This window comes from Uloborus diversus, chromosome 7 (genome assembly GCF_026930045.1).
Source record: "Uloborus diversus isolate 005 chromosome 7, Udiv.v.3.1, whole genome shotgun sequence".
NCBI classification, from domain to species: domain Eukaryota; kingdom Metazoa; phylum Arthropoda; class Arachnida; order Araneae; family Uloboridae; genus Uloborus; species Uloborus diversus.
In genome coordinates this window covers 60791726-61080083 of record NC_072737.1, presented here as the reverse complement: position 1 = coordinate 61080083, position 288358 = coordinate 60791726, and the positions used below count along the sequence as shown (strand labels likewise).

The window sequence follows — 288358 nt, the reverse complement described above, 5'->3', positions numbered from 1 at the left end:
ATGAAAGCAAAAGACAGAAACATTATGATTTGACTTGAGAAAAGCCTCGAAGAACCACGTGAGAAACAAAAACAATATCAAATTTATAGTTCGCTATCGACCAAAAGTTGAGATGAATAATGATTTGAATGGAGGAAAGCCTTCGAAAATAAGGGATTTGAATTCAATGACAGGTTTTAATTTCGCAGAAATTAAGGGGTTTTAATTAATTTCTCCCGAACTAATTGAGATTTCGAAAAATCCTTTCTTAGTGGTTACTTTCGTAATCATGCAGACATGCCTGCCAAATTTCAAGTCTGAAGCTTCAGCGGTTTTGGCTGTGCGTTGATATATATATATATATGTATATATGTATATATATATATGTTATCTCAGGACATTGATTTTTATATATTAAGATTTTGCTTCAACTACATTTTTTATTTACCATTTGCCAAATTTAGCTTACAAAATAATTTTCACCTTTTTGTTTTTAGAACACTGACGAGAAAAATAAAGTAGTTAAAAGTTAGTATTACACCGAGGAAACCAAACTTTTGAGCTAAAGGCAGACAATTTTTCTTAAAAGTTTTATAAAAACAAAGTGAAAACTTGGAGTTATTATCATACATTTTTATTTTTTTAGCAGTGTATTAAACAAAAATGAAATCCAATCTTTTGAAATTTGTGTTATGTCAAAACTGTGTAGTATTAAATTAAAGTTTTGTACCGTGTAATATAGAAACAGCATTATAATAATTGCAAATTTAATACTGTGTAATATCGATACCATGTTGTAAAAGTACCGTGTTATACAAGGGACACCTCTACATAAAAAATGTTTACTTAGTTTCTCAGCAGATATTTTTGATATTGCGGACAATGATTTGAAAGAGGAATCACATAAATAAAATGATATATATGCATCATAAGCTGTCTATGTTACACAATATGCCTATGTTTTATTACCCCAAAGCAGACACATGGAACGGAATGTTTAATCTATTTCGGTAGTGTCATAACTCATTGCAAGGTAGCATATTTGAGCTCTAGAAGTGCAAATTTACTTCTAATATGCTTGAATTATTACAAGTTTCTACTCTCTAATTTGCATCTATTTTTACAAGTGATATAGTGAGGAAAAAAAAGCTTTTAAAAATGTTTTTAAACTGATGGCTTTACTTGGATCGACAAAAGCTTAGAAAACTTATATTATCTGAAAAGTTTCAAATGCCCAAAATCCATAGATATGTGCTTATGTTCAGCCTTGAAATTGTTAAATTTATTAATAAAATAAACTTGCTTTCTACTGTTACTTTTTCATTGTTTTTAGCAACAATTAAAAAGCGGAATCCACAGACCTTAGTACCGAGAAAGTAACTTACGAAAATTAAAGAAAACATGCAACTTAAACTTTGTAACAAGAAATTACTTTTAAACTACATAAATTACTTTATTAGAAGAGATTTTCATGTCTGATTTGCTGGTCTAACGGTTCTAGATTTTTGGTGTAAATAAAAAGCAAACATAAATGATTAATTAATCAAAAAAAGGTACAACTTTGTGTTAGTATAAATTTGCATACGAAAATGTACTTACCACAAGCTTTGTTTATGAATGTTGTTGCAATACCTTTTTTGCCTGAACGTCCTGTACGACCAATACGATGAACTGAAAAATTAATAATTATATTATAATTTTTATCCTGAAACATTCATCTCAACAAACTTTCTTGATCGAGCCTTATTACCACTGGTAACTCGTGGGTCATCTAAACAGAGTTTCACAAAACAAAATTTTGAAAATTTTATAAGCATATACAATGTAACTCGCATGTTATTTTTTAATTTAATTGAATTCATTAATTTATTTATTTTAGGCCAAGCAATTGAAAGCATCGTTAGAGTGTATAGTCTATCTAAGCTTCATGTATGGTGCTTCTTTAAAATAGTGTTTTCGTGACTTTTAGGGTAGGGTTGAAAATGAAAATTGTGAAGGAGGAGGCAATATATGCCTCCTGAAAACTTGACGTATCAACCGAATTCATTTTACCGTGCATAAAGCTAGTTCTGTTAAAATATAATTACAGCAAAATTCAGTTGACAGCAATATCTAAAGATAGATAAGTAGCTAAATATAACAACCTTTCTTTACTTAGAAATTTGAAGGATTCTTCTCTCGGAGAAAACTAACAAAAATACATCTAGAAGTGTATTAAATCTAGGGCTGCAAAGGCAGAGAAAAAATTACCGACTCTGGGAATTTTAGAGCCTTTAACTCCGCGACTCTTTTATCCCAAAACCAGTCAGACTTGACTCTGACTCTGACTCCGCAAGCACTGGCAGAGTTGTAGACTTGGGACGGAAATGACCGACTCTGACTCTTGGAAATTTTAACTTTCAACCTCTGACTCTGACTCCGGTATCCCAAAATCAGCCCAACTCCAACTCTACAGTCCTGATTTAACTGTATTAATTATAATTTGTTTATTTTTTGTTAATTCAATTTTGCATGTATTTTTTCATTTCCCTTGGGTGATCACATGGTCATGAGTACATATTGTCGCCTCAGAGCAACAGTAAGATATCTAATCCCAGAAATAACACTAAGTTTTACTGTTGATTACTTAATGTTACTTAAGATACTGTTGCTATGAGGCAACAATATAGAGAAGCTGCCACTGCAAAATGCATATTACATTTAGAATGTTACAAAAATACTCATGAAATAAGAATGTTACAATTTTAGTCATACCATAATTTTCTATATCCTCAGGCATGTCATAGTTGATAACATGTTGAATATTTTCAAAATCCAATCCTTTTGATGCAACATCTGTAGCAACTAAAACATCTTTTTCACCTTGGCGAAATGCTTCTACAGCTCGAGACCTTTCCTCTTGATCTATGATGAATACAATATATATGTATGTTATTTATTCAATTAAAAACAATATTGATTAAATTGTACCTTAAGTACACACCAGCATAGTATGAATTATTTTAGTTATGTTTGTTTAATACAACAAGCAAAAATTCATTCCTCAAAAAGACAAATAAAAGAAATATAATAAATAATAATTTTAAATATTAAGAGTGAAGCAATTTTTGGCCAAAATTTCCATTTTACCCACCCTTGAAAGAATGTTGAGTACTTTTTTGACCTGCTCCCAAGTGCACATTTAGCTAAGAATGCATGGACGGCTAAAATATTCATTTTGATAATCTACAAGAGACAAAAGCAAAGGGATGTAAGTGACAAAAATAAAAATTTGGAGGTAATCAGTACACAAATGATAGGAGAAACTCTCCACTGCTTTAATAAAATAAATAAATAAAAAAAAATTTAAGGGAATTTTTTTTTTTAAATCCCAGTTTTTTTCTGTTGAAGCCTTTCTCCAAAAGCCGTTCAAAAAGCACACATGTGAAAATTAAGCACAAACTATATGTTATTGTAAAAAAAATTAAATTATTGTTTTTAGCACTTTTTTTGGCCTTTTTCATGTTTGAATATAAATTTAATTCTTTATTCAAGGGTGAGTTAGGCAAAATAATTATTTGCAGAAAATTTTCCAGTTAAGATTTGTGTTCACAGAAAGCTTTTCATTTCATCAAAGTCTGATCCACTTACATCCCTTTGTTTCTCACAGCCTCAAAAATTAATCACATATTCTCTCGTGACAACTGTGTATGTGTATTATGAAGCAATCTAAATGAAGTAAAAAAATAACCTATGCCACATAACTCAAAAACAGTATGGTGCAAAAGGTTGAAATTTTGTATGTAGAATCTTAGTGGAGTCTAGTAGTGCATGCCCCCTTAAGTTTGCATACAGATGTTCAAAGGGGTCTTTTACGCTTTTTTTTTTTTTTTAAAGGACGAGGCGGGCAGCAAATCAGTGTTGATTTCACTGCAGGCTTAGTGATGTTAAAATGTGTCAGAAATACTAATGGAAGGAATTATTTGTAGGAAAACAAATAAAAAGCCATTCATTTAAGAAGAACCGCCTCTAAGGCACGTACATAATTATACGCGCCCATTCTTTTGAGTTTTTAAAAAATATCAATTATTTAAGATACCTAAAATGAAGTAAGGTGGTCCAAAACAGATTTTTCATTTTAAAAATAGGATTTAAGGATTACACTTGTTTGCAACAAAATTGCTGCCTGCGAGCAGTTGACACCTTCAGTTCTTCAGGAGATGTTAGTAGGAGAATGTGGGGCAAAGTGAAATGGTGAACTATTTACTTTGCTTTTCGCACCACCTATCTGTTAATATTTTAACTTTGTAGTAACACATGTAGTTTATTCCAGTAAGGAAAAAAAATACTGCCAAAGATTAAGGCATATGATAATACTGTCAATTTTCTAAAACATACTCATATTGTAACAATTTCTTGAAGGTCAAAGATTATTTTATTCGGTGCAGTGTTTATTTAGTTAATATTAAGCTTATTTGTATTTTAAATATTTTGTAGTCAAGTACATGTGGGGCAAAGTGAAATACTTTATTTTGTTCAATCACTCAATCATTTACTAATACACTTATGTATTTGTTTATTAATTAATTCATTTACATCAATTAAATACGATTTTATACAATTCATTACATCCATACTATTATGGTAAGATGCTTTTTATGCTTAATTTTTGTCACCATTTCAGTACTAACGTTCCTGCATGTTCAGAAATTGAGCAATATTTTTATAAAATACTATGTTTCAAAAAAATGCACCCCAACAATAGGGATGAAGGTCATGCTTTGGGGCTGGTGTTATTCAGAATTAGATGGTTTTTTTCCTAAATTACATATTCTCATTCAACTAAATCGAATGTATGCACACATAAATATTGAAAGCCTAAAAAAGTATCTTCAGTTTGAAAAAGTAAACTGTAAAGAAAAAAATAACATAAAAATTAAAATTATTAAACAAGGGTGTGTTTGATCCGAAATTTCCGAAAATGGAATCAATATATCATATAAGCGACGGCCACTGTTGCACTAATTCTGTACCTGACAACACAATTCAACTTAGACAGGTGGTCAACTTTACAAGTTTTACTGTATTTGCAATTTTTTAACCTTAAAGTTAACTTATCCTTTTAAAATAAATACCTATCTAGAGAGATAAACACTTACCTTTGCCTCCATGAATGGCAACTGCTTCAACATTTTTCAGCAATAAATATTCATGTATTGCATCAACATCTCGTTTTTTCTCAGCAAATATTAAAACCTGTAATAAATCATGACATTAGTACATAAGTTCTATTAAGGCTGCAGATGTGATGAGTTGATCTTTGCAAATGACAAAATATTGCCAAAAGCTTAAGAATAAACTTGGTAAAACACAATGTATACACTTTTAATTGTAGTTCCAAGCAAAATGGCTCCTAGAGGAAAATTTCATGAACTCTAACTTTTATTTATTTATGGTGATTACATGAAATTTAATAGATTAAATAAAGAAACAATCATTGTTATTTCGATCAGTATTCAATGGCCCTATTTTTTTAAGTCCTTAAACACTTACCGCTGAAGGATTTAAATCTACTTAACCGGTTTATCCTCTGTCGCAATTACGCTAATTAAGGCGGAGCTTACTTCATCTAAAATACATAATATACATAGCTCTTTTCACTATATAACAGAATTACATATTTGCCAGGCCATAGTGGCCTGAGTGGTAAGGCGCCAATCTCGTAGCCCAAGAGTTCCAGGTTCAATGCCAGCAGGTCGAAGACCCTATGTGTTCACTGATGATGACTGGGGCAAGTTAAATATGTCATCGTCATCAAGTCCTCCACGTGAAGCAATATCTCTAAGAGTGCTAGGCCAGGAGTTTGTTAGGCTTCTGGTTTGGTTCTAAATTCTGAAATGTTGATAGATGGCGGTTCCATCTATCTAATGCTGTTTGAGTCTATTCAGACTTCCACCTAAATGGTGCTCGTTAAAACGGAAGCCGTCCCTCTCTGCATTACATTGACTAGCAATTACTACTGGGTCTCAGTTTACCAAGTGTTATTAGTAACAACAACAGCAATACACAGACCCCGAAGTGGCTTTTTGGGGGGGAAAAGTAGGAAATAAGGAATCAAAAATTTAAAAAGTAGGAAAAGTAGGAAAAAAATCACTTAAAAAAGTAGGAAAAAATAGGAAGAGGTAGGACTACACACGCGTGAAGAGGAAACAAATTTAGTGTTAATTTTATTTCTAATGTGAAATAAATTAACAGTATTTTTGATTTAAAACTGTCCCAAAAATAAACTAACAGTACTTTGGAAATATTAAAGGGATTTAATGAAAGACCGAGTCACAAAAACAAAACCAAAGAAACAAGCTGACGATCATCAGTATGAAAAACAAACTGGTGGAAACAAAGATATTTATTACAAAATTCTTTATCTTTACTGATTTTGAAGCTGAAAGTCTGGATCTCTGCCAGTCTTATCTCTGTCTGTCTGGATCTCTCTCTGTCAGGATCTCTGTGACGCGCATAGCTTCTAGACCGTTCGGCCGATTTTCATGAAATTTGGTACAAAATTAGTTCGTAGCATGGGATATGCACCTCGAAGTTATTTTTCGAAAATTCGATGTTGTTCTTTTCATATTCCAATTTTAAGAAAATTTTACCGAGCAACTTATCACAACGTGGACGAATAAATTACGGAATTATCATTACGTGGAACCGTAACATGGGCAAGCAAATGAATTTTGCAAATTGGCGAGAAATTCATCAACCATTATTTGTTAATATACAGGCGAACAAAATGACCTTTTAATTTTCTACTACGGCAAAGCTGTGCGGGTACCACTAGTATGAAAATAAAATCCAAACAAAGACACACATTTCAGCAATACAGTAATAAAATTTTTAAGTGTGAACGAATAAAATGCAATATAGTGATCGCAAAAAAAAAAAAAAAAGAAAAAAAAATGATGTTTGAATTTGAAAAAAAAAAGGGAAAATGCAGAACTAAAATAAATTTGTTCTTAAATATGGGACATAAAACTTATAGTAAAATAATAAACTAAATAAATAATGAAATAAGTAAACTAAAGTACGTTAAGTAATTTTAATATATTAAGGATGTTAAGTATTTTTAGCATTCAACATATTTTTTTTTAGGCACGTCATTTATGGGAGTCAGTGGGGTCAACTTCTCCCCTCCCTGGCTTTGGAAAATTAATGCTTAACTATCAGTGGCGCCGACTCCATGGGGCCTGAGGGGGCCCGAGCCCCCTCAAAAATATTTTTGAGGGGGCAGAGCCCCCCCAATAAATCAAAAAAATTATTAATTACATTATGCTTTTTAAACTCATAAATTTATCTTTTATTTTCCTTATTTGAAGATAGTTTACCTTGTAAAATACATTCAGTAATGAGTTAAAACAAATAATTATTACGGTTGTGTAAGCAGGTTAACTGAAAACGAGTGGTGTGAATAATGATAGTGTAACAGTGCTGCGAGTACTGTAAAAATTTGTCATAGTGCGCGAATTACGGGTCAAGTCTGTTGCCGGTGGGCAGCGCTGCGACACGCTCACCTAAGTGTTGCTGACCCGGAAAAAATATATGAGAGCATGATTTGTATATAAAATGGGAGGCGTGATAATTTTGAATACTTTTAGGAATTGTGTTTAAAAGAAAACCTTCACAAAATGATGATCCTTCCCTTCCTCGGAATCGACGTATACCAAAGAAGTGAAAACAACGAAGGCAGCTCACCGCACACTTTCAAAATCCAAAAGGAATACAGTTGACTCCAGCTACTTTTGCGAAATGGCTATAACTAACGCGATTTTTTCTCCAGTATTCAGACCTAACGCGAATTCCGCACCCGCAACACGAAAATTCTCGGGAAGGAATCGTGGTGTGTTCGTATCGGCTTTGGCTACTAATTTTTTTTTTTTTTTCATGAATGGATCTTTTTCCTTTTAGCATCGCTGAGAGTGGAAGTTCCTTTTTCATTTTAAATGCGAAAGTTAATGAAATATAATGACACCTAAGAGCGCTGTTTCATTTAAAGTTTGTGAAGATAAAAGGAGAAAGTTTCTGACAATTAAAGAAAAGCTAGAGCTTCTTCAAAAGCTGAAGCTCAACTAAAAAATGCGTTGAAGGTAGCACGAGAATTAGATATGAGTGAATCTTCCATACATACAATTACAAGTCAAGAAAAGGAAATCCGTAAAAATTCACCGAGTAGTGTCTTAGTAAAATGCAAATATTTATGAAAATGGAAACTGCTCATGTATTGTGTACAAATATCATTAATGGATCGACTGTTCAGTACAACTAAAGATGCATTTGCTTTTCTTAATATATACTGTGCTTACCGTATACCGGTTTATTTTTTCTTTCTTTCCCATTGATCATTGATTTTGTACATCGTAGCAGTATTTTATGTTGAATAAAACGGTATTTTTAAAAAACAAGTAACATTCAGTTCTTTATGTAAGAAACAGGAATGTAAAGTTAGAGTAGAGTTAAGAGATGGTTTTTAACAGTTTGACGGGGTGTTTACAAGTGTCTAAAATAAATGGGTACGTTTATAAAAAATTTTACACATACCTTTTTCCACAACGCAAAATTTCGACTTACGCGAGGGGTCTTGGAATGCATCCCTCGCGTAGGTTGGGACTCGAGTGTACTACAAGGCAATATACATTGAGGTTTGTAAAATGGTGCAATTTTGCATTGTTGGGCGATTTACATCAACTGGACGCACACAGGTCATTGCAGTTGAACAAGAGTGCTTGCTTTTATTAAACAAAGGTGAAGCATTTTGAAAAATCAACTGAGTTTTTCAAAAGTGACCTAGACATTGAGAGACTGCGTTTACGCTTGAATATGTTAGCCGATATCACTAATGAAAAAACAACTGGTCTTAAAAAGCATGCTTAAATTAAATTACCTTTTTACAAAAATACTGTGTATGTTCGTATTTATTTTTTCCTTTTTTCAAAGCCAAAAAATATGTGTCGGGCTTGTCGACTTTTCGGGGTTCTATTGTTGATTATATGACTTTAAAATGCTTTAAAAAACTTTAAAACTCACTATTTTTCATCTCAGATTTAGAAAATTTCCTGCGGCATGCCCCCTCCTCCCAATATTTTTTAAGTCGGAGTTTCTGGGAGTGCCCTTCAATGCAAGTCAAGCGCCGTACCTTTTCCATGCCTAGCTACGGCACTGCATGACTCCCCATAAAATAGAACAAAAAAAATGTCTCTTACTAAGACAAGTGGCATGATCTAGTTGAACCAGAAAAATTTGTATACCAATTTTTGGATTGTTTTACTTTGAAAACGCCATGTCACATACTGTTTGTTTAAATTATACACACCAGAAAGTATGTAAATTGGCATTTTCAAGGCACAAAAAAACGACCTTTCTTTGGGGGGGGGGGGGGTAACCTCCGCGGGGTTACATAACCCCATAAACCCCCGGTGATGTCTGGCCCAGCCCCCTCAATAATTTTTCCAAGTCGGCGCCCCTGTTAACTATACAAGTTTGTGCGGTTTTTGTTGTTTTCAGATAAAATTTGCATTCAGTATACATTCTTCGCTAGCTACCCCCGGGGGGAAAATCAAAATGACGGCCAGTTTTAATTTTAATCAAGCAATAAAAACTAATATTGTGTTATTGGTTTGAAGATTTTTTAACCTCCTTCTTGTTCCAAAATTTTATTTTCTTCAAAAAAAAAAAAAAGGAAAAATCCATGCATGGTAAACATAACATATTTATCAAAGACAAAGATCAGTCACTAATGTTTCTCTGTGCATAAAAGGGAAAGCATGATTTTTCTCTAAATTCTCACCTCAACAAAAATATTCATTAGGAAATTGTTCACGAAATTGAGAGTGAGGGGGGGACACCTGGCATCAAATGCCTACACATATATCTTTCTCCCCCTCCCTTTGATCAGGCGCCGCACAGTGTGGCATAGTGGGCAAAAATCCACCGAACTCGCGGGTTTTGAGCTAGGATCTTCTATTATGGCTCAAAATGCGGCAAAATTCTTGAACTATTTCGTAGTGGTGCTACAATTTTGAATTTCTTAACCCCCTAAGCGCCGCAGAGCTCAGAATGGACCCTAGTCGCGACTTTGAAAACTAAAAAGTATGATCATATTTTGTCCCTGATATGTGTCTCAATGCTTAGTATAAATCGAGGAATTGGATGATAAAACACAACTTTTGATCGCTGCTGGGTGTTTAGAAATGCTTTTTTCCACCGTATAAATCATTAAAAACATACATGTTTTATCACCCAATTCCTCGATTTATACTAAGCATTGAGCCACATATCAGGGAAAAAATATGGTCATACTTTTTAGCTTTCAAAATCGCGACTTGGGTCCATTCTGAGCTCTGCGGCGCTTAGGGGTTAAGAAATTCAAAATTGTAGCACCACTACGAAATAGTCCAAGAATTTTGCCGCATTTTGAGCCATAATAGAAGATCCTAGCTCAAAACTTGCGAGTTCAGTGGATTTTTGCCCACTATGCCACACTGTGCGGCGTGAATGCAATAACTTACAATAGATACGCTGCATTGGTATAATTGCTGCACCCTGAAAAGAGTAAGAGTCAAAAAAAATTTTAATGTTCGGAAATGCTGCATTGCCATAAACGCAGCACATAAAAATGATGAGCAACTCCTTGATGTTGATGATATATCAGAGTAGAAAATACCCATTAACAAAGAAAAAAAGCTACAATACATATTTGCTTGTGGCTCTATCCCTCAAATTTTAAAAATGTGAAGAAATAAAAACAGAATCTCGCATTTAAATTGATTTCCGATTTTTCTCCTAAAATCGGGAACGTTTTGCCCATCTAGGTTTTGCCGTGTGTTTTTTTTTTTGCAAAGAAAGAAAACGAAATTTTATAATCACGTTTACGATTTAGAATGACCAATAATCATATTTATGGTATGAAAAAAAGTTGGTTTCCTCGATTATTTTTGAAGTGGTCCGTTTTTGCGAATTTCTGTTATCTGTCACTTTTATTTTGTACTAACATCAATAAAATTTGTACAGTATACAGGTTTTTCACTTTTTGGCTTCCTTACGTTCCTTTTAAGGTTTTACATTGCCTCTCTATTTAAACAGAGCTCCATTTCACTTGTAGTCAATTACCAAAAAATTGGTGAAAAGAAAATTCGGCTTCTCCCCGCACTTTTTGAACAGTCGATCGTTTAGTTTAATAAAAGCTTCTAATTGATGGGTAAATAATATTTACTTGCATCAGAATGCGCCAGTATCTATTTCTTTATTGTTTCGTTAAAAGTCGTACTGAAGTCGGGGCGATAAAAAGAAAAGTCGATCATAAACACCGCAACGGCAAAAAAGTCACGAAAATTTAACTTTTAAACACGCCAACGCCGCGGCTTTCCTTCCAGAAATTACTGTGGTCAGTCAATGAAAAGCTTAGGACCCATAGGCGCCCATATAAGGGGGCAAGTGGGGGCTCAAGCCCCCCTCCCCTTTGAAATTACAACTTCCTTGCTTTTAGTAGTTTTTTTCTTTGCAAAAATGTAAAAACATTTCTTCTCCAGCCATTAATGAATAAGTCATTGAAAATGTAAAATTTTAATAACTCTAATCTGTACTGGAATTGGTTTCCTTTGGAAAAATATCCTGCTGAACCATGGGGAAAATATCTGACCCCCCCCTTAAAATTTTGCATATGGGCGCCCTTGTTAGGATCCGCTTGTTTCTTTTGCTTTTCAAAATTGAAACATGCAGAAACTTATCGGTGCGGCATTGTAAAAATAAGAATTAATGCACAATTAGAAGTGCTATACTAAAGAAAGAAAAAGTAGGGAAAAAAAAGGAAAAAGTAGGAAAATAAGGAGAGAGCTCTAAAAAATAGGAAAAAGTAGGAAAAATAGGAACTCTTCGGGGTCTGAACACATATACGCTACATATTGCTTTTCCTTATTTTTTTTAAACAGCAAAAAGATCGAGCTGTTTTAGCTTGACCTCAAAGTTAGTCAGAGACATTCAAACCCTCTGCAGAAAACTAGCCTGGATTAAAGCTCACATGGGACACTACGGCAATAAACGAGCCGACTTTTAGCTAAAACCCCAGCAATGAATCTTACATATCCATTTGTATATAAAATTCCTCTTCCAAAATCTTTCCTAAACTATCTCCTTTAGTCTAAACTTTTTCAAAATTGGCAGGAAATGGTCGGAGAGTTCATGATTTCCTGCCAAAAGTAAAACTAAAACCACGCTACAAAAGCCCAATAGACGTACCATTTTCTCAGTGCACATGGACCATTTCCATTGTATCTACACAGATTTAAGTTAATTAGCTCAAAGCTCACCATTAAGTGTATGCAGTCAACCTGGAACTCCTGAAGATTACATATTCAACTGTCCTCTAACCAGCTCTTTCGATTGCACTTACAATTCCAACCTTTCTTTTTCGAAAAATATTGCGCATATTCTATCTCATCCAGTTTCACGCAAGAATACCTATAAAATAGTGTCCCTACTCCTATCACAAGCAGATGACTTTAAATTTCCGGCCTAAAAACTTTCAAAATTTCTGTTTACATTGTATTTACCAGCCACTTTACATTGTATTCTTCACTTGTATACTTTGTTCATTTTAATGTTTTGTGATTTTATATTGGTTTCTGTGTATATCAAAATTGTTCCAGCGCATGTCGCTCGTGAACTGTTCTGTTGCCCCCAATCACCACATCTGGTTAAACCCTCACCAGGGTTGGTACCGTGGTGATTGGTGGGGTTTAAATAAATAAACAGCAAAAACGTGATGGACTACGTTTTATAAATGTCGCTTAAAAACACACACAGACATACCGGTGGAGGAGTTTTTGTCAGTGTATCCAGCAGATGAACAATTTTTGCTTCTTGCTTGACATACTCAACTTCTTGGATCACATCAGCACTAGCTGCACCTGCTCTTCCAACATTAACAGTTACAGGTTTAACCAAAGCACTGCGAGCAAAATTTTGGATCTTTTTTGGCATTGTAGCTGAGAAGAGGAGTGTTTGCCTTTGACCCTATAAAAACACATATAAACATATATTAATGTTTTTAAATACATAGCTAGTCCTTCAATAAATAATAAAACAAAGTTGATTAAGAAATTAGTCAATTTTCAGCGATTTAATATGATGTTCAGCCCGGTGTTGTTGATTACCTTTTACTTCTGCACAAAGTTATTTGTTTATTTTTCACGAGCATTGTCTAAAGCAGCAAATCTCTAATTTGATGAATTGATGACGCAAAAGAAAGAAAACATTTATTTTAAAACTTGAGCTTCGACTATGTACAAAATATTACAAGAACTCTTACTTCATTTATTGAAGAAAATAAAAATCTTTCTAACAAATCTAAAAATCTATTTCTTTTTATTCACTGTTGCCTGTGTAGTTGTTGGAAAAAAATATTTGGAGGGAAGCACCTTTTTATAAGGTAGATGTCATAATTGACAAATTTTTGTAAGGCCAAAAAAACTTAACTAAGATTACTTATTTCACCTTTAATTCAAAAAATACACATTAACTTTCTTTAAAATGTGGTCTCAAACTACTTAACATTAAATTTGTTTTATTTTTGCAATAAACCAAATATTTCGGAGGACAGCATCCTTCAACCAAACTACAGCACTGATTGTTGCCAAAGATAAAGTGATCAAATGAAAAGAAAATTCTTTTGTGATTTCACAAGGCTTATCACAATCATCCCAATTTAACTGAAGGGGCATCTCTCATTAAAAATTTTACAGGATGTTAAGTACTATATTTTAACAACTTAGGTAATAAATTAAAAGCAATTAAAAAAACATATTTAACAAGCAGAAACATTTGAAATGTGGGTTTTACTGAAATATTTTGGAAAAATATATATATTACACCAGAGGCGGCATTTCAGCATTTCGTTTGGGGGGTCGAGTTTCTTGAATGTGAATTTCCTCAGTACGGTATAAAATAGATATTGGTTTACAGGAAGTGATAATAAAATGGTTTTAATCTTAAGAACAATAAGGCAATATTGAAGTTGAGACACAAAAGTCATCTTTCGAATGACTGACCTGATTGAAATGGTCAAAAAACAATTGAAGCAAGAAAGTTGTGTCAAAAAACACATTTCCTTCAGATTCTTTTCTTTAAAATAACCAAGAAAACTTTTTTAATTGGGCATAGTATTTATTTTGTGTCATTAAAAAGTGTAGTCGCAATTCCCTAAACAATTCCTCTTCCCTCATGCTATAAAATTTACTTATAAGTGTAATATTTTCTTTTTCGTTTCTATAACCGACCTATGTAATATTGAAGTAAAGACCAATGATAAATATATCTCATCAAATCTTGTCTCAATTTCTTGAGAAATTAAATTGATCATTTTATTCAAAATATTGATTTAATATTTTGACTAAAACTTCGTGTGGGTTTTGTCACCTCTTGTACATTGGCATATAGTAAAAACAGTTATGGAAAGTTCTGTCACAAAGTTTCACACCTGGTTCAAGCATGCATTAGTGCGAAAATTACTAAGAGTTTCAATTGTCAATCCAGTAATTAAGATTAGTGGATTAAAAGTTTTGTGATGGAGTGTTGCATTGTTCAAAAAACACTCCGCAGTATAAATGAAGTAAACAAAAATTCCAACTAAACCATACTTATTAAAATGACATCAGATTTCCTATCATTGAAAAGGTCGCTTTCCAGTAATTCTCCAGGGGACTTTTATAGATTTAATTCTTGAATACCATCGTTTGTAACTCAGAGATTGTCAAGTAAACAGTCTCAAGATATATTGGTAGATGTCAAAGTATTTTTTGATGTGGGATGTTTTTCAAAAACAGCATATTTTTACAAAGAGTTTCTAAGAAAGCATATAATGCATCGAGTTGCTAAAATGTGTTTGTGGCATGAGGAATCAATGAACACTTACTAGCTAAACATTAAGTAGTAATATGAGCATTAAAATGTATGTAAAATGACATGGAGTTCACACGTAAATATTGCGCAGTCTCTACACTGTACGGGCATATCATAAAAGATGAACCATCATAACAAACAGTACGCAATTTTGAAATATTTAACCCATATGAAGAGAGATTACTTCTTTAGTTTAAGAAAACAATTATTCTCCATCAGTTTTTTCTGTTCTGAAAATGCAGGCAAATGATTTTCTAAGTTATCTTAGTTGGATTGACTATTTTTTTTATTAATCTGTATGAAACATTTGAGGATGCTACTACCCCCTCTCTCCCCCCCCCCCATTTGTCGCCCTTGTATTACATTTACCTTAAAGTAAGAAAAGATTGTTCTCACATCTTCTTCAAACCCCATGTCAATCATTCGATCAGCCTCATCTAGGCATAAGTACCTACAGATATTCAAATTCACCATTTTCTTGTCTAACATGTCCATTAGTCTTCCAGGAGTTGCTACCATTATGTGTACACCTCTGAAATAGTACATAAGAATAAATGCACATTTTAAATTACTTTCAAAAGAGCAGTTCAAAAGAAAACTTCCAGCTGCTCATTATAAATGTATGCATCATGAAATGTTTTGACAGATAATTTTATCTGAAATTTTTTCTTAAGCTAATGATTTTTTTTTTTTTTTGAGCAATCACATTGCTTATTGTTCTCAATTTGACTGTTTTGAATTCCTATGATTTTATTTCCCCCCCCCCTCCCTCTGCAGCACCACCGTCGACCGGCCTCATGATGCTGCTCCTCTAGCGAAAACCGTCTCCAGGTTGCGCCCATATCCTACACACACATGCATAAATACACGCATACAACACGCATACATACACGTGCACACACGCACACATACACAAACACCTACACACACACATACCCACACACAGACACAAACACACACACACACACTCGTGATTGCGAAAAACATAATTTGAATTCCAGATGTCGAAATTCAAATTATTTTTTTACAAATAAATTTGCATGCCATACAAAACATATATCAAGGTTAACCCATCCTGATACCTAATTAATCTTTAAATATTAAGATAAAACATGAGTAATTTTTTTAACAAAAAATTGAGTGTATTTAAACCTTTTCATAACAGGTTGAGCACCCACACCAATAGTCAGCAGCCGATTTATGTAAGTGTGCAACATATTTTTCAAAAATTTCAATCTGACTTGGCAGATGTGAATTTAATCAGATTTGGAAAGGGCTGAGATATACCAATACCAACTCAACTAACTTTTGTGTCATCTATATACATAAGAGCGACAGTGTTTCTTTCTTTCTTTGTTTGTACCTGATAGCCAGAAGCCCCCATAGCACCTACAGCTCTGAAAATTTGGCACAAAAATCGAACGTACCCCGGGCTCATGCACCTCGAAGCCCAAATTCTTAATTTCTAATTAGTTTTTTCTTAATTAAATGTTTTATGTGATTTTTAGCCCTTTTTGGTGCTTAATTCCCAAACCAATCGCGCCAGGAAAATATTTTTTGTACCATAGTGTAGGAAATTTAATTTCAAATCTGACGACCAAAAAAATTTTCAAGGTTGTCCAATTTTTGATTTTTTTATGAATTTTAAAAAAAACCTTTATTTTGCCTTTTTTCCCCCCCCGAGTTTAACTTTTTTCTAAATATATCCCACAAAAAGTATTAGATATTTCTTTCTGAAAATTTAATATGTAGTAGTCAAAACATGTCTCCCTCTTCAGAAAAAAAAGTTTTCAAAAATATGCAATCCCTTTTTTGAAAAAAAAATTTATGAAATTTTAAAAAAAACCTATATTTTCCGCTTTTTTCTGGGGTTTAATTCTTTCTAAACCTATTCTACAAAATGTATCAGAGCTTTCTTTCTGAAAATTTAGTATGTAGTAGACAAGACATTTCACCTTCTTCAGAATTTTTTTTTTTCAAAAATATGCAATACCCTTTTTTTTTACAATTTTTTAAATTTAAAGCGATATATTTTATCTGCTACCATCCTTCCAACCAGGAGAAGAAACTGTTCTTCATTCTGTGACGACAGGCCTGAATTTTGATTGAACGTTTCGCTGTGTCGTTTTTTTTTTTTTTTTTTTTTTTTGCATCAGCTTGCGGTTGCTGTTAAATTGTAGAACCAATGGTTTCTTGATTTGGTTATTGTGCCGTTGTCAAATTTGTTTATGGATGTTCATTGTGCAAATGTCAACTGATTTTCTATTTAATTTGAAAGTTGCTTAGTGAATTTGGCGATAAACAATGGAGTTGCGGATTATTTGTTTATTTTGCAAAATATTTTAGATTGCAACGAATTGCATTTAGGTTTTTGAAGGGTGTTCACTAGGGTGGAACGAAAAAAACAAAGTTTTTACTTTCAAATCGTAATAGTGCGGAAAAGTTGCGATTGGTGAAGACTTACAAAACAAAACAAAAATTTTTAAAATCGGATAATATCTTCCGATCCCGCAACGAGCCTGAATATTTGAAAAAATGGAAAATTTCGTGTTTTCTTAGTGATTTTTCAAAAATTTTGTTTTAATGTTTCTTTTTAAGGCTCTGAGACGGAAAAGTTTTGATTGGTAAAGCCTTCAGAAATAAAAAAACAAATTGAAATCGAATAATACCTTCTGAACCAGAAACAAGCCTAAAAAATCGAAGAAGTTGAGAATTTCAGGTTTTTTTCCGAATTTTTAACATTTTTGGTTCAATGTACTTTTTTAGGCTACAGAACGGAGAAGTTACGTTTAGTGAAGACTTCAAAGCAAAAAAAAAAAAATCTTTTTGAAATAAAACAATATTTTCCGATCGCGCAACGAACCTACATATTTAAAAAAAATGTAAACTTTAAGCCCTTTTTCAGCTTTTTTTTTTTCTTTTAGTTTAACGATCCTCATAAGTTCGGTATGAAATACTAATGAAAGAACGTTTGTTTATAAAATAAATGTAATATTTTAGTACTAGCCTGCCTGTGAAATTGTCCACATGGCCCTTTAATCCCGCGAGACTCATATTTGTTTATGCCGCTCAGTACAGTGTATGCATCCAATACGCCCCATTAGCGCCTCACGATCTTGAATTTATGAGCTTTTTAGTTGGTTTGTGTCTATAGGTATCTTACTTAAATGAATAAAGCAGTCGTGCTGGCATCAGTATTTCTCAAAGTTTCTAATGTGCGTGTGATGTCTATTTGCTCTGTTTAACGTGTTTCAAACATGAATCCATCTTTGCAGAAAAGAATTACCAGAAAGTCCTTTGAGTGCCCTATATTTGGCCACCCGAGAGATTTGCCAACAAATAAGCTCCTTACTTATGAAAATGTACTTCAAAGTTGCTTTCAAGAGAGATTTGAGTTACCTAGAAAAGTCAATAACACGAAAATGAGTTTTTCCATTGTAAAGGACAAAAAGTTAAATGTATCTTTGATAAGGCCTCGATTTCTACAGTTTCCCTGAAAAGAATTGCTCAGCTCATTGATATCTTCTACAAAAAATATCTCAATTTCATGAGATCTTACAACCAAGACAAGGATAAACCCAAGTTTAAAGAAAGGATTGATAAATTTAAAAGTGAAGAAGGAAACTCTTTGACATCTCTGCCTGTAAGTGCGTAAAGAATGTTATTTGCACTTGTAAAAAGACCCCAGACATTTGTGAATGTCCAATTTACATGAAATGTACGTGTGAAAAATCTGAAAAGATACTGATCTCTGAACAAAGATTTCTCTATCTTCAAAGGAAACATGGCATAGGAAAAATTGGAACTTTGGACCAAATGATTTGTCAAATCGTGACCCCGACCCACTCTCTCATTCCAGATGGCTCACTTGTGCAAATAGAGTTCTTAGACTGCCTGTAAGTGTATCGATCCTATCAGGTGAGTTAAAACACATAGTCACTTTTTATTTTGCGATGTTACATGCCGGTCTGGTTTGAAATAAAGAACCGCAAAAATTTCACTGACGATGCCATTCATGTTTACAGAACAATTCAAACCTGTCGATACTTACCTGACAATCTAATTAATGGCAATGGTGTTTGATGAAAGGAGGCACATAAGAGAACTAGCGTTTAAAAGCGTGTTAAAAGCCGGAGAGTTTCTTTCTAAAGGCAAAAGCATTAGAAACTTTGTCATTCCATCTCTAAATTTCGAAGCAGAAGATTACACAGAGATTATTAATTGGAACACGACAAAGCTATCTTCTCCACCTTTTCTTCGAAACGGTCATAACAAAGACATTGAAAATTTTATTGTAACAGGCAATATACCCGACTGGGATATAAAACTATTCCCCCGCCTTACGCAAGCTGTCAAAAGATGTGTGAAGTTAGTGACGGAGGCTTCACTCAAAGTGTGTTTATTTAAATCAAGAGATGGCTACATAAAAGCAACATTGAAATCCAGATCAATTATGCCCGAATTTTCCAAAAAAATCTGATTATAAATTAGCTTCCACAAGAAACACTTAAAACAATAACACTTGTATACTGGATTGTAAATTTGGTAAATATTTTATAACTTTCTATTATTTGAAAATATTTCATTACTGTAAAGAATGGTAGTTTTGCATGTTTAGAAGATACCTTAAAAGTCAATTAATAAATTAATGTTTATGTGTATTATGGGGTTTTTTAACAGGCTTTTCCCTGTAACACCGGGGGAAAGAACAGCATGAACAATTTTATTTTTAATCACTAAGAAAAGATGAAATTCTCCTTTTTTTTACTTTTCATTTTTGTTCCTGGATCAGAATGTATTATTCGATTTCAACAGGTTTTTTTTTTTAAATTTCTGAAGGCTTCACCAATCGTAACTTTTCCGTCTTAGAGTATTAAAAAGAAACGTTGGAGCAAAATTTTTAAAAAATCGCTAAAAACATGAAATTTTCCATTTTTTTAAAATTTTTAGGCTTGTTGCAGGATCGGAAGATATTATCCGATTTTAAAAAAAATTATTTTGTTTTGTAAGTCTTCACCAATCGCAACTTTTCTGCACTATTACGATTCGAAAGTAAAAACTTCGTTTTTTTCGTTCCACCCTAGTGTTCACGCATTTTGTTAAAAAATATGATTACTAGTTATTCGACATCAAACGGGGGTGGGGGGGGGAGGTATTTTTTTTTTCCAGAGGCTTTTCTCCTTTTCTCAAACGATAGCTTTTCAATAGTTAAATTTTTCATACGGGGTACAGGATTTCCTTTTTGTCTTAGATGTACCATATTTTTTAATTGTGTTGTTTTTCTGTTGGGGAGTTAAATTCTTTTTCCTACGGGATATTCTTTTTGTCCTAGATGTACTATGCTTTTTAATCGCAATTGCTTATCGGCCAAAGTTTGTTTCACTCGCTAATTGGGTGGGTTACTGTAGCGCAGTCGCTTCCGCCAGAGGTTTCGCTGTACCTATTTTATGTTACATATTTGTGTACTTAATTTAATTAAAATAGTGAAGTGTTTCCTTTTTTTGCAAACGCTACTTTTTGCAAACTACAGGGGAACAATCTAAGGAGAGCTTTTTGTTTGCGCTATTTAATTAAATGAATAAAGCACAGTTTTTAAATGATCTTTTTTCAGATTAGAAAATGAGCGGGGAGATTAAAATAAATAGACGGATAAAAAAAATTAGAGATAGATCGTGTAGGTAGATAGCCGCCGAGGGCAGCAATTTTTGCCTAAAAAGGTTAATACACAAAACGCAACTGGAAATAGGTATAAAAAATACGAAAAAGAAAGATATAGATTAATCAAATTTATTTAAACAGCCGCCGTAGGTGGTGAACTTGGCATAAAAACAGGGGGAACGGGCATCGTCATGTGGGTACTGCTAGTATATAATATGATAACTAGAGCCCAGATTGTATGCACAGTAAAATCATTAAAGTATGCATGTAAATAAAGTTTTTCACACCTGAATAGAAACACAAATAGCCTTTATATTCTTGTCCGCAAAAACATAAAAATATCTGGTGATAAAATTTCAGTTTTGGCATTATTATATGCTAAAAATTGGGTCACCTAAGAAAACCCACAACGTTTTGTTCTTGATAAAGAACAAATAGTTTTTTATATTCTTTCTTTTATGAAAAAAAGTCTAAATGTGAATAAAAGTCACAGTAATATGCAGTTATTTTGAAAATTTGCCATTTTTATGCAGTTACATGCATTAATGTCAAAAATATGGGCTCTAATAATATCAATAATGTTAGCACAATAACAGTTTTTAACAAACATAAAAACGCAGTTGTTTAAATAATATTATATAAGGTTTAGCATAAAACCCTTCTATAATGCAAAGCCTCTAAAAAGCACCATAGGTGGCAAGGCCAAGACGGCCACCCTGGTGGCTAGTACGCAATAAAAGTTGACCATGGAAGGAATAATGCTTATAGAGTTGAATGACATTCTTCACAACATACAGCAATATAGGTAGAGAAACTCTAAGAAAATAAGCACCTTTTTATAACCTCAAGTTGATCTCTCACAGAAGTTCCACCTATACATAAGCAACATCGCAAAGTGGGGAGCCCATCATTGGCTAAACATTTTCCAAAATAAGTTAGGATTTCATAGGTCTGTTTTGCAAGTTCTCTCTGAAAACAAAAAGGAATCATCACACTATTTTTCTTTTGTGCACATTAATAAATACTAAAATGATGGGACTTTTTTTAAAGAATTGTAATGAACAATGTAAGTAGATAAGAATGACAATCTAATAACTAACTAAAATACACCAAAGAGAAAAATGGAAAATTACATTCAATTATTAACGAATAACTTGAAAAACTCATTTCATAAAAAGGATTCAATATGAAATGAAATAAGTAAAAAGTTTTACTGAAAAAAAAAAATTCAATGAAAATATAACTCTTGAATTACGTCACAAAATATCATATTGGATTATTGAAAAACTATCTTACTTCAGATAAATATTCATGTTGTAGGTATAAAAATGCTAAAATTGAAATGATGATTAAACAGCATGTGAAATGCAAATTTATAAAAAAATTGCTGACATGTGTTTGGGGGTCACAAGGAACTCCTTTTTCAATGCAAAAGAAGTGAATTTTTGGATGATAGCACTTGCATCAATAACCACTAACTTTTACAGATTCATAAAAACAGCAAAACTTTTGTCACAGCTCTAAATATAGAAATAAAGACAGCATCAAAATGCAGAACTTACAGACGGACAAATGATAAGTCCATAAGGGCCCTCTTCTTTCAGCAGAGGCAAGCGCGTTTCTTGTTCAATAGCAAACATTACAATAGGGAGAACAAAAACAAGGGTTTTTCCAGATCCAGTAAAGGCAATTCCAATCATATCACGTCCAGAAAGCCTAAAAGAAGAAATTGCCACAGCTTTCTTTTTTAGTAAGTCATATTTTAAATTAAAATAACCATAAAATATATCATCTATCTTAAAATGCTTTTTTTCTTTTCTTTTTGTTCCATTCCAAGATAAAGTATCAAATATTTGGGTGCATTTTAGTACAAAAAGTAAGTTATGGATGCATCAGGGGTGTTTGCGATCCAAAATTTCCGAAAATTTGGGTTGCCATTTCCGCAAAAATTTTGGTCTGGCAGCATTCCAAAACTGAAAAATTATGTGTATATAAAATAAATTTTAAAAACTTTTTTAAAATGGTGGGGCTAAGGGGGCCCAGGCCCCCTCCAAAATCTGTACTTTTTTTATTGAAGGTAGTTATTTTTGCTTGTAGTTGCTCACAAATAATTTCCAAACTTTCAGCTACAAAAAGAAAAAGATAATAAATAAATATGACAGTGATAATAATATTTATAGTACGTTCGATCAGATATTTCCGAACTGGGTGCCGCAAGAAGATGTGAGGGGTAACGCGAAATGACCATGGTAACAACAATATATAAAGACGTCAGGATATCCGTGCCCCTTACTCAAGAAAAGAACGTGTCTTGGGAAAGTAAAGTTGTTAGAACAAAAAGAAAAGCAAATAATGTTGGAAAAAAAATCTCAATTCTCTTTCAAAAAGAAATATTTAAATTTTTTCAAAAACAGTTGCTGCTTATTGCTTAACAAATTAAGTTCCCCTTTCTTTCTTTCACCCCCTCCCCCTTTTTTTCTTCCTAGTCTGTCTGAAAAGATGTGTCTTCAAAATGTTTCTCTCCTTAGGGGCCATTCATTAATTACGTAAGGATGATTTTGGCAATTTTTACCCCCCTCCCCCATGTAAGGGTACGTAAGATTTTTCAATCCCCTCCCCCCTTTTGTTACGTAACATTCCATTTTTCTCAATTAATAAAGTAAAGAATCTTACATCTCTGGAATCGAAATTAAATTCACTATTATTAAATTAAACCTTTTTGTGAAAGAAATATTTACTGAAAAGTTAGAATTTAAACTGAATGTTTTTTCGACATTATTTTCTATACGGTACGATACTAATTAAAAATGAAATTTGCCACGCATAGTGCGATTCTTTTATGTATTTCACACTATTCATGCTTTGTAAAACAAATAAAAAACAGCTCATCCTAATACTTTTTTACCTTCCATGTAATCCTTGTCAAACCAACTGGCCGCGCGACTTCTAATGTAAAATATCGACTTGGAATATATTACGTAAGAATGGATTTGAACCCTCCCCCCCCAAGTAAGGTTATGTAGGGATTTTTTAAACCCCCCTCCCCCTCGGGATCCTTACCTAATTAATGAAGGGCCCCTTAACTCTCGTCCCCTGCAAGAAATTTAAAATAAGTTTTAATTGTTCGGTTATAGTATAATGACGGAAATTGATGTCCTAAAGACGCATTTATTTAGGCGCTTTTCAGATATCAATTTCAAAACCTTTCTAGAGGAAGGTTCCCGAACCAACACCTTTGAGATTTCAATTTTGAAAAGTTTTGGATAAAGAGCCCTAAAACCTCTCCTCACTTCTAAATGTCTCCAAAGATGACCTGAAATTGCGTTTTACCCCTTTCAGAGGAGGATTCTCGAACTCTTCCTTTCCTAAGATTGCCTAATGTTGAGAAAAAATCTGAATTGCTTATGAAAAGAACCTTAAAAAGAAAATTCAAAAGTTTCTGACTATTGATCAGGTTTTTTTGTCCATCACCTATTTTTTTTCACCCCCACCCCGCCCCATTCTTTAAAATTATTATTGGTCCTAGTCAGTCGAAAAATAGGAAAGACTTTAAAATGCTACACTTTGCAAGCCCCCTTTACCTACTTAAACCATTAAAGAGCTTCTCAAACCTCGTTTTCGGGGTTTCAGTGTCGAAATTTTTTCAGGGGACAATACCGAATGCCTTGCCTTCTGAAAGCATCGAAAATAGTTTAATATTGCTTTTATGGAGCTTCAATTTTGAAAAATGGCCGAACCCATAACGTTACCAAAATGATCCACAGTCGTGCTTTTAAGACTTCAATAACGAAAAAATTTCGGACGAGGGTCCGACTGCTCCCGTATGAAATCTGAAAATGAAAAAAACTAGTTTTGAAAAATTTAAGGGAGAGAGCATTTAAATCCCTCCACTTAGTATCACTGAACATCTTTTTAAAACTTGTTTTTTAGGACTTCAATTTCCAAATAGTTTTTGGGGAGAGTCCCAGAACCGCCCTGCCCGTAACATCAATTAAGTTAGTTTGAAACTGCGTTTTTAGAACCTCAATTTCGAAAAGTTGGGAGGAGGGGTGATGAATTTCGCTCTATTTTTTTTTTTTAATCAATCGATGGTAACTTTAAAATCTCCCATTCCTTTCATTACACTAACGTCAACAAACATAGCCTAAAATGGCGTTTTTAAGAATTCAATTTCTGAAATCCCCCCCAAATTTTGTCTCCCCATAGCATTACTAAAGACAGTCTAAAACTGCGTTCTTAGGACTACAATTAAAAAAATTTCCGGGGGAGAACCCCAGGACCCCTGTCCACTCACTACCCACCAGGAGTGAGAATTTTTAAGTGCCCTCCTAACACTATTTTCTGGTTGCGTCACTGGATGACAGTATGAAGTCCTTGCTCCATCTCGAAAAAAAGGAGAAGATCAGGGCACTGTTTCTCCCCCCTCAAAAAAGGGGGGAGCTAATCTTGGTCATATGGGCCCCCTCCAAAATAAAAGCATATATACGCCACTGATTTATAGCAATAATTTTTGCACGCATTTTTAAAGAGTGTTTATGGGGAAGGGAAGAGGAGGATCGAGCTTCCAAAAATTTCATACCGTCTTCCGAAAATTTTACTTGAGTTCACTTGCATCCCTGATGCATGTTACAGGCTAATTCATGCAGTGCGAAGCAAAGGAATGTAAGTGCAAGAATTAAAAATTTAGAGATAATCAGTACAAATAGTAAAAGAACATCTTCTCCGTAGTAAGGCATAAAGGTGGTACTAGTAGCTCTGCTGGCTGCTGCTATACAGCATGATTAAGAAAAAAATTTGAATTTAAAACTTACCTAGAATCTGAACTTTAAACGCGTTTCACTCAAAGATATGCACCCACATCTTTTGCTGTAGCATTGTTTTTTTGCTGTTGCAGTGATTAAAATCAAGTGAGCTTCCTGATTCCAGGACAACCGTCCATGGACAATTTTGGCTTCCAACATACATGCTAGCTCTTTTCTGGTTTTATTCGAAAATTCACGTCTATTATCTGAATGTAAAATACCGGAAATCCTCTTATACAAAAAATATCAATGAAATTATATAAAACTTTTGCGTTTTCAATGGTCGCCAAGTTGATGTGGAAGCTTGGAACACTACTAATTTGTCGCATTTCGAATTGATTAAATTCAAGCGAAAAAACTTTGTGATTGTGTAAGTGATACATTCTCAATGTGAGCATTTTTCGGACATTATCCTATTTAAGAATTGGGTTCCAACATGTACATAACTGTCTTAGTTCCTCAAACCTCGCCTTAAACTTATTTGGGAATACTCCTATTCATTGTTTTTTTTATATATACACGTAACTACAACTTTTTAAATTACTGTCATCCCCGCTTAATTGGGTAACGGATAAACAAATACCCCACTTATACAAATAAAACCTCTTGGAATCGAATAATTCCTCATAGACACAATGTTAAAGATCCTCGCTTAAACGAATAATTTCCCCAGATAAATGAATTATCACGGGACGCGGGAGCGTCCCGGCCGCCAAGAAAACCAAATATCAGTCACCAACAAAACCAAAAATCCACCGCCGAGAAAGATGAAAGAAAATAAACATGTGACTAAGGGGTTTACATGACAGAACAAGTTGGGGTTCTCACCCCTCTGTATCTCATCCCTATAAAGACCCCCAGAGTTGATTTTTGGTATACTCAAATCTCTTGTGACCCCGAACGAAGTATACCAAAATACAATCCTCAGGACCATCAGGGGGAAGAGGAATTTAAGTTAGAAACTCGCTATTCAAAAACCTTTTTGTGTTCTTTGACACGGTTACAGCCCAGACAAAAAGAGGGATCAAGCTGAAATTTGGCCCACACATTCCTTGTGCCCTACTGATGTGCCTTTTGTGCTATTTGATAAAAAAAGAAGCCATTAAGTGAAGTGAAAAGCTCAATTAAAATAACTCCCGCCAGTATGAAGGCTGCTTTGTACTTTTCCGCTACAGGTATGTGATGTGGCTTATTTTTAACCTTTTGGGGATTATTTTTATTTTATTCATTGCTGCCATTACTTGTTTAGTGATGCCATACGTTATTTTGTCTTGAGCTTAGAAAAAAGAAAAAAAAACAAAGACGTTAAACAAGACTAAGAGCTGCATTAAAAAGGAAGATAAATCACCAAAACAACTAAAAATAGCTCATAAAATGTAAAATTTAAAAAAGAAGTCACTCAGTAAAGTGAAAAGCTAGATTAAAATTGCCTGCAAGCTGTAAAATATAAAAAAAACTTCACGTAAATAATCCGTCAAATAAAGAAACTAATAGAATTTATTGCCAAGTTGTAAAATACTCATTAAACAAGATAACTTAAAATATAGTATTTTATTATCCAAACAGTTTTATTTGCAACAGAGAGGATACAAAGATTGCAATAAAAGTTAAACAGCCCAATTCTTGCCAAACGAACATAGAATCTTGCTGGTCAGAAGATAACATTATGTAAAATTAAGCTTGCCATTATTGTTTCTTAAAAACACAAAATACCTTGTTTCAACTGAAAATTTATGACTTGAAATTCCCAATTCTAAAAACACAGACAAAGTAATATTATCTATATGCAAAAAGATGTGATATCTCATCTTTTGTGATATCTCATCAAAAACAACCCTGTTGTAAAAATTTCTCCGCCAAGAAAACCTTTACCTCTTCCCTACAAAAAAGAAGGCCTTCATCCTAAACCCAAAAATCCTCAATCTCAAAAAGTTATGATATTTAGTTTTCCCGCCATGTATCTGCCAAACTACCACCATTCCTGTTTTAGTTTTCCCCCTACCAGTGAGGATAGATCCTTTTATTTGTTTTCAATGCTGTTTGGCGGGATAACAGCAAAACTCGCCACGTTGCGTTGTAAAGTGTTGTTGTATGCTTGATGAGCAAAAAGCTACCCTTTAAACCAAAATCAAAATCAAAAGAAAATACACACAGAAAATGCATTCAATGAAAAATTATTTCCAATGTGCATATAAGTGATACTTACACTGCCGGTAAACCTTGCATTTGTATAGGGGTTGGTTTAGTGATACCTTTTTTCTTTAACCCTTGCAGAACTCCACGAGGAAATTTCATTTCCTATAATTTCAGAAAATAATTAGGAAAATTTATTCAATCAGTCATAAAAAAGAAACACGTTTGAAATGTACTAATTTTGATTTGCGTACCTAAAGCATGAATCCTTCCACATATGTAAATAATTCAAGCATTAATGACAAGCTTTTTCCTCAATTGCAGCAATAAAAAATGGAGTTTTAAAATATGCAGGATTTTAACCATCCTTTACACACGAAAATTTCCAGTTTGTAGATAAACTATTCTTACTTTCTTGAAAGATTTTAAAACAATTTTTTATTGGCAGACAAAATAAACCAAAATGTATTTTGTCAGCTCATAGAATTCAAGTCCATTTTGCATAAGTTTAATCAGCCAAATAAATTACAATCATTTTGCCTTTGATAAATTTCGGACCATTAGAATCAATAAAACTTCCAATTTATTTTTTTTGGCGTTTAGAACAGCTATCTCAAGTCTTTTTCTTTTCTTTTTTTTTTTGTGATTTTATTTAAAAAATGTTATATCATTCAGAGCCTAATAACAAAACAAATCAGCCATGAGTCTATATTTTGCTTCATTCTTCAAAACCCAAAATACCTCATACAGCGGGATAGAAAATATTCAGTAATAACTAATGAATCAATCTCATTATTCAATAATTACCTATGAATCTATGTAAAGAGTAATTGATAAAAATATTATTTATTTCTTATATTTTTTAAAAAATGCTTAAAATATTAATATTTAAGTAATTGTACTTAATTGTTTATTTTTTTTTAAATTGGTTAAATGTACAAGCATTCAATTATTCTAACGACAAAACCATACTTCCAAAATATCCCAACTACCATTTTTAAAGTTTTTAGCAGTGCCAAGTTCATCATCCAGTCAAAATGAATTCAATAGCAAAAAAAGTCGGGGCTCCTTCGTGATTACCAAACAAATAGACTTCCTAGCACCAAAACTATCTTGTGTAAAGTAACTAAAAGTGCAAGTATCTTGTGTAAAGTAACTAAAAGTGCACTTTAAAAAAACTAAATTTAATTCTCACTTTGAATGTTTTTATAGGTGGAGCTATATCATCTCCTTCCACTAAGATTCTGTTTTTTCGGCGAACTCTTTCATGCCTTTTTTCCGACATGGCTAATATATAACGAGGCGGTCGCCATCTGGAACAAATACAAACAAAACACAAAATTACTATTCAAATTTGAAACATCTTAAATTAAAGCTTTAACAATTAAGTGTGATTCAAGCAGATTAAGATCAAAGTAATAGTGAGAAAAAAAAAATGCATTTTTTCAAAATCTTTATTGTGCTTGCCAGCAAAATTAATGCCTGCTATTATTTCTCATTTGATATTTGCTACAAAAAAAATTATGCAACTTAAAAAACAAAAATTTAGAAATGCAGGGCTACAAAGTCTGAGTCATGAAGACAAACTGATTTTTGGTTACAACAGTTGGAACCTTAGAGCAGGAATTAAAATGGAGGGAGCAAGTCTGCAGTTTGGACCAATACAGAATCTTCAATTAAACGGTGTAATTTTTTATTATAATGAAATGAAATAATAAAAAATGATAAATAACTAATATTAATGATTTTTAATTAAAACCAATTGGACCATCGGCTTAGCAAAAGCTGACTCAAAGACCCCAAGTCATGTGACTCAGCAACGACAGATGGTTGGCGCGTTTTGCATGAAACAAGCGAAAGAAACCTGATTTCTTCCAATGCTTTGATTTAAAATTTATCACATGAATTGGGGTCTTGGTTTCTTGAATGAAAGTCTTCACTCCCTCCATTTTATCTCTTCTCAAAGGTTGGAACCTGGAGTCGGAGGCTATAAGATCCCAGGAGACGGAGTCTCGTTTTTTTCTACCGACTCTGCAAGACTGGTGTAAAGAAATCATGTGATATTTCTCACTATGTTAGTATTTCATATTTAAGCTAAAGTGCGCGGGTCATATTCAGCATGAAAAGGCATTAATTTTACTAAAATTTAAAGAAATCAATTTTAAGCATATAGAAAGAAAAGTCCAAGGAAATATTTTTTATGTATAAACATACCCTGTTTTAATAGGTTCTTGATACTGTATACCTTTAGCCAATTCAGCAACACCCATGAGAGCTAAAAAAAATAACAACATACATAATTTAAGTATTACTTTACACAAAACTCCTTACACTAAAATTCATAAAATTACTATTGCAACATAATCTTTAACATAGCACATTTTAGAAAATATCTTTGCGATTTTAAAAATATCTCAGTAGTTTATATGCAATAAATCTACTTAGTTTTCAGATTAGTAGCCAACCAGACAGACTTTGGCTCTTTTTTCCCTTTATGTTTTTTGTGCAGTTTGGTACAATACAGAATTTTCAATTAAATGGGTAAGAGGGAACAATTGCCCCTTTTCTCTGGCTTTGAGAAATATATGTACACACATATGCCTGTATTTTGTTGCTCTTCTACATCTCCCATCAACACACAGTCTGGTCTTATATTGTTTGGTTTTTTCCATAATTAGAATCGAACAAAGATGCTGCAAAAGAATTGGTTATTTAATTATGCTTATATAGAAAAAAGTTGATGCAGTAATTCAAATAAAAAATGCAGCATTTGAATGAAAATAATAAACACAAATCAAGGAGGCTTTGTTAATGTTAAACAAGTGAACATTGTCAGTAATAAACTTTGAATCATAGTAATAAAACTAATGGGAGTGTAAATTCAAAATAAATGCATATTTATGAGCAATACATAAAAGTTAAATGATAAAGCATTGTGTGCATTATGATATACTGATTAGCTAGATTGGTTTTATTGGTAAAGAAACTGGCAAGGTACGAAAATGAAATGAAAAAAAAAACTGATTCATAGCTAATATTAGTTATTTTTAATTAAAATCAATTGGACAAAGTCTGGCCATTTACCATTCATCCCAAATTAAACTGGAATTATTTAGTGCATTTGCAAGCTAGTTTGAATGTAGCAATTACCAAAATGAGAAGATTTAATTACTTAACTAATTTTTTCTTTTTAAGAAATATTGTTGATTTCTATCAAAGAATTTTTGCACCACATTTTATTCCCCTCCCCTCCCTTAATATGCATTGGAATTCAAGTATTTAATTTAGCATCTCTGATTTGCTAGATACATAACACAGCATTGGAAACAATATCAAGAGATTTTCCAGAATCAGAATATGCAAGAATAGTGTAATCATAGTAAGCAATAATGGAATATTATAGATATTATTTTAGTTTCAAAACATATAATTCTTTTATGTAGACAAACATTAAAGTTTAAAATTTTGTAAGCTTATTCAAGTATCTTTTTCTTTTTTTTTTTTAAATCATTTTGCTCAGCATTTGGGAACATAAAATGATACTTTTCTGGGGGATTAGCAATTATCTGCTTTGTTTAATTAAATTTTCTGTAAAGCCAAGTTTTAAAATGACAATTTTATTTTCTTGGATTGTTTAAAAGTAACAAATACAACATCTGGATTACAAATACTGTGTAAGGTATTTATCCAGATGCAATTTTTACAATGTTAGAGACTTCATATATTTAGACTCAAAAGGAATTTAAAATAATATTGCAAACAAATTTCAAAATCAATCTGTCTAATATTCAAGTAGTTGATTTTGTAAGTTTTAAATGTTTGATTTAAAAGAAAGAAAAAGAATACCTCTTTTTTCTGCAACACTTTCTAAAATTTTTTCTTCTTCCTTCAATTGTTTTTCAATTGCACTCTCTTTACGTGCTGAAATATACATAAAACTATAATAACAACAAAAGTAAAATAAATAAATGATATGTTTATAAATAAACATGAAAAAATTATCTCATACCTTCAGCTTTCTTCTTCAATTCATTATGTTGATCTAAAAGACTCACATTGGATTTTCGACCAAAATCATCCTCAAACTCATCATTTTCATTATCAGTTCCAGATTTATATTTTTCTTTTTCTTGATGAATTGCACCAAACCTGCCTAGGTTTTGAAGCTAAAAAAAATGTATCGAGAAAACACATTCAAGCTTATGGATAAAAACTTGCACTTGTTTCTTAGATTTACAACGTAAGAAAATAATAACACTTCTATTAAAAGTATAAAAAAAGTATTTGGTTACACACGGCATCAAGCTAATGAAATGAAAGGCAAACGTTGCAATATTTGCTACCTACGTTAAAGAAACTAGTGCAAAGATTTTTTTTTCCTGGTAAAATTGTTTGAAATAGATTTTGCATCATGAGTGGAAAAAAATATCAAAGTAAAACAAATTGAAATAAGCAGTGATTCTGGGGGGCGGGGAGGGGCAAAGGGGGCAACTGAATTTTCTCATCATAAGCAGCATTCCTGATGTGCACAAGAATGAAGGTGGAGAAAAATCCGAGTTTCTTGGAAGCCAAGAGATAGGCCGGACTTTTCCATTTCACTCATTATCGAATTCAGTATTCAATTGCCCCTCTACCAATGTAAAGAAAGCAAATTGAATTTTCATATATAAAAATTTAAAGAGTAACTGATCTAATGAGTTATCTGAATGTAGATCTGAATTTAACCGTTTAACCGCCGAACTATTGGCGGAAGATCAAATTTGAGTAACTTTTTGAAATTATGTCTATTTATGTCTAGTAAATACAGAAATAAAATAAAATTTCCAGAAAAAAAATTTTTACTATGTTTTTCAGTGTGTTCCATTTTTGGAACATTGGCGCTTTGCATGAAGTTTTTTTTTTTTTCAGGGATTTTTTTTAAACTAAGAGGTTTTGAATGCGGTTTTTATCTTAGCATACTTTATTATGGAAAAAATAATATTTTTAATTGCATTTATGTACATACCAGAATTCAGAAAATCCAATACAGAAATATCTAATGTCCATGATATGAAAGGAAGCATTGTTGGTGAAGTCGCTTGTCGCAATGGAAACATTTCTTAGTAGTATTTTTTTGCACACCGCACAACGTCCTTGGGATGCAGATACAATATAATGTCCGTCAGACATTCTTGATTGTTTATGTAAATGACAACGAGGCCCTGGATGACTTTCCACTCGCACTTTTCTTCTTAGGAGGTGAGTTGTTATTTCTCTTCGGAACTCTAAATGCTTCATCTTGACTTCGTGTAACTCACAATGAAGAAACCAACTAGCTACAACTGAAATATTCAGAGTATTACTAAAAAGATTCCACCACCATTTTTTACTTCTCAAATGAGGTCTGTAGCTCCCTAAAAGTTTATCCAAGACGTCCACACCCCCCATTCCTTCATTGTATCTCTTGATAAGATGAGGTTGTGGCACATCTATCTTGCATTTCTGCGAATTTGAGTAACGTTTTACAGATGCAAGTGGCTCATGTGTATAACAATTAGATGCTACATTAACCACTGCATTATCATTCCAGCTGCACATGTACACTGATCCATCAGATAGATAGTCAAAATTTCCACGATCTTCTTTAGAAAGGGCTTTTTTGGATTTCAGTGGACAATGGCCAGTTCGGTTTTCACGAATTGTTCCTGTTGCTCGCACACCTTTTTTTCATAGCTGAGAAATTAAGTCATATGATGTAAAAAAGTTATCAAAGTATACTTCATGCTCAGACGTGTCAGTCAAAACTGATAATAGATCATTTACAACTCTGGATCCTAATTGCACATCAGGGGATCCTTCTTTTTTGCCTGAATAAATCTCCATGGAATATGGGTATCCACTTGAAGAGCACAGCATCCAAATTTTGAAGCCGAATCTTATTGGTTTTCCTCTAATAAACATTTTACATGAATGCCAACGGTAGTAGGGAACCATAGATTCATCTATGCTCAATTTTTCATGAAATACACCAAATTGTTGAAGGTTTTTACACAATTCTTCGTAAATAGGGTATACTTTTCCAAGTTTGTCATTTTGTTTTAATTCATGGTTGTCCATCAAATGAAAGTTGTTTTTTATTTTTCGAAAACGATTTCGAGGCATAATTCTTGGTACAATTGGCACAGATGTATCTTCTGCACTGCTCCAATACATATCTTCAGAAGGAACGGAATGGTACCCACTCAATAGCAGCAAACCAAACAATTGTAGGATTTCATCTCTGTCAACATCTATTGATTCTCCTTTTTGCAATGCATACAAGTTTGTCATATTTGCTAAGTGTTCAACACACTGCAAAGGTAAAATTTTAAAAAATAAATCAATTGGAGATAAATCCACTATATTCGGAAATGCATGTCGAAGTGGTTCAATACTTTCTGACGAAATCAGTTTCTGAAAATTAGCTTTCTTCTCCCAAGTTAAATCCATTTTCATTCTTTTTCTACTTTTATTTCCTGATAATTCTAACTTTTTCTTTTTTTCCGTTTTCATTCGCTTTTTTACTTTTATTATCTAATGATTTCAGACTTTGTTCTTCCTCTGATTTTTTTGTTAAATTTTCACGAGAGTTGGCGAAAAAAATGTCCACCTGTCCACATACATCAATTGGTGTAATAGGTTGTAACTCGTCTTCTAGAATGTCTTCTTCCTCAGTGATATTGCCTGGTTCATCAGGGGGTAATTGGCATATATCTACATCTGACAAATCCGAATCTGACAATGTCTCTAAATAAGCCACAGCTTGTTCTACAGTAAGAAATCTTGTAGACATTTTTTAACAGTTATGAACAGTTGGTATACGTCAAACAGAATTTTGTTTCGCTCGAAAACAAAGCTAGCGAATTGTTGAACTGCATTTAAAATATGAAGAATAAAACGCTCACTAATATTATTTTTTTATTATCATGTGACAATGCAGCTGTCCGAGCAGGTGTGGATGCGGAGCCATATAGTCCGTCAAACAGTAGACTGTTATTATTTTCTTTGCTAACGAAACTTCATATCCTGTCAAAACATAAACTTACTTGTTTTTGCCAACACCTACATCAGAGTACATTCAAAATGAGAAGAAAAAAGAAACATATATTACGAAAAATGAAATTTCCCCTTTGAAGTCGAACGATTTACTTCTTGGAAATTTGACTCCCTAAAGCGCCAATGTTCCAAAATTGGAACATGCTATTTTGAAGGGGTACACCCTTTGGGAATATCATTGTACATTTCTACAAGCATTTTAAAATCATACATTGAAGTATTTTTCACAACTATAATAAATATCATCACATTTTCTGAAAAAGCCAATTTTTGGTAAATTTTATAAGAAAAAGTTGCAAAAAGCTAAAAAAACACCCATCTTTGAAAAATCTCAATAAATAATTGAAAATATATAAACAATTAATTAGGAAATCAAAAAATACATTGAAATAAGATTAAACTGTGTTTAAAAAAAAAACTTTTTTATTTTAAAGTTATTTCTTGGGAAAATTTTCAGTTAAATATGATGTTCCATTTTTGGAACATTGGCGGGTAAACGGTTAGGGTTTCTTTAAAATTAATGACCTGATTCAACTCACACTGTTAACTCGATACCTTATTTCCAAATTCTTATTTTATAGACACCTTTTTTTTCACTCCAGGGTCCCTCACATCTGCCACTATTTGTGGTTTAACCAGTTGGAAGAGACTCTAACACAAATCAAAATCTTTCTGATCTTCCTATTCAAAAAACTACACAAAATGCATTTCTGCCCTTTGTATTTGGAAATTAACCACAAAAATATCAACAAACTTCTGCATTACTGCAGCAATAGTTTTAAAACATTGCCACAAAAATTTATTTTTAAGGGACAATAAAATTATCTAAAATCAATACATTCATGTTAATAAACCATGCTCAAACATTCACTAAAATGAAATGTGAATACTATATATATTTTAAATGTTTTATACAATTTATAGCCTTAAGTTTTATTGATTACACTCACTTTTTGTTTTCTTCTCTCTTTTAATGGAACGTAAGGTTGATAGTCACTTTCATCACTTTCAGTTGATGACTGTTCCTTTTCGTCTCTGCGATACTTCTAAATAAACAGATAAACATACTTTGCAGAGTAATAATAATAATTATATATAAGCAGGGCTGCGCCAAGCCTGATCAGCGTCATCATGCAAATGTCTTTCAAGCGCCTTTATGCACTGGCAGTCAAGGAAAATATAGTTAACACCTACAGTTAGGTTTTGTAGTCAAACATAAAATGGAAAAAAATACCTTTAGCATTTAACTTATTCAAAAAATATTGTGTGAATATTTAATTTTGGAATATAGAGTATGTTTTTACTTCATATCTTGAAATTATTTCGAATTCAGCAGCTCCTCAGATGGGCTAGAAATGCGTGTTGAAAAATGAAAATATTTTGAATATCAAATTTAACGCCACTATTTATCTAATCTCTAAGTGATGGATAGTTGGCAAAACTTTTATGCTTGTCAAAACATGACAACAGAAGAAGTGGCACAACTGGAAAATAGGTTTTTTTGGGGGGGGGGGTGGGGGGGGCATAAGAAAAAAAAATGTATTTTAAAAAGAGGGGTCCGAGGGTTCTCCCTGGAAAATTTTTGAAACTTGTAGTTTGAAAATGCAATTTTAGACGGTCTTTGGTGGTGTTGTGGGGAAAAAAGATACAAGGGGCTCCATGGAAATTTGTAGAAGTTGAAGCATTAAAACCCGATTAAAAACCATTTTTGCTGACGTTAGAATAAGAAATGGAACTCCAGAACTCTCATCAATAGGGTTTTTTTTTTTGAAAAATAGATAGAAATCAATTCCTCCTCTTCCCTCCAATTATTCGAAATTGAACTTCCAAAAATGCAATTGTAGACAACTTCGAAGATTTTTACGGGAAGGGGATTCTGGAGCCCTACCCTGGAAATTTTTTCAAAATTAAACTCCTAAAAACTTAAGCAATGTTTTATGATATTAGAAGGAGAGGTTCAGAGGCTATTTCACTTAAATTTTACGTAAGTCATGTTTAAAAAACCTCATTTTTACTTTCTTCTATATCTAATATATAGAAGAAAGTATTGGATTCGTGCAAATTTTCGAATTTTGACGGATTTGAACGTTTTGAGGTGTGCTCAGTCCATTTCGACTATTTTTGGAAAATGTCTGTCTGTCTGCGTGTGTGTATGTGTGTGTGTCACGTCTGTGTGTGACCAGTTTTTTGTGGCCGCTCTACAACAAAAACTACTGCAGGAAATCGAACGAAATTTGGTACACATATGTGCCCTTATGTGAACTTGTGCCCATTGGTTTTTGGCGCGAATTCCTCCAAGGGGGGTGGAGCATTGGGACGTTTTTTGAGTTACACGGGCTTGCTATTCCTCAGGAAGTAACTGGCGGAATCAAACAAAATTTGGTCCATATGTTGCCATTAATAGGAACAGGTGCTGATTCAATTTTGGTGTCAATAACACAAACGGGGGGTTGAGCGATAGAACGTTTTTTGTCGTCAATTGTGACTGCTGTATCTCAAGAAATAATGAACGGAATGAAAGAAAAATTTATCGGCAAGTAGCCCTTAGTGGGTATAAGAGCTGATTTTATTGTGGTGTCAACAGCTAAAAAGGGGGTAGCGCAATAGCCCGTTCTTTTTTCCATTGTGAGTGCCCTATCTCAAGAAGTAATGCTACGTTCTGGTTGAAATTTGGAATATATGTGAATCCATATGTAAACAGACTTTGGTTCAATTTTGACGCCAATCGCTCCAAGAGGTATTGATTTTTTTTTTTTTTTGCGAATAAAAATAGTTTTATTAATGCAACAATAAGAAAAATAAATCGTAATAGATTGTCGTCTGCGTATTTCTCGTTATTTTAATTGTATGGAAATGACCGGAAATATTATCTCAATGATTTAAAATTTTTAACTGTTGCCATCTTATGTTTGTTAACAAATAAAATATTTGTAATTAATTCAAGCAAGGCTTTTAAAATAACTTTCAATTTTCGCTCTTTGCTTTGCTTTTGTAATAATTCAGACATTGGGATGGTCGTCAAGTTTTTGATTGTGTAATTTTGTTTTTGTTGGGAATATTGCTTCCTCGTTAAGCATGGGGAGGGATCAGAATTATAAGAAAGATACAGAAGAAAGTTTCGTGATGGCCACAACATACTAGTTGATGATATTAAAGGAAAGCGGTTCTTTCCGAAATAGCATTCTAGGCTCCAGATAGGTAGAAAAATGCTAATGTATGTAAGCATTAGTTAGCAGCATGTGTTTTTAGTGTAAAAGATTGCGCTTTTGAATAGCATGTTTAGACACAAAAAGACAATATTTTTTCCTTTTAGATAGGCAGCAAGACAGATTGGCTGTTTCAATAAGCAGTACAATTTCACTGCAGTTTTAGATATAACAAAAAGTTTAATTTCATTTTTTTGCTTGGAGATTCCCCCCCCCCCCCCCCTGCCCATTTGGAGCATTTTTGATTAGTAGAGCTTGGCGCCTTTGAATTTGGTGCCGTCGTGTGTGGCACGACCTTGCACATAGAGACGCCGTGGCCCTGTATATAAGTAAACTTTAGCACAAATTTTCTGAAAAGAAAAAAAAAATCAAACGTAAATCTTACGAGTCTTCAGGCTATAAATGAGAAATTAAATATTTAAGAGGATGAGATCAATCAAAGGAATGCATATAACTTATATCAAAGACAAAGATTTCATGCTATCTTATTTTAAAGAAAAATATTTTATACTGGTATCAGTGGCTAACATTGAAAGTAATAAGTACTTTAGAAAAAAATAAATTATTGTTTAATTCATAAGTACTGAAGCTTTATGAATGGGGGGAAAAAAATTTTTTGGAAAGAGTAAAAAGTGGCAATGCTCAGGCCAAGGTTATCACACAGGCACCTGGGGTCCATGTGATTTTTTTTAATTGTCAGACAAAATTTGCCAAAAAAGAAAAATATTGGGGTCACAGTGACCTCCCCTCGAGATTCCCCTGGCCTACAGCCCCCTCCCCCCATGTTGAGCTGGTCAGCAGATGGAGTAACATCACGTAAACAAAATTATACAGAGAACAGTGTTTCAGATTGTCAGGACTTTATCATAAAAAAAGTGATCAATACATGTTACATGATTCAAGACAAGTGAATTAACATCTTAAAATCTCATCACTTGCTGAAGCACTAAAATATATTATTTCTTTGCAATGCCTTTCGCTTAGCACATGAAGAATTTAAAAGAATCTTTTGCCTTAAATGCCTCCCAATTTTTTTTTCTTAAACTCATACTGCCACAAAATCACACCAATACATAATTATCATATAAAGAGGTCCATGAGTTTCATGAAAGTTTTGAAATGGTAACTGCCATAAAAAACATTTTGTACAGTGGCGTAGCTAGATCCGACTTTCGGGGGGGGTTACTTCTTTTATATATTATATATATATATATATATATATATATATATATATATATATATATATATTATATATATATATATAATCGCTTGGAATTTTTTCCTTTTCTTCTTTTTTTTTTCTTTCTCATCTCTCTTCTTTTTCTCTTTTTTTTTTTGAGACTAACGTTTCGAGGGGGGGGGGTCCGGGGGGGGGATCAGGGGCGTAGCTAGGGGGGGTCCCCAAACCCCCCCCCCCTTAGCTACGCCCCTGATTTTGTACATTAAAATGTATCATGCTTTGATGTTTTGAGAAAAGCTTGGTGATTGATCTACTTCAATTTCAGGTGTCACTAGTTATTATACTCTTCTGAACAAGTTTTCTTTCTCTGTAACATGTAAAAGAGATTAAAAACTTCAGCCTATCTAGAAAACTGAACAGAGCCACAACGACAACTGTAAGACATTAAACTAACACATCAATGAAAATAGACATTACCTTATTAGGAAAACCTAGGCTATGGTCAGCATCACGTTTAGATTCAGACATTATATATCTTAATTCTGAAATTTTATTTTCAATTACGCTCCCAAGCTTTATAATAAATGCATTAAACAATTTAAATATAGACTGAATGAATAAAAGTTAAACTGAAAAAAATATATATTTCCTTAAAAGAAGTACTTGATAACAGAACACCTGTTACATGAAAAATCTAATACCATTACGAACAAAAATTCTTTAAGAAAATCGCGAAAATCGATTCAAAACAAAAACGTAAACAAATCGAAAAGTGCAAGTTGAAATACAAGATGGAGCATGGAGTACATGAAAACTGGAGTAAGGCTGGAAACAAACGCTACTTCTTACTACGCGCAGGCAGCTGCCGGAGCGAGTGCGTTTGACTTCTCAATAATAGCTATTTCCTCGTATATTATTATTATTTAGGGCCGTGGTAGCCTGATCGGTAGGGCATTGGACTCGGGGCCGGAGGGGCTCGGGTTCGATCCCCGCTGGTCGAAGACCCACCGTCGTCATTAAAGGGGACTGGGCGACGTTAAATATGCTCGTGGTCTCAATGTCCTCCAAGTGAAACGATACCTCTGGGGGTGCTAGTACCAGGTAGCTATTAGCTCTTGGACTAGTTCTAAATTCTCATTAACTGTTCGATCCGGTGATGGTGCTGCCATCTATCGGTATATAAAATAATGGAGGCAAGGCACTAGTATGCAGACCTCGACATAAATACAGTTGTAGTCAGTTGTGACTCTTGAATAGAATAGAATTATTATTATTTTATCTCTACGTAGGAAATCAAAGAAATTAAAATTGTATCTATGGAGGACCTGCGTCGAAGAGTCCCCATAACACATAATTTTTTAAACCAAAATTTCCCATAAATTCTGTTGAAGGGATAAAAAATTTCCCACACCCCTTAACACACATCCTTCGATAGAGGCCCGTTTCTTGGACGATTCGAGTTGTAAATTGCCCCCCCCCCTGGATTTTAGAAACATAAGGAAAACAAAACAAACATTTTTATGCGTATTTCGCGGTCTTTCTTGTGTTTTATCGGCACAATTCAAGTCCGGAGCCAAAGAGTAAAATAATACAAAACAGTGGAGTTTTAATATTTTTCTAAATTTAATGAGCTCTTTACTGATTTCCTACGGAAAAAAGGAGGGCAATTTTCAGACACTTTAAATCTTCGACAGCCAAGTAAGATCGCGAAACAATCTTCGGTGGTAGGTGAGCAACAACGGGCAGAGGGGTGGATTCCTCTACTTTCCTACGCTATAATGTCTAAAGTAATGAAAAGCTGAATGAGGGAATAAATAGGCACTCAATTTTTTATGAAAATTGCCATAAAAAAAGTTTAAATTTCTTTTCACATCTTCAGAAATAATTTTAAGTCAGAAACCCCATTCCCCCCCCCTCTCTCTTCCCTTCCTCTTAAAAAGATTTCTTCTGCATCCAATTAAGAATAGGACATTACTAATGTCAAATTTTATTAATTCTAATCTGTACTGAAATCAGTTTCGATCGGGAAAATATCCTGCTAAACCTTGGGGAAAATGTCTGAGCCCCCCGCCCCCCTTAAAATTTTGCATATGGGGCGCCCGTGCTTTCACCTACACCTTTCATAATCAACAGTGCCGGATCTAGGATTTTCTTGAGGTGGGGCAAAACTATTAAATGCCTCCCCCCCCCCTCATGCACCTTTCAATTTTTCTATCAAGTTTTATCTTTGTATTTTTAATATAATAGGGGTTCATTTTTTAAAAAAACTCATTTTATGCTAAGAATGTTATTATGAACTTTTCTTTGTTAAACCCAGTAAGCAAAATATCTTGCCTCAGTATTGCATAAAGGTTGACATGAAAGAAAAATCATCTTGCATTAATGCTGCCTCAATAATGTTATGTTACTCCATTTATGCTGTCAGCAGGCTGCCACAATATTGACTGACAAGGTGTATGCAGCATAATATCAGGAAAATATCAAGGTAGGCTGCTTTTGTAATATTGCATACGTATTGATGTGACAGGATAATATCAAGATGTTGTCATGACAGCATGGAATCAAGGTCTAGGCAAGATGATCTTGCTTTTGTAATATTGCATTCGTATTGATATGACAGGAAAATGTCAGGATACATTGACATGACAGTATGAAATCAGCACGTTTGCAAGGTGTTTTATCTATTTATTTATTTGTATTATTTTCACTTTAAACTCGAGAATTAAATTTCATTCTTTAATTATTTCTGTTATTCTTCAAGATAGTTTTCTAGCCTAAGAATATTTCCTTAAAGCTGACATCTGATCGGAAATTCATATAAATAAGGTATTAATAGTACTCGCAATTTAACTTAAAAAATGAAAGTTTCTTCGTTTTGCGTAATATATGACTTATTTTTTAAATTCATGCTTCTAATTGTATTATAAAGACATAAAATGCCTAGTTAGGAATAATTGCGGAAGTTTTTATAACACATTTAAGAGTAAAGAAAGCAAAATAATAAATAAGTAAATAAATACAATAAAGTACATTTCCAAATGGATGTCAGCATTGAAAATATCCCATGGACAAAACACATGAATTTATCTTAAAGAATAACATAAATAACCATTGAATAAAATTAATCTTACTCATGAGATTGAAGTGATAATACGAAATTCTGGGCTTCATGTCCTTTGTTTCAAAGTCTAGGGACGAAAAAAGTTATTTTCGGCCATTTCTAACATTGATCGCACATCGTCTGCGATATGACTTGTTTAGTACTATATTAATAAACAAATGCAGTTATCAGCCATTCATAAGTTATTCCTAAAACAATACTATTCCACACTAATAACTAAGCAACCAAATTAACGAAGCCTAAAGAACGCAACGCCACGTGCAGCTCCTCTGAACCGACTGAATCGTAGGTCAAAGGAGAAAGATGTGCCAGCAATGCGAGGGACGCTGGGTAGAAAGAACTGTGCGCATGTGCAAGTATCAACGAAGGTCCACCTGTTCTATTGTGTACTAATTACCTTGACGGCGACAGCATGAAATCAATACATCTTGACGGCATCAACATGTATGCAATGTTGTTATTGTAAGGTAATATCAATATTGATATTTTAAGATGAATGCAATGTTGCATACGTGTTGTTATTGTAATATTACTTTTTAATCTTTATGCAAGCTTTATGCAGTATGAAACACGTCAATATTGACGCCATCAGTATAATACCAAGATCTGTCAAGATTGATGCAAGAAATTTTGCTAGTAGGGAAACAACACAACTTACAATTAAAACAGTCTCCCCTGTTTCCCTGAAAACGAGTTGTTTTCAGATGCGAATATTTTGCTTTTAAACATCCAGTTTTTGCCACTACTGCTTTTTCTGCTATAAGGAAACTGGTCGCCCTCTGAATTACTGCTTGTATTGTATAACGAATCCGAGTAGCTGAAAGGAAAATGCTAGTATTCGCAGGGTTCCTATAAGGCGGCTTCCTGGTACAGACCACACTGTTGAAATTTTCAGGAGGAGCTAATTTTACAAGATTAAATGCAGTATACCCAACAGCTCGGTTATCCCATTCAGATACTGCAGTTTCGCCTTGTTTGAACTCATGAGTCTGGAAAAGGAGGAATAACCGAGCTTTAGGTAGATGTCATCTACTGATACTTACACAAAAACGTGAAAATGATTTTTACATAGTTTAAACTTTTTTCTGAAGTTTATAGCTTACTTCCAGCTATTTACGATGAAGAATATTGATCAACTTTTGTTGTTGTCTCAATTTGTTGCTTGTCCCCTAAATGTATGGATGATTTATTTCTTATTGGAAAATGACATCTGGGGCACAAATTTTATGAGAGAAAAGTTACAGAACAAAAACAATTGAGGAAAGTATAGAAGATTAAAAACAAAATAAGCAATTCAGGTGAAATTTCAAGCTTTCTTTTTGAGAATATAAAAATAGTAGCAGCTTAGGGATGCCTATGAAAAGTTCATTCCACTTTGCTTAGCTTATTTAGGGAGTCTTTCTCCAAACAATGTTACTTTTCGAGTATCTGGCGCTATTCATCACACAAGATGGATGGCAAAGGCCATATGAGGCAGTGAGAAGCAAAGGGATGCAAGTGGACTTTTTAAAGTTTTGAGTAAAAGGCGTTTAAAGTTCCTAGGTAGGCTTCCATTAAATTTTTTTCTCTAAACCATGCTGTATAGCAGCACCTACCAGAGCTACTAGTACCATCTCTTGACCTAAAAGAGAGGAAGGGTTCACCTATCATTTGTGTGATTATCTCCAAATTTTCAGTTGTGGCACTTACATCCGTTTGTTTGTCACTGCCTCCATTAATCATTTATTTCTCAAAAAATTTGTAAAATTTTGAATTTTTGAAAGTGTCCCAATAGTTTTGATAATAGTATAGTGTACATTAAAATAAAAGTTAAATAAAAATTATATAATGTTTAACCCCTTCGGTCAGAATTATGAAATATTTGACCAAAAATGTTGATATTTGGTACACAGTGTACTATGGTAAAGGGTATCTTATAGACAAAATTTTGAACTTGTAGGAGAAAAATTAAAAGATTTATGGCACGTTCAATATTCCAAACTTATATTTTTGAAATCAATATTTCATATACAAAAACGATAAAATACCAAACAAACTTCATTATAAAATGTTCTACAAAAAATTATAAAACATAATATAAGCGTTTAAAACTATTAATTAAAAATTATATATTTTTAAAAAAATCAGGAAAAAACCTCGCTTTTCAGATGAAAATCCATGGTTGGAGAAATGAGCCACTCTCTATCTCTCAATCCTCATATGCCAAAGTTGTCGATCCCAAAACGAAAATTTATTTCACAGATTGTAATAAGCAGAATGTATAGAGTCAACTACAAAAATAATCAACTAATTAAATCAAATATTAAATGGTTAGCAGCTGTTTAAAGTGGTTGTCCGGTATACCAGACACCAGGTCTGAAGGGGTTAATTCCCTCTCGAACATTTGGTTTTGCCAAACGTTATTTACTTATTTATTTTTTCAATTCACATTACAACTTGCTTAATGTGACCACATTAGAACAAAAGTAATTTGATAACAATAAATAGTTGATCATAATAAACAATGAAAGTTTCAGAAAAACAAGAACAAGAGAGGTCCTCCTCCCCCCGGATTTTATTGCTGATTAAAGAAAATAATTTTCTTAAGTTGATAACAATAAACAATGCTTTTATTACAAAAAATGATGTTTTTTTAATGTATCTACTTCTACACAACCGGAAAGGATTAAGCGATTTTTTAAAAATCGCTTTAAATGACTGATACCATTAACCTAAATAACATAAAGAGGTATCCATTCACTGTATCTAATCACAAAGACTGTAACTTATTGATAATATTTTTAAGGAATTTAGCATCCCAGATTTCATAATTTTCTGGTTAGGCTTTTTCCGTTTAGTCGAAACATCAAAGCTTCTTACTCTCATTGGAAAATTAGGTCTTCTAATGTAATGTTTGCTCAAAACCTAAAATTTTGTTGAAATTTTTAAGTCATGCGCAAAATTTTTGGTGCTTACTTTTTATTCACGTTAAGGCTGCAAGAAGCTAAGGGATGAAAGTGAACTTTTTTAAAGTTTTGAGTAAAATACATGCCATGTTCAAATCAGAGTTAGGTTTTCATTGAGAAGTTTTTCAAAATCATGCTGTACAGCAGCATCTACCAATCTGGGCTTGCCCCAGAACACAGAAAAGATTCTTCTACCATTTTTATTAATTATACCAAAATGTTTAATTTCAGGACTTCCACCCCTTTGCTTTTAATCGCTTCATTTTTTAGAACATTGTTCCTTCTTAAGAGGCTTCCACTCAATTATTATTTTAGAAACTTGACAAAACGAAGAAAAACAAAATTTCTCAATGCACTATGTTCATTTCACCATTTTATAAGTAAACCACTACTAATTTTTTCTACAGCATGATATTGAGTGTATAACATTTGTTTGCATTTCAATGAGTCTTCCCCTTCTAGCCATCTTTCATATAAGTCTTGAACCACAGCATTTTCCTTTGAATTCCTTGCTGGTAAGGAATGATAAATCTCTTCTACTTTAGATAACAGTTCCTTTGGTGTTTCATCAACAGCTCTGACTTGAGCACCACCATTAATGCAACCTAAAATAAATTATTCCTTAAATTAAAAAAGAAGAAAAGTAAAATAACATGTTTACAAAATATTATATTGTGAGGCTGAGACAGGGTGGCAACAGGAACTGTGAAAAAAAGTTCCCTGACTTTTCCCTGATTTCCCTGATTAAGTTCACCAAATTTCCCTGATTTACGTTACCAATAATAATTTTTTTCTTTCTTTGCTCTACTTGAAATCCATTGTATGTTTGTATAAAATGCAGTATTTTAAACGTTTTAAGTTGTGTAAAGTTATTGAACTAAAGATATATTTAAAAAAGACGCTACTTTTTTTAATAAAATGGTTAAAAAAAAACATATCAAGTCAATTTTTTTGGGAAAAAAACCTACAAAACAGGATATTAAATTTTTCTACACGAAAAAATTAGAGATAATTAAAAAAAAAAAACTTTACTTCCAGAAACCACTTAGCATAAGAATTAAACTATTAAAATTACTCTTAAAAACATATGTGTATTTATGATAGAACTAAAAAGTAATTGAAATTATTTTGAACTAAGTTTTCAAACAGTATAATAATTGTTGCAAGAATCACAAGTAATAGTGAAAGAATAGAAGTAATGTAGTTATTCTTATATAACTAATTGAAATATTTATGCAAAACAGATGAAACCATTTGACATCCATTCATAGGGAGCTTTTCTCTAATCAAGAACATAGGTTTTAATGAATGAATACAGCATTTTAACAATAAAAAAATTAAGATATTTTCTTAAGTACACAAGTTAACTCTATTTCAAATGATTTCAGTATGTAACGAAAAAAAATCTTAGATTGCTTTTGTAATAAACAACTTTGAAATGCAAGAAAAAAAGGAAAAAAAGCAATTAGTTAATTTTAAAATATATAAAAGAAGAATACAACTGGGTTATAAAATTAAAGAATTACTTAAGTCTGAAGAAAAGAAAACCTTTATAATCTGCGGTGACAACAAATAGTATAACGGCAAAAACAAAGTTTTTTTTATTGAAAGTTCAATTTTAGCAATTAAATGAAAAACGCAAAGAAGTAATAACTTTTAAGCTTTTATAGTATTAATTCAAAAACCAAAGATTTCTTCTTGAAATCGTGATCACAATAGGCTAATTACTTCGAGACAATGGAATAAAGGCAAAGGAGCTAAGGCATTAATGAAGGCTTCCTCTTTGCCTGTATGGTTGTTTATTTTACGTAGCATTGAAAGTGTAAAGGGAAGTTTCAAGCTAGGTAAAATAAACAACCTAACAGAAACAGAAGCAATCTTAAGAAGTTCATATTGTGGTTAATAAGTAAGATTCAAAACTTTAGACGTTGAGGAAAAAAGATGCACAAATATGCGGCAGTGTATAATCGCACCTAATTTTTATTTTGCTTTTTTTTTGAACAGATAATTGGCGGAAAGTGCATAGGGAATTAGAGCACTTAATTTTGTAAAGCAAAAAAAAATTTTTTTTCTTCATAAAATCAATTTTCCCTGATTTTTTGTAATTTTTTCAAAATTCCCTGATATTTCCCTGACTTTTCCCTGATTAATAAAGTTTCCTGACTTTTCCCTGATCTCCCTGATCTGTCGCCACCCTGTGAGAAGTTGAGCTCCAACTCTGACAATGTTTAACCCTGTTTCGATAAATAGGGAGGGGTAATGGGCCGAGTTGAGTTGTGAAACTTTCTTAGTAGTTTTTCAAAAATATTCCAACTAAAATCCGAGCCAATACACGTCTATTTTTCACTCAACTCCCCTAAAACAGGTAAACATAGTCAAGGTCACAGCTCAACTAATCAGAGCTGCACTATAACTCCTTATCAAAATCTGTAAATCAAGTAAAAAATATATATATTGCTCTGTTGGGGTTATAAACAATTAAGTTTTATAGTACATTTATATATTTAGATACTGCTCATTTTTGATGATTGTTGAAAGAAATCCTATCTACTATGCAGAAGTTTGTAATTAACAGGTTAAGTGCTAGTCAGAGGTGTAGCAAATTTGGGTTTAGGGGTTACAAACATACTTCAGAGGCCTTGGTTTTAAGCTTGATACCAACTTATACATTATATTTTATCCCATCTTATTCACATTTTCTTTCACAATAAGGAATAGTACTTAACAAACTGAAAGGGCACTAATCCAAAATAAAAACCACATACAAAAGAAATACTATTCTACTTGATTGTAGCAATATTCTTCTGTTATATGAAATGGTGCATTCATCCACAACCTCTTTACAAGAGAAAATGCAATGGATGCTTGACATTATTAGACCATATAACCATTTTTCCACCATTAAATTCATGAAACATGAGTTTTCCTAGTGAAAATAGTTGGAAAATAAATTAAGAGAAAAATCTAAGCAGGAAATGCTTAACAGGGACAATACTATATAGAAATACAGACCATACAGAATAATTATGGGCTTAGCCAGAGGGAAGCAGGGAGGGGCAACTGCCTCTTACTTGGTTGGTAGATCATTTTTAACTCTATTTATTCTTTTTTTTTCTAAACAATTTTTTTTCTTCATAGAAATACACTTCAATTATTTGGGCCTATTTTCAAAATCTTGTATTATTTCATCAAAGCTTACGAGTAATGAAAGTTAATATGAAATAGAGAAGATTGTAGTCCAGTGCCAGCAGAGTCAGGGGACTAGAAGTTTTGTCTATTATTGGGAGGTGTCCGCCTGTTAGGGATGATTAATTTGTGACTTTTCCCTTTGGACTTTAGGAAAAAATTAAAAAAAAAAGTAAATATTAATTAAAAGTCTAGTTAAAATTCTAATTGCTCTGGGTAGAGTAGAAGTGCATTCAATCAAACTGGAATTTATCATTTTATTACAGCTAATTCATGCCTTTCTTGGAGTGATCAAAAATTTATATTCAATTTCATTTTTCACACTGAATTGTTTTGAGTAGAATTGCTTTTAAAGCTTTTCACACTTGCACAGTGCACACATATAATACATCATTCTCTCAAAAGTTTTGTATACATTTATGGACACGAATTTGTTTGAAACATATTTAACATCATGCTTTATTATCATACCAACAAATAGCCCACTTTTACATTAAAAATAGCCATAAAAGAGTAATCTTATTTATTCAAATGATAGAAGAGAATAAACATATTTTCAACTGTTCTAACAGGGAAAAAGTTTAATGTGTTTCAAGACAAATTGAAACTGCTTTATTTTGTCTGAATAGTTTAGCAAAAGCCAATTCAAATGTGTTTCAGTTGAATAATCCAATTAATTTGAGTGCTAAGTTGAAAAAACTAACAAAACTGTAATTTAACAAACAAAAATACAATTTTAATCTCTAAATTTCTTATTTTCTCACTAAACAAAACTCAACCTGATTGGGAGAACTAGAAGGCTAACAAATAAGAAACTACTGCCAGGTGTTTAAAGATACAAGAATATCAAAATCATAATTTATTAAACCAGTTTCGATAGGTACTGTTTTTTCACAGACATTCAAAAGGCACAAATTGCAAACCATTTAATAAATGGAAAAGCTGTACATAACAGCAGGGGTGCCCCTCTAAATGTTGCAAAGACCCCCCCCCTTTCCCCCACTCCCAAATGAGAAAAATACCTCTAAAAACACGCACACCCATAAATAATTCAATGGTGTTGTCTGCACCATTGAAATGTTATGTAGGGGTGCCTTTGGTGGCACCCCTGCATAACAGCAACAAATAAGTAATGAATAAAAGATTCAAACCTGAAGGACAGGCCATAACTTCAACAAAATGATAAGTAGACTTTCCTCTCTTCAACTTTTGCACAATATTTTGTATGTTACGAAAGCCATTAGCAATTGCAAAACGTAGTAGCACTTCTCCATTTTTTTCTAAAACAATTTCTTTCAAATCTTGATTTCTGGGGAAGAAAAATGCCTCTGTATAATTAAACAAAAAAATCTCATTGCAAAAAAAAAAAGGCTTTATTCCAGCTAACTAATAGAGCACAAAAATATACTTAAAAAAAATCTATGAGCAAGAAAATCATGGTTCCTTGCATCAGAATGTAGTTATAATCATGTCATAATAAACTTAACTAGAACTTTTACCTTTAAAATCACCCATTAAGTACACCCAGTAAATTATAATTATTGTTTAACATTGATAAAATTTGATTGAGTATTACTGGACAAAAACTATTTATTGAAATGCTTTAACATTGCATAAATCAAACGTAAATTAAACTAAAACACCGTTACAAACTCAGTTTGTAACAGTGGATGATAATTTAGTATTTACTTACTCATTCTCTTCTCATATATATAATAGCCTATGATCAAGTAACGCCCAAGTTTCACCAATGAAACTCGCTATATGGCATGATAATTTGATAATATATTTTGGTAATGTTTAGCATGCAGGGAAAGGCTTTATTGTGACAAGGCTGAACTCGATCCGGTAACTTAACTGTTTTACTGGTAAGACTCATTTTAGGGGAATGAAGAAACGTAAAAAATGGTCAACAATGAACGCTACCTACTGGAGTTTAGGGTTAATACACTGGAGTTAGGGTTACAATTTCAACTATCAAAATATCACTAAACGGGATTTGTTCAAACGTAGAAGCAATTTTCACTCGTCATACCTTGACAGGCAATTTTCTAGTAATGAGAATAATGCAACATCTTTATCTGCATTCAATGAAAGTTAAATCTCAGGATGTTTCTGTTTCAGACAATATTTCTTTTTTCAGAGCAAACACTACTCATTCCAACACCAAACCATGCATCAAGCATTACTCTTGTCAGTCAACTATTGTTTTAGTCTTTTAAGAGAAACAACACGCAAGGTTGTGCAAAATGGGATGAGAAAAACTGAGAAATTAGAAAGGAAAAAAAATGAAAATAATAAAATAAAACAAAAAATTAAAAGTTTTATATGCTTATTATTCGACAAAACATCAATTTGAGGGTTGGCATCAACACATTTATTTGCAGAAAACAGTCATTTTTCTTAATAAGATATAAAAATATTTAAAAATCAAATGCAAGAGCTTAAAGGCTGAGAAATCTTCTACGATCCTGCAGCTTCCTAATTATTTTTTCATAAAAACAATCTAAAATTTAAAAATACACCATTAGGCAAACATGATGATAAACACTGACAAGAGTTTACCGTAAAGTCTTGTATTCCATATTAACAACTTCTTCGCCAAACAATTCTTTAGCAGCATAAAGGAAAATTTGATCACAGTATGCCCCAGAAGCGCTTCCTTTGTGAGAGTAGAACTCAGTTCCAAATACATTTTGTTGGCTGTAAATATGCTTCAAGTTAATATTTATGAAATAAAGAGCGGATTAATAAAATAAAAAAAACATAGCACTTGGGAAAACAAAGGTTATAATAACAAAAAATTATTATAGTAAAAATATAAGTTATGAAGCACTTGAATTTTTTATTATGGTCAATTTGCAGCCTTACACTTATCATAAATATATAATTACAGTGTATACCATTACGGTATTTTCATTTCTTAACAACCTTAAATGATGAGAATTAGTAATCTAGAAATTTTATATTTAGATGAAATTTTTTGCTTTTAAAGTTCGATTATAAAATTTCATTATAAAAGTTTTTCCTGGAACAACTTTTTACACACACATACAAAAAAAAAATGTAAAATCTGGTGGAGTTAAGGGGGGGGACCAGTTTAAGTGGCCCAAATTTTAGTGTTTTTCGTGTTTTTTTTTTTTTTCTTCTTTAAAGGGAAAAAAATAATCAGAAATCAGAAATTCTTTAAACTTTGAGGATATTTTATTCTTCTTTTGAAGTACACCTTGTAATTTTTTGAAGTCATTTACACCAGAATTAGTGAAGTTAGAAGCTTCTGTCTGTGGGTGGTCGCCATCAGAGCTTGTTGCTGGTGTGCATTACCAAAGCCACAATTTTTGTCTGTAATCATTACAATTTTTCTTTCTCATAAGCAACATATTTCCTAAGAATATGAACCTAATTGTGATCAAAAAAGTTGAAAATTGCACGTTTTGAGGTGTTTGATTATGAGGATATGTTTCTCTACCATTTTTTCACATTTCTTGCATTAATTCTTTTTAAATTAATAATATCATCGAAGAGTTAGGTTCGTATAGAGCATAATTAAATAAAGAATATTCACACAAATTTTCAGAATGATTTGTCGATAACTCCTTGAGCTACAATGCCCACCAGTTGAAAAAACGTTGTTCGCATTTTAAATCGAAAGAAATCGCATTTGAAAAATAATTCTGGGAACGTTTTCGAATCTCTTCAGTCACTTTAAGTGCTCATAGCATTGGAACTAATTGGAACTTTTCACTGAAATTTTGGCAACAGATTCTTGAATGGTTTTACTAACATTTTATGATATAAAAAAGGGGATTTTTTGACCCGTCTAAACTGATTTCCTCCCTTAGACTTGGAGGAAAAAAGAATGAACGAGACTGCAGATACTTTGCAAATATGATGGCAAAAATTAGTCGCTCTAAATAAATATTAAAAATAACAAGCTAGACTTATTCTTATCGTCCTGGTAATCTGAAAAATCAAAGAACATCAACTGCAGTCAAGTGAGGATAGTAAGCAATTAGTGATTGCTTAATAATCATAAACAGATCCTTCAGCTTTACACAATTCAAAATTTCATTTGATGGTATTTTTAATATAAATTTTAAGTATCATTAAAATAAAATGTCTTGAATGCATAAGGATGAATACAGCACAACAAAGAGTTAACAATGATTTGAAAACAAAAATTCAAAGTGGAAAATGGATCTCTGTCTCTCTTTTTACAAAATTAATGCATTTCTTTCATAAGAAAAAAAGGTTAAACAATTTCTATTAGTGCAACTGAACTCCTCCTTTTTCAAAAACAAAATTGAGCAAACATCTCTGAAAACCAACAATCTCCTTTAAAACGCTGTGCTTGAGAAGAAGATATGCACTTGATTCAATGCTTTGTCCTCTGTTCGAAATTGGTTTTATATCTCTCTGAATTAAGTTTCTCCAGTAATTTTTTAATCAACTCTCACTTTCATAAAATACCTTTTTTTAATTATAGAGAACACTAAGTCTTAGAGATCCATGTTGTGCAAGTAAAGAGAGAAGAAATCTTTGTAAAGGAAAAATGTTCGATTTTAATGAAAAAAGGTCAGACACAGTGTCATGTTTGAGCAAGCATAATCATCCCAATTTAGAATATTTTTCCTTTCATAAAAAAAAAACTTTTAATTGTAAAGAAGCTATTTGTGATGTTGAACCAATAACTGATACAAGTTTGAGAATCATAACTCAATTCACTGATATTAGAAAAGAAATTAAACTGAATAAATAGACTACTCAATACCAAAATTAAGCATATCTTACTATAATATAAAAATCTAATGATGATGTCACAGCAACTAATGAAATTGGCAAAATGCTATGATGAGAAAAGCCAAGCTGAAATTCAGATCCAACTCTGAAAATTGCAAGCAAAGGATGAGTATTAAAAATTATTATTAAAAAAAAAAAACATTTTCATTGAGCAATCTCGAAATGCTTATTATCCTCACTTGACCCAAGTTGATGTTGCTCTGATTCTTCAGATTACCATGGCAAGGATAATATGTCTAGCTTTTTGTTAATATTTATTTAGCGGACAAATTTTTGTTCCCATGGTTACAAACCATTTGCATTCATCCAAGGCTTTAACTTAAGCATAAAACTTAACTCTGCAAACTCCACTGTCCACCAGCCTTTGTGCAAGAGACTACTCCTGGGTAGTGGGTGGTGGCTGGGTATGCCCTACAAACACACCCACTCCTACACACAAATATACACACACTCATCATTGCAAAAAACATATTTTGTATTCAAAATGTTAAAAATCAAAATTTTCTTTCTTTCTTTTTTTTAACAATATGAGTTCTGATCAATCTAAAGTGACCTCGCTCCCAACTATCTAGGAGAAACTATTGAAAAACTAATACATGTGTTGTTAAAAATATTTTTTTGCCTTAGTAGTTGAACTGCAACTAAAAAAAAGCACCTTCTCTTTTTTTTTTTTTTTAAAAAGCTGTTTTGCAATTTTGAAAAAAAAAATAAAATGTAGGTTTCTTACAAAAACTAAACAAATGCTTAACCATGGTTATTTTGTCTAATTTTGAATCAAAAAGTAAAATGCATTAGAAAGTTCATGAAGATTAATTTATCATTAATTACATTGGCAGTGTATATAGAAACTAAGAATTAATTTTTGAACTAAGAAATGCCAGTTGAAAATAGCATAACAATAGCTAAAAACTTTAACCTTGAAGCTGCTGAACTTGCAGAAGTTATTTCATCTAACCGTACACCCTCTTTTTCTAACATTGCTTCAACTTCAACTAAAATAAAAAAACAAATTGTACATTAACTAAACTGCAAAGTTTACATTTTTATAAACATTTCTTGAATTGAATATGCACAGTAATCACACCAAATACAATATGGTTATGGTTAAAGTTACAATTCTTACCAGGAAACATCACGATCAAGGAAATTCAAAAAAATTCCAAATTGGTGGCATTCGAAAGAGCATTGGAAAACATGTTTATGGCACTGAAACTACGTGCCCTCGTGACCACGTTATCGAAATATGATGTCTTAAAAATTGCCGAAATTTTTAGTAAAGTCGCCAAATTTAGCGAGTTTTGTTCAGAAATGGAAGGTACGGCGCGAATTCAACATCTGCATCTGACAAGACATTTCACTTCCATATTTGGTCACCACCAAAGCGCGTGAGAAATATCGCATTAATTCTTTACTCGGGGTGACTACCATGGCGTGGGGTGTCGTGGCACGGATTGCGGCATTGAAATTTTTAGGGGCTTGTGTTCCGGGATATTAACGTGCAACTGTATAGGGGAAAACGCCACAGCCCGAAATATTTGTTTTATTTTATTGTAAAAACAATGGAATTTTTTGTTATTCTTAAGACTGTCTGTTAAAAAACTGATGTTTAAAACTTTTATGCTTCTGCGGGTGAAATATTTCCACTGGAAGAGTTTATTCGATGATAAAACTGTTTTGAAAAAAATATGATAACCGTAGAGAAACGGTTTTTTTTTTTTGAAAAGTCGTAAATCTGAAGTCTTCAACAGTATCTAAATACGAAGAAAACGACATTTTTAAAGATTTCAAACCATGTTCTCCATGTTTCTAAATTAAAAAAAAAAAACGATTTCTGTCAGTTATTTCCAGTGTGTTTTTCGTTATGTGTATCGTTTTCAAGTTATGTGTAAACCATCTAACAAGTCAAATAAAAAAAAAAAACTGTATTGATTTTTATTTTGCTCGTATTTGAATTCCCTTTTAATGTGAAACATAATTGGTAAAAGTGACTTCAGTATTTTTAAAAATGACTAAATAACATGCAATATGATGTGCATTTACGTTATAGCGACTTTCAGTTGCAGTGAGACTTTTTCGAACTACAGGGGTTGTTGTAATGAACGTCGACTGTAAAATTTTTGATAAGAGTCTGTTATGAAGTAATTTCCGACATCGTTAGTTTTGCTGTGCAAATTTTTGACATTTACTATCTGTTGTTTTCTTTTTTTTAATTTTTTTTTTCGATTTTAAATTAAACATTTTCGCTAGCAGTGGTCAGACAATAAAACTTCATGAATGATAATAACTTTTGAAAAAATAAATAAGAGCTGGGATACTACAATCCATGATCATGTTCTTTCAACATCAAAAACTATCCATTTTATTTTCAATATATAAGCTTTAATAAGCATGTTTTTTTTACTTATTCATATTAATTCTCGTACATAATTATTAATTACTTACAACACATTTCATTACAAGAGTACAAACTTAAATTAGTTAAGTAAAACACACTTGAAATGCACTTAAATTCTGAAATGCATTATTATCACGATTAAAGTTAAATCCTACGTTCAATTTCGTTATAAAGTTGTAGCTCCTCTGGATAAAGCTCACTAGTTTCCATTTCACAGGCTTCATAGTTACTTTTTAATTTTACCCACACAAGTAAAGGGTTAATTCGAAACATCGTTTACGCGCTTTGCAGATGACCAGAAATGGAAATGAGAGTCTTGCTAGACGCAGGCGATGAAATCACGTGGTATTTTCCATTTCTTGCCAAGTCTTTAAATTTGGCGAATTTTCGTAAGATTTCGACAGACTTTGACCCCCCATATCTCAAAAACAAAAGGACGAGGGCACACAATATTTGGGTCAAATTTTTTTCTAAAGATACTCTTTCGAATGCGACCATTTTTAACTTTTTTCATGATTACTGAACTCGTGATGTTTCCTGGTTAGAACTACATGAACATCATTCTAGTCGAAATTAAGACTTTGTATACATGATCTGTGGTTTTGAATCTGTGGAGTATGTGTTCCTAGAGAGGCACAGAACAGTTGTAAGGAAGGCACAGGGCTGTTAAAAAACTATCACTTTCAATGCACAGAGAGAGAGAGAACAAAAGATAAAAAGAAAACAAAAAATAAAATCAAAACAGCAACAGAAAATTCGAGAATCACAGAAACATCATCATCATACATTCAGGGTTGAGCACCTACTCTACAAGCATCAATACTTTTTCAACGAAACCACGGTTTGAGAAAAATTAGGATCAAAACCAAGCCCCCTATTTAAATAAATATAAATTGTATTAGTATTTGCATTTTAAGAATCTATTTTTCTGTAATTTTGTGCTAGTTGTTAAATGTAGTAAAATTATCAATATTTATTTTAAAATATAATACATAAACATGTTTTTGTGCACACATAAAAACTATTTTACATAAAATATGGCTTTTTTTCCGACCCAATAAATAAATTATAACTTCAGAATAGCATGTAAGAAATTGAATTGTTACGAAAATTGAAGGGGTGGATGATAATTTCCGAAAAAAAAAAGGGAGGGGGGGGGTGCTTATATATATATATATATATGTACAACAAGTTTGGAAACCATCGCGTTGATGGACTAAGTGGAAGAGAAATTGGCAATAAGAAAATAACAGCTGCTTTTTACCATCAGACCCTTTTTTTGTATTCATGTTTTAAAGCTTTTTTCTCGTGAAAGGAATGTGACTATTAAATGAGCCATATTATTTAACTCTTCTAAGATTCACGCTTTCAAAGGAGTGTTTTTAATAATGTTCAGTTCATATTGTCTTTTTGTTTTAATCCAAAAATTTGGATGGGGAGATTCTAATTGGTGGGGTCCCTGTGGGTCTGCACCTGGTTCAAAGGCTGCTGAGTGCCAAGGTGGGCCCATAGTCAGTTTTGGTCCCCAGGCCCACACATTCCAAGCCACACCCTCTCATGGGATTGGCTTCTAGTTTCAGGCTAGGCAGACACGGCCTCTCATCGCCCTGCCTGGTTCTGAAATCTGACAAAAGTTTCGAATGCTTATGTCCGAGAACAAAATGCAAACGCTGCTTAAATAACCATTCCATGTCAAAAATTTAATAAAAACCAGGGGAAAATATTTTACCGGTGTAACAAATGTTTTTCTATACTCTACAAGAAGCCTAAAATATTAAGTTATCATTAAATACTTTTAACATTTACTATTTTCTCTCAACTTAATGTCCAGTATTGTACGCATCACATTAAGTTCCAATGCTTTATCATACTTAAAACTTTCATAAAGAAATATGATAGAAATCTCATCTTGCTTCCTTGTAGGCACATTAAAGTGCACATATTTATAAATGAACCTGATTTTAGCAATAACAGTAGCCAAACAGCAATTTTATTTTCTATTTCTGTTTGACTTCCGTTTTCAATTTCAATTCAAACTTATTCTATTGTTTACATTTAAAGTTAGCAAAAGTTCATGGGAAGGCAGTTTTGCCAATACTTGCCAAGTGGCATAAAAAATTCATTTGACTATTGGAATAGGTTGAAGGGAAATAAATTGACAAGAAAAACTTGAAATTGATGTTAAATTGACACACACATTTAAAAAAAAAGGGTAAATAGCTCCTTTGGAGCATTTCAGCCTAATAATATGCAGATCCTACTTATAAAATCTTAAATCTTTCACAGCAAACCATTTTTAGTTTACTAAACATACAGTAGAGTCTCGAAAATCCAAGTCTCGAAAGTTCAAGGTTCTGCTTAGTTCGAGGTGCTGATTGAATGTGTTCAGTAACATTTTTTAGTTCCAAAAACAACATTTTGTTAGAAGGAAAAAAGAACGATTCATTAAAATCTGAAAATAGAAATCTTTTGCTACTGTTAACCCTTTAAAACTGCATACAGTAAATAATAAAAAATACATTGAGAGGTAGGTGACAACACACCCTAAGTGACACGTAATATTCACTGACTACAAAATATGGATAAAGAGATGCCTTGAAGATAATAACTTGATATGTAAAGTTTACGTTAATGTGCCACAAAGAACATCTAAACAGAACTGATTGGAGTCACAACAGAAGGTTTGTAACTTGATACCGCACAAGTTGTATACCACTTCTACAGCTAATTTTTTTGTGTTATGCAAGTTACAGACATACGCTCACAAGTACATAGATGCAGACGTAATGACAAAACTTGTCGAAATGGATTCGGGCACTGTCAAAATGAATGTTTGTTAGCCTACAAATTTGCAAACATAAATATGTAGAGACGTCGTGAAAAAAAAATTCAAAATTCGTTCAGAGGTAATTAAAAAGGGAAATTTATGTTGACATTTTAGTGATAAATTTTTTGCAAAGACAAAACCTCTTTTTCTTTGTGTGAGGACGCAAAAGGTGCTCCTCGTTATGTCATCCGAAAAGAGTAAAATTTTAATCTGGAAGAATTTTCAGGATAATCCAAGTTTTCAACAATCCGAGGTGGCATGAGCTCCAATTACCTCGGATTTTCGAGACTCTACTGTACATGAATTTTCCCTAGGTATATAAAGATCTGACAACAAAACTTGACAAAATGAATTTGAGAACACCAGTCAAAATAGATTTTTCACATGTCCATGTGCACCAAACAAATGCCAAAAAAAAAAAAAAAATCATGTGCGATAAAAATGTAAGTTTAGGTGGAAACATGAGTGGAAATTTTTTTTGTAAGTACAATACTTTCTTTGCTTTTTACAAGGAAGCAGTAATAAATATTACAGCTGAAATATTTTCTTGTTTATATGGAAACTTGAAATGCATCATAATATTAAGTTTAAACTCACTGGAAGTTATAACACAATCAACATCTCTAGAATCATACTTTTCACTATAAAAGTCATTCCTGGAAGCTTCTAACTTCTTGTCAAAGCATGGCATGACTGTTGTATGATAAATCTAAATTGAGAAAATAAATGAAAACAAATATAGTAGCAACAATAATAATCACATTAATTACAAAGAGATTTGCTCATAAAAAGTAAAAACAATACTAACTTGATCAGGTCTTATGCAAAGCTGCTGAGCCAAATAATCTTTAATTAGGGATCCCATAATTTGCTGAGGAGACTTTACAGAGCTCAAATAGGGTAAAATATAGTCTCCATGCGTCTTCTCCGCATAGCATATCCACCCTGTAAGATGAAAAAAGGATAGAGTTTGAAATGCCATTCTTATGCCTATGATAAAGATAACTTAGGAATGAAATGTGAGTAAAAATTGATAACATATTTGTTAAAATGCAAAAAGGCCCAAAAAATACTTTTGAAGAAGTAAACTTTAGAACATGTCATTTTGCCAACAATGGATATTTATTTACTTCTGTTGTAAAAATTCAATTACAACCCACTGAAAAGTTTTTATAAGATGATATAAATAAGAAAAACTATTATCAACAACTGAAATGTTCCCCATATAGAATAGATAGACAAGTTCTCAATGTAGTCAACATAAAATGATTCATATTAAAGTTATATCATCACCTACCTAGTTCTTTGGGTGAGTCAGAGTGTCACACAATATATAGGATGAGCACAAATGATGGAACCAATGTTAAAAAATCATATTTTAAAAACTTTTGCACACAATCTCAACTATGAATATAGCTGATTATTCAAATCCCTTGCAGAATTTCAGAAAAAAATAAAGAAACACATCACGTTCTGCAATGGGGTCGTTTCCAATATTTTAAAAGTATTTTTTTCTGAAAGAACGTGCTTAAACATATAGGATCTAACCAGTTTTTAAATAATTTCTTTAAGTTTAATATTTTAACAAAATTACTTAAATCCGTGATCTTTCATTGTTTACATTTCTTGCCGATGATATCACAAATGATGAAATGCCATACTGTGTTGCCATTCACAGAGCAAAATATTTAATTTGCATCTTTACTCACGTGTATTGGCAAAGATATGGTTGATAGCAAGTGTAGAGCGCAATTTTAATTTGCTTCTTGATTATCATAACGTGGAAATGTGGTACAAAGATGCACCAAAAAGCATCATTTGTGACATCATCAAGACCACACCTTGTTTGAAAAGTTGGACATTTCAAAAAATTAAATAAAAAATTACTGTTGTGAAAATGAAAGAATTTTCTGGGTCCATGTTATTTTTTTTTTCTTATTCTATTAATTTCAGTGACTAAAAGTACTACTTTTGACTGAAGGAAACAACCCTAGTTTTAAATTAAGGATTATGTCTACATGTGCTATCGTCTTTCCCTCCGCTTTCCCTGTGAAATGCAGCGCAAACATAATTTGGAGGATGAGTCACTGCATTCTTGGGCAGCTCTATTATTCTGCTGTGGGTAGGTAAATTGGAGTATCTAGAAAAATGAATTTTTAAGATATTTGAAGAACGTGTTTTGGATTCAATACTAGCTGTAGGGAAATGTTGGAATGAAGATTTTGTTCAGCAGAAACTGAATAGGCAAGCTTGTGAAATAAAGTTAACGTACAATAGATGACGAAAATTCAAAAAAAAAAAAAAAAATTGCAGTAACTGCCCTTTACCTGCTCACAGCAGTATTGACTTTCTAATCTGCTGCAATTGTAAGCACACTAACATGTGAAAGTAATCTATTTCATTTAATTACTTTAAGTAATTAAGCTATTTTACTTTAAAAGCTTTTTTTTTCTATTTTAAACATACATATAGAAACTATTTAAAATAGACCATTGTTTCGGAGAAAACTCAAATACCTGAATTTTTGATTATCCGAATGTGGTCTGACCTTAACTGATTTGAGTAATTGAAGTTCTGCTGTACTTGATACCAAAAATCATTCCATACCAGTAAACAGTGCTTTAGTCGGGAAAATATGTATGGGGGTTCCCCAATTGGGGTTTGAGGAGACTCATAAAATGAGCTGATGTGCATCACATGAATTCCTTTTACACCAATTTAATGTTATTTCCCCATTATTGGCAATTTCAATGTGATTCAATAGTTAACTCCCTAAATATCACCAACAATGGCCAAATTGAAACCAGATTTAATTTTTTTTTTAAATTGCAAAATTTGTCGCCAAGTTGGCAAAAAAACTTGGCGACCAAAAGACTGGCGATATATTGCCAACTGTCTGCCAAATTATAACACCACTTGAGTTTGCATCGAAATTAACAATGATTTCTGTCTGAAAAGACGCAAAAGACCCCTTTAGAAACACTGAATGCAACCAAAAAGGGAGGTGCACAACTAGTAGTGGGAGTGGACTGTATAAGGAAACATTGATACAAATAATATTTCTCAGTTAAATTAATAACCAACCATACCTGGACAAGCAGAAGATAACATGGGAAGCATGCCCTTTTGAATATCTTTAACTTTATAACGATAAACAAATTCCTTCTGATTTTCAATTAAGGCAAACTCTCTTGCTATTGTTGTATCAAAAACAAACTTCACTCCTAAATGTAGAGGAAAAAAATCAATCTTAATTAAAATGAACACCAAACTATTTAAATATGATTTATTCAGAACTAAACTGATATTTTTTTCAAGAATATCATAGATATTATTATTATCAGTAGTATTAACTCAAAGGTAGTACATGACACAAAGGTATTATCAATGTCACAAAGCAAATTTATTATTTTTAGGGTTTAAGTAAAAGGGTTCAAAGATGAAAAGGGTTTTTAAATTGATGTGCTACCTTTGTTTATACTGAGTGCCAGATCTAAGGGGAGCAAGCTAGAGTCCTTGCTCCAGGCAGCAACTTCTGAAGGGTGGTAAATTTAGCCTATCTGCGTTTTTTTAAGCTCAAACTCAATATAAAAACTTGAAGGAAGATGGGTAAGGATGGCAGTATTAAGAATTGCTCTGGTTTGGAAAATCAAAGATCTGCTGCTTTTTCAGCTAGTTATGCTACAAATGGTAATACAGTTGATGTTAAATTTCACAAAACTCTGATTTAAGAGTACTTACAATTTTACGAACAGTTTATCAGTTTCCAAAAACATTTTTTATTGAAACAAATCTAATATGTACTCTAGAACTTACAAATATGTTTTTCGATCTAAAGAGTTTGCAAAATTGAGCATCAACTGTAGGTCCATCTCACTAGAATGTTTACCATTAATCTGCTTGAATCAAATATTATAGTTTGATACTGTATAAAAACAGGCAGGCCTGTCATTTAAAATTTTTCTGGGTGGGTGGGGCGGGGCCTCAATTGCCCCTTTCTGACACCCCTAAAGGATGGGACTGAAAATATACCAAGAAAATATTAACAGTCCATCAAGCTTTAGAGCATTTTGAATACTTTGATCACATTAAAAGGTTCTTCACTTCAGAATCTGTCGAAATGAAAAATAATTATACAAATAGATTCAACCAAATAAATTATGGAATGATTTATAAACAATGAAGAATTTAACTATCAAAAATTCTATTAAATGAAAAGAGTTACAGATTTCTTTTGCAGTTTTGCAGTGGTCAAGAGATTGTTGATATGCATAAAATTTACATAGAACATTTAAAAAGTTTTTATGTGACAAAGGCAACACTTCACTATTTTGTTTAACTTAATTTTCATTAAATGAAGATCATGGGCATCGCGGCCGGGGGGGTCTGAGGGGTCCGGACCCCCTCAATAATTGAGAGTCGACCCCCACAAATATTGGAATTTGTTAAGATGAAATCCATTATTTTGGGGGACTTGTTACTGTTTTAATTAAAAAATTGAATGATAATGCAGCAATTACACAACACATAATTTATTATGTGAAATGTTTAATTATTATGTAATCAAATAAAACTGAACTTCGTTGGTACAATAGGAAAGCAACTGTCTGCAATGAAAACTTAGAAGCAAAGAATTGCTGCTAATTATAACCAGAAGTCTAAACTACCTGACTACCTCAGAAGCCTGATTTCGAATTTTTACGGAGGAGAGTGGGGGGGGGGGGGGGCAAAGGGTACTTAATTTAAATTATACCAAAAAAAAAAAAACAAGAACCACACCCACTCACAAGTAAATACATTATTTTCTAAAAACTTGGAGGCTCTTAATGACGGGCCTGCTCACACGACAAGGACAAGGATTAGCTAGCCACAAAAATATAGCAACGGTGAAGAAAACCTCATGCAGCTATACTGAGGGTTTGCTGTGAAGGAATGAGCATAAAACAATCATTATGAGAACATAAACTACTTTGAAGTTTCTGCATAAGAACAACCCTAAAGCAGAATTTTCAAAGAGAGAGAAAATGTACTCAACCGGATATTCAAAATAAGAGTGTATAAATGCTAAGGTTATATCTTATTGGAAGATCAATAGAAATCACTTTTTATTTTCTCCGTTATTTGCGATGGAGGAACAGAAAATTCAGTGTCATACATTATGTCGAGGTTAGAAGACACTCAAGATCTCTACGAACCTTTTCTAGGTTTCTACAAAATTCCTGCAACAGCAGAAGAAAGCCGCCTCTTATAACTGATATATTGCCCCCTCCCCTTTTTTTTAGAAGTTGCCCCTCCAATTTCATTTTGATGATAAAAATAAAAGAAAAACCTGCAGTCTTAAAAATGAACAAGTAGATGTGACAAACGAGCAAATAAAATAAAATTGAAACAAAAAAAAAGTATTTTTTTAATTTTTATAAATGCAATTTTAAAATATAATAGGAACATCGAGATTCTGTATTATTCAATTACCTTACCGGGTGACCGAAATGCGTTTTAAATAGAAAAAAAGTTGAATTACAGAGAACCGTTCGAATTTTAATCTAAGGAGCCGAAAACGGCGTTATTCTAAAATATGAGGGCGATAAAATGCTTGCAAAAAAGAACAAAAATAGAAACCCCCTGATTTTTCTCCATCAGATAAAATTTGTTCCAATGTTCCAAGAAAATTAGAACGTGAATTATAACTCTTTCTAATTTCATGCTAAACTATAAGAAAGAATTCAATTAGAAATCCATTGTTGAACAATGCTTTTATTTAAATTTGTAGCATGAAGAAAACCATTGAAAAGAAAGATCTGTTGCCTTTTTTTCTCGCATATGAAAAAATAAAATTTTCGCTTTTGTTTTGAGTTTTTCCTGAACTCGGGGGATTTAAAACTTTTCCGTTTTGGTTATTTTTTCGCAATATGTCGGGAAATTTTAGATTTTTTTGGTTCAAGCCAGATTGTAGAACATGCGTCACGGACTTAACTTTTATTTGCGAGGTATGTCTTGTAAAATCCAGTAACGCAGCTGGTATTTCAAATAAATTAAAAAAATAGACCTAAAGTATCAGTGTAAAGTATTGCATTAGTCCAAAAAAATATTAAAAGTGTTTTTACTGAAGCCGCAGACGTATTTCAAACAAATAAACTATCCGGCTGGAAATTGAAAATTTCTACATAGAAAACCAAAGCAGTCAAATGGTTTTACAAAAAGAAAAAGACTCTCCTCATGTCTTATCCCTCCAGTTTACTTCATCGGAGGTAGCCTAAAAATTGTGTTTCTGAATCTTAGATTTTGGAAGCAAGGGAGAGTATCCAAATCCCATTGCTTCCCCTAACGTCAGCAACGATAGCCTACAATTATGTTTTAGAATTTCAATGTCGAAAAACTTCTGGGAAAGCGCCTTCACCGTAATCCAGGAGAAACACTTACTCCCCATTATCAAAGATCGTCTCAACTTTCGTTTTCAGGGCTTCAACTGTGAAAATGTTCCAGAGATCCCCTGAACCTTCCCTCCCACCCACTAATAGCACCAAAGGGGGACTAAAACTTCGTGTTTAGACCTCGACTTGGGAAAAAAAATTGGAAATGAAGCCTTTAAACTCTATTTCCCAACACCATCGACAGTCATCTATATAAAAATTCAACTTTTCGGAGCTTCAATTTCAAAAAATTGTTTGTTCCCAAACGTGGCCTAAAATCGTATTTTTAAAACATCGATTTTGAAAAAATTCCGGAGAGGGCCCTCGAATCTCTCCTCCCTAGCATCACCAAAAATTGTCTTAAGCTGCGTTTACTGAACAATAATTTCGAAAAATCTCTAGGGGAGAAAAGTTGGTCCCCCCCAATAAATTTCATCTGACGACGCCAATGATGAAGATGAGAAGTTTATTTTAAAGCTGAATACCAAGTAATAATTAATCAAAGAAATGAAAATTAATAAAAACATTAGATATATTTCATCTTCATGTGGTAAGATTATAAACTAAAAAATAAAAGAATAAAATCTTCATGAGAGTTCTGCGGCACACAAATATTTTAACTTTCTGAGAAAAAGAAATTTCAAGGGAAGGAAATGGTTTCACGGAGAACCAGTCTTGCATAATATAGACGAACGCTGCGAACGGCGTTCGCAGAAAATTTTTGGCTCTGCAGAAATTTTTTTTCAAACTGCTAACGTTGATATAAAAAAGAAAAAAAAAAAAAAACAATTTTTTTAAAGGGATTTTTTAAGAAAATCCTAGAGTTTCTTTCTGTTAAAACCTTTCTCCAAAAGAGCCTTTTAAAGCACATGTGTAAAAAAAAAATGGTTTTGGTAGTTTTCTTCAGTTGGTGAGAAATAAGCAAACTACAGTCGAGCCTCCATATATCGAACTTCCACATATCGAAATTTTCTATATATCGAAATCCCAGCAAATTTCTATGTTCATTACATAGAAAAATTGTCTCTATATATCGAAAAAATCTCTATATATCGAAAAAAAATTTCGAGACATTCGTAGATTTTTTTTTCCACTTTAGATTGTTTGTCTCATTGAAAAATGAAGGTTACGGGAGAAAATTATGTTCACTAAAGGTTGCTAAGAAACTCATAAGAAATCATTGTTTGAGGGGTGTGTAGATAGATCGTTGTTCCGTTCTGGAGTTCTTAAATTCCCTCAAGTTTATTTCAAATCTTAGTTGTAACCAGTAACACTAAAATCAGTTTCAAGTTATCCTTTTTGTCTGTTGATTATCATTCTTAGTCTTTTCAGCTTCAGTAAAATCATTCACGTTAAGTAGATTGATTTTTTACTTTTCTCTCGATTACATTGTCAAAACGAAAATCCCCTAATGTTGTGGATCAAGTTGAACTGCCGAAGAATGAAGATGTATGAAGGCACAAAAATGTAATTTCTGTTAATTTTCCAGTTATTAACTTTCGTTTAATCCGATGCTCGTATAAATTAGAAATTGGGTTTCATGCACGAAAATTAGCTTTAATTTTAATGTTTTAAGAGATTTTTATGATAAAATATAAGATCGTTTCTATATATCGAAATTTCTACATATCGAATTTTTTTCTGGCAATTTGCTTCTTCGATATATGGAATTCGATATATGGTCCCCGAGGTTTAGGGGAAAACTTTGTGATGTTTCGTGAGTGCTGCAGGCAAAACGCCTACAAAAACAGCACTAGTACCCCGGCTTCCCACAAGTCAAGCAAAGTTCAAATTTTATATTTCTAGTAAATTTATCATCTATACTAGTATCAAAGTGCTGCCTGTGGCGCCTATTGAACTGAGTTGTGAAGCTTGATTCAATTTAGGTATATCGAATTTTTTTCCGGAAATTTGCTATTTCTATATATGGAGGTCCGACTGTATATGTTATTGCAAAAAATAAATAAATAAATGATTTAAAGCCTTTTTTTTGTCTCTTTCATATTTGAATATAAAATAAATTTAATTTTCTATTCAAGGGTGAGTTGGGCAAAATAATTATTTGCAGAAAATTTTCCAGTTAGGATTTGTGTTCGCAGAAAGCTTTTCATTTTATCTAAGTCTGCGGAGAACAAACAGGGATAAAGATGTCAAGTTGAATGTTTGGGATTTTGCAGGCATCAAAACAAAAAACTATAGCCTTAGAAGGACTGCGTGGAAGGGGGGTGGGGTAAAAAAGTTAAAAACTCACCAAGTCCAGCTAAAAATTACATAATGAGCAAGGGCGCCCAGAGGCAAATTTTAAGTGGGGGGGGGGGGGGGCTAAGATATTTTTCCCTGGTTTAGCAGGATATTTTCCCCATAGAAACCGATTTCAATACAGATTAGTTATTAAAATTTGATATTTTTAGTAACTTATTCATTAATTGCTAGAGAAGAAATGTTTTTACATTTTTGCAAACAAAAAAAGAACTAAAAGCAAGGAAGTTTCAAAGGGGGGGGGACTAGATCCCCCTCTTCCCCCCCCATATGGGCATCCTAGTAATGAAGTGAAAATGAGCCAAAGTGGGGAATAAAATTTAACACTAAACCTGGAAAAGGGTGCATATGAAATGATGTGTCACTATGACCCTTTATACAATGTTAAGCAAAAGTAAGGCTGGGGCTGCTACTAACCCGACAATTTTAGACAAAGTACCAGGATTTGGACTGATCTTAAGAGGCCTGAAACAGAAAGACTATTAACTTGGTTGGACTGAGGAAAATAGGTGAAAAGAAGGTAATATTAATAAATTCATACAACAACAACTTATGTATTGATGGAATAAACCATTTCATTAAAAAACACAGAAAAACAAGTAAATTGCCAAAAAAAAAAAACACATTTGAAAGAAATTTGAATAACATAACCTCATGATACATCAAGGATGATCAAGCAAAATTTCTAAACAGTTATACTACAAATTAAATTTCAACTGTTCAATAATAGCGATAAATAATAGATGCTAAAAACATACATGAATTTTAGAATTTTTACATGGTTCTTTTAATTTATAGGTATTCAGTGGGTTAAAAGAAATTTTTAAATTCCTTTCAAAGCTAGTAAAAAAAAAAAAAAAAAAAAAACTATAACAAAATTGAAACTTACTTACCAAGTTTATAAAAAAAATTCTGCAACCTCCTAGCAGTATCTTCAAAACTTAAGTGATATTTTGCACCCAATGAAGCAGTTGATTGTGGGGAAATGGAAACAACTACCACTTTCATTTTGTCATGATTATTGGCCTATGCAAATACAAAGGAATTTTTCCAAAACTAATAATAATTCATATTTCCAACATGTTTCATTTACAGAACTGAAATTTTTTATAGATAAAAGCAACATTCAAGAAATTAGCTATAAATAATTAACTTTAAAATAAGTATTCAATTAGGTAGGTACTACAGAAAACCATTGTACTTATGCAAAATATAGACAAAATACTCATGTACTTTTGGTACCTGCTACTTAGAAAAACAAAGACAAACCGTAATGCTCCCCACTCCGTCAAAAAAGTAGAATTTTGTATACATGGTGCATTTCCTGGGTCTGCTCAATACTTCTACAATGCAGTAGCATATCCGGGAGGGGTTAGGGACAGTTTTTCCGCCCCGGATAATCTCTTTTTCGAAAAGGGGGCAGCATTTAAATTCTAAATGAAAATTAAATACTTTCAAACATTACTCAAATAAGATACAATTTAAAAAAAGGGGAACAAACTCCACCCAGAAATATTACAAAAGATCGATTAAACCTTTTTTTAAAGTGACAACTTCGAACAATTTGGAAAACCACTCTATACATAAATATAATTTTAAACACTTATTAACAGCTATATTTTCCCCCAAAAGGTGTTATTGACGGCGAGTGAAAAGTGGTGTAAGTCACAAAACGCTGCGTTTCATATAGGTGAATATTGGTCTTACTCATTTTTAACTTTTTATGTTGAAATTATTTTTCAATGAAGATTATTTCCCTAAATATAAGTTAGGGAACCTGGGGCCCGTATAAAAATTCAATTTGTATTTTTTGACTTCTTTTCATTTGCACTTCAAACTTTCAAAGTCTTAACTCTGCCACTGATTTTGAACATTTTTTGCAATTAGAAGAGGACTAACAGTTGTGAAAATAAAGGTCTTGCAGGTTAAAATGGAGTACCTTGTATACTATACATTTTAAACTAATGAAACATAACTGAAGTGTGCATACTTGCAGAGTAAACGATGAAGACTGGGTGTGTGTGTAGAAGCTGGTGAAAGGAAGCTTCCTTGCCAGTCGGCCACAGCCACCTCAGTCTCATTTAGCCGCCTGCACATTGCAGCAAAACATTATGGTGCTATGAACTTTTAATCTTGACGGTTTTTTTTCTTTGAGCTAATGGGAGATACCGCGGTACCCCTGGGGACCCCCATGCGCATGCCCCAGATAATCCGTGACACCTGGACTTTAATTTAAAAAAAAATATATTTGCTTTCAAGGATCTACCAATCTTGAAGATTACCAACTGGAAAAAAAAAGTCAAAAAGTTGTGTTGCACAATCTAGTGCAGCTTATCTCCAAGAAAAAATGGCAATTATACTGCTGATTTGCAGAAATGCAATACTAAATAGATATGTAAGTTCCTTGTGTAAACTAGGATTTAGCATTGTTTATATATGTTACCAGGCCCTATATTTAGGAGGGAGGGTCAAGAGGGGGCAATTGACGCTTCTGCAGTTGAGAATTTAATGTATTCACGTATATGGGTGAGGTTTTAGTTACTTTTCAATGCAATAAACATTGAGAACATATACTTTGACCTACAAAGGAAAACTTTGAAATGACAGGCCTGCATGTTACCTAGCTTAGTTTTATGGTTTCCATAACCAACAATTGCCCTAATTTTAAATTTACAAAAAAAAAAAAAACAATAATTACTTCTACTTGGATTTTATTTTCATTCAATATGCGATAGAATTCTTCATGACTTTGCTGAGATATCAAAACACTTTCAGCTGAGGTAATGCATCCACTACATGCTAAACAATCATTCAATGTAATTTTCGCTTTTTCCAATTTCTGCCTTGAACCACCCTATTACAGAAGAAAAATGTTTTTTAATTTAAAATTTGCAAACAACTGAAAAAAAAAACACAATAAAGAAATAAAGTTAGAAATTTACTTCATTCGTCTCGTAATATTCACCATCTTCAGAAATAAGGATCGACCCACTTGAGTTTCCCTTCTTCTGTATATTAATTGGCTTGATGCATTCCTTAAAAGCATAAAATCTTTGACTTTACTTGAACGAACTTTTACACAAAAAGGAACAATGCATAAAATAATAATAGTTATAATACCTGAGACGGAGTGATAAAATCATTCAAATCGGATATTTGAAGAGCGGCACTGAACATAGAAGCCATGAAGCATTACGAATGATATTTTATGAAGCAAAAGAGAAAAGATTTTTCGGAATAAAAGAAAAATTTATAAAATTTGAATAAAAATTTAAAAAATCTAGTGTTGTTATGCCATAAGGCGACACTACTCGGTAAGCATGGCACTGAAGTACCGTGATCAGTTTGTTTTTTGTTTACACTTTACGTAGTTATATTACGTTGTGCAACTCGGCGCAAAAAACAGGGAGACACTAAAGTTGTGGAGAGTCTCCTCTCAATGAAAACGAAATGAGTGACTGATGAGATTGGCAACGTTGAAACAACCTGTGATTGGTCTTACGAGAGATATAAACATTGGATTTGTTTATTGTGATATCTCTGGCTTAGAGCATTGCAAAAGGAAGATAATTTTAGATTTATTCACAATTTTTACTGTTGAGCTTCAAATTCAAAATTTTTTCAACCCGAATGTGAATCATCTGAACGTTGTGCAACGTTTATTGAATAAAAAGCCTAAATAAAAGACTCAAGTAAAATTTTATTCTTATTGACGATTTTAGTCTATGCATATGTTATGACTCATTTTTGACTATTATGCTTGTGATCACTCTTTTAATTATGTATTTTTTGAATACGTAATAGTCAAGCCTAGATGTTTTTTAATTTTTATGACAATCTAGTCTTTTGGAATTAAGTAGTAACGCCATACTTATTAAGATTCAGTTCAACTCTTTTAAAAGCATTTGCATCCTCTTGAAGAACTGTTGATCAGTTGATTGGCATGAACATCACAATATATGTGTTTTACAATGTCAGTGTTGTGTACAAGGGGGATATTTCGATAATTGGGAATCTGGCAAGCTTTCTTCATTGCCGTCAATTTTTGGCTCCAGCGCCAGCGCGAGAGGTATTTTTCTTTGTAATCAAAACAAAGAGATCAGAAACATCTGTTCACACAGGGTTACTATAAAACAGCAGGGTTACCAAAATAAAACTATTTACGCCAAAAATGAGAGGACCGCGCCAGATTCCCAATTATCAAAATATCCCCTATACAAGTACAGAATAAATTGAAAGAATAGCATATGAAAAATGTCAGTGATCATCAAATTTCAAATGTGTATAAAGCATTTTTTCTCTATTTTTAAAAAAATATTCAGGGTAATTTTTCTAAATTCTTTAAAATATCAATGAAACACATATGTGCTACTTAATTTCATAAGTACAATTTATGTCCCACAAATAAATTTGAAATCTTAGTAATTTAACGCATGTCAAAAGTAAGTAGGCTAAGGGGTTATGATTAAAATGTATAACAGTATTTTATACATTGTTTTTACAGATCAAAATGGCAACTGAGGAAGCACAGAATAAGGTGATTTTTGCAACTGGTGGTTATGATCATACTATTGTATTCTGGCAAGCACATAGTGGGGTTCGTTTATGTGCTGTTCAGCATCCAAGCTCAGTATCCTTAGTCATATTTATTCTTTTGACTTTTTTTGTATCAACGAATTAATTGTATAAATTGTCAATATTTGATTTGGTACTCTAATTACAAAAGATGTATGGTTGTAAAACAATTGTATCATTAAATGCCTCTCAAATATGTCGGCCAGTATCTGGTTTTCTTCATTCCTAGAAACAAAGTCTTTTGACACTTACAGAGGGGGGGGGGGGTACGAATTTGTGAAGTGTTCTTAAAAAGTAACATTGTTTATGATCATTTACATTTTTGAAGCTTGGATTAGGTCCTTCCCACATCACCATAACTGATCTAATTAGGTTTTAAAATATTTTTGAAGCAATTTTTGGATTTTTGAAGAGACATTAAGGGTTCACAACTCAACAGAATCATTTTACATGAAATACACCGCCAGCTCAGTCAATTCCAGCTCGAATTTTGAAGGCCGAACCGAACCATTATTTCGGTCACTCGTCTGGTCAGTGCTAATTCTGTATTAGCTACCAGTTTGTTTGGCACTCTAGGCTTCCTTAAGAGGTTTTCCACCTCCAGCTCAGTCACTCCTATGCTGGGCTGATGAGTGCTAATAAGCACGAAACTGCAGTCCTCGGCTGGAATTGACTGAGCTGGCAGTGTATTTCATGTATTTCTGCCTTAGCCCTGGCTATAGGGCGGTAACTTACTGAACAGAATCATTTTAGCTGTTAGAGATATTAGCCATAAAATGCTATGGTTCGTATATTAAATGCAGCTTCATTCAGCATCTGATAATACATATTGCTCAAAACTATCACAAAAATTGTTTATTTATTTGACAAAAGGATTGTTGGTCCTCTTCAATTCCAAATATTTACATTGGGCTCGTGACCTAGGTCTCTGGTTTAATCCTGGTCGGCCGAAGATCCACCATCTTCACTAAGGATGACTGAGAGACGTTAAATATGCTCTTGGTCACAAAGTCCTCCAAGTGAAATGATACCTCTGGGGGTGCTAATCCAGTAGTTATTCGGCTTCTGGTTTGGTTCTAAATTATCAAACAGTCCATAGATGGTGCTGCAATCTAACATATATTATCTGAGCCAAATCAGACTTCCACTTAAATAGGTGCTCGAGTAAACGGAAGCCATACCTCTCTGCCTTAAATCGAGCAGCTCTGCTACTCGGATTTGGGTTCCCAAGTATTCTTAAGTAACAACAACACTATGTAGCACTTGAGTACAAAAGATTGAAGATTATGGTTTAACTGACATAAATGTCTTCTAACTAATGACACTATTTTTTATAATAAATAAATCTTTAATAAAGCATAGGTATATAATTTTCATGCTATTTTAAGGGGTGCCCCAATGGGAGGATACTGTTACCTCCCAAATACTCCCATATTCGTCATATCGTCCATCGAATTCCCTTATTCATCGTTTGCTTGGGGGTTCGTCAATTTTGAAGACATAATTGCAATGTAGCAATTTTTAATTGTCCGAATGTCCATTATCATTAAATGTACTTATGTGTGCATACCTATGTTTTATCATTTAACAAAATTAAGAGTTTGGTTTTTGCAAATTGAGAATTTCCACTCTGACAAAAATTCAAGTTTAGAGTGCCCCAGGCTATTTTACAAGTGCTTTCTGAGAACTCTGAGGTGGTATTAAATTTATACAAGTCCATTTTGAACTAGAAATGTTAGATAAAATCATATTTTTTCTTCAAGTAACATCATTTACAATCTCTCTTTTTCCATTCTTAAAACTTTGACACTATCTCCCGTTTTTTTTTTTTTTTTTTTTTCATTTTACAGATCTGGTGGTTCATTTGGCTGGTCTAGTAGGGCCCTATTAGAATACAATTCTGAAATTCTTTTATTTTTAAAAGTTAGCCATTTTTATGCTTCTGATTCTCACATTTTGAGGAATGGGCTGTTTTCTAGTTCGTTTCTGATATGAAATTGTATTTTTATATATTGTCAATATTCATTAAGCTTGATTAAAAGGTTTAGAATGATCTGTGAAACTAAATTAATTTTTTAATGCAATGAGAATGGGTACACAGCTCACGTCAACTCATTAGCTTTCTTCTATTCTGATATTTCGTGTAATTTTATTTGCAGTTTTTTCTCCATTATACTGTAGAGGTATTTAAGTCGTGGATGTTATCCTAGGTAGACCTAGCTTGTTCCAACTAGGCTTATATTGAGAAGCATTAAAAGTATTTTGATAATGATAAGTGATTTGATGTTGAGCTGAAGTAAAGGACAGCAAAGATTGGGGTAGTCATTGCAGTCTTCCCATAGACCATGCCCCTATAATTGTCCAAAATAGCAGGGAGTAGGGGGGTATGCTATGTCTGAACCACAATCTGCTTTATTCCAGTTTTAAAATCCAATTAAAACACCCATGCTTTTTTTTTATTTTTAACTCTACTGTCAGTTTTTTCTTTTGTAGTTTGCTGATACATAGATGCTATATTGGTCCAAAATAAAAAAAAAATTATTCGTGATCCATATTGGTACATAAAATAAACTGCTATTCTAGTTATAAAAGCATCCAATTTAAAAACTGACCTTGGTCTAATGCATTATAATGTTAAAAAATGTTATGAAGTGTTACTAAGTGAGTTGATGTGGAAATTCTATTTATTCCTCCTCCAGTTGTGGTATGATTTTTGCTTAAGAAACTTCTTGTAGCTGATTATCATTTCATTCATATAAATAATGATCCCTCTCAAAATTCATTTTGTCAGGCAGCTGCTTTCCATTATAAGCTGAATTCTGCTGTGGAAAAAAAAGAGAGAGAGAGAGAGAGAAACCTAATTTGATTGCAAAACTTTTTTCCTTCTCTGAGGTCACACTGGCTCATTGATTCCCAATGAATGCCCATTTTCTAATTAGCAATATTTTCAGCCTTATTAATGATAGTAAAATAGAATTAAATACATTTTTAAAGGCATATATACAATTGTTTCCAGAATGATTGCTGTACTTTTTTCAAAAAATATCACATTACTTTTTGGAAAATAAACCTTTCACTTTTTAAAATTTACATGTACAGGGATGAGATTTTTCCGGCTTTTTCTGTTCACTTTTAGAACCTTTCCTCATTTTCCTCGTTTTTTGGCTCTTTCAAGCCTTATTTTTCTCAAAAATCGGAAAAAAATACGATTTTTTCAAATTTTCGGTTCCCGATTTCTTATTTTTTCTACTTTTCTCCCGCGAATCTTCATCCTCCACGATATCTGACAAAAACGTATAGTTTGGAATCATGCCAACGATGTCAAACACGTGCTGCGCCGAAATTTGCATGCCTTGTTTGAGATTTCAATCTTTTCGCATCCTGCAGGTATTTCAATTATTTTTGATGTTGGGTTGTTTTTCACTATATGCTACCTTATATCTGCTTATTTTGTTCATCATTTCAGTGATATTTTTATCTCTTTAATTTATTTTGGAAAAAATGCAAAAGTCAATCAAAAAATGTGGCATAGCACCCACAGTCTCGAATTTTATTGAAACTTAACATGGTTACTTTTTTTGTGTATTTAAGAAAGTGTAAAAATATTTATGGGGGAATCTCAAACCGTTTAGGCTTTACAGCCTGTTAAAAGTTTTGAGATTTCATGATTAAATGAAGTGTCTGCAAGTTGTTCTTTTGATTCCGAAATCGTATTAGGAAGTTTTTAAAGACAAGTTTTGGGTTCCAGTGCAAGGAAAAAGATAAGTAATCGTTTATATACATATATATTTATTTATTTTCAATTCTTACTATGAAAAGTATGTTCTACCACATAAAGAAATTTTAGATTTTTCTCTCCGTTGTAAATTTTTACTTTAGAAACAGACCCGAATTTTAAAATGTATGTTCCCACGCGTTTAACACTATAAACTCAAATGGTTTTAATGAAAAAAATATTTTTCTCTAAAAAATATGAAAAGTTGACACTATTGTGTGATACAGGCAAGATTGACCTCTGATTCCCTCAACCCTTTGTTCAATAGCTCAGGGGTTAGAAATTGTTGCCTCTTTTTCAAAATTTAGATTTTTTTTATTAATAAACACTCTTGCAAGAAATGGTACAATGCAGCAAACTGTACAAAATTATTACTTATACTTAATTAAATACATATTACCTTTAAAACTGGTAAATTAGCCATTTTTTATTGAATTTTCGAAAATCATGGCTTCCAGGTTCTATTTTGATGCGGTTTTGGATATCATTCCATTTACGAAATTTTTTTGGATTTCCTTCTTTTTGCTCTCTGACCACTCTCATCCCTGCATGTAAACAAATTTAAAATACTAAAAACAATATTTTTTTCTATGAATGTGATGTCTTAAAAATCTATTTACATTTTGATATTAACGTAACTCATTTTCATGTTTTGTTTTGTTTCTATGTTCTTTTTCTTTGCATATTATTTTAATTTTTTTACTTCTTCAAATAAGTTTGCATTCTTAAATTAAAATAGCAGGTAAATTGTATGGAAATAACTCCGAACAAGAAGCTATTAGCTGCTGCTGGTGAGTATTAATTGACATTGTGCTGTTGTTTTATAGCAATGTCCTAGAGTGAAAACATTTGACTTCTTCATTATCTTTTTTTTTTGTAATTAGGAATTTGATAGTAAAACTTTTTTTTTGTTTTTCAATGTTATCATTTCTGTAGTAGGGCTGTTTGCATACATTTTCAAAATAGTTAAATTATGTAACATACAATGGTAAATAAGAAACTCTATAACTGGTGAAACAATATATGCAAATACTGTTTTTTATGTTCTTTGTAACCTTGTTACAATGAAAGGTACTTATGTATGTAGAACAAAACTGCACTTTAAAATTTGAATCAAAATCAGAGCCCCTTTCCTCAAGTGGCAACTTCTGGGAGGCAGTAAATTCACCCCATTTCTGCATTTGTTTCATGAAAACTTGAAGGAAGATGGGTAGGGGCAGCAGTTTCAAGATTTTCCCTGACTCAGAAAAATCCTAGGTCCAGCACTGTACCAAATTGTTAAAAGAGGCAGCAAAAGAGCATTAGATGCAGAACATTTGTTCTTTCTTTTGGTACTAATATTTTAAATGTGCAACTACCTTTTTACTACTAAAATTGCCATAACATTTTAGTTTTGTGGTTTTTAATTTATATATCTTGTAATTCAAGTCTCTGAAAGATGAGACATAGCTAAGAACACTCATTCAAATCTCCTTTTCAAAAAAAAAAAAATCGAAATCCGTTTGTCCATTTAGGATTCAAGTGACATAGACATAAATACACAGGTCAAAATTATAACCACCTTCCTTGTTGCATCAGGGATTTAAATCACAATTAATCAACTTGATGTAACTAGATGATGCAGTTATTTTGCAAATGCTGCATAGAATTGAAAAACAACTGCAATATTCAGTTGCAATAGTGGTATGTAAAAACAGTTGTGATGTATTAATTCTTGCTTTGGCACAGTTTTCTGCAAACAAAAGAATGTAGTAACATTTAGAAACATTTATTTTTGTTGGTGGTGCAGTAATTTATAACCCCTTTATAGATTACCGATTATAATGACCTTTTGACTTTCAATTGAGTTTTTTTTAATTAAAAGCTATCCATAAACTTTGAGAATATATTTTTCCTAATATTTTTGTTTTATCTTCTCTCCATATTTTGATTTCTAGGTTTTCAGCATATTCGTATGTATGATATTTATTCTAACAATCCAAATCCAGTTGTTAATTATGAAGGTGTAGCCAAAAATTTCACTGCTGTTGGTTTTCAAGAAGATGGAAGATGGATGTATACAGGATCCGAAGATAATGCTTCAAGAATATGGGATTTGAGGTTATGAAACTTTCCTACTCTAAAATTTAATATATAATTGATGGTAGGTATGTTTGTCTGAAGTCATCATAACTAATATTGAGAAAGAAAAACTTGTGACAGAAGAATTTGCTAATTTGAGATTAATAAAATAGTATTACTAAGTTGTTAATATTATACCACCCTATGCAAGGGCGTGCAACCCCAAGAGCAATGGCCACCTCCCCGAAACTCGAAGCTTATAACCCTCTAAGTTTTCATTGGATCCCAAATTCTTGAGACTGTTGTGGAAACTTCCCATAACTCGAACTTTTCAGCCGGTCCCTTGAGACTTCGAGTTATCAAGAGTTGACTGCTCCAATATTAAGAGCCCCCCCCCCCCCCCCCCCGCCAAAAAAAAAAGGGGAAATAATTGTAAAACAACTCTCCTATAAATTTCAATGGCATAGTCTCTGCCATGATCCCCTTGGTGGTCCCTGCCTTATGCAATAAAATAATATATTGTAGATATTTATATAAAAGATTAATTAGTTTGTTCAGATGGTCCAATTCATTTTTATATAATTACTGCTAAACACTGGCAAAATTTTTAGTGAGAGCATTAATTACATATTGGAAAAGAAATTTGCTGGTGCTCTGAAAAAATGCATAACATATTCCAGTAATAATTATAAAATATAAATAAATGAGCAAATAATAATGATAATCAAATGAATTTGAAAAAGCAACTTTGGTATGTTAACATATCATTTTCACTATTCTAGTTTTTTTTTTTTAATACAATTGTTTCAAAATTAAAATAATAATTATAATAAATATTGTCCCTTTCATTCTTTTTTTTTTTTTTTTGTAAAGTTGCCAAAATCTAGATATTTTATTAACTGTCTTTACATTTTGTTTATAACATTCATTGTTCTCTTCCAGGTCCAGAACTTTGCAATGCCAAAGGCAGTATACTGCATTAGCTCCAGTTAACTCTGTCTGTTTACATCCAAATCAATGTGAACTTTTCATAGCAGATCAAAATGGATCAATTTATCTTTGGGATTTGAGGGCTGAATCCAGTGATCAGCAGTTGAAAAGACCTTTCTTCAAAGTATAATAAATATATTCAGTCAGAATTGAATCCAAAATTTTAGTTTTTTTTTTGTTTTTGAGATAAAACAAAGTATGCACCTATATATATATATATATATATAAACCTTAATTATAAATATATATATATAAAAATAGTTACATATCTACTAAATGTATTTATTTCTTTTTGTTCTTACTATTAATCTGATCAGAACAAGTTTTGAAGTACCTTTTGTTTATGAACAATTTTTATACGTCATTAGAGCATTTCTGAATTAATCTTTTTTGTGAAAGTTAAAATACAAAATAATGTTACTTAGAAAATAAAATGTTACAAATAGATTCATTATAAGCTTAAAGGAAAAAATAGAGCAAAGCACACTTTTCATATGGGATATCAGTATGGTAAAAGTAATTGCACTTTTGCTTTCTAACATTTAGAGAGAATTCTAAACAGTATAAACTTTAATGGTTATTCTGAACAATTTAGCAATGCAGTAATACATTCATAAAATGCCAATCTTGTAAAGAATAATTCTCCATAAACTGCATGGAATCTTAGGAAAAAACATTAAAGTTTGCCCTTAAGAAATTTGCATATTTAATGGTTGGTAATTTGGCCCAGTAGTTATTTTTTTTAAAATTATTAATCAAAGATTTTTAATGAACATAATTTTAGCGAATGATAAATTTTGTCATAACTTTTCATTAGAGCTACAATTTTATTTATTTTAGATATTTTTACTACAAACAAAATTTTGCTCAAATTTTAATCATTTACAGATTATGGAACCTCATGTATATATTCAAAGTATGCATATTGATGCAGAAGGTACGTTTATGGCTGCTGTTGACAATAAAGTAAGCACTTTTGAAAATTCTTGTTTAACTAAAAGCTTTAACCTTTGATTATATGTACTTATTATTTAACTAAATATAGAGTTGGAAAAAGTAAAGATTAATGTGTTTATAGCTTATGTTTTCATAATCATCTGGTCTCAAATCTTCATAATTTATTTTCAAATTGATGTTAAATTGTTTTGAAACACTGGCACCCCTTGTCAAATATTGCGACACCCAGTTTGAGAGCCCCTGGTATATACCAATTCATTTATTTATGTTACTAGTAGATTTGGTAGCCTTTTTTTTGTCCAATGGAGGCTGCGTTTTTAGGCTATTAGCCTTTAGCAGACCTAGTGCTATATCCCGATACGGCATTCAGTCTTTCATGTGTCACCATTGAGGTGCAGATGTCAATGGCACGCATAATTTGGACACCCAGCTTCCACCAGATGGGGGCACCTGAGCTCTCTTTCATGCAAAATTTACACTAGGAATTTAAATTTTGCCGAAAGAATTCTAAGCCAAACGAAGACCCAAGAGATCTTTTACATGCCGCATAATCATACAACATGAGGGCTGATGATTTTCTGCATCTCGAAAATCTACCGACTAGCCACCCCAGGTCAGAACCTGGGTCCACAGGCGTAGAAGGCTAGCACCTAACCATCATGCCACTAACCGGCTGATTTGGTAGCATTGTTCTTGCATTAATGTTGCAGTTGATTTTACAGATACTAATACGCATCTGTTTATTAATTTTATTGTTGAGAGACCTTTTGAGTAACTAATATTTACCTTTTTTTTTTCAGGGTAGTTGTTACCTTTTTACTCTCAGTGCTGGTGGAAGTGAAACTATGCACACTCGACCTATTAGAGCATCCAAATTTCAGGCGCACAATACATATGGCTTAAAGTGCAAGTTCAGTCCAGATTCTACGTAAGGCATTCCTTTCAACTTATAATTGCTTCTTGTTTTAAATATTATTTAATTGATATGAGAATTACTGAGAGGAAATTCATTTATTAAAAGCAAAGAAATAAGTAACAGGACAAGAAGACTTATTAGATAAGATGTGTTTTGAGGAAAAAAAATTATGAGCTATTTTAACAAATTGCTTCAGTAGAGGGCTAGAAATCTTTCTCTGATCTGCAATTTTTTGCTTTATTTCCTACTCCTCTGTTTTTCCTCTTCAAAAATGTATATTCATTGATATATTTTTCCAAAGTCAAAAATCAGTTTTTGCTCCCCCCCCCTCCCAATAAAGGGGATAAAGGGGTTGGGGAGGAGGAGGAAAAGATATAGAAATCAACACCAATCAAAAAGAAAAGTGTTTATGTGTTAAATATGAAAATACATAAAGCATCAATTTTTTTCGAGAACCATGTCTGATAAACAAAAGTTAATTACAGATTTGTTATTATCAGCCAAAAACGATAAAAGAAACACATACTTATGTTTGAAGGACATGCTTCATGTTGTGCATTGTAATTACTTTGAGCAAGCTAACTCTTGACCTAGCAGTGTTGGTTGGAATGATGAATTACAATCAGCATTTTAAAAATATTACTACCTTCACTAATAATGAAGCTGAAAGTCCGGAACTCTGTCAGGATGTCTATGACGCACATAGCGCCTAGACCATTCAGCCGATTGCCATGAAATTTGTCACAAAATTAGTTTGTAGCATGGGAGTGTGCACCTCGAAGCCATTTTTGGAAAATTCGATTTTGTTCTTTTTCTATTCCAATTTTAAGAACATTTTACTGAGCAAATTATAAAAACGTGGACAAGTAAGTTACCAAATTATCATAACATGGAAACGTAGCATGAGCGCGCAAATTAACATAGCAAATTGGTGAGAAATTCATCATCCATTATTTGTAAATATACAGGTGAACCAAACAGGGTTGGCAAGTTTCTGCCGAGGTGGTTAAAACCACTGGTAGAAACCGGTTAAAACCGGAATGGCAAAAACCACTTTCTGCCACATTTGTGGCAGAAACTGGCAAAAACTCACAAAATGACAAAAAAATAATTATTGACATAACAATAGAAATGCATGGAAAAAATATTAATTTGCTCACCAAAGCACAATTGAATTACAATATTATCACAGTTCAAAATCAAATGTTACATTGTTTGGATCCTGCACTTGCCTCTTAGAAAAGGTGGTTTCTAAAATCTAAACAGTTTCTCAATTAAATATGCACAAATGAGAAACTTTAGAATTTGCTTGCAACAGAAGAGCTAGCAGGGAATGCATCCAGGAATAAGCAATATTTGTGAAACTTTCATCTATTGTATTTTTTCTCTAACTGGTCCACCATGCAGTAACTGAGGTAGTGGGGAAAACTTGACTGGAAAAATGAGTTTTGAGAAATGGGGCCAACTTGTTTTGCAAAGCTGTGATATTAGGTACAAAATCGACGTTAATATTAGCAAGTAAAGTTCTGGCACTTTCTTCTTGAAGAACATGATAATTTCAATCACAAGCAATTTAGATTATTCGTATAAACAAGCAAATTGCAATCAGTAGTGCCTGTTTAATTCTGTATGTCACTCCTCTTTCCTAAGCACCGATATTGTATTTCGTCCTTTGGTAGATTAATCCAAATATTACAAGCATCTGCTGCAATTGAAAAGTTCCCTTTCCGAACTAATTCAAGGAAACTAGCATAGGATTTTATTTTTTAAAATGACGAAATGAAGTTTAACTTTTTAGATTACTTAAAAAAACATCATTTAGTAGTTACTTAAGTTTTTAAAGACATTTTTAAGTTTCTGCCGGTTTTTACCGGTTATAACCTGTTTCTGCCACTGGCACGGCAAAAACTAGTTTCTGCCAGTAGAAAGCCAACCCTGGAATCAAATAACCTCTTAATTTTCTACTACGGGAAAGCCGTGCGGATACCGCTAGTGAATAATAAAATAGTTTACTGCTCACACAAACATTGGAAGTTATCTGAATATTTGAATTTAAAACTAAATTGTAACTGCCCAAGCCACCCTGTCCTCATCCGTTGTTGTTGTTTTTTCTAGGTATAAGCAGAAGACTTTGGGACTATTAACTTTGCTATAACATGGATCAGTGCTTCAGGGGGGGGGGTAAAAACAACCCCAGAGGCCTTGATTTTAACACTATTACCAATCCTAATACAATATTTTATGCACATGTAAGGAATTTTTAAAATCAAAATTAACCATCCAGAAGGTGATCCTGGCTGTGCTAGTGAAATGGATATAAATAAGATAGCACTTATTGCAGAACTTTAACTTTATTGCAAAGAAAGCTTTATTGCAAATCGAAAAGTTGTTCAATTAACTTTCCTCGTGTTTGAAACAAAATTCATTTCAAATTGCAGCTGATTTTAAATTTTAAATATCATTTTGATGAAATTTTAATACAGAAGAGTAAAAAATCCATCAGCATCAAATTGGCCAAAGTCAAAAATTCACTTACTAAAATTTTTTTAGCATTTGAAGATTCACTATAAGGTACTAGATCTAGCATTTTTAGAGAAACAAAGTTGTATTACTGAACAAGACTTAATTACCAATTATAATATCAAAAAAAAAAAAAAAAAGTACAAACTTTAGAACCAATTACAATTGATCGAATGTTTATGTTCTCAAAAATTTCTAAAATAGCTTCTTAGTTTTTATTATATTGTTTTCACTGTCATTAGTTTTAGGAATCTGTAACTTTTGCCATGCATTAATGTAATATAGAAATGAACGTTTCTATTATGTCCTTTTAAAAAAAAAATTGTCTGCATTACTATTCAATTTTAAGTATTCAAAATAATACAGTTGTTTTATATGGCCCCAAAATTAGTCAAATCCTAAAATCCATACAATTTCTGGTCCCAACCTGAGTATGTTTTCAACTCTTTACTGTAGTTTATGATATTTACTATGCCTATTCCAGATTACTAGTAACTGCATCTGCCGACTGTTCCGCTAAAATTTGGAGAACTACAGATCTCCAGTTGCTGCTAGAGAAGCCACCTGAAGACCTACAAGATATGTTCGGTAGCAATGAGACTGTTGCACCTTCTCCAATGATTCAATTAACACATGTCAATCAACGCTGGGTTTGGGATGTTGCATTTAGTGCCGACTCACAATACCTTTTTACGGGTGAGTGTAATCTTTATGCTATCTTTCTTTCGAAAGCAGATTTTTTGTCAGATGTCTTTAAATCCATAAGTTAAAAATCTTTTTGCATAGGAAAAGGCATCCTTGTAACCCCAAAATACATTGTATGCAACTTTTTTTGCAAGTTTTGTGCTTTATTATTTTAATTATCTAGTTTTAAAAGAAATTCATTCTTTTTAATTTTTTGAATCCTTGAATGAAAAGCATTCACATTCCTAATTTTTGCCAATGTAATAGGTTAGAGCGCAGAAATGAGCTAACTGGAGAAATGTTGCAAGCTGCATAATTGAGTTTTCATATAAATTAATTATACATTAGGTATTTTTTTAAATCAAGTATCTGTAGAGTTAGGGAGAAACAAATAAATACCAGTTAAAATATTTTGGGAAAATTAAAACTTAAATTTACAAATGCTGTAACAATGAATTGATAAAAATTAACTTACAAATAGTTGTGTTGCTATTAGGTAATTTTGTAAGAGATTGCAAGAAATATCTTTTTGGTATGTTTCTTCTATATCAATTTTTTCAAAAACTTTTGTGAAACATTAAAATTCTTTTATCACTGTGTGTGCTCCCCCCCCCCCAAAACCAGAATTTGGTTGTAACACATATTACCAATCATAATATACAACCCAAAATTCAAAATAATAGAATACTTCTTACTTTTTGGGGAAAAGTTTTTTCTAACCAAATATAAGTGCAAATTAGGTATTTAAATGAACGTGCCACCTTTCTTGGACCTTAAAGTGTGCATTTCATTTCAAATATACTCAATTAAAAATAATTTTAGACAGAGTCATCCAAAAGTTTATAGTGATGAAGACTTACATTGAATCAAAAAATTAGAACATTCAGATTAAAGGGAGGAAAACACTTTCAAAAGAAACAATACTAAAATGTGTCATTTTTTGCTGGATTCAAATTGCTTTAATCTTTTCACACAGGTATTTTACCACCTGTTTACATTAATCATTTCGCTGACACTGTTTCCATACCCTCTTCAATGTGGCAAGGAGATCAATTTTGTTGGCGAGCACCAGGTCTTGAACCCCTTTCTTTAGATTTGGCGGTACCACAAATTCTTGATCGTATTGAGATTAGTAGAGTCGCTCAGTTTAATATCGAAATTCTTCTTTCTGTTTAAAATCTATGAGTCGATTTAGAGACATGACATGGAGTAGAATCTTGCTGAAAGATAAAATGAGTCACTAAATGTGTAACTGCTGTGCCTCAGATGAAGTATCATGCAGTATAATTGATAAACAGCAGAAACTATGCATTGTTTTATTTTAAGATATATATAAATTCTCAATTCCAGCAGCCCTCATGCACCTACAAACCAAAAAGGATGTGTCAAATTGGAGAGAATGACTTACACAAGATTTCTCATATGCTTTTCTTTTTAATTGTCAAATCCAAACACCTTTTTTTGTTCACAGACATTTCGAAAAAAGATTAAACACTGAATATAATACTTTTCCAACCTTGTTGCCCCTGTCCCTGTATGAGCTTCTCTTTGCTCCAGGAGAATCGTGCACTTTTCTGCTTCATGTTTATCTTTGGTCTTACTTCGTAGATCTGCAATTAAAACTGCAGTTCATGCAACCGTCCAAGTGTAGTTGGCATGAACAAGATAACTATACATTCTTTCCAACACTTATGGAGGTAAGAAGTATTTTTCAACAATTATTTTAGACAATTTACTTTCATTTGGGTTCATCTCTGCCAAGTGTTACAATTTTTCTACCTTGTTTACTTCGGTTTCTTTTTAGTTGGTTAGTCCTTCTATATTCCTTTAAAATCTTACATACTCCCTTTAAAATCTGATTGTAAAACGTTCATTTGAATTAAGTTGGATATTTATTTTTTTTCTAACTTAAAAAAATGATTCAATGTGTAATTTTCCCTATATATCCCCTTTACGATCCATTTTGAACAATAAAAGGCTTTTAAAAGAGCGTAAAATTATCCAGGCGCCAAGCTCCATACTTGTGACAAACTATCGGTTAACAGGTATGCAAATATTTTTGCCACTTTTTAAAATGCGCATTGAATGAATAGGTTATTCTAATTTTTTGACTCATATAAAAAAAATCTATTTTTCCAATGTGTTAATGATCCATAAGTTGTTAAAATAATATCTGAAAAATTTGTTTAAATTGATTTATCCATTCATGAGTAACGAGTTTTACTCTTTTTAATCTGCATGTTTGCATTTTTCCCAACTCAGGGACAAGTTTTGTTCAAACAGTTCTGATATTCTATTATTTTGAATTTGGGTTGTAGTTGTTTTTGCACACTTAAGGACTGTTATGACCCCCCCCCCCCACCCACACACACACACAAAGTAAATTCTGGCTGTGCTTGTGAATCTAATAAATTACCCCATAGATTAAATTGTTTAAAATGAAAAAAACATCTAAGAGATTTTACAGGTAAAATCATTAACATGTCCATTTTATGGTGTAAACTATCATAATCACTAAACTTACAGTAAATATACCATTTGAAAACTAATTTATCTTCCCTTTTTATATTCCTAGACAAGTCTTGCTGTGATGAAATCATATTGGGTTTTGAGATTGGATGGGTTTCCACATTTAGCGATAAATCAGCCTTTTTGATAATTTTTTTCTCTTCTATTTTGCATAATCTTTTAACAGTTGCAACATGCAAATTACAGTTAAAAATACAGGGTTAAGAAAATAAGACTCAAATTAATGAAGAAAAGGTTTCTATCAAAAGTATAAGATCTTGAACTCTGAAGTGCTCATGATTCTTGATTAATGTTGATTTTTTCCCCCCAGTCTCTTCTGACGTTCTTGCAAGACTATGGAATATTTCTACAGGAGAAATCAAAAGAGATTATAATGGACATAACAAGGCTTTGACTGCCTTGGCTTTTAGAGATGGCTCTTGAAAACTGCATTGTCTCCAATTTTGATAGCTTTGTTTAAAAATGTTGTAAATATAAATTAAATATTTTTTAAAGGATTTAATTCACTTGTATAAAAACTACAAAATAAAAAATGCATTAAAATTATAAAACATATGTTGCATCCAATATATGTGTTCAGTATAATGTAATAACATATGTTCAGGGCTAATTAAGTTTCCTTTTAAGAAAAAAATATTTGGATCGTACATTGTTCTGATTTTTATACAACATACTTATGCAATATTTCATTTAAGTCAAGGTTAATTGTGAATAACTTACAGGTTATTTTTAGGCAACTTAAATAGCACACAATGGAAATTTAAATGTGAAACCAATATTTTCTCGAGGAAAACAAGGAAAAAAAAAGTCAAAATACTTTTTAATGATCATATAAACTCTTTTTAAAAATAAATGTAGTAGGGCCTATATTAACTAGTTAGACTGGAACCAGAGCTTTTTTTGGCAAATCAAAACTTTTGGATAAAAGAGCACTTGAAAACTGCAAATACTTTAACTCTGGATTTCAATGTGTACACATCAACAAAATGGCTGGTACATGTGATGTATTTAACTAACTGTAATTATGAACAAATTTGTTCAATAAATCTCACTCAAATTGGAAAACATAAAATTAATTTAACTTGATATAGTAAACTTTCATCTTTATTGTATTATTAATAATGAAGTAAACTCAATTTTAGGTTCTTCAATTTTAAACATCTATAAAATAATTTTTCATTTGATTGCTTTAGAATTTAAAAACATTTTAAGTGTAAAAAAAAAAATGCGGGAGACAGTGGTAGAAACAGACTTCCATTCAGTAAAAATGATCGGTGTAAGAAATAAAACCACGAATAAATAAAATTTATTTAAAAAAAAAACTGATACTTGTAAGTGAAGTATGAAAATATTTTAGAGATACTACCATTTGATTTTTAAAAATCTTTATTTAAAATATATCATTTACAAAATCTTTTACTTACACTTCAGATGAACAGTATGATGCATTTCCAGGTTAAAATGAATGAGAGTAAGACAATTAAAAATGTTAGAATTCTTGCTCTGGATTTGTGTATAGAGGTAAATAATAAATTATTTGTAAAAGAGGTTGGAAAGACATTCTTACTTCATAATTGAATTCCACCCATAGTGAAAATTCTTAGAAAGTTTAATTCCTTGCTGTTCTTAAATGTTTAAAATTAATCATATATTACAAATAACACAAACAGTCATTGAGTTGCTAAACATGAAGACAGAAACACATATAAGTTTAAGAACTATTTAAAATTAAAAAAAGAAAACACTTCTGGTGCAGATACAAATATTAAGTTTAATTTTCATTAAAAAAGACTTGTGCAAATTATGAAAAAAAAAATTTAACTCAGTAATTTCTGATTTTTATGACACATATCTGCAGAGCTTAATTTCTAACAAAAGAAGTGGGGGGGGGGGGGGCTATCATTTTCAAGACTTTTTTTCATGAATAAATTGTTTGAACACAACCTTGAGGGTCACGGATTTGGGCAAAATTCTACATATAGGTCCATTTCTATGAGGTATGAATCCAGGTAAAGCAGTTTGACTGCACAGGCTCTAGTTCGGCTGCAACGGGGGTCCAAATTTGATAATTTGGATCCAGAAATGCAATGAAGTTTTCCTTTAGAATTACCACTTTTACCTATTTTTCTGCTATTGTACTGCAGTATGAGTCATTAGCATGCACTTACCTTTGAATCAATTAAGTTGTATACTAATTTTGAATAAGTGGTTCTCCAATTTAAACTGGCACTACTTTTAATTTGAAAAACTTGGATGCCAAAATAACATGGTAACAGGATATTTATCGTTTTCAATTGAAACTAATTATTTTTTCATTTTAATATTAATCGTCTGCTGGTAAAAAGTATTTATCGTTTGCTAATAAAAAGCACTTACTTTAACAGTATATTTTTCGTATGCTATCAAAGATATTCCACAATGATAAGCAAAAAATGGGAGAAGAGAAAAAGCTCTAATTTATTGCACATGGCACATAAAAAAACAAAAATACAAGATGTTTTTGACATTATAAGTAACTTAAATATTGCCCATTAATAAATGGGTGTTTTCCCCTTCCACTCGTTGTACTAACAAAAGAGGCCAAATGTGTTAGGAGAATGAACGTCATGCCGTAGTCTGAACTTCCAATAGAAACGCCATTGCATTTCTTGGGCCAGACGAGAGACTTTGGACCCTTGTTTCAGACAAAATACGGCCTATGCAGTCAAACCGCTTTACCTGGGCTCATATCTAGTCTGAAGGGACCTATATCTAGAAATTTGTCCAAATCCATGACCCTTAAGTTCGCGCCTTTTGGTCGTTTGTTTGAATTATTTATACTGCATTTAATTTAATTCAAAACATAGACATTAAATTTCTCAAAAGGAAGTTTTTAAACTAAAATTAAAGTTATTATTTTTACAGCATAAACCAAATATTTTAGGAATTGTGTCCCCCTCCCCTCACACACAATTACAGCACTGTATACAAGTATGAGTATTTCAAAAGGCAAAAAAATGTAAATTATACAAACAAAATATCGACAAGTGCATGAACAAATGAGCTACATTTTAAAAAAAAATTCTATTTTTTAAGCAAAAAATTACTGGGATTGTACAACCAGAATAGAACCACTCCTGATACAACTAAAGTATTAAGGTTTTAAAAATGTAACTGTTGTGCAATTTACAACTATCAAAGAAAGAGATAAGTGAAGAACATATTTTGGAAATATAAATTGGACACACGCGTAATAAAATGTGTTAAAAGACAAAAATATTTAAATTTAAAATATTTTGTAATTTTATGATTTTAAGATGATTACATTATAATGAAGGAAATTTGGCTAGATGCAGGGGTCAAGTGAGTATTTAAAAATATTAAGACAGAATTTTGTTAAATTTTAGGGCATTTTTAGGACAATAAATATGACATATCAACAAAAACGAACAATCTTTCTATATGATCCAAAGAAATATATTACTCATGAAGATAAAAATCTTGTTTGTGTAATTTTCAAATAGAAACTCCTGTACATACAAGATGCAGCTTACTTACTTAATGCAGCTATGCCTTATTGTTTTCATTAAAAAGAATAAGACCTGGATAAAGCAGCTGCTGATAATTACAAAGGTGGCCTAAAATGTTATATTAGCTAGGAATATCAATGTAAAACAATGAAAACTTCAAAATATTATAAGTATTTCAGGACAATTTTTTAAAAAATTGGGAATTTTAAGAAAATTAGGACAACTCCGACCTTTCATATGTCTCACAGTGCTCATATATTCTATTTCAATTGGTTTACTGCTGTCATTAGTTTCAAAGGTTTAAGTTCCCCAGTAATCACCATGTAGACACAGCAGTTGACATAACACAAAATGTAATATGTTTCTTTTTCAGAATATGTCATAAATAAAAACGCTCCACAGTATCATTTTTGCACTAAAAAGTTCAGAACAAACAATTTGCTTTTTTGTTTGTTTCAAGATGATGCTGGTTCTTCACAGTTTAATGAAACTTCAGTTTGACCCAAATCATCCCAAATTTTTTGAAATTGCAGTATAAATGGGTTGACAAGAGCATTTTCGCTTGTAATAATTAAATTTTCAAGATTGCCCATTACAGCTTGATTAGTCCAGTTAAAAGAACCATTTACTAAAATTTCATCATCAGCTACAAGGAACTTATGATGCATCCAAAATGATGAATATCTACAACGAACCATTATACCTGCATAATAGAAATAGATACATGAGATAATTAAAATTTAAAAAACAAGCATTTAAAAAAAAAGCAAAGATACGTTATGGTAAAAGGAATTAACTTGAATTATAATGCTTCAAATGTAGACCTGAAAATAATCACTGCCCAACTAAATAATCGTATTTTAAACAAAGTTAGAAAGAAGAATTTAAATCTAGGTCTCCTGATGATGCCTGCAGTAAGTTTTCTAGGAGCCGAAATAAAATTTCTTGGTGCCATGTTTTAATAAATGAAACATATACGAGGTTATAAAAAGTTCCATTGAATAGAAGCAGGGTAGGCAGCTTTCTGCTGAGGTGGTTAAAACCACTGGTAGAAACTGGTTCAAACTAACACAGCAACCCCCTCTTTGCCATATATAAGGCAGAAACTCACAAAATGACCTAAAAGTAATTACTGACATACAGTAGAAAATGCACAGAAACAAACAAATAAATGTTAATCAAATATCAATTTGTTTGCCATCTTATATTTAATTATTACACTCCTGTTCATGAAATTGCAACACTACGAAGGACTTAAGCGAGTGAGCTAAAAATTGCAGGCAATGTAAAGTAGGGCATGATATGCAAATGATTAGAATTGCAGACCGGTAGCACATGCGTACGCTGAGCAGCGCCTTCTGAACGGCGGATCAAACCAAATATAAATAGACTGCTGTAGCGAGGCGTGTGTGATTATTAGTGGTTATATGCTAGAGTAAACGTTAACTGACGAAAGAAAGCGAAATTTGAGCAAATTTCAGAGTTTGAACGAGGCAGAATCGTCGACCTGGGTGAAGCTGGATTGTCTTATTGTGCAGTAGCCGCTTGTGTGCAGTGTAACAACAGCACAATCATGCCTGTTTGGAAGCAGTGGACGGACGAGGGTCGGACAGCTCGGAAATCCGGGAGAGGACACCGAAATGTGACGTCAGCTTGTGATGACAGACACCTGGTGCGTATGGTGCTGACGAACCGCACAGCTTCTTCTAGACAATTAGCAGCACAGTGGTCAACAGCTACAGGTGTTTCATTGTGTGCTTCATCAATTTGGAGACGTCTGCTGTAGCGTGGGCTGCGCACAAGGATTCCTTTATAAAGGATTCCTCTCACATAAAACCATCGCCGCCTGCGGCTACAATGGGCCAATGTGCATAGGAGCTGGTGTGCTGATTGGCAGCAGGTTGTCTTTTCTGACGAATCCTGCTTCATTTTGTGGTACCATGATGGCCGAATTCGTGTCAGGTGCTATGCTGGTGAACAGCACATTCTTGATTGCATTATTAAGCGCCACAGTGGACGAACACCCGGAGTTATGGTCTGGGGTGCCATAGCATATCATGGACGATCACAACTGCTACGAATTTTAGGCAATTTGAACAGTACCCGATATATAAACGAAGTTTTACAGCCCTAAGGTATTCCTTTCCTGCAAGGATTGCCAGGGGCTGTATTCCAGCAGGATAATGCCGTCCACAAGTCGCCAGGACTGTCAAATCCTACCTTGATTCGCAGCAGGTACAGCTTCTTCCTTGGCCTGCATATTCCCTGTATATGTTACCGATTGAACATGTATGGGATTTCGTTGGGCGGCATCTTGCTCGTGATCCTAGTCCTGTTGCTTCGACAGACGAACTTTGGTTGCGCATACAAACAATATGGAATACTCTTCCGCAGGCAGATATTCAAACTTTTTTTCACTCCATGCGGAGTCGTGTAGCAGCTCTTATTGCGGCACGTGGTGGCCACACAAAATACTAATTTTTATCTCTTTTTATTGTTTGTTTGGTTTGAAAATGTGATCATTTATTTGTACCATTACCACTCAACTGTTTATTAAATTTCACTCAACTATGATGCTTCCTTCATGGTGTTGCAATTTTCACAAACAGGAGTGTATATTATCAGCATTCAAAATCAATAAAATTCTAGCCGGTGTCTAGCCATTCTGTTGCCGGTTAGTCCAGAACTAACTGGCATCATAATCGAGAACTAAGCAAGATTTATGAAACTTTTTTTTTTTTGCACATTCTTAAAACAGATCCACAATGCTTGTTGTAAAAACTTGACTGGAAAAATAAATTTCAGGAAATGGGGCCAATTATAGTTTTCCAAAGGTATGATATTAGATTTACAAAATTTGCGTTAATATTGGCAAGAGAAATTCCAGCACTTTCTTCATAAGCACATAATAATTTAAAACCCAAGTTCTTTGGATGAAGGATATAAGCTAGGGGTATTAAACTGTAAACACAATCCTTCTACTCTATTGCTAACCTAGGAAAATAGCACAACTTTTTTGATAATGAAGTAAGCGCAAATTATCGAGCTGTATCTCCCCCACTCTTCCTCTATATTCTATTTTAATTCAAGTTAATACTTGAAGTTTGAAAAGTAAATAATTGAACACTATTTACAAATGTATTTTTCACCTAGCAACCATATAATGATATAGTCCCCAGTGTCCAAGGGGGGGGGGTTAGGGGTTAAACCCCTCCCATTGGGAGAAAAAAGTCAAATGACGAAAAGCGCATATTTGACTTAAAATTAACTTTGAAGTTTGTGTACAGCGTATTATAAAAAAAACCTTTTTCTTTGAAATTTCCTGGCAACTTAAAATTGTCCTCTCTTCCTCGACTAAACTTATATTTAAAAAAAAAAAGAGTGAGAGAGGAACCGCTGAATGGGCAGTCAAAACAAAGCATTCATTGAATTAAATATTGCTTCTTAAAAGGAGGTTTTGATAACTTGAGCGTTTCACAAAATGGAAAGAGTGTTGCCGCTATAAAGATGCATATTATTTGTGTACGGTAATGTCATTTGCAACTGCAATGAATCCCTTCCTATTTAGCTTGCTAAGAGAGAATTACCTTAGAAGATAAAACCTGAGAGAATATGCCAAACAGATAATCAGGTTTGAATGTAAACAAGTAGTAGACTGAATAAATATTGACCTCACTAGCTTAGCTAGAATTTACCATTTGGGATGTGAAGTTCACAACAGACTTCTGGGACTTTGGAGCATAGGACTCCCCTCCCCCTTCCCGACTACACCCCTTGTTGTGACCATTGAGCAAAAATTAATTATTTTACACTGTTGTGTTTTCCTGACAACAGGGTTTCCACTACGGTCACATTTTTCGCATAATGTGAAAACACTATCTCAATTGCGAAAATAAAGCAATGCATTTTCGCTTTTTTGCTCAAATAAAAAATAAATTAAAAAAAAAAGGAGAAATGTACTATCCTAGAGAGGAAGCATGGATGGCGATAATCAACTTAATCTTTTTTAAATCTTAGCTAAGATGTTTAAACTACAATTAAGTTCAATAACTGTTAGTCTATGTCCCCCCAATAACTGCTTTATTAGGAGGAGGGGACAACAACGTTCTAAACAAAAATCGTGTTTTCTTTTTTTATTTTATGTTTTAAAAAAATCGCTGTTGTACTTATTTTTTCAAAGATATCACAGATGAAATATGAATTTTATTTTCAACTTTAGATGAAACACACTGAGGCATATATAAATATATGAGAATGTGTAACATTTTAGCATTTTGCTAACATTTTTTCCTCAATTTTAGCTTTTATGCTAAAGAACTTTTGAACCCAGCTTAAACCCTGCCTGACAATGCAGATAAGAAAGAAAAAACATTTATACCAAATTACCTTCCTTTATGAAATTATGGACACGTGCCTGGTCCCCAGTCAGTGTTTAATGGTTGAAATTGGTTATTGATTTCGTACTTTCTTCAGCAATTTTATAATCCCCTTCTCTTCTCAACAAGCACTACTACAACCCCTTATAAGAGCTTATCATACTTGAAAACCATATTTTTGTTACCCTTTTGAAGGAAATAAGTCAATACAAGTGCATAAAATAAAAATTAACGACTATACTGAAAGAAACCGTAATGTAGACTGAAGCCGCGAAACTCAAAGCTGGAAGTGGTGAGGGATAGCTGTAGAATGAAAAAAGAAGCAAAGTGAGCAGAGTCTTATCGGTTTTAAAAATCAATATGACCCTATTTATCTTTGCTTTTTTTAAAACTCCATAAACAACCTAAAATAATCAATGTATGTAGTACACAAAATATGAGTAAATTGGGGCCATGGTAGCCTGATCGGTAAGGCATTGGACTCGGGGTTGGAGGGTCTCGGGTTCGATCCTCGCTGGTCGAAGACCCACCGTCGTCACTAATGGTGACTGGGCGACGTTAAATATGCTCGTGGTCACAATGTCCTCCAAGTGAAACGATACCTCTGGGGGTGCCAGACCAGGAAGTTATTCGGCTCCTGGCCTGGTTCTAAAGTCTCTCGAACTGTCCATAGATGGCACCACCATCTATTGTGTTGTCTTTGTATTGTCCTGGAACAAAAAATTGGATCATTAGAGGTAAAAAGCTTCCCCGCTGAGAATAGCTATATACCCCAATTGTGTGTTACGACTACGAATGAGTAAATTTTGGAAATTCTTCATCCAAGTTGAAAAGCACAAAAATACCAAAATCTTTGTGAATCTGATCACCAGTTTCGAAATACGTAAAAGAAAATTTTATGTAAAAAATGAAAAAAAAGAAAAAACACCAGAATAACTGATAATATTATTCTGGCATGTTTTTTTTTCATCATTGAACTCTTAATTTTTATTTAAAAGTTTCAAACCTGAAGCTCTTAGTTTTCCAATTTGAGCCCCACATATTTCTCCTTCTTCACCACTATTTCTTTCTTCAGTAATGACTCTTACTTTTATGCCTTTCTTATGACATTCGACTAAGGTATCTCCAAGCAAGCTACAAGTAATAAAATATACGCATACATCTATACTTTTCTGAGATAGATTTAACAAATTAATCAATACACTCAAAGAGGTTTCATCGTGGACAGCAGCGCAGTTTTTGTCCCTACATATTCTTCCAGAAGAAGTTCTCCGGCAAACAATACCAGAATCCGGAAAAAATAAAACTTTGTGAAATTCATCAGTAGAATTTTCTTTGTCATATTGTTCTTTAAGAGACTGTGTTAAAGAGTTCTTCTTCGGACGTTGTAATTTCTTGAATAATTTCGAGGAAATCATATATAATACTTCGGATAAAACAGCATAACATGTTAGTCTAACTAATTTGTCTGTGCTTATCATGCTAAAACCCTTAAGGAGCGGTTCAGAAATTGATAAAATATTTTTTAGTTAAATAAACTCACTACTTTTCGCGCCACCAGCAATTTGTAAACAAAACAACAAGAGAACAGCTACAGTTAAAAACCTTATTTTCGCGAAAGCATGTTTTTTTCCCCCCCCCCGAATGGTATGTTCGTATAAATTAACCAGTTTGCTGATTTTTTTATGACGTCAGTTGTTCTTGATGACGTCGCGGTGGGTGTCCATATATATATATATATATATATATATATGATGTTTTCATTAGTTTTCATATAGACTATAGTTTTCATCAATCGGTAGACGTAGCGCAACCCGGGGGGGGGGGGGGGTCACATAGCCCGTGTTTCCACAGAATGCTGAAACGATTGTTTTTCAGAACTGTTCTTTGTTGTTGAAGATTAGAAAATAACAGGTCCTTGGAAAATGAAGTGATTTTCTATCAGAAAAAAACAATAATGTTGGGAAAAAATCTAATTTTCTTCAACAAAAAAAAAAAAGAAAATTAATTTGAATTTTGTCATCTTGAATTCAAAGTATGTTTTTCGCAATCACGAGTGTGTGTATATATGTAAGCGTGTGTGTTTGTGTGTGGGGGTATGTGTGTATGTGTAGGCATTTGTGCTTGTGTCTGTGTGCAGGCATGAGTATGTGGGTAGTTGTGTGTATGTGTATGTAAGTGTGTGTGTATGTGTGTAGGTGAATGTATGTGTGTGTAGGTGTATATATGTATATGTGTGTAGGTGCATGTATGTATGCGTGTAAGTGTAGGATATTGACGAAACCTGGAGACGGTTTTCGCTAGAGGTGCAGCATCGTGAGGACCCGGTCGACGGTGATGCTGCGGAGAGTGGTGGTGGGAAAAATGATATGAACGTCAAAAACAGTCAAATGAAAGCAATAAGCAATCGTGATTGCTCAAAAAACTTTGAATTAAAAACTTTCATCAGTTATAGCTTATTAGTAAGCTAATTGCTCCTCCCCCCTCGTCTTTTTTCTTTCCTTCTTTTACTAGTTCGTCTAAAAATTAAAATTCTCCTGCTCCAAATCCTCAACAGCATTATGGAGCGTCTCAAATTTCATTTCCAGATTTTCAATTCTACAAACTTTTCTTAATGTTACCAAACATGGTCTAAAAATCGCCTTTTTAAGGACTTGAGTTTCAGGAAATATTCGGGCAAGGGCCCACGAAACACATTTTTCTAGCATCATAAAAAAAAATAAGTGTTTTAATCTGCATTTTACGAAAAACTTAAGTGGAATACGAATAGCCCCTAAACCAGGACCTGATCAAAGCACGGTCCTGCGGGTTCGTGGACCTGGGCACCATAATTTTTTGGGGCACCAAAATGGGGTAAATTTATTTTTTCTACATCCTTTTTAAAATTTTTACTTTGAAAACATTGGCGTATATACGTTTTTATTTTGGAGGGGGTCCATAGATTAGCTCCCCCCACCCATACATTTTCTTTTTTTTTTGTAATCTCAATTTTTTGAGGGGGGGGGGATCAACATTGCTCTGATCTTCTCATTTTTTTCGAGGTGGGGCTTCATGCTGTCTGCCACAAAAAAAAAAAAAGATTTAGGAGGGCACTCTTAAAATATTCTCACTTCTGGTGGGTGGGGGGACCCGGTGGGTTCCCCCGAATATCTTTTGGAATTGTAGTCCTATGAACGCAGTTTTAGACGGTCTCTTTTGATGCTACAGGAGAAAAAATTCGGAAGGCCTTCTGCGGAAATTTTTAGAAATGGAAAACTTAAAAACACCACTATAGGCTATATTTGTCGACGTTAGTGTAATCAAATGACTGAGATTTTAAGTTGCCCTCGATGGCTTTTTTTTTTTTTTTTTTTTTAATAGAGCGAAATCCATCTCCCCTCCGCTCAATTTTTTGAAATTGAAGTTCTAAAAACGCAGTTTTAGACTAACTTCAATGATTCAATGATGTTACTGGCAGCGCGGTTTTGGGGCTCTCCCCAAAACTATTTTGAAATTTAATTTCTAAAAAACGAAGTTTTAAAGAGGTATTCAGTTGTATTAAGTGGAGGGATTTAAACGCTCTTCACCTTAAATTTTTCGAAATTGTAGTTTTTGATTTTTCAGATTTCATACGAGAGCAATCGAACCCTCATCCGAAACTGTTTTGTAATTGAAGTCTTAAAAGCGCGCCTGTGAACATATTTGGTAACGTTATGAGTTCGGCCGTTTTTCAAAATTGAAGCTCCACAAAAGCAATCTTAAACTATTTTCGATGTTTTCTGAAGGCAAGGCATTTGATAATTATTCTCTGGAAATTTTTCGACATTGAAGCCCTTAAAACGAGGTTTGAGAAGCTCTTTAATGGTTTTAGTGGGTGGAGGGGGGATTGCGAAGTGTAGCATTTTGAAGACTTTCTTATTTTTAGAAAAATAGAAAAAAAGGGGAAAAAATGGGACGGGGGGGGGGGGGGTGAAAGAAATAGGGTTAGTTGGGCGTAATTACCTGATCAATAGTCAGTAACTTTTGATTTTTTTTTCTTTTAAGGTTATTTTCAAAATCAATTCAGATTTTTTCCCAACATTAGGTAATTTCTGGAAAGGAGGAGTTCAAGAATCCTCCTCTGAAAGGTAAAAAACAATTTCAGGTCATCTTTGGAGACGTTTAGACGTAAGGAACGGTTTTAGGAATCTTCCTCCGAAACTTTTCAAAGTTGAAATCTTAAAGGCACAATTTCAGACTATTTTTGGTAGTAACCTTAGTGAAAGGGTGTTGGTTCGGGGACCCTCCTCCAGAAATGTTTTGAAATTGATGTCCGAAAAAGGCCTAAATAAATGCGTTTTTAGGACATCAATTTCCATTGGTACTATAAAACCGAACAACTAAAACTTATTTTAAATTTCTTGCAGGGGACGAGAGTTAACGAGAGAAACATTTTGAAGACCCTTCTTTTCAAACTGACTTTTTCTTAAAATAACTTCACTTCCCCAAGACATGTTCTTTTCTTGAGCAAGAGATACGGATCCCCTGACCCCTTCTGAACACCATTGCCAATTGCCTAGTGCCATCTAACGCAGGGTTCCCAAACTTTAACGATTTGCAGCACTCTTTGAAGAATTAGACTTTTCTTACGGAATTCAAATCTAGTTTTATATACATATTATTGTTACCATGGGCACTTTACGGCACCCCTCACCTCTTCCTGCGGCACCTAGTTCGGAAATCTCTCATCTAACGTACTGCAATAATTATTATCACTAAATATTTATTTATTCATTATTATTATTTTTGTAGCTAAAAGTTTGGAAATTATTTGTGAGCAACTAAAACCAAGAATTGCTACCCTTATATACGCCCTTGTTTGAAAATATATGACATTTCTTATGAGAGGAGCACCAAATTTTACCAGGACCTGAGCACCACTTTGGCTAGATCGGACCCTGCCCTAAACCCCTCCATCTAACATAATAAAACGTTGCTTAAGTTTTTGGAACCTTAGTTTTGAAACTTTTTCCAGTATGGCGCTCCAAAACCCCTTTCCGTTAAATCTTCAACGTTTATCTGCAATCGCATTTTTGGAACTTTAATTTCGAAAATTTGGAGGGAGAAGGAGGAATTGATTTCGATCTATTAAAAAATATATATGTATCGGAGACAGTCCCTGAGCTTCATCCCTTAACCTAACGCCAATATATGACCTATAATAGCATTTTTGACTTTAATTTTTACAAATTTCCGTTGAACCCTCTGCACCTTTCTCTCTTATAACATCACAAAAATTTTCCAGGAGAGTGCCCCCGAGTAACCTTACCACCGTTCCTTACCAGATGAGAATTTTTTTTCAATGTGTCCCCCTTAAAACTATTTTCTAGTTGCGCCAATACAAATGGGCTTTTGGAATTTCAATTTCGAAAATCTGGAGGTGGACGGAGAAATTGATTCCAATCTGGATCGATCTTTGATCGAGGACAGTTCCTGAGCTCTATTCCTTGCCCTAGAGTTAATAAATAAGATCTATAATCGTATTTTTAAGGATTCAATTTCTACAAATTTCGGTAGAACCCCCTGTACCTTTTCTCCCTCTAATATTACCAAAGAAAGTCTAAAATTCTATTTTTAAGCTACATGTTTCAAAAATTTCCCGGGGGAGAGCCCAGGCACCTTTTATACCAAATAAGATTTTTATTTCAATGTACCCCCTCCCCCTCCCTAAAATGATTTCCTATTGCACCACTGACCCGTTGCTCCATTAAAACGTGCCTGGCTAGTCCTCGGTTAACCGCGGTCGAGCGGTTACTCTAACATTACCAAATAATTTACTTTCTAAAATAATTTAATTTAAAAAAAAATTCGTTTTCACTTTACAAAATAAAAAAATGCCCTTCATATGATATTTTATCACATGTTTTCATTCTTCTTTTCTCTACAGAGCACAAACAAGTGACCTCCTGCAAGTGGCATCACTTCGCGGTAAATAAAACATCCATGATTTCTCATAGCGGCCGTGGTAGCCCGATCGGTAGAGTGTCGGATTCGGAGCCGGAGGGCCTCGGGTTCGAACCTCGATGGTCGAAGACCCACCGTCGTCATTAAAGGGGACTGGGCGACGTTAAATATGCTCGTGGTCTCAATGTCCTCCGAGTGAAACGATACCTCTGGGGGTGCTAATTTCAGGTAGCTATTAGCTCCTGGATTAGTCCAAAATTCTCATTAACTGTTGGATCCGGTGGTGGTGCTGCCATCTATCGGTATAAAAAATAATGGAGGCAAGGCACTTAGTATGCAGATCCCTCGACATAATACAGTTGTAGTCAGTTATGACTCGGAATCGGAAAATTTCTCATAGCTTGGAAACTGCTTGGTTGTGAATGTCCATAAAATAAAAAGCACCAAATCGACCAGGAATAAGGCACCTAATTGGGCATAAACGTAGCCAATTAATTTTATAAGCAATGAAAAGATGTAGCATTTTAAATACTTACTTATAGAAGTACTAAATGAATTGAAAAGATTACTAAAACTGTTTACATTTCATTTTAATAATAAAATGTTTGAACAAAATGTGAACGGCTAATATTGACGGCGATTAAGGTGGGGGGGGGGGATGATCTTCCCTTTTTATCCGCTCCTGGTTAGAGCAATAGCGGAGTCGGAAATATTTACAGGGAGGGGCTTTCGAAATCGAAAGCTGTTAATGTGTTTTTCATTAATTTGAAATAAAAAATATTATTTAAAATAACGTAACCACGGTCTGTAATAGCTCAGTAATTATTTATTTATATCATTTGCTTAAAAATAATTAATAACTTGTATTGATATTACAATGACTTTGAAATAAGGAAAAACGGAAGGGTGGCGAAAAAAGTGTAGTTACCTTTTCTGTGGTTCTTTTCACGAGATAATTTGAATCCTTCTTTCCAGATAATTAATGTCTTTATGACAGTAGTAAATAAGAGTTAGGCCATTTGAGGCGTTTAGTATAAAAACCAGTCATATTCATTAAAAAAAAAAAAAACATTTTACACGCCCTGCTTCGCTACTGTATTTTTGTAAAAATATTAAAAAAAAAAAAAATCGGTGCACGATTTCATTTCAGTTTTTTTTTTCTTAAATTAGCAGCATTTTCTGATTCATTACAAATAAACATTATTTGTATTTTGATTTTCCATCTCCAGCTCAGTCACTTTCCTATGCCGGGCTGATGAGTGCTAATAAGCACGAAACTGCAGTCCTCGGCTGGAAACGACTGGGCTGGCGGTGTATTTCACGTAAACATTATTTGGATTGAGTTGGTTTCGAAGTAAATCGATCTTCTTTTTTTTGCTAATTTTTCTTCTTCCTTCTTAATTAAATCCCTGGTATCCGAATTTTATGCCATGTAGACACTAGCCTGTGTACAACCAAAAAAAAAAAAAAAATTGTTGATTTGTAAAGCAAGTTTAGTATATGATAATCTTGTTGATGTATGTCTTTATTGCAGCGATATGGTAAAAGCATAGATTGAGCTGGTCAGAAAAAAAAAAAAAAAAAACCGCCGGTTTTCGGCACCGGTTTTTAAATTAATCGAGAGGGATTTAGTCCAAATCGTATTGCAGAGTGATAGTGTCGACCAAGGAGTATCTAATTAATTATGAAAAATGATGAAAAAGTTTTTAAGATGCTTTTATTGAGCTGGTTTTGATAGTAAATACTTCATTTGAGGCAGTAAGAAACAAAGGGATGGACACTTTCAAGTTTTGAGTAAAACGCGTTTAAAGTTGCAGTCCTTTGGTATAGGCTTTCATCGGAAAGTTTTTCTAAATCGCGCTGTATAGCAGCGCCTACTAGTAGCATCTCTTGCCCTAAAACAGAGGAGAGGTTCTTCTATATAACTGGTTATCTCCGAATTTTTTTTCTTTTGATTCTTAAATCCCTTTGTCTGCCTCATTGAATCATTCTTTCGAAATCGTTGTAGATAAATTCTAAACCCGAGGGAAGAATAAATAACTTAATAGGAGAAATATTTAGTTTATTCAAGTAGCTGTTTTAAACTCTCGTTAAGTATAAGTTCACTTTAAGATTAAGATATCAGTAAGTTCACTTTGTCAAATGCAAACTAATAACGGTTTCGATCTTTCGATAATGGTCATGAAAGAGATACACAGAGCTCATCAAGAAACATCATAATTCAGGGGTGATTAAAATGAAAATTTTTGTTTAAATTTGAGTCAAGCGATTCGGTGGGGGGGGGGGTCATGGGGAACCGAACCCCTTTCCAGAACCCTTTAACAATCAAAGACATTCTAAAACTGCATTTTGGGATTTATGTTTCGTTGAATTCGCCCTAGATACTTATTTAGGCCCGAATATTTCACTTAAGACACTCTTGCCTTCCCACAACGAGAACCCTTTGGTTTGACTGGATAGTTTTTTTCGTGAGTATAAAATATTTTCTTCCTTTAGGGAAGTACGGCTGGAGGTACACTTGCACACAGGGGCGTGTACAGAAATTTTGGGACCCGTCACAAATGACTTTTTCCGCCCCCCCCCATATTGTTTACCTCTATATTTCACCCATAGTTTTAAAAATTTTGGGCCCCCTCCAGGTTCGGCCAACAGGTGTTCCTTATCCCCCCCGTGCCCGCCCCTGCTTGCACATCCCTGGCTTCCGAGAAAAAACTATTAAAAAACGACGCATTAATTTGAGACATTTTTTTACTATTGAAATTTGTTTTAAAATAACTGTTTATTTGAAACATTGAGCTCTAACACCACACTAATGAGCTCTAAGAGGAGAGTAAATTTGCCTGTCCGTTTTTTGCTCAAGCAAGCATGCATGTCAAAAGAAGCACTCTTCTCACATTTAAACATTGAGAAGAAATAAAATGGAGAGAGCGAAGACTATCATTCGTAAAGGAAAGGCTCCAAGTCACGCTATAGATTTTCATGCGAAGCATTGGAAGAAATCAGGGTGCTTTTGCTAGCCTCGTGCAAAACGTGTCAACCATTCGTCGTTGTTGAGTCACGTGACTTGAGGTTTTTGCCTCAGCTTTTGCTAAGCCAATGATTGGACCTGCTCCTCCATTTTCTACTTCCTGCTCTAAGATTTAAATTCAAATTTTGTTCTATAAAGCGTTTTGCCGTGCATTTTTCGAGTCCTCAATCTGCTCTATTCGTTGTGGCAAAAGTAACGGTCTTTTGCTATTAAACAAGGTGTTTTATTATGCAATTGGGTTCGTCATAATCGCTTGCAATTCAGACCATTGCCGAATGAAGCGCGCGGCCGAACAACTGTATGAAGCGTGGGGCCGGTCAGGCCGGGACTCCCGCCATTAGCTGAAATAACGCTAGTCCCGTCTTTCGTAATAAATGAAAATACATTCATTTTATACAATGGATGAATAACAAAGTACGTCACTAAAAATGTTAATCTTTCATTTAAGTACATGAGTACCGGCAGGAGGGTGTAAGGTGATGCATATTCACCTCCTAGCTTTTGAAAAAAATTTTTAATTAATTAAAAAATGACGAACTACAAAATAATTAACCAAAAACATTAATCTGACATTCATGCAAATGAGTGCATGCAGAAGGTTGCACCCTGGCCTTGGAAAAATTAAATTACCTTTAAAAAGCAACACTACTTCAATACCACATTTTCAATGTTAACACTTATATATTTTTTAAAAATAATTATTAATTTTAGCCAAAGAACAAATGCTAAAAACAGTGTGATCCGAGAAATAAAACTAATAAAGAAAATATTAACGAAGATGAAAATACACGTGTCAGTAATCGCTTTTAAATGAATAAATAAATGAATAAATACACAAAAACGTTTCTTAAACAGATAAATAAACAAATGAATTAATTAAAAAATTTGAAATAAACGAAAAAAAGGGCTAGTAAAACAATTTTTTTAGTCATTGACATGAGGGCGCACTCCTCCCCCCTGCATATGATCGCCCAGCAGTAGCACCCATGCGTATGAGATATTAATTTTGTTGAAAGTTTCGGAAAAAATAATGACGCAACTAGGAACCAAAACTTCAAAACTTTAAAAAGTTAACTATTAAAATGTGTTACTGATAGTCAAAAAGTCGGCGTTCTATAATGAATGACAAATATGAATTATAAATAGCTAGCTGCTCTGTAGTCAGTTTTTTTACAGTTTGCATCTCAGACTTTCAAAAATAAAACTCTGTTTTACATATCTAGATATAAGTATTTTCCGTATTTCCAAAGCAGCATATTTCCATGAGGAATTACATTTCTAAAACCAAGTTTTGCCAAAAGTTTCCAAGATTCTTAGGAAAACTGACTGGAAAAAAAAGGGAAAGCAAAAATCAATAATAAAATATAAAAAAAGTTGAATAAATTCTTTAGTAGAAAAAGAGGAATTCATCGTGTTCACAGTAATAAATCAATTGTTAAATATGATTGAACAAGACTTTTTTATTTACAATAATTTGACAACATCAGCTTCTTAAGCGCTCTGAAACATTTTTTAAAATGATAATTGAACGGTTCTTTAATTAAAAATCGATTGTAAAAATGAAGAATCAAAATAAAAACTAGTTTTGGAAACTTTCTTTATTACATATTTAAACAGAACTCAATTACCATCTACCACACTACCAATTAAATTAACTGTTATCGTATTACCCCGCATTATCCGGCATGCCGGAAAAAAGCGAGGTTCACCAGCATGCCGGAAAATTCGAGGTTCATTTTGCAACAAAACAAAAGTAATTTTAACCATTCAGTTCCAATCAGAAAGCAAACCAAAGTGAGGAAAGAAAAAAAAAAAAAAAAAATCTGGAAAGAGGGAGTAACCTTCTTTCAAAAAAAAAAAAAAAGTGCATTGCCTGTAATATGTGCTTGTTATTTATGGGAAGTCATTATTAATCGATTTAATTATATGCCAATAAAGTAATCCTTTCAAAAGCAATCATCGTCACTGCGATTTATTCATATTTTTTATTTTAATGTAAATTATTTTAGGTTCCTTTTAAAGAGGTAAGTTTTTTAGAGAACTATGGTAGAATAGCTATGGTAAATTCTTTAGCGCGGGCGGTAACTTACTGCTTAAATGCTTGCTTACTTAGTTTTAATTTAATTTTTATAAAATTATTCCTTATTAAACAACATTTTTCTTATTAAAATAACAAATGACATTGTTAGTAAATATTTTTACAACATTAAACTGTTTATTAATACTAATAAGATACTTTTAAAACTTATATTCATTTTTAATCCGAACATATATTTTTTTTCCTAACCTCGATTTTTCCGGCATGCCGGAAAGTACCAAGCAAGTGTTATTGAAAATTTGGTGACCCCCGAATTTTGCGGCATGACGGATAATGCGGGGTAATACGGTAATTAGTTTCGAAATTGAACTTCTGCCATACTTGACTTTGAAATAGACCTAAGATTACTTGACTAAATAAGAGAAATTTCAGAAAGATATCTAATTGGGTATAAAGGGTTTGACGAAATTAAAAGGTGCCTGTACCTGTACAAACTGCACTAGTAAGATTCGTAATCAAAGTAAAGTAAAAATTTACTCCCTGACAGAAATTTACAAAAAGTAAGGGAAAATAAATAAATGAAAAAGGACATGAGAAAATATATTAAAAGCACGAGAAAAACTTAGAGATATAAACAGGCCCGTTGTTTCAAGATTTTACAGGAGGAATGGGAGGGGGGGGGGGGTCAAAGTATATATACTCAATTTATATTGTATTCAAAAACAACAAAAACCACTCCCACGTAATGGAATTACAGTACAACCTCTCTTGTCCGGACTAACTGGAACCAAAGGCAATCCGAAAATCCAGGTAATAATCAAAAAACATTCTTAAAAAAGTAGACATTTTTTATTACAAAAAAAAAAAAAAAAAAAAAAAAAAAAAAGAAACCATGCTCTGAACAAAACTATTTATGCTTTGAACAGTTTTTCCGCAAAATGGGTGTTTGCATTTTTTGATCAGGAATTACTCCAAGTCTCTGTACTACATCTTACTTGTTCTCCCTATGATGAAATGAACTTCATGAACTCATGGCCAGGCTTCTTTTTAATGCAAACGCCATCATACTCTGTACATACATTTGAAAAATACCAAATCAGATTTTTAGAACTGTAAAACAAGTATATGACAGATTAAGAAAGATAATCCAACGCTTTACGGCTAAGATTGGCGATATTTTTCAGTCTAACAGGCAAGGGAGCAGAGAGCCCTAGTTAATTTTCCATAACAATAATATATCCCATCCGCATTACATAAAGCAATAATATATTTAAAGCATTTTAATTGTGTTGAATGGGCCCAGCTCTACTTTGAAAAATCGTCCCCCCCCCCCTCCCCTAGTTCTGAAGATTATTTTGAGCAGTGTTGCCGCTTAAACTACAGCTACTTATAAGTTCAAAATAAATTGAAGAAAAATAGAACGTCTTAATGATTAGAGAGCTTTGTTTCTAAATGACTTACGTCAGTTCTTTCCATTCTTGAATGAAACGCGATTTTATTATGTAAGATTTAATATGGAATTTATGGAAAATATACATTCCTCCAGCAATGCATAGATCATAATAGCACTAAATTATACGGTTAATAAAATTTTGTCAGTACGGTTATTAATACATAAAAGAAGAAAAAAATGACTAAAACTCTTTTAGAACAAAAACTGCATGACTTACGCTCTTTTGGCATGAAATAGAATGACTTTTGCTTCTATTTGCAAGTAATTTTAAGTTTTTTTTTTTTTTGGGGGGGGGGAATACAGCATGAATTTTAGATACATGCCTGATGGAAACAGGATCTTCAATTGATGATGAGCATTTCTATTGGCTCGCATTAGATTTGCAGTTTATTAGGGATAGTCAGGGCTTAACTTCTACCTAAAAAAGTGCATGAGCCATTCAGTCCCTATAATTTATTTTTAATGGCTGATGAGTGCTAATAAGCACGAAACTGCAGTCCTCGACTGGAATTGACTGAGCTGGCGGTGTATTTCATGTATTTCTGCTTTGGCCCTGGCTATAGGACGGTAACTTACTGAATATACCTGCCTTGCGTTCAATCTTCGAGTTGAACCGAACCATTGCTTCGGTCACTCGTCTGGTCAATGCTAATTCTGTATTAGCTACCAATTTGTTTGGCACTCTTGGCTTCCTTAATTGGTTTTCCATCTCCAGCGCAGCCACTTTCCTAAGCCGGGCTGATGAGTGCTAATAAGCACGAAACTGCAGTCCTCGGCTGGAATTAACTGAGCTGGCGGTATATTTCATGTTAGTAATGGTTTTAATATTACAAAATCGTTGCACTGCATTTTCTTCATAGAGATTGTTTCTGACAGAAATTCCCATTGAGATAACAAAACGTTCTGTTCTCTGTTCAAAAATGCTCTTTCAGGAAGGGAACACAAAAACTCAGCTTTCTTTTTAACGCTGCTAATTTGTCTCTCACAACAAATGTGGTTACTGTTTCCCTTTGAGAGAAAATAGCCATTTCGTTCATTTAAACAAAAATGTAGACAAAATATTTATCAGCCGTCTTTCCTCATGTAAAATATTGAAAATAGCGGAAAATATTGATGCCTTTTGCTCCAGTTGAAATACCCTCATTTCATCTGGAAGTTCTTACAATCTTTTAAAAACTTTTGTTTTGGGCAGCCAGCATATTTCATATGGAAAAGTTAGTGATTTGTGCTGCCTACCCATGTCTTTATTAACCTTTCTAAATAGTCTTGACTGGAGAAACGAAATTTGACAAAAATCAACTATTTGTGAAGCTTTATCAAGAATGTCTTTGAGTCAGATGGTAGTACTATTATGCTGGTATGGCGATGCTAAACACTGTGACAACTATTGCTTTATTCTGGAGCGACATTTTAGATCCTTACTAATGATTATTTCATTTATCTTGAAACTAGTGGGAAAAAAATTATGCAGCTGCAAACTCGTGGCGGAACCCTTCTTATACTTCGGCGGAACCCAAGGGTTCCGCGAAACACACACTTTGGGAAACGCTGCAGTAGACCCTCGTTTTACGTGGGTTTATTTTACACGGTTTCGATTATACGCGGTTTAAGATTTGACAACTTTATTGAATGATGAATTTTGGTTTTACGCGGATGCAGCAATGCAAACAGATAAAATAAAAACTTTCAAAATCATAACTCCTAAAGATTGCAGATTACGCGTAATAAATTGCATTTTGGCATGCTAATAATCGATCTTGGGCCACTGAAGACATTTTATGCGATTGATTCCAGAGCTCTTTCCAGAAGTAAAGTTATTAAACTCACACAGTTCAGAACTCACTGGAAAAAGAGCTTTTAGGAGTGAAAAGGAGACCAAAACCAACGAGGATACCAACGTCGGTAACGCACAACCAAAAGCGTTCACACCGGAAATTTTGAGCCATTCCTAGACAATAGAAATGATATTTCTGATTTGTTAGTGAAAGAAGATTCTTCCATGGAAAGGACGCAAGTGATCATGAATGCATTAATGCTCTGTAAAGAATTACAGAGAAAAATTCTTAATGACTGCCAAAAGACTATCATAGCCAGCTCCTCTTTATAAACAGAACACGAAATTAATTTATGTTTTCTTTATGCATGTTGTGCATAAAAGTCGATATAAGTACACATTAAACTATTAGTCGTTATACAATTAGTCATCACTAGAATGAAGTATTTTGTTATCTTCGGAACCAAACTCCTATTTTAACACTAGTATTAGGTGTCAATTTACTCGATTTCGATTTACGCGGCATTTCCATTTAACGTAACCCCCGCGTAAAACGAGGGTCTACTGCACTGTCATTTTCTCCTTTGATTTGATAACCTAGATAAGTAGATTGTAGCCCATTAAGGCCATCTGATGAACATGCAAAAGCTGGTGCAATTCAGTCATAAATGAGCGTGATATTTGGCCTTATTTAGCGCATTTACCTTATACACTGGGTATTCTAACAGAAAACATTTACAGGGGCGGACTGACCCGCCGGCCCATCGGGCCGATGCGCCCTCCCGCTTATGCGCCATTGCGTCCTCAAGCACTGACACCTTTTTTTTTAATTGTTGAATTTCCCCTAGCTTTTAATTTCCCCTTTCTTTCATTCTTTTTTTTTTTTTTACACCTTTTTTTTCCGAAGGTTGGTGCCCTCTCGAGGGACCGGGTCTGCCCCTGAACATTTAGCATTACAGGAAATCAAAATCTTTGATGCTTAAATATGTATTTCAACAAATTTGTCAGCATTTTCAATTTTGTTCTGAATCCAAAAACAAATGGTTTTGTGTGTTCAATGTTATAAGATATTCTAGCAGAAAACATTCAAGGAAATCAAAATCTTTCATGCTTAAAATGCATCTCAGCAAATTTGTCAGCATTTTCAATTTTGTTCTGAATGGGGTTGTTTCCTTCAGTCAAAAGTAGTACTTCTAGTCACTGAAATTGATAGAATAAGCAAAAAAAAAAAAAAAAAACATGGACCCAGAAAATTATTTTATTTTCCCAACAGTTATTTTTTAATTCATTTTTTTAACTGTCCGATTTTGCAAACAAGGCGTGGTCTTGATGACGTCACAAATGATGCTCTTTGGCGCATTTTGTACCGCTTTTCCACGTTATGATAATCCAGAAGCGAATTAAAATTGCGCTCTACGCTTGCTATTAACCATATCGTTGCCAATACACGTGAGTAAAAATGCGCATTAAATATTTTGCTCTGTGAATGGCAACACAAAATGGCATTTCATCATTTGTGATGTCATCGGCAAGAAATGTAATAAAAGCGCAACGATTTAAGTATTTTTTTTAAAAATATTAAACTTAAACAAATCATTTAAAAAATGGTTAGATCCTATGTTTTTAAGCATGCTCTTTCAGAAAAACATAGTTTCAAAATTTTGGAAACGACCCCATTCAAAAACAAATGGCTTTGTGCGTTCTAAGGTATTCAAACAGAAAACATTTAGCAATACAGGAAATCAAACTCTTTCATATTTAAATACGCATCTCAACAAATTTGTCAGCATTTTCAATTTTGTTCTGAATTCAAAAACAAATGGCTTTGCGCGTTCCAAGACATTCTAATTAAATCTTCTACAAGGGGAAGCACTCGAAGACTTGTGCAGAAATTTATCGCCGCTGTCGCCAGCAATTATTTCACCTTTGCCACTCCTGTTTGCAATGCTAGCAACTCCTGAAAGGGCTGAAGCGGACCTTCTATTCTCCAACGCATGGTGATGAATGAAGACTATATTTTCCGAACAACGACGTTCTGACCTTGAGAAGGAGGTAGAGAAGCCATAAAATTTCTCGCGGTGCTGTTAATATAAATTAGCCTGGTAACCTGAAATGTGGAGATGTTGCGATAGTTGCTGAGCTGAACAATGGCAAAATTTATTGAGATCGTAAAGGAATTTTGATTGCATTGTATAAGTCAACATCATATTTGCATTTGTGGTGAAGTTAATTGCTTTGCTTGTTTAGGAATAATTATAAAAATGACTAATTTTTTCTTTTAATGTAAAAAATGTAGCGTCATTGATGTCACTTTTTAGTGAACTGCGATCAAGACAGAACTGCGAAATGACAGACAATTTTTACATTTTTTTCGCTTCGGACATTTCGTGATTAAGTTTATTTAATTCCTTAGAGGTCGTCCACAAATGCGGCAGTGAGAAGCAAAGGGATGTAAGTGGCAAAACTAAAAATTTGGAGATGACCAGTACACATGGTAGGTGAACCTCTCCTCTGTCTTGGGGCAAGAGATGGTACTAGTAGCCCCGGCAGTTGCTACTATGCAGCATGATTTAGAAAAAAAATTCAATGAAAGCCTACCTAGGATCAGAGCCGGATTAAGGATTTCCGGACCCATAGGCATTAGAAGTATTGTGGCCCCCTCACACGTGCATTTTATACATAATCTCATATATTGTTTCTCTCGCCTGTATTTCTGTCACCAAGCAAAATCTTCCTTATTCCTTTATCAAATTTCATAACTTACCCCTCATTTTAAAGCTTATAGTTTTAGGTTCTGAGTACAATTTTAAGTATTACCAGTAATGTTTATTAACAATTAATACAGTAACTAAAAGGGAGCCCCCCCCCCTCTTTTTTTTAAAACTTTTTCCTTTCTTTTCTTTTTTGTTTTGTTAAAAAGAACTTTTTTCTTACATATTTTCAACTTTAAGATTTCTCCGGAGCCCCCAGAATCTTGGGGCCCTAGGCAACTGCCTACATTGCCTATTTAGTAATCCGGCCCTGCCTAGGATCTGATCTTTAAACCCATTTTACTCAAAACTTGAAAATGTCCACTTACATCCGTTTGCTTCTCACTGCCTCAAATGATGTCACAAATTCAGGCGAAAGGGGGGGGTTCCAGAAATTATGAGTTACTGACAAGGGGGAGAGAGGTGATAGCAAGAAGAGTGACATCACACATCTTGGTCGAAAGTATTTTTTTTTTAACAACAATGTGCTTATGTTATGCAGTGTGATTTGGGACAAGGCCAGGGGTTACCAGAGAGGAGGGGGGGGGGGATTATGGCCCAAGTTGCGCCATCAAAATGGAAGGAGGGGATTTTTAAAAATTTTTAATTTATTTATTTTAACTTATTTATTGATTTATTTTAATTAATTTAATTTTCTATTTTATTTTATTCTTTTTATATTTTATTTCATTCCCTTTTGATTTGTGTGTGTATGTGTGTGTTATTGGCATAGCGCAGAACTTTTCTACTTTTCTAATAAAATAATAATAATAACTGAAACAAATAAATGAATAAATGAGAAAAAATATTTAAAAAAATAAATAAAATAAGAAAGAGAGCAAAAAATAATAAAAAAAAAATAAAAGAAAGAGGGTTGAGAAAAATGGGGGGGGGGGGGGATGGGCACAAATGGACAAGGCAAGGGGAGGAGCAGGGGCGCCCTGTAGAGACCTTCCAGAAATTTCCTTGTTCGGCAAATTTTTTCTGACAATTTGGCGAAATTTGGAGTTCTATTTGGAAAATTATCATTATTTGGATAACAAAACGACCATATCATCTAGCGGAATTTCAGTACAATATTTTAACAATTGCTAAACGCACTGCCCTTATATGTATATTTTATATGAATTTTTTGACCAGAAGGAGGCTAGTTTTTTAGCATATAAGTTAAAGTGACTAGTTACTGCATTAGGGTTAAACTTTTCCACAATTTAAAAATGAATTCATTACCAGATTGCATAGAATAGAAGCGGTAAAAACAAGCCCGTCATTTGGATTTTTCCAAGATGGGGGGGAGGGTAGGCAAAGGGTGTATACTCAATTCCGATTTTATCGGAAAATTACAAAAGCCATGCCCACTTAAATGTAAAAAAATAATTTTCCAAATACGGGTGGGAAGGGGGGGGGGGATGACCCTTCCTCTAAAAGGTGGGCCTGCGTGCAATGATTTTGATAAATATATGATGGAATTTTGCCTAAATAAAAATCAGAAATTTGTGCATTTTCTATACTTTGCTGTTCTACACCAGACACAAACTGCAAAATGTATTGAATGTAATTGTTATCAATGAAAATGTCATAAATAATATCAGTCCAGTGCATTCCACAAAGGGCAATTTTAAATTGCCACGAGTTAACATGAAATATTTTAACGGCTGTTAAGCAGACTGGCATAGTTTTAAAGACATATATTTCAACTAACATGTTAACTTGTCTTTAACTATGGCACAGAAGGTTTATCGTTGGAAGAGCCAGTGACTGTAATTAAACACATTCTTGTTTCAGAAAATAGTTATGAGGAAGCATGGCAAAACGTGTTAATTCGATGATGAAGGGAAAAACATAAATTATTCCTTATTGAAAACCATTATAAAGCAGCCAAAGCCAAATATTGTCAAAATGAATGGTTTGAAATCATAACAATTTTCAGACACATCCGAAGAATGCCCATCATGGGGGGGGGGGGGTTATACTCAAAGCAAGTTTTTTTGGTAAACAACAAATATATACCCACTTATAGGTACGTAAAAACATTAATTTTTCAAAGCTGGTGGGAGGATGGCAATTGATCGCCTATCCCCCTTAAATGACGAACCTGCTCTACAGAGGTAATTAGGGGTTTAAAATTTTTGAACAACGTTGCATCTTTACAAGACTCCATGATTGCTTATTTGTTGGGCATTGCAAAAAAAAAAAAAATGATAGAGAAAACTTGACACATTTGGTCGCAAAAAAAAAAAAAAAAAAAAGAATTTTGAAATTTTGAATTCAAATTATGTTTTTCGCAATCATGAGTGTGTATATGTTGGCGTGTGTGTTTGTGTGGGTATGTGTGTGTGTGTATGTGTGTGTATGTGTGTGTAGGCGTGTGTTTTTGTGTCTGTGTACAGGTGTGAGTGTGTGTATGTGTATGTGTGTATATGGTATATATGTAGGCTTGTGTGAGTATGTGTGTGTGTGTGTGTAGGTGCATGTTTGCATGCGTGTGTGTGTTGGATATGGACGCAACCTGGAGACGGTTTTTGCTAGAGGAGCAGCATCGGGAGAAGCCGATCGACGGTGGTGCTGCAGAGGGAGGCGGGGGGAAAATAAAATCATCGTAACGCCAAGGACGGTCAAGTGAGAACAATAAGCAATGTGATTGTTCAAAAAAAAAAAACTTGCTTCAAGAATTCCTCATTTTTTAACGAATTTGTTCAATTTTTGAATAAAGGATAATAAATTGGTCTTCACATAATAAGCTGGTAAATATAAGATACCAGCTCAGTAACCGACACCAGTCCACATTGATGGATCTCAATTATGTGACGATGATTATAATGATACGGATGATTTACTTCTAATCGAATTGCTGTTTTTGTAGATTATTCGAAACAGATATCGAAATGTGATTTCGTTGTACTCAATATGTAGTTACAATATAAGGAAATGGTCACATGAATTCTCATGTACTGGTCAAAAACATGTTTAAGACAAGCAACTAGATGTGACTTTTCTCGTATTTAAATGCTTTAACCAAACTTAATGCATAATTACCCTATCATGTCGGGCATTACTGCTCAAAGCACGCTGCAGTTAAAAAAAACTATTTAAAAAGATCCCAAAACTTTTGTGCAATTTTGTTGATAGCAAATTGGCAAAGCTTTGAAGTTAAACTTCGTCAAAAAGAAAATTGATTTTTTATAAAAATTTGACTTGCTATTCGTGAAGTGAGCGTCATTCCCCTAATTTCCCTCAAAATGCTCACATATATAATAGCTAATGGTCGAGTAACGCTCCTGACATCATCAACAATGAAACTCGCACCACGGCATGATGATTTGATATGTTTTGGTAATGTTTAACATGCAGGGAAAGGCTTTATTGTGACAAGGCTGAACTCGATCCGGTAGCTTAACTGTTTTATTGATAAGACTGTCATTTCAGGGGAATGAAGAAACGAAAAAGTGTTCGACAATGAACGCTATCTACTGGGAAGTTTACGGTTAATCCCCTGGAGTTAGGGTTAAAATTTCAACTATCAAAATTTAACCAAACAGGCAATGGCTTAGTTCAAATGTAGAAGCGATTTTCACCCGTCATACATTTTTCTAGTTCTTCGAATAATAAACAACAACAATTTTAAATTATATTAAAGTATTAAAATATTTTTTTTTTTTTTTTGATGACTTGTTTGCTTTTTACCGAAAAGCATTTTTATGACAAGAGTAATTTTATTTAGTTCATAAAACATTTCTTACGTCTAATTTGACAAGCAAACCGCTTTTAAGAATTCAATTTCATAAAAATTAAAATTTTAGTAAAATTTTGGTTTATTGATTAGTAGTCCATTAGTGGAATATAGTGTTGTAAACACTTGAAGATATAGTGGTATGCAAATAGGGATCACTCGCGGCACCCATGTCAAGTTTTCAATGTAATGTAGGGTTCCGCAGTGTCTAGGTTGAAGACCACATTGAACTAAAGGGGATTCTTCTAATATAATGGCTCCGGATAATTTTCATATTCAGAACATTTATGTGAAAATGTGTGTGCTACTGAAGAAAAATCGTGATGACCACAGAAAACACTTCAATTTTTCTTTTTAAAAAGTCCTTTGAGGTATTCGAAAAACTTTAGGTCTTTAGCAAGTAAATCTGTTTTTGAAACTAAATGACTAGTAAGGAAATGTGGTACAAAATGAAATAACGGGGCAAAGTGAAATGGTGAAATATTTACCGTATTTTTAGCACTACCTCTCTGGTAATGCTTTAACTATGTAGTAACACATGTAGGCTACTCCAATAAGGAAAAAGTTATCGCTGAAGATCAAAGTATAAGATAATACATGGAATTTTCAAAAATTGATACTGATATTGCAATATTTTGTCGCAAGTCAAAAAATATCTTTGGTATTATAAATTTATTTAATTTTTATTAACATTTTCAATATTAATTGAGACCTACTATCACTTGCTGCAGTATTTATTAAATTAATATTAAGCTTATTTTCATTTTGAACGTTTTATCAAGTTTATGCTGGGCAAAGTGGATGTTGCAAAGAGAAATATTTAATTTCTTTTATGTATTCAATTTTCATTAAATCACTCATGTATTCATTACCTGAATTAATTTATTTGCATTCCCTCATTCAAAAATTCACTTACTTATTCATTTATTCACTTATTTTATCTTTCATTCACTATTTTATTCTATCATTTGTTAATTCTCACATATTAATCAAATAATTTACTTATTCATTCGTTTATTGTATCACTGTCTATTCATTTATTCATTCATTCTTTCAGTTACTTATTCATTTGAACAAAAAATATTTTTAATAATGAGAGAGAAAATGTTTCATTTCAAAAATATTTTATTTTTCACTTTGACTAATAAAAAAAAATAGTGAAAAATGTTCAACTTTTTTTTTAGAATGTACAAATTTACTGCCGAAAATAAAAAATAATGAGTTTTTTTAGTTAGAAATTAAAACTCCTCGTGTTCCGCAAGTTTTATAAAAAATACATTGTTGTTTCTTTATGGTCTGTAAATTTCAAAACGAATTTCCAATTTGCTCATTCTAAAAAAGGTAAGTTATCTTAACACTTATCATTAAACTACACTCTATGTGTAGTGTTTAACACTTATCATTAAACACATTAAAGGTGAGTTATCATATTATTCTTCCTTATTTAACAAACAGTCAACTCTTTGTTAAAATGGAAAGAAGGATAGCTTAAATATCTGTTTTCAGAATTTTCTAAGTGCCATTATAAATTTTCCACACTTTTGCTTGCCGTTAAAAATCATTAACGGAAGTAACATACACTTTTTCAATTCACATGAATGCATTTTCTCCATTATCTTCAGAACATGTGTACTTTTAATAAACAAAGAACCAGTGGCGTAGCTAGACCCGACTTTCGGGGGGGGTTACTTCTTATATATATATATATATATATATATATATATATATATATATATATATATATATATATATATATATATATATATATATATATATATATATATATATATATATATATATGTATATATATATATATATATATATATGTATATATATGTATATATATGTATATATATATATATATATATATATATATATATATATATATATATATATATATATATATATATATATATATATAATTATATATAGATATATATATATATAACATATATGTATATGTATAATCGCTTGGAATTTTTTCCTTTTCTTCTTTTTTTTCTTTCTCTTCTCTCTTCTTTTTCTCTTTTTTTTTTTTGAGACTAACTTTTCGGGGGGGGTTTTGTCCCCAAAACCCCCCCCTTAGCTACGCCCCTGCAAAGAACAAAAAATATTTAATCTTAGTTATTAATTCATGGTGTCATCGTTTTGAGCATGAAACGCAGATGACGAACATGCTTTTCAACACCTTGTGGAATTTTTATTTTAAACTTGCTTCTCATAGCAGCTTCAGAAGCCAAGAAACTAGTTTTCCTCCACTCTTTTGTTGACATAACTTATCAGCGAGAGTTTTGACAAATGACTACATACTTATTCAGCCATTTCGTTGCTAACAAGCCTCGTAAAGCGTCCTTGAACTTAGAACTATACAGGTAATCATTTTTCACAACGATGTTGATCTAGTTTTGTTTCATTCTTAAAGCTTCCGCTTGCTTTGAAGCAGCGATATTTCTTCAGGTGTGCGCGTTCAGTTCAGTTGAAAACAGTTGTTGCATTGGATCTAATTTTCAAATTCTGTGTGTGAGTGCAATGCAAGCACATTCTCATAAATTTTCGCATTAGCGCACTGTTGGATACTCCAAATGCGAAAATATTTACATCATTTTTAAAATGATACTGAGACAAAAGAAAAATGTTAAATTTTGCTGAATTTCAAAAACACGAAACATCATATGGAGGGTCCCACTAAGATTTTTGCGGGCATAGGACACAAAATATTTGGTGCCTTGTCTTCCCCTCCCCCTCCACTTAAAATTTTAAAAAGACATTTTTTCTACGTTTAATATTTATACATCTTTCTCAAGTTCGATTTGAAATTTGCTACAATTTTTAAAAACCTAGGCTCAGGAGTGCCCACCCCTAAGAGCAAGGGCCCAACCCAATTAATTCCGTGAAGATCGCCGAAAAAGTGAGAGACCTACCCCCAAAAAAGTGAAAAATAACCCATAAACCCCCTTGAAAATTTCAATGGCGCAGTTTGCGCCACGACCCCCCCTGCCCCCTAGGTGGGCACCCCTGCCTAGGCTATAAATTCGGTACTTTGGCTATGTGCCCCATGTACTCATATGTAATAGGGCCCTAGTCATATGTATAAAAGGAGCAGACTGTACAATTTTAGTAGTAAGATATATATATATATATATATATATATATATATATATATATATATATATATATATATAAATAATAATAATTATCTCATATTAACCCCAAACTGGATCCCCATTTTTTTTTAACTTCTAGGTTATTTTGAAGAGAATAATTTAGAGGTGTATGTGATCTTAAAAAATATTGCACTCTTTTAATAAATATTTACGTCTGCACAAGTAAATGCATTGCATTTTCAATGAATAATTTAAACTGAACTTTTTAACAATTTTGATTTGCATCAAATTGCATAAAATTTGCACAGTTTATACAACAATTGCAACTATGAAAAAAGCAATAGTTATTTTGTTTAACAACTGGAACCGTAGGTTTATAAAATAAATTGCAGTCACATTGTACAACAATTGCACTGTCATAGATATTTCATTTTGCAACAAACTGCATAGTAATTACAACCGTCTACATTTCAATTCACCACACATTGTATTATAATTACTGCCTATCATGATACAGATTCCATTTCTGGAAACGATTCTTTTTCATGTTTCAATTTTCTACTAGATTTTTTTTTTGTATTTAGATTGAGCAATGAGAAACATGATAAATTATTAAAGTTTTAGCATAGGGCTATTTGGGAAACACGGAAACGAGATGAACGTATTAGTGTCCAAATTTTCATTGATTTATTGATCATTCTGCACTTTCAATGTTTGATTTCAGCAGTCCTTTTCGATTAGCTCGAAAGTAAAAATTAAAGTTAATTAGCTTTAATCTCATTTCTCTATAGTTGTAAAAAAAAATGTTTTTTTTTAAGTATTTAAAAAAAAAATCTATTGGAACTCAAGTTCCGTTTAATTGCTTTTCAGAAACTAAAAAGATAACAAGGGTTTTAGTTAAACTGGTCTTTTTCTCTGAAATTTATTTTTTTTTCACTTAGAAAGGGAGGGTGGGGGGTGGGGATCTAAATTTCTCTATCTCTCTCCCTTAAAAATCGATTTAAAACTGAGAATAAATTTGAAATTTTTTCGAGAAACATTTTTAAGATTTGTATGTGCCACTGATAGTAAGGCGCATGAAGATATTAACAATTTAAAGCCTTAATTCATTTGCTATATTGACAAACTGTAAATTACAGTCATTCAGGACTACTTTGAGTTATGTGTTAACATTCCACGGATTAATAAAGTATTTGAATCTTGAAACCTTAAATTCAAATTATGTTTTTTTGCAATCACGAATTGCGATAGGACCCAACTCGTTGGGTCTCTTGTTTCTACAAATGGCTAATATCGTTATTATAATTGCGAAAAACATAATTGGAATTCAAGATGTCCTAATTCAAATTAATGCCAGTGATTGGATGCTGGATGTTATGTGCTGAATTGTGTTTCAGTCAGGTATTATAAATGAAGTTGATTCTGGGGGGCATCGACGGCACCACCCAGGAGGAGGGACATGCTCACGAAGGCCCGTGAACTGAAAAAGTTTGCATTATAAGCATAGAAACACGAAATCTAAGGAACATCAACTACAATCCAGGGAGAAAAATAAACATTCAAGTTATGTTTTTCACAATCAAGAATTGTGATATGACTACTTGTTGGGTTTCTTGTTTCTACAAATGAGGCAGTGTGAAGCAAAGGGCAGTGTGAGGCAAAGTGGCAAAATTAAAAATTTGGAGATAACCAGTGGTGCATCTTTCCTTTGTCTTGGGGCAAGAGATTGTACTAATAGCCCTGGTAGGTGCTGCTGTGATTTAGAAAAAAAAAAAAAAAAATCAATGAAAACCTACCTAAGACGTTATTTTTAAAAGCGTTTTACTAAAAATTTGAAAATGTCCACTTACATCCCTTTGCTTCTCAGTGTCTCAAATGGCCCTACCGTAATCATCATTGCGAAAAACATAATTTGAATTCAAGACGTCAGAACTCAAATGAATGCCAGGGGCTGGATTGTATACGGGATTGCGTAAAGTGGAGAGGGTTGGGTGTAAACAAAGTCGATTCTGGGGGATATGGACGCCACCGCCCAGGAGGAAGAACATGCTCGCGAAACCCGTGGACCAGAGGAGTTTGCATTATAAGCAGAGAGGAATAAAATCAATGGAGCATCAACTACGGTCAAATGAGAGCAATAGGAAATTTGTGATTACTCAAAAAAAAAAAAAAGTTTCACTGTGCTTTCGATTGCTACCGATTTGTTTATTTTTTTTTCACATTATCTCACAATTCATATGGCTGGTTAGATTAAAAGCTATTTGATAATGTCAAATAATGTAGAAGTATAATAACTACAGAAACAAATCTGAGATCAAAAAATATTTTGATTGGATTGATTTGTGCTACAATACAACTAATCATAAATACTACTGTATGCTCTAAATATTAATTTCATGTAATATTTCTTTTTGGACGTAACAATTTTGAATAAGTAGGTAGATTGTTTGTTGAAATTTTCATTTAACATTTCAAGTCGTTCTGAATATTTTTACGATGGAATATTTGTTTTGTGAATTCATAGGATTCTTTTAAAATTGGTGAAGAGTTTAAATGCAACATTTTTGTCCGGAAAGCGTTCGTCGTTCGTATGTCGTTCCCGTTCGTCGCAGACGGCGAACGAAAATTATATTAATATCTTTTGATCCCCTTTGGTTTTATTTTTCGTTTAAATAAAAAATTATAAACTTAAATCTCGGTTATTAATTTTCATACGTGGAACATAACCCATAACTGTTTTTTATGAATGAGTATCATAAAAGGAAAAAATACTGAATACAGTTTTAACAATTAGATTTTTAGTAAAACATTCTTCTGATTTGGACATTTCCATTTAAACTTGGGGAAAAAAATTTACTTGCGTATTTTCTCTATTCTGAATTCGAAATATTTGTGTCTCAAAAACGAAAAATTTTGCTAAGAAAGAAGCAGAAAAACAAATCTGAAATGGAGCACATTCAAATAAAGAAGAGAAACACATCGTTCATAAAAAGCACAGAATATATATTTTTTTTAAAGGAAAATACGCGTATGTTCACCGAAGAAATCCTGACAGTAATCTTTTCAACTGCAAGTAGGCTTTCTTTTTCTAATATTTTCTTATATAAAATATTTGGGGAGAAAGTTGGAAATATTTTCATGTAAAATCATTATACGAGAAAGATAAAGAGAATGCAAAGAGAACAAACAGGTGAGTGCAATTCATTTCAATAAAATGTCGAATTAAAAAAAGCTATTTAAAATCGAATTATAATTTTTGCTGCTAAATTGGGTTTTAAACATTTACTTTTTCAACACCCGCTGATTACTACGTAAAACCTATTTAAACTCTAATTGAGTCACTGCAATTTTTAATGCATTAAAATTTTCTTTTTAGATGTTTTTAAAGCTGCAGCCATTAACATATTGTTTAAACTCTAAAAAAAAGTCTTGCTTGCCTCAATTCGCAAGATTTCTCGCTTTTTTTAAATATAGATTCAGCCTTTTATTATTAGAGAGTTTGAAAAAAAAAAAAAAAAGAAAAAAGAAAAGAAAAAAAGGGGGGGGGGATTCTTCTCAAAATTTAGTGAAATCTATCTGGTAGTGCATTTAATTATCTCTTGTTTCAACTTTTAATAAATTTCATTGTTCGTTCTGTTTGGGGGGCAGGTGCACATACAGAAGAGTCACCATTGATAGATAGTTGAAAATTTCATGAACGAAAAATTAAAACGCAAGAAAAGCATACGTACAGACAAATATTAAAACGTTAGGAAAAATGTACACAGAGATAAATATTGAAAAGTAAGGAAAGGGTTCAAATAGCACCGACAAACAGAAAAAACTAGCAATTTAAAATCTTAGTTTTTCAGCTAAATATTCCGACAACGTACCAGCGACTGAGGAAGGAACATTGAACCACTACAACAAGAGACCCCCCCGCTCCCCCAAAAAAACTAATATCGAAATTACTTAAATTATTATGCTAAATTTGAGCATTCAAATTCTGTGAGCTTGTCAAGTATTATACTTTTTCTGCAGAGCGCAGCGCTAACGTTTTTCTTCACCAATAACATCAATAGACTTGTTTGCATGCAGTGGCGGATTGGTTAAAGAAATCGGCCCTGGCATAAAGGGATGTCGCGGCCCCATAGCTTAAATTGATACTAATTTTTACAAAAATGATTGGGAAACAATATCACTTAAATATGAGGAAATTATTCAAAAAAATTAAATACTTTCTTTAAAAAAAAATTTAATAGATGGAATTCTTTTCCGTGTTTCAATGGTGAACAATTGATACAAGATAAGCTAAACCTTTCTTTCTAAAAGAAAAAAATGGCGATTGTAATAATCTATTTAGGTATTTTTAAGTGCCTGCTGCTGTATTGATTATTTCCGTAATGATATCTTCTAACATTACTTCAGCTAGAATAGGGAGGTTATTAGGGAGGCGACCCCTTAATTTTGTCAAACCCATGTATCAATACAGAGAGAGATAGGGAGAAGATTGATTTTCTTGCATGTGAGAGTCATTAAATATTAGCATTAGAAAACTAATTGTATCAGAAATATGGGGTCCTGGGGTCTTTCCCACGAATTTTTTTTCAAATTGTGGTCCTAAAAATGCAATTTTAGATGATCTCTGGTGATGTTAGGGAGAGCGGAGGTTTGAGGGTCCTCCTCCGGCAATTTTTTGGAAGTGAAACACCGAACTTGTATTTATATATTATTTTCAGTTATGTTTGGAAGATGGAGTCCGGGATAATTTCAAAATATTATAGCTCTGAAAACGCAATTTTAAAAGATTTCGGATGATGCTAGGGAAAGGAGAGATTCGAGCAACATCCACCAAGAATTTTTTTGAAATTGAAATCTTAAAAAGGTGATTGTTAGGGTTTTTTTTTTTGATAAAAACTAGGACATCGACAGTTGTTCAAAAGTTAAGTTCCAAAAACGAAACTTTTACCGACCTTCGATGATTTTAGGAGGAGGAGTTATGGCGAGGTTCTCCTTGGAATTTTTTCGAAATTGAAGCATTAAAAACGAGATTTCTGACGTGCTTTACTTGATGATGACGAAAAGGGAGCGAGGAAGGGGGGACTTTCTTTGAAATTTTTCGATTCTGTAGATTCGAAAACGGAGATATAAACGATCTTTCATAATGTTATTAAGAAGAGTAGTGTGTGGTGTTTAGATTTAAATTTGAGGTTTTAATTTAATATCTGGGAATAGGTCAAAAAATCTTCTGTTATGATGTTCTGGGAAAAATGGGGATTTGGGGGTTTTCCTCCTTTTTTTCAGATTGAAGCACAAAAAAGGTAATTTTAGACGACCTTCGATGATATTATGGGAAGGAGATTCTTAAGGAGCCTCCGAAATTTTTTCGACTGATTTCTGACGCTCTTTAATGGTGGGGTGGGAACGTTTCTAGGTCGATTGCGACGGAAATATTCTCCTCGAACTTTTTCGAAGCTGAAATCCAAATACGCTGTTGTAGGCCATCTTTAATGACGTTAAACTAAGAATGGAGTTCCAGGAATTCCTTAAAAAGTTAAGTTTCAAAAACGCACTTCAGGCAAGCTTTGGTGACCAAAAAGGAAGCTATAAGCTTTTAGACCCCGCTCTTCCCCTCTTTTGGCAACGTCCCTATCTTCTTTCATTTATTTCACTGATAAAAAATATGAAACACCCTCCAACAGTGTTCTCCTTCAAACAAATTTACATTTAGATTTTTCGTAATAAAATTTTAAATTTCCAGCCTAGTATTTTTATTTGCTTGAAATGTAAGCTATCTGCGGAACCAGGTTAAAAAAAAATTCTTGAACTGATCTGGTGCTTTGGTGACCTTAAATAACCTTAATGATCTTTAGTCTTTTTTTTTCACTCTATTTTATTTTAAATATCATTCCTTTTTCACCTCTTGATAAAGTTTTGTTTCAATTTTCAATTCATACACGATTTTTACATTCAAACACTTGGAACTTCTGGTGTGACTATTCATTTCAATATTTTCAATCTCTCTCGCTATATTTTAATTTTTCTCCTAGCTAAACCATATTTCGTGGGCCTGTGTATTTTTCTATATACATTACTCTTATTTTCAGGATGATATTTTTCAATTTAAAAAAAAAGAGATAGTAAATGGTAGGAAAGGTCGGTGTGTCGGCTGCCCCTGAGATCATATTTTTTTTTATATAATCATTTTAAAACTGAAGGGTCTTCAACCTTGAGTTTGAACCCTTCGAATGATATTGAGTAAAAGAAACAGAATATTTCATTTTTCGCAAAAGAAAATGTTAGAAACGTTTAAAAGGTCTTTACTTGAATAATCTCTAAATTACAGAATTTTGGATTCTCCAAATTGTGTTTTAAGATTGCATTTTCTGTTAAACCTTTATTGAAGAAATACTTTTTGTCACTTTTATTGCAATTGTTATGAACTACAATTCATATGAATTGCCATTCATAAGTAAAGTAAATGTGAATTGCAATTCATAGATAAAATTGAAAAATGGACAAAAGTATTGCAACTTTTAAATACTGCTCTTGTTTTTCTGTTTTTTATTGCATTACTAAAAGGAAATTGGTGACCCATTTCTGAAAATCTGGTAGCACCCCCACGGCCCCCTTAGCGACGGCCTTGCACCTTCCATCCGCGGACTTGAGCCCATGCGTAAAGAGGGATTGAATCTAGAGGATTTACATAGCGGTATTTACATTTTACTGTTTGTAGGCAGGGTAACTGATCGGCCCGATACATGACCGGCCCACCGGGCAAATGCCCGGTTGCCCGCCGGGTGTATCCGCCACTGTTTGCATGCATATATTTGTAAACATTATTTCCGCTTCCATTCTCTTAATACGGGTTGGTTTAACTAATGATGACATTGAAAAGGTTGACAAAACTTCTTACAGAAATTTTCAGTTCATTGTTAAGTATTTTTATAAGCTAATTTTTTGCTTTGCTCTGAATTCAATTGGTGCCCTAAGTTTCAGCAGAAAGAAGTTAAACTCCATTTTACTTTGTTTGCATCCGTTTATTTTCAAATTTTATTTTTACTTCTATTCTCTTCATATGGGATTTTTTGACTTATGACGTGATTGAAAAAGTTGACAAAATTCTCACAGAAATTTTTAGTTCATTTTTTAAATATTTTTTAAAAATATTTTAAATTTTAATTGTTTGCTCTGTAATCACATGGTTCCCTGAATTTCATAGAAGGAAATTCACTTCTTTAAAAACTAAATCTACATTTTTGTTGATAAAATTTTACTTATCCATTTAAACACTTTCTCCCTTTAAATACTTTCAAAATTGTCGAAAGTAGATTTATGAGCTCTAGTGTTTTGTTGGTTTTTACTAAATGAGCAAGTGATATACCCATTATTACAACACAAGCTGATTAGTAAAACGAAAATATTTCCGCTCTCTTCAAATTTCTCCTTCACAAGAGACTGTAAATGGTAATGATAGCAAGATAAAGGACGTTATTTGCGTTAAATGGATAGGAATTTAATTTAGATGGTGTAGTGAAATAAATAAAAGAACGCTTGGAATTTTGGGTAGTTTAATAGCTTACACAAACTTTCGACAGTTCATTTTGGACAAGCAGATTAAGATTATTACATCTCATCTGGTTCTCAGCTTACATGTTCAGCTGAACATGGCGTTGTTTCCGAAATTTTAAAAGCAGTGATGTTCCGATCAATTTTTCTGAGGGTACACTCCCAGTAATCCACTACGCACGATATGTGTATGCGATCATATACATAATATGTCATAATATGAAATGTTTGAAACTTGAGGGTATACGCTATGTGTCTAAAAATGTTTGAGGGTATACCGCGTATATGGAGTACACCCTATGGGAACACCACTGTTTAAAAGTAATTTTTTCTGAAAAAGCATGCTTAAAAACATAGATAGGATTTGACTATTTTTATAATAATTTGACCAAGTTTAATATTTTTTTAAAATTATTTTAATCGGTGCGCTTGATTCAATTTTCTTTTTTACGCTTCTGCACATGACATCACAAGTGATGAAATGCCATTCACTGATGCCATAGCGCAGAGCGCAATATTAAATTCGTATCTTTACTCACATGTACTGGCAACGATATGGTTGATAGCAAGCGTAAAGCGCAATATTTAATTCGCTTCTTGATTATCACAGCGTGGAAACGCGGTAGACATATGCACCACGCCTAAGTACATATCATTTGTAGCGTCATAAAGACCACACCTTGTTTGAAAAATCGGACAAGGAAGGGTTAAAAATTAAACGTTTTAAAAGTAAAAGATTTTCCTCGCTCCATATTATTATTATTATTATTATTATTATTATTATTATTATTATTATTATTATTATTATTATTATTATTATTATTATTATTATTATTATTATTTGTGCTCATTCTATCAACGTCGGTGACTTTTGAGTGAAAATTAGTACTTTTGACTGATGGAAACAACCCCATTAGGTATAATTATCCAAGATGCCCCATTTTCAGTTTTAGAATGCGATTTGACGTGCAAAAACTTATTAACATAAACAAGATGGATATCAAGAGTTCAACTATTTCAAAATGGTGAACATGAACTACACGTGTTTCAAAGTAATTTCGAATGCATCACATTTTTTATTTTTTGGCAATAGAAATATACAGCTCAAGTTGAATTTAGTCTCAAACAAAACACATTCCATCTTGTTAGATTCGAAGAAATTGGATGAGATTTCAAAACTGAATGCTATCCCAGTTCTCAAGAATAGAATTACCGTGTTTGACCATAATAAATAAAAATGTGGTCGATTACGACTGACACAGAAAATTTGAGATTTCAATAAAACTGATTTGGTCTTAAAGACGTTAAATCGATATCAGTGTCAACTTTAGTTAAGTATAAATCGCGGTAGTTGCTTTAAACTCGTAAAAGTGCTTAAAGCGTTATTATTTTTGCCAACGAGATGATAATTTTACGTTTTGGACCAATCATTTAACTTTTTTAAAATTTGTTTTTAACTGCCATTTGCATTTTGCTCCAGTTTTTATTAATTTACTTATTATTTATTACTTTTTTTTTTTTTGAATCTTTATTGCATTCAAATATTAAAGTTTTAATCTTTATTCTTAAATTTTAAAGAATGCTAAAATTATTTCAAAAAAGCCTTTTTTCAGATGTCCTTTATCTATATGTTCACTCATTTAACACTGAAAAGGGGATTTACTGTAACCCCAATACACGTGTATGCAGTAATCTGAAACTTTGTGCAACTAAACGTTATTTTTTATTTTACTTTTCAAGCACAAAGGTATTAATTCAACTATATAGATAGGTTTAAATGCTAGACATAATTTCGTGCCCCATGTTCCCTTACAAATAAAATCACACTTCCAGGCAGCACCCAATAATATGAGGCACATTGATAATCGAGTAAAAATATGGCAACGTATATGTATGTACCAATAAAAGCATTTAAAAAGAGTTTAAAAACTCTTCAAACAGCTGTTTCAGGGTTATAAAATATAAACCATTTCTATAAAATCCAAAGCTTTTTTTTATAATACCAAAACAGCTTTTCAGAGTTTTTAAACTTTTTTTAAATGCTTTTATTTGTACATACACGTAAGTTGCCATATTTTTACTCATTTCATTGTACAAATTTTTCGAATGCTTCCTTTAAGTACATTGATGATTGTTTTCCCCCACTGTTTAAAACAATAAAATTTAATAATTTTTTCCAGCTTGAGTCAAAATTTAATTTTGAAAGAACCCTAGTTACAATTGAAAACATTTTGAAACATGTGCTAAATTAAAAAAATTTCTCACCTAAACAGTTAGAATTGAGATCGAATTGAGGCTGCCCCCGTTGAAGACCACTGCTTTTTAGCACAAGATGCGACAGATCCTTCAAATAAGTCAATAAGCTCACTGACAAATCTATTATGGATATCTCAATCCATCGATAGGATCATTAAGTTGAAAAAAGAAAAAAAAAATAATTGAATTTTACACAACCCAAGAGATAACATCATTCAAAGATTTAACCAGATAGATAATCCTAAGCAATTAAGGTGAAACTGCAGGTAGCATGTACCGAGTTAATCCTTTGTATACAATACAATGGTCGAAGCAATTATTTCCTTGTCAGATGTAGAGCACTTATGTACAAGAAAGAGTTATCAATGACTAAATGTAGCTAGTGACATGCATTAACAGCTGGTAATTTTTCTAAATTAAAATCCTCAAAATCCAGCTTTGGGAAAGCTTTGGTAGCATTGAGCGAGTTTTATGACCCACCCCCTTGTTCCCCGCATGGATAATGGCACCTAAAATTATTGATGCATAATAAATAATTATATCTCGCCTGTTAATATTAACATAGTCATGGAAGATGCCCTATTTATTATTCGATCCAATCAGCATTCTTTATTTTGTTGATTTGGTTGTCAAACTAAGATTGTACTATTTGATATGGGAATTTTTCATTGTGCGATGTGAGGAAAAGTATGGGAATGATAGTACCTCAATGGAAAACATGAATAGCTAATCACACAAGTTCAAAATTTCTTTTTACGCAAGATAACTCCAAACCACAAGCAGGATCGAACTAGGTCCCGCAAGAGGGCGTCAACCTTGGCCTGCAAAGGGCGCAAAAAAAAAAAAAAAAAAAAAAAAAAAAACCAGTGCAGTTACAAAAAGGTGCAAAAAAAAAGTGCGAAAGAAAAAAAAAAGGGTGCAATAAAAAAAAAGGCGGGGGAGGGGGACGAAAAGAAAAGGAAAAGAGAGGAAAAAAACCCGATGGTATACAGGTTTACGAGTTTAAAGAAAATGGGAAAAAAAGTGAAGGGAAGTCGCACAGTTGTGAGAGGGGAAAAAAAGGAAATTCACAAAATATTAATTAAAAAAAATCTGTGACCTACTTCCCCCAATTAATTCTAATTTGAATTCCGAAACTTTGAATTCAAATTATGTTTTTCGCAATCACGAGTTGCGACAAGACTCTACTGATTAGAGATTGTTTCTAGAAACGGCTCTCCCCCCCAAGCATGTCAATCCTCCTGGGTGGTTACGTGTGTATAGTTGTGTGTGTAGGCTTACGTGTGTGCACGTAGGCGTGTGTATGTGTGTAAAGGCTTGCGCACTTAGGGGAGTGTATATGAGCATGCGTGTGTAGGACATGGACGCCACCGCTCAGCAAAAGTGGATTTCGGGGGACAGTGCTCAGGACCAGCCGCGCCGCCGCCGGTGGACGGTGGTGCTGCAGGCCTGGTCCAAGCTGAAAAAGGAACCACAACGCCAAGGACAGTCAAATGAAAGCAATAAGCAATCGTGATTGCTCAAAAAAAAAAAAAAAACTTTTTTTAAATTAAAAAAAAAACGTGTTCAGCCTTGAAGGCGCAAGGACGCATAGGCGGGAGGGCGCATCGGCCGGCGGGCCAGTCCGCCCCTGATCACAAGGAACAATTTGCAATCAACTAATTTGCATAAAAATTATAGGATTTTTTAAATAAATGTTTATTTATTCACACCATTGACGGAGGGTAATGCCGCTAATAGTAGAGCAACTGCAATCAAACTTTTATACAGCGTTTAAGTACGACGAACGTCGCACACGTAGTTACGTGAGCTGTTTACGCCACTACATAAGTATGCAACCATTTTTCACATATTGTGGTGCCAAAACTACGTTTCGTTATCCGTGCTGAGCTTTCCGCAAAAGCAGCAAATTTCTATCCAAATAACCTGTTGGGTTTGAAGCAAATTGGTGACTATCATTATAACACAGCTGAGTTTTACCAATGTCTTCCTTTAAGCTGATGTCATTTACTCATCAGCACACGTGAGCGCCTTACCCTTCATTGCCATGCATGTTGGATTTTAATACATTATAGTTAGTGCAGCAAATTAATGCTGTTTCAGGAATGAACGCTCCCTTTACGGCGCAAAGGGGTAATAATTTCAATTAGTATTCCATTTTGCTTCACGCATTCTTCATATAAAATTCAATAGAAGTCGTGAAAATGTTTCTATCGTTGGGTAGAATCAGTATCAAATAGAATAATATCAAACGCTGGCAGATAGTACATTCACATGTAAACGCCATTCTGAATGCTTCAATTGTTCACTTATTAAGCCAAAATTCTCTAACATTTCCGTAAGTACTTATTCTAAACTTTCTTATTACCTGAAGTATGTTTGATGCAATATATTTGAAGACTATTTTATTTTTTGAAAACTATTTCTAATTATATGTATCGCAATTAAAAATGCTATGATTTTCAATATGATTTCTTTTTCTATAACAGTAGTTTGATTTTAAGAATGTATCCTTATATATTATTTCTGTAGCCTGTTTTTGGTTTCTACGCGAGATTTTCCTCAATTCTTGATCGATTTCTTTGATTTACACCTTATTTTAAAGCTTATCGTGCACGCTACTGACGAAAAAAAGACCCACGGTATAAAAATTGTTTTTTCGGGCAAAAAAACCTGTTTTAAAGAACCAGAATGCGGTTTTCGGCTAAATTTATAACTTTAATTTGCACTGTTACCGACAGAGCTGAATAGATTGATCGGCAGCGCGTTCGACTGGTAACCAGGAGAATGCGTGTTCGGGTCGACATTCTGCATCAAAAAATTAGAAAAATATCGCACATTACATGAACAATGAATAACAAATATGAGGTACAAACGCTCCTAGCTGTTATGAAAACTTGCTGCAACACGGAGATAAATTGATACTCAATTGTAAGGTTTTTTTTTTTTTTAAGCTTTGGCTCCGGGAAGAAAATTACAGCATAATGTAAACGAAAATATAAGTATCAGGTTTAAGATTTCAGACTACATTGGAATTGTTTTTTGTTCAGTAAAATATAATAAATCTTAAGTTGAAATATAGATTCTTCTAATGAGTTTTTGACTCTTTGTACAAATAAAAAAAATACTACCTCAATTTAAAGGGTAATATATATATTTTTCTTCTTTTTCCAAAAAAACAAATAGCGTATCACATTTCCACTACATTTGAAAAGCTACGCATTAAAAAGAACTTAGTTCAAATTATTTTGTATTTCAACCGTGCTGTTAAATGATGAACACGTGCTGCCATCTAAGTCATAACGGTTCAGATAGCCTGCGATAACAAATTGTAAAAATTTTCAAAAATAAAAACATTTCTCGGCAAGAAAAAAATTAAAATTACCTGTGGGTTTTTTTTTTGGTAGAGCGTTCGGTTATAAACTGTTTGTACTTCGGGGCAGTTCGGGCTGTCCGACATAATAGCAAATTTACAATAATATTACGCATTACATGTACTCATAACATACAACAGATAACACACGTAGTAAAATAATGCAGTGGGAATGCTATTTGGTGTTTCGACTCCTTTATGCAGGCTACAGTTATCATTCAGATAAGTTGACTGCTAATCGAAGGGTGTTCTTCCCCTTTTTTTAAGCTTTGACTCCGTCCAGACCACTGAGCATAATGTAAGCATAAAAAAAGTAGTAGATATACCTCAAGGGAATCCTTTTTGTGCAGAAAAACATTTTCATTGTATGCTGAAATGAAGATTTTTCTAATAGCAGTGTTCGAACTCTTGTACAAATGAAAAAATACTACGCCAAATTAAAACTACGAGTTTCAGCCAGTAAATCTTTAATTATTTATTCGAAAACGATATAAAACATCAAAATTATTATCAACTTCATTAGTAAGAAACCATTTTCTACTCCTCTGCTTTCGGCTGAAAAAAAAAAAAAAACATTTTGTCTACGTTCGAAAAATTACACTTAAAAAACGGACTCAGTTCAACTGGTTTTGGTTTTGAATTTTAAGTGTTCGATTAAAAGAAAAACAAGTGCGGGCGTTTAAGCCGTACAAGTTAAAAAAGCCTGCTATGGGAAATTGTTGAATATTCAAAAATAAAAACATTTATTTTTTCAACCGAATTTATTACTTCTCTAGAATGTTTGTTTCAATGGCTACGCGAGATCTTCCTCATTCTTTAATCAAAGTCCATGTTTTACGAATAATTTTAAATCGTATCATGCTGGCTAATGACAAAACATAGACGCATGATCTTATTATATTTTTTCGGCGAAAAACTTTTTTACTGTGTTTTATTACGCATTCCTTCAATGAATAGCATTCGAAAAGGAAGGCACAGTTGCTAGGTTTGTTGGAGCGTCGTACTGTTAATCAGAATGGCGCCAGTTCGAATCCGTGCCACTAAATATCTCTTTAATGTTTCTTTTTTTTCCGTCAGATGCTCACATGGGCAGGACCTGTATTTGCAACAACCTGTTTTTTTCACATGCAAAATCACTGATTTTTCACACGTCACTCAACCACACTTTTAATGATATTTATATTTGCATTGAAAATACGTACAACCAAAAGGGGAGCGATGATCAAAATATCACAACGTTGTATTTAACGAGGTTTTGTTACTGATGTCTTCAAATTACATGCCTTCTCTTGTGCGCTTACTTTTTTCCGTTTACTTTTTTCTGTTTTTCTTCATAATATTCTTTCTTTGAAATTTTTAAAGAGCGAAATGCCGTATGAAACGATTCGAAGTACAGTGCGGAGTTCCGTACGGGTCGACTAGTCTTTACAAAAAGTAATTGGATTTTTCGCAACTATTTTGAAAATAACCATTAATAATAACAGTTAGAGCATTATGTACTTTTTTTGTACATGTACTAAAAATGCGCAATAAGGTGCGTAGGTTTATTCAGTTATGTAGCTTGTTTTTTCGAAAGTAATTAAAACGGTTGTAACTGCTACATTAAAAAGAAAAAAAAAATAGCAACAAAAATATGTTTACTTACTTATTTCAAGAGTGTTTTGCTACAAATTCCAAGAATTCCTTTTGCGTATAGATTCAGTGGCGGCATTTGGGGGGGGGGGGGGGGGGGGGGGGGGCGACTGCCCCTGCACTTTTTTCCATTATTAAATATATCCTAAACGTTAAGATTTTAATTTCAAAACATTCTGGGTGAGATTATCCGAACATTAACGTCACTAAATATTGCTTAAAATTTTAGATTTAAAACTTCAATTTTGAAAACTTGCCGGGAGAAAAAATCCCCGAACGCACTCCCTCCTTCCTTTAAATTCTGAGATGACCTAAATTTGAGTTATAAAGACTCCAGTTTGAGGAAAAACATTCAGGAAGAGAATCCTCCTTGATAACTGCGTTGTTATATTTCCAGTTTAGAAAAAAAAAATCCGGAGATCTTTTTCTGAAGTCCCCAAAAAAAGTTCAAGATTGAGTTCTTATGATTTCATCAGTTCAAAGGAAAAAAATACTGGCAGAACCTCCGACCCCTTTCGTTCCTCCTTAAGTCAATAAAAGAGAAGTCTGGAATAAGCATTTTGAAAGTTCAAAAAAAAAACGTTTTAAACTTTGCAAAATTTCCGGGAGAGAACTCCAAACCCCTTGCTAGTAAGCTAAAGATGGCTTTAATTTGCGTCTTTATAAGATTTTTCTTACGGGAAGAGCCTTCCTTACCCTTGCATTACCAATGAGAGTCCAAATTTCGTCGTTTTCTTTTAAAAAATATTAATTAGACTATATATTTTTTAAAAAATACGGGGGAGGGGACCACCCTGGGAACTCCTCCTCGTTTCCCAAACGTTGACAAAACTATTCTGAAACGGCGTTTTTGAAATTACAATTCTAAAACATTTACGCGAGGGAACATCAGAGGCCTCCCTCCCTCACAGTGGCGTAACTACGTACCGCAAGACCCTGCAACGCGGTGGGGCCCGCAGTCTGAAGGGGCCCGAAAATTTTTGAGTTTTGTTTTCATTCAATTTAGTTTAATTTTTCCGAAAATTCAAACTTAGTTCAGAAAGTTTCTTATGGGTGCTGGGGCCCCTAGAACCCCAGAACCTACTGACATAGGGCCTAGGCTGAACACTTTTCGGGGCGCTCATGCAGCCAAAAATTACAATTTTTGCTATTTTCTAAAACAATTTTTGATATTTGGGGCCCCCAAATAGCAGGGGCTCTAGGTCACGGTCTAGTTGGCCTATTCAGTAAACAGACCCTGAGGCCCACGGCGCAACTTCCCTGCACGAAAAACAAACCTTGGCTCGGTGCAAAAAGTATTATGTTGCTCTCCCTAGGCCACCTGCTATGAATAGAAGGGAAAATTCCTCAAAGAAAATAACAAGAAGAAAAAAATCCTGACCATACCGGAGCCCGGAAAAAGACAGCCAATAGAAATTTTTGAGTAGGATCTGGATCGGGGGAGGAAGGGGGGCTAAATCGGAAAAGGCCTGTAATTTTTTTAGCTTTGTTTTCATTTAATTTTATTAAATCCGCAAATCAAACTTAGTTTTAAATGTTTATATTAGTATTGTCCTTGGGCCCCCGATTAAAATATCAGAGGTCGTATGCCAAACCCTTTTTCGAGCCCCTCTTGTAGCCAAACATTACTATTTTTGCCATTTGCTTAAACAGTTGTGGCCATTTGGGGCCCCCCAAATAGCAGGAGCTCTAGGCCTCAGTCTAGTTGGTCTATTGAGTAAACAGGCCCTACGTTAGGTGGGGGAATAGCCTCCAACTCTTGACCTCCCAAGTTAAAGAAAAGAAATGCAATAGCTACTTTGTTTTAGGTTGACTTTTTGGGAGCAATTGCTATACTGTTAAAACTACAGGTTGCATTCGGCACCTTTCAGGGGTGAAACGCTTGTTCACCAACGGCACCCAATACGAAGCCGAAATGGCACCTCTAACTAGAGGAAAAAGAGGCACCTTTTAAAAAATAGGCAGCCGGAGTGAAAAGAATGAACCTTCGGAGAGAGAAATGGCACACTTACTGTAGATCCTCCTCCCCCCTCCCCCGTATTGTGTGCGTTTTTGAGTACAGTTGTATAATTCCTTTTTTTTTATTAGCTTTGTTTTGATTCATGATATTCTACGTTTTGAACATTTTTCACATTGTATGAATTCAGTACTGGAAATGATTTAAACTTGTAATTACAGCATTTGATCATCATCTGAGAGTTTTCAACATAGTTAAGAAGTGCTCATTGCTTTAATTCATCTGATCGTGCTCTGATTCTCAACCTTTTTTGACCCACGGGTCGGTAAAAGCAAATGAAAAACATTGCGTACCTGTGAAATTTTTATGCTTTTCTTAAAAATAAATAAAATAAATAAAAATAATTATAATAACTCTCGGGCCGTTAAAAACTTGTGAAAAAATTCTGCGTACTGATGAGTTTTTTTTTTTTTTTTTACAAAGTAATATTAAAAATGAATAAAACAATAAAAATCTACCTACCTTACTTGATATCAAAGAGTTGTCACAAATATATTTAAAGTTAAAGACGAGCAATTATTTCAATAATCATCGTTAAGTTAATGATCCTTTGTGAGAAATAACAGCACCGAAAGTAAAGTGTAGAGGTACTTATGGATGATTTACATGAAGAGCCAAAAATATTCTGGGATATTAAAGTTACGGAAAAACAAAATCGTTTCTCGAACGTTCAAAATTTTAATCAAGAGTAACAATAAAATATAATGCACATATGAAATTTTTCGACAGTTTAAAAACTTAATTCCTAACGCTATCGAAATATTAACCGCTAACAGGAAATGATTCAAACACTTGAATGAAAAAGCAAAAAAAAAAAAAAAAAAAAAAAGCTAGACGGAGCGAGATTTTTTATTTATTTTTTATTTTTTGCGCTTGCTGTTTCGTAGTAATCTACGAAACACAAGAATCATGTTTATTTAGGTTCTCACTTGTTGATTATTGATAATCTTATTGCGGTTATTATTTTGGTGATTAAATAATGCTTAACGAGTAATCAAGAAAATAATGATCGATATATTTAGTAGCGTTTTGAATGATGGAAATTTCACGACAGTAACGGTAAACTAAAACTGAACAACTAACGGTAATACGGTACCGTGACGGACTAACGGTAACTGAAAGGCAGTGAACGTACTTTTAACTATGTTTGAAAGCCCTAAAAGCTACAAAGTGATCAAAAGCTGTACATACTTGTTATTTTAAAGAATTATCCTAGAAAAGTTGAGATTTAATCCAATCCTTCATTCAATGTGAAAGACATAGAAGGCCACGCATAGATGCAACCTAACATTCGTCCGCCATATTGAATTGGTTGAATGGTGAATGTATGCCTTAAGAGCATGCGCCAGCGAGTCATTTAGCTTGCTGTTTTGGCACCCCTGACTGCTATTGTCTGCTGTTTTCGCACCCCTGCTCTATTTCCGGGCCAGCATGGCACCCTTGGGCACCATGCTTTCACCTTAGGGGGAATACATTCACTCGTCTGGAACCCCTGGTTATAACAGTGTAATGTATCACCTACTAAGTATTCTTACTTTTTTTTTAATGAATAAAGGATAGGGGCTTAGCTAAGAAGGTGGGAAAGAAGGGATCCTAGGACTAAATAATTTCCTTTTATTTCACCTCCCACAGCCTATTGTGTTTTTAAACTTCAATTTCGGAAACATTCTGCAAGAGTGTACGAAAATCGTTTTTTAGACTTCGATTTCGAAAAATTCCGGGACAAAGCTCCGGACCTCATCCCTTCTCAAATATGTGATTTTGAAACTTAGATTTTCAAAACATGCTGGGAGAACATCGGTACTTCACCCCTTCTCGTCAGGTCGTCAAAGGTGAACTACGTTTCAGGAGTTCAATTTTCAAAAGTTTCCGGGGAAGAGCCTCCGAACCCTCGTTCTTTTTAAAATTAACGAACATCATCTAAATTTGCATTTTGGGAACTTCAATACAAAATTTTTTTCCGGAAGTATAATCTTAGAACAGTTTCCCCTAACATAACATCCTAAAAACGCATTTGTGGACCACTTTCGATAAAGTTAGGGGAAGGAATGAGGGGTTTGAAACTTTGCCCCTTAATTCTTCGAAATCGAAATTCCAAAAAGGCACTTCAAGGATGGCTCACAATTGCAGTTTTAAAACTTCAAATTCGAAAAAATTACCAAGAAGGTCCTCAAAACTTGCTTTCTTCTTAATATCACCTAAATTCGCCTAAAATAACGTTTTTTGGAATTTCAATTTCGAAAGTTCTGAGGCAGAGTCCACAATTCAATCCCTTAATATAACGTCATCAAAGTTAGCCTACAATTGCGTTTTCAGGAATCTCATTTCAGAAATTTTCCGGGGCAAAGTCCTCGAGCCCCCCCCCCCCTTCATCAACATCAACGAAGATTGTCTAAAATTATGTTTTTAGAACTTTAATAGCGGGAGATTTTCGCAAGAGTCCCTGACTCCTTCCCCCAAAGGTGACTTACAATCACGTGTGTAAAAACGTTCGAAAAATTTATGGATAAGTCCTCTGAATCTTCCATCCTCCTAACATCACTGCAAACGTTTAAAATCACCCTTTTGGAAATTTAAAAAACTCCGGAGGAGAGTTTTGAACCTCATTCTTTCACCAAACGTCATCAAAGGTATTGCATTCTTAGAAGTTCAATCTCGAAAATTTTCTGGGGATAACCCCCGAACTCCGTTGTTTTAATATCATCGAAGGTCTTTTAAAATTGGATTTTTCTCATTTCCAATGCCAAAGTATTTGTGGAAGAGAGTCACTGACTCCTTTCCATTACGTTACAAAAAAAAAAAAAAAAAAAAAAAAAAAAAAAAACATTGCAATCGCGTTCTTAAAAATTCAGTTTCGAAAATTTTACGACAAAAAGCCCTGAACCTTCCTTCTTCCATATATAGTATGAAATTCTGTTTTTTAAACTAGAATTTCAGAAGAAATTTAGAAACTCTACCCAAACTTCTACCTTCTATTTCTGTAAAATATTATATTTACAATTTAATTCATATTGCTAATTATTTTTCTCCTCGCTGTGACGGATTCTCCGGATTTCTGTAGCTAATTAACCCTTTCTAAAATAGAAGCTCGATCCCCCCTCCTCTCTCTCTCTCTCTCTCTCTCTCTCTATATATATATATATATATATATATATATATATATATATATATATATTTAGGTGTGTGTGTGTGTGTGTGTGTGTGTGTTAGAAAAAAAACTGTGGGGCTGACAAAATCGAAAAATTGTACTACGAATACACATTAATACAATTTTTAGTAGGGGGCCCAAAATCAGATTTTGCGGTTTGGCCGGAAATTTGAAGTTAGGCTACTGCTCCCTCATCAGGGGCCCTCTCCCCCTTAGTCACTCAAGATAGCCTAAAATAGTCTTCAACTTCCTAAAATTTTTTTGTCTCCGCACTTATATATATAAGCTATAGTCGCTGCCTCTGTATAGATTAAATTAAAGATGGATCGTTCAATTTCAGTACCATTTTTTTTACAGCATATCTCGTGCTCGGGAAGTGTCTCGATTACTACTGCTAGATAAAATATTTTACTTAGAGAGTTTTCCTGTGATAGTTTGGTTGCTAGCAAAGTTCTTCTTTAGCTATATAGCATCAATATCGTAGTCTTGCTAATGTCAATTGAAGTTTAATTGAATTACACTAGCAAACAGTAGCGCCATTGTGCTTGCACGTATAAGTAAACCATTGTCTAGTTAATTGTAGTCTAGTGACAAACAGAAACTTGTTTTTACGCGTTTTCGGCGCAATCCAAAACAAGTGATTCGCCGGTTGCCGCACACAAGTAGTAATTTTTCAAACATGTAATGCATAAAACATTCCGTTCATTTGAAAATCGCTAGATATTTTCAGCGAGCGTTTTTTTTAAGTGAAATTTTTTATGCGAGGGATCTGAAATTCCGATCGGTAAACTTTTGTGTGACGGAAGTGATGTAGTTGTTTTGTGCGAAGAAAGATCTCACAGGCGCTCTTTTCGCTTTCTTTCTCGTTGTCCGAGGTTGTGTGTACTCCGTAGTACAGCTAGCTGCTGGTTATCAACGCAGCGTCCGTTGAAACACGTATGTATAACGAACGAATTTCGAGTATTGTTTATTATTCTCGTTGTTTATCGTCTATTTTCTCCCTTAAAACATAAAATCTTGTAGTGAATATGCCTGAAAAGTCTTGGCTGGGGCTCGATCCAGGGTCCGAAGCTTAGTGCTCTGCCGATTGAGCCACTGCGATTACCAGCCAGATTGCTTTGTACGGCAATATTAGTATGTGTACGAAAACGATAATTACCTTATGGGGATAGAAACCACTGTTTTCATTTATTCCCTAGTCTCTCTGGTAAAAGAAAACACGCTGGGGTAGGTATAAGCATGATTTTATTCGCCAACAAATAGACATAAAGTCATATTTTTTATACCCAGACTACATCTCAGAACTCGCAGTCTTCCACACAATGCCCAAAGTTTTGTCTGTCAATTCATCCAAAAGAAATGAAAGGATCTATAACTGAAACTTTGAAATTATTTTTCCTTTCACTCCAACTGCTCGTAATCTCTTTGAAACAATAGAGCTGATGCAATGACATTCTGGAAAATATCGATCAAATTCGAAAATTATTTTCCATTTTTACTCCAATCGACGTAAAAATGTCACGCATTGATATTTTTATTTGATTGTTTGAATTGAAAATGGCGATCTTGTTGCTTCAATAGTTAGCCCTTTTTTTTTTGAATGCAATAGCAATAAGAGCTATTTTTAAAACTTTATTTCGGTGACTGATTTTCCTCTAATTTTTGAATGATAATTAAGTTTTTTTCAACTGATAGGCTAGAATATTCGAATACTCTTTAATTCGTCTAGAAGAACATTCGATGCAACTTTACAGAGTGAGTTAATTTGTATATACAGACGTTTTAGTAAACAAATATTAAAACTATCCTCGGAAGCAAACATTTACTGACCTAATCTTCACCTCACTCGCTATTCGTCAATAAATATCAGCAATCTGTTTTAACAATAGCATGCAGTGAAATTCTCGGAAAAAATCCATCAAATTGGAAAAATCTGTTCTATCTTTACTCCAAATGCCACAAATCATCCAATCCATCCATCACCCCCTAGTTTTACGAGCGTTGCTGGCAGCAAAATGCCTTCCATTCTAGATAAATATTGGGGCTAAATAAATGAATGTCAGATTTCTGGTCAAAAATAGCCGTTACTTTCGTTTATTGCTTGCTTAGTGCCGGATTAAGATGTATGCTCTTTCCACCTGTCTAGCCTGTAGGCTACTACTGCTGGATGAGTTTCTGTTTATTTGTGAGGTCAATGCTCATGTTAACTCTATTCGGTGCTAGAAGAAAGCTATTTCGAGTTATGTGCTTGCTCAGAATATGATTTGTTGCTATACTTTAAGGAGATTGAAATTTCTATAAAAAAATATCCGAGTAAGATATGTATTAGTATAATACATGAAATATATTCTCAGTTCCAATTTATCCTCTGTTGCTCTGAAATTTGGATTTTATTTTTGGTATTTGAGACAAGAAGGAAAATAAATAAATCAGTAAAATAAATAAATAGAATTAAAAAAAAAATCAATAAAATCAATAACATAATTTAAAAAAAAAAAAGCACTTTTCATAATGCACTCAAAAGTACAAAATAACTTTTCTGGGTCAGAATGGACAGTTTAAGTTCTCCTGTACAGGGCACGATTAAGATATCGAGGGGCCCTGAGCCAAATACTTTTTTTGAGGCCCCCTGTATTTAAACTTTATAACTTTAGCCGTTGGCTGAAACAATTTTAGCAGTAGACTAAAGTAATTTCAGCCATTTGAGGACCCCTAAATATCGGTGGCCCTAGGCCACGGCCTAGTTGACCTATTCAGTAATCAGGTCCTGCTCGAGACGATATTCTCACTTTACTTAAGTCGCACTTTTCCTCGTTTGTGGTGTCATTTTCTTGGAATACTTGAAAAGTACAGGAATACTTAAACCCCAGAAAAGTTATTTAGTCCTTTTGAATGCCTAATAAAAATTGCTTAGTACTGAAAAAAAAAATAGTATTTTATTTTTTTTAGTGTCAATGTATTTTAGAAATAGTATCATGTTACCATCACGAAACCCTACCTTATTGTTTCATATAAATGCTCCATACTATTAAAAAAAAAACTATATGTATACGTGTACGTGCCAAAACCTTGAAGCAAATTATCACTAAATATTAATCCTTGTTGAACTGTAGGATTTATTTGCGTGCTAATTTAATTAAAACCATTTTAATATTAAAGGTTGCCCAAACTAATTCATGTTTCCCAACATACAAGTTACTCGTGATAAAGATCCCATGTCTCTTTATCTATCCTTGTTATCTATTATTGGCATTTATGAGGATAAATATCTTATGAGAGCAATGACAGTGAATAAATTTCATGCTTGCTCTAGAGAAGCAGTCATTCAAAATTTTCATTGTGATTACTATTAATATTACTGTTGTAAGGTAACGAATTTTTGTAACAATGGGTTTTATATTTTTAATCATTTAATGGGGAAATTACATGATATTAAAAAAAAAAAATAAAAATCTTTTGATCTAGCGTTATTACGGTAATGGTAGGTTTATCAGTAAGGGGGGGGGGGTATTCGAAATCACTACCTAGGTAGAGATAAGGCAGAAAGTGTCGGTGTGAAAAATTCGCTAATTTCTCAGGAGTTTAATTAACATCACTCGAGGAACTACGAAAAACTGTACGCTTTCAGTGGGATATACGCTGGTCAAAATAAAAACAACACTGCAAGAGACTTTTTCTCGAAATAACACTGAAGAAATTTAACAAGATTGCTGATGACTTTGCTCTGAGAGGACATTCGTTTGTCCTTTGCGATCGGGATTTTGTGACAGTAAAACGAATGTCAAACAGATTTGACAGATTATTACCATGTGAAATCCAATCTCTTAAAAGTGAAATTCTGGAATTACATCAAGATTCACCGTCAAACCTGTTGAAAACAATGAAATCTGTTACTGTTAAAACAGGTGCCCTTCACTTTTTAAGAGGAATTATCTCTCAAATTGAGATTTTGGAAAAAGATTCTACTGGGCGACAAATGTTTTCAAGTCTCAATATTGATGATGTTTAAATATTTCGATAGAACACCAAAGGAACGGTTTCATACTAGTTATTTTATAGACGTTTTTCAAGAGCATATTGCAGTGTAACGCTTGTTGGCTGAACTACCTTTGCCAATATTGAGCACAAAGGAAAACTTTTTATAGCGTAAAAAGTACCAAGATGATTATTCAGTGCAATTTTGAACATTATCATACTAATATGTACATCGAATTTGATAAACAAAACTAGACGAGAGAAGGATAGAAAAAGATTTCCATGGATGATGTATTTGATGAATATGAATACAGGTTTATATACATGTGAAACTTTTGCTTTTTTGTCTCAGTTTGTTGTTTTTTATTTTTCTTATATTTTTTTTTACACCAGACTTTATTATTTCACAAAAACAAGACGAAAGAAAGGGAAAATACACGATGTATCTTCTTAAGAAAATGAATTTATGCATGTGGACATCACTAATTATTTTTTTTTCACTTTGTTATATTATTTTTTATTATCATAAATCAGTTTGACACAAATCTGTTTCATCTGACTTACATTTTCATCACTCTAAACTAGCCTTTCAGAATATTTATTGCAGAAAGGGCATAAGTCCAAATTAAAAAAAAGTTGTACACTACTTTCAGTGACGGAAAGGAAGTGTAATTTAATATGAGGTAATGATCGTACTTGCGGCTAGATTAAATAATTTTTTTTGTAGAATTTAGTTCATTTATGAGTGAAATAATCACTTTTCATTGATTCCTGAAAAGTAGCAATTGTTGGACTTATGCCCTTAAATCGACTCATATGAGGATTGAAGAAGGATTTTTTTCTTTTTTTAGAATGGACAGGTAAAAAAGGCAAAGGATCCTCTCCATTGGACCATCGATTGAGAGTTCCGATACATGAGGTTAAAAATTCTATTAAAAATTCCAATTTAATAGACCTTTTAATGATGTTTATTGACTCTCTTTATTTATTTCGTGAATTATTTTCCATTTCAATGGTTTTTAATGGCTTAATTCTTTTATTTGCGGATGATTTTGCATTTTGAAGGAACTTTTAATTTTGTTTTTGTCGGTAAGTTATGAGAAACACGCGTGATAAAAAAAAAAAACAGGATCAAGCACGAAAAAAGAAAAAACCTTCCGCTATCATGTAGTACTAATCTAAAACATACTAGAATTATGTCTCAATATGTGATAATGAAAGTTTAACTGATAAAAGTATTTTCTAAAGGAAATAAATATTTGTTCTCTCGGGACAAAACAGAAAACATTCTACTAGTTTGTAGGACATTAGTGTCAAGGAAAATGAACGAGACTTTTTGAATTTGGTAAGTTTTGAAAAAGACTTTCGTAAAGTGATCAAATTAGAAGCATTAGTTACGCAAGTCCATTAATTTGTATTTTTACAGGATACAACTTGTAAAACAATGTTAAAGACAGTTCTTTTCCCCGTATGTACTTCATTTACGTTTTTAGACTTTATTTTCCCTCCAGGTTTTTTCAACTTCCAAGAAAATAAAATTATACCTTTTCAAAATTTGTTTTCAACTGTACAATAACATTCGTTTGCAACTGGAAAATTACTACTTCAAAATGAGAGTTAAACGATTCAAAAGAATTATTTTATAACAATTAGTTATTATTTATGAACTTTTTAAAAAAGGGCAAGACCCCCCCCCCCCCCGGATATTTCCTTGATCACTCAACATTGCTTATATCTGTCACTTTACCATGCTGTGACGTTTCTCAATTGATTGTCTTTGTGATTGGTCGATAGCGATTCATGTGATACATTGTCAGCTTTGTAATTGGTAGATAGTGAAGTGGCACTTTATGTGGTGAAGGAATCTTATGTCCTGTCATGAGATATGGTAGATACCGTAAGTATGAATGATGATTTTTAAAATCATGTCTAGCTTAAGAGTTTTTTGTACCTTGTATATATAAATGAATTCATATAGTGTTTTTGATTTTCATTTCCTCTGCTTCAAAGTGAAGCTGTTTCCCTTTTTTTTTTCTTTTTCATGTTACAATTTTAGGCTCTTTCATTTCCAATGTAAATGTCGCGAAATTTTTTTTACCACATAATTATTTTTTTGATTATTACTGCATGTGGTATGGTGAACATATAAGGCATTACGATTTGTGAAGTTTGCTTTTGTACGATATTTAGTATGTATAAACAAGATGGATTGATATTTACGCAAAATTATAGCTTTTAAAAACACGGAGTAATCAACTAAAGAGCGTATAAAATCAAAAAGAGAAAGAGAAAAAGGAAAAAAAGTACACTAAAATAGAATGAAGAATGAAAACACACACACACACACAGTATTTCAATCATTTGCGGATTCAGGGCAGGGTTAAAGGGTCAGCTGACCCCCCTGGGACAAGAATATTGTTACGATTTTCAATTTTTTAGATTTGAAAATAGTTCATGGAATAAATTAGTCTCTTTTTTACCACATGCCGTATTTGTGTTGCGCGTTTTTCAACTATTTTTTAGTTGTGATCTCATATAATCAAAGCTTACGGTAATGTGAAAAGCATGTCTGCCTAAAAGAATGAGTTTTGATGAAAATTGAAGGGGAGGGGGGATAAGATCCATGGTGCATGTTGCGCCATTAAAAAAAATAGCGGGTTGGGGAATTTGAAGTGGTTTTGCCTTCATTTTGGGGGTGGGGGGTGGGGGGCTCCGTATTGAAGGGTGCACATAACCCTAGGGGGAGGGGAGGAGGTGATACTTTTTACGTAGAAGGTATAACGTTGGCCGTTGAAATTCCACCCCCCCCCTTACAAAAATTTCTGGATCTGCCCCTGATTTCAATACCTGGCTGCAATGTTTGATTGCGAAAATATTTTTTGGTTTGAAACAAACTCAATTCTTATTTATTTTCCTTGCCTTTTCTAAGTTCTAATTTAATACGCTTTTGTCTAAAAAATTACTTTATCTGATTTACCCTATTCATATTTTTGCTAATTTATCCGAGAAAAGTTTTTGTGACCTTACGTTGAAAATGAACGAATATGAAAGAATATGAACTGTTCATTCCCTAGGGTTTGTTTATTCAGTAGTCGAGCTGCTCTTTATTATCACTTCTTTTTGCATAAAGGTGATCGTTTTTCTTTCTTAGTGCAGTATTGTTTAGACAGAGAATGAATTTATTTTTTGCTTTCCAAAAGAATTTAAAATTATACTAACCGCTATGGCAGGTTGGCATACACCTCAGTTTCTATACGCAGTACACCGTCTTAGGCTGTATTCTAAGTTTCTATCGCGTCAAATACGCGTCATATTTAATCTACTTTCGCTCGAAGTGGGAATTATGGGTGAGGGGTCAACTGCTTCTATGTCGACAGAATTCACTTCCGTTTGAAGCAGAAATTATGGCCAAAAGACCGGAGCGGACGAAAAACGCCGATGATTGACGTTTTAATTAATATCTCTGCTAATTCAAGTCGTACAAAGATGAGACTGGACGAGTCAGACTCCAAAATATTTAGAATCCTTCAATACCTGGATCGACACCAGTTTTGCCTCGTCAAAATAAAGCTTTTCCCTGCATGTCAAACATTACCAAAACATATTATCAAATTATCATGCCGTGGAGCGAGTTTCATTGTTGATGACGTCAGGAGCCTAATTCGATCATTGACTATTATCTATATGAGGATATGAATGGGACAAATGAAAATCCAGATTAAATACCGAAATTACCATGAAAGACTGTATTTGGTTAATATTTGCCGTGGATTTAAATGACTCATTTATTTAATTTACGGTGCTAAAAAAATGACTTAATAATTCAAACATACTTAAATATAAAATGAACTAAATTATTACACGCTACGATACAAACAAAGAACAAATGAAGTCATTTCTCGCGCACCGTAATTGGAAGGCGACACCATTTGTTCTTGCCGTTCGATCAGCCCGATTTTTATTCCTCACCCATCCCTTCTCCTCATAAAAGCTATGCACTCCTCCGAAAGACAAAGTAGCATCCCTCTCGTCAATACCCTACTGAATGGCAGCAATTGCGTAAAATATGGGAAACAATAACTCCCATTGGTCGGCGGCCCCGCTGACGTCAGAAGACGCCGGATCGTGATGGAGGAGCGCTTCGTAGTGGATATCAGTGAGACGAAATCGGTCTTTTGATGCGGCCGCGCTTTTCAGAGGGCGTAAGAGATTAGCGTGGGAGGAGAGGACATCGCTGCTAATCGCCTCCGAAAGGGTAAGATCGGTTTTTTAATTGGGGATTGTGCATGTCAAGTAGGTGATGAGCAAGAATGTGTATGGCGGGAAGAAAAGAAAGGGTTCCCAGCCACAATTCAGAAAATATCCATGTAAATTCAGCTCGGTTCAATAAAAATCAACGCTTGTCATAAATTTTTAAATTAAAATTCAAGTCAATGTCTTAAACATTTTGCATCGATATATATTCCTTGTTGATTACTTTTTATGAATATTATGACACAAGTTAGGAAAAGACTTTGATTTGATTTGGAAAGGAATCATTTTATTTTAGAGGATCCTTAAAGTAGTAAATTTCTCACGATCATGAAGCAGTTAAATTATTTATCTACTGATTGAAAAACAGAGGCATTAAAATTATATTTAATATGCTTATGAGAGAGGAATTGTTCTCTCTCTCTTTATATATATAGACAGAGAGAGATAAAGAAAAAGCGAGGAACAGGGTCTTGTCCGAGGTGAGGCTTTTAGGAGCTAAACCCCTCCCATTGGAGAAAACATAATAAGCCAAATGAAGAAAATGTTTATCTGTCGTAAATTAACTTGAATGTGAAAGTCTGTGTGTAGTGCTTAAAGAAAAAAAAAAAAAGAAATCTATCTGAAGGGTGCTTCTCGAGAAAATGTTCCGTGCGTAACGCTAAGTTTTTTATTTTATTCAAGTAACTATTAATTAAATGTGGGATTAACTGTTACGCTTTGATAGTATATTAAAGCATGTATTATTCCCCAGCACAGCATTATTTTTTGAAGGCTTTGGTTAGCTGGAAAAAAGAAAAAACTTGGCGTTACGCACGGGACATTTTTTCGAGAATCGCCCTATAAAGTGTTTCTGCAATTTACGACAGTTAAAGCTTTACCAACTAACTGGAATAATATTTTGGAAAAAAAAATGGGGGGTGGTGTTGTAACTTTTGTTGCCATACTGGGATCGGCAGTTTGACGTAAAACTAAAGTTTGTGAGGTGAACCCCCAAGCACCTTCCCTCCCTTTATGAAAATCTGAGCACGGGCCGGGCGAGGAGCGTCAGGTTTCCTATAGTACCATTTAATTTGTAAATTTTACTCACCCCAGAACAAGTTAAATTATTTGTGACTGTTTTCGTTTGGTATTATTTTTTTATGTGCATGAAATAATTTTAAAAAACGTCAAATTGGAGGGCCGTATGAAGTTGTGGAGTAATATGAAACTGGAGATGAAAATTAAGCTCTTGGTAAGGAACAATGTTTTTAAGACAAAAGAAAATTATTATAATTGTTAAAAATGTGATGACAAAAATATTTAATGAGTTAATTTAATGAGTTTTTAACGAGCCTGATTTTCAGAAGTCACAATCGAAAGATTAATTATCGTAAGTTATCTGTTCAACTATACCTTACATGCAATATACCGCCGGTCCGGTTTTCACACCCAGAGACTGCAATTTCGTCCTTGTTATGGACTCATCAGTTTGTAATAGTGAATAAACGAATTGGAAGCAGATGGCAGCTCATTGAAGCTGGGAGTGCCAACAAAAGGTGGCTAAAGTAAATTTAGTTCACCAGCGAGATTCCCAAGTTCTGCCTTCAATTTACGAGTTGAACCGCGCCATGACTGCGAACTCTCGCTGGTGAGCTAAATTTACTTTAGCTACCAGTTTGTTAGTGCTCTCAGCTTCAGTGAGATGACATATGCCTCCAGATCGGTTATTCACCGATGCGGTTCAGGCCAATGAGTACATAACAAGAACAAAACTGCATAAAACTAAATCCCAGTTTCTCGGAGACGCTCTGTTGCCTTTTTTTAGGAGGAGAGGGGGGAGGGAGGGGATATCTCAGGTATTTTGTATTTATGTTTTCGACGGTTGGGTTACATTAAATATGTAGTATTGTCTTTACTAATGATAAAGCTGAAAGTCTGGATTTCTGTCTGGATGTCTGTGTCACGCGCAACGCCTAGACTAGTTTTGGAAAATAAAATTGTTTGAAATTATTTTTTATCTGAAATTATTTTGTCCCCTCATACGTAACAAGATGATGATTTCGTTTAAAATAATATGAAACAAATATATTTGTCATAATGATGCATTTCACATGCATAACTACAACTTTTGCGTAATGCCTAATAAAAAAAATAGCTATGAACAATGAGAAGTATGTTTCACCTTACTGGTACATTATCAAGGGCAAAACGGGAAAAAAAAATTTCAGTGGTCCGAAAAATGCAAAATCCGATGCTTGCAATAGGGTTGTTTCCATCAGTAAAAAAACACTACTTTTAGTCACTGAAGTTGATATAATAAGCAAAAAAAAAAAAAGAGAGAGAGAGGGAAAAAAAAAAAAATCATGGAGCAAAGAAAAACTTTTGTCTTCAAAACGTTTAATTTTTAATTAGTTTTTTAAAATGTCCTATTTTCCAAACAAGGTGTGACGTCACAATTGATGAACTTTGGCGCGTAATTCCACTGTTGCGTTCAATGCTCAAGCTTGCTGTCTACCTCGTTTCCAGTTTATGGTAATTCAGAAGCAAATTAAATAATGCGCTCTACGCTTGCTATCAACCATACGTTGCCAGTACATGTGAGTAAAGAAGCGAATTAAATATTGTGCGCTCTGCGCTATGGCATCAGTGAATGGCATTTCATCACTTGAGATGTCGCGTGCAGAAGCGTAAAAAATGAAATTTAATCTGCGCACCAACTAGAATAATTGTTAAAAAATACTAAACTTTGTCAAATTATTTTTAAAATGTTCAAATCCTATGTTTTTAAACACGCTCTTTTAGAAAAAAATACTTTAAAAATTTCGGAAACGACTGCTATTGAGTGACGTACTCTGAAAATATTATCAGGGCAGTATAATTTTTTCTGCAATCGATGGCGAGTTCTTAACCTCACCCCATGTAGTAGAGATTTACAAACTATAATTTTTCTTAATTAGATTGAGCTTCAGTCATCTATGCGGTACACTGTATAAATAAGCTATGTTAAACATTATGTGAAACAATTAACAAAAATAAATGCGGCTTACTTTGAAGTGATGAAACCATATTATTTTACCATGATCACACATTAGATTCGCTGAATCAACAAAAAGTATACACCTAATCAACAGTAGAAGAACCTCTGCACTAAAACATTTTGGTTCGGTCAGAACTTGCACTTGTTTTCTTTCCAATCCATAAATAAAGCTATAAACTAGTTTAAAAAAAAGGAATAACAACGTCAAAAAGCACAAATTGCAGATTACTGCAGCCACGTGTTTTGGCGTTACAAGGAACGCTTTTTTCAATACAAAAGAAATGAGCTAATGGATAAAAAGACAGACAATCCGACTTCTATCAGATGGTCGTTTCATCCATAAGCTCATTTGTTTTGCAAGGCGTTAGTTGTAACGCCGAAACACGTGTCTGCAGTAATCTGCAATTTGTGCTCTTTGAAGTAGTTATTTCTTATTTTACTCTTTGGCACAAATATATTTATTTATCTTACAATCTATCGTTTAAAAATTTATGTACAATTTTCTTTTTCATGCCCCGTCATCTAGCCCGAGGTTCCCCAAACCTCTCATCTATTTGAAAACGGTGAAAATTAATTCTCTAGAGTCTTATTTTCAAAAATTACAATGGAGATTTTCTTTACCTTGTAATCTTCAGAGCGTTTCTTATTCTAGTTTCTTGGAGATATTCTGCTTCTTTTTCTGGTGGAATATCTAAGTTATTTTGCATTTAACTTTTTTACCTCTTGGGATATACAATCCGACAAACTATCTTGGAATAAATAACCTTTCAACTAAACGAAAATGACTCAATATAATCTACAGCTTTATTTTCATTAATCGCAATAGAAATATTCATTCTTTTAAATCATTTTTGGAGCCCCCGTGTTGTGGTGCTTCAGTTATTTTGCACTTGTTTCTGCCGGTCTGATTATAGGAAGTACTCAGTATTCTGCACAACCCGTTAAGCTGTTCTGGAATAAATAATTTTTCAACTGAACAAAGACAAATAACACTTAGAAGTTTGAACTGAATGAAAAACTACACTCCTTTTTTAGAAATTTGTGCTTCTACTTACGTTGTTTGGTCTGACTTTAATATCACGGTTTGTCTCACTTCCCAAAGGGCTCTGCTAATGATTAAGGTAAAGCTGAGACTTAAAAACCAGTTCCTAAAACTCACATCTTTAAATAAAATAAACATTTAAAACAAATCAATTTTCTAAAAAAATTTTTAAATGAATTTTCTTTTCTTAAGAAAAAAGAAAAAATCATTCTAAATTCTTTTATTAAACTGATAAGATCTTAAATATCTGATTTACTTGGCAATGGCAGCTTTATTTTCTGTTTTTTAGGCATCAACCATGAGAGAGAGAGAGAGGGGGGGGGGGGGGGGAGGGAGAGAGAGAGAGAGAGAGAAAACCCTTAAAAAAAACCCCCTCAATTATGTTAGAAAATTAGCAAGGCTTTAAATATTTGTTTTATTTGATGTCAGCTTTAGGAATTGTTTTTAGGTGTCTGCTTTATGGCACTTGACTTTAATGCAGACATGAAATAAAACTTGTTGATAAAAATGTCTTAGAATCGAAAATAAAAAATACACCGAACGTGTTGAAGGCAAATAGCTAAATTAACTAACTGGGGAGTCATTAGCACATTTAAAAGCACTTAAAACATAGTACGCCAACCATTTTATTAGCCGTTCTATTATTCAAAGTCCGTTTCTCTCTCACTTCTTTAAACTTCTCACACACGCAGAGATATTTAGATATCATCTATAGTATATAAAAGATCAACGTAAATCGAAAAGAATATATCTTAAGCTTTAGTAGAACAATAAGAAATAACGTTTCTATTTGAATAGTGTCTCTAGTAGTAACATTACACGTGCCGTCATTTCAAAAGCCACATCTCATTTTTTTCAAAGCGCTCAATTTTTTAATCGGAATTGAAAGACATTCTTCAATATTTTTCAAACTTTTTCTGAACTTTTTCTGAAAACTTGACTTCTGGCTGCTTATAAACTATTTTCTGGCTCCGATTATGAAAATTCTATTGCTTGCAACTCTTCGTAATTGGCGTAAATCGCCATAAATAAAAATCAACAAGTTTTTTCGTTTCAAACACTCTATACTTAATGAAATAATCTCTTCTGAAAATGCAGACATAATGATTTAAGTTTGTTCATTAACTCCAATTATCCGGCATTGATTAATAAATGATCATCTAGCTTTTGCAAGTTAATACGAAGCGTGCATCCTGCTGCAAAACAAAAGGGCCAATTTTAACTGAAATTTTAGCTTATTGGATTAATAAAATTGCTTTTTTTTTAAATTTAACTACATTAGCAAATGCTTTGTTTCTCTCACCACAATTTACTAAATATGCATAAACCTTTGTCATTTACCAGTTGAATGATTTTTTGGTGAATTGTTAATGACGAATGTGGGGTTAAGTGCAATAATTAAGGTTATACATTTTTCGAGTCCGATGGAAGAGACGCGTGGAGACGGCCTTGGCCTGTTGTGGGCTGTACTGCCGTGAATTGGATTACACATATATTAACTACAGGGAAATGCTTGAATTAGAAGTTTTTTTCGCTCTTTTTTCAGCAGAAACTAAATAAGCAAGCTTGTATAAAAAAAAACTAACGTACAATAGATGACAAAAATGTAAAAAAAATGAAAAATTTGCAGTTACTGCCCTTTACCTGCCCACGGCAGTGTAGTGAAATTTAAGAAAAAGACGAACTTACTCAGAGCCTTCGTGGCTCTGTCGTAGGGGTTTCGTCTTCTAATTCGGAGGTTGTGTGCTCGATTCTTGGCGGTGCTCTGGGTGCTGTATCTTTCTCTTTTGTTGTAAAGCTTTCTTGTGTCAGTCCGGAGGCACAGCGCTTAGTATCTATTTAAGTGAAGCAGTTTAGCTTCTGTATTAAAAATATAAATAAAAAAACTTAATTAAATTTTAAAAAAATAAAAAATGAGGCAGTGAGAAGCAAAGGGATGTTAGTAAACGTTTTAAAATTTGGAGGAAAACGCGTTTAAAGTTCACATTTTAGGAAGACTTTCTTTGATATATGTATATATATATATATATATATATATGTATATATATATATATATATATATATATATATATATATATATATATATATATATATATATATATATATATATATATATATATATATGTGTGTGTGTGTGTGTATATATATATATATATATGTATATATATGTATATCTATATATATATATCTATATATATATATATATATATATATATATATATATATATATATATATATATATATATATATATATATAAATCATGCTGTACCGCAACACCTACCAGGACTACTAGTGCTATCTCTTGTCCATAGCAGAAGATAGGTTTTCCTTCCATTTGCATTGATTATCGTCAATTTTTTTAATTTGGCACGAACAAACGAGAGTTGTGAATTAAATAGTGGCAACTTGACCTAGGAACTCGCAGAAGAGCGAGCATGTGTAAATACGATATGAGGGCGGTTAGGTGAGGCTGCTGTGTGGATGTGTATGATGCAAAAAAAAAAACAAAAAAAACCAGTCGTTCTCGTTAGAAGGGTATTTTGGTGTGTCTTTAAAGTGAAGAGTTTCGTTTTCATAGCCCTAAACCACATATATAATTAGTTAACAGCGGTCGTAGATTAAAAATGAGTATGCCAGTGACAAAAAAGCAACGTAAGCGTATCAAGTATTACTGGAAGCTTGTGCTGAAAATGCATTACCATTTAGGACGGTTGCACGATGGGCTAAAGAGTTGGGCTTCATTTGGGTAGAAATGAGACAGCGGATTTGCAGTGCACAGGGTGACCCTTCCATTTCTAAAGATCAGATTGGCGTTCTTAGCGGTTATCTTTTCATAGACCGTTGATAGACTGTCCAGGAATTAATTATCCTTTGAGGTTGGTATCAGTCATCATGTACTCCAATCGTTAGCGCGTTCCATCACTGACATCAACCCTCAACACTTTGACAGTGGTCTCCAACGGCTTCCAGACCTTCGACAAGAGGGTTTAAACTTTGCTGATAGTTAGATGGAAGGAATGTAATGTAATTGTTCTTGTAAGTTCATTAAAAAGTGACTTTATTTATACCATGCTGTCATTACTTCAATTATGATCCCCGTATGCCTTTGCTCTTCACTACCTCAAGTTGGATCAGTATTTTTGAAATTGCAGCAAATAAAGAGCAAACTATGTATTTTAGAACACAACCAGTCCTGAAATGTTATTTTTCATTTCTTGCTGTAAATTTCCATCTCGCGAAATAAAAGTAGAAAACAGGACTTGCCCCATGTATGGAACAAAATGATAAATAAGATAATAATCTAATGAAATATGTTATTCAAATTAATTTTCTTTACATGAACACATAAAAGAATGAATGTATAAGTAAATAAACGAAGCATTAAATGAATAGCTGAATAACCAAATTAATTAATTAGTGAGTAAATAAATGAGCGAGTAAACTAGTGAAGAAGGAGAAAATAAGTAAATGAATGAACAAATAAATCAGTGAAACATGACTGAATGTGTGAATGAATTAGTTAAAAAATACGTAAATGAGTTAATAGTTGAATGAATAAATAGATGAAATGAACTTTTTCAATTTGCCCCCCCCCCCCCCCCCCCCCTTCACTTTACTCTGCACGGCTCACTTGGAGAATTAATTTATAGTAAAAGATGGAAAATATTTAAGATCAAAACATGCCTAATATTGAACAAATAAATACTGTGTTGAACACCAATTATTACTTAATATTGAAATGTTAACAACAAGGACTCAATTATTTTATAACAACAAAAGCTGTCCTTGACATACTACAAAATATTACAGTATGGGTTTTGAAAATGATTTGCATAATTATGTTCCTTAATCTTTGGAGCAACTTATTTTCTGGCTGGAATCAACTATACGTTTAATAAGATAGCTAAAATATTTGCAAATAAGTGGCGCTGAAAACTGTGCAAAATATTTTACTCACTTTTGCTTCGCGATTTCACTTTACCCTGCATTCCCTTACTTATTTTTAAACAATGAAATCTCAGTTTTATCTTTCGTGTCACGAAAAGTTACTCAGTTTGACACAAAACATCTGAAACTATACAAAAAAGTGTGTGTGAAACAAAGAACACTTTATTCTAACGTTTCATGTTTAATGCTATACACTATCAAGCCCTCTTTGACAGAAATCTGTGGCGTGAACAAATCTATCACTTACTCGCACCGTTTGAAGGGAGGAAGCAGGGGCCCGAATGGGATTTGTCGTTTGCAAGTGCTTTGTAAAAGAAAAAGGCGATTATATGATACCCCTGGCTTTCTAAAGCGCAATTTAACATCAGCAGAATAAGTGAAAGGAAGAAATTAGGTCCAAAATATGCCTACAGAAGTTTTAGCAAGAAAATGCTTGGCAAGTTTCAAGCACGCAAAAAAAAGGAAATAAAAGTAAAATGAAATAAAAATATAAGAATTGAATGGAATAAAGAAAAGGAAAAATAAAATTATCAAAATTGAAGTAAAATGAAAAAAAAAAAAAACGCTAAAGAGCGCGTTAGAATACAACTAAAAATATAAATATAACACATCTCTTTTTAAGGAAAATGAAAAGGAACGGTTTGTGAATTTACTGTCTGATCTCGAAAGCCGCGACTAGCACCGTTGAACGGTTCTATTTTAAAAAGGGGTGACAGCTTGTTGAAGAGAATGCACCATGGTAGCATTTCTGCTAAAAAAAAAAAAAAAAAAGCCTCAACTGGAATCAACATCTCTAATAAACAAATCCAACGGAAAAAAAAAATAAAAAAAATCCCCCTCACATTCGTTATCTTTCTTATCAATATCTCCCCTATTTTGATAAAATCAGAAGCGACCTGACGCATGCGCAAATTTGAGGAAGGTTGCGGTTTAAAATGTCAAACAGTAGATCTTAATCATGATCCTAATCATAGCGTTACGACTCTACCAGGTTAAGTTTGCCCAACTATTGTCACGACACTCGTTAAGCATTTATGAAAATGGAATCATTTAACTTTAAAAACACGTAAGGGAACTTGCATCTTTCATTCCCATTCCGGAATGTTCCCTCTATTTGGTCTTGATAAGATTAAACTCGTAACCTTCGGAAGCTCATGTAATTCACGTGCTGGGAAAGTCACGTAGAACTTTCCAATCAATTAAGGAATGTTTGGATTATATACACGTGTAACTCGCCGCACCCTACACGTAATCAAGGCGAAGTTGAAAGTTCGGGAAAGATTGAGGTGACAAGGGTCGCTTTTCTGGGAATAAAACTCCACGTATCCAAATTAGATTGAAGATTCCATTCCAGTTTTTTCAGAGAGAGAGAGAGACTTTTTAGAGTTAGAGATACTTGAGAGAGGAGGCTGAACTACGCTGGAGAGATGCAGCGGCTTGAAAATATGGGTGAGTAAATCTCCATCAGCTATTCCCCCTTAACTTTAAACTTTAAATTGAATTGTGAGACCAACATATGCACACTCATGTCCTGCCCTATTTGTCCAAATAAAGTATTTATTTAAAACTATACGATCGGCCTATTTCCTTGCTGTTCCAAAACACTAAACCAAGATGGGGCGGCGTGGCAACTTGGTGCCGTGTCCGACAATTTGCCCCATAAGGGACAACTTGGTTCCGAACCAACAAACAAATTAATAACTTGATTGTCAATTAATCCTGTAACGGACACTTTCTGCCGTTATGAACAAATGTGCATGTGGTGTTTTCACTTTTCAATATAATTTTGAACAGTTAGACAATTTGAAAAATTGCTATGGGTCACCTAAAATCTTTTGAGTTTCTCTTATGGTTTTCTTTTGTTATTTGTGTATGTGTTAAAAGTGTGTTTAGATCGTTCTGAAATGCATATTTATTTCCCCTCGCACGAGTTTTTTTAGTGAGTTTTCGGTACTTTTCCTTCTTAAATTGTGAATTTCAATTATGCCAGACACGCCAGAACAGAACCAGGTTCCCGGAATGGAACAAAACCCTATTCTACCTAATCCAAATAAGATAGCCGGATATCAAAATTTAGTAACTATTTTTGACGGAGAAATTTTTACTAATGTGGAGTATTTTGTCAAAAACTTAGAGGATATTGGGAAAATTGCACGATGGAATGATTCTGAACTTATCGCAGTTTTGAAAAGTAAATTAAAGGGTCCAGCTTTACAGTTTTTCATGAACGATCCAGAATTAATTAATGAGGAGCTATTTTCAAACATTAAAGAGAAGTTTATTAAATTTTTCGAAAATAGAACGACCTTAAGTCATAGGCAGCAACAGTTCTCCAACTGTCGCCAAAATCCCGGCGAGTCGGTGCGAAATTTTTCTTCGAGGGTCTCAAACTTAACGGTGAATTATTTTGGCCTTCAAAATTCTAGCAAAGAAGACGCAGGACCAATTGTAAATCAGACAAAACTAGCAAAATTTCTAGAGGGATTACAAACCCCTCTTAAACGGTTGGCGCTCAACAGAAATCCATCCACATTTGAGGAAGCAGTTGAAAATGCTCTCTTGGATGAAATAAATATGCAGTTCACTGATGATACCGGAAACTGTAATAATTGTGCAATAGAACCCCAAAGTGCAATCCAAAATAAGCTAACAGAAATCCTTGATAAGCAAGCAGAAATTTCAAATCATATGATTAGTACACTAACAAACCACATACAAAAAATGAGCATACAGGAGCAATCGCCTCCTCCCCGTTACCCAAGCCCGCGTAACCATCAGAGAAACTATCTGAGACATCAGTCATGCATTCACTGCTGCCGCGATAACCACCCATCGCGTTCTTGCTGGTTTCAGCCTAATCAAACATACTCAAATAATTATCGCTACAATCGCTCGCGAGTAAGGGGAGCTAATCGAGGTGCACGAAACATTGCAAACAGATCTTATGAAAACTCGCATCAGCCGTTTGAGTTGGAAAGGGAAAATTTCAGCCCTTCTTATCAAGCTAGGTCATTCACCCGTGGTGCAGATAGGGGAAATGCGAGAAACACAGTCTCCGGGGATAGTAATCTTTTAAACTACCCAAGGAACCGATAAATCCCCGCCGGCTTCCTGAAACTTCTAGGGGTTGTTTTATTTCAGCGGACTATGAAACAAGCAGTTCTAATTTACCTGTCATTGCTCTGAAGGTAGCGAATACTGAGTTTTGGGCGCTTTTAGATTCGGGGGCAAGCAAATCCATTTTGAGTAGCAAAGCATTTCATTTATTGTCGCCAAATTGTGTAAAAACTGCACCTACTAGTCCTAATATCAAAATTCGAACTTTAATGTCACGACACTCGTTAAGCATTTATGAAAATGGAATCATTTAACTTTAAAAACACGTAAGGGAACTTGCATCTTTCATTCCCATTCCGGAATGTTCCCTCTATTTGGTCTTGATAAGATTAAACTCGTAACCTTCGGAAGCTCATGTAATTCACGTGCTGGGAAAGTCACGTAGAACTTTCCAATCAATTAAGGAATGTTTGGATTATATACACGTGTAACTCGCCGCACCCTACACGTAATCAAGGCGAAGTTGAAAGTTCGGGAAAGATTGAGGTGACAAGGGTCGCTTTTCTGGGAATAAAACTCCACGTATCCAAATTAGATTGAAGATTCCATTCCAGTTTTTTCAGAGAGAGAGAGAGACTTTTTAGAGTTAGAGATACTTGAGAGAGGAGGCTGAACTACGCTGGAGAGATGCAGCGGCTTGAAAATATGGGTGAGTAAATCTCCATCAGCTATTCCCCCTTAACTTTAAACTTTAAATTGAATTGTGAGACCAACATATGCACACTCATGTCCTGCCCTATTTGTCCAAATAAAGTATTTATTTAAAACTATACGATCGGCCTATTTCCTTGCTGTTCCAAAACACTAAACCAAGATGGGGCGGCGTGGCACTATAATTATGAACAAAAGCAATAAGAATTTAGTCTAAGACTAAGCACTGACTAAAGTATATGATTTATTGGGCTCTCTGAGTCGGTAAATTTTAAGGTACTTCAATTTTCACTGAAAAGATTCGCAACTCCAGAGCTCGAATACGCTACCTTACGGTGATTAACAATATAACCGAAAAAGGTAATACATTCCATTCGATTCGTTTTCTTTAGGGTAAATTACAGGCTTCAGACAGTTTATGGTGTAATGTAATTTCAGAAGAGTAGAAAAGAAAGCTTCCCACAAATACGATGAAAAATTAATGTCATTCACTATGCGTCAAAAGCAAGTTATAAGTTTCGGCATTTGTTTGTTTTACTTTTTTCATCGGCCATTAGACTGGCTGCAGCACACCCTATAATTTATTGGAGTTGCCAATAGAAGTGAAAATTATTTTAATCCAAGCAACATTTCAGAAGTGAATATTTTGATTCGTAATTTTTTATATTGATTCATTTATATATATTTTTTATTTTTTGCCTTGTCTGGCAACGATTCTAAGGTAAAAGTTTCTGTTGGGAGGAAAAAACTATTGGAACTACCACAATATGTTCTGCGCAAATTTAAGAGCATTCGCGAAGTGTTGTATAAAAACGGCTTCATTTGTTTATTTTATACTTATTGAATTTAAAAAAAATTTTTATCAGGAAGAATTTTGTTGTACTCAGCTCTTCATTTTTCCTTCATACCATTAAATGCCAAGACTGTGTTGGTTTAAAAAGAATTTTACTGAAAAGACTACTTATAAACTACTGAAATATAGTATTTTATCAAATTGAAACAAAACGACTTAGGTTTTCGTTTCATAACAACAGTGTTTTCTTTTTATATAAAGCAGACATTTTGTTTTCAGATAATTAGTTCTAGAAACAAAATATGGTGTTCTTATTTTTCTTTAACACATTCTAAGTTCTTATTTTTCATTAAAAGTTAGTTCTTCGAAAAAATTTAAAAATAATGAGCAAATATGAGAAACAAATAAGATAAATAAAAGATGGAGAGAAAAAGTGAGGGAGAGAGATATTAGGTGATAAAGAGGGAGCTAATGGTGCAGCTTTGAAGGTAATGCATGGGAAATTCTGGTTCTACGCCTGCAGTTGATATGGGCTAAAGTTTTGTCAATTGAAATTTTTCTGCTTGATAGTCCAATTAATTATGTTTTTATAGCAAAAATGTCATATTTGTCATCGAAGTATTTTCTTTAAACTTTTATGCATATGCATTGATAGATCAACATTTTACAAACTTGTGGAGCTATATTGTCTACTTTTGGAGGGTTAAAAGCTAGAAATATATCTTGGTTAGAGATGTAAAATTTCCGGAAATTTTGAAGTGGTGGAAAAAAACCGGTTTTTTCGTTAAAATTCGGAAAAAATGGAAAATTTGATTTCTTTATGAATAAAACTTGGGTTTCTTAATATCTCTGTGTTTCTTGTAACACATAAAGGGTTAATCATTAAAAAAAATACATGCTATCCACACATCTTCTTTTTCTGCTTAACAGAAATACACACAAAGGTAAGATTAATTAGAAGAAATAAACTTTTTGTTTTATAACTGAGTAGAGGACTTTCATGGACAAACCCAGAAATAAGTCAAGTCGTCACTCAATCAATAATATTGGGTAATGTGTGTCTAATCATAACAATTACATTTTCTACTTTAGATTGCGTTTGAAACTTCTGAAATTTTCAACGTTCAAACATGATTGATTTTTTTTTTGGAAGAAAAATAATAAAATGTTACTGTCTAAAAATGAAAGCTATTGAGTTTTGATTTTTTCCAATCCAATCTGAATCCAAATCAAAACTAAATTGGTTTTTCTTAAGCTGGACCAAAATTAAACTGGAGTTTAGGTTTATTTCATACGGTCGTGCTAAGCACAGTAGTAAAAGTAGTCATACCAGCCTTTTTGAACAAATTTGAGTTCTCTGTTTCGTATTTTACGTAATAAATAAAATGTTTTAGGGTCATTTGATCAAGAGCTATTGTTTTGAAAAATTCTTTAAAAAGAAAAAAAAAAGACATCTGAATCAAATGTATGGAAGAGCTACATTTTAAAATACAATATATCAACTTGAGTCCCACTGCAAAGTTCCCATTTTTGCTTAGCACGGCAGTATGGATGTGGTAAAAAAATATCGTACAAAGATTGTATCATCGAATGGAAGAAAGGCAATCTCATTTTAATGAGTACCTAATTTATTTTTGTTTCTCACTTTATTAGGAAATAATTTACAATATATTACCTAGTTTATGTATTGTTTTTCGGTTTTCTTACAATTTTAAACGGAATACCTGCTATTTTAAGTTGTTTAACCAAGTAGAACGACAGTTCGTTTGCTTGTTGTGCCTCGACAAACAGCATTTGAAACGGCATGCCGTTTCAAGTAATTTGGAAATGATAGTCCGGAAAGTGTACAAAAACGAACAGTAAACATTTCAATTAATCGTCAGGTCATCCAAAAGTGAGTTCAATTAAATCCTCGGGTTTCCACTAGAGCAGTCGTTTGTGGGAATTTGTGATCAATAAGTGCGACTAAGGGAAAAAACAGCTCAAACAGAAGTTCTGCAAGTTCCAAAAATTCAGGCATTCGTATGATTCTAAAGATGTAAGAAACGTTTGCGACGGGCCGCAAATCCGCGGTGGAAGAGATACCTTTCACTGATTTACCGTTCAACAAGTTCACATCCCCCAGAACCATAGGATTTGATCTGTAGACACCATAGGCTCCCATATGGGAGGAAAGTGGGAGCTCAAGCTCCCCTTTGGAAATGAGAACTTTCTCTTCCTTTTAATACTTTTTTCTTTGTAAAAATGTAAAAACACTTTTTCTCCAGCCATTAATGAATTAGTTATCAAAAATGTTAAATTTTATTAGCTCTAATCTGTACTAAACTCGGTTTCCATGGGGAAAATATCCTACTAAACCATGGGGAAAATATCAGAGCCCCCCCCCCCCCGCACTTGGTAGACACTCCAAGCACCTTTGAAAATGTTAGATATCGCCAAAATCCGAAGTCAGGCTTGGTCTGAGATGAAAGCAGGACAAGCAACAAAAAATCTCGAGTTTTTTGTGGATGAGGGCCGTAAAATGAATCAAAAAGTGAACAAGAAGGATATTTTAGAAGTTATTTTACTTCTGTGGGCCTAAGACCACTTCAGCATTGTTAGATTGGACATTTTCCTTTAACTCCACACCGATTCATATGGCCAAAAAGACAAGAGTGGTGCAAAGCGCATTGTTTTTGACAAGATATCATCTTTTGAGTGGACGCTCTACTCGCTCGACCTCAATTCCATTTATTGCACTGTATGGTCTCTTTTAGAGTCAAAGATCTACCCTAAACTACACATAAAATTGAACTCTCTAAACCAATTGCTTTATCTTCTTTACTAATAATAAAGTAGAAAGTCTCTCTGTCCGGAGGATGTCTGGATGTCTGTAGGATGTCTGTAGGATGTCCGTAGGATGTCTGTGACGCGCATAGGGATTAAACAGTTCGGCCGATTTTCATGAAATTTGGCACAAAGTTAGTATGTAGCATGGGGGTGTGCACCTCGAAGCGATTTTTCGAAAATTCGATGTGGTTCTTTTTTTATTCCAATTTTAAGAAAAAAAGTATCATAAATTACGAAATTATCGTAACGTGGAACCGTAACATGGGCACAAGCCAGTTGGCGAGATACGAAATTATCATAACGTGGAACCGTAACGTCGGTACAAGCCAACTGGCGAGAAAATTCACCATACATTATTTGTAAATATACAAGCGAACCAAAAGACCTTTAATTTTTCTATTACGGGCGAAGTCGTGCGGGTGCCACTAGTAGGGAATAAGATTCATAAAAGGACTTGCTGCTCTTGAATGAAAATTTCAATAAGCAGTTGCATCTCTGTATTACTGCAAAAGGCTGCTAGTTTGAAACCAATTAAATTTAATGATTGCTAAAAGTCTTCTCATATTAGCTTTTTTTGTGTTTTGTTAGTTTTTTTATTTTTAACTAGTGGCACCCGCACGGCTTCGCCCGTAATAGAAAAATTAAAGGTCTTTTGGTTCGCTTGTATATTTACAAATAATGTATGGTGAATTTTCTCGCCAATTGGCTTGTACCGACGTTACAGTTCCACGTTATGATAATTTCGTATCTCGCCAATTGGCTTGTGCCCATGTTACGGTTCCACGTTATGATAATTTCGTGATTTATGATAGTTTTTTTCTTAAAATTGGAATAAAAAAAGAACCACATCGAATTTTCGAAAAATCGCTTCGAGGTGCACACCCCCATGCTACATACTAACTTTGTGCCAAATTTCATGAAAATCGGCCGAACTGTTTAATCCCTATGCGCGTCACAGACATCCTACGGACATCCTACAGACATCCTCCGGACAGAGAGACTTTCTACTTTATTATTAGTAAAGATAAAGTTTCTTGGAAAATTGCTTGCCCTGTTTTTTTTTTTTTTTTTTTTTTTTTTTTTTTTTGTCGCACCCTGTACATTTGGTTCGCAGTCAGAAGAAACATTGTTTTGTGATTAAAGTTATGCTTGTTATGTTTTATGAAGAAGGAAAATAAATTCTTCACTAAGGTTATTGGTTTAAGCTTTTTTGTAAAAAGTATTATTAAACATTTTTTTTTATCTATATGCAAACTATATTGTCATACAACAACTTGCATTAACGTTAGACAGTATTTTAACATAAACCGGGAGGGGGGGAAAATTACATCAGAATTTAAGCGTGAGAAATTTCTAATCATTTTTTGCTGAAAATTTCAATTAAAACCCTGAAAGGTTGTCAAAATTCTTTCTTTTTTTTTCAATTTTTTCCGAAGAGGAAATTTATTTCTTCGGGAAAAAACGTTTTTTTTTTCGTTTTTTTTCGGAAATTTTCCGGTTTTTTTCCGACTGTTTTCATCTCTAGTCTTGGTGAAAGTTAAACTCTATTTGAATAACATCGTAGACAGGATATACTTTCCTATTTCAATATTCCAAAGATGATTAATTTTTAAAAATTCCCGCAGAACTTGGCAATTTTTAATACTTTTTGTGTTGGTAAAGTAAGGACGAATTTCCAATAAATTTTAAGTTTTCAATCAAAGTTGTGTGATTATTTTATAAGAAGTTATGAAATGAAATTAAAGAAGATTACGCGTGATTCTTATCTATCCATCATTCCATACAGATTCAACGGATGAGTTCGCTCGACCATTTTTAATTTTTTTGAAACTCATATCCCAAAAAGATGCATATGAATGATGTTTAAAACCACTTTTATTTTTTCTCTAACCTTAACCCTTGATTTTTTTAGGGGTCATCAAAAGTGATTTTTGCAGTCAAAAATGGGACTTTTAGACCTTTGCATTTTGGCCAAAATCTATTTGAATTACATTTATGGCAGTTAATTTTACGCTTTGATGTTAAAGTGCATAAGATGATAGTCTCACATGCTGAGTTACGTGGGTGTAACTTAATAATTAAAATAATGGCAACAGGTTAAAGTTCAAGGTCAAATGTAAAATTTTTTCTCATTTCAAAGGGTCATAACTCGCTTATGGGACGGAAACGCAAAATGAAATATGGCAAAAACTAATCACTGGAGTCACACTAATGAGAAAATATAGCTGTAATTGTGTGTTTGTTTACCCTTTACAAATTACAGCCCCTCAAAGATCAGAAAATTGAGAAAAATGACATTTTTAGACCCCTGTAAACCAAAAGGGAATGGAATTAAAAATGAAATTTCTTGGCCAATTGAATACTTCATTCAAGTACTATACATTTTATATATATTGTTTTGTGTATTTGGTTTGTAAAATAGATATAGGTCTTTGAAATTGAGCAATTTTGCTAGTTAATTTACGCACTAAAACAGAAATAAAAAGTGTGAAAACTTCATTGCACTTTTTTAAATGGCCTATATAATATATTATACTGAAAAAACATATTTTAAGTATAAAAAAAACTATTTTAATTTAATAACTTAGAAATATTTGGACATAAATGAGTAGTTCGTACATGATTGACAGCTTAAGTAGTTAATTTATAGACTATCTACACACACAAATTTTCAATACATACAAACATACGCTCTGTACATTAACTTATGTAACTTGCCTAAACACGTGCAAAAGTATTATCTACATAGTTGAAAGGAAAAAAAGGTGAGTTTTTCATTTCTTGCTTCAGTGTAGTTTTAAGAAAATGAACTCACACAGTAGTACTATAGTTCTGGTGGTGACACAGCATGTGGCGTACTGAAATACTTTACTCAAATACACAACAAAAATAGAAAGAACTTTCTTAATTTATGTAATCACAAAACGGATGTAAACGTGAGAGCTGAATGGCATTTCTATGCAATATCACACGGTAGTGGACATTGTAACAGAATCAGAAGAACCGTAAAAAGAATTGATACTACTTAGACTAGCTTGCAAAGAACTACTAGAAGTCACATTTTAATTCCTACAGAAATGTAGGTATACCTTCTGCATTTTTGCTACTAAACATTGCATGTATCCTTGTGAGCATTCAGTATATTAAACTAGCTGAAAAAATGCTGCAAGAAAGGTTTGACTCTGCAAATAAAATTCCCAATACAACATTTAATCACTGCTTTATGCCACCGTATTTAAATATTATCACTGTAAAATTATTGTCCCCTAGCAATAGGTATGAAGAATAGTGTGTTACTAAAAAGACTATCAAAGGAAAATGCCCATTATTGTCAAAAAAGTTATTACATAGCTTGCGTTGATCACTAAATTTAGAACCCCTGTCATTGTCTTGCTCCTAGTACATTTTCGAAGTATCAAATTATGAATGTGCCTTGGTAAAGCATTTTAAAACGCCATATACTTGAGTCACCATTACAACTATAGGACTACTAAGTGAGTTCATTTTTTCAAAACTACACTCAAACAAGTTTGCATATGTTTAAGGCAATTTAGATATGTTAATGTACAGAGCATATAATTGTGTGTATTGAAAATTTGTGTGTGTAGATTGTCTATAAATTAACTACTTAAGCTGTCAATGAAGTATGAACTACTCATTCATGTCCAAATATTTCTAAGTTATCAAATTAAAATAGTTTTTTTATACTTAAAATATGTTTTTTCAGTATAATATATTATGTAAGACATTTAAGAAATTGCAATGAAGTTTTCACACTTTTTATTTCTGTTTTAGTGCGTAAATTAACTATCGAAATTGCTCAATTTCAAAGACCTGTATCTTTTTTACAAACCAAATACGCAAAACAATATATATAAAATGTATAGTACTTGAAAGGAATATTCAATTGGCCAAGAAATTTCATTTTTAATTCCATCTTCTTTTGGTTTACAGGGGTCTAAAAATGTCATTTTTCTCAATTTTCTGATCTTTGAGGAGCTGTAATTTGTAAAGGGTAAACAAACACACAATTACAGCTATATTTTCTCATTAGTGTGACTCCAGTGATTAGTTTTTGCCATATTTCATTTTGTGTTTTCGTCCCCTAAGCGAGTTATGACCCTTTGAAATGAGAAAAAATTTTACATTTGACCTTGAACTTTAACCTGTTGCTATTATTTTAATTATTAAGTTACACTCACGTAAATCAGCATGTGAGACTATCATCTCACACACTTTAACATCAAAGCGTAAAATTAACTGCCATAAATGTAATTCAAATAGATTTTGGCCAAAATGAAAAGGTCTAAAAGTCCCATTTTGACTGCAAAAATCACTTTTGATGACCCCTAAAAAATCAAGGGTTAAGGTTAGAGAAAAAATAAAAGTGGTTTTAAACATCATTCATATGCATCATTTTGGGATATGAATTTCAAAAAAATTAAAAATGGTCGAGCGAACTCATCCGTTGAATCTGTATGGAATGACCCAATAACAACGGATTTTTTAGCCATTTAAGATCTGCCTCCGGGCGAAGTTAAAGCAATAAGCGATTTTTATTGTTCAGTAAAATAAAAGGCTTTGAGATATTATTAGCACTTTTTTTATACAGATATTATCTTCTTAAAAAGCCATTTATTTTAGTGAAAGCAAACAGAATGGTTATGAATGGAATGCATAAAATGAAAAGCAAAAACAAATTTTATCAGAAACGGCTTTTGTATGTGAATGAGGTTAATTCCTGTAAAGTAATGTAATGATGACCGATTTTAAGGACGCATTTCTTTAAACTAGTTTTTCAAATAATAACCTTGGTTTTTAATGCATGACCACTTTAATTTGGTTATGAAGATGCATTAAAATTAATTTTAAGTTCAAGGAGATATTATTTTATTTAGATATGCCCTCCTTTTCGGCTGAATGCTTTTTATTTTCTTCATCAGAAATAAAATGTTACACAATACATTAAATATATGATCCACTAATAGTTCTTCTAAAGGAAATTCTGGGCAATTTATGCTAATGCTTTTATCTATTGTCAAACAGTCTTTGAAATCTCAATTGGGTTACAGTTTGAAGTAAACTACGATCAATACGTTCAACATTTTCAACTAGCTATTGTATTTTTAGAGGCTAATAAAACGGAATAAATGTTTTGTACTCGAATTATCCTTTTATTGATTTTAGTTATTGTTCTTACATGTGTTCCAAAGCAATTCAGATATTTTTTATTTTTACTTTAAATATAGTATCTTTGGAAATTAGACAACTATTCAGATGTCATAATTTTTGCACATATAGAGACTAAAATTGAATAGAGTGAAATTACGTTACGAAACAAATTTTTTGTACTTCTTGATTAGTTTGCACAATAAAAATATTTCTGAATATTAAAGCTTATAACGGACCTTGCAAACGAAAGATTTACTATTAAGGTAATTAATATTTTGTTAAAATGAAACTGTCTGTAAAATGGTAAATATATGAAGTAATGAGAAGCAAAGGGATGTCAGTGGCAAAATTAAAAAAAAAAAAAAAATCAAATAACCAGTACAAATGGTAGGTGAATTTCTTCTCTGTCTTGGGACAAGAGAGAGTACTGGTAGCCTTAGTAGATGCTGTTATACAGCATATACAGCAGTTTAGAAAACTTTTGAATTAAAACTTACCTGGGATCTTATCTTTAAACGCGTCTTATTCAAAACTGGAAAATTTCCACTTGCATCCCTTTGCTTCTCACTGCCGCATATGTATTTGCATCCACTATGCACTTGAATAAGTCCACTGTAAATAGGGCAAACGTTTTTGTGCCAAGTGGGATTTTTCTTTAAAACTAAACTTTTCGTAGACCTTTTCGTAGATTATGAAATGACGTTAAGGATTTACCTTAACGTCATCTCGTAATGTAATTTCGCTCTAAGTTTTTAAAAAATTTAAAACTTGCATCTGACACTAAAAATTTTCTGAGCTTTTTGGTTATCTTTACAAAAAAAAAAAAAAAAAAGTTTTTAGTTTCGATTTGTAAAATGTTTCTCGTAAAAATTTTCCCTGCCAAGCGTGAAGTTTCCATTTTTCTTTCAAACTAAACTTTTCGTAGACCTTGTCATTGATTATGAAATGACGTTAAGAATTTATCTTAACGTCATTTCATAATGAAATTTCGCTTTAAGTTTTTTAAAAATATAAAACTTGCATCTGACACTAAAAGTTAATACTATGCTTTTTGGTTATCTTTACAAAAAATATATTTTTAGTCAGGGCCAGATTTAGGGGAGGGCAGGCGGGGCTACTGGCCCGGGGCTTCCACAACGAAGAGGTCCCCACTGTAAAGTTTGTACAAAATATCCTAACTTTCACCGGTCGAAAATATCGGATATATACATATATATATCAAAATATTCAGATATATATCACAGTATCGGATATTTTCGAAAATATGATGATCTTTTCGAACCCTGATTAAAGGCTTCCACTCCTTCGTTGTCCCGGGGCCTCCACACTTCCAAATCTGGCTCTGTTTTTAGTTTCGATTTGTAAAATTTTTCTCGGACACATTTTTCGATTAGGGTGCTAAAAATTGCGAATTTTTTTATCTCTTAAAATGAAAACACTAACATTCAGTTATTTTTAAATTCAGAGGCGGCGATAGGGACTGAAAAGTAAAGAAAGGGGGAGGGGCAAAAAAAAAAAAAAAAAAAAAAAAACGACGACTTTAAGTCATAGGATTTTTAAGGCCATAGGATCAAAAAAAAAAAAAGAGAGATTAAGATTTTGATGAAAGATATCAATAACTTTCCCCTCAGAAACTCTCAGACATGAATTAGACTTACATTATTCACCCCAAAGTATTTTGAGATGTCACAAACAATTGGTAATAATTTCATTGAGCAAGTGTATGGCTTGTTTAAATAAAACAATTGATTTACTAATATCTAAAAAACGAATAAATGAACTAAAAGTTACTGCTTGTGCTCAATAATGTTTCTTACACAGATATACAAAGTAAAACAAATAGTTATGATCTGAAAGTTTTGACACTTCAGCTTTTTTTGAATGATTTCTAGTTTTGGTTTCTAAATTGGAAAATAAAATAAATAAATGAACCATAAAAGTGGGGCAGTTGCCTCCTCCCCCTCGTTCTTCCGAATCGCCGTTATTGCTTAAACTCAATAAGTTAAAGGACACTCGAATGGTAAAAAATCATTGTGTTAAAATCAGTAAGACATAAAAAGTGCTAAATCAGTGAATGAATGAAGTATATTTTTTCGATAGTAAAAGTTGAGACACTTGCCTGATGCTTAATACACTCAGCTATTTAGGTAACTGTAGTCTGTTTAACACGAAGTGACAGCGGAGTCAAAACAAACCTGATACCTTTCGATGTCGTATTCTATCTGCTGTGTCGAGAAGACAGGAAGGACTGCCTTTTTCAATCACACTTTTAAGAGATCTGAACCCTTTTCATCCCATGAAGTTTCTTTCTAAAACTATTTGAAACCATCCATTATTTATAAAGGAAAATAAAATACATTAAAAGAAGAGAAAGTGAGATTTCTTTCTATGCAATTTTCATGTGTGCTAATTTTGGCTTAAGAGCAATCAAATTTTTGAAAACAAATAACTTAAGCTGAGCTATTTTTGGCTAATTACGGTTACTTATTGCTGATAAATGATAGCTACCAGGGCTTTTCGTACCGACCAAACGCTAATTTAAATGTATCATTGCAAATCCGCATTTTTTTAAATATCTAATCGTGAAATGAAATCTATAATTTACACTTTATACTTTGACTATGAAATTTGATGTGTATTCAACACTTTTCTTCACGGGTTTGTACGTGGGAACGGGTTAGATTTCTTTCTTAGACGATAGATATTTTCTCTTTAATTGGAAGGAAAGCATTATCCACATACATATATAATAGCGAATGATCGAGTAACGCTGATGTCATCAACAATGGAACTTGGTAATGTTTGACGTGCAGGGAAATGCTTTATTTTGAGAGGGCTGAATTGGATCCGGTATCTTAACTGTTTTACTGATAAGACTCATTTTAGGAGAATGAAGAAATGTAAAAGTGGTCAATAATGAACGTTATCTACTGAAGTTTAGGGTTAATCCACTGGAATTAGGATTGAAATTTCAACTATCAAACTATCACCAAACAGTTAGTTGCTTCGTTCAAATGTAAGAGCAATTTTCACGCATCATACCTTGACGGGCGATTTTCTAGTCTTAAAATGAAAGAAAATTGAAATTAATTGAAAATAATAATGGTTTTTCTTTTTACTCTTAATTTCAGTTACTTGCTTGAATCTTCTTTACTAATAATAAAGCTGAAAGACTCTCTGCCTGGATGTCCGGAGGATGTCTGGATGTCTGTAGGATCTCTGTGACGCGCATAGCACCTAGACCGTTCGGCCGATTTTCATGAAATTCGGCACAAAGTTAGTTTGTAACATGGGGGTGTGCACCTCGAAGCGATTTTTCAAAAATTTGATGTGGTTCTTTTTCTATTCCAGTTTTAAGAACAAAATTATCATAAGATGGACAAGTAAATTACGAAATTATCATAACGTGGAACCGTAACATGGGCACAAGCCAATTGGCGAGATACGAAATTATCATAACGTGGAGCCGTAACATGGGTACAATCCAATTGGCGAGAAAATTCACCATACATTATTTGTAAATATACAGGCGAACCAAAATACCTTTTAGTTTTTCTATTACGGGCAAAGCCGTGCGTGTATCACTAGTAAGAAATAAATAAATACTTTTGTGCCAAGAGGTAACAGGAAATAATCAATAGCACAAATATACAGATAGCACAAATATACAGATTCATAGCACAAATATACAGATTACTGCATACATATGTTTCATGGTTTCAAGGAACCCCTTTTTCGCATTGCTCACATTTTTGCATTGAAAAAGGAGTTCCTTGAAACCCCGAAACATATGTATGCATAATTTGTATATTTGTGCTATAAATACGTTGGTTATTTCATGTTACATGTTTTAAAGTTTCAGTATTAAATGTCATGTGATTAGAAAATTAGACCTTTCCCTGTTTGATAAAGATTTTCTAGTTTTGGTGAGATTTATTCTCAATATTCTTCAAACTTTGATGCGTTAATGATGCTTATTTCTAAGAATGTAAAAAAAAAAAAAAAAAAAAAAAAATCCCAGAAGTAACGATACCAGATGTCATTGTAGTGTGCAAATAACAAGCCATTACCGGAATATTTTTCTTCGGCAAGGTGCTAAAAATAAACAACTTCGGGTGCAAGTCGGTTCTTTGCAAAAAATAGAATCTGTTTTCGCAGACGGTTGCCAATAGCAACTTGTGTTTAATTGGCAAATTAATCTGTCAGAACATGGCGGAAGATCTCATTTAGGGAGGTCATAGAACTTCTTTCGATTATCTCCAAACCTCCTCCACTCAAAATTTGTCACATTCTTTAGGTGCATCCGAAGTTATTAGCCAACTGCTGAAGACAGGTGAAATTTTCACTTTTCTCCAGTCCCAGTTATAGTTACATTGCTCGCTAAGTAATATCGATTGGGCAAAGTTCGATGGCTTTTAGGCTAACATAGCTGCCATTGACATTCTCTTACAACTAAAGATCTTCCGGGTTGAAGAGATTATCAGTAGCTTAATGAAGCAGCATGAGCTGATTATCAGCTTAATCAGCTTAATCAGGCAGGTTTCCGGAAGCAATTTCTTTTTGCTTGTTTTACTTAATTAAGTAAACGAAGTTTCGCGAGGTAATTGTTTAGTGTCTGTCATGAGACCTGTCTGTTATTTGGAATAAAATTGTTTGGAAGGAAATGGAGCTGAGAAAATGCTCATGCCAAATTAGTTCTTGCGAAATCGCTACAAAAACACATAAATTTGTTTCAAAGATGATTTATTGAATCTTTGTCAGTGGTCGAAAATGTCATGATATTTTCGAAAATATCGAAAATATCCGATATTTTGATATATATATATATATATATATATATATATATATATATATATATATATATATATATATATATATATATATATATATATATATATATATATATATACATATCGGATATTTTGATATTTATCCGATATTTTCAGTCAGCACAAACTAAAGTCGTCAAAATAGTAAAAGCATTTCAAATCACTCTTTTTTTTCCTATATTATTATAACAATATGTTGATTAAAATTAAGGTCTCTTTCTTTACTTATATCTAATATTTTATTTTACACTAGTAGCACCCGCACGGCTTCGCCCGTAATACAAAAATTAAAGGTCTTTTGGTTCGCTTGTATATTTACAAATAATGTATGGTGAATTTTCTCGCCAATTGGCTTGTACCGACGTTACAGTTCCACGTTATGATAATTTCGTATCTCGCCAATTGGCTTGTGCCCATGTTACGGTTCCACGTTACGATAATTTCGTAATTTATGATAGTTTTTTTTCTTAAAATTGGAATAAAAAAAGAACCACATCGAATTTTCGAAAAATCGCTTCGAGGTGCACACCCCCATGCTACATACTAACTTTGTGCCAAATTTCATGAAAATCGGCCGAACGGTTTAGGCGCTATGCGCGTCACAGACATCCTACAGACATCCAGAGAGACATCCAGAGAGACATCCAGAGAGACATCCTACAGACATCCTCCGGACAGAGAGACTTTCTGCTTTATTATTAGTAAAGATTTTTATCAATTTTAATGGAGTTAATTTAGCTTGAGCTGTTTTACTCATTTTTATTGTTGACTACTTTTACAGTTATATTATTCAGAAATAAAAAATATGCATTTAGTTGGTGCATAATCCTAAGACATTTTCTTTTTTTCTGACCACTGTTTAATACTTACATAGGCACTTTTAATAAGAATTAAAATTGTTACATTACTAATTTTTATGAACATAAAATAAAAAGGAATATCATATTACTTTGTTCTATTAATGATGTATTAATACATCATAAAAATATAGTACATAATTTTTTGGTTACTTTTAATAATAAATAAACAATATTACTATGATTAATAATTTTTATATTGAAAATACCGTATTTGAAAACATAAATATCGAAAATATCATGATATTTTCCAAATAAATATCGGATATATATCGACTGATATATATCGGCGAACCCTGAATTTTGCATTATTAATGCCAATATGGTGCAAGAAACAGTACGAGTAGCCAGCCCCAGAAGGTGCTATTATACAGCAAGATAAAAAATTAAAAAAAAAAAAAAACTTTTGAATGAAAGCCTACCTACACTATACGACCGAAAGTATTGGGACACTTTTAAAAATACATATTTTTATGGATTTCTTGAGGAAAAAAAGACCAATTGCTCTCTAATAGTTTTGACATAAAAAGTATACCTCAGCCGCCATTTCCCAACAAAAATTAAGTCTACTATTCATTTGCGGGGCGAACAACAAATTCAGGAAACAAAAAAAAGTTTTTGATCATTTTTCATTGTAAATAGCTGGGAATAAGCTATAAATTTCAGAAATAAGTTAAAAACTTATCTAGAATTTGTTTTTATGTATTTACTTCCTTTTACAAAAAAAGAAGTAGTGTATTCGCGAAAAAATTTTCACTCAAAAATCAACCTTAATTTCCATTTTGCTCACCCCCAAATGAATGTTGAGTTTTTTTTTCTACTCGACCACACGTGAATACATGCCTAAGAACGTATAGATACCTGAAGAATCCATTTTGGTGATTCCCGAATCAATTACAACGAATTTTCTCGTGACATCTGTATGTACGTATGTATGTGCGTACGTGTGTATGTGCGTATGTATCTCGCCTAACTCAAAAACGGTATGTCCTAGAAAGTTGAAATTCGGTGCGTAGACTCCTAGTGGGGTTTAGTTGTGCACCTCCTTTTTTGGGTACACTTGGATGTTTCTAAGGGGATCTTTTACACCATTTTTGGGGGAAATCATTGTTAATATCAATGCAAACTCAAGTGGTGTTATAATTTGGAAAACACTTGTCGAAATATCGCAGGCTTTTGGTCACCAAGTTTTTTCGCCAACTTAGCGACAAATTTGGCGGTTTTTTTTTTTTTTTTTTTTTGAAATTTGGTTTTATTTTGACTACTAATGGCGATATTTAGAGAGTTAACCGTTGAATCACATTAATCTGTCCAATATCAGGAAAATGAATCTGTATAAAACGTTTTTTTACTTCAGTTCGCGTAAACTTGGGGTAAAAATATTTAAAGTGTTTCTTTGCTTACTTCAAGGCACTATTATCATTAAATTGGCGTAAAAGGAAGTCATGTGATGCACACATCAGTTCGTTTATGAACGGTAATTTTCAGAACGATTTTCCAACTTGCTTATTTTTTTAAGAAGTAAGTTGTTTAACTATTTCACTTTGCCCCACATTCTCATACATTTTGAAATAAAAATGTTTTATATGTATCAGATTAACATTTTATAACTACGAGTGCATTAATCTCGCTCATTAATGATATAAATTAGCGTGTTTATTTGTGAATTTCTAATAGAAATGCCATGATAAAACAACTGTCATTGTGATTTCAAAATGCCTCGTTCATATTGTAAAAACCCTTGCTAATATTTCTTCCATTGAATGTACGAATCAATTAAGGTTAACGAAACTTAAAATAACTTAAATTACCTGAAAGTATTCAGTAAGTTACCGCCCCATAGCCAGGGCTAAAGCAGAAATACATGAAATACACCGCCAGCTCAATCAATTCCAACCGAAAACTGCAGTTTCGTGCTTATTAGCACTCATCAGCCCGGCATAAGAGTGACTGAGCTGAAGGTAGAAAACCTCTTAAGGAAGGCAAGAGTGCCAAACAAACTGGTAGCTAATACAGAATTAGCACTGACCAGACGAGTGACCGAAGCAAGGGTTCGGTTCAACTCGGATATTGAAGGCAAGGCCGGACTGATGAGTGCTAATAAGCACAAAACTGCAGTCCTCGGCTGGAATTGACTTAGCTGGCGGTGTATTTCATGTATTTCTGTCTTAGCCCTGGCTATGGGGCGGTAACTTACTGAATACAACTGCCCTGCCTTCAATATCCGAGTTGAACCGAACCATTGCTTCGGTCACTCGTCTGATCAATGCTAATTCTGTATTAACTACCAGTTTGTTTGGCACTCTTGGCTTCCTTAAGAGGTTTTCCACCTCCAGCTCAGTCACTTCTATGCCGGGCTGATGAGTGCTAATAAGCACGACACTGCAGTCCTGGAATTGACTGAGCTGGCGGTGTATTTCATGTAACATGAACGTAGTTTTTTTTTTTTTGAATGCCTATTTTGTAATTTGCGAGTTTTCCCCCGCCAGAGTCATTTTCAACCATGTTTTTATTTCATTAGGGGCATCCAAAAGTAATGTATCTACTGGTATGCATATCCGGATGACGGCTGACTTCACACGCTGCCGTTGTGCAAAAAATCTCTCGGATTTGGACTTCAACCGTTCGTAAGAACTACCAGGTGCGTATAAAATCCCTATACAGGGTCCCTATAAAGATACTTCGGGTGTATGCACTTTAATATCTTCTACACAGAGCCCGCTTTAATGTCTTGTACACGGGGTCCACTTGACTAAGGCGAGGGCATAAGAGCAGTGGCAGATTTCAACATTTGGGGGCTCATCGCAATGTACAGGGTTTCCGAAAAGGTTTTGACACATTTGAAAAATTCATAGAAACGCAACCAATCTTATATAATGAAAAGCTGAACATATCAATGTATGCACCTATCTATGTATCTATGTCCGAGTTACTTCTCCCGAGCACCAGTAAACTGACCATCGAAACAGGTATCGATAGATTCGTAAGCATTTTTGTCGGATGACTGTACTGTGTCCATTAGGGTGGCTCAAAAATACATATAAAAAATTTTTCTCCTAGATAACAGGACACCCCTCAATATTTTTAGACTTCTGATTAGTAGTACAATGGAAGAATTTTAGCTTCCTATTTTAACTGAAGGATAACTCAACCCCTCCCCCAAACTTCATAAGTATGGAGAGGGGGGTTAAAAAATACATTGAACTGAAAAAACAATGTTACATATTATAATATACACTAGCAATATGCATATACATTGCAATCTTACTACTATTATATATGCGAAAGTTTGTCTGTATGGATGTATGGATGTACGGATGTATGGATGTTTGTTACTCTTTCACGCAAAAACTACTGAACGGATTTTGATGAAACTTTACAATAATATAGCTTATGCATCAGAATAACACATAGGGTAGTTTCGTCCCGTTATGGGGCGCAAAACCCCCTTAGGGGAGCAATAAAATACAATTTTCGTATAAATTCTCTAATATAGGGATGAAAAAATACTTGCACATATTTACATTATATGTCCATCGAAAGCTCTGAATTTTCTGCTGAAGATGGCACCTATTCGAAATTTTTAAGTAGAATAAAAAACAAGTTATGAGCTTTTTAGTTCCATGTTCGAAGGCTTTCCTAAACTCAATACAGTATTTAGTGTATCATCTCAACTCCCTGTCGATAGCGACAATTGTATTGTTGACTATCTTTGCTTTTCGTGACTGTTCAAGGCTTTTCTCAAGTCAAATCTTGAAGTAAGATTTTTGCACATTATTGGCAAATAATGTATGATTTGGCTGATCATTTTCCATTTAAACGGAACTTTAATGTAATTAATGATTTTTATTATTATTTATGCTGATTGAACACTTACTCATTATCCAATCAACCAGCAGATCTCCAAAATTTTTGCAGAAAAATTTCCGTAGCTGATGCATTTGGCAGTTTTTTTTCAACGTCGCTGTTTTTGAAGCCGAAGACTACGTCATAATGTTTCTCAGCTTTCACCATGTAAACAAAATATCGCCAATCAAAGAATCTTTAAAAAACTTTCTTTACTGTGTTAAATAATCCAGCAACTAAATTAGTCAAATCCATAAACAGCACAAAAATTTCCATTAATTTTCCTTTTTGCACAATTTCAAACAATCGCCAAATTTTACTACTTATTCTGGAAACATTTTGAATGAAACTCTTTAGCACCATTTTATGGTGACCAAAAGTATCTCAGCACCTGGCGATAATATCTTTGTAACGAAAATTAATATCATATCGTTTTACAAAGTAAGGAAAGAAGGAGGGAGCATCATCGGAGATATCCCAAAACGATTCCCGCAAATTCAGTAAAATCGCACCAAGGGCCCACAATGATTGAAATTTCCCAAAATTACTAAAGCAAGTATAAGGGGATTACGAGCAACTTCAATAGCAATACAGAAAAGGTTTTAGACTCCATGTAAAAAAAAAAAAGTATCAACAGATTAATCTTTTTAAACATGAGAAGAATAATTTCATGTTTTGGAAATTTGTATATGCTTAAATATAGTGCTTTCGTTTCAAAATCAATATATTTTGTTCTTTATACTTATTGCTATTTTACTTTTATGGGTAAGAAAGAAACTCGATTTTTAATCACGTCAAAAAGATATGTTTTAAATTCTTTCACTTAAACCAGAAAACAAAAGCAAGTAATGATTTTTTCTCATAATTATTACTGACCCAGGCAACGCGGGGTATTTTTGTTAGTAAAATAATAATTTACAAAAAAAAAAAAAAAAAAGGAAAAAAAAATAGGGAAATTAAATTTTTCTAAATTTGTAGCATTTTCTATGCCACAGCTAATGTTAAATTAAGGGGTCATTGAGCATCTTCTTAAAATTTGAGTAAGAAGCTAAAACTGTAACAGCATAATACTATTAGTAAGTCTAAAGAAAGTAGGGGTGTCCTGGACTCAGCTGGAAAAAAGTTTTTTTTTAACCACCCCAGTGTACATACATAATTTCACATTTCACCATTTGCTGAATTGAAAAAGGGGTACCTTGAAATATTCGAAACATTAGACTTGCCAGATTTCTGAAATGTTTAACCGGGACACCGGAAGAGAAGCCTCTTTCCCTCCCCCCCCCCCCTTCAGTTTCGCGAGTATTCAAAAGGGTTCACACCCTTGGCTAGTTTTAGAGTATGTTAGACGGTAGTTCATTTTCCATGCTATGAATAAATTGTCACTAAATTACAAACCAAAATCCTGAGTGATAATACATTACCCGAACAGATAAATTTTATATAAATTTTATTTCCTACATGTTAATATTTTCAAGTCACTTACGGAAGGAGAAACACTTTGAAGAAGGAAAAAAATGAACAATATTTACATGTACTTTTCATTAGCTCTTTTTTTTTTTTTCAATATTGTTGTTTCTTTCGCAAGCTAATTCAATAATTATTTTACGCTTTTAATGTTACAAATGGCAAAGTAATCATCCTAAATAATCCTTCTTAGTTAGTTATTTTTCGACTTTTTTGTTCACCTAAAGTCAAATTTATCATTTTCCGGGACGTGAAGTAAACCGGCCGGGATACCGGAATTTTATCTGAAAACCCGGACGTCTGGCAAGCCTACGAAACACGAGTCTGAAAGTTATTGCAAATTTGTACATTAACCCAGTGTTTTTTCTGTTGTCACTGTTTTACAACGAAAAAAGGATGCACATTGTACAAAAGTAATAAATAATTACTAATTATAGATGAAGTTAACTATGTAAAACAATTTGTTTGCGATACATTTTGGGCCGTCTTTCGGGTTCCCTCTTACCGTTGCGACATTTACTTTATAACAGATCCGCCACTGCATAAAACAGGGTGGCGACAGGAACTGTGAAAAAAAGTTCCCTGATTAGGTTCATCAAATTTCCCTGATTAGGTTCATCAAATTTCCCTGATTCATTTTTTTCAATTCACTCTTAAAAACATGTGTATTTATGATAGAACTAAAAAGGAATTGAAATTATTTTGAACTAAATTTTCAAACAGTATAATAATTGTTGCAAGAATAACAAATAATAATGAAATAATAGAAATAATGTAGTTATTCTTATATAACTAATTGACATATTTATGCAAAACAGATGAAACCTTTTGACATTCATTCATAGGGAGCTTTTCTCTAATCAAGAACATAGGTTTTAATGAATGATTACAGCATTTTAACTATAAAAAAATAAAGATATTTACTTAAGTGCACAAGTTAACTCTATTTCAAATGATTTCAGTATGTATCGAAAAAAATCTTAGGTTGCTTTTGTAACAAACAGCTTTGAAATGCAAAGAGAAAAAAAAACAGTTGGTTAATTTCAAAATATATAAAAGAAGAATACAACTTCGTTTTAAAATAAAAGAATCATTTAAGCCTGAAGAAAAGAAAACCTTTAATAATCTGCGATGGCAGCAAATAGTATAACGGTAAAAAACGAAGTTTTTTTGATTCAAAGTTCAATTTCAGCAATTACATTAAAAACGCGAAGAAGTAATAACTTTTAAGCTTTTATCAGTATTAATTCAAAAAACAAAGATTTCTTCTTGAAATCTTGATTACAATATGTTTATTACTTCGAGACAATGGAATAAAGGCAAAGGAGCTAAGGCATTAATGGTTTCCTCTTTACCTGTAGGGTTGTTTATTTTACGTAGTTTTGAAAGAAAGCAAACTTCAAGCTAGGTAAAATAAACAACTTTACAGACACAGAAGCAATCTTAGGAAGTTTATCCTGTGGTTAATAAGTAAGATGCAATACTTTGATGTTATGGAAAAAAGATGCACAAATATGCGGCATATGTATAATCACACCTCATTAATTTTAACTTTTTTTTTGAACAGATAATTGGTGGAAAATGCGTAGAGAATTAGGGTACTTAATTTTGCAAAGCAAAAAAAAAAAAAAAAAATTTCTTCATAAAATCAATTTTCCCTGATTTTTTGTTATTTTTTCGAAATTCCCTGACTTTTCCCTGATTAATAAAGTTCCCTGACTTTTCCCTGATCTCCCTGATCTGTCGCCACCCTGTAAAAGGATCCAACTCTCCGCCAAAAAAGGAGAGACAGAAAATCTGTAATAGTAATACCAGAAAAATAAAACCTTTAGTTTCATTTTTGCCAAAAATGAAACTTGATTTTTAAAAGGCAAATGTAAACTACTACAAAGTTAGTAATTTGTGTACCTGTAGCGAAAACAATATTCTTTGAAAATTATTCTTAGTAACAATTACCCGAAACTTAATTTGAAAAGTGAGCGAATATGCCTAAGGGAATTTTGAAAAATTGTTTCTACAATTTTTTTAATCGAAGTTAAACGAATATGTTATAAGAAATTAAAGCAGCATCTGCAAAAAAAAAGAACAAAACAACAAATTCACAATTTAGTAACTAATTGCAAAAAAGGTGGTTTAGACTTTTGAGGATTTCAGTTTTTTCTTTTTTTTTTTCAGTCATTTAAAACGTTGTCATCATGTAAGAATGGCCTGTGTTCACGTTTTGCTTCGGAAGGCTGTTTTCTAGTCTAAAAATTACTCGGATAATTCTACCTACATACTTTAAAGGTTTTTTTTTTTTTTGCTGACTGCATGATTAGCAAGATATTTGCTGCAACTCAAAACAGGGGCATTCCATAGAAAACAGTAATCGTGCCCCGCACGTGACGACTAACGAAACAACATTTTTTTTTTTTTTTTTGAAAAATAATTGCGTTAACATCTTTGACGGGGTCTTACTGATATTTCGTTGATGGAGCATGTAAAATTCGAAAAACAAAAGCAAGACTGATTTCAAAATATCCCAAAATCTAGCCGTTTTCCAGCATAAAATTTTACTTAGGCTCTTTCAACTCAAGACAATAAGATGCACCATGACGTAAGCATCAATGGAAAATGAATGAATTTAGAAAAAAAAATGTCATAAAGGAAACATTAAACTAACCAAGAATGTTTTTGATTTTCAAAAATTTTAACAATATTTTCTCACAGTATTTCATCAAAACACATTCACAACATTCACAAAAGATAATTCATACATTCAATCTGAAATGTTTTAGTTATGTACCGATTTGAAAAATACTTTCCCACAATATTTCAACAAATCATGTCCCAACAAAAAACATAATACCTAACTCAAGTTGACAGAATTCGATAAATAATTTTTTTTGACGGTCGTAAATATTCGATGTTCACCTTGGCAGGCGACAAATAAAGCTCATAAGCTTTTAGCGACATTATTCTTCTCGTGGTCTATCACCAGTGATGTACGACTTTTTTTTTCAATCTTTCTTCATTTCGACAAAATGGGGGGAAAAAAAAAAAAAACACCCGAAACGCACCTGCTAGAAGTCTGAAGAACTTCGGAAAAACTCCACTTAAATACCCTTCGATAAACCACTCCGAACGTTTCTTGTTCTTCTGGATCTTCGAGATTAAACCAAATGATTCATTATTAAAGTGAAGAAAGAATACACAAAGTGCTGCCCACGCATTTGGTAACAAATTGAAAAATTAGATTAAATTAAAGGTTCTTTGTTTTGCTCTTACTTGTAATGCTTTTCCGGTGTTCCGTAGCAGCGTAGGCGTTAGTCATCTTAATAAATATAGGGAGAGTAAAAGGTATTAAGTTGTGAAATTTTTTTTTATCGTTTGATTAAATTATGTTGCAATGCTGAAATCTAATTAGCTTGGGTATTACTACTTCTATTACATTTAGTGTAAATTAATTACTTGTATCTATTAAATGATAGCAAGATTTTATAAATTGGGAAGAAAATTAAATTGCCGAGAAATTCTATCGTAGTTTAATTGCCTTTTCAAAAATATGTTGTCTGCGTTATTGTAAAAGCTGAGGTCGAAGTGAAGGCGAAACACGTCGCATTTAAAATTCTTTTCAAGATAATGTTGCTATCAGTATTTTAGAATCTGGTTTTTTTAGGTAATGTAATAAATTTTCAACTCATTTCTTTTGTAAATAAATGAATAAATATTTTATTCATGTTAACTGCAGACAAAGCGAACATTTGAAAGAAATTATTTTCATAAACATGAATATAAGGAATGTTTTTTTTTTTTTTTTTGTATGCTGATAAAAAATATTTAATAAAATTTAATTTCTTCATTTTTTTTTTTATTTTTGGAAAACGTAGGGTAACGGCAGCGTAGGGCAAACGTAGGGTAACCAGTAGCAGACATGCTTAATCCCTTCAGACCTGGTGTCCGGTATACCGGACTTTAAGTATATGTCCGGTATACCGGACATATACTTAAATAGCTGCTAATCATTTTTTTTAATAATTGATTTAATTAGTTGATTTTTTTTGTAGTTGACTCTTTACATTCTATTTATTATAATCTGTGAAATAATTTTTACTTTCTTCTATATCTAATATATAGAAGAAAGTATTGGATTCGTGCAAATTTTCGAATTTCGAATTTTGACGGATTCGAACGTTTTGAGGTGTGCTGAGTCCATTTCGACTATTTTTGGAAAATGTCTGTCTGTCTGTGTGTGTGTGTATGTATGTGTGTATGTGTGTGTGTGTGTCACGTCTGTGTGTGACTAGTTTTTTGTGGCCGCTCTACAGCAAAAACTACCGCATGAAATCGAACGAAATTTGGTACACATATGTGTCCCTATGTGAACTTGTGCCCATTGGTTTTTGGCGCGAATTCCTCCAAGGGGGGTGGAGCAATGGGACGTTTTTTGAGTTACGCGTGCTTGCTATTCCCCAGGAAGTAATTGGCGGAATCAAACAAAATTTGGTCCATATATTGCCATTAACAGGAACAGGTGCTGATTCAATTTTGGTGTCAATAACTCAAACGGGGGTTGAGCTATAGAACGTTTTTTGCCGTCAATTGTGACTGCTGTATCTCAATAAATAATGAACGTAATCAAACAAAAAATAATCGACAAGTAGCCCTTAGAGGGTATAAGAAATGATTCTATTTTGGTGTCAACAGCTAAAAAGGGGGCGGCGCAATCGAACGTTCTTTTTTTTCCATTGTGAGTGCCATATCTCAAGAAGTAATGCTACGTTCTGGATGAAATTTGGAATAAATATGAATCCATATGTAAACAGGCGTTGGTTTAATTTTGGCGCCAATCGCTCCTTGGGGGGCTGATTTTTTTTATTTGTGTGAATAAAAATAGCTTTTTAATTGCAACAATAAGAAAGATAAATCGTAACAGACTGTCGTCTGCGTTCAGCTCGTGCTTTTAATTGCATGGAAATGATCCGAAATATTATCTCAATGCATGGCCCCACTGAATGCGCTGGGGCTTACCAGGCCTTGACAATTTTTGACTTTCCTGTGTTAAACCGGGGCAACTATTTCTTCACTTGAACATGGCCACACTAGATGGAAAAACTTCAAAACTTCATATTTGCCCATTCTGACCGCAAGGAGGCGCCACAAGCCACGGTTGCATCAACCAATCAACGACAAGTTTCAAAGCTTGTTTATTTTAATTAATAAATGAAACAGAAAACAAACATCAATATTTCGCAAGATGCTCAGAAATATACCGAATCAACCAATTCGAATCGAATCAGTAATGTTATTCAGCTGATTATTTTTTGCGTAAATGGAGCATCTAAAGTTGGTTTAGCAATTTCTTTTAATTTAATTTTACATGCTCATTTATAGTTTGTGCCTCATTTGTTGGATTATTTTACGCTTAATGGAGAGACTTAATTATTCAGAGGATTATTTTTTATTTTAATAGACTTTTTGATCTTGTTTCTAGGCTTGCTTCGCTTATAAGCCTTTAAAAAGACAAAATAGTTTATGGTATCGCCAAATAAGTACTTTATATGTAACTTGAAATAGTCCCTGACAATAAATAAAATTGAAACTAATCGCCAGCTTAAAAAATGCACCGCTACGTACCTATGACGGAAAATTACCCCCTCCCCACCCTTTTTTTATTTTAAGAAATGCTAGATATTTAGAGCTGCTCCTAATGCTATACAATTAGAACAATATTACAAAAATTTGTAAACAGATCTTAGGCTTCTGCAGATTCTTGACGGTCTACTGTGTGTGTGTATTTTATTTTTCCAACAGAAAATTCATATCCTAATTTTCGCAAACTTGGCGATCAAATTTCTTTCAAAGTTTCTAGTTCAAAGCTCCTTTCTCATTCACTTTTCAAGTGTAGAAAATAGTTTTTTATGACTAGAATTCAATGTTGGAACTACTTTGATATACCCCCCCAAATCGGAAATTTGGCGACTTTTTTTGTTTTTGTTGACACAAAACTTTGTTGCCACAAAAATTGTTGCCACAAAACTTTAAAAAAAACTCAAAAAATGGTACAAAATACATGAAAATACTAAATTTGGCAACAGCAAAAACCTAAAAGCTGAAAAAACCTAAATTGGCAACACCAAAATAAGGAACAGCAACCCTAAAAAGCCCGTAGGGAATGCCAGATTTGGCGCGTAATTTTTGGGGGTGTATATCAAAGTTATACCTTCAATGTTTACAGGATTTTACATCGCTAAATGTTTTAAGTTTTTTAAACAGTCGATTTGCGATAACTCGAAGTCCGATAACTCAAATATTACTATAACTCGAAGTTTTTATCAAGTCCCGACTTTTTTGTCCTTAATTCCATTCTAATTATTCTAAATAACTCGAAGTTAACTTCTTTCAACTCGAAATTTTTTCCAAGATTACTCGAAATTTATTTCGAAAGAACGAAAAAAAAAAAAGAAAGAAAGAAGTGACTATGGGAGAATAATTATTTCACCTTCACTTGCAATCCGAATTTGAAACGAATGAAGATGTGCACATTTCCTGAAATAGATTCAGCTCTATTCAAGCGGTTCCAGCATGCTTTTGATTTTTTTTCTATCAATACGTTTGATTAAACTGTGCATATTGTGCTAAAAACTTAAGTTCTGTAATTTTGTCTGTTATATGTACATATTAATTAAAGTATTCGATGGTTTTCAATATTAAAATATCAAAAACCAAAACTATCGTTAAGTCAAACTTTCGATAAGTCGAAGTTTTCCGTCGGTCTTTTTACATTCGAGCTATCGCAAATCGAATGTATGTTTAAAAATATCTTAAAAATGGCAACTAAAAAAAAATCATATCATTGTTTTGCTTTTGCAAAGACAAAATAAATTTTGTACGGAACTCTACCCTGCTAGGATTTTACAAAATATCAACAGTGTTGATATTTTGTAAAATAATCTGTTCCCCATTTTTTTTAAAAATCAGTTTCACAAATTCATTTGTAGATATATGAGGAGTTTCCCTATTGCATGTATTTGTTAAATGTTAAAAATAAATTAAAAAAAATAATAATAATTTGAATTTTGGCTCCTTGAGTTCGAATTAAGTTATTCACGATCATGAATTGCGATAGGATCCTACTCGTTGGGTTTCTTGTTTCTACAAATGGAATGAAATGGAAATGTCCAAGAAATTTGCACCCGTCATAATATGACTGTTGATTTTCTAGAATAGTTAATACGAGGCCGTAAATAAGATAAATATTTTATGGCCGAATCTGACCTTTATCATAAAAATTATTTACTGCGTGAACACTTTATAACGATTGAAAAATATATTGAAGTAATAGCACCTGGGATGCTATAGGTAAGGTGGGAGCCTGGGGGTAGGGATAGAACCTGAGCTAAAGTGAACGCTCTCCGGTCTGTGCGCCTTCCGATGTGTGTGTGTGTGTGCACCCAAACCTGTTTTTGTGCGGACTATTTTTTGTGTAGTTTATAAAAATTATTTATAAAACGAGCGAAAATTATTTATCAAACGAGTGCGTGGTAGTATCATCAAGGGTCGACAGGGGCATCCGATGGGAAGTCACTATGACTTTCCAAAAATTTCTTAATTCGGGAAATTTTTCGGGAGTCGGCAAAATTATCATCGCTTGGTTTATTTTGATTTCGTTTAAATATAATATTTTGGGTATTTTCTACGTGAGACTTTTTTTATGCAATCCCTGTCCACAGAAAAAAAAAATATTTTTTAACTTAGTTGTGAAAACTTGTTAAAGCTACTGGTGAAGTTTCAAGCATTTTTTTTACACGATTTTTTTATGCAGTCCCTATTCACCGCATAAAAAGAGGATTGGGTGTATATATATACATTTTTTTAATGCTCAAAGCGTGTGAAGCAACAGGTTCGTTTCCGAAAGTTTAAGGGTTTTTTTTTTTTTTTTTGAAGGAACATTTTTAAAATCATAGGATCTGACCATTTTTTAAAATAACTTGACTAAGTTTAATATTTAAAAAAAAATGCATTAATCGGTGCGCTTTCATTGTTTACGCTTCTGCCGATGACATCACAAATGATGAAATGCCATTCACTGATGCCACTCACAGAGCACAATATTCAATTAGTTTCTTTACTCACAAGTGTTGGCAACTATATGATTGATAGTAAGCGTAGAGTGCAATATGTAATTCGCTTCTTAATCATCATAAAGTAGAAACGCGGTAGACAGATGCGCCAAAGTACATCATTTGTGACGTCATAAAGACCATGCCTTATTTTCAAAATCGGACATTTTAAAAAAATAATTAAAAACTAAACTTCGGGAAAATGAAAGTTTTTTCTAGCTCCATGCTATTTTTTTTAAATTTTTTGATTATGCTATGAATTTCCTTTTGTAAGGAAAAAAATCTGCACTTTTTCGAAATAGCTCTTGTGCACTAAACGTTTGTGCATCTCTATGCGTATTGTGCACTAATATACTACTAAAATCTACACTAAAGTTATTATAACATGAGATGTGCTAAAAATGGAAGGGGAAAAATATAAATGACATTATTTTGGTGTCCGTAAAATATTGGTGCGAGAACCACGGACCCGTTGTAGAACCATGTATTAGTCACACTCTGATTTTAAATGTTTTTAAAATTATGTTAATGGTTCATTTTCTTTTATTGCTATCATATTTTTAACTTTTCTATTGTTCTTCATTTGAAAAAGAATATTCTTAACCAGGCCTGTCAAGTGGGGATATCACGGGGGGGGGGGGAGGGGGCAATTATGACACCCCTAAATTTTACAAACATTCTAAAATTAGGCATTTTGATCGTATTTCGTTGTTTTTTCCCGAACACAAAACCTTTGCACCCCCCCCCCCCGCGAATTTTTAAATGTCGGACCAGTTAACAAGCGTACATTTATAATTAAATTTTGTTCGTTGTAAAATATAAACTACATTACGAGCGAAAAGAATGGCAATTGTTAACGTAAATTCCTATACCCCCCCCCCTCTAATCCCCATCAGGGTCAAAAGGGGCAATGAATGACCCTCTCAAGTTTTGAGAAATGAATGTATTTACAGATTGCGGAGCGTGTTTTGTTTTTCGATGTAATTTATTGAGCAGAAAAAATTCGCATGTAAATGATCATGTAAAATTAGAAATGAGGGCCGCCTGCCATATATCATCAATCTTAGAACTGTTGTATCCAAAAAGGAAACCCCAGGGGATTTTCAATAAAAAATTTGAAAATTATTTGCAAAAAAAAAAAAGTTTGAAAAAATATATTAAGAATTGCGCATTAATATTAAAAAAAAATCATATGTTTTCTGTGCTTAGTTAAAATTTTTTATTACGCGTTATTTTTGATATGATATTAAAATAACAATAAGAAATGCTCTTCACCTTTGTAATACAATGTTCCTACTTTTGAAATAAAATTTTCGTCAAATGACGTACGCCCGATAATAAGTCGAGAAATCACGTATTCACAGATGCCAAAGCGCCAACGCTCACAATCACGCCAAGTGGAAACAAAAACAGGGGTAGCCAGTGGCGCCCTCTTTGTTGCCATGAATTTTAGCGATTGCCACGGCCGTTAAGTATTCAGTGGGGCCATGCTCAATGATTTAAAATTTTTAACTGTTGCCATCTTGTGTCTGTTAACAGATAAATGTTTGTAATTATTTTAAACAAGGCTTTTAAAATAATTTTCAATTTTCATTCTTTATTTTGCTTTTGAGATAAATCAGGAATTGGGATGGTCATCAAGTTTTGGCATGTGTAATTTTGTTTTCGTTGGGAATATTGCTTCCTCGTTAAGCATGGGGAGGGATCAGAATTATAAGAAAGATATAGAAGAAAGTTTCGTGATGGCCACAACATACTAGTTTGTTTTGGGATTGACAACACTGACACATAAGGATTGAGAGATAGAGAGTGGTTCATTTTTCCAACCATGAATTTTCATCTGAAAAGCGAGGTTTTTTTTCCTGATTTTTTAAAAAAATATATAATCCTTAATTAATTGTTTCAAACGCTTATATTATGTTTTATAATTGTTTGTAGAACATTTTATAATGAAGTTTGTTTGGTATTTTATTGTTTTTGTATATGAAATATTGATTTTAAAAATATAAGTCCGGAATATTGGACGTGCCCTAACTCTTTTAAATTTTCTCCTACAAACTCAAAATTTTGTCTGTAAGATACCCTTTACCATAGTACACTGTGTACCAAATATCAACATTTTTGGTCTAATATTTCATAATTCCGACTGAAGGGGTTAAGACATCGCTCTCAGGTTAAATCAATTTTCTGAGCCTTTTAATGTATTTAGATTTTTTAAACTATTTTTCTCTCGTGCAACTACATCTTAGCTAACGTTTGGCTGCTTCTGAATCCTCTGAATCAGTTAATTCTGTTTTTATTTGCTCTATTTCGAAAAAAGGTCTGACCCCCCCCCCCCCCCCCCCCCCAGTAACAGACACCGAAAAATCTGATGATACCCAGTAAGATAGGATCAGGAAAGGATGAGTAATGGTAAGAATTCCCTTTTTCTCTTCAAAATATGCAAAAGTTCTTTATTTCTAAAACTAAAGCCTTATTAAATTCAAATGAACATGAAACACCAGCTGACCTCGTGGTATCGGTTCATAACCTTCCACCACTGCCTTGTAAATACCAACAGGCTCATAAAATTCACTCCGCTAACACTAGATGTCTGCACCGTATTCATGGGCCACAGCAACATCAGTTGCTTGGACGTTACTTGGAAAATATTTCCATTGCTATTCAAGCCTTGTTACTTGCTAGTGATTTATTTTCATTAAAACGTTCGTCGTGAAGAGAAATTCGCTAAAAGGGAATTCCGCTGTAGAGAGACTCTACTTAATTATTGCTGAAAATTTAAATAAATATTTCGTATACCGGTGAGTAAGTGCTACAAGACGGTATTTACAATTCAGTGTTTTTTCTACTTCTTCTTCAATGGCCTGACAGCCCAGGATAGGCCCTTGACTTTCGCAGAATCGAATTCCAACACTTGAAAAGGAATTAAAATGGAGGGAACAAGTAAAATCATTGGCTTAGCAAAAGCTGACCCAAAGACCCCAAGTCACGTGACTCAGCAACGACAAATGGTTGCAACGTTTTGGGTGAAATAAGCGAAAGAAACCTGATTTCTTCCAATGCTTTGCTTTAAAATCTATCACGTGACTTGAGTTGTGGGTTTCATGAATGAATGTCTTCACTCCCTCCATTTTATCTCTTCTCAATGATTCCAACCTGCTTCGAGGAAAACTCAACAAATGAATGCAGGGACGCAACGAACTTAAATTTTTGGGAGGGCGGAAATTCCCAATTTGCCGAATGGAACTCCAATTTTTGCCGAATCTTCAGACAAAATTTGCCGAATAAGGAAATTTTTGGGAAGTCGCAGTGACCTTTCCATCGGGGAGCCACTGAATGAATGGTTTTTCCCAATATTTAGGGAATGTGAAGATTTGATTTAAATATTATTCAACTACCATTTTTGATTTTTTTAAAAGCAGAAATATTTGTCTTCTTTTGAACAATAAATTACACAACAAAAGTGAAACATACTACTTTTCCCAAATTCGCAGTTACCTAATTGTATCCTAAGCTGGCGATATTTTAAAAATATTATTCCAAGGAAATTCACCATCGCAATAGCGAAACTCATAGCATGGAAAATACTTTTCCAAACCTGATGCAATATGTTATCATTATAAGTCTTTATCTCATGTTGGAAACTGTCTCGGAACAATTTTTATGACATTGATCTTTCTTCATCATTTTTATCTGCAACCGTGAAATCTATCAATGATTTTTACTCACAGTTTCGTCCGGTTTCGTGAACAGGTGTATTTACATCCGTTTGTATTTCATCCTGAAGTTTCGTGTTTCTAGTCTTAATATCGACGTTGATGTTCAAGATTAACTTACATTCCACAAGTTAATAATTTTATCATCCCTTTTATTTGCTCAGAGTTTACTTTCTATCAATTACCCAAGAGCAGGCAAAAGGTTGGAAGTTAAATTTGCGGTGTGCAAAAGTTTGCGATGTCTTGTGTGCGATCAAAAAGAGAACGTAGGATTTAAATTAAAAGTTGTTCATATGTTGTTAGGGTGGCCATAATTTCAGTTTTCCAAAATGTGTCACTTCTGAGGGTTTGGGAAATTATCTCTTTTATGTGTAAATACATCTATTATAATTGTTTCAGATTTTTGTCAATTGTTCAGTCAGCTTTCCTTTATTTTAATGTAAATTTGTGCTCAAAATATCAAAACTTCTTAGCGATGATGCCAAAAAGAGACCTTTCCAAGAAGCATTTAAAATTTGAGCCTGGTAAAAACATTTTGGGTCCCAAGGCAAATAATTTTCGATTTTTGCTAAAAGCATTCAGCTTTTACTCTTTAATGCAAACACGTGTTCAAAACATCTGAATTCGTAAGTAATGTGTCGAAAAGATGTCTTTCTCACCTAAGTTAAATGTTCACAGTTTTGGATTGACTAAAAATTAATTTTCATGGCGCGTCCTAAATTTTTTGATTTTTTTTTTTTTGAATTCTTCTTCTTTTTCTTCTTTTTTTTAAAAATAATAATGTAAACATGTGTCCATCATGATAGAAACCTTGGGGCCTTGAAGTGCCTTTTATGACTCCTATCATGAATTCGACCGTTTTCCACAATATTTGTGAAATAATAGGTGGGAGTCAAACAATGTTAAGTAATAATCATTAAGTCATTTATATTAAATAATGTTAATGGAAGTGCAAGAAGAATGTTATGGATATTTGCGGCATGGTTGCTATTTCGTGAACTAAAATATCCGGAAAGCTGAGTAGTTAACGCATTCTGACTATTTTCGAGCCGTTATATCTGGCAGTTCTCGTCAGAGCAGGAGCTCACAGAGAAAAAATTATCAGCTTGATGAAAAAAAGAAAAGTTTAAAAAAAGATCTAATTTTGGAATATCTGCTTCAAATCTGGACGTTGGTCTGGACGAAATCCGGTCGTCTGGTGGCCCTACAATTATACGGAACATCAGAAACAAATAATATTTAATGATTTTAGCGTTACTTAGTTCTATATTTAGGTAATTTTGTTATTGTTGAAGTTACGTTTTCGTTTGATAAATATTTACTAAATTTTTCGTCAAGTTGCTGCACAATGCAGTTAGCTTTAAATGCATGTTAAAATTTATGCAAGCAAACGATATTGACAACTCTTCGATTTTTTTTTTTTTTTTTTGAATTATTCATTGTTATTAATATTGGTTTTAAAAACACATTTATACTCAGATTCTTGGGAAATTTTACAGACTATTTCATAGATGGAGAAGAGAGAAAAAAACTAAAATTTTGACACAAATAAATTCTTTACTATCAGCGAACGAAGACTTGTACCGAATTTTCTGGTATATAATCCACAGGTAGCACGCATTTGTAGTTTTAAGTTTAGCGTCTTGTTTTTAAGTGTTTCTCGGCGCCGATTGAGGTTTTACTATTTATCTGCTATTGGATTATCCAGCAGACTATTTTTGAATTTTTAATCTTGCGTCACAGATTGCTAAGAAAATTCTGCTGTCGGGACGTAGATATTAATAATTTATCCTGTGTAAAAAGAGGTAAATAGCTGTATACGACGCGAAAAGTTTCCATTGTTCACTTTCATAAATATATGAAAGAATTTAAATTTTTCACTTTCATAAATGTATGATAGAATTTAAAATTTTCGAAAATATTTGAAAAACTGTCTAATTTCTCTGATTTACACCGAGTGCGGAAATTGGTAGTGTGATGCAGGGACGGTAAATAGGGAGACGAGAGTGGGCGGTTGCACCCCCAAAATTTTCACTAAGAACAATAAAAAAATGTGTAAATTCAATTTAGATAACTTAGAAAATCCTGCATTTTCAGAAAAAAAAATGATGGAGAATAAGTGTTTGCCTTAACTAAAGAAGTAATCTTCTCTTACGGGCTAAATATTTCAAAATTGTACTCTATATTATGATGGTGAATCTTGTATGAGATGCCTGTACAGTGTTGAGACTGCGCAATTTTTACGCTTGAACTCCATGTCGTTTTACATAAAATTTTATGCTCATATCATAACTTAATGTTTACCTGGTAATTGTTCATTGATTCTTAGTACTACAAACACATTTTAGCAACTTGATGCATTATATGCTTTTATAGAAACTTTTTGTAATGCTATTTTTAAAAATCATCCCACATCAAGAAATACTTTCACATCAACAAGTATATCTTGAGGTTCTTTACTCGACAACCTCTGAGTGACACAAGATGGTATTCAAGAGTTAGATCCGAAAAACCTCCTAGAAGAATTACTAGAAAGCGACCTTTTCAATGATAGTACTGTTTGACCGCGGATTGTATGTAATTTGGCAATCTGCCAAGCAAAGACTATTCCATCTGAATAAATCTAGCAGGGGAGAAGGGAAAATAACGATGGAATTTTGATGCGCGCGTTTTATAATGTCACTAGGGGTGCCTTATTCATTTATTGCATTCTCAAAAATGAAATAAGGGAAAACAAAAATAGTTACCATGGAAACAACAAAAAGAGAACAAAATATTTTCACTTCGTTCAGGAACCTGAAAGCAAAATGGTAAGCTCAAAACTTCGTTGTGAAGAAATAAATCAATTAATTTTTGCCCTGAGAATCGAATGTACTTTAGATTTAAAAAAATGTTGCTGTGTGAGAGCAAATTTTCATTTTTACAACACTAAGGCTAAATAATAGGTAGGCAAAAGTGCACATCTGAAACAAACCAACTAAGAGCCCTATAAACTAATAGATGCGTCCATTTCCGCCTATAAACCGGATATTAGCCTTTCCATGCAATTGATGGTCAGACAGTATATCTGATGTCATTTTAATATGCATGGCTTGGTTTGAATTTTTGTTTACTTTATTTATACTGCGGAGCGTTTTTTGAACAATGCTACTCTATCATAAAAATTTCAGTCTGCTAACCTTAATTCTTGGATTGACATTTGAACCTCTTAGTATTTTTTGCATTAATGCATACTTGAACCAAGTATGGAACTTTGTGACAGAACTTTTTATAACAGTTTTTACAGTATGCCAATGTAGAAGAGGTAACAAAACTCACATGAAGTTATAGTCAAAATATTAAATCAGCATTTTGAATGAAATGATCAATTCAGTTTCTCTAGAAATTGAGACAGGATTTGAAGAGATATATTTATTATTGGTCATAAGTTCAATATTATGTAGGTCGGTTATAGAAAACGAAAAAGAAAATATTACACTTGCAAGAAAAATTTATAGCATGAGGAAAGAGGAATTGTTTTGTGAATTGCGACTATACTTTTTAATGACGCAAAATAAATACTAGCCCAATTTAAAAAGCTTACTTGGTTATTTTAAGGAGAGGAATCTGAAGGAAATGTGTTTTTTAACTCAACTTTCTTGCTTCCATTGTATTTTGACTGTTTCAATCAGGTCAGTCATTTGAAAGATGACTTTTATGATTAAATTAAAAAAATAACGTAAGTAAAGCACAAATTAACACGAAAATACAGCATATAGCTATTTCAAGGCTACAATGGAGCCTCTTCATCAGTGAAAAAAAAAAAAAAAAAAAAAAAACGGAGCACACAACCAGAAAGTCGTGGGAGAACGAACTGAACGCCAACCACTTTTTACTTTTGTGTCTCAGGTTCGAAGCGCAATGAGACAAGTAAGACCTTCCATCGTCAGCTGTACTAGCAATAAAGCAAAACACTGAATATAAATAAAATATAGTTACAAAATTTTCTGTTCTTCCTGACTCCAAAAATAGCAGATTAAAACTTTACTAAAAAATTAAAAAAAAGTATCGAGACATTTTCTGAGATAACTTATTACAAAATAAATTTAAAGCTTCGGTCACAAATTTTTAATTGTTCCTAACAAACTTAATTATTCTTGACATTAAAACCATTTTAATATCACTTATTGGTAACCAATATGTATTTTATACCGTACTGAGGAAATTCATGTTCAAGAAACTCGAGCCCCCAACCGAAATCCTGAAATGCCGCCCCTGGGGTGTAGTCATTGCGGTTGTTAGACAAAAAATATTTGAGGAACGCCCAGATGGTTGCGTCATGGTTGATTATTTTTTGTTTGGCCAAAAATGGTCAGTTCAGACTACATACAACTGCTTCAATTTAAAGACCAGGCATTTATTTGGTAAAAAAAGTGCTTTGAAAACAATTTGCATTAAATTTGCAGTAACATGCAACATATTTCGAGAATGTCATCCTCCCCCACCCCCGCCCCGAAGCACTGCGTGTCGTAAAGCTGAACTGAAATGTCGGTACTTTGCCTTCTTAACTATTTTCTTGCTCTAATTTACATAAGCAGCTTGTGTTCACGATTTTAATGGTAAACTATAAAAACCTTTAAACGAAATAGTTATAGGTGTTTAAAATATTTTGAATCTTTTTCAGTAAAACTCGAATAGATAATGCAGTTCATAATTTGAAAAAAAAAAAAAAAAAAACTTTTCTGCAGTTGCATTTATTCTGAGGAATTTCCAAGCAGAAAAACAAAATTGAAAACAAAAATAAGAAAAGAAAAAAAAAATGCTCACGTAAAAATAAATTTGAAAACGTGCTTCATTAATAGAAGGTTAAGGAACTGAAATTGTTTTTGAACTTCTTCTGAAGTTCTTGGCAACACCGGAAAATATCTTACTACTAAGCCGATCGATTTAAAAGGTTTAACGCATGCGATGTTCTTTTCAAAAAAATCCACTTTTTTCACGTATTTAAACTTCTTTGTGCTTGTCTATTTTAAATCCGCTTTCTGGTAGAGCTTGAAATTACTTGGGAAGACGCCAAGAAGTTGGCGGATTGTTTTATGGTCGTAAAATGAAATCTTCATAAATCAATTTGCAAATTGGATCATTCATCTTTGATGACATGAAATATAATACAATGATATTTAAACGATGATAGATGAATAAATTTTCACTTCGGCTTTTTTCAAAAAAAAAAAAATAATAATAATAATAATAATAAAATAAATAAATAAATAAATGTACAGTGAACCCTGTGTAAGTTGACTACTTGCGGTGCACTACTTTAGTGCAGGGGATTTAGTGCAGGTGGGTTTAGACAGGTGGTCAACTTACAAGGGTGGTCAACTTCACAGGTTTTACTGCATAAATTTTTAGAGTTAAGTATGCAACTCTCGATAGCTCGAAATCCCAAGGGATCGGCTAAAACGTTCAAGTTATTAGTAGTTCGAGTTATGGGAAGTTTCCACAACAGTCTTAAGAGTTTGGAACCTGATGAAAGCTTCGTGATAAAGGAATATTCGCCTTATAAACTTCGAGTATCGAGATTCAACTGTAATACGCATTAAGCAGTAAGTTACTATCCACAAGCCAGTGCTAAGGCAGAAGTACTCGTACATACATACCGAACCGACAGCCTAGTTGTCCCATCAAGAGGCTGCCGTTTCGTCCTTGTTATGGACTCATCAGTCTGGAATAGGGAATAACCGAGCTGGAGCGGCTGGAGGCAGATACCATCTCATTGAAGCACAGAGTGCTAACACACTGGTAGGTAAGATAATTTTATCTCACCACCGAGAGTCGCAGACATGGTGCTGTTTAGCTGGAAAATTTAAAGATTTGCCTTCAATCTTTTACTTACTGCTTAATATCCAAGTTTTGCCTTCAATTTTCGAGTCGAACCGCACCATGTCTGCAGACTATCGTTGCTGAGATGAAGTTACTTTATCTACCAGTTTGTTGGCACGCTCTTCTTCAATGAGATAACTTCGACCTCCAGCTCGGTTATTCCCTCTTCCAGCCTGATGAGTCCATAACATGGATGAAACTGCTGTGTTAGGATTGGACAACCGGGCTGTTGGTATATCTTCTTTACTAATAATAAAGCTGAAAGTCTGAATATCTGTCGGGATTTCTGTCTAGATGTCTGTTACGCGCATAGCGCCTTGACCGTCCGACCGATTTTTTAATGAAATTTGGCACAAAATGAGTTTGTAGCACAGGGGTGAGAATCTCGAAGCGATTTTTCAAAAATTCGATTTTTTTTTCTATTCCAATATTAAGAACATTTTATCGACTAAATTGCCATAACGTGGGAGAGCAAATTAAAGTAACAGGGGTGAGCAAATGAACATAGCAAATTGGCGAGAACTTCATCATCCATTATTTAAATATACAGGCGAACCAAATGACCTTTTAATTTTCTACTATGGGCAAAGCCGTGCGGGTACCACTGCAAAAAAGATACTGCATTTACTTTGAACTTAATGACTAAAAAATAATCCACTATTATGGACTATTTTAAACCTAAACGCCCGGATATTTAATTAAATGCGCAAAAATAAGCTCAAATGAAATCTTTACTATTAATAAATCTGAAAATCTGGATCTCTGTGACCCACATAGAGCCTAAACCGTTCACCCGATTTTCATGAAATTTGGCACAAAATTAGTTTGGATCTCTGTGATCCACATAGCGCCTAGACCGTTCACCCGATTTTCATGAAGTTTGGCACAAAATTAGTTTGTAGCAAGAGAGAGTGCCCCTCGAAGCGGCGTTTCGGAAATTCAATTTTTTTCTTTTTCTATTCCAATTTTAAGAACATTTTAACGAGCAAATTATCATAATATGGACGAGTAAATTACCATAACGTGAACAAGCAAATTACCAAAAAGTGGAAGAGCAAATTACCATAACATGGGCGAGCAAATTAACATAGCAAATTGGCAAGAAATTCATCATCCATTATTTGCATATACAGGCGAACCAAATGACCTTTTAATTTTCTACTACGGGCAAAGCCGTGCGTGTACCACTAGTGAAAAATAATGTTTGTTATTTAAAATATAGATATTATACCTTTTGAACGAGTCAGCTTTACCATACTTGAAGTTTTTTTCTATTTGATTTTAGCGTTCTATGCATTTCCCGTATTTTACGTTTTCCGGTAATTTACGTTTTTTAACTCAGTCCTTAGAGAAACGTTAAATCGGGGTTTCACTGTATGTTCATCCGAAATCAAATATATATTTAAAAAAAGAAAATCCATTCAAATCTTAAACAAATCTTTAGATTTAGATGCAATGAATTCTTTATATACTTTTAGAACAAGTTCTATAAATGAAAAAAAAAAAAAAAAAAGGTTCGGCTCCTCTGCCAACTTATCATTTCTAAAAACGAGTTGTCCGATTCTTGCAGATGCAAAAACAACATTTTTTGTTGAACACTCGCACAGCAAGCCATAAAATCGGGAGCTCTTAGCTTTGCTAATCTGAAATGGTAGCAGTAGATGGATTACGGTGGCATTTAAGTACTGAATCGTGCTTACTGGAATCTAGTTTTATTGCGCTATAACTTAAAGGTTTTTTCGCCTTGAAAAATAAGTTCCTGGACGGTGTATTTTCGAGATATCGTGCACCTCTTATCTTCTGTTGATATCTCATATGCGGTTAGGGAGGAAAATTTGGTTTGTAACAAAACAAAAACTTTTATAAACAAAATCTTTCGAAAAAGATGCAATTGCTACATTGTTTCAAGCTTTCTCGTCCAAGCAAAAAATCAAAAAAAAAAAAAAAAATTATATAATAATTTGAATTTTGACATCTTGGATTCAAATTATATTTTTCACAATCACGAGTGTATGTGATGTGTATGTAGGCGCGTGTGTTTGTGTCTGTGTGTAGGCATGAGTGTGTGTGTATGGATGTGTGTTTGCAAGTATGTTCGTGTGCGTATGTGTGTGTATGATTGTGTGTATGGGTGTGTGTGTGTGTGTGTGTGTGTGTGTGTGTGTGTGTGTGTGTGTGTGTAGGATATGGACGCCACCTGGAGACGATTTTTGCTATAGGAGCAGCATTGTGAGGCCGGTCGACGGTGGTGCTACAGAGGATGGCGGGGGTAAAATAAAATCATAGGACGCCAAAAACAGTCAAATGAGAACAATAAGCAATGTGATTGCTCAAAAAAAAAAAAAAAAAAAAAAAAAAGAAAGAAAGAAGGAAAAATTAAATTCTTTATTGGGAAAAAAATCATTTGTGAAATGTCATTTAGAAAAAACAATATCCTTTTCCCATTGATTGTTTTGATGTAACATAACATTTTGATGTAACGAAAAGTTAATTAACGAAGCCTCTCGTACTTATTATTAAAAATAATAGCTTTGAATTGATACAATTAAAAAGATAACTGTTTGAATTAAAATCAATTATTCAGACGCGTTGTGTCCAACCATTTTCTGCTTGAGCGCCGCACCTTATATCAAAGTCCTCTCGCCGACCATAACACATATGAAATTTCAAAACACTTCAATTTTTTCTTAATAACATGGTAAAATGTGAAAAAGTAAAAAAAAAAAAAAAAAACACGCACACACATACACACACACACAAGCCAATTATTGTTGTTATTAATATTTTGATACTTATTTTATTAAATGTATGTTTTCCAGAAGTAAAATTACGGAATATATGGTTCCAAATTTGTGATATTGTCACTAATCGTGCTTTTCGATGTGTAACATTGGACAAAACAACAAGCCTCTCAAATCAGCTTCTAGGTCGGATATTACTCGCGGGCCGTAGGTTAGGCACCACTGATTTAAATCAATGACTAAATGTTTAACTCATTGGAATGATGTAACGAGTCTTGTAGGCATCAGGTACATAGGCGATTATTTGATCACCTCTTCGAATAAGTTAACACGCAAACGCAGAGTAACACAGAGCTAAACGCGTTTTTCAACTTCGCCATGATTTGTCGAGAAAGATGGCAAATATAGAACACCCTTTTCAATTGACCACCACTCCACATGTTGACAGTCAATTTCTGGCTTGCGGATAAAGGGGTACGTACTGTAGTGTTAATATAAACTCTATGGTCGCTTGACGTCTTAATAATATGTTTTGATTTCATAACCAGAAGAATGCTCTGCACCTGATTTTTACTTTCTTCTATATCTAATATAGGAGAAAGTATTGGATTCGTGCAAATTTTTTAATTTCGAATTTTGACGGATTAAAACGTTTTGAGGTGTGCTGAGTCCATTTCGATCATTTTTGGAAAATGTCTGTCTGTCCGTGTGTGTGTGACCAGTTATATTGAAAAAACCGTCTCTTCCTTAATTTTTGCACACCAGTATATATATATATATATATATATATATATATATATATATATATATATATATATATATATATATATATATATATATATATATATATATATATATATATATATATATATATATAGACCGTAAATCCTCCTTTGAAAAAAATATGTGTTGGGTCTTAGTATGCGACATTAAAACAATTTGAAGAAAGCAAAACAAGTAGTAATAATGTTAGTAATCAAAAACTAATTCGAATAATAGCAGTATAGATTAAACAAAAGAACCAAGTTAAGAGCCTAGTTTTAATACGTTTCTTTCTAAGTTGTAGAAATAAACTTAATCAGTCCCGAATGAAGTGGGTAGCTAATGGTTTTGATTAGATTTTTGAAAAGGTAGTCGCAACGTTTAAAAGTTTCGAAATCTCTGACTTGTATTTTAAAAAAAAAATTAATGGAAGCAATTTTTAGAACTACATTATGCAAATCAGGGCTTAATTTGCATGGGAGCTTTGTGCTTTTGAAAATGTGAGAATTTTAACATATTGGCTGGAATACAGTCTATTTATGGAAGAAAATAATTTTTATGGAAGAAATTAATATTTTGAAAACAAAATGCCTTAGGAAAGTAAACAGCAGTATCTACAAATTTTTCGATTTCATTACTATTTTTATTTTATATTACATATTTATTTATTATTTTTGCAATTCTGTCGTCTAATTTACTTTAGCTTTATTGCAAAAACTTGTAGAACTTTATAGTTAGCGTATTTCTTTTCCGCTGTAAATAAAGCATGAAAATAACTTCAAATTCATAAAATTCACGTTTAACATCTTGCTTGTGTTAGTAGGGAATCAAAAACGAATTTCGACGGGGGCTGCGGAGTCGCAGAGTCAGAGTCGTACTGATTTTGGGGCAAAAGAGTCGGAGTCGCAAGTCCAAGGTTTAAAATTCCAGGAGTCGGTAATTTTTCCTCAAAGTCCGCAACTCTGCCAGTGCTTGCGGAATCGGACTGATTATGTGGTAAATGAATCGGAGTGAGGAGGGGGGGGGGGGAGTCGAAGGCTCTAAAATTTATGGAGTTGGAGTCGGCAATTTTCCCTCCAACTTCACAGTCCTGGTTTTTTTAAGTATCTCAAAAACTTTTCTTTTTCAATAAATTTAAAAAATTTAAAACTTTCCCCAAAATTTCTGTTTGCTTTTCCCCAAAACTTCAGTCATCCTTATAGATTAAACAGCATTAGGCTTGATCTTTCCACGTTGACATGACCGTTTGAATGATAATTGTTAGTTAGATGAATTCGTATGTATTAATGAAGTATGTTCTGAAAATTTCAGAAAAATATTTAAATACTTGGGCTAAAAGTAATTCTAACACTAACGTACATCAACTTAACAGAATTTTGCCAATCTATTCTATTGTGTTCCTCAAAAGCTATTAAAACTAGCAGAAAGCGCAGTCGATATTTAAAGAAAGAAAGAAAGAAAGGAACACATGAAAACTAAATCCATTATTCTTTTGAATATATAAATAAAGTTTTCACTTAATTTTTTACAAATAACCATGATTACCAGACATACAATATTTATTAAGAAAAATAACTAATTTTACTTTCTTCTATCTCTAATATATTCGCAACTCCAACGAACTATAGGGGCACTGCAGTCACTGTCTAATGGCCGACTTAAAAACTAAAACAAACGCATGTGGTAACGAAGAAAATGCTAAAAGTGTTGTGATTTTTGTTCGTATGTATGATTTTTTCGCTTTATTCATTTGAAAAGATTTTTCAAAGTCTTTTGGTTATTCTGATCCATATAGAAAGAGATTAGAAACCAAAAAAGTATTACGAAAGTAAACAATTAATGCAGAACACACAGTAAGTTGTTCTGAAGCAGCAATTTTCACGATGTTGAATTCGGAATTCATAAATTTTTGGTTCGCTTCGAACGGCATTTTCATTTTGTACCGTTTTTTCTATACATTAGTACATATTAAGTTCAGTTTCGTGACATTTCCGGCATTTGTTGACATTTTTGTCACGTAGTGCACATACGTGGCAGACTGTCAAGAGTAACGTTTAATACTAGATAATTTATTTCTATGACTATATGATTGGATATCCAAAGAAATCATGCATTTAATTCATTCGTCATGGAAATGATTTACCTGATATGCGAAATCTTGTCAAGATACATTATTCTTTCACAGAAACAGATTTTTGGCGAACTTTTATTTTTTATTGTTCAAATTCTTAACGTTCTTTCTGGATTTTTCAATCTGTTCTGCGATAAATATTTCAAGAAAATTTATTTGCATACTGTCTATTTCAGTAGGATACTGTAGTAACAAAGGTTATTTAAATCATTTATGCGGAATTAGGTTAAGGAAAAGTGTCCAGTCAATGTTATTAAATTCGTTTTTTTTTTTTTTTTTTTTTTCATCGAATTGAAAAACTGATATTTATTCAAATTCACTCAGAACAAAATAAATAAAATGTGTACTCACAGTTTATATATGGTGGTAGTTTTCTTTTCAGCTGATTGACCATTATTTCTTTTTACTTATCGAATTCTGTAATCTTACTACCATTTTATTCCACTCATGATAAAAATTAAAAATGGTTTAACTAAAAACGCGAAATCTCGCCAAGGCTACTTTGCTCGCACAATACTAAAACAACCCTAAACAAATTTGGCGAAACCTTTCAGCTGAGAATAAAAGTAACAAAATAAATTCTTTCTCGGTGAAACATTTTTCATTTTGTTCTACGATAATAAATTCAAGAAAATATTTTGCATATTGTCCATTCCAACTAAATGCTGCTGTAAAATATGATTAGTTAAATTAATTTAAGATTAAAAAAACTCATATTCTTACAAATTCATACAAAACAAAAAAAAATTTTACCTGGTATAACGTTATCCAATTTTGTTAATCCAGAGTTTTCTTGTTTACGTTTCCACCTTCTCAAAATAATGTTAGTTTTCCTTATTTCTTTCAAAAAAGTATTAAATGGTGGACGCGTAAACAAGAAAACTCTGGATTAACAAAATTGGATAACGTTATACCAGGTAAAATTTTTTATTGTTTTGTATGAATTTGTAAGAATATGAGTTTCTTTTAATCTTAAATTAATTTAACTAATCATATTTTACAGCAGCATTTAGTTGGAATGGACAGTATGCAAAATATTTTCTTGGATTTATTATCGTAGAACAAAATGAAAAATGTTTAACCTAGAAAGAATTTACTTTATTCCTTTTATTCTCAGCTGAAAGGTTTCGCCAAATTTGTTTAGGGTTATAGTTTTGGTATTGTGCGAGCAAAGTAGCCTTGGCGAGATTTCGCGTTTTTAGTTAAACCATTTTTAATTTTTATCATGAGTGGAATAAAATGGTAGTAAGATTACAGAATTCGATAAGTGAAAAGAAATAATGGTCAATCAACTGAAAAGAAATAATGGTCAATCAACTGAAAAGAAAACTACCACCATATATCCGTGAGAATTTTGTTGATGATTTGCATAACATGACACAATTAAATCGTAACTCAGAAATTAGAAAAATCGAAACAGAAAATTTTTAAATGAACCGATTCGGGAATTCGAGAGAAATAACTCAGCTACAAATGGAAAAAAAAATAAGTGCTAGCCAAGCAAGGCAAAGAAGTATCATCTTCTTTCGATAATAATTTGTAATGTCATATTGAATTTTCTAGCATTAATTGTTGTTCTTGTCAGGCCATAATTATTATTTAGTTTTATCAAGAATTGATAAATATCGAATTCAACATCATGGAAATAGCTGCTTAGAACTACGAACTACGTAGTTTGCATTAATCTTTGACGTTTAGTAATGCTTCTTGAATTCTCATTTCTTTCTACGTGGGCCAGAATATCCACAAGACTTTGAAAATTAATTTAAAAAGAATAAAGCGAAAAAATCATACGTACGAACAAAAATCACAACACTTTTAGCATTTTCTTCGTTACCATGTGCGTTTGTTTTAGTTTTCAATTCCGCCATTAGACAGTGACTTCAGTGCCCCCTACAGTTCGTTGGAGTTGCGAATTGGATTCGTGCAAATTTTCGAAATTTAACGGATTAAAACGTTTTGAGGTGTGCTGAGTCCATTTCGATCATTTTTGGAAAATGTCTGTCTGTCCGTGTGTGTGTGTGTGTCTGTGTGTGTCACGTATGTGTGTGACCAGTTTTTTGTGGCCGCTCTACAGCAAAAATTACCGCACGAAATCGAACGAAATTTGGTACATGTGTGTTCCCCTATGTGAACTTGTGCCCATTGATTTTTGGCATGAATTCCTCCAAGGGGGGTGGAGTAATGGGACGTTTTTTGAGTTTTGCGTGACTGCTATTCCCCAGGAAGTAACTGGCAGAATGATACAAAATTTGGTCCATATGCCGCCCCTAACAGGTACAGGTCTTGATTCAATTTTGGTGTCAATAGCTCAAACGAGGGTTGAGCCTTAGAACTTTTTTTTTTTTTTTTGTCGTCAATTGTGACTGCTGTATATCAAGAAATAATGAACGTAATCAAACAAAAATTTATCGACAAGTATTTCTTAGAGGGTATAAAAGCTGATTCTATTTTGGTGTCAATAGCTGAAAAGGGGATGGAGCAATCGAACGTTCTTTTTTTCCCATTGTGAGTGCCGTATCTCAAGAAGTAATGCTACGTTCTGGATGAAATTTGAAATAAATATGAATCTATATGTAAACAGGCGTTGGTTCAATTTTGGCGTCAATCGCTTCATGGGGGGCTGATTTTTTTTTATTTGTGTGAATAAAAATAGCTTTATAATTGCAACAATAAGAAAGATAAATCGTAATAGACTGTCGTCTGCGTTTATCTCGTGATTTTAATTGCATGGAAATGATAGGAAATATTATCTCAATGATTTAAAATTTTTAACTGTTGCCATCTCATGTTTGTTAACAAATAAACGTTAGTAATTATTTTAAGCAAGGCTTTTAAAATTATTTTCAATTTTCATTCTTTGCTTTGCTTTTGAGATAAATCAGGAATTGGGATTTTTTAATGTCTGAAATTTTGAAAAATGGTATTTTTCAGAAGGTAGATTCTGGTAGATTTGTATTGACAAAATAAAGCGGAAGCTAAGTTCAAGTAAAGCAGATTATTATTTAAAGATACATTAAGTACGTTTTACTAGGCTATTTTTGTCGTATCTGTGCAGATACCCCTAAAAATGCTTAAGTAATAGTCACTTACGGTGAAATTAACCTAGCATATGAAAAGGTTTTGAAGAGAAAATTTGTCGTAACTGCATTCATTAATTTTAAACTAAAACTTTTACAAAAATCCGCTCCTATGTAGGTTAGATAAGTTATTTGCCGAACAGCTACCACGAGTTGAAAATTTAATAAGGTCAGAAATCAAAGAAACGTGTTGTAAAACTTTAATCATCAATTTCTCACTTCCAGCTTCACTGCAGATACCACTTTCGCGCTTAGCACGGCAGTTGTGGCGTAATGTAATTTCAGAGAAAAAGAAAAGAAAGTTTTCCACAAACACGATGAAAAATTAATGTCATTCACTAAGCTTCAAAGCAAGTTACAAGTTACGGCATTTGTTTGTTTTACCTTTTTCATCCGCCATTAGACATTGGCTGCAAGGCCCCCTACAGTTTATTGGAGTTGCGAATTCAATTCCGTGACCAGAAACCGCAGACGATACTTTAAAAATGAAGATAAGCCTCTTTTTAGAATATGAAATAAACTCAAATTAAGAATTAGGGGGTGTTCTAGTTATCCTTCAAAGTTTGGGTAAAGCTCATATCGTAAAGCTTTTTTAGAGCTGTAAATGCTGCAAAAATCAAACATAAGGCTTTGCTTTTATTGAGATACTTCCAAATTAATGTTTTTTTTTAATTCGCAACTCCAGTTAACTATAGGGGGCGCTGCAGCCACTGTCTAATGGCGGATGAAAAAGGTAAAACAAACAAATGCCGTAACTTATAACTTGCTTTGACTCTTAGAGAATAACAATAATTTTTCATCGTGATTGTGGGGAGGTTTTCTTTTCTATTCTTTTGAAATTACATTTCACCATAAACTGTCCGAAGCCTGTAATTTACCCCAAAGAAAACACGTGGAATGGAATGTTTTTCCTTTTTCTTTAGTATTGTTAATCACCGCAAGGTAGCGTATTCGAGCTCTGGAGTTGCGAATAAAACTGGTTGGTTGGTTGGTTTATTTGAATTTAATGGCGCAAGAGCCCTTCAGGGCTGTACTGCGCCAAACAATTCTCTATTTTATACTAATGATTTTTAATTCAAGTATAAAACAAGAAAATATTAAAAGTTAAAGTATATTGAAGTAGAAGGCATAAAACTAAGTAGCATAAAATATAAAGTCGTTAAACACAAAAAAGATTAAACTATATATAATAAACTTTGAAAAATTAGAAAAGGACAAAATCACATAATGACAATACAAACACTAAATTAAAAGGGAGAAACTTATCTCCCTTTTAATTTAGTGTTTGAATTCCCTTAATGTGGAATAAAATTGGAGTAAAGATCTTGGAATACTTTTTTTTTGGATGAAAATCAGCCTATATTCTATTTTGTTTCCCTGACAAAATGTATACAAAATTTAATGATGATCGGTTGAGTAGTTAAGGCGTGAAAAAATTGCAAACAAACGGGAAAAAAACCCTCACTTTCGCATTTATAATATTAGTAAGCATTAAGATCTGATTCCTACTGAATTAATCACAGAAAACCTTTGCTTCTACTTCTATTGTCAAAACTAATTCTTTCGCTTATGTTTATTGAAGGAAAATCTTCCAAACAGTAGTAGTTTTAAAAGCATCAAAGTGTAACAATTAGTTTTCTGGAAAGTGTATCGAGATAAATTTATTTTTCCAATCCAGTAATTTGGAATATAAAACATCCATCGTTTAAATTTTTTTGAATTGTTTAAGCTAATAATAAACGATAGAACAATGTTTAAATTTCCTTGTAACGTATACAGTGACAAATGAGATGAAGTTAAAATTGTTCCACGCATTATTAATAAAGAATAACTTCTTTGAGAACGATTCTTTTCTTGAAAAATAATTAAATACCTCCAATGGACCTCCGGAAGTTTTCACTGAAACAACTTTCGCGCGTTTCTCCCATAAAACAAGAAATTGAATAAGATTATTAAAACACGAAGCATCCATACCTTAATAATTATTGACAAACTGCGAAAGATTGACTTTCTAATAATCTGTTGTTACTTCGCTTTTTTGCTTGTAATTTGATCGCAGAAAATAACTGAAAGCCGTCCGGCACGAGTCGAGGTCGATTCTATTGTCTGGAGCTGCGCCAAAAATTGCTTTTTGTTTTTAAAGTCTAGTTCTATAAACGACAGATTCTTCAATCATCTAAATTTGCAGAATAAATGGTGAGAGTTTTCGCTGAGCCTGGAAGGCATTAAGGAAGAATTTGTTTTCTCATTTTGTCTTTGCTAATTGCGTATAATTTCATTTTATGATGCTGCAAAACTCTTATAGGTTTTAAAGCAATTAGTGTGACGATAATTTCGAATATGAAATGCAGTGAAAAGAGGGAACTCTCCATTTCTCTTTGCATAATGGTAGAAGTTGAAGTCTTTAAAAGTGAAGAAGATAATTAAACTTCGTTTTCGCAGCTTATAAGAATTGGAAGAATAAATAAAATTTCGAATTATGGTACCTAAAAAATTGAGTTGAAAAATCAACATTTAAAATTCGTTTAAAATATTTGTTCAGAGATAACGAAATTGATCACCGTGCATAAGTGGTGGAAATATGGAGAGAAATTTTGCGATGTGTGTGTGTTTATGTGCAAAAATTGGGAATGTTGGTTAAACTTTGTTGTCGAACATTTATATATTGAGCAAAGAGTTGAACTTGCAGCAATAGTCGAACAGTACTTGTTTTATTTTCTGCCTACACGGTTATATATTTTACGCAAATTTTCATCAATGTTTCTTACTTTTTGTTAAAAGAAAAAAGTTTAATATTTAAAGTAATTGCTAAGAATCTCACATCTTCCTAGAACTGTCAGATATACGGACGTAGGTGTAAACACTAATAGAAATTCCTCCCGACCAATAATTCTACTAAATCCAAATCTCACACTTCCTTGCACTAAATGCCGGGAAGGTTTAAAGTCCTCTCTGGATATGTTTATTTTGAGAATAGACTGTACTGAAACGAGATTCATCGTAGAAGAGGACTGACTCCGTTCTTGTGTTCTTCCAATCAGTGAAATCTCTAGCAAACATTTTGTGGACAACATGACTTCTTGCCATCACACATTTTAGTCTATTAGCGTACCAACGTACATGATGAAATCTATTTCAAATGGTTTGGCTCGAAATTATGTCAGTACAAAGAACTAGTGTTGCTGGAGAAGTGTAACAGGAGAACGAGATTCATCGTAGAAGAGGACTCACTCCATTCTTGTGTTCTTCAATCAGTGAAATCTCTAGCAAACTTTTTATGGCCAACATGATGACGTGTTGTCATCACACACTTTAGTCTATGAGTGTACCAACGAACATGATTAAATCTATTTCAAATGGTTTGACTCGAAATTGTTTCAGTAATGAAGAAATGGTGTTGCTGGAGAAGTGTGACAGGAGAACGAAATTCATCGTAGAAGAGGACTCACTCCATTCTTGTGTTCTTCAATCAGTGAAATCTTTAGCAAACGGTTTATGGACAACATGATGACGTGTTGTCATCACAAAATTTAGTCTATGAGCGTACCAACGTGCATGATGAAATCTATTTCAAATGGTTTGGCTCGAAATTGTGTCGGTAATGAAGAAATAGTATTGCTGGAGAAGTGTGACAGGAGAACGAGATTCATCGTAGAAGAGAATTCACTCCATTCTTGTATTCTTCAATTATTGAAATCTGTAGCAAGCTTTTTATGGACAACATGATGACGTATTGTCATCACACACTTGAGTCTATGAGCGTACCAACGTACATGATGGAATCTACTTCAGATGGTTTGGCTCGAAATTGTGCCAGTAACCAAGAAATGGTGTTATTGGAGAAATGTAACAGCCATCGAGAAGTTTCCTCTGGTAGCCAGATTTAAATATCAGTCCTTATTTCGCGTTGTTACTCATTTATGACTCGGCTACATTTCTGTGCATATGCAGCTTGAAGAATAAATATTTTTTTTTAAAGAAAAAATAAATAAATAAAGAGAACTAGCTTTTTGATCATTCCATTGATTCCGCAGCTATGCCAGCATCTAACTGATCAGCTTCGAAATTATCAATAATTTTGCGTTTTTCGGTTAAAAGATTTTATTTAGACAGCTCTTGCACACGATTTAATTTGTATGGGAGCTCACTAGAGTTCATTTCTTGCATTATGTCACGGGAAAAGAATGCTACAATTCAATTTTATTTTGTTTTAAAATATCTTATTATGCTGTTAACTGAATTTGTAATCAATATTGTTTTATCAGACCAGATGAAAAATTTTTGATCTGAAAACTTGAAATAGCTTTTAAATATTTTGAGCAATGTTGTTGTATTTATGCGGTAGTATGTTATGTATTTTACTTCAGTATATTGTTTGCCGTGAGTTCGGCATCGTTGGATTTTTTTTTCTTTTTAATGTTTATTTTCTAAAAGGTTTTCTCTAACACTTATACTTTTTGTTTCCTAATCTTTACTTTTTCTATTTTTACATTTGGACAGCTTTGATACTTTTTATGTGATAAATATTATTGTAATAATTTATAAGTGCTCTTTGTTGTAGATACGAATAGTAAGACATCCATTAAATGTTGCTAAATCAAAATATAAATGTTTTCTAGAAAATTATTTGGTTTCTCTGATCAGTAAATGAACAATTCCCTTTTTCTTCCAAATAAGATTTCAAAAGTTTTTTCTTAAATAAAATACCAATAGTCCAAAAAGAAGGCGATGAGAAGTTTTTTTTTCTTCCATAATTAGTCGTGTTCATTTGCTAGTTTGTTGCACCATTTTTTATTTAATCTCTCAAAACCTAAAGCGGAGTCAAAAAAAAAAAAAAAAAAAAAAAACCAAATTCATTATGAAAAATATTTACACATATTAATAACAATATATTTGATTGTCGTGAACCAAATACTGCAATTTTTAACGATATTTTGGAGTTCAGAAATTTAAATTGTGCTTAAGTGTTCATTTGCACCCTGGTTCGTTCCTAAATTGATTCAAAGCCGATTTATATTAATGAAAGCTAAACTACAAAGTCTAACAATTATAACCCTTAACCTTACGACGCCTTGAAATAATGACAACTTTCTTTATCCATTATCGATTGGAAACTGGAACAATTAAATCCGAAACATAATTTAGCGTGTATAGTAACGCATTAATTTCCCAACTGAACTACAACTTTGACTTCGTTTCCTGAGATACAATATATTTACTCGCGCAGAAATTCTGTTTGACCTTTCCATCTCAAATCAAAACAAATAACAAATTCGTTGTGCGTGACAGAAATTTGCAAATTTCCATTCGCACATCACTTGAATGGGCGTTACTAGGAACAATGATTCATGCTTGACAAAGCATTTGCACGCAGTTGCAGCAGTTGAAACTTTGTCCATGTCGGATTACTATAATTTGTCGTGTCTGTCAGAGGAAACGAAAAAAAAGATGTCCGATCAAAATACCTGTATTTCTCTCCTTTTTTTTTTTTTGTTGTTGTTGTACGGAAATAATATATAACATTGCAAAATAATGATGAAGTGTGGGGTAAATGCACTTTTAAGAACATTATGGAAATTAAAAGTACTTCTTTTTCTATGGATATTTAAAAAATAATTCTGGCAACCAGTGAAGAGTTCTGATATTGTTCTTTGGGAATATGCAATGGGGTCGTTTCCAAAATTTTTAAAGTATTTTTTTCTGAAAGATCATGCTTAAAAACATAGGATCTGACCATTTTTTAAATGATTTGTTTAAGTCTAATATTTTAAAAAATTACTTAAATCGGTGCGCTATTATTGTTTATGTCTTCTGCCGATGACATCACAAATGATGAAATGCCATTCAGTGTTGCCATTCACAGAACAAAATATTTAATTCGCATCTTTACTCACGTGTATTGGCAACGATATGGTTGATAGCAAGCGTAGAGCCCAATTTTAATTCGCTTCTCGATTATCATATCGTGGAAACGCGAGAGAAAGATGCGCCAAAGAACATCATTTGTGACGTCATCAAGATCACGCCTTGTTTGAAAAATCGGACACTTAAAAAAATTAATTAAAAAATAACTGTTGGGAAAATAAAAGTATTTTCTGGCTCCATGTTTTTTTTTTTTTTTTTTTTTTTTTTTTGCATATTCTATCAATTTCAGTGACAAAAAGTGCTACTTTTGACTGAAGGAAACAAACCCATTGCTTCAATATACTGCCGTCAGCAGGAAAATGGCAGTTTTTTTTTTTTTTTTTTTGCATCTTGGTCATCTATTGTGCGTTTGCTTTGTTGTACAAGCTTGCTTATTTGGTTTTCGCTGAAAAATAGGCGCGAAAAAACCGTATAATTCCAACATTTTACTATTGTTAGTATTGAGTACAACACACATTTCTTCAAATGTCTCGAAAACTCATTTCTGCAAATACTGCCGTTTACTTGGCCACGACGGCAGTATAGTTTTGACATGTTTCTGAACAATTGGTAGCGCAGCAGCAAGGGATACTTAAAATAATTATTTTGAAATGATAATCATACTTTAGTTCAAATAAAAACGAAAACGACATGTTTCAATAATGAACATCAAACTTTTTTTTGAACTTATTTATTTTTGTTTTCCCTGTTCTCTCAGAACAAAAAGACAAAAAAAAAAAAAGTTGCTAATAACAGTTGTAAAAATATTATGAGATTGAAGAGATGTTAAAATTTGGTGAACAATAAACAGAACATTTAACAATAGAATTACTCTATTCAATTAGTTTATTAAAAATAAAAAACTTCTAAATCTCTATGGTAATTTTCGCAATATATCAATTTGCTGATATTAGTTGTAGGGCTTGAATACGCCACCTTGCGGTGATTTAAGAAATTAGTCAAAGACATTACAATGGGATTGTTTCCTTCAGTCAAAAGTACTACTTTTAGTCAGTGAAATTGATAGAATAAGCAAAAAAAAAAAACATAGACCCAGAAAATATTTTTATTTTCCCAACAGTTGTTTTTTAATTAATTTTTTTTAAAAGTCCGATTTTTCAAACAAGGCGTGGTCTTGATGACGTCACAAATGATGCATTTTGGCACATCTTCCTACCACGGTTCCACGTTATAATAATCAACAAGCGAATTAAAATCACAGGAAAGCGAACTAATCGGTCCGTTTTTTGCCCAAGCGAGTACGGCAAAAGAATCGCACTTTTAACATTTAAACTCAAGCTTTATCCTGCAAAGCCTTTTGCCATGCAATTTTCAAATCCTTAATATGTTCAAATCGTTGTGGCAAAAGAAGCGGTCTTTTGCCGTTTAACAAGATGTTTTATCATGCAATTGGTTTTGCCATACTCGCTCGAAATTCAAACCGTGAGCCGTGAGCCTCAGTGTAGAAGAATGGGAAGTTCTCTCTCCTTTTAGTGTTATAGCTCAATGATTAAAATTGCGCTCTACGCTTGCTATCAAGCATATCGTTGCCAATACACGTGAGTACAGATGCGAATTAAATATTTTGGTCTTTGAATGGCAACACCGAATGGCATTTCATCATTTGTGATGTCATCGGGCAGAAACATAAACAATGAAAGCACACCGATTTAAGTATTTTTTTAAAAATATTAAACTTAAACAAATTATTTAAAAAATGGTCATATCCCATGTTTTTAAGCATGCTCTTTCAGAAAGAAATACTTTTAAAATTTCGGAAACGACCCCATTTCGCGCGTACGTGGCAGATATCTCATTGGACAGGTGATATCCGACATTAGTGGCGAATAAATTTGCATTGGAAACTTCCTTTACAAATTTGAATGAACTGGTGATAACTTTTATTTTCTTTAACTGACCGAAAGTAAAATATCTATTAGAATAGGCAGATAAATTATGCACTTCTATCTTTAACGCATATTTTGTCATTTAAAATATTGATTGAGGCCTTCTAATATTCGATGCAGTATTTATTTAGTTAATATTAAGCTCATTTGTATTTTAAATATTTTGTACAATTATTCAAGTACATGCGAGTTTAAGTGTATGGGGCAAAGTGAAATAGCTTATTTCGTTTATTCACTCAATCATTTACAAAATCTCTTACGTATATATTTATTGATTTCCCATTTACATTCTTAAATTTAGTAATTCACTTATTCATTCATTCAACTACTTATTCATTCATTCAACTACTTATTCTTTTTATTCATTCACTCTTTTACTAACTCATTTATTTTTCTTCATTTATTAATTAATTTAACTACTCGATCCTTGTTTCATTATTCATATATTAATTCAATCTTTTTTTACACATTTATTTTATCAAAAATACTTTTTTTTTCAAACGCAACGATAGTGAGGGGTTGTATAAGGTCATTGCGTCATCATTGGGAAAAGCTTGTGATAAAACCGCTGTTCGTAAATTTCATCAGTTGCTTTAATTATTTTTTCTAAACAAAATAGTTGTAAATCGCTTTTGTGTAACAAATTTGTTACCTGTTTCGTATCCGTTAGTTTCTTACTTCATCAGCATTAAGTTTGCGACCACACGAAGCAGTGAGAAGCAAAGGGATGTAAGTGCCAAATTTTTTAAAAAAAAAGGACATATAACCAGTAAGAATGGTAGGTGAACCTCTCCTCTGTTTTGGGCAACAGACATTACTAGCAGTTAGGTTCTGCCAATGACGGATTCAGAAAATACTCAAGGATGGTGCGAATGATTTCAGATACTTACCCTTTTATAAATTGCAAAACCTTCCGCCACCCTAACATCATGAAAAATCGCCTCAAATTAAGGTTTTTTTTTTAGTTTGGAACTTTCATTTCTCAAAAAAGTCATCAAAAGTGTCCTGTAATTGCTCTTTTTGAACTTCAATTTAAAACAAACTTTCTTGGGGAGAGCCCCCGAAACCCATCGCATGTCATCTAACATGCTCAAAAATTGAGTTTTTGGAACTTTAAAAACTTCCTGAGCAAAATTCCGATCCCTGTCACTAAAATGTTAAGAAATGTTCCACAACTGCGTTTTCAAGGCTACAATTCTGAAAAAATTCCGAGGGAGAGCCTTTTTTTTTCGTAACATTATTGAAGATCGTGTCTAAAATTGAGTTTTTCGAACTTCATATGCCAAAAGAGAGTTCCTGCATCACGACTCAAGGAGGGGGCGATCGCCCCCATCTCCCCTCCCTTGTATCTGTCCTTGGGTTCTGCTATACGGCATGATTTAGTAAAACTTTTCAGTGGAAAGCCTACCTTGGACCGGAAATTTAAACGCGTTTTACTCAAAACTTGAAAATGTCCACGTACATCCCTTCACTTCTCACTTCCTCGCATGTATGATTCTTGTTTGTTTAGATCAGGAGGTCCCAAACTTTTTCCATTCACGGTACCCTTTCAAGAAATATATTTTTTTCACGGTGCCTTAGTATATCTCTGTTATGCTTATATCGCCGGCTCAGAGCAACAGAAAGTCAACTGAGCCTCAAAATAATCGTGAGATACTATTGCTCTAAGACAAAAATATGCCTATACTGTGAGCACTTCGTGGCACCCCTCGCCTCCCCATGTGGCACCCCAGTGTTCCACGGCACCCTGTTTGGGAACCCCCTGGTTTAGATGATTTCAGTCACACAAAGCTTTGCCGTCTTACAATGGCGTCGCTACGGGGGGGGGGGGCGACAAGGTGGTTCACCCAGGATGTCACCCGAGCGAGGGTGACACCCAAAGTGGTGGTAAGTTTTTGAAAAATATGAAACTAAAATGCATTTTTAAGATTACAAATTTGAAAATTTTCAGCGGGAAAACTTCCAGATTCCCACTTTTACTTGTTTTTTGTACATAAGCCCACTAAAAATTTCGTTATAACACAAATGTAGTTATTTCTGAAAATTGCATGAATTTCATGTTTTCATACATATTTGGGGGAGGGGTGCAGAGGGCAAGTGACAGCCAAAATTACCGCCAAGGGTGTCACCCATGCTAGGTACGCCACTGCGTCTTGTTCTCAGACTCAACATGTATTTATTTTCATACGAAAGAAGTTAGAAAAAGTAATAAATTAAAAAACATATTAGATAATGTCTTTTCCATAGGAAAAAGCAAGATTCCTTTTTTTTTTTCATTTAAAAAAATGAGATAAAAATAGAAAACAAAAAAAGACGTGCAGTGTAGTCTTGCAAAAGAGAAACACAATGATCCGAAATGTAATGATTCTTAGTTACCTTTGCCCAATCGTACATGATTTTTCCGTGTCGCCGAACTCGTAACGTTGAATATTAATGCCTTTTTGACACGGTCCCTCGAACATTTCTCATTTTCATTACACAAGTGTGTGACAGCTCTTTGTGTAAAAAGCTTCTGGGAAAGAAAGGGAAAAAGCGCCACTTCGGGTCAATTCGGAGTCTCACTTCTTCAAGTTGCGATCTGAAAACACAGCTAAAGCTATGCTTAACCGTTTCCATAGCGACTAGAGTCCCTGGTGCTTTTAGTCCGGAGAAAAAGCTCGTGCTCTCTAAATATGGACTTTTTACTATTTCTTGAAAAAGGTAGAGTGTGTGCGGTTTTAGTATTGAAATTTTTATGGGGTTGCTATCTTCGCAAGAAGCAGTGGCAGATATGTGCTTGTTTTAGTCACGCTATTATTAGCGTGTTTAAAATAAAAGTTTTAGGAGTGTCTGAATTTCTTGACGTTAGTTCATTAGAGCGGGTCTATAATGCAAATTGAATGGAGGATTTCCATCCAGGTAGCGAAGCAATTTTTGCTTCATGATAACGAAGAGCAAAAGAATCAGGGCGGTTGTTTTCTTGTCCTTTCAGTTGTGAATGGACATAATTTCACGACCTCATTAACTTGATAATTTAAATATTTTCGCACATGTGTTAAGCTAAAAATATTAGTTCCAAAGTTGCATTTATTTTTGTTTGTTGTCTTACACACACACACACACACAAAATAATAATAATGATAATAGTAATAATAATAATAAGTTAGCTGCAAATTAGCTGCATTTAAGCGAAGAGATGTGAGGGAATTTTTGAAAGTTTTGTAGGAGTACCCCGCCTCCCAAGAGGAATGGTGCACTCTCCCCCTCCAGAAAAGAAAAATACCCATGTACCCATGAAAACACCCCCTAAGAATTTCAATTGCGCAGTCTAACCCATGAAACCCCCTCCCCCTACAGTGGGCATCCCTGACTTTTGAGTGAAGCGCGTGCAGAGTTCAAACCATAAATAGGCTTTTATTAAAAAGTTTTTTAAACCATGCTGTATAGCAGCATCTGCCAAAACTACTATTACCATCTCTTGCTACAAAACGGAGAATAGTTTCTCAATAATAGCATAAATATGCAATAGCACTATTAACAACAATAATTACATAATAATTGTTTAATCCCAAAGCCATAGCATCGGAATGTGCGGAAAATATTCAAATGTTAAGATTTTTTTTTCCTAGATTTCATTTTTAGATCTTGCTTTTGTGCGATGTTCTTACTATTCTTTGAACTTTAGCTGTAGATTTCAGGACCCACAAGTTTTGGTACCCTGGGCTTCCGTAGGCCCATGTCGAAATCCGGTCCTATTTCTATGCAATTTAGAAAAGAAAAGTAAAGGGAAAAGGGAATAAAAATCATCTATGAAAGGAGAAAAATTCTCATCAGTGAAAAGGAAAATAGTAAACTAGAAAGCACTAAAAGCAAGCAAGAGCAATAAATAGATTGTAAAAAATGAAAACTGAGCAGGGGCATTTTGAATTTTTGTGAGGGAGCAATTACTCAAGTTTACCGAATGAAACTCCGAATATCACCGAATCATAAAATGTGAGCATGCGCACATAATTGAACACAATGAGAAGAAACAGTAGGCATTAAAAAAGAGCAATAGTATTTCAAAATTCATTAAATCGTCAGATAAAATTTGCGAATTAAAGAAATTTTTGTGAGATCAGTGACCTTCCATGATCCTCTACTGGGACGCCCCTGAAGATGAGAAAAAAAATAAGTTAAAAATATGAAAATGCCACAAGAAAACAAGTTTAAATCGAAAAACCCGCATGTTCCTTAAATTGACCCTAATCTATTAGAAATAAGCTTTTTTGATGCATAAAATGCGGTAGTTTAATTGCAATTTATGCTCTGATGAGACTTTTATTCATTCATACTGTGTACTTTATTTTAACACCTTTGTATTTCTGAAACATCAATAAATTGTGCTGAATCGAGCTATGCTCATGTATTTCAAATCGGAAGAATGGGTAGTTTCCAAAAATGTAAAAGTATTTTTTTTTTCTGTAAGAGCATGTTTAAAAACGTAGGATCTGACCATTTTTTAAATAATTTGCCTAAGTTTAGTATTTTTTAAAAAATACTAAAATTGGTGCGCTTTCATTGTTTATATTTCTGCCGATGACATCACAAATGATGAAATGTCATTCAGTGTGGTCATTCACAGAACAAAATATTTAATTCGCATCTTTACTCACGTGCATTGGCAACGATATTGTTGATAGCAAGCGTAGAGCGCAATGTTTAATCTGCTTCTTGATTATTATAACGTGGAACCGCTGTAGAAAGATGCGCCAAAATGCATCATTTGTAACGTCATCAAGATCACGCCTTGTTTGAAAAATCGGACATTTAAAAAAATTAAATTAAAAAATAACTGTTGGGGAAATAAAAGTATTTTCAGGGCCCATGTTATTATTTTTGCTTATTCTATCAATTTCAGTGACTAAAAGTAGTACTTTTGACTGAAGGAAACAACCCCATTACGACTCCATGGAAAAGGCTACCTCATGATCTTCACATAAAACACTAGCTACATTATGGGCTCTTTTTCCTTTTTTTTCATAGGTATGAAAAATTGCAAGTTTTACTCCCGACTTTCTACACCTACATATGGTGCTCTGAATTTGAGGGCAAAGATGTTAACCTTCATAAATCAAAATGAAAATCCGATTTCCATGCCAATAGATTCCGCTGAAGATAATGTGTTATTTTTCCCCTCCGTATTAAAGCAGCTTATCTTTGCACCCGAATATATTAATACACTGATTTCAGATACGAAAATGTTTAGATACCGCAAAGAAGTGAGGAATTAGTATATTTGACAAGTTAATTACATTGAAATTTATGAGTTAGTCTTTTTTTTTTAAAGAAAAATGAGTTAATATTGTAGGTAAATCCTTATGCATCACCCTTTGTGTTTCGTAATGAAGTTATTATGATGAATGAATGTCAGGAGTTACTCATGAAAATTTTTTAAAGGAGTAAAAAATATTTTTAACAAAATCTTTGTGAGATTACGGTGAATTTTTAACGCTTTCTCAAAAAAAAGTTCACAGTATTTTAACGATTATGATTGTCAAAAAGTGCTTTGTGTGTCTTTCAACAGTGGCGTTTCCAAAATTTTAAAAGTATTTTATTCTGAAAGAACATGCTTAAAAAACATAGGATTTGACCATTTTTTTAAATAATTTAACAAAGTTTACTATTTTTTAAAAACTTTTTTTAATCGGTGCACAGACTGAATTTCATTTTTTACGCTACTGCGCATGACAAATGATGAACTGCCATTCACTGTTGCCATTAGCACAGAGCGTAATATTTAATTCGCTTCTGAATTAGCACAGCGTGGAAACGTAGTAGACAGCAAGCGTAAGCATTCAGCGCGCCAGCGGAATACGCGCCTAAGTTCATCATTTGTGACGTCATAAAGACCACGCCTTGTTTGAAAAATCGGACATTTAAAAAAAAAATAAATAAAAAATAACTGTTGGGAAAATGAAAGTATTTCCTGGGTCCATGTTATTTATTTTATTTTATGTATTTGTTTATTTATTTATTTATAGTTTTTTTTTTTTTGCTCATTCTTTAAACTTTAGTGATTAAAAGTAGAACTTTTGACTGAAGGAGGCAACCCCATTTAATATGCACCCACGTATTTGCTTTTAGGATTTTTTAAAATTTGTTTTTAAATGTTTTGAGCGCAAGTACAGACAGTTTCAACCAACTGATATTATTATTCGACATAAAATCTGTACCTCAGAGCAGGAAGGACGTAATTCACATCGTTATACTTTTGTAGGAGAGACGAAAAACTTTTTTCTGACGCATCCAAAGGATGGGACGCGCAGTTTTTAACCCTGGTAAACAAGTGAAAATGACTTTTTTTTTTTTTTTAATTACGTTCACATGACTCGATGTGGTATAGGTTTCTACATACAATGCACTAATAAACGGAAAATCGCGTTTTTTGGATTTGACGTCACTCTAGCTCTGAGGTATAGAAATAATGAAATACAGCAATTTTGTCATTTGTTCCGACAACAAAGGTTAACTGGCAATCTCGGCTATAACAACGATAAAATCAAAAATTTTAAAAAACCCCGACTGAGCCGCAACTATAGAATCAAGAGGGAAAATTTGAAAATCCTTTTAAAAGCCTTATATTATTAAAAATCAATGTCAAGTATTTTGTTTGCTATTAAATATAAACGGCAACAGATAAAAATTTTAAATCACTGCGTTTTATTTCCTTGTCGGCCAAGAATGAATTCGGTTATCGATCGCGTGGATAAAGGCAAAGCCGTTAATAAAATCTGCTTTAAAAAAACGTTATAATTCGAATTCTATGAAACATGGAAGTTCCAAACACATTCTATCATCCCCCCCCCCCGCGAAGAAAAGTTATATTTATTTTGATATTAAATATAAAAATTTGTAACTATGTTTTCGCTGCAAAAATCTCGAAAAACGTTTTAGAGGTTTTTAATTAATATCTCCGTTAATTAATGTCATCCAAAGATGCAACCTAGCTAAGAACACTTTCGATCAACTCTCTTTTCCAAAAAAAAGATTTTTTTTCAAAATCGGTCCATCCGTTTAGCACACAGATACACAAACACGTCAAACTTATAACCCCCTTCCTTTGTGTGTCGGGGGTTAAAAATGGCGTCTTTCTGAAATAAATGAAACCAATTATTTTACAATAAATACACATTTTGAGATTTGTAATTAATCTGTTCTCAGACTGTATGTTTTTGTCACATTTTTAGGTTCCATAGCTTTCTGATACATTTCAGTCAAACTTTAAAACCGCCACTGTTCTAGAATCCAGATATTATGTAGTCTTTGAAAGTTAAGCCTCAATATAAAGCGAGTTTGAATCAAAGAAGTTTGATTTCACAGCGAATATTTCACATTTTTGATGATCTTCAGTTATGGTATTTTTTGACGAGAATAAGTTTTATTTAGGCAACTCTTTTTACTTACAACAGGCAACCGAAATTTTGGCGGGATTTTTGCGCTTTTCTTGAACTTGACCGTGTGAGCATTTGCCTGAAAATTAAAACTGAAAAAATAAGTAAATAAATGAGTAAAAAAAATCACACAAGATAATTTATTTGACAAATTTTTATATCACGGTGTGCTAGTGTGTTTGACATACACGTATATAACAAAGCTATATTTTCAAATTCGCATTCTTTTTTTTCATTAATGAGTTTTGTATTGCTCAAGGAGTTGATTGTTAACACATTCGTTTGGCAATAAATTCTAAGGAATTCGCATATTCTTCATTGTTCCATAGCCAACAAAAAGATGATGCATTTGAGAAAATAAATTTATGTGCCTCTGCAGCCTTTTTTTTTTTTTACTGGTGTTGAAAACAATGAAAAAATGTGAAATTACTCAATTCGTCCTACCTTCAGTAGACAGGATAGCTATAGATGGAAAATGATGTATTGTCATTCATTTGCTTCTTTGAAAAAATATGAAAAATAATTAACTGCTTGAAAATAAAATTAGAAGGGAAATAAGGAACTCAAACAATGAAGTCAGGTTTTAAAGAGAAACTAGCTGCGTTGCCCGACTTTGCACAGTCTGCGTCGAAAATAAAAGTTATGTCAAGTGGCACGCGTTCAACAATCAGACTTAAACGGAAGAAAAAAAAAAATCAGTAAAATGTTGTGGCAGATTACAGAAAAATATCCAAAAAGGAAGCATTTTAAAAATCCCCTAATTGCAGGAAAAGCCTCAAAAAAAAAAAAAAAAAAAAAAAAAAAAAAAATTGAATTTTGACATTTTGAATTCAAATTATGTTTTTTGCAATCTCCAGTGCGTGTGTTTGTGTCTGTGTGCAGGCATGAGTGTGTGTGTGTGTGTGCGTGTGTGTAGGTGTCTGTGTGTGTGTATGTATTCGTGTGCAGGATATAGACGCAAACTGGAGACGGTTTTCGCTATAGGAGCATCGACGGTGGTGCTGCAGAGGGAGGCGGGGGAAAAATAAAATCATAGTAATTCAAAACAGTCAAGTGAGAACAATATGCAATGTGATTGCTCAAAAAAATTTTTATTTTGACATCTTGAATGCAAATTATGATTTTCGCAATCACGAGTGCTTGCGCGCGCTCGTGTGTGTATGTGTGTGTGTAGGTGTGTGTGGGTGTGTGTGTGTGTGTGTATGTAGGTGTGTGCATGTATGAGTGTGCGTGTAAGATAGAGACGCAACGTGGAGACGGTTTTCGCTAGAGGAGCAGCATCGGGAGGGGTCGGTTGACGGTGGTGCTGCAGAGGGAGGAGGGGGGAGAATAAAATCATAGGACGCCTAAAGCAGTCAAATGAGATCGATAAACAATGTGATTGCTCAAAAATAAATAAATGAATAAAATAAAATAAATAAATAAATAATTTGAACTTTGACATCTTGAATTCAAATCATGTTTTTCGCAATCACGAGTGTGTGTGTGTGTTGGCGTGTGTGTGGGAGGGGGTATGTCTGTTTGTGCGTGTCGGTGGGGGGTATGTGTATGTGTGTGTAGGCATGTGTGGGTGTGGGTAGTTGTGTGTTTGTGTGGGGGGCGTATGTGTATGTGTGAGTAGTTGTGTGTATGTGTAGGTGCGTGCTTATGTTTATGTGTGTGTTTGTGTAGGTATCTATAGTATGCGTGTGTGTATGTGTTTGTTATGTTTAGGTGTATTTGTGTGTGTAGGTGTATGTGTGTGTGTGTGTAGGTGTATGTGTGTGTGTGTGTAGGTGTATGTGTAAGTGTAGGCAAGTAAGTGACGCAACCTGGAGACGGTTTTCGCTAGAGGAGCAGCATCGTGAGGCGGCCGACCGACCGTGGTGCTGCAGAGGGAGGCGGCGGGAAAATAAAATCAAAGGAATTCAAAACTGTCAAATGAGAACAATAAGCAGTCGTGATTGCTCAAAAAAACAGAATTGTATTTGTTCATATTCGAGAGAAAAAAAATGGCAACAGATTTTTCATTTCATGTTTTTTTTCACCCTACAAATTTTAATAAATGTATTTTTACGAAAAGTTGAGATGAAGCACTGAATAATAATTTGAATAGAGGAAAGCCTTCAAATAATAAGGATTTTGTGTCAAAATCTAAGTGTCATAATTAATAGTTTTAATTGATATCTCCGCTAATTATTATTGGAGGATTATGTTAAATAGCCAAACATAGAGACGGGAAGAATACGAATCCATCGATACCAGAAAAACTTTGTGTCTCATATGATGAACGGTGGATTTACCATTTTAGAATACAATAAAAATTGAGTTTATTTTTCTGCGATTAAATTGCTATTTTCATTCGAGGATTTAGTTTTCATACGTTTAACAATTGAAAAAATGCGCACAATTTAAAAACATTTTCGAAAACCATCACTAAAATTTAAAATCCAGAAAACTACGCTGTAGAAAAAATAAGGAGAGGTATTAGATTGCAAAACACGCTGGGGTAGCCTCAATGCAATATTGGAGAACTGCTGTAAGCTTAAAGAATGTACTTAAAACCTTTTACTTAAAGTGCACATTTTTTTTCTATAAAGAAGAAAACAATGTAGAACCTGCCATTATTTATATATTCGGCACAACTCTAAAAGCAGCGACAGAATTTTGAATGAAATATAGGATGATTCGCATGACAGTGCAGTAAGTTAAGCTGCTCAAGTGTTTGAATGTCTGTTTCAAGTAAGAGGTAAAATTAGTGAAATTATGCAAAAACTTTTACTGAGCCTACGACTAGGTGAAAGCAAGTAGAACTCACCCCTTGGCCTTGAAGTAATGAACCAAATGCACTGATTCAATGACCAACATTTATAAAACAACAACGGTATTCTTAATGCAAGTTAAACTAGATACTGCAAAGCATACACAGCCATCGTTTTTATACGAAATTTGCAGTTTTTGAGCAAAAACCAAGCATAAGAGTATAGAAAAATCTATTTCAGAAGATGATGAAGATAATGTTGATCTTTTGTAAAAGTGGAGCCACAGTAGAGTCACAGCACGTGTTTTTGTAAAGAGTATTATTTTTTAAGCAAAAATACTTGCTCATCCTGTAATCCGATGCTTTATAAAGATGCATTGGAGTTTTTTAGGGTCCCTCTTTTGCGTATCGAACAATAATTACAAATTGGAATTGGACTTTGTAGTGCTCTTCAATTGGTGTACGGAATTAAAAAGAACTGCCAATTCAAGTAACAAAAGCAGTATTTCCTAAACAGCAGTAGCGTAAATAGGGGTTGGCAGGCGTGGCTCTCGTCAGGGGCGCAACAGACAGGGGGGCGGCATTTCAACTGATCAGAAAAAAAAATTAGAGGTGTTTTTTTTATCATAAAATTTGAAAAAGGCTTTAAAAATAGGCGATTGGAACTCGCAAGAAAAAGAGCTAGAGACACATACATAACACCTACTGAGAAGGAACATTGGAAATCATTGAACACAATTCTAAGAAAGAAAATAAGAAAAAAAAATACAATGCTGCCTCCTATTTGTCGAATCTTTTAATCAAAATGTTCAAAAAAAAAAAAAAAAAAAATCACAGTGACCTCTGGTGACTTCTCATGTGGGCGACCCTGGGGGGGGGGACGCAATTTCTTTAGTTCTCCAGGGGCGCTAGACCCCATAGTTACGCTACTGCTAAAAAGCACAACTTTTTCTATTTTTAGAAGAATAAAATCAATCCCGCGGGATCCCGGGATCCCGCGGGACTATTTCCTTGCAATCCCTAAATCCCACAGGACTGAAATTGGCGCGGGATTGGAAATCCTAGTCACATATCATGGTAGTGAAGAAATTGACGGGTCTTCGCACAACTTTCCTCTCCTTCCAAAGAGAAATATTCTTCCTACTGGAAAACTCGCATTTGCCAGTTTTTTTACTGATAAAAGAGCTACAAGAATCCCCCGTCATGTTACAAAATTCTCTTTCTTCTTTCAACAGGTAAAGGCAACATGGGTGAGGATCCGGGCAGCAAGCCCCGAAAGGCCATCTTCTCCTTCATCACCCCATCCACTACAGTTCGGGCTTCCTACTCGGTACAGAAACGAACCCTCACCAAAGCCCTGCAGAGGCATCGCTGGTTCGACGAAGGGGATCTCCTTGACACTATGGAGAAAGGAGGTGGGTGTGATATAAAATGGGACCAGATAAGCACAGTAATACTATTTGAATTTCGTGATTAATGCAGATTTAAGAAACATTTTACAACACAAAAAATTTCTTTTTCAAGTGAAACTTTTAATGCGAGAGCTTTGCAATAACTGCAGATTTTTAGAATATGTCCCTAAGAATAACTTAGGGACATGAGCGCAGGGGCGTGCACAGGGAGAGGGAAGGAAACCTGTTGGACCGGAACCGAGCCTGAAGGGGAACCAATATTTGTAAAACTAGGGGTGAAATAAGGCTTTATACAATATGGGGGGGGGGGGGGGGGGCGGAAAAGTTATTTGTCACGGGCACCCTAAATTTCTGCGCACGCCTGTGCATGGGCGTAGGTGGAGGGGACAGGAAGGGAAAACTGCCCCTCTCTAGAAGGAGTCTTTTCCCTCATTCCTAATGTCACCAAAGATAATTTAAAGTTACATTTTTAGGACTTAAATTCATAAAAAAATTCTGTGGGGAGCCGCATAACTGCGTTTTTCCTCACACTAAAATACATTTAGTTGAAACATATGAAAATTAAACGTCAAAGTTCAAAATTCCTGGGTTGAAGAGCATATATCGTACAAATGTCACACCCAGTTGAAATAAATTGAACAATAAAGTAAAGACAACAGAAAAAACTAACTTGGTAAAAAATTTGGTTTTTTGTTGTTTTTCTTTTCCTAAAATTTTAACTGTTATAAAGTTTTTATAAAAAATATTTTTGCAAATTTAGTGTTTTCCATGTACTATATTTTAATTACGAGTTTTCTTTAAGGATTTTCTTGTTCAAAAACGCGAATTTGAATTTAAGGGATTTGAATTAAAGGAATTTGTAATTGACGACGACGAAACTTAATGACGAGATTCTAATCTTTTAATATGTATTGACCTTCAAATAAGTACAAGAATATTGCTTCGGGGTAAAAATTTCGTCATTTCGAGCATTTTTCATTTTAAGCTTTTAAAACGCTTGTTTTTTTTAAACGAATTCTTGATTAATTTCTTCACATCCTGTCCAGCTAATCTCATTAATTCGATACAAGGATCATTAAAAACGATTTTTTCGGATTGGGACTGTGTTTTGGTGCTGTGTGAAGGTTGTGGTGAGGTCTCTTTCCCGCCCAAAACCGGTCTAAAATAGCGTTCGAATTACACTATGCATTCCGATGTGACATTTCCGTCTATTGCATCATCGTTCAGCACGTGGTGGGAAATTGTGATTTTGTTTTCCTGCGAATCGCTGTAATTCGCGCTAGTGCGGAATAATATTTAAAATATGTTATTAATGCTGCTTATTATCATAATTAGAGAATTTGTTTGCGATATTTCGCAGTAATGAATATTCAAAAGTGATAAAGCGTTTTTGATGCCAGGTAAAACTTTTTTTTTTCTTTTCTGCTAAGAATAGTCACAAGTTTATAAAGTCGAAGATGAAGAGTTTGAAGTTTCACGCTACTTGGCTTTGATATTTAAGTTTTTATTTTCTTTTACTACGAAGTCACCTGTCAAGGTTGCCTGTTTGTTGACATTTTGATAGTTGAAATTTTAACTCCAGTGGATTAACCCTAAACTCCAGTAGATAGAGTTAATAGTTGAGAACTTTTTCGTTTCTTCACTCTCCCAAAATGACAGTTTTACCAGTAAAACAATTAAGTGACCGGATCCCGCTCAGCCTTTTCAAAATAAAGCATTTCCCTGCATGTCCAACATTACCAAAATATATTATCAAATTATCTTGCCGTGGCACGAGTTTCATTGTTGATGACGTCAGGAGCATTACTCGATTATTCGGTATTATATATACTACTAGTGGTACCCGCACGGCTTCACGGCTTTGCTAGTAGTAGAAAATGAAAAGATCATTTAGTTCGCCTGTATATTTACAAATAACGGATGTTGAATTTCGCACTAATTTGCTATGTTGTCGCCAGTTTGCTATGCTTGCCCACGTTATGATCATTCGGAAATTTATTCGCCCACGTTGTGATAATTTGCTCGGTGAAAAGTTCTTAATATTGGAATTGAAAAAGAACGAAATCGAATTTTTGAAAAATCGCTTTGAGGTGCACACCCCCATGCTATAAACTAATTCTGTGCCAAATTTCATGAAAATCGGCAGAACGATCTAGGCGCTATGCGCGTCACAGAGATCCTGACAGTTAGAGATCCGGACAGAGAGATATCCGGACAGAGAGATATCCTGACAGACACAGAGAGACTTTCAGCTTTATTATTAGTAAAGAAGATAAAGTCGCCCGTCATGGTATCCGCCAAAACGGGTGAAAATTTGTTTCCATATTTGAACGCAGCATTTGCCTGTTTGGTGATATCTTGGTTGTTTAAGTTTTATCTCTAACACCAGTGGATTAACCCTAAGCTCCAGTAGGTAGCGTTCATATTCGCAACTCCAACAAACTATAGGGGACACTGCAGCCACCGTTTAATGGCGGATGAAAAAGGTAAAACTAAAGCACGCCGTAAAGTAGAAAATGTTAATAAGTCTTGCAATTTTTGTTTGTATGCATGACTTTGTTTGTATGCAACACATGTGAGTAAAGATGCAAATTAAATATTGTGCTCCGTTAAAATGGCATCAATGAATGGCACTTCATCATTTGTGATGTCATCGGCAGAAACGTAAACAATGAAAGCGCACCGATTAAAGTAATTTTTGTAAAATATTAAGCTTAGTTAAATTAGTTAAAAAATGGTCCGATCCTATGTTTTTAAACATGCTCTTTCAGATAAAAATACTTTTAAAATTTCGGAAACGACCCTATTGACAAGGTAGCTAGCTGCCTGCTTTGTATTTTGTTTGCTACTCGCATTTTGTTTCTCGCAACATATTTCCATGCAACCAATAACTAAACTGAACGCAATAAAAATAAAATCGATATTCAAACTTATTCCCTCAGATTCACGTTTGAAAAAGGTAAAGCTGAACCAATAAAATAAATGCTAAATTTGAATAAAGATAAATCGAGAAGCAATGCAATCACCTATATTATGGGGTCTCTTGTTTATAAGTTAAAACGTAACTTTTTATGGTGGCTTAAATGTATTTGTTACTTAAAATTAAAAAAAAAAAAAGAAAGAAAGAAAAGAGAAAGAGAGTAGCATTTTGAGAGTTCTGAGATTGCAAAGCTGTTCTGCCGTGAGAAGAGTAAAGCGTAGTATCTGCAGATTTTCCTTTGCATTTTTGTCATCTATTGTACTTTAGCTTTATTGTACAAGCTTGCTTATTTGGTTTGCGCTAAACAGGACCGGATTTGGAAGTGTGGAGGTCCCGGGGCAACGAAGGAGTGGAGGCCCCTAATCAGGGTTCGAAAAGATCATCATATTTTCGAAAATATCCGATACTTTGATATATTGTAGGGGTTTCACCAACTTAAAGGACTAAATCCTTTCTTTGGTTAAAAAAAAGAGCGCCCCCATGCAATTTACTGCTAATTGAAAATTATAACAGATTTTTAATGATTAATTCAGAATTCTTCATTATTATTAAAAATGTCAGAAAAAGGGGGGAAGCGGGAGAAAATCAACGTGTTCAATAGATATTTTCGTTAAAAAAATTTCATTCAAGTCATTTCGTCCAATAATGTTTAAATTTTTGAGCTCAAGAAGCGAGAAGTTGTAAGGATGACCTGCAAAGTTAACCATTTTTCGGATTTTTTTTTACTGACTTTATTTTTCTTTAACTCATAGGTACAAATTACAAATTAAATGAAAATATATATATATATATATTGTCACTGAAATGCTCGATCAAATAAAAAATTAATAATAAATGGATACTTGCAATCAGGGATTTCTGATGTATCGATAATAATATTATAGTTGTGCAAGCATTCTTAGTAGAAATACAAAAAAAAAAAAAAAAAAGAGTCTGGGAGAAAAAAACGTAAAATTTGCTGACTCATGAAAGTTAGGATATTTTGTAAAATTTTATTGTGGGGGCCCCTTTGTTGTGGAAGCCCCGGGGCAGTAGCCCCGCCTGCCCTGCCCTAAATCCGGCCCTGGCGCTAAAAATAATGCACCAAAAAAAAAAAAAAAAAAAAAAAAAACCGCCCAAGTCCAACATTTCAATATTGCTAGTATGGAATCCAAAACGCGGTTCTTCAAATATGTCAAATACTCATTTCTGCAGATACTGCGTTTTACTTTCCCACGTGTTAGTATTGCAGTCTTAGCTGCCTGCTCCAGATTTTTTTTGCAACTCGCGCCTCTTTTGCGAGCAACACCTTGTAACAAATAAACTGAAATGAAGGCAATAAAAATATAATCGATTTTGAAGCGCAATTTGTATACCTTCAGATACATGCGAGAAAGTAAAGCTGGACCAATAAAATAAATGCTAAATTTGAATAGAGATAAATCTAGGAGCAGTGCAGCCACCTATCTTCCGCACTATCCGGTCCGGGGTCCGGCGCTTGCTTCTGACGACGACAACATCCGAGGGGGGTGGTTGGAACATTTCATTCCGGGAAGCAAGCGGCTGTCGAAATCCTTACGGCAAGCGATACAAAGCCAAAGTGGATGGTCGCACTGACAAGCAGGGGTGTTGGAATACTGGCTTCGAGGAAATTTTCTTCACAAAAGTTGCACATTCGACATATGTTGTGCTCTTTCTCTGTCTGAAGTTTAAAGAAAACGCACGAGTTTAAGAAATAACTGTGTTTCTGTTAAAACGATGCATGCAAATTTTAGAAGGGATAAATTTGACAAGTATTAAACAAAAACAATTCTTTTTCCTTTTTTTAAATGCTTATTTTCAACAAAAACAAACAAAAACAAAATCAAAAAAGTGTTGAAATGTAAATCCGAATCAAATTTACTGTTGTTGTTGAAGTTTGCAAAACTGCATTCCCCTTTAGACTTGAATTTGTTGTTTATTTACTTATGTTTTTATTAAGGCAAAATTTTTAAAAACAACCATGTTTCTGTTAGAACGATGCATGCAAATTTGACATGAGATAAATTTGGCAAGTATTAAACAAAAACAATTCTTTTTCTTTTTTTAAAAATGCTTAATATCGAAAAAAAAATCAGGGAAGTGTTGAAATGTAGATCGGAATCAAATTTTATGCTATTTTTAAAGTTTGCAAAACTGCATTCCCCTTTTAACTTCAATTTGTTGCTTTTTTACTTATGTTTTATTAAGAAACGATTTTTAAAAACAACCGTGTTTCTGTTAAAACGATACATGCAAATTTTAAATGGGATAAATTTGACAGGTATTAAACAAAAACAATTCTTTTTTTTAAACGCTTATCATCAACAAAACAAAATTCAAAAAATTATTGAAATGTAGATCCGAATCAAATTTACTATTGTTGTTCAAGTTTACAAAACTGCATTCCCGTGTTTCTATTAAAACGATGCATGCAAATTTTACAAGAAATAAATTGGACAAGTATTAAACAACCCTCCCCCCCACTTTTTTAAATGCTTATTTTCAAAAAAAAAAAAAAAAAAAACAAAAATTATAAAATAATAATAAATAAATAAATAAAATTTTAAAAAAATGTTGAAATATTAATCCGAATCAATTATTGTTGTCGTTAAAGTTTGCAAAACTGCATTCCCGTGTTTTTGTTAAAACGATGCATGCAAGTTTTACAAGGGATAAATTTGACAAGTATTAAACGAAAACAATTCTTTTTCCTTTTCTTAAATGCTTATTATCAACTAAACAAATTCAAAAAGTGTTGAAATGTAGATCCGAATCAAATTTACTGTTGTTGAAAAAGTTTGCAAAACTACATTTCCCTTTTGACTTCAACTTGTTGCTTTTTTACTTATGTTTTTATTCGTTTTATTTTCGTTTTAAAATATGTAGTTTTCAGCAATGTGATTTTTTTTCCTGGGTTTTTGTGAAGCAAAAAAGTGAAAAAATCTTGTAAAAAGTTTATTCAAACGATTTTAACTTTTTTTTTTTGCAAAGGGTACTAAACTGAATTTATCTTTTGACTGCCATAAGATGTTTTCTTACTCAATTTTTATTTTTCTATTTCTGCTTTGTGTATGTAATATTAGGTGATGTAATTTTATTTTGTGAACTTTTACCAAGGAAATAAGTTCAAATTTATGTATTTTAGCCTTATTTATCATTTTTGTAATTTTTGCAACGATTTTTCTAAACTAAATTTCTCTTTTGACTGCCATATAAGATGCATCCTCAGACAATTTTCTTTTTTCTACTGCTGCTTTAAAATATGTAATTTAACGTGATGTAGTTTTATTTTGTGAGCTTTAATCAAGGAAAAAAAATACAAAATTATCTATTTAAGCCACATTTATCATTTTTGCAGTGATTCTTGCAAACTAAATTTCGCTTTAAACAGTACTCTTCTTTTGTTACTTTTTATTTATTTTATTTTCAAATAAAACTATATATAGGGGAATGCGGGACAAATAGAAATAGTTAAGATGACTTACCTATTTCAACATGAACAAATTGGGGATTATGTTTAGAAAATTACAGTGCATAAAGCATGAATAATGTATTTTACAATAAAACTTGCATTTAAACGTTATTTATAATTTTTGAAGGTCAATTTCTACGTTGAAAAAAAAAAAGGAAAATTTTCACTCTTATTTTTATGGAGCAACCTGAAAAATGAATAATTTTTCATTTGATAATTAAAAATATGTTTGATCAAATGAATAATTAGATAAAAGGACGAATGAATAAATGAATGGATAGTAAAGCAATAAACAAATAAATAGATTAATTAATTTATATATGATAAAAAAATAAATGAGTGAAAAAAAATAAGTGAATTATTAAATGATACGGATAAATATTGGAAACGTTTTGCAAAAAATGGAAGCATTTCAATTTATAAATGGAAAATAATTATGCTTCGGGTATAATCATAAATTTATAAATAAGTTGAACAAGATAATTTCATTATGCAAAATAAGACAAGTTTCAAGTACAAAAATATGTTATTTAATTCCTTACTTTCTGAAAGCAGACGTATAAATTGTTTAACGTAATTTATCCAGGTAAAAATAGAATAGTGATAACTGGTTGTGAGTCCTTTTAGCAAAAAAAGTACATATCAATCCCAACAAGGCTGTTTTGTGTTAAACCAAATTTAATACTTACTTACCACCAATTAATTATACTTTTGCGTTGATTCTTCAGTTAATGATGTATTATTAGTTACTAATGGTTTGCAGATTAAGGGTGTTCGGGACATAGAAACCGTCAAAATTTGCAGTTTTTTTTTTAATCAATTGAAATTTTTCTCCGTTTTCTTTTCTGCTTAAAACGACATCTGAATCTTGTTTCTATCTTAGTTAGAACGAAGATATAATTATTTTGTTGCATGCATTTAACTAATATTATACTTAACTTTAAAACTTTAAACGCGTTTTTCTTCATGATGCAATTTTTCCCGATTTTTTGCATTAAAACTCTTAACATTCAAGGACTGATAAAGATAAAGTAATGAAATTTGGAGCATATCTTTTTCAAATAGTTTACTTTAATTTTTATTCGGCAAATTTAAAAAAAAAAAAAAACATTTTTTGCAAAAAATGATATTTTTTTTAAAGAAAGTATTTTTGACTTTTTCTAAAATTTTCTTCAAATATTTTCTATATTTTACTGAATTACCCTTTTTTAAATCGCCGAATAAAAATTAAAGCTTAGATATTTGTGCATAATTTTTTGAAAAACAATTTGAAAATGACCAAGACTATTTTGAGTTTTAGCAATCTAAAGCAACCCAATTAAAAAAAAAATTCAAATGAAAAAATAAATAAATATTTTTGTCATGATTTTGTTTATTAAATGAATGGTGAATCAGTGCAAAAAATGTCAAAACTCTAAACGGTTTAATAAATTTTTTTTCAAAACTTGTTCCGGTCCCCTCAGTTATGAAGAGCTTAAAAATATTTTGTTCTAAAACGAAATGGATAATATTGGGTGTCTCAGCTTCAAATCGTTCGAAGTTCAAGTGTAATTTAAGTTCGTGCTGAAATGCAACAACAATATAAAATATCGGTTAAATCATAGTTTTCCTCATAGAAATGACTATAGTAATACAACCTGCATAAAGAAAAACATTTTCCTAAAAAATGTCACATATTGATGTCCCAACAATTTCCCTGTTTCATTTTGTCCACTCCGTTACTCTCGTTTTGAAAATGAAATTAACAATTGCATTGAATCTGACAATATTTTCAAAAAATCTTAAGTACCATTACTTCTGTGCTTAGCCAATTTGAGTTCTACAGCCGTCAAACAAGGTGAGTCAAAAAAACAAAGGAATACCTTTGCACAGTAAAGTAAAAAAAATCATACTACGTTAAATAGCACAAATTACAGAAAACTGCATATACGTGTTTCGATGTTATAAGGAACCCGTAGGTCCAGGTTTGCATTCATTTACAAATTTGTGCAATTTAACGACGTAATATTTTCTTTCAAAATGAGCCTTATTCTTCTCTGATAGTTAATTTGAACTATTGAATATCCACTCTGCTACTTTTGTAGTAATGATTTCGAAAAAAAAAGATTTTGTTGCTCTTAAAATTGAAGACACACAGAATAGGTTTTGGAATCATTATTTAATTTTATACTTGTTCTGTGTTTGAACTTTTCCTTGGGATTACAAAAGTTTTTTAAAGACGTATTCGTCATCTCTGTTGTTTGTCCAAGTTACAAAGATTAGGCACAATATTTTAACACCCTTCATAAATTACTTGTGTACAAAGCACTAATATTTTACTATACACAAAAACAAAATCAATATAAAAAGATGATTAGTTGGTGAACATTATTAAAATTAATAAGTGTCGAGTATAATCAGTACTATGTTCGTGAGAATGACCCATCCTCATATATATATATATATATATATATATATATATATATACTAGCCAATGATCGAATAACGCTCCTGACGTCCTCAACAATGAAACTCATGCCACGGCATGACAATTAGATAATATGTTTTGGTAATGTTTAGCATCCAGGGAAAGGCTTTATTGTGACAAGGCTTAACTGGATCCGGTAACTTGACAGTTTTACTGGTAAGACTCATTTCAGAGGAATGAAGAAACGAAAAAATGGTCAACTATGAACGCTATCTGCTGGAGTTTAGGGTTCATCTACTGGAGTTAGGGTTACAATTTCAACTATCAAAATATCACCAAACAGGCAATTGCTTCATTCGAATGTAGAAGCAATTTTCAGTCGTCATACATTGACGGAAGACTTTATTGTTATCTAATAAAAGGAATCTATCGACTACTGACTAATTCAGTTTACACAAAGTTGGCTTGTAAGGTAAAAGGGTCTATTGGCTATCGGCTCCTAACTAAAACCTTCAATTTTCTGGTATAATCTCTTTTATTTCCAGAAAATAAACCCCCACACATTATTTCACTGCTCCTCATTTACAATTTGTTTCACGGCGATTAGCAATCAATTTCCCCTCTTTTCTTAGAACAGTGAAATACGACCATCTCGTTAACCTGTAACATTGACACGCCTCCCCCTCTATCTCGAAGAAATGAAATTTATTCCTATCCTCTTAATCAGTTTCACTACGCAATTATCGCTAATATCACTAATTAATTACATCTACATGTATTTCAAATGGTGATTTTTATGTTTTAATCGTAATTTAAAAAGCTAATTCCATTTTTAGTCACCATTTTTGATTTTCAAAAGAGTAGCTACCAGATTATAAATAAATTAATAACTTATACAGTAAAATCTGAATACAACGATACTGTTGGGACCTTAAAAAATATCGTAATAGACAGGTTATCGTTATAGACAGTTTGATTATTCATGCTGACATTTTGATGGGGCCAAAAGAAAAAGTTATAGACAGGTTATCGTTATAGATAGTATCGTTATACACAGGTTTTACTGTTTGTGAGAAAAAATCAATGAGTGTAAAAAATTAGTGTGTCATTAAATGATACGGAAAAATATTGAAAACGTTTTGCAAAAAAAAAAAAAAAAGGGAAGCATTGCATTTCAATTCATAAATGAAAAAGAATTATGCTTCGGGTATAATTTTCATTTATGATTAAGTTAAATAAGAGAGTTTCATTGTGAAAAATAACGTAAGTTTAAAGTACAAAAATATTTATGTCGATAGTGTAGTCGCTAGTAAATTTGCTGCTACTTACCATCGGTGACCAAAAAATTTCTGAATCTTGATTTTTACCCCTGTGCTTCAAAATATTTTCAGAACTTGTTTCGTGTTACACTTAAATCTCAATAATTCCACATAAATTTAAATTATCATTTCTTTCTTTATTTTAAAATAGAGAAAAGGCTTGATAATTTAACAAATCCATGAGAGATCAGTTACGTTGTCATCATTTACTTTTTGCGGGAACATTATTATCACTGTGTTGATCTTTAAATAATACAAGTGCTTTATGTTTCTTTGTCAAATATTATGCAGAGGATGCTTTTTCCCCAGGGTTAGGACTGCCTTGAAACTTTAAGAGTACAACTCCAATTTTAACTAGCTATTGGAAATTTATCGGGCAGAAAAGTTGGTGCTGTAGCATCGTTACTTGATCCAAATTCAGAAATCGAAATCCTAAAGGAAGCGAGCCCATTATTTGCACTATTAAGGGGGTCCGAGACACATTTTGAAAATTTTTTTATTATGTACTTTAGAGTTTTGAAATTCTTTGAACTGATTCATCATTTATTTAATAAGCAAAATCATAACATAAATATGAAAAAAAAATTATTTTTTTATTTAAATTTAATAAGTTTTTTTCAAAAAAATGGGGTTGCTTTAAATTGCTATAGCTCAAAATATTGTTGGTCAATTTTCAATTTTTTTTTCAAAAAAGTATGCACAAATATCTAAGCTTTAATTTTTATGCGGCGATTTTAAAAATATTGATTCAATAAAAAATAAAAAATATTTGAAGAAAAATTTCGAAAAATTCGAAGATACTTTAAAAAAAAAAATCATAATTTTTGCAGTAAACGTTATTTTCAAATTCGCCGAATAAAAATTAAAGTAAATTGCTTGAAAAATATATGCTCTAAGTTTCATTACTTTATCTCTATCGGTTCCTGACTTATAAGAGTTTGAATGCAAGAAATCGGGAAAAATTGCATCATGGAGAAAAACGCGTTTAAAGTTTTAAAGTTATGTACACATTCGTTAGATGCATGCAACAAAAATAACTATAACTTTCGTTCTATTTAAGGTAGAAACAAGATTCAAACGTCCTCTTAAGCAGAAAAAAACGGAGCAATTTTTCAAATTATAAAAAAAACTTGCAAAATTTGAGGATTTTTGTGTCCCGGACCCCCTTAAGTTAAATCTTCAAAAAATAATAGTCAACGTTCAATATTGTTGAAAAAATAAGCTTGCCCTTCCCCTTGGTCTCTTATGAACTTTCTTAAAAGTCTGTAATGACATTAGTGTCACATAATGAAACATTTTCTGTTTTTGTAAAAAACTTTGAACAGTTCAAGCACTATACCGTAATTTGAATTCCCATCTAAAATCTCCAGAGGTTTGTTTTTCGGAGCAAGCTCGTCTTATTATTATCTCGCTATTCCGGTGGAACATAGACGCAACTGCAAAAAAGTGTAATTTTACAGAAGAACCACAAATATACAAAATTATTTTATTTTATTCATTACCTCATACAATGAAACATAGTTGAGTTAGTGCTCTGGTGGCAAAAAGTTGAAAAACATCTTTCTGTGTTCATTCGAATGGGGAAGCCATGTTTGGACCCAGTGACGACAATAACTTATTATCAATTAGTTTTGCAGTTACGTCAATGTTTCACCGGAGCAGCGATATGTTTCACACGCACAGGAACAGAAGATTTCCAACCTTTTCGTATTTGTTGATCTTATTTGTTGGAAGTTTTGAAAAAGCTCTAAATGACCGATCTCTTTCAATGGGGTCGTTTCCAAAATTTTAAAAGTATTTTTTTTTCTGAAAGAGCATGCTTAAAAACATAGGATCTGACCATTTTTTAAATAATTTACTTAAGTTTAAAAATTTTAAAAAATTACTTTAATCAGTGCGCTTTTATTGTCTACGAATCTTGCCAATGACATCACTAATGATGAAATGCCATTCACAGAGCAAAATATTTAATTCGCATCTTGACTCACGTGTATTGGCAACGATTTGGTTGATAGCAAGCGTAGAGCGCAATATTAATTCGCTTGTTGATTATCATAACGTGGAAACGTGTTAGAAAGATGCGCCAAAATGCATCATTTATAACGTCATCAAGACCACGCCTTGTGTGAAAAATCGGTCAATTAAAAACATTAATTAAAAAATAACTGTTGGGAAAATGAAAATATTTTCTGGGACCTTGTTATTATTATTATTTTTTTGCTCATTCTATCAATTTCAATGACTAAAAGTAGTACTTTTGACTTTCTAATAAAATCAAAAAACCTTGCTACATTTTTAAAACTTTTATTCCTTGGTAAGAAACTTTTCGAGTTCAAGCTCTGTTAAATCATTTTTTTTTTTAAATTTCAGTCAAGCTTTATTAACACGACACACCTTTGGTATTTAACGAAGAATGGAATTGTTGAAGTTTTACTGCGTTTTTTAAGTTATTAATGGAAAATACCGGACATTTTAAGTAACGTAAGAAGGAAAAAAAACGTATTACCTTGCATTGGCCGGTAAACCGGAAAAAAGTGAGGTTGACCAGCATGCTGGGTAATTCGAAGTGTCCAGCATACCGGATGATTAGGGGTTTATTTGAAGCACTAAACCTACCTTATCTCTTTCAAAATCGGACATTTAAAAAAAAATTAATTTAAAAAAAAATGTTGGGAAAACGAAAGTATTTTCTGGGTCCATGTTATTTTTATTTTATTGTTCATTCTATCCATTTCAATGAATAAAAGTAATATTTTTGACTGAAGGAAACCACCCCATTGTAGAAGGACTTCCTCTCTTTTTGATTTTTGCTTTCAAGCCCCGCCTATTTGTATGCAAATAACTTCTGTCTGAAGGTATGTACTCCGTAAAAGTAGTTTCTCTGCCAATACAGTATCAATGCAAGGAAAACAAGAAGCTGTTCAGTTTCTTGAAACCCTTTGTGCGTATACAAAGGAAGACTCTTGGCACGCAACTTCAACATTCTTAACTTCATTTATTTTACACATAAAAAAACTCAGTGCTATGTAACAAAAATGTTCAACAAACATTGCAACACGTGTTTCCATTTCCATACAGTGGTGGTCAAAATTTTAAGGACACATAAAATTGCACAGTAAAAAAAAAAACTTTAATAATTCAGTGACATTTATACGCAAAATGCCTTTTTATGCAAGAAATCAGTGTAGAATGCAGAACATTTGAAAATACAAAATATTAATGTTTTACTGTGATTAATTAACAAAGTGTCATTGTTAAAGCTGAACAAAATTATAAGAATAACTAGTGTTTTGCTCTTAAAACCAATTGAGAGATATAATATTCCCCTTTTTTAGCCTACTTTCCCCGTAAAAGTCAGAAAAAGAAGAAAAAAGCATGAAAGAAGGCTTAATGCATCTTAAAAATATCGCGAAAAACAAAAAAAAGTCAAAAATATATAAAATAATTAAATAAATATGAAAAAATTAAAAATTGGAAAGTAGGATATTGAGATGGGGAAAAATGTCTGTCGGTCCGTCGGTCTGTTGGTCTGTCTGTCTGTCCCTCCCCCCCTAATAACTTTTGAATGAATAGTCCGATTCGAAAAAACTTTTTTTTGTTCGAAAGATCTCGACGAGGACATCTCAATCCCATCTTTCACTTTTTGATTTGAACTATTTTTTGTTAAATTTTGAACAGTTAAAAAAAACTTAACATTAGCGCCTACGGGGAAATTCAAGGCAATTCCGAACTGTGAGGCGAATTTGCTTCAAACAAACTTTGCAGGAAAAAGCTTTTGATGAAAAACTTGTATGTAAAATATCTTTTCGATTTGAACAATTTTCCGTTCAATTTTGAACAGTTCAAATCCCTTTACAATAGCGCCTACGGGGAAACTGAAAGTCAATGTAGATTCCGTACTTGAAGGCGGATTTGCTTCAAACAAATTTTGTTGGAAATAACTCTTGACGCCAAACTCCAGACTTCGACTCCGAGAATTTAGGGGCACTTGTCTCCGACTCCGACTCCTGTGCCCGACAATTAATTGGACTCCGACTCCCCGACTTCGACTCAGACTTCGTAGCTTTGGCAAAAATTTATACACGGAAGACAAATGACTGACACCGATTCTTAAATATTCGACTCCGACTCCTTTATCTCAAAATGAGATTGACTTCGACTGCGACTCCGCTGCTATGGTTTTAACTGGGAAATAATTATTGTTGATATGACTTGTTTTTATTTTTACGCTAAAATTTCAATTTAGGTACTCAGTTTTTGGCGAATAAACTCGAAGTCATTTATGTTTCTACATAAAAATATGCGCAGACGATTTTTTTTTTTTTTTTTTTTTTTGACAATGAAAATTATTTCTTTAAGTTGACATTTTATTGTTTTTTTTTTTTTTTTTGTTTTTTTTGGTAAGTGCATTAATTCATTTAAAAAAATGTTTTTGGCAACAGGGGAAAAAGAAACGTTTTTTTTTTTTTTGATATGATGTATTTATTTTAATGAGCTTATTAGTTTTAATTATTATTTTTTCATTTTGAAAGCTGTTAAAGATATTTTGTAATGGAAAAAAGTGTATTAGCTGCTTTGTTTAAAAGTTGCTGCTATTTTATTTGTTCGTTTTTTTTTTATTTTTATTTTATTTATTTTTTTTTTTTTACGCATCTAATTTTTTTAGATGAGTGAGGAATATTTTATTCCTAGAAATCAGCTTAAAATATTTTAAAAATATGTTTGAAAAAATTTGCAATTTTAGCTATTTTTGAGAATATTGATCAGGTACTAGAAAGTAGTATGGGTATACGGGAAAGTAGGCTCGTCTAGTTCTAGACAGAACTTCTTGTTATCAGTCACTTTTATTAGTCTTTATATCATGGAAGTTAAAGAACGTTATTGGAAAATTTTATCCTCACATTTTTGATGGAGAAAATGAGATTTTTCTTGTTTCAATATTGAATACCATTTTTTTTTCACACTTCGGGTGCCAGAATGTGTCCTAAAGTTTTCGTTAAACTTAGATCAAGTCTTTTGTCCGGTAAGTATAGTAATTTTACGAAATGAGCAAGAAGAACACCTTTTGAGATTTGAGAAACATGTAGTTAGGCATTATTCTGCTGGAACAAATTGCTTAAACTTGTAATTAACGGTGTTTTTTGTTTAAAATGAGTTGATGTGTGCATCACATGATTTCCTTTTATAGCAATTTAATGTCATTTTCCCATTATTGGCAATTTCAATGTGATTCAATAGTTTACTCTCTAAATATCACCAACAGTGGCCAAATTGAAACCAGACTTTAAAAAAAAATCACCAAGTTGGCGACAAAACTTGGCGACCAAAAGACTGGCGATATATCGCCACGTGTCTGCCAAATTGTAACACCACTTGAGTTTACATCGAAATTAAAAATGATTTCCCCCAAAACAAGGGGTGAAAGACTCCTTAAGAAAAACCCGAATGCAACCAAAGCGGGAGGTGCACAACTTGACCCCACTAGGAATCTACGTACCAAATTTCAACTTTCGAGGACTGTTCTTGAGTTACGCGACATACATACGCACATACGCATGTACAGACGTCATGAGAAAACTCGTCGTAATTAACTCGGGAATCGTCGAAATGGATATGGGGGGTCGAGTCGGAAAAAAAACTCAACATTCATTCGTGGGTAAGCAAAACGGCAATTAAGGTCGATTTCTGAGTGAAATTTTTTTCGCGAATACAATACTTCCTTTTTTTGTAAAAGGAAGTAAAAATATTTCTCAGTACATCAACATTGTTCACAGAGTTCATTCTGCTCTGCACAAAAAATAATGGCATAGTTTCCATTCGTTGCGAAACTTCCTCAAACCATGACTGAGACACCTCCAAATGTACACTTTAATTTTTTTTTCCTCTCACAGAGATGGTACCAGAAGCAGCAAAAACCATCTAGTCCATCCTAATTGAACTTTTTCTCACCAGAGATGATTTCATTATCCCACATTTTATCCATAATACCGCATTTTTAGGCATGTTCAACCCTTGGTTTATTATGAACATTTTCAGGAGTATGTCATGATATTAGTTTCACATAATGAAACTTTTTCTCTTTGTAAAAGATGTTGAACAGTTCGAAAACTTCGTCGTAACTTGAATTCCCATCTAATATCTCTTGATGTTTGTTTTTTGGAGCAAGCTGGTTTTATCATCATAAGTTTTACACACAAGAACAGAAGATTTCCAAACTTTCCGTCTTTGTCGATCTTATTTGCCGGAATTTTTGAGAAAGTTCTAAATGACCGATCTCTTTCAATTCAAATTTGTTGCGATTTTACGTACAGTACGTCGTCAAATTTTTCCCGCATCCACTTTCCTTTTCTCAAATTCTTTATGTTTTGAACCCAGTTTAATGACTGAAAATAGAATTAGACTTCCCCAATCGCTCACTAAGCATTTATATCGTTATTTAGTGCGGTGTGCAGAACAAAAAACTAGCTAAATTTGCTTTTTAGAACACACCAATCTAATTGTGTACATACTTATAATTTTATCCATACTACAGGGAGGTCTAAATTTTAAACTTCATTCTATGAATAAGAAATTCCTATGAATTTTCAATAAAAGTAATTAAAAACGTTTCTTTTACCATTTTTTTCCAATCATAAAATTTGCATAACTTTCTAACCAAATGCAGTCAAGAGTTTGAGGATTTTTCTTTTGTCCTTGTAATTAAGCCACCACTGTAGTTCATTGGGTCATAACCATGTGTTGTGAAGCTACACATTTGCACTACTAAAAATGTTTACAAAAGAATAAATAAATGAATAAATAAAATCTAAACAGTCGAGAAGAAAACTCTTCTATTTCCCTGCCGAAAATTGATAGAAAATCTGACAGATATAAACTTTCGGAATAAATCTACAACAATTAAAGGATATCTCGATACTACAGATATCTCGACGTTTTTAAGAAGACCCCTCAGAAAAAAAGGTAAAGTCTGAACGCGAAAAATTGACCCTTGGCTTCGCCTTGTTTCAGAATTGCCCATTTTTGTCAACGGGTGATATGGAAAGGAAAGTTGGAACGAAACTTGCATGTGCGTCATTGGATCTAGAACTTGAAATATTATTATTTATTTTATTTTTTTACTATTATTATTATTAATGTTACTATCATTACTGTTATTATTAGTACTCTCATTATTGTAATATTTTCACAGGCGCTAAGGAACTATCTTTCCACTTATCATTTCTATGTCTCTCTCGAATAAATAAGATTATGTACAGTTGTATCGATGTATAGTTATATTATTATTATTGCTACCATTATTATTAATGTTACTATTATTACTGTTTTAATTTTTTTACTATTATTATTGTAATATTTCCGTAGGCTTTAAGGAACTATCTTTCCACTTATCATTTCTATGTATCTCTCGAATAAATAAGATTATGTACTGTTGTATCGATGTATAGTTGTATTATTATTATTGCTACTATATATTATTATTATTGTTATTATCATTAATGTTATGCATTATTATTACTATTATTATTGTAATATTTTCGTAGGCTTTGAGGAACTTATTTTTCCACTTCCAAATTTCTTCGTCTCTTTTAAAGCAGCAAGTTTATGTATAGTTGTATCAATTTTGTAGTTGTTCTTGCACATGAACAGCTCGAAAAGTGAGTTTCTTGTGACACTAAAACACGTTTGTGATTTTTTTTTTTTTTTTTTTGCAAGTTTGGACCACTTAATTCTATAGTTTTTAATGTGTATAGTCGGAAGAGCAAAACATTTTCTTTTATAATCGATTATGATTAAACTTACTCTTTCCCTTACATGTTTTAAAGTTATATTTTCCCTTTATTGATTTCAAATTAGATTTTTAAATAAAGAAACGCTTCGTGTAGGTTTAATTATTTTTTTCATCACTGCCAGTAAACTACATATCAAAATTGTTGCCATTTCCTTGAAAGCAAAATACATTTTGAAAAAATTTTTTTTCACCGAATTCGAGAGTTCAGAAAACTCAAATTTATCTTTACTAAGAACTGTAACCATTTAATATTTCTTCGAAATATATTTGCTACAAATGAAGGAAAAGAAAAAAAAATATATCATAAAGAGACGAAAAGTTAATTAAAATAACATTTTAAAAAAAATCATAAAGCTTTAAAGTCAGACGCTTTGAAAATTGGTATTTACATTTAATTACATCCATTTGCCCCGTTAAATTTAATAAATGGCAGGTCTTCACTTTCATTCGAGGAATCTCGAATGCATTTGAATTAATGGAACCATTTCTGTCTTATCAGAAAATTCTGGAATTCAATCTAATTGTTCATTCGCTCTAAATAATTGGTATTCTTCACATTCACGAAAATGGCACCAATTAAGTATATTGGTAACGACAATGTATGTTCGGACTAAGTATTTGAACTTTATTACATTTAACGAAAATCTACAACATTTTGGTGGAGTTAAGCTGTTCGCGGAATTGATAATTTGCAACAAGCATTTCTGAAAGTAGTGAAAGTTACAGTTGGGGTAATTAATTTCAGGAAATATTTTTTGCAAAAAGAAAAGCCAGAATGAAGCATTACACCCAAACCTGTTTTTATGCGGTGGGTAGGGACCGCATTAAAAAAATCGCATTAAAAAAAATCTTCGAAACTTCACGAGTAACTGTAAAAAGTTGTTTTCGCAACATAGTTATTTTTTTTAATGCTGTGGATAGGAACCGCATAAAAAAGTCTTACGTAGAAAATAACCCAAAAACTTACAAATAACTAGGAATTGCTTACCTTTAAAAATGATAATTTTTCCGAGTAGTCGGACAAAATTTCCGGAATAAGGAACTTTTTAGGAGGTCACAATAACTTCCCATCGGGGTGCCTAGATCGTCACTTGAAGATACTACCTCCCACTCGTTTAAAAAATAATTTCGTCAATTAAGTTCCAATCTGATTGAAATTTTCATATAGGGAAAATGGGCACATGTGAGCACGGGGCACATGTGAACATGGTATGTTTTACTAGGATAACGTCAAGAAAAAAATCTTAAAAAATTCTCAAGTAATAGCACTACCTGCCCTTCCTATTTAACCAAACTTTCAGAGCAAAGAGCCAGTTTATGTTCCTGTGGTGACAGCTTCTTTGTTTTAGCATATGCTGATGTACATTTATCACTGTCTTCTTCGTGTAAAAACATATTTTAAACTAACTAATAAGCTAAATTTAATTATTGCAAACCATTGTATGAACATTCACGTAAATTTATACCAACGTTTAAATTTTGTAATACAATTAAAAATTCTTAATTTTTGTAAATGATTTCTAAGGTAGATGCCGGGATACTTGTGAACGCAACATGTAGGGGCATATGTGAACAGCTCCCATAGCCTTATAAACTTTGGTGTAGGCTTATTATAAGTGCTAAAAGAGATGTAGAGATTTATAATTATTATTTTGCTGCAATCAGTTTGTAAATTTATTATTAATTATTATTACATAATTACTAATTATATATATTTTTATTTTTTAATTCGTTAATTACTAAATAGTTGGCAAAAAATTTAGTGGTACATAATATTTGCACGGAAAGTAAAGACAAAATATTTTCCTTTAACTAAAAACTGAAGCTTAGATTCTTTTTTTAAATTCATCATCATGTTCTCTGTATGAAGCTTAAACGCACTATATAACAAGAATATACTTTACATAATAAAATATTCTTTGTGTTGTTTAGTCTTATAAGATTTTTTCTTGTCGATCGATTGATTAGAACATGCTATGAAACTTTAAAATTTGATAGTGAGCAGAGTTCTATAATTTAGAAAAAATATTTTTTTAATGACAGCTACTCTGCAATTAAAACTGACAAAGTATAGGTTACAAACCCTTGAATGTAATTAGTATATACGTATATGCTTCATTATAACGAGTTTTTCGTTGAAATATGATGCTCGTCCTGCATTTTTCAATCGTGTTCACATGTAGGTACCCCGAGCTTGTTCACATACACCCCCCTATAGGGGCACATTTGAACAATTGAAGACATTTTTCTAAAAATTCCATAAAGTATAGAAATAATTTTTTAAAAAATCTGAAAAAATTCCATGGCATAAAGAAAAGACTATTCAATCATGGGGACCCTTTTTTGTGAGAAATTGAAAATATTTTCTGAGAAATTAAGAAACGAAAAAAAAAATGTTCACATGTGCCCCCTTTTCCCGTACCGCAAAAAAAAAAAAAAAAAAAAGTTTGAATTTTGACATTTTGAATTCAAATTATGTTTTTCGCAATCACGAGTGTGTGTGTGTGTGTGTGTGTGTGTGTGTGGGCGTGTGTGTGTTGTGTGTGGGGGTATGTGTGTTTGTGCGCAGGCATGAGTGTGTGGGTAGCTGTGTGTAGGTGTCTGTATGTATGCGTGTGCGTGTATGTGTTTGTGTAGTTGTGTGTGTGTTTGTGTGCAGGCATGAGTGTGTGGGTAGCTGGGTGTAGGAGTGTTTGTGTAGGTGTTTGTATGTATGCGTGTGTGTGTATGTGTTTGTGTAGTTGTGTGTAGGTGTGTGTGTGTTTGTGTAGGTGTCTGTATGTATGCGTGTGTGTGTATGTGTTTGTGTATGTGTGTGTAGGTGTATATATGTATATATATGGATGCAACCTGGAGAAGGTTTTCGCTATCGGAGCAGCATCGTGAGGTCGATGGTGGTGCTGCAGAGGGTGCTGGTGGGAAAATAAAATGATAGCACATCAAAACAGTCAAATGAAAGCAATAAGCAATCGTGATTGCTCAAAAAAAAAAAAAAAAATCGTACAAAAAAGAGAGCACGAAAACAGGTTTGAGCGTATTTGAAATGAAGCTTTGTGTTGAAAATAAGTTGATAAAACATCATTAAAAAGCGTAAAAATTGCATATGTTTGCTTACATTGAATTTACAAGGAATCCCTTATAATGCTGAAGACTCTGCTTATTGGATGAAAGAGAATATCACAGAACTGCCATTTTGTTTCGATGTTCTTTCATCAACTTTCGGTATTTAAAAATGTGCTTTTTGTAACTTCGAAACACGCGTATGCAAGAAATTGTAGATTTTGTGTTTTGTTACTATGCTTTTATCTCTGAATGGTGAATGTATACATTCCTTGAACAGCTTTTTTTTTTTTTTTTTTGTAGCTAGAACTCAGTTTTACATTAAAAAAAGAAGAAGCAATGCTTGATTTAATTCACCTTAAAATCTTTGACTTATTGTTTTTCAAAAAACAACACATTTTCGGCAAAATGTAACATTTTGTAATTTGTTACTGACATTTATTTTGAAACAAAAACGGGTTATTACGCTTGTCATGAAATATTTTTAATGTAAATTTCTTGAAATGAGCAAAAACTTGTGAAAAACTAAACGAGCATTCATTTCCCGATATGAACTGAACATAAATGTTGTATTAGATTACTTATCTCAAAGCTTCACCTTCAAGTTATTTCATGTTAAATAACTGCTACAAGATTGGAATAGGTTTAATTTACTTTCTGTGCGGCATCCTCATACATATGATAGCCAATGATCGAGTAACCCGCGAGTTTCAACAATAAAACTCGCGCCACGGCGTGATAATTTGATAATATGTTTTGGTAAAGTTTAACATGCAGGGAAAGGCTTTATTGTGACAAGGCTGAACTCGATCCGGTAGCTTAACTGTTTTACTGGTAAAACTGTCATTTCAGGGGAATGAAAAAACGAAAAAATTGTCAACAATGAACGCTACCTACTGGAGTTTAGGGTTCATCTACTGGAGTTAAAGTTAGAATTCCAACTATCAAAATATCACCAAACAAGCAATGGCTTCGTTCAAATGTAGAAGCAATTTTCACCCGTCATATCTTGACGGGCGATTTTCTATGAAATCAATATTTATTTCATGAAAATGCGTTTCTCAACGTTGTTGAATCCAGGGAGCGTAGTCATGACATCAGAAAATTTAGTGAATGCACAATATAATCTTTAAAAAAAAAAAAAAACTTAGACAAGTAGGTGGTCAACTTATAAAGAGTGGTAATGATTTTTTAATATTTTTTTTATCGTTTCTTGCATCGTGTATTCATTTTTTGACTAATTAACACTTAGTCTTTTTGTTCAAGACACTTTTATTGTTTAATATTACTTTGAAGCAATCATTACAAATGTCATTCAAATATTTTTGTTATTTTTTCTTCGTTTTTTACTATATTAGACACTGTAGTTTTAGAAATTTATGTGTCAGCTAATTTTCTCTGGCTTTCTATCTTTTCATTTAATTTTAGTATTTCGTACTTTTTATCAATCTCAATTTCAACTAACTTTCTTTTTGAAGCGATTTTATGAAAAACTTATAACACAAAGAGCAACAAGCTGGACTCTCCTAGTTCATAAAGGCAGTTGAAAATGAAAATGTCGTATCGCTGAATCTGTAGCATCAGAAATAAGCAACTCTTTAGCACAATTATTTTTACTCTTTTGCCACAAAATATTGCAACTGGAAGAAATGACTTCGGACTTTTCTACTGACACCTGTTATCATTGAACAGAGAGTGCAAAAGCGTATCCCAGATAGAACAACAAAGGCAAAATAAGTCAAACAGCAGCAAAAGCTTTATGCTTCTGTTTTATTTGGTTGGTAAAATACTTGTCTGACATCAAATGAGTAAAATTATTTTTAGAAAACTATGAAAAAAAAATAAATAACTTGCTCAGTTAAGTTAAAAAGAAAAAACCAAGTGGTCAACTTACAAAGTTTTTTTTTACAATACTCCAAACCAAATTTGGTGTATTTTAGTGGTCAAGATAGACAGGTGGTCAAGATAGAGAGGGGATAGAGAAGTTATAGAGGTTTTCCTTCATTATATAGTAGTTTTTGCCTCTCAGAAAATAAGTTAACAAGGCAGATCTATATAACAATTTATGTATTTTAACCCTATTTTTCGAAACTCGCTTAGAAAAGTTAAAACGAAATTAAGGTCAAGCTAGTCCCTTTCTTCCCACATACAAATCAATATCACTTCCAAAAGAACTTGTCACACCGCAACTGAATTCATAAATAAAACTCCTCCAAAAATAAAAAAAGACATTACTAAAAACATTGTTCACCCTTTCTAAAGAACAACCTTCATTCTTCCCCAAAAACTATGCTTTCGCTTCCTTGGACAACCTCCAACATTCAATAAAAGTGCGATAACTTATCTCACAGAATAGTGCCGTGATAAAAAAAATCGCTGAGGCTTCATCACTATATCTTAACTATGGTGGCTATGTATCTAAAATAGCCTCTATTCTCTTTAAGTATCGCATCTGAAGCATACCCCCCCCCCCCCCCCACCTCCCTCAGAATGTTTAGTTACTGAGCTGCGCCGGGCGCGTATTTATTATTCATGCACCTATTCCACATTGATTATAGCGGAAGAGGAGTATACAAGAAAAACGGAGAGGTCTTATAGATGTAGTCTGTCCTTATTAAATTGGCCTTGTGCCATTTTTAGAATGCATCCAAGTGTTTATTCATGAGTTTGGCAATCGTTTTCTGGCAGGGGTGCAAAAAGTATTATCTTATATTTTCTAAGTTTTAGATATAAAGCTTAAAGTTATGTGTGCTATAACGCTACATCGCTAAAGACGGTGGTAGACAGGAGAAAGATAATGGGTTTTGCATCTAGAGATTTTTTAGAAGAGCTCGCTTGATTTAATGATAATGAGATAAATCATTACTTTGAATGTAAAACGGAAAAGAACTTTCTTAAAAGAAAGCGAGATCATTTTAAAGCTATAAATGTTTTGTATAGTTGCACCTGGATGGTAAAGAGAACCATGACACATACCCCCCCCCCCCATGCGGGGGGGGGGTATGCTGAATTTTGTGAAAATCGGGGTTTGAGTTCCATCTAACTCTAATTTTAACTCTCATATTCGTGTCCTTTTCGCAGTGCAATATTTAATCAAAAAGATGACTCAAAAAAAAAAAAAAAAAAATTAAGTCTGGTCTTTTGCACAATAGTGTGCTTGACCAAAAATCGACTCGAAAATTTCGTTTAAGTCGTGTCATTTGCACAGTGTGGTACTTGATCAAAAAGATGACTTGAAAAATTCGTTCAAGCCATGTCTTTTGCACAGTGTGGTACTTGACCAAAAAAGACGACTCAAAAAGAAAAAAAATATTCAACTCGAATCTTTTGCACAGTGTGGTACTTAATCAAAAAGACGACTAAAAAATTCTTCAAGTGGAGTCTTTTGCACAGTGTGGTACATGACCAAAAAGATGACTCAAAAAATTCATTTAAGTCGTGTCTTTTGCATAGTGTGGTACTTGATAAAAAGAAGCCTTGAAAAATTCGTTCAGGTCGTGTCTTTTGCATATTGTGGTACTTAATCAAAAAGACGACTCAAAAAAATTATTCAAGTCGAGTCTTTTGCACAGTGTGGTATATGACCAAAAAGACGACTTAAAAGTTCATTGGAGTGATAACTGTCAAAATGTTAGATTCATGGTTTTGAGACTTAAGCACTGCGACAATGCTTTACTAGTCTGCATCTGCATTAGATGCAAGCAATTTAAACGCGATACTTATATGCTCACTTATTTTCTCAAAAGTTGAGCACGGATCGGTAAATACATCGCTCACTCTACCAGTAAAGCACATTGGAGCTACAAAATCAGTGGCTGCTTTTTAGGTTTGGGGCTCCATGCTCTCCACGTGGGGGAAGCTAGGAGGCTACACTGTTAAAAATCCAGGAAGATTTTCTGGTAATTGTTACTGTAAAATGACGGACTAACGCATAGCTGATTTTTGCGGTAATTTATACCGGAGAAATAAGCGATCCCAGCGCCAATTGGTTGCTGCGGCCTACCGAGAATACCGTAAAATTTTACAGTAACATTTGATTTTTACGGTAATAGTTACTGGCAACATGGATGCCAGTAACAATTACCGTAAATTTTCCGGAAAATTTTTAACAGTGTACGATGAAAATAAAAGCCGGATATAAAAGGGGATCGGTGTGAGAAAAGTGAGCTAAAATGTAAAATTCACCAACCTTAAGAAGGCTCGTTGAACCTCAAAAGTGGGGCCACTGGCAAAAGCGTGGCCTGTAAAAATGTGGGGGCCAAACAAAAGTTTGAGAAACAGGTTCTTTCTAGAGCCCCTATGTTGCCAATTCTGGTTTTCTTAAAATAAAAAAAAAAAAACAAATTTCTCTTCGTGCTTAACTTTCGGCAGTCAGTATAGAATAGACTATCACTTTAATCAGAGTGAAATAATGTCAAAAGCTGTTCAAAGCGAGGTCTCGAAAATTTCCATGCGTGCTAGGCAAGATATTTTTTCCGTGGAACATAAATAAACATTAAAAGGAATGAAAATAACTGCTTAAAAGTGACTGTAAAATGTATTATGAATGACAATGGGGCCGTTTCCGAAATTTTAAAAGTATTTTTTTCTGAAAAAGCATGCTTAAAAGCATAGGATCTGACCATTTTTTAAATAATTTGACTAAGTCTAATATTTAAAAAAAAATACTTTAATCGGTGCGTTTTTATTGTTTACGTTTCTGCCGATGACATCACAAATGATGAAATGCCATTCACAGAAACACAATATTTAATTCGCTTCTTTACTCACATGTGTTGGCAACGATATGGTTAATAGCAAGCGTAGAGCGCAATATTTATTTCGCTTCTTGATTATCATAATCTGGAAATGCGGTTGACAGCAAGCGTAAGCATTCAATGCGCCAGTGGAAATGCGCGCCAAAGTTCATCACTTTTTAAGTCATAAAGACTACGCCTTGTTTTAAAAATCGGATATTTAAAAGAAATAACTAAAAATTAAACGTTTTGAAAATAAAAGACTTCCTCGCTCCATGTTATTATTATTATTATTATTATTATTATTATTTGCTTATTCTATCAATTTCAGTGACTAAACGTAGTACTTTTAACTGAAGGGAACAACCCCATTGTTCAGATCCAACTTATCAACAGCCCAAACATTACAAAAGAATACAAATTTTCGTGATTAACCGTAAAGAAGAAGAAGAAGAAAAAAAAATGTGTGTCATAAAGATACACGACAGAAGTGAAACTTTTATTTATTTATTTATTTTTTTACATTCTGAATTATCACTTCACCGCACGCTTTCTCTCGCGCCACACTCTTGTTCTTTCTGCGCCTGACTTGAGCAGATTCACAACAAAGTTGTATATTTTTATGACGAAATTGGATAACATTACCAACGAGAAAACTAAACAATACTCGAAAGGCGCTTTTTAATTGTTGCCGAAAACAATGAAAAAGACTAGTTACTTTTGTAAATAAAAGTTAACAAACTAGTTTCAAGGCTGAACGTAAGCAATGGGGATTATGCTTTAAACTGATCACTTGACTTGAATTGTACGCTTGCTTAGGTTCAGCGATGAAATTTAATTTTCAAAACTAATTTTATAATTACTATTAGTTTTCTCTGTTTTTGGCAGCAATTTGAAAACAATTACGTCACTTCCGTCACACAAAAAGCTTGCAGATAATAACTGCAAAGTCCTCGCATAAGATGTTTCACCTTATGATCCCTTTGTATCCGCCACTGATGACACATCAATACTTCTAATCTCATTGATTTGAAACAATGATAACAATAATAATTCCTGAAATTGAATACGAAATACCCATGAACAACTGTTTAGAAAATAACCGCATAAAATTTTCTTTTCCGGTTTGGGGTGTTACTCCGCACGCTACCGCACTCCAAAAACGAATCATAAAAAATGCAGTCTTCATTACCCTAATGCAACACCACTATCATCCTACCATTAAACAAAAGATCAGGTCATTACATATCCGTCATATCGATTATTCATGTTTCCAACATTTCGTGGTTGCTTCTTGTAGCTAATCCAAGTGAAGCTTATTTGTTGATTATCGGAAGCTGTGTTTCCATTTTTTCTGCGTGTAGAAAATGTTGCTTCAAAACTTGAGAACTGATTGAAATGACCGTGTACGTAGGGGAATGTGCGGCGAAGTGAAATAGTCAAGATTACTTACTTTTTTTTCAAAATGAACAAATTCGAAATTTGTTCTGAAATTTGTGGTACATAAAGAAAAAAAAATGTATTCTTTATCTTTACTAATAATAAAGTTGAAAGTCTCTCTGTCCGAAGGATGTCTGGATGTGTGTAGGATGTCTGTGACGCGCATAGCGCCTAGACCGTTCGGCCGATTTTCATGAAATTTGGCACAAAGTTGGTTTGTAGCATGGGGGTGTGCACCTCGAAGCAACTTTTCAAAAATTCGATGTGGTTCTTTTTCTATTCCAATTTTAAGAAAAAAAAATATCATAAGATTGACGAGTAAATTACGAAATTATCATAACGTGGAACCGTAACATGGGCAAAAGCCAATTGGCGAGATACGAAATTATCATAACGTGGAATCGTAAGATGGGTACAAGCCAACTGGCGAGAAAATTCACCATACATTATTTGTAAATATACAGGCGAACCAAAAGACCTTTTGATTTTTCTATTACGGGCAAAGCCGTGCGGGTATCACTAGTTACTAATAATAAAGCTGAAAGTCTGTCCGGAGGATGTCTGTGACGAGCATAGCGCCTAGACCGTTCAGCCGATTTTCATGAAATTTGGCACAAAGTTAGTTTGTAGCCTAGGGGTGTGCACCTCGAAGCGATTTTTCGAAAATTCGATGTGGTTCTTTTTCTATTCCAATTTGAAGAACAAAAATATCATAAGATGGACGAGTAAATTACGAAATTATCATAACGTAGAACCGTAACATGGGCACAAGCCAAATGGCGGGATACGAAATTATCATAGCGTGGAACCGTAACATGGGTACAAACCAATTGGCGAGAAAATTCACCATACATTATTTGTAAATATACAGGCGAAACAAAAGACCTTTTAATTTTTCTATTACTGGCAAATCCGTGCGGGTACCACTAGTTTAAAATAAAACTTGCATTGAGACATTATTTTTTAATTTTAGAAGTAAACAAAACCTTCAAAAAAAGAAAAAAAAAGGGTGGAAATTTTCCCTTTTTTTTCAGGGGCAAAGTGACAAAATATTTTTGTAGTGAAATATTTTCTATTCGAAAGAAATATTTTTGATCAAATAAATGTGTAAATAAAGAATTAATAAATAACAATAAACGAATAAACAAATAAGTAGTGAATAAATACGTTTATATATGAGAAAAATAAATGTGTGACTAAAGTAGTGAATGAATAAGAAAATAAGTGAATGAATGAATAAATAAATTAATTATTAAGTGAATGAATGAATAAATAAATTAATTATTAAATGAAGGAATGTAAAGGAAGTAGTTAATAAATCGATGCATTTTTGACTTGCAACAAAATGTTGCAATATAAGTTCTAATTTTTGAAAATCGCTTGTATTATCATATTCTTTGATTTTCAGAGGTGATATTTTCTTGACTGGAATAGATTCCATATGTTACTACATAGTTAAAACATTACTAGGGAAGTGACCCTAAAAACGAAGTCAATATTCAAACCATTTCACTTTATCCCGCTATTTCACTTTGCCCCACATTCCCCTACAATGTATATTTTGAAAGATTTTCAGAACTTTTCTATTATAATCATTACAAGCCCTTTAACGGCTATTGGCAACTTGCTCACATTCCGCATTGGAGAAAACAGAAAAATATCGTTCGTCTCATCGCCATGTCTGTTTTTCTTGCATTAATTTTGCCTTTTTATAGAGCTTTTGATGTTTTTTAATGACTTAATGAATTCAAATGGCGGATTATTTTACGTTTAAGTGACTTTATTGGCTTGAATTATTGAATTTGCATGCAATTTTACATTTAAATGGAGCTTTAATTTTCGTTATTAGCTTGTTTTACTTATTTTGGCATATTAATTTTCATTTTAACGGTTTTTAATGACCTAGTTTATTTATTTGGTCGATAGAGTGGCCGCCGCTTATATGAATTACGTTTGTTCTAACCTGTTTTCTTTACTAATAATAAAGCTGAAAGTCTCTCTGTCCGGAGGATCTCTGGATGTCTGGATCTCTGGATCTCTGTGACGCACATAGCGCTAAGACCGTTCGGCCGATTTTCATGAAATTTGGCACAAAGTTAGTTTGTAGCATGGAAGTGTGCACCTCGAAGCGATTTTTTGAAAATTCGATGTGGTTCTTTTTCTATTCCAATTTTAAGAACAAAAATATCATAAGATGGACGAGTAAATTACGAAATTATCATAACGTGGAACTGTAACATGGGCACAAGCCAATTGGCGGGATACGAAATTATCATAACGTGGAACCGTAACATGGGTACAAGCCAATTGGCGAGAAAATTCACCATATATTATTTGTAAATATACAGGCGAACCGAAAGAACTTTTAATTTTTCTATTACGGGCAAAGCCGTGGGGGTACTACTAGTGATTCCATAAAGCGGCCGATTCAATAAAACGGCTACTTTAATAAGCTGTATTTTGTTCTGTTATTGACGATTTGAATCAGTAAAGCGGTTGATTCACCTAATCACTGATTCAACTAGCCGGTGTCCACTGTATTTTACATTGTATGGTGGTTTTTGGAGTTCTACGTAGCCGGAGTTGATAATTTTTCCTCTGACTGTGCCCCCTCCCCCCTCCCCTATCTGATTTTAACACATAATATATGAAAAAGTTTTTGCTTGTGCCTTTCCCATTTAAAGAGTTTTCAGCAGAAAGTTTCATTTTCTTCCCTTTTCATACTTGTTTCCATTCTTATGCTCGGAAAAGATTAATAAAATGCCTCCAAGCTTCGTTCAAGTTTTATGCCCCGTAGTTTTTATTTCTCTTAAGTAATGTTGTTTACTGTTTTCTCCAGTTTGTTTGAAAGACAAGATTGACGGTGAAACTCCTTTCACCTAGGAAGGCGTTTGTTGCTGAAACTAGAATAATGGATTGAAAAATAGTTCTTTGAATGTAACCTTTAAAGAAGAAAACAGTAAACAACTGTTTCGAAAACAAGTTATTTTTCTCTGATGTTGAAAATCTTTCTAAGCGTAATAATGGTCAATTCTAATAAAACAATTTTTTTTTTCTCTCTCTTTCCTCCTAAATCAGCACAATTTAATCTCCTTGCCCACTTTTTTCTTTTGTAACTTTATTTCTATTCCTTTTTTACTCGAAATCTAAACTTTTAAAACTTTCCCCCGATTTTATGGGTGAGTAGAAAATTTAACATAAAAAGTGTAGTGTAAGTGTGGTACAGGGTGACCAAAAAGTCTAAGACATAGTTTAAAAAATCGTAGAGAGGCAACTAACTGTCGTATCAATATGCAGTTTGCGCTATAATACTTCATAGGTTCAAAAATTTTTCATGACATCGTAAAAAATACTGAAAAAAAGGAAAGTGTAATTTTCATATATATACATAGCGAATTCACTGATCGAGTAACACTCCTCGTCACCAACAATGAAACTCGCTCCACGGCATGACAATTTGATAATATTTTTTGGTAATGTTTAACTTGCAGGGAAATGCTTTATTTTGACAAGGCTGAACTGGATCCGGTAATTTAACAGTTTTACTGATAAGGCTGTCATTTTAGGAGAATGAAGAAACGAAACCTAACGCTATCTATTCGCAACTCCCAGAGCTCGAATACGCTATCTTGCGGTGATTAACAATACTAAAGAAAAGGGTAAAACATTCCATTCCACGTGCTTTCTTTGGGGTAAATAACAGACTTCATACAGTTTGTGGTGTAATGTAATTTCAGACGAATGGAAAGGAAAGTTTCCCACAAACACGATGAAAAATTACTGCCATTAACTAAGCGTCAAAGCAAGTTATAAGTTACGGCATTTGTTTGTTTTACCTTTTTCATCCGCCATTAGACAATGGCTTCAGCGCCCCCTATAGTTTATTGGAGTTGTGAATTTGAGTTTAGGGTTCATCCACTAGGGTTAGAGTAAAAATTTCAACTATCAAAGTATCACCAAACACGCCATTGCTTCGTTCAAATGTAGAAGCAATTTTCACCCATCATACTTTGACGGGTGATAGTCTAGTTATAAGTAATTTATATTAATGGCTGCATCGTCACAGTAAGAAAAAACAATTCTTAGACGCGTTGAAATTTTACAAAAGTTTCTGTTGCACTGTGCCCAAGCGGAAATAAACCTGATTGCAGACAGTTGCTCGAAGTTGAAAATCCATCAGATGCACCTTCAATACATCATAATGCGAAAATATAACTAACACTTTCCTCTTTTTTTCCACGGGTTTTCTGAGCGACGTTCGTAATAGAATTCATACTTTATAATCATATATAAGATACGAAATACAAATGAAATGTTTAACAAATTTGAAAACAACTGTTCAGCAACAGGAGTCTTCTTCCTTGACATTATCTTAAAGTCAATAACAGTTATAAAAATAAATGTAAAACAACCACTGTAGAAAGAAAAGTCTAAGAAGGCACTATGTTTATCAGTTTTAGCATAATTAGTGTAAGTGTAATACTATTCAAGGAAAAGAATTTTTTTTTAAGTTAAGATTTTTTAATGTTCATTTTTGGAAAGTTCACGTCATATAGTATTTAATGACAAAACGTATTATAACAAAAATTCTGCTTAGTTTATTTCTTATGATTTATTTTTTATTGTTAAAATAGAAAATTGTCCGTCTAGGTATGACGGGTGAAAATTGCTTCTAAATTTGAACGAAGCCATTGCCTGTTTGGTGATATTTTAACAGTTGACATTTTAACCCTAGTGGATTAACTCCGAATTCCCGCAGATAGCGTTCATTGTTGACCCCTTTTTCGTTTCTTTATTCCCCTGAAATTAGTCTTACCAGTGAAACAGTTAAGTTACCTCATCCAGTTCAGCCTTGTTCCAACGTTTCACTGCATGTCAATCATTGCCAGAAAATATTATCAAATTATCATGCTATGGTGCGAGTTTCATTGTTGGTGACGTCAGCGTTACTCGATCAGTGAATTGGCTATTATACGTATGAGAATGGTTTTAATTTATGATTTTGTCTTTTATTCACATTTGCTGTTTTCTTTTCAAGCGAATCGTTCATACTCAAAATGCCTAAGTGTCTGAAAAAAAAAGCGACTTTAATTAATACTATATTTATCAGAATACAAAAAATATTCATTAACCCACTTTGTATCATTAACATACACGCAAAATGCTTTCGAATATTTAATACTAAACCGTGTAAACATTCACTTAGTTTCCCTGGTCAACAATGCTACTACAGACATACGATTTTCCTAAGCTATTACCAAAGTACATTTTTGCATAGGTGATTTTCTTGATTATATCTCTAAAAAGTAAACATATGCGATGTTTTTCTACTGTTTATCACCAAAGAGCATGCATGCACGTATTTTTCCGGGTCGATATATCCAAAGCAAGTATTTCAAGTCTTGAGTATTATAATCGCAGCGCACAACGCACATGGCTATAAAGAGCATTTTCTTTAGAAATTATTATGTTTTTAGAAATATGATGAAAATATTTATTCTTTATTTTGTCGTTTTTTATGATTTGAAGCATTTGCGTTTTTGTTTCACTGAAAATATACCTGATGATACGGAAACGTTTTAGATTATTCTGTTGAATACAAATGGGTTATATTGTATGTGAAGCGAAATTTAAACTCAAAATACGAAAGATTTGTTAACCATTGTGGCGCAAAACAAGTTTGCATGTGTTTAATCTTAGTATCAGCATGCAATATTCTGTCAAAATATTTTCAAAAATTTAGCCCTATTTATGAACTTTTTATTTTATTCTTTAAAACGTTTAATGCTTTCGGTAATGAAATATTTCAAACGAAAGCTGCTACTAAAACGATTTACTTTTTGTCATAACTGTGTATTTTCATTTTTGATGTGTACAAAACTGCATACATAGTTACAAAACATTTGTACTTAGGTGAATATATTTGCTGTGCCCTGAATCAAGAAAATCAGTAAAAATTAAATCCCCTTAATATTGAAAAAATAAATTAAAAAACAATTTTGGTGAAAGTGAAGATGTCGGTTAATTTGCGACCTAATAATTTCGAAAATTTTCAAGGAACAGTTTTGCATCTAGTTATAGTTATAGTTATCTTTAAACTATAGTGCAGTTATAGTTATACTACATCTATGAACAGAAGCGAAAGTTTAAGTAGAAAGTATTTCGCGAGTTTTAATTTTTTGCAACTACGACGGGCTTGCGAAATAAGTGCTTTTACAGTAGTGTGAAAGATAATCGGTTGATTTATTTCTAAATAGTAACACCTCTTTAAAAAAAAGAAAAAAAAAACTAATGACAGTAGACAATTTACCGGTCTTCTTTTAATATTCGGTAGGTAATTACAACACAGTGTTGCCAGATTGGGGGAAATTTCCCCATTTTGGGGAAATCTGGTGCTCTCTGGCTAAATTTTGGGGAAATGGGTTTTGAGGGGAATTCTGTGGGGAAAATTTTTTTTTTCTTGGGGAAAAGCTGGGGGAAAAAAAACTCTCGGGAAAAATGAATTTTTTTCGTATTTAAATTCGCATCAAGAAGTAGTAGTTTGTATCAAACAGCGTTGGTTTAGCTTTGCTCAACATTATGGAATTCGCATTTCGCATTACGTGGAACATTATGGAACGGAATTCGCATTAATGTTCTACGTAACTAACTAGTTGATACGTGAAACAGGTAAAAATAAGTGATGAAGAACGTTCTTGGATAAATATATACAAAAATCATAGTTTAAATGTACATATAGAAGCAGAATAGTAAATGGGAGTAGGAAAAAAAAATTGGCTATTTCTTATCTCTCGGTCCGGCCCTTGTATTTATCACTAGTGGCACCCACACGGCTTTGCCCGTAGTAGAAACTTAAAAGGTCTTTTGGTTCCCCTGTACATTTACAAATAATGCATGATGAATTTCTCGCCAATTGACTTGCCCACGTTACGGTTCCATGTTATAATTTGGTAATTTATTTGTTCATCTTATGATAATTTTGCTCGGGAAAATGTTCTTAAAATTGGAATAGAAAAAGAACAAAATCGAATTTTCAAAAAATCGCTTAAAGGTGCACACCCCCACGCTACAAACTAATTCGTTGCCAAATTTCATGAAAATCGGCAGAACGGTCTAGGCGCTATGCGCGTCACAGAGATCCTGAGAGACAGAGAGAGATCCGGACAGAGAGATATCCAGACAGAGAGATTTTCGACTTTATTATTAGTAAAGAAAGATAAAGATAAAGAAGACAAAAAAAAAAAAAGCAAAAATGGGAAGAAAAAAAAGTTGGGGAATTTTGTAAAAAAATTTCTCCATTTGGGGAAAAAAAATTTTTTTCAAAAGACACAAATATTAGAGGAAGTCGATTCATTTTATGAAAATATTAGTGGAAAAATAATTTTTGAATTTGGGAATTTTTATAGAAAACATCACTTTTTGGGGAAAAGTTGGAAGGGAATTGGGGAAATCTGGATTTACTATCTGGTAACGCTGTTACAACAGCAGTGTCCTTAATTAAAACAATTTTTGACTAATTATGCGATAAAAGTTAACAAATTAAAACTGAGTTATGTCCTTTTGGAGAAAGATGAATCAGATCGAAAGTAGACGTTACCCTTTTAAAGTAAACGATTTAATTTAAAAACTCAGAATTTTTTTGTGTTTGCTTAAAAACTTATGGTTACAGTTTTTTTTTCGCAAAAATATGGATTTCGAATATTTAAGACATAAAGTGCTGCAAATAATCTATAAAAAATAGTGTAGTGATTAAAAATCAATACACGCGATACATTGGCGCATAATTTTCTTTATATCTGATTATATCTTTTGGAAAGTTTCCAACCAATTTTCCTCCATATCCCTAATAGCTTTCCGATGACTAATGCCGAACTTTTTTCGCTTGATGATGTATGTGGTGCTATCATTTTCGAACTTTATTATAAAATCCAGTTTGTGATTTTATAATAAAATTAATAACTCAAGCGAAGTCAAAAATATGTTGTGTGGTATATAGTGGATTTATGTGCGATATTTTTACTAGCATTTCATGGAATAACGAAATGTTATTTATGCCAGTAATGGGGTCGTTTAGAAAATTTTAAAAGTATTTTTTTTTCGGAAAGAGCATGCTTAAAAACATAGAATCTGACCATTTTTTAAATTATTTCTTTAAGTTTAATATTTTTAAAAAATTACTTAAATCGATGCTTTTTCATCGTTAACGCTTCTGCCGATGACATCACAAATGATGAAATGCCATTTAGTGTTGCCATTCACGGTCCAAAATATTTAATTCGTATCTTTACTCACGCGTATTCCCATCGGTATGGAGTTGGTAGCAAGCATAGGGCACAATTCTAATTCACTGCTTGATTATCATAACGTGGAAACATAGTAGAAAGATGCGGCAAAGTGCATCATTTGTGAAGTCATAAAGACCACGTCTTGTTTGAAAAATCGGACATTTAAAAAAATTAATTTACAAAAAACTGTTGGGAAAATGAAAGTTTTTTCTGAATCCATGTTATTTATTTATTTTTTATTTTATTTATTTATTTATTTTTTGGTCATTCTATCCAGTGAATGACTAAAAGTAGTACTTTTGACTGAAGGAAACCACCCCATTAAAAGTGTTGTTCTTTTATTATGTCTGTTAAATTATGTTGGTTTATTCACTTGCATCAAAAGATGAGTGAGCTTAAAATCATTTTCCTGATTTATGAGAAAACATTTTTTATTGTATAGATTGTCAGATCCAAGTGTAATGAACCTCAGTTCAACGTTTTTCGTTAATTCGTCAAGAAAAATGGCGAGGGGGGGGGATAAAGCAATTTGAAAACAGATGGTTAGATATAATTGATCATTATTTCTTTAACATTAAACAAAATAAATAAATAAATAAAACTTTTTTTTTTTTTGACCATTAAAAACTACAAAAATTTTCGCCACTTCGGAAATAAAAATGCGGGGCTAATGCAGTTTGAGAAAAGATGGTTATGCTTATTGATCATTGTTTTTTTACCATTAAAAAAACTTAAAAAATTTTTACTATTAATTTACTTTTTCTACTAAAAATTTAAGAAATAATACTATCTTATGACGTATGAATAAAACGAATAATCAACTCTTTGCAACTGGATATGACATCACACCTTTCTCGCATTTCCTCGAAAACTGGATCATAGAGAAACAGTTCTCTGAGCATTCTTTAAATTACTGTCATTCGGGGTGATTTTGCTTTACAATTTATTCATCTTTAATTGTCATGAACTGTCAACAGTTGTTATTGCAAAAGTGAACGTAAACTGAAGAGAACTCCAAAAGTATTGTAAAGAATTCCAAAATTATAGCTAGAATAAATATGAAAACCATTTAAAATGAGTTATTAGCGTAACCCAAAGTTATCCTGGTAATTAGGGTAAATTTTAAACCAAGTCAGAAGTCTGGTGTAAAATGGATTATTTTAATTTAGATCGACCAATTTTAAACAGGAAAAATAAATAAATAATAATGTTTTAAAATATCTGTCCACAATGATGCCACACGTTTTTCCAACATTTTTGACCCCCCCCCCCCCCATATGTCCCAAAATGTCACACTTTACCATATCCGTCCTTTGGCAAATGTCACGTTAAATATATAAGCATTCTCTTTAAAAAAATATACGGGAGGGCACACTTTTTGTTACCCCCTCCTTCCCTCTTTTCACAAACTAACAACTTTACGAAACTCTCTCTTCCTCAAAACGTGACATCATTTGGGGACAGCCCCTTAGTCTATTGAAAAGTTGGCTGTGTTGCAAGCTTTTATGCTGCAAAATATAAAGTAGAAAACTTATGAAAAACTAGAAAGCTGCATTGGGTCTTCTTTATTTTCTTTTGAAGTGAAATATACTAAAATATGTGAAGTGGTGCGTCAATCACACGGTTCAAAGCGACCTTAAATAACTGTATTTGGAGATTAGATCAACACTACTTACTGAATTTTAGATCCATACTTCTTACACTCGTAAACGAGTGACCCGAACAATCGGTTCGAAAAGATTCCACTAATCTCCCCTACACGTTTTTGTTGTAACCTAGCTTGAACTAAGGCGTCTATATATACGAGCCGGCAAGATCAGCCTTTTTGGATCGGAGGGCGTGTTTGAGCGGTTGTCTTTTCTGGCGAGTAATCGCGTTTGGTAATTGTTCACTGCGAGCGATTATTAGCGGCACGTGAATTTGTTTAATAAATAAAGTATTATTTTCAGCAAATTTGGCGAGACCAAAACTTTACTCTGGTAACCCTAGCAGTGTAACAATGGAAAATCCGATCCATAATGGCTAAACTTAAGCTGATGCGTCGGCCTATCTATAAAGCGGCTATAGATTGAACTAGAGTCGCTATATACACTGGTGTAAGAAATTAAGAGAATTTTCAGATATGGTCAATTATCTCCAGAACTACTGGGCCGATTTTAATGAAATTTAGTATGTACATACATTGAAACAATGCAAAACAAATAACCGTCCAAGATTTAAAATACACACGCATCATCATAAATAAGACTCGTTAGAGTTAGATAGCATGAAACAGCGGTTGCAAAATTGAACAATAAAATGGGTTAATGGGGGTATGGCCCCCTCTAACAAACCTATAGACCTTGCAGTGTGACTTCATACTTGAAATGAAGTAGTTCATGGGATGCTGGGGCAATTGTTTCCACTCTTTCAACAACGCTGTTCTCAGACTATGGATGGTCCCTGGAGAGGTGTTGCAAATTGCTATTGCTCTCCCGAGAGCGTCCCAGACATGCTCTATAGGATTGGAGTCTAGAGATCTGCTTGGTTAATAAATCCTCCAGTGAATATCCTCCCCTTCCAGAAATTCGTCGACCTGAAGAGCTCTATGTGGCCTTGCATTAACATCAATTAAAATTACCCCAAGACTAACAGTACCTCTCAAGAGGTGAGCATAGGGCTCCAAGACCACATCTCTATTCCTCGCAACTGTCAAAGAGCCTCTCTCAAAGACATGGAGGGGCGTGCGGCTACCCAACATGATGCCTGTTCAGACTGTCAAACCACCATCGTCATAATGGTCGATTTCGCGCATATTGGAAAGTAGGTAGTGGGTTCCTGCTTCTATCCAATGAACGTATAGGGCAATAATAGTCGGTTAAGCTGAACCGGGAGCCACTACCTGCCCTCCAGTAACCACGAAATCGACCATTATGGATGAGGAGTTTGATGGTCTGGGCAGGTATCATGTTGGATGGCTGCACGCGTCCTTCAATGTCTTTGATAGAGGCTCTGTTACAGTTGTGAGGTATAGGGATGTGGTCCTGGAGCCCTACGCTCACCTCTTGAGGGGCGCTGTTAGCTCTGAGTTAATTTTAATAGATGTTTACACAAGATCACATAAAGTTCTTCTGGTCGACGAATTTCCTGAACGGGAGGATATTCACTGGATAGATTGGCCAAGCAGATCTCCAGACTCTAATCCTGTAGAGCATGTCTGGGCCGCTCTCGGAAGGGCAATAGCAACTCGCAATACCCCTCTGGGGACCCTCTACAGCCTGAGTATAGCGTTGTTGAACGAGTGGAAAAAATTGCCCCAGGATCCCACAAACTGCTTCATTTCAAGTAAGGAGTCACACTGCGAGGCCTATATGTCTGTTACAGTGAATCATACTAACCCGACTAACCCATTTTTTTTTTTTTTTTGTTTATTTTGCATCCGCTGTTTTATTCCATCCAACTATAACGTGCGTTTTTATGACCATGCGTGTGTATTTTAAATTTTATATGGATAGTTGGTTTGTATTGTTTCAATGTATGTACATACCAAATTTCATTGAAATCGGTCCAGTAGTTCTGGAAATAATTGACCAAATCTGAAAATTCTCTTAATTTCTTATACAGTGTATATATATAGGCCGTCATATCAGCTTAATTTTAGACATTTTGAATCGGATTTTTCATTGTTTCGGAGTTAGGGTAACCTCAGTTTCTTGTTTTGCCAAATTGGCCAAAGTTGATATTTTGTTTAATAAACAATTCACGTACCGCTAATAATTGCTCGCAGTGAAAAATCACCAAAGGCGATAACTTGCCAGAAAAGGCAACCACTCAAACACGCGCTCCGATCCAAAATGGCTGATCTTAAACTGATGCATCGGCTCATATACAGGGTGTTCCGTTTTAATCTGCAAAACCTTTATTTTCGCAATCGTTAGTCCTAGATGTATACTTCCAATTACAAAAATGTTCAAAATCAGATGCAGAGTTAAGGTATTGAAAGTTTGAAGTAAAAATAAAAATGAGTCAAAAAATACAAAATTTAACCTTTTTATACGGGCTCTAGGTCCCGTAACTAATATTTAGAGAAATAATCTCCAATGAAAACTATTACTGACATAAAAAAAACTTGACATTTGTGCGACCAAAATTCAAGGAGATATTCGAGTTTAAAGTTTTAAGGGACCATACAAAAAATGAGATTGGAACTTATCGCCCTTTCAGAGGAATGTCATGTTGTCGAAATAAAGAAAATAAGTATTTATATTTTTCATTGCCATTCCAAAATAAATGTAAACGTTATGCCATGATACGCAAAAGTACACTACAAAGCCTCGAACAATTTGAAAAACCACTCTCTATGCACACATAGAATTTAAACCCTTGTAAACAGCTATATTTTCCCCCAAAAGATGTTATTGACGGCGAGTGAAAAGTGGTGTAAGTTACTAAACGCTGCGTTTCATATTTCGGTGAATATTGGTCGTACCAATGTCAAACTTTTTGTGTTGGAATTATTTTTAATGGAGATTATTTTCCTAAATATAAGTTAGAGGACCTGGGGCTCGTATAAAAAGTTTCATTTTGTATTTTTTGAGTTATTTTTATTTTCACTTCAAACTTTCAATACCTCAACTTTGCATCTGATTTAGAACATTTTCGCAATTGGAAGTATACATCTAGGACTAACGGTTGCGAAAATAAAGATCTTGCAAGTTAAAACGAAACACCCTGTATATAGGGGCCTTAGCTTGAACTATTTCAGAAAATTTGTTTGGTGGATTTGCTCGCAACTGTGTATAATCCGTTCGCAATAATGTGCGATCCATTTTTTTTTTTTTTTTTGCATACATTTTTTACGTAGTACTGTTGTCGCTTCAGCTCTAGTTTAAATATATACAAGTGTATAATTGTTTCAAGCTATTGCATACACTTATATCGTTTTTAACCTATTTTGTGGATTATCCGCTGTTACCATGCCACCCATTCTGCGTTTAATCGGGAGCTTACTGTATATAAATGGATAAAATTTTAGTATTGTTCAAGGCATACAAGGTCCCTTCATTTGTTTTACCATTTTGCACAAAAATTAAAGCTTACTACCAAACGGCACGACCTTGAAGGTCACAGATATGGACTAAATTCTGGATTTAGATCAGTTCGCACCAGATATGAACCCAGGTGAAGCGGTTTGACTGCATAGGTCCTTGCTAGGTTGCAACGGGGGTCGAAAGTTGTTTGAGTTCAGAAAAGCAATGGGTATCTTTCTTTGAAACTGAACTTTTTTTTTACCCTTTTCCTGCATTTGCATTGCAGTATGAGTCAATTAAATTCATTCACAACATAAAATAAATCTCCCCCCCCCCCTCGATCTTCTGACAAGAGACGCCGAATGTCTTGAAAGAGTCTGTTCCAAAGTTTCAAACTCCAACGAAAATGCCATTGCACTTCTGGAGTCCTGCAAATCAGTGTAGTTCAGACAGCAAAAACTTGAGGGTCACGAATCTTGATAAATTTCTGGATTTAGGTCAATTCGTACTAGATATGAGCCCAGGTAAAATTGTTTGAGTGCATAGGCTCTAGCTCGGCTGCAAGGAGAGTCTAAATTTGCTTGTTTGGCTCCGGAACTGCAATAGCGTTTTCTTTGGAGTTGGAAACATAGGCAACAATATTTTCTCTCTTTACATCTGTTGCATATTCTGTTAGTCTAACGTAGGGGTGGTGAAATTTATTCTATACCGTGAATGCATTCAGTTGGGTGATACTGCAATGCAATAACGAGAAAAGAGTAAAAAATGGTTGATTTCAAGGGAAAAACTATTGCTTTTCTGGTGTTAAATTAGAAACTTTGGACTCCCATCCATTACGGCCGAACTAGGGCCTATGCAGTCAAACCATTGATTGGACTCATATCTAATGAGTTACTTGGACTCATATATCTAGTGGGAATATACCTAAATCCACAATTTCGTCCAGATCCGTGACCCTTAAGGTCGTGCCGTTTCGTAGTTAGTAGATATTTTGAAATTTTAGAATTATAATACATTGATATAATCGTCGAATAATATTATTCTTTCATAATGCTACTAGTGACACCCGCACGGCTTTCCCGTAGTGGAAAAAGTAAAAGATCTTTTGGTTCGCCTGTATATTTACAAATAATGTATGATGAATTTCTCGCCAATTGGCTTGCCCATATTACGTACGGTTACACGTTATGATAACTTGGTAATTTACTCGTCCATCTTATGATAATTTTGCTCAGGAAAATGTTCCTAAAATCGGAATAGAAAAGAACAAAATAGAATTTTCGAAAAATCACTTAGAGGAGCACACCCGCTTGCTACAAACTAATTCTGTGCCAATTTTCAAGAAAATCGGTCTTACGGACTAGGCGCTATGCGCGTCACAAAGATCCTGACAGACAGAGAGCGAGAGAGAGAGAGAGAGAGAGAGAGAGATCCGGACAGAGAGACTTTCAGCTTTATTATTAGTAAAGATAGATAAGAAGTTCTAATTTATGAGCTTTGCTATAGTACTACTACGAGTTTAACGATTGTTTTTACAAATTTTTATTTTTATACCACAAATAAAACTATGAACTTAAAAAAACTATAAAAAATTAAAAATTAACAACTTTTATATGAAATGCATAGTTTTCTGTTCAAAATTTAATCATTTTATTAAATTTTACCCTAATTATGCTCATTTTATGTTTCAGTTATGTATCCAATCATTCATTACGCTGAAATTTGTCCAAATGGCAATAAACCTCCGATGTCATTGCAAGATCCAATGGCTTTGGGACAAGAATTTACACTACAGCAAGGTAAGGTGTTGTAAACTTTGTTTAGAATAAAAATGGAGGGGTGCATCAGTCTTGCTCTTATAAATAGACTTCCGATGGACTGTGGCTTAAGCCATTTCAATTGTTCAAATAGGGTGAGAAAAGCCGATTTCCTTTGCCAATAAGGGGTTCTGGTCATTTGAGAAGAGATAAAATGGAGGGAGAGAAGACTTTCATTCGTGAGGCTAAGATCCCAAGCCACGTGATATAGATTTTAAAGCAAAGCATTGGTAGAAATCGGGGTTTTTTTCGCTTGTTTCACGCAAAACGTGCTAACCCTTCGTCGTTGTTGAGTCACGTGATTTGGGATCTTTGGATCAGCTTTTGCTAAGCCAATGATTGAACCTTGTTTCCTCCATTTACTAATTCCTGCTGTAAGTAGTAATACTTACAGCAGGTACAGGTTACTGTAGTAGTTCCCAGTAATATACCAATATACAAATTTCTCTTCTATCAACATAAATGAGCTGTTTCAAGGTCAAGTATATTTTTGTTAGAGCCAGACTATATTATTGATGATTTTTGAATTACAGAGATGTAGGGCGCAAAATATTACAAAAAGAGCACACTTGTCCAAAAGGACAAGGTCTACCGACTTAAGAGGCACTTTCCGTTTGGCTCTTGACTTTAAAGCTAGTAAAGAAATATGGAATTGTTCCATGAGGGATTATTTCATTAAGTTTATAGCATAAAAATTCATATTTGAGTTTAGAAATTTGATTCCTTCTGGCGACTTTTACTTGACAATCGAATCATTTACAGACGGATAGTGCTACCGTCCCGGATGCGAATTTAGAAACACAACCGCGTACGCAGGTCGCACAGATGGCGCTACGATCGATTGGCGAGGAGAAAAGTTCGGGAAGGGATTCATCGCCAACCTTCGAGTCGCACGCGCAAGTCGCGATTGCCGCAGGAATGTTTGCTGCAGGATAAAAATGAACTTATATTGCCTAATAGTACCAAACTTAATTATATCGATAGGCATGAATCAGCTAAAATTGCTTTAGGTCCCAAATGTCCAGCTCCTATTTTTTTTTCTTGACTTAACTGAAACATCATCTCTGAGATGGAACTTAAAAATGTCATATTAGACAGAGAAGTCAATGAAAGCAGTGACACTCTTGACTATAAAGAAATCAAAAACGAAATACAGGCTCCCTCTATTAGTTCTCAAATTATTAATGCTTCAGCTGAAGATAAGCAGTTATTTGTACACGAATTAAAAAGACTAGTGTCATATGAAAATTTTGACAAAACAAAATTAACAAAGTTGGCTATTTGATCAATATCATAACGGGCACATAATTGAATCAAAAATTAAATTTAATAAGTAAAATTTTTTCACCCAGACGGAAAGGTAGAAAAATAAAACTTAAACCGACATCTATTTCAAGAAAGGAATGCCTAAAGGGTCAAACAGAATCCCCGCAGGAGGACCCTTTAAGTGCAAAGCACAATATAAAGCCAAAAGAAATCGTAATCTAACTCAAAAAATAAATTTTAACAGAGGTAATGCAAAAAGCCATAGCTATTTGTATTATTATTATTATTATTTTTAAATAAAAGCATGTAGTAATACAATTATTTGTTTCTCCTTTTTAGTAATTTTGCAAAACTCTAGCTTGTGCACCGAAAAGAACATTTTTCAAACATTTTTTCCCATTTAGAACTACAGATCATAATAAAAACAAAAATATACATGTGTTATGACTTAAAACGTAAACAAATATATTAGATACAAAAGGCAAGCAATGTAAGAAGAATTTTCTAAATCATAATTAACAATTTCTAAAAGCACTTTTTAATAATCTTGCAAGATATATGCAGCATTTAAATCTTTTATGTGCAATTATTACACGGATTTCAATTAAAAATTCAATGGAATTATAAAATTAGCATAATAAATTAAACAATACATTTCTCCCTCTAATTAAATAATCACTTCATTTTTAATACATTCTAAGACAGTTATTTTTCCTTTCTCTCTTAGAACCTTTTTGTATGAGATAAAAGGAATATTGTTTTAAGTGTAAATTCTACTAGATGTAGGTTTCTAATTGATATCTATTATTTGAGAGTAGATAAGTTAAAAAAAAAAAAAACTATTTTATGTTAGATGCACAGAAGGAAAGAATGGGATCCTCATATCATAGGATGCAAGAAACAACTTGCTAATTTTGTTCAAGGTTAACTGCTAATGATATTTGTGTGTGTACACCCTCGACTATGATTTCCTCATAGTCAAGACAATGAACACAAAATTAATTTGGTGACCTGTTCTGCTTATGCTAAAATAATAAAATGTTTTGATATTTATGTATTGATGCACCTAAATTAAATTTAGGGTTATAGTACCTGTACCTCTGAGCTAGACTATCGTTAGTCCATTTTCACTTCTTTTCAAGAGAGAGCGAAAACGTTTGTCTGAGGCATAGAAAGGATGGAACTTGCGCTCTTTAAATGCAGCTAAATATTTGTGAAGGAATATCTTTCATAGAATTAGGATCTCATATGTTGACACAGAATGATATTCAACATTCAATGCAGTAATACAGTGAGGATTCCAAATTTTTGGACTCATGTTAGTCTGGCTCTGAGGTGTAAAGTTACGATACAAGATATACGACATACAAGGTGACCAAAGAATATGGAAAAGCTTTGAAAAGGGTCAGAAGGGCATATATAACAGCATCACAGTCCAGATATGCGATATGAAAGAGGTAGCGGGCGACATTGTGTAGGACAGTTAAAACACGAAGGCTTTTTGTTGGTGGGGATTCAAAGAGCATGCTGCACTATAGTATAAACGTCTCATTACTGTTCAATAGAATGCAATATGCATCAGCATAAACAACATGTTCTGCATTTCTTTAGCAGTATTATAGCACTATGTGCTTTATAAAATATCGATGCAGACAGCTTCTCAGTATATTTCTTCGACTTCCCAGCAAAGTACCCTCTACAACTTTCAGCCTGACTCAGCACACCACAGAAAAATACAAGGGAGAGGTACATCCCCACTGGTAAATTTTTAATATTCAAAAAAGTTCAAGAAAGTCCTTTTTAGGCTATCTTTGATGCTAACAGGTCAAGATATGTAGTAAAGAATACGTAATGAAATCAATCGCCCCTCTCTTGAAACATTTGTCCTTGCAACATGCTTTTTATTGTGCAGTGTTCTCAGTGCTCGTTTCAAGCGCCCCCTTTTTTCCCTTCACACTTCATTCAAAACTTCGAGATAAAAAAAATATTCGAATCATAAGTTTCGAGTTATCGAGACTATATGATATTCTTACAACCCATTTCTAACCTTGGTGATGATTTTCATTTTATTTACTGTCACTGTGTTTGGTCATTGTCCTATCGAAGTTACTCACAGTAGAGTCTCGATAATTCGCAGAGTTATTACTCGAATACACCAGGGGTGCCTATCTAGGCGGGGGGTGGGGGTAGTCATGGCGCAGAGTGCGACATTAAAATTTTTAGGGGGTGGGGGCTGTTTTGAGGGGTATTTTTAACTTTCTTGGGGGGGGGGTCTCCCCCCTTGCTCTTAGGGGATGGGCACCCCTGAATATAACCTTCACCTCAAACTTTTCCCTGGGCCCCAAAATCTTGAAAATACTGTAGGAACCTCTTATAACTTGAGCTACCAATAACTCGAAGCTTTCTACCGCTCCCTTGAGACTCCGATTTATCGAGATTTGATTTTACTTAGAAAACGGTAAAAAAAAAAAAAAGCAGTTAAAAATACAACTAAGGGTTTTAATTCAATCATTTGAGGCTGTTGCTGAAATGTATACGATATACATAACCAGTTAAGTACCTTTAAATACTAATGAAGTATGTCTACAAACTAGATTAAGATTTTCTTTCTTTCTTTCTTTTCTTTTTTTTTTTTTTTTTTTTGTTGACACCTCAATTATACTTCAATTGCTGAAAATTCTACTTTCAGTTGACACTTTAAAAGTTTAAAATCACTACTTTTGATAACCAATCAAGAATTAGAAATTAAATTAATGAAATATCTCCAAATAATTATTTATTGCATACATGCAGTTTAAAACGTGATTTTGAAGAATTAATTTCTAATGTTAAGCAATTTCCAGTTTAAAAACTGAAACATTCCTGATTTTCATCGCAACGGCAATCCAACCCAGAACTTTCCGATGCAAAGAAGAAATTCCCGGAAGAATATTACAATGTCAATAAAGATATGTCCGCAGGTCAAAAAAAAAAGAAAATGTTTGTAGCAAAATAACTCATTTTGACACCACATCCGTTCAAACGTGGTTTTAAAGAATTTTGATTTCTAATGTTTTGTAATTTTCAGTCGAACAAATTGAAACATTCTTAAGTTTCATCTCAACGACAGTCCAACACAGAACTTGCACATGCAAAGAATAAATTCAGAAAAGAATATTTCAGAAATACAATGTCAATAAAGTTTTGTTCGTAGGTTAAAAAACATCAAAGTTTGTAACAAAAAAACCGATTTTGACCACACACCCATTCATATCACATAATCAACGAAATACCAGCAACAAAGGTAAAAAAACAGACATCACATCATTACGCACGCGCAAGTACCTCAAAAGCGAAATCGCTTTCTTGGCGCATTTACGCGAGGAGTCGAACCGCGCCAAATGAAATGCGCTCGTAGCGCCATCTGTACGACCTGCGTAAGCAGTCGTGTTTCTAAATTCGCGTCCCGGATGTAGAATAATGCTTATGCTCGGCTGTGTTTATTAGTGGGTGAATTTGACGTTATGACATCAGAAATTGACCTGGTAATTGTCTATGAGTTTCAAATTGGAAAAAAAAAAAAACCCGCTGAAAGCGTTTTTCCTAAAAAGAAATTGAAAAGGCAGCAGAAGGCGTAGAGAGAAAAAGCACGTAGCGATGTCTCCCAAAAAGGTTGAATCATGAGTAGAGACCTTATTTTCCAATAAGTTCATTTCCCGATATTTATGTTGAACGGTTGTTGAGAAAAATAAGACCCTCCGAAAAAAAAAAAAAACTTTATTTTCATGAAAATGAACAATAATTATATTTTTGTCCTGAAGGCCGATAAATAATAATTGGGAATGCAACTATCCATCTCGTAATAAAAATCTCAGACCGATTCGGTATAACTGCCGCAATGCATTTAATTACAAATGTCAATTTATCTGTGCGGCAAACGATCAGTTTATTTTGGCAACATCGTATGAAAAACAGAGTATTGCGATCAATGCCTGATTAAGATATAGGTGGGCCCTAGGCCAAGACATTTTTTGGGGCCTCTATATAGTCAAACCTTGACTTTTAGTCATTGACTAAAACAAGTTTAGCCATTTGGGGGTCTAAAAAGCAAGGACCATAGGTCACGGTCTAGTTGGCCTATTCAGTAATCAAGCCCTGATTGCGACTAATCTATGGCTACGGGTAAAAAGCAGCTTAAATTTAGGCAAAGTACCACTTGAGATGAAGTCTGACTTTACTTCAATTCCTATGAAAGTTATCAGAGTAAAATGGAATGACCTTTATTTTACTGATTGGAAAGTACCTCCAAAATACAGATGATATCCTGCGTGTCATCCTGATTTTGCTCTGCCGTCTAATAGAATAAGATCCTCTCAGATTGCTTGCATTGGAGAGAAATGGCCGCATAAAAAGTCTTAGATTTGTCAACAATGGAAATACTTTTTTGACTTGCTCGTATTCTTATGCCATGCTTCTCTCTCATGTCATTGATTGCTTTAGCGCCTCTGTGCCGCAATTATGGACATAGCGAATGACGTGGTCTTAATTACTTGGTACGAGTATGTATTGTGTCTGGTTCAGGACCAGGTGGATTTGCAGCAGTAAAAACATTAAAAGTGCCAACAATAACCTACCATCAACAGGTATACTTTTAGGCCATATATCTAATTATCCTGTCTTTGTTTCCAGGAAAATACCCACCTTTATAAACACTATAAGGCTCCTATAAACACTTAAAATAGTCTAAAATAAGTTTGAAAAGCTTGAGAACAAAATAGAACACCTTACTTTGCTTTCTTAGTTTCCTGGCTTGAACATTCTCAAACATATGTGGAATTATTTGGAATCCAAACTTCGTGAAGGATCTCGCCCTTTATTTGAGTTTTTGGAAGTAGAAATTTTTCTTTTGGAAAAATGAGCTTCATATTCCTTTAGAAATTGTTCATGAGCTTTATAAACCCATCCCACGTTACATACAATCTGTAATTAAGTAAAAGGGCGAGATAACTCGTTATTAATAAAGCTTTCCTCTTATTTTCTTATTTCATAAGTGTATTGTTTTGTCTAACATGTGTAACTGCCTTTTTTTCCCACTGCAAAGTAATTGCAACGCTTTTGCTCTTTTCAGGTTTATATGCTGAAATAAAATTCTCCAATCCTGGCATTGTCCAAAAGATTTCATCTGCTCCCAAAGATGAACTTTTAACCCACAAAGCTTGTATTTTCATGGGCTTCAAGAAACTTGATAGTCATTTCAGCGAAGTTCTTGAAGACAGCTGGAAAGACTGGACTGGTGCAAGACTCATATACATGAATCTTTCTGACGAGTTTGGACTGTCTCGGCTGTCCTTCTATAGGAGGTTAGCCCCCAAAGACGCTGACATGTTCATGTACATCATGATGGTCGAATGCGATTCCGTCAACTCTAAAAATCAAATTCGACTCCTGGACTTTGTACAGAGACTGAGAGTGGAACGCATGATGGGGTACTTGTCGGTTTACAAAGTCGAGCAGCTTGTTCCATCGACAGCCAACGTCATCAACGGTCTCTTGACTGAGGCCGTGGATAGCGCGGGAAAAGTGAACATATGACAGTTGGAACAAGTTCTTGGACTCATAACGGATTCGGCAGCAAAGATGGATGACAAGCCACTTGCTGTTAAGATGAGAAATTCGAGTGGATAGTTCTGATGTCCACGCTTGCAGTTAAGATGGACACAAACTTTGCTCTTCTGTGATTACATTTTAAACTCTAATACTACGATTGTGTCCTAGTGATTGCAATACAGAAATTGAAAGCGCTTCCGGACATATTAATTTATTAAAATTGACCAAAGGTAAAATAATAGAAGGAACTTTTATGATTATCTTTAAAGCAACTTCATTGCACCTTCAATGAACATCTTCTTTCTTGCACTTCTGTCGAAGTTCAAATTACTTTTTACAATTGTTTCCAACAGGTAGAAAAATAGTATTTTATAATGCGGGTGAGTTTACCTTATTGTGATTAGAAAAGCATTTTAAAATCCGAAACAGGTGATATTAATTCTCTAAAATATTTTTCGAAAATAAATTAAAATAAACCTACATAACTTATATACAATCCTTAAAAAATGTGCCACATAATTTTACACTTCATTCCCAATATTTCAAAAGCGTAGCAATTTTAAGGTACTATAATAGTTCTATTAATAAAGTTTTTGATAACTTTATGCACCGTAGTTTAATTCAGTCACTAGATAAGATTTTGTACTTCAAGCAGTTACAATTAGAGATTCTTCCAGTTTTAAGTAAAATATTTTTTCTAGTCCATAATTTAGAGTACAGATCTTTGAACAATAGAAATTAGCAAATTCTCATATTTAACTAAGTCTACTATGATCGATAAATATACCTAATCAGCAACTTCCTTAAATTGCCTTAATATGCAAATTTAGAAATAACTGCAACTTTAACTCTAAATGAATTTCTATAATGAATTTCAGTTCAGAACTTTAATGTTTTTCAGAAGCAAAGAAACAATTTACGGTTCAGATTTTTTGTAGAATAGGATTTCATTACGATATCATTATTCAATTAAGAACAAATACACGGTATTTATTACATAAAAATAATTATTGTTTAGTCTTTAAAAAGTCTCAGTGCTACTTTCCTGAAGTTTCTATCTTGAAAACGCGTACTTGTTTGTAGTAAACACTCGATTATCCGCGAGCAGATTATCCGCCGGGTGCATTGTCCGCGAGTCAATCAACAATCAAGAACATGTATTTTCGCAGTAAAAAGCAAATACCAATGGCTGTTTTTTGTAGAAAAATTGTAAATTTAAACTCAGTTGTTTTTGTTTCATTTATTTATTTATTTATTGTGCTTTCTTCATCGTATATACACTTTAATAAGTTTTGTTGTGCAAAAATACAAAACATTTTCGCTGTACTGCATATATTTTCACTGTTTGAAGAAAGTATCATGCATCAATACAGCTAAGTTTTTGAGGAAGGACAATTTTTACCTTATTTGTCCCTCATTTAAACCTTTTTGCGTCTTATCCGCGGTTTTTATTATCCGCGGTGCTTGCGCGATCCAATTCTGCGGATAATCGGGAGTTGAAAAAACATTCTACGTAATCTTTTTATTTTTCAAAATTTCAGTTCCGGTCATTAATTTTATGCTGTGAAAGTCCAAGAAAATATTTAACTAATTTCTCGTAAGGTATTTTCATTCTGTGTCATGAAACTTTCGCATATTACGTACACAAAACTCCATTTAACTGAGCAGTTGACGTAATCTACGCTGTTTAGGGAAATCGTCGTGGCTTTCCGAAACTAAGTTCAAACTTTCCTCAAATGCTGAAAGCAGCAGTTTGGAAATTGTGGTTCAGCCTTCCGTGAAATTTTTAACAGTGTCTCCGTAAACTTAATCACAGCAAAGGCCTTTTTGTTTGAAATTGAGTTTAAGTTTTTATTATATTCATTGCTTTTCTAAAGCCGAATCAGTGAAACTTTAGAAAATATGAGGTTCCGGTAAGAGTTTTAAGTCTAATTGAAAATGAAACTTTCTACGTGCATAACATAAAGTTCAAACTACCATTGTGATGAAGCTATCGCTTAATGTAAGTGCATTTGCTTTCATTTAGATGTTCTCAATTTTACTGGTCTGCTGCGAAAGTTATTGTTTAAAACTTTGCTCCTGTGTTTAATCCATCAAAAAAAAGTTTTTTTTTTTTTGTTTTTCATTATTGTTTTTTTTTTTTTTTTCAAAACTTGAATTGAATTTTCTTCAAGTTTCCTCAATTCAAAATGCTTTTTTATTGTTCATATAAAATATGTGAGAGGTTGCCATGCAATGTTTTATTGCTCTCTGGCAGCCATACTTCCAGTGAAATTAATGTTCTCAGTTTTGTAACTTTTTAACGCTAATAGAGCTCAGTAGTTGTTTATGGGACCATAAAAGCCAAAATATTTCATGTACAGTCGGACCTCCATATATCGAAGTAGCAAATTGCCGGAAAAAAATTCGATATATAGAAATTTCGATATATAGAAACGATCTGTTTTTATCACAAAAATCTCCGAAAACATTAAAATTAAAGCTAATTTTCGTGTATGAAACCCAATTTCTAATTTATACGAGCATCGGATTAAACGAAAGTTAAGAATTAAAAAATTAACAGAAATTACATTTTTGCGCTTTCATACATCTTCATTCTTCGGCAATTCAACTTGAAGCGCAACATGAGGGGATTTTCGTTTTGACAATGGAATCGAGAGAAAAGTAAAAAATCATTTTACCTAACTTGAATGATTTTTACTGAAGCTAAAAAGACTAGGAATGATAATCAACAGAGAAAAGGGATAACTTGAAACTGATTTTACAGTGCTACTGATTAAAACTAAGATTTGAAATAAACTTGGGGTAATTTAAGAACTCCAGAACGAAACAACGACCTAGCTACTCACCCCTCAACACCAGATTCCTTTTGAATTTCATAGCAACCTTTAGTGAACATAATTTTCTCCCATAACCTTCATTTTTCATGAGACAAACAGTCTGAAGTGGGAAAAAAATCTACGAATGTCTTGAGAAAAATTTCGATATATAGAGATTTTTTCGATATATAGAAACAAATTTTCTATGTAATGAACATGGAAATATGCTGGGATTTCGATATATAGAAAATTTCGATATGTGGAAGTTCGATATATGGAGGTCCGACTGTACTAGTATATGACTTAAAGATCACTTTGTTTAAATCTAGTTATTTTTCAATTGCATATGCAATTGCTGCAATATGATTGCTCTTCCTTTCGGCCAGTGAAGTAATATGTTTTTAATTAAAAGACTCGTTATTTTTCAAAGCCATTTTTAGGAAAATTTTCGTAGTTATTGCAGCGACATTTAATGCATTATATTCTTGTTCTAATGGTAATAATTCTTTCCTAGAGTCAAACAACCAAGGAAAAGGTCTGCCCAATCAACATTTCTCTAAAAATCTATTTTCCCGTCCGATCTATTTCAATACCGTTTATAGAACTATTTGTTAAGATTATGCTTTTTGTTTCAAAATTATACCCGGGGAATTGGAAGTTACTTTTCATTCCGATTATTTTCGAGCCACTTCAATTTTTTCAGTGCATTTGATTTTAAACAAATCTATATCATTGCTGACATAAGGTTCAATAAACACTAATTAATGTTGCTTATTAAGTTCAGTCTTGAAATTATTCTATTAACTTGATCACCAATTAACTTTATAATTATAATTAGCAGTGGCGTACCTAGCATGGGTGACACCCGGGGCGGAAATTTGTGGTGTCACCCCCCCCCCCTACAAACGCAAAAAAAAAAAAAAAAGTTATAATATTCTATGTAAACATGAAATTCATGCAATTTTCAAAAAGAACTATGTTTGTGTTTTAACGAATTTTTTTTGGGGATCAACAGACAAAAGAAAATTATGAACGCTTTATATACAGGGTGCTCCGTTTTAACCTGCAAGACCTTTATTTTCGCAATCGTTAGTCTTAGATGCAATTGCAATTGCAAAAATGTTCAAAATCAGATGCAGAGTTAAGATATTGAAAGTTTGAAGCGAAAATAAAAACGAGTCCACATAGGGGCACATATGTGTATCAAATTTCGTTCGATTTCATGCGGTAGTTTTTGCTGTAGAGCGACCACAAAAAACTGGTCACACACAGACGTGATACGACACACACACACGGACACACACATACACACACACAGACAGACAGACATTTTCCAAAAATAATCGAAATGGTCTCAGCACACCACAAAACGTTCGAATCCGTCAAAATTCAAAATTCGAAAACTTGCACGAATCCAGTACTTTCTTCTATATATTAGATATAGAAGAAAGTAATGAGTCAAAAAATACATAATTTAACTTTTTACACGGAGCCTAGGTCCCCTAACTTATATGTAGGAAAATAATATCCATTGAAAAACAATTCCAACACAAACAGTTTGACATTAGTATGACCAATATTCACAAAGATATGAAACGCAGCGTTTTGTGACTTACATCACTTCACTCTCTCCGTTAACAACACCTTTTGGGGGAAAATATAGCAGTTAACAAGGGTTTAAATTTATATCTGTGCATAGAGTGTGGTTTCTCAAACCACACTCTAAGGTTTCCGTTTGAAACCTTATTTCCGTTTAAAAAAGGTTTTTTCGTGTGTTTTTGTGTATCACGGCATAGCATTGGAAATTTTTTTTGAATATCAATGAAAAATATAAATACTTTGTTTTTTTACTTCGACAACCTGTCATTCTTCTAAAATGGCGATAAGTTCCAACCTCATCTTCTGTATGGTCCCTAAAACTTTGAACTCGAATATCTCCTTGAGTTTTGGTAGCACAAAAGTCAAGTTTTTTGTGTTGGTAATATTTTTCAATGGAGATTATTTCTCTAAATATAAGTTAGGGACCTAGAGCCAGTATAAAAAGTTAAATTTTGTGTTTTTTGACTCATTTTTATTAACGCTTCAAACTTTCAATATCTTAACTCTGCATCTGATTGTGGACATTTTTGTAATTGGAAGTATGATGCACTTGGGACTAACGGTTGCGAAAATAGCGGTCTTGCCAGGGTTGGTAAAAAGACCGTTTTTTCTCAAAAAAACCAAAAAAACCGGGTTTTTTCGTTTAAACCAGGTTTTTTTTTTTGGTTTAAACCGGTTTTTTTTTTGGTTTAAATACTATTTGCCAGAAAAACAATTAATTTTCGGAAGGTAATTAAGGTTCCATGTAATTAACAGTTATTCAACAGTCTCATTATACCTAATTTCTTGATTAATTAAAGAGATAAGAACAAAATCTTGTAACTAAATTAAATAATTAAAATAGCTTTCTGCTTCCAATGAACAAAAGGGGAGAAAAAAACTAAGAATTATCTGCACCCAATAGTCATAAAGCAGCATAGGTGTATAGCCAATCAAAATCTTTTGAGCACACAGAATCCAAAAAAAAAAAAAACACCAATGGAGAGTGTAGTTTATATGTGAAGATTTATATATTTCTCAATCAATTTTTACACATACATTTGCATTTTGTTCTGGGAATTTAAAAATTTGTCTTTTAATCTCCCTACATTATAATATAAGGAAATATTATGTATCATAATATGAAGTATAAACTTTTTTTTTAAATTTGATTCAAAAAATATTATTTGTGTTCTCCTGCAGAACAAATCTTAATTTTTAGGTGCAAACAATTAAGTTAGACTGTTGATTACCTTACAAGTCAAAGTTAAAATTCCAGGAAAGTGCAAATAAATGGGCAAAAATGTCACACCCCTGCAACAGGAGTGAGCAATATAATGGATTGCATCTACAATAAAAGATTCAATCCTTAGTAAATCTTAACTAATCATGCAAATTAAGCATAGTGATGGAAGTTGACTGAAATCTGCTTTATGGCACACATATGAAATAAAAAATATATTAATATTTTTTTCGATTAAAGCTTGTAATACATTTTGAAGAAGCAACTTTGCAATTTTAGTATTTATCTCTGCAACTTAGCTAGGAACTTAGCATAAATGGAATTTTACATTTTTCAATATGTGTGGGAAAATCAATGCGAACCTGTAAAATGGACTTTTTTTTTTGGCTTTTTTTTAAAACCATTTTAAAAAAAACGGATAGTTTTTTTTAAAAACCAATTGGTTTAAACCATGGTTTAAACCAACGTGGTTTAACCCTGGGGTAACAACCCTGGGTCTTGCAGGTCAAAACGGAACACCCTGTATATTTTGCCCTAGGCTCATGTGCAGGGTCTTCGCAAGTTCACAAAAGTAAGGGTGTGTATAAAATTGATGGCGCATTAAATTATTCAAATGTATTTCAAACACAGGGAAAGTTAATGAGGTTCAGTTTTTGGTATAAGAGGAAGTCACTACTAGGTCTAAGTACTGACAAAATGAACCTTATTCTGAGTATAGTATTCACTCCATGATGTGGGGTGGAAATAAGGAGTGTCCGGTGTCCCCCCCCCCGGAAAATGTTTAAATCTGTAGTCTTAACAATGTATTTTCGCTTCGTATTTTCCAAAACTTGCAAATCCACTATGAGTGTCACAACACCCGGGTGACACCCGGGGCGGACCACCCCCTCCCTAGTGACGCCACTACTATTGGTATTCATTTTTATTCCTGGCAACGGAAAATAGCCTCAACTTAGTGATTACACTTTAGCTCCACGCCCTACGTTCGCAGTGGGGGCCATGAAAAACACTGATGTAAATATGAATTTAAAGTAAAAATGTCATGTTCAAGTGTTCGATTATTTTTGAAAAGCTTCTAGAGGATTGAAATTTTTGTTTTAATGTTTATTTGTATTCGATGAAAAAAAAGGGGGTTTCAATTTTTTGCTTTGTATTTTAATGAGTATATTTTTTCGGAAATATTCACAAGAAAGAAAAAAAAAAGCAGCTCGCTCGAAGAAGAGCTTTTAGTAGTGACAAAGGAGAACGAAACCAACGAGGATATTGACATCGATGACAAACAACCAAAAGCTTTCACATTGAAAATGATGCCTTCCTTCACAACGGCAAATTATTTTTCAAATTTGTCAGTGAAGGAAGAACCCGTCATGGAAATGACGCAAGTGGTCATGGATGGCACTAATGCTGAATTAAATAACTTCTGAAACCAATTCTTTCTTCACTGCTCATTGCTATAAATTAACTTGTTTCACTGAGAATGTATATGTCACAATTTGCTTTTTTCTGTTCATTGACAAATTGTAAATCTTACAAACTTTTACCTTCCTTATTTATTTTGTTTCATTGAGAATGTTTATATCACAAGTTGATTTTCTCTCTTCAGTAACAAATAGCAAATCTAAAAAAAATGTTACCATATTTATTTTGTTTCACTGAGAATGTCTACACTACAGTTTGACTTTTTCTGTTCAATAACAACTGTAAATATTATAAAATGTGAACCTTGTTTATTCTGTTTCACTGAGAATGTCTACATTACTTTTATTTTATAGTTCATCAACAAATACTAATTTCTGTGTAAAATTCTCCTATTGAACTTTCTGTGATGGTGTATAAGTATACAAAATATGAAGTATTTTCAATAAACTTATTTACGCTTCAAAACAATAAAAGGAAAAACAAATCTTATTAAAACAATTGATATTGAAATCATAAATACTTACTGCACAAAACTAGAAACATGTTCCGAACAGTTTCTTAATATGTCTTAAAATATAAAAGTCTCTTTAATAAATATATTTTTCCCTTAAAAAATGATTATTTCCTTATGTCTTGAAAAAATATCTATTCACTATACTGAAACAATTACTTTGAAGTAGTTCTCCGTTATATCGTTCCTCGTTTTACTGCATATTCGCATATATTGATCTGTACTTCTGTCTTCCGAAATAATAAAAAAAACTTTTGTCTTAAATTTGATAACTCGGGAATGAAAGCGCTGTATTTCTCTGGTTAAGTCTTTTTCTTTTCTTCGTCAATGAAAAAAAACGGTGTTGCAATATTCCCCATCCCAACTTCGACTAAAATACATAACATATTGCCAGGGCTACGGAGTCTGAATTGGGAGTCAAAGACTCAAAAATTCTAAGAAAAAGAGTCGATCGTTTTCCCTCCGAGTCCTAAATTTTCCATGACTGCAAAGTAAGATTCTGAGTTGGATTGATTTTGAGGTTAAGGAGTCGGAGTAGGGAGTCAAAGATTTGAAAATTTTCGGAGTCGAAGTCGAACATTTTCCCTCCGAATGAACATTCTTTCATTGCTGCAGAGCCAGTCTAACTGGTTTTGGAGTTTCGGAATCGGAGTCGGGAGTCGAAGATTTATAAAAATTCCAGGAATCGGATTTGATCATTTTCCCTCCGAGTTTATAATCTAACATGGCTGCCGAGTCGGAGTCTGAGTCGGACTGATTTTTGGGTTAAGGAGTCGGAGTCGGCAGTATATGACAACCCACCTATCCTGAGTTAAACACTAATTTAACAAAGCGTGAAAGTCTTTAAAACTAAACCTACTCAGTTACGATAGGTAGTATAGTTTATAGGAGGTCCCGACTTCAAATGGTTATTAAAAAGTAAGAGTTCGTAATCAATAAGTTAGGTATTGAAATAATTCATCGTATAGTAATTAGAATCGGTGTTTATTTTATGATTGAGTGTTTAGTTTATTTGATTTTTGTACAGGTATTGTAAAATAAATTTAATTTATACGTTTGGGTAGGAAATCGTATGTAAGTATGACCAATTATTTTGTTACTTTTTAGTTCCTCTTTGTTTTTTGAAGTCGGTTCTTTTTTATTTGAAAATAATTTATATTTCATTTGGAACTAATCATTTCAAGTATAATGTTATGTACTGACTAAATGTATTCGCCGCAAACAAGTTGAAACAAATTGCCGTCTATATTATGCTGAAACAATAGGGAAGTTTTCGATTTTTCAATTTTATTTTTATATGATAGAGTAACATGTATGAGCATCATAGGTGGAAAATTTTTTGCGATAAAATAAGTAGTTTTTTTTAAATTAATTTTTAAAGTTCAAGCGCTTGTGACGTCAAACGGCATAGGAAGTGACGTCATGCGCTCTTCCGATACGGGAGAAGCTGAAGGGCATGCAATTGGCTTCGAAGACGAAACGTAAAAGGCTTATCTCCTCGCATTTAACTCCTCGCGTTTCTGGAACATTAAATCTCTCATCCTCTCGGAAATATTCGAATATCATCATTGATGTTACTTGAGGAAGATTATTTAGATTGTGCCTTAAGGAATTCGGCCTCCATAGTGTGTTCAAAAGGGTTATTGAATTTCTAAAAAATAAAAATATCAGTGCGCTCAAAATGTCCGTACGAAAACAATTGATCTTCTGCGGCAGGCTGCCCATTAGTACCCTGTGACGTAAGCTCTTGACGTTTCAGAAGAGCACACTTTTGCGGGTGGATTTTTAAAAATTCATTAAAAATCAATCACGGTGTTTTAAAATTCGGCGATGGTGAATTTTTTAGTTTTGAGGGTCAATTAACAGTATCCAATAGTCAAAATATGAACATTTGATAGGTTGCAACTTCCCTGGGGATACTAGGTTTCTAATGAATTGCGGTTTAGGAAGATTGGGCGCCGGGAACATTGGGCACCGAGCATATTGGGTGCCGGCAGGCCTGGATTTACGTATAAGCTAAGCAAAAGAACCCCTGCTTTGTTACGGGCCCCAACTCTCGGAAACTAGTATTATTCGTTCCAAAAAAAAAAAAAAACCTTGAAAAAATAGATTTCATTTTTTAGAGCTTGAAAATTTGGAAAAGTGTGGCTATTAACCACAAATGGGCAAGGGTAGGGAGAAGAAATGCCAATATATGTCAAATTCAGCTCCTTGGCTACATCCTGCACCAAAAATGTTAAAACCATGGTTCTCACGTTTCTGAAACTATTACAAATTTTTGTGACTCACATTTTTCATATGTTGCTATTTATATAATTCCGAACGCAGTATTTTGGAAATTATTTTGTTATTGCTTACTTTTAGCTTACTTCTGCATATTTTCAACCTGTTTAGCATGGGAAAAAAACACACTACAGTCGACTCCCACTACAACGCGATCCGACTTACGCGAAATGGCTATAACGCGATTTTTCCTCCCGGGTAAAGAATTTTATTCCTAACGCGAAATCTTCACCCGCAACATGAAAATTTTCCGAAGGGAATCGCGATTTTTTCGTGAATGAACCGTCATCCCTTTGACTTATCTCTGAGGGCGGAAGTTCTCCCACCGTACTAGTCTAAACATCGCTTATACAAATAACTACTCTTCAGTCCTCATTTTCCATTTATTTTTTTCATTCTATATGAGAAAGTTGATGAAATATAATGACACCTAAGAGCGCTGTTTCATTTAAAGTTTGAAGATAGAAGGAAAAAGAGAAAGTTTCAACAACTATAGTGCACTTGTTTCTTTTACTACATAATGTACGTACCGTAGTGGATTGTTTTCGTCTTCCTTTCCCATTGATCATTGATTTTGTGCATCGTAGCAGTTTTTTTATGTTAAATAAAACGGGGTTTTTTTATATACAATAATACAATAAATAAAGATTCAATTTTTTGTTTAAGAAACAGTAATGTATTCTTAAGAAATGGTTTTTAACAGTTTGAGGTAATGTTTACAAGTGTCTTTAATCGTATGTGTATGTTTATAAGAGCTTTTACACGTACCCTTCTCCACAACGCGAAATTTCAACTTACGCGAAGGGTCTTGGAACGCATCCCTCGCGTAAGTCGGGACTCGACTGTATCTCTATTACACTGCTTGACAATTTCTAAGGAACAATTACGTTTTTTGGAATAGTTAAGAATAGATAATGATTAAAGAAACAGAGTGAAATATATAGTTAGTAGGGAGGATGTGCCTTTATTATAAGTACAAAATAATACAGATATTACTACATTAATGAAGTAAACTTAAAAATGGAAAAATAATCCTACTTAGATGATTTCCATACAACACCAAAAAAATGGTCTAGGTCAGAATGATGGAGACATGAGTACCTTAATATGATGTATTCTTACCAGGGACACTAAAGTACAATTTACATCTGTTTTCCATACTCCCCACTAATCGTTGAGGAGTGTTTGGGGGATGTTTTCCTACTCTTCTCTCAATGCGGATTTGAGTTCTTGTACGGTTCTGGGAGGGACGGTTCTTTGCGCAACACGTCTGCCAAGAGCCTCCCAGGCAAGTTCAATTGGATTTAAGTCGGGAAAGTAAGCAGGCCACTGCATACGGAAAATGTTTTCACTTTGCAGTGTGTCTGACACTTTAATGCTCCAGTGTGGCAGTGTATCGTCGTCCGTAAAGAGAAAGTCTGGACTTAAAGCCCCCCTAAAAAGACGAACATGGTCCAGAATAACATCTCTGCAATACATTTGCGACGTATCGCATTCTTATTCAAAAATATGAAGCGGTGTTCTGCCATTGTGCATGATGCCTGCCCACACCATGACGCATGGGCCGTACTGATCACGTTCGCAAACAAATTTTTGTGCATAACGTGTTCCACGCTCTCTCCACAGTAGTTAGTGACCAGAATCACTTGTCACACTGAAACGAGATTCGTCAGAGAACATCACTCTAGACCAATTTTAATGGTCCCACCAACATGTTCCTTACACCAGCGTAATCTCTCTCGACGATGGCGTGCTTGAACTTGGATGCAACGTACGGGCTTCCTTGCATACACACCGACATTATTTACTCGCCGTGAGATGGTTCTTGCAGAAACATGCGTACCGGTAGCGGTTGTTAGATTTGCAGCTATCTGTCCAAGAGTGAAATTTCTGTTCCTTTTTGCCACGAGGGCTACATAGCGATCCTCTGAAGGTGTGGTGCTCCTACCACGACTCCCGGCATGCTTTTGCCGTCTTTAATCGGGAGATGACACTTTTTTTATACACCCATTGCAGCAGCCACAGTGGTGACCTTTTGACCTGCTTCCAGTCGTCCAACTGCTTGTCCACGATCGTAGATACTCAAATGATATCTTGCTGACATTTTACTCTTAAGTATTTCAAGAACCAAACAGAATTTTAGAGAAAAACCTTTTCTAACATCCAGCACTATTTTTGTTAAAAACCAAACAACTTGAATTTTCGTACGAATTTTGAGCGTGTATGCACTGTCTTTTATACAGATAACGAGTCTTGGTCTACCACGCCATCTGAACTTGAATTGATTTCCATTGGCCAGGTGGTTGAGGTACAAATTTGCATAAATCACTTGTTCCTTAGCAATTGTCAAGCAGTGTACTTTTAGTTTTCCTCCCCACTTGCAACTGAAGCAAAGTTGGTGTCATGACAAATCTATTGTTTCTTTTTTATTTTAAATTTAAAAAAGCTGTTTCTTACGAAGTTAGAACAGGACTTTAAAAATTTACACTCAAGTACTAAAATATCAGAGATTGGAAAGTACAAATGAAGTGCATTAAATAACTTTAACTGTTCTAGTTCTTGAAAATAATTGGATAAGTCATTGAAAATCCGAAGCAAAGTGGGGTCCAGATTCATTTTTTATCAAGAGAGTATAAATTATGAATTGTTCAAATGAGCAGTATGTTACTCTCTTGTTACTTATTTTCTAAAACTGTACGCCATTTCTTTTAAAGCAATTTTTACTATTGATCGTTTAAAATTTAATTCATTGCTGTATTTGTCGGTGGGTTGGAGGGTGATTTAAAATTAATTGTACCGAAAGCCAATGTGAGGAAATAACAATGCATTGTCTTTTCTCTTCCCGCGCTCTTTCTCTCTGTCAACTGCTTTCATTGATTTGCCGAGTCAAAAACAATTTTTACTGTGTATTATTTCAAATTTCGAAAGAGTATACTATAACTTTAAAGAAATGTTGTTTGACTATTTCTGTCCTGGTATTTTTGAAGTTCCAATTACATCTTATAAGGCTACAAAATGCAGAATTTCGAATCCATTTTTCAAAAATTTCCTACGGAGGGAACCGTTCCCCCCCCCCCGGACAATGGGAATATTCTATACTCAACTTAAACTTAAAAGGGAGTTCTGGGTCACTCTATTGATGCCATTCCCTCTCTTCAGGTCAAGCCAACACAGAAAATCAGAGAAAACATGATCAACAAAGTAAAATATTGCTTTTATGCTGTATGTATCAGAGGAAAGAGACAAACATGGTAAAGGGAGGGGGGAATGCCTCTTGCACTACCGAGAAAAAAGTTGTTTAAACTATGAGAGAGGACCCAGCTTAGGGCCCCGTTTAGTATAAATCCCGCCCTGGGTGCCGGGAACACTGGGCGCTGGGCATATTGGGCGCCGGGAGCATTGGGAGCTGGGAAAGTTGAGCGCCGTCGATTGGATGCACAGTTTTTGGGCACCGAAAATGTTGAGTAGTGACCGAAACATGGGCGCCCAATCTTCCCCGCGCCCAATATACCTGGCCCCCAATGTTCCCAGCTTTCAAAATGCTTCCCAAATCTTCCCATTTTGCCCTAGCTCCCCAACAATGAAAAATGCGATCCAAAATACCTATACTTCAGACAGTAGTGAATTTTAGGGGGGTGGGCGCCAAGGGGCCGGGGCCTCCCCAAAAGGATGAATTAATTTTACCATTTTAATTATTACTTTGCAATTGACCTTTCTTTTGCATTTTTTACGTAGTTAATTAAAAGGAACACAAAACACACAGCAAATTTTGAATAAAAGCATTTTGGTTTGCTAAAGAAGTATTACTGGAGTCAGAGGCCCAAGAGTTGCAGAATATATTTTCCAATTCAAGGGACCGTATTATCGCGACTCGTCCACTAATTCTTCTCTGATTGAATCAATAATTAACTTTTTTTTAATATGTAGGCACTCCTAAAAGAGTCATTTTGATTCAGGAACTTATTTGCGAAATAATAGATTTCTTTTTCAGCTTATAAAAATGCAAAATAAAAGAAATCATATGGTAGTTTCTTGAAAAAAACCGTGATTTTTAATGGAAACGGCATGTAGTATCAATATGTTATCTCAACTGTATCATGGCTTTTAGAACAAATCAGCAACTGTTTTGAAATTCACAAAAAAATAGTTTCTGAATTCTTCAGTAAAACTTATGTTATGAAGTTATGATTTTCTTTATAAATTAATTTAAAAAACTACAGCGACTTATGTTGTTGTTGTTGCATGCCCCCATGGTCAGCAGAGCTAGACCAGGTCCATGAGTTTGTTTACCCTCAAAATATCCAGCACCGTCAGTGGGTCTCCAGTCAGATAACTCCTGGAGAGCCCCAGGCACGACAGTATATGGTCAGGCGAGGCCTGCTCAACGGAACACTTGGAACAAGTCTGAAAGATCTTCGACCCCTCCGAAAATTTTAAAGTTTTAAGATGTCCACTACGAAAACGGGCAAGAGTTGTTTGTTCCTGTCTGTCAAACCCAGGGGTCAGGGAGCCACCAGGTCGTGAACACCAGCGACTTATGGGTTTATTTAATAACCTTGCCCTCGTGTTATAATCATTATGACAATGTTCCTAAGTAAAGCCGCTCATAATCTAGCATCTCGGTGACTTTTTTTCTGTTCAGTATTTAAATGGCTTGAAACGTTAAAGATGTTTTCCGTTCACATTCAAAGTATATAAGTGCATAATATTCATGTACATAGTAGTATATTCATTGACCTAAAGAAATCCTTTAAAAAAATTAAAAAACTTGCACATTTAAAAATAAAGTCAATAAAACTTTGTTATGAAACAACAAAGGTGAGGGGATGGGGAGCGGGGGCTATTCAATTTCCCGTGCCCCCTACAAAAGATTTTTCTGCAACCGCCCCTGACTTGATTCGTCGGCCTGTATGTATATCGGCGTCAGCGGAGACTATATCCTCTTCTAAACGGCGGCCCTGGCTGAAGATTAGCTATTTTGGTTCGGAGCGCGTTTTTGAGTGGCTGACTATTCTGACTTTTGACGATTGTTCACTGCGAGTGATTATTAGCGGCACACACGTGAATTGTTTATTAAATGAACTATTATTTTCTGCAAATTTTGCGAAACCCGAAACTTTGCTGTGGTAACCCTAGCAGCGCAACAATGAAAAATCCGATCCAAAATGGCTAAACTTAAGCTGATGCGTCGGCCTATTTATATAGCGGCTCTACGCAGACGAATAACTTGCAGGTGGTCAAAAATGACAGCAATGACATTTACGACAAATGTACATATTGATCTCCGTGCTGCCTGAACGCAGTACATGCAACCATACAAAATGAGAAAGGAAGCGAGAAGAGTGTAATGTCTCACTTTTGTCCCATACCTGAAGGCAAGCAAGCCACTGCTTTCCTTCTAACCGACATTGCTTATCCCCACCACTTTTCGTCACACAAAAAGATTGGATCATAACTTCAAAGCCCTTGCATAAAAAGTTTCACTTAAAAAATCTTTGATTCAGCATTTTATCATAAAAGTATTGATATTTCAACATGCAAAACTTTAAATGTACCTAATTTCTGACAAACAAGAGCTGTGGCTGGGAGGACTTTTACAATCTCAAAAGCCGATGATAACGGTCCTGATCTCAAAGGTAATTCAACCCTTGTTAAAACTTAATTATGTATCAATCATGGCCATAATTATTTAAAAATCATTTTCTCAATGAAAATAGAAATTTTTACTAACCTGAAGCGGGATGATAGCATGCACTTTATTCTTCAGGTGATAAAGAAAGAGTAGCATGTAAAGGAAATAACAAGGCAACCTAAAAATTAGTAACCCTAATTAGAACATAATAAAAAGTACCAACACACTACTTGAAACGAACTTAGAACATCTCAGTTTTCTGTTTATGATGGAACACACAGAGAGTGACATGCTTGTTGAATAAAAAAGAGTAAATTACCAAAATAACCAAAACTGCCTACAATTCATTAAATTTTTAATAAAATAGTACATTTTGAATTGGCTCGCTCAAGGGGCATTCCAAGGTATTTTTAAAATTATGTAGAGTCCGTAACGTGACCTTTTTTTCCCATAACTTTTTAATTTACCGTTTGATTTGCAAATTATTTTAATTTGAGCTGGTGTGATGGTAGGAAAAGATCAAAATAAAATAATATGCTAATCAAATAGTAAACTAAAAAGTTATGGCAAAAAAGGTCA

At 33.3% G+C, this 288358-nt stretch overlaps 6 protein-coding genes across 8 annotated transcripts in view; 3 read left to right on the top strand and 3 right to left on the bottom strand.

Annotated features, from left to right (window-relative positions):
• LOC129226610 (probable ATP-dependent RNA helicase DDX41) overlaps positions 1–39693 on the bottom strand; it is a 44378-nt gene extending 4685 nt beyond the window's left edge. The window contains exons 1-14 of the mRNA XM_054861238.1: positions 39435–39693; positions 35522–35617; positions 31507–31663; positions 31344–31418; positions 29712–29772; positions 28693–28810; positions 27571–27662; positions 22125–22278; positions 21395–21531; positions 15274–15436; positions 12817–13020; positions 5118–5214; positions 2734–2883; positions 1579–1650 (exon numbers count right to left, since the gene is read on the bottom strand). Of these exons, the coding sequence (XP_054717213.1) occupies positions 1579–1650; positions 2734–2883; positions 5118–5214; positions 12817–13020; positions 15274–15436; positions 21395–21531; positions 22125–22278; positions 27571–27662; positions 28693–28810; positions 29712–29772; positions 31344–31418; positions 31507–31663; positions 35522–35617; positions 39435–39485 (1627 nt within the window). The 5' untranslated portion in view covers positions 39486–39693. The remainder of the gene's footprint in view (positions 1–1578; positions 1651–2733; positions 2884–5117; positions 5215–12816; positions 13021–15273; positions 15437–21394; positions 21532–22124; positions 22279–27570; positions 27663–28692; positions 28811–29711; positions 29773–31343; positions 31419–31506; positions 31664–35521; positions 35618–39434) is intronic.
• A 4584-nt stretch (positions 39694–44277) lies between these two features.
• LOC129225788 (cytosolic iron-sulfur assembly component 3-like) lies at positions 44278–70249 on the bottom strand. Of its 2 annotated transcripts, none has more exons than XM_054860298.1 (11): positions 70021–70249; positions 69843–69935; positions 69605–69754; positions 67794–67926; positions 61321–61455; positions 59040–59176; positions 58829–58940; positions 53926–54001; positions 50775–50912; positions 49361–49518; positions 44278–45628 (listed from the first exon to the last, which is right to left on the bottom strand). In XM_054860298.1, exons 1-11 carry the CDS (start codon positions 70084–70086, stop codon positions 45390–45392), a joined length of 1437 nt encoding a protein of 478 aa, XP_054716273.1. In that variant the 5' UTR covers positions 70087–70249; the 3' UTR covers positions 44278–45389. The 2 variants fall into 2 exon arrangements, with proteins under 2 accessions (XP_054716273.1, XP_054716272.1); XM_054860297.1 differs by having other exon boundaries at positions 44280–45628; positions 69599–69754.
• A 172-nt stretch (positions 70250–70421) lies between these two features.
• Positions 70422–86446, top strand: LOC129226034 (target of rapamycin complex subunit lst8-like). The gene is made up of 9 exons (XM_054860611.1): positions 70422–70592; positions 71405–71530; positions 75990–76041; positions 77188–77350; positions 78254–78425; positions 79190–79267; positions 80059–80186; positions 83179–83390; positions 86218–86446. Exons 2-9 carry the CDS (start codon positions 71411–71413, stop codon positions 86328–86330), a joined length of 1038 nt encoding a protein of 345 aa, XP_054716586.1. The 5' UTR covers positions 70422–70592; positions 71405–71410; the 3' UTR covers positions 86331–86446.
• Positions 86447–94423: 7977 nt separating this feature from the next.
• Positions 94424–95337, bottom strand: LOC129226425 (uncharacterized). The gene is made up of 2 exons (XM_054861028.1): positions 94799–95337; positions 94424–94502 (listed from the first exon to the last, which is right to left on the bottom strand). Exons 1-2 carry the CDS (start codon positions 95271–95273, stop codon positions 94441–94443), a joined length of 537 nt encoding a protein of 178 aa, XP_054717003.1. The 5' UTR covers positions 95274–95337; the 3' UTR covers positions 94424–94440.
• Positions 95338–145702: 50365 nt separating this feature from the next.
• Positions 145703–272866, top strand: LOC129225722 (uncharacterized). 2 transcript variants are annotated; one of them, XM_054860215.1, is made up of 5 exons: positions 145703–145795; positions 174571–174690; positions 222952–223131; positions 265317–265424; positions 271816–272866. In XM_054860215.1, the coding sequence occupies exons 3-5, from the start codon at positions 222963–222965 to the stop codon at positions 272277–272279; spliced, it is 741 nt and encodes a 246-aa protein (XP_054716190.1). In that variant the 5' UTR covers positions 145703–145795; positions 174571–174690; positions 222952–222962; the 3' UTR covers positions 272280–272866. The 2 variants fall into 2 exon arrangements, with proteins under 2 accessions (XP_054716190.1, XP_054716192.1); XM_054860217.1 differs by lacking the exons at positions 145703–145795; positions 174571–174690 and having other exon boundaries at positions 222657–223131.
• LOC129226703 (uncharacterized) lies at positions 155785–160943 on the top strand. The gene is made up of 2 exons (XM_054861332.1): positions 155785–156568; positions 160792–160943. The coding sequence occupies exons 1-2, from the start codon at positions 155785–155787 to the stop codon at positions 160941–160943; spliced, it is 936 nt and encodes a 311-aa protein (XP_054717307.1).
• Positions 272867–288358: the final 15492 nt, after the last annotated feature.

Excerpts from the sequence above, each read along its gene's own strand:
- LOC129226425 (XM_054861028.1), bottom strand. The coding sequence starts at position 95,273 with ATGATAAGCACAGACAAATTAGTTAGACTAACATGTTATGCTGTTTTA. Across the intron at positions 94,503-94,798 it reads TGGAAAACTAAGAGCTTCAG|GACAATACAAAGACAACACA; the intron begins GTTTGAAACTTT and ends TTTTTGTTCCAG.
- LOC129226703 (XM_054861332.1), top strand. The coding sequence starts at position 155,785 with ATGCCAGACACGCCAGAACAGAACCAGGTTCCCGGAATGGAACAAAAC. Across the intron at positions 156,569-160,791 it reads TCCCCGTTACCCAAGCCCGC|ATATCGCCAAAATCCGAAGT; the intron begins GTAACCATCAGA and ends TGAAAATGTTAG.
- LOC129225788 (XM_054860297.1), bottom strand. The coding sequence starts at position 70,086 with ATGGCTTCTATGTTCAGTGCCGCTCTTCAAATATCCGATTTGAATGAT. Across the intron at positions 69,936-70,020 it reads ATTTTATCACTCCGTCTCAG|GAATGCATCAAGCCAATTAA; the intron begins GTATTATAACTA and ends TATGCTTTTAAG. Across the intron at positions 67,927-69,598 it reads AAAATAAAATCCAAGTAGAA|GCCAATAATCATGACAAAAT; the intron begins GTAATTATTGTT and ends GTATTTGCATAG.
- LOC129225722 (XM_054860215.1), top strand. The coding sequence starts at position 222,963 with ATGGGTGAGGATCCGGGCAGCAAGCCCCGAAAGGCCATCTTCTCCTTC. Across the intron at positions 223,132-265,316 it reads TGACACTATGGAGAAAGGAG|TTATGTATCCAATCATTCAT; the intron begins GTGGGTGTGATA and ends TTTATGTTTCAG. Across the intron at positions 265,425-271,815 it reads AGAATTTACACTACAGCAAG|GTTTATATGCTGAAATAAAA; the intron begins GTAAGGTGTTGT and ends TGCTCTTTTCAG.
- LOC129226034 (XM_054860611.1), top strand. The coding sequence starts at position 71,411 with ATGGCAACTGAGGAAGCACAGAATAAGGTGATTTTTGCAACTGGTGGT. Across the intron at positions 76,042-77,187 it reads GAAGCTATTAGCTGCTGCTG|GTTTTCAGCATATTCGTATG; the intron begins GTGAGTATTAAT and ends TTTGATTTCTAG. Across the intron at positions 78,426-79,189 it reads TGAAAAGACCTTTCTTCAAA|ATTATGGAACCTCATGTATA; the intron begins GTATAATAAATA and ends AATCATTTACAG.